This window comes from Lentinula edodes, assembly GCF_021015755.1.
Source record: "Lentinula edodes strain Le(Bin) 0899 ss11 chromosome Unknown C8R40scaffold_23, whole genome shotgun sequence".
Classification (NCBI taxonomy): Eukaryota; Fungi; Basidiomycota; class Agaricomycetes; order Agaricales; family Omphalotaceae; genus Lentinula; species Lentinula edodes.
In genome coordinates, this window is record NW_025764329.1 from 1 (window position 1) to 223,756 (window position 223,756).

Here is a 223,756-nt window from a genome sequence, read left to right on the forward strand (position 1 = left end):
GTCCGTTCGAGCTGCTGCAAGCATCACATGACAGAGCTTTCCCACCCTTTTGGCAGATGGGAAACTTCATCAAAGCTGTTGTGGCACATGAGGGTGAGTTTTCTCAGTAAAACTGATGATGGATTTGCACTCAGGAAGGCCAAATATGTCCAAAAACACATCTCCGAAGTTTTTCCCACGAGGTTTTAGGGTACGGCCAATTTTTCAAGGTCTGCAACCCAAACTTGCCTTTTTCGGAGATCGGCTCGTTGAAATCTCTTCCTTTTTGTGCCAGAATACTCAAAAAGTAGAATAGAATGATTTCTACTATAATCTGAGCCTGGGAAAACTTGCTCATTTTTTTTGTCGACTTTGATTGTCCCCGACTGTAGGCCAGACTGCATTATGGTGGGCTTGGGAGTTAGTCGGCCTTGCCGCCTCACTGTACGTTCGCTGTTCTTCAATTTCCACTTTAAAATCAATAACTGTCCCGTAGGTTGGGACCTACTGCCCTTGCTGCCCAATCTGTCTTACTCGTATCATGCTCAACAACGTATCAAGTCCCATTCTCGTTAGGCCAGCGTTAGGCGTAGCCACGAGTGTCCGGATCGGTCAACTCCTCGGACTTGCACGACCACGACTCGCAAAACTCGCTGCCATTCTCCTAGGGTTTGCACTTTCTCTAATATTCAGCGTCGCTTTCTGGATCTGGCGTAAAGAATGGTCGTATCTATTCAACGATGATGAAGGTGAATATTCGTTGACCGCTAGTGAAATCGTTTATATTGAACTAACTCCGAATATAGATGTCGCTGAAATGGTGGCGATTGTTCCAAGTGTTCGATGGAAATGCAGGAATCACTGGTGGAGTTTTGAGGGCCAGGGGCAAACAAGGTACTGGGGCTCTACATACTCAATTTGAGGTAAGATTCCCTTTAGGAGTTTTGCAATCGTCACTGATGGACCCACAGTGTCTACTATGTGCTCCCTCAGTGTTTATCGGGCATTTAAAGATATCGGTCTGCCCGAATCCCTCCCTGACCACTCAGTTGTCACTCAGCATAGCACCCCAGTCGGCATACCCTCCCACACCCTTACCATCACTTCATTTCCAAATCCTTGTTAGGGGATCGAACGCTGTTTCGCCACTTCAAAATTTGAGCCTCGGATGATCCAGTGTACCCGTCATTACCAGAAGCTACTGCCGGTTTGCGAGGGCTCTGGATTGGTTTGATCGTGTCGCTTGTGTACTGCGCAGTCCTCGGGACGATATTATGCTTGATGACTGATTGGGAACTTACATTTTACATAGGGCCGAGGGAGGTTGGGCCCGAGTGTTCCCTTGTGGGACCCCGCCTTAGGCGGAGCCGCGTATATATCTATCTATCTATCTATCTGTATTATTTTTTCACTGTCTCGAAGCATTGTGTAAGCTTAATTTCGATCATCAGCTTCTGAGTTCACGAAATGGAAGATCTTGGCCGCAACTCCGCCAATATATCGTCTCGTTTTCAGATTTGTCACAAGCACGCACACATGAAGACCCGCTTTCTTCGTGCCTACACGCCAACGACCACAACCACAACCAGCAGTATTCAGCAATATGCAACAACATCCAGACTTTGATTGTCGCAGAGGAAAGCAGTCATCGCGAGCAGCTCCCTATGGCACTAGGCGTACTAGTTCTCAGCTTGATATGGCCTCGTCTCAATCGTCTCACTCTCATTCCCTACATGAAAAAAATAGAGGACACGGCAGCGCTAAAGTACCTGCTACTGACAACGGCTTGGCATCGTGGGTTACCGATGACACGAAAAAGACATTCAACACCATATTTAGGAAACATGGCTCGCTGAAGGAGAGACGAGATCTCAATATTAAGTACCACCACGTCGTTCGTGTCGTTCTCTGACATGACAACTACTATGACACTGAAGTCGGATTAATAGGTATGTCAACAGTGTATAACCAAAAACCAGCCATGCAAAATTCGACCTACCGCCCTCCAATGCGGAAATTGCCCGCCGTACATCAAATGTACCCGCGTACCAACTCTCAAGAAACTTCGTGTTCTGGATATGATGGACATCTCCGAAGAGCAATATGATTGGCTACTTACTTGGTACAAAAAGACTGCAGAGGAAGAACTTCTCGAGCCTTTAAAGGAATCTCTCAAACTTACTTCTGTGAGAGATCGTGCCTTATTCCTCCGACCTATTTCTTTGGCTGACCTTTGTTTCAGGCAAGTGTAACGAGCTCGGCGAGGAATTCCATGATCTCTCCCAAAAGTCGTTCGCCCCATGCAAGTTTCTGTTTTCCTTCCTCTAGAGTCGTACTTACGATGATCCAATAAAAGACCTCCCTTGTTCCGTTAAACGAGTCTCATTCTCACGAAACCGAAAACTCGACTGACACGCAATTCCATAAAATCGGCGACTGTACCGATTATAGAACAGTGAATGTCCTTGCCACAAACGATGTAACCTATGGATATTCTTTTCCTCGTGAATACTCTTTGGCTTCAATTACTCCCATTTCTACCCAGCCCTCCCCTGCGTCTTGCTCTCAGAATCAACAGTTACCCCAGGACAGATTTTTCACTCCGGCCGTTCCTTATTATACACCATCGTTGTTGTATCCTCCTCCGTCCCCTCGCCAACTCGCTCCGACCGCTCTGTACAGAACCCCTGATTCCTTTCATCAAGGGTCCAACGAAGACTCCTGCTCCACAAGTGCTCAGTCGTCCGGTGAGTTTCTGAAGCCGTCGCTTCATTCGTCTCATCTTTTCTTTGTGCTGAACTATGTAATCGCACTTGCAGTAAATCCCATTCAGTACACTACAGTCACTTGGAGTTGCCATGATCCACGTGCTTACCCAACAATGAGTGAACCAACTCAATCGTCGATAAGTTATGATGAAAGGGCACCTTACATGACAAATCGCCAGACTTGCGTGGACGCCGAATTTGAATTTGGTGGATGCGACCGTGTTTCGAAGAGCGCCCCAGAATCTTTGCACTACCCTACTTACCCTGCGCATGGAGCTGGGTGTATTCGTTATTCCTCTTCTGGTGATATGCTCCCTGGCTCGGACAAAGGACTCCTCGAGGGTTCAACGCCTTCTCCCCAATTTCGGAGTTGAAATGAGAATCCAGCTTGGATCGGTGGCCAAATTTGTTTACTTCATGGTCGTCAGGTGCAGGGAGGCCCGGGCATCCCTTACCAGATCCACTCATATTGCTCATTGTTGACGGGGGTGCATTACTGCTGGAAGTGGGTGGACAATGGTCTTCATTGGGAGATACAAAGTCCTTCAAAGAATATCAAGGATAAACAAGATTCTTTCCCGCATATACTTAGCGCTAAGTCAACTTTGGGCACTCTGACTTTGACTTTGAGTGCTAAATCAAGGTTAAATTAACATCCTACTGTAGCTCAATGATTGAATCAGCTGAATAGATACAGGAAGACTGTGACAAGGTCCCATGGATGGTAAAAAAAAAAAAAATTCATGAGAAAACCAGAAAGCCTCAACAGGGATTCGAACCCTGGCCTGTTGATAATATTCGAGGTCCGGCAAGAGGCATTTGTATCAAGTGCTCTACCACTAAGCTATTGAGGCATAGTGTACTTGACTACATTGAGCGCCAGAGTACAAAAATATTTCGCCAACAACAGGTTGATTCCTCAACAGGGATTCGAACCCTGGCATTTTGATGATATATATCACTCACGACGAGAACATATTCATCAAGCACTCTACCACTGAGCTATTGAGGTGTACTTACCACTGAGCTATGAGGTGTACTTGACTACCTTGAGTGTCAGAATCACTAGCTGTTACTGAAAAAGGTAAAAGTCGAAGTCTTCGACTTCGACTTTGCCTTTGACTTTAAAGTCGAGCTCGACTTTGACTTTGACTTTGACTTTGACTTCGACTTCGACTTTAAAGTCGAGCTCGACTTCGACTTCGACTTCGACTTTAAAGTCGAGCTCGACTTCGACTTCGACTTCGACTTTGACTTCAAAGTCAAGTGTGGGAAATGATTAGACGCCCACTCCTGCTCGTACCAATTTGCCTCTAGAGGGTGCAAATTATAATTATATTGGCTAGAAATAGTGTAGGATTACTGCTATGAGATAGCTCTACCTGTGTATATAACTTTTATAGCAACTAATTTTCACCAAATTAGTGTCAACGCTGCTCAGAAGAGAGTAATGTATACTCCCCTAAGGCAAATGCACCCCCTTCTGGTGAGGAGCGAGGAATCCAAAGCAAAGCAAAATTCTGAAAAAACCCAGCACTGGACCTTGCTAGTAGAATGAGACACTCTAACACTGTTAGAGGAACTTTCCAGATCCAATCTGGAAAGAACTATTAATTTTATTGCAGACTGGTTTTGGATAACCAAGGAACCCCCCTAACCAAGGAACCTTGTACTTAGTTCACTGTGAACCAGAAGGGGCAGCCAAGAGTGTTGTCTGGGAAACTAGACCTGAATAGGAAGCTCCTCAATTCCAAGAGACATTTCCTTGTGCAGGAACATTCATTGCCCAAAAATAATGAGCATCCTGGAATCAGCAATTCAGGTAACTTTTGGGGACCACCCTAACTATACATGTCCTTTTGCATAACCCAATGCCTTCCCAGAGTCAACTCACAGACACAGCCAGTAACACCAGTCTTGTCCCAGCAATACCAGATTGATGAAGCAGAAATGGAGAATGCACAACAATCATCACCAATCTCTTGACACAATCTGACAGCTCACTTGATCCCCAATCCTAACCCCCTTACAGATTGAGCAATCTATCAAGTAATGTCTGTTAATTGGGCGCCCAATTAAGAGGATTGCCTGTTAATTGAGGCACTCAATTAAGAGGATTGCCTGTTAATTGAGGCACTCAATTAAGAGGATTGCCTGTTAATTGAGGCACTCAATTAAGAGGGATGTCTGCTAATTGGACAGATTCAGGGCAAAATTCCTGAATCCAGGGATTTTTGAAATTATATCCAATCCAGGGAATTTTGGGGGCAGATTTGTTGCTTCTGGTGCTCATTGGATGGTTTTTTGGCAGGGACTCAGGCCTGGATCTGGGAAATAGATAGTTAGTAGACTTACACAAAAACAAGGTTGGTTCATATATGCTACACATAAAAGGAACATTATGGCCTATCCAGCTAAGCTCTATAATGTATGGAACCCATTATGCTGAGCTGTTTAAATATCTCACACTAAAAATGAGCGCTCTGACCTTGAAACAGGCTACACTCTCAGCATAGCTAGTATATCCCTTAACAGAGGTTGGTTGCAAGGCTACTACCTATATATCTATGTACTGAATCAAGCACAATGACTGTATCTGAGCTGGATCTCATTATGTTTGTGTAAGAAGAATCGCCTGAGTGAGACTCGAAACAAATAACTTGATTGGCCCGTCAAGGGGTGGGAAAGGAATATGACTATAAATGGTGTCAGGTGGGTGTAGAAGGACTATTTACGAGTATTTTGGCTTACTCAGAATAGTCATATCATATCTTGATCCTGTTATGTTGATTGATTTGTGCTGAACTGACCCCTAGAAAACGGGCGATTTCGAACAAACTTTCCCACATGAGTTTGGATGACTAATGGCTGATCAGAGGTTGGTTATGGTATGTTTGGAAGTATATCTAGATGGTCCAACAAAAATTACAGGAATCGGACCAGTGGTTCCTACTATGTTTGACAAACAAAAATAATTTGGCGGATGCCCCATATGCCCGGCCCTATTCTATAAGAACGATAAAGAATAGCCGTATGGTGAAGGGAATGGCGGAACCTGGCGAATTTAGGTCATTGAAGTCATGTGACCTTCATTATAATGAAGATCACATGACCTACACTCCAACGTTGATTAATAATTTTACCATTTCTTCACGTTGGACCTGTTCTTCGAAAGAACAATCTTCCCGTCAAGCCCCTCCACAGGTCAGACGCGAGCACAGAATTTTTTTTTGACTTGTTCAACAGATTCGCTCTTCTACCAATTGAATCCGGAATACACTTATTTTATTTACTTAACTTATTCTTATCTTCGACGACGCAGTACCTCAAGCTCAACCATCTCAATCGCGGACTCACACGAGAGGAGGACAACAACCATCAAATCAAGGCTAGGGAGTATTATGAGGAGGTTAGTAGGAGTATTCCTCAGGTTCCAGTACTCATTCGAAGGTACATTCCGTCAAGTAATCCAAAGTGCGTCGTGAATATTTTCTTCTTCCAGCTCGTTCCTTACGGGTTCTTAGTCACTTCAAACACAAACCTTTCCGACGACGTATTGATGTACTGTGAAGGGTGCCATTGGTTCTAAGGTTTCAATGTGATTTCAACGCGATGTCACTTCTTGATACGGCGTCTCAGCAGGAAGCGGGCGGTAGCTTTACGCAATGCGCCCGTGTTGTACCACACTCTACATATTCCTCTCAGAGCGATGGTGAAAAGGTTCGTTATTTAAATCCGATTCTGTTGTATTTGCGCTTACTTGCACGTTCTATGCCTTCCAAGAAAGACTAGTCAGCATCGGTCTTCGCAATACGACACGCTCCTCCAGGACAAATCTGTATCGTTCACTTGGCACAAAGTAATGGCCCAGAGGGCTATGATTGGAACAAAGTATGTGCATTTGTTGCTTGCGATAACCATGACATTGACTGCGAAAGGGCAAATAGTATAGTCGCCAGATTGCGCGCCCTAGGAGCACCCTAGGTACTCAGATACATACATGGATATGGACCGGATCGGCAATGTATGGGATAAGTTAAACCATGGAACATTGAAGAACGGAAGGTAGAGCACATTGACTTGGAAACGTTGATGTAACGATGAAAATTTGACTTTAGTGAGCTCAGCTGTGACTGTACGTATGCAATGGGACATATGAGTGCAAGGATTTGAAAAAAGTTGAAGCAAATGTGGGAGGCAGAACGCGGAGACGTGTGCAAGCGATGTGTACCGGTGACCTTTCGATGCGGCTGGGATCTACGAAGAGTTCGGAAGAGGTAGGGATGTAACGCGGCAAGATATTCTGTTTTAGCAATGAACTGTGAACAAGGAAAGAGCCAAACGAAACAAAGACCAACAACCAATGTCCAGATTCCAGATGAGGTGGGGGTCCGTAGACCGGACATGTGCGGGAGAATGCTGAACTTGGTAAAACCGAGACCTGTTTGTATGTTCGGGTAATCCAAGCAGTGTAGAATGAAGTTCAAGCGTAAACTCGAGCGCTTTGTCCGAGGTTGTCTCTCCTGCTAAACGACTTGTTGTATCCGGAGTGGTGGATGGACAAGATAAACAGCAGACGACGAAGACCGCCTACATAATTAAAATCAAAATGACACTCACGCTTCTCTCGTGTCTCTTCAAATGTTCTCCCTGTGTCTCCTCTAGCAAAACGCTTTTCACACTCCGGAGCAGTGCATACATATCGCCGATGCTCGGTTGCTTTTTGGATCCTTCCACTGCGCCTCATATCTTATTGTTGCAGTAAGAGAAATACAGAACTCGCACAAAAAGTACACGCCCTCCAGCTCAAGTAAAAAGTCGAGTGCAGAGAATCGTTTGGAAGTAGTTTGTCAGAGTTTGCCACGTTACCGAGAAAGTTACCGAGAATTGTTAACGATCGCTTCGTCATTTATACAATTGAATTCGATGGTTCCTGACCGCCCTGGAACTTGAACACCCCGGAGTACCTCAACCTTCTCACCTGCTCTCTCACTCAGCCTACTCTCTCTCTTTCGTCCACAAGACAGATTTTATTCTTTCACTAACAAGGCTTCTTCTTTCTTCCCTGGAGATGATATCAGAGTGCCGAGTATAGAAGCAGAAATAAGATCACCACGAAACGTCTATCAGTCGGAATTTTGGCACCGACGAGTTCAGCGGAAGGATGGATATTCTCGCTTCCAGCTCTACCGAAAAAACGCCAACGACGATGAAGGATGCAGCGTTGCCTTTGCCAGCCACGGAGCCATCTCCAAGAAACTTGAAACATCGACTTCGCATAATCCCTTTCCTTTCTAGCCTCCTCACCACTATCCGAACCAACCTCTCAGCAGGTACACCACCATCCAGCTCAACATCTTACGACGACCACGAAGATCTTAACCCTCAGCTCAATCTGGATTTACAAGACCCCGACACAGTCGTCACTTCGGAAGAAGAAGACGGATTTATCTCCAAGGTCGTCGTGGAGCAAAGCTGGGGCAGTGGAACTCGCAGCAAACCGACCAGTGATAGCTCTGACCCGGCTTCACACGACCACAAAGACTCCAAGTCCGGCGAAACTCAGCCAGTCCACTTAATGAAGACAGCGGACGAACGAGAAGTCGATGTCGATGGTAAACTCAACCTCTACTTGGTTTGCTTGCTGCGATTCTGGTTGAAAATCAAACATTTTTTCTATCCTCGGCCCTTCGACGTCGGGAGCGAGAAGCGATACGATGAAGATGATTGGTATTCGAAGAAGACCATGGCGCAGCTAGCGTCGATCTGGCTCATTCTTAATCTTGCTCTGGGATGTGTTTCTGTGCCGAGGCCCTGGACAATCATAGATTTTATATTCAATGCTGGAGTGCGTGTCGCTTTGTACTTTGCAGTCTGGCATCGACATAGCTAACTTTAGTTTGCAGATCGCACCTGCGTTCACACTTCCTATCTTCGTTATGATCATGTACAACTGGCCGCGCGACCATCGAGTTCTCTATCAATTTTTTGTTGTCTTTTCCCTATGGATGTGGTACGTCTATGATTGATCCATTCGTCTATTCCTCGCTGTCTCACCACTCATCTGGATCATAGGCCTTTCGACCTCATCATTACTATGCGCCTCTGTGGCTTCTACGACTCAAGTATTTCAATCATATCCTGCAATGGAAAAGATTTCATCAATATCCTTTTCTATGCCACTGCTATGCAAGCAATAGGCTTGTTCGGACTACGGTTGGACAGGTTGCCTGCAGCTATTGCGGCGGCAGCGTGGTTTGTCCTGTACGTGTCATGTCTCTAACTTCTATAATTCTATTCAATACCCGTGGACCTATTTGTATTCATTTCCATGTCTGACTTCCCTCTTCTCTTTGCTTCGTAGTTCCTGCACTCTCATAATACCTGACCACACTGTATGGTGGCGATGTATGTCGTACCTGTCTCATTCTTTCTCGTATGCGGACCTCACCCTGTATCTGAACTGCAGCCGTAACAAACTTTGCTATCTTTCATGTCTGTGAGTAACTTGCTGCTTCCTATATTGCAATGTGTTTCTCATGCTAACTATCGTTCTTTGACCAACACAGTTCTGATATGGGTCCACGAACGCCGGGAAAGTGTACGTCCTGTGGTTTTTCTCGTTCTTCAATCTTGTTTCACGTCGATTGATTGACGTGGAACAGTCCGAGCGGCGGCTATACGCTATGAAAGTTCAAGTCAAGATTCAGTACAAGGCCTTACAACGTGCACAGGAAGCTGAACGGAGGACGTCAGAGTCCAAGCATAGGCTGACTTCGTGAGTACATCATTCATATCGTTATTTCTTGGCTTCCCTTCTTCTTGTCAAAGCAAATGGATAGACGACCGAACGTAGTGGTTGATAATTTCCTTTCAGATACGTATTCCATGAAGTAAGGGTTCCACTCAACTCTGCCCTTCTGGCTGCTCAGAGCATGGAGGCTTCCGGGACGATCTCCAAGGCTCTCGAAGTAGAGTTTGACGCGTTGATGGGTAGCTTGACCATGATGTCTCAAGGTGAGTAATCGTCTCCTTTCGGGTTGCGTTTACCATGCACTCGTATCATAAGCCACCCGTGCCCAATACTTTGGATAGGAGCTCTCTCGGAGTATTGGTGTTATCCATTTCCGGATTGATCGCCTGACTGACTGTTTTGACTTCGTACATCCAGTGTTAAACGATGTTTTGGACTTCAATCGTTTGGATAGCGGTCAATTCGAGCTAGTTTCAAAGGTGATTATTCTGCTCAGACTGTCTATAATCAAATCGGCTTACCCGTTCACGATGACAGCCTTATGCCTTTCATCAAAGTAAGCCTCCATCTCCCTCTATCCATCTCCCTCTCAATCTAGTATTCGCTTATCTCACTACCACTACAACCAAGTCTGACGATAACCATTCCTCACAGCGATCCGGGCGCTTTTTATTCCTCTGCAGATGGCAACTGCACAAAAAGGTTTAACGTTACATACGGAACTGGATCCTAATATTGACAAAGTACTTCAGCGAGCTTCAGTCTATATGTATAGTTTCTCCTCACTCAACTCAAGTTTTCAGGTTGCCCGCAGAACAGCCTATCGTGCCATGGGCGAGCGTGAAGACATCATTGAGCGACACCTCAACGAACATCCCGACGTAGATGGCGTTGTCATCGGCGACGAAGCACGGTTTCGGCAAATCATCACAAATTTTGCTAGGTACCTTGTTCACTTCATTCCACCTCTAATCTTTCTAAATATTCACAGTAATGCATGCAAGTTTACACCAGAAGGCGGATCAGTTACCGTAAAGACCAAATTACTCTCCCCATCCATCGATGATACCTTAGGACAACCACGATCTGACGCCGAAACTCATGACAAATTATCAGCCTCAAGATTAGCGCAACACGATTATCATCATGCGACTGGTGATAACGAGACTATCGTCGTGAGGGTTGAAGTGACAGATACTGGGTGTGGGATTGAGGAATCCGAGTTGGCTGGATCAAAACTTTTCTGTGAGTCATCTTTTCTTTACTCTGCCTATTGTTCTCATCTGTTGTTTAGCTGCGTTCAATCAAACAGAACGTGGAAAACAACAAGGTGGTAAAGGGACCGGTCTTGGTCTTGCCCTCGTTCGTAACATCGTCAAACTCAGCGGAGGTCGTCTTGGTGTGAAGTCTCAATCCAACAAGGGCTCAACATTCTGGGTCGAACTTCCTCTTGGTGTTGGTCGGAAGGCGCTGATTCCTTCACCTGGGATCAATATCGTTTCCAGAGTGGACTCACAAGGTTCAGGATCAGACGGCTCGATGGGCTCGGACGTTGCCAAGGTTCGGGCAGCTGCAGCACTTAGAGAATCTCAAATCATTGGAAATGGCATAGTCGGAAACAAGGAATGCCATTCTGGAGATTCATGCCCGGTTCAGCTTCATTTAAGAACGAACAACTCATTAGCGAAAGTGGTCGATGCTGCGGCTTTGAAAGCATCAGATATGTCTTCAGTGATGAGGAGCTCAGACTTGATGCATAGCACGATCATGGAGCAAAGTACGTTCTCGCGAGGTTCATGCGTTTCCATTCCATTCACGCCGTTATTTCAAAGATGGCCGAGTTGATTTAGTCGTTGACTCTCAGACACCTAGTTTTCCATTAGCTTCTATCCGTGCCTCACCGTCAATCATGAACGGAACACCGACACCTAACACTACAGACCTCTCTTTCTCGTTCCATTCTCTCCACTCCAAGGGAACACCTCAAAGCGAGATATCTCAGAATTTGTCAATAGGCAGCGGCTCTGGTGTTAAAACTGGGATCGGATCTTCCTCAGTCGAGGGCGGGGCCGCGGTTGACACTGGGAAGAAACAGGACGACGTGAAGTTGCCAACATCCTCATTGGACTCGGGGACGATGAAAGTGTCGTCTCCTGCTTCACTGGCTTCACTGAGCTCTGGAAAAACCACATGTCGTCCCGCACCGGACAAGGACTCTACAATAAACGGCGCTAATAAATCTCAGCTGCCCAGTGCGGCATCACCTCCAGTTCAACGCCCAACACACATATCTATACCGGCTACACCTCACTTTGACCTCGCTCAGTCTGAAACATTACAAACATTACAATCCACTTCTACAACCTCTCCAAGAACGAATGATACTGGCCCCATAGCATCTCCATTGACTCTCTTCGACAATTCCTTCTCTCGTTCAAACGGCTATAATGCCAATATCTATGATTTTGTTCCCGGCATCTCCTCCACCAAAAGTTCTCACCCTCATCATACCAAGAACAATTCTGTACCAGATTTCAGCTCCAATTTATCGATACTCGTTGTTGATGACGACGGTGTCACTCGGATGATGATGGAGCGGCTGTTAAGAAGACAGGGATGCGAGGTGACGACGGCGGAGAACGGAAGAGTAGCGTTGGAGTTGATATTGGGGGATGTGTGGGATCCGGATATGCTGGAACTGGAGGACACTGTTGGTTCGGTACCAGAGTCTGGAGTTGGAGAAAGGCAGTCAAGAGATCACTCGCGAGCCGGGTCAAGGTCGCATTCGCGGACCATAAGCCTTTCTGAAAGTGTACCACCCGACCTCGCTACAAGTGGACTACCTTCGTCGAAATCCGGAACGTTGACATCAGACCAGGGTCCTGACATCATTTCTCGTGCCATATCTCAAGGGTCTGATCAATCCCAGTCGACAGTGCCAGATATCCCGAGGTTTGCTGTCGTTTTTCTAGATAATTCAATGCCGATATTGAGTGGACAAAGGACGGTGGAAATTCTGAGGCGGTTAAGGAGGCGGGATTTCGTTGTTGGGTTAACTGGTAAGTCATCTCCGTAGTTCAAAACTCTGTTTTGAATATCATTCACGCAGGCAACGCGCTCCTAACGGACCAAGACGAGTACCTACGAGCAGGCGTTGACATGTAAGTGTTTTCCCCCATTTTTTTTGAGAGAATTTAGATCTGATGATCCTTCCTGCTCAGTGTTCTAACAAAACCCGTTATGCAAAACAAATTACTGTATGTCCTGAAAGAAGCAGATGCTCGACGTCAACATCATCTATCTTTACTTTCAAAAGTATCGTAACGCACCTATGGCGCGTTACCGTCCGCATTTTTACCCTCACTTTTCATTGTCATTGTCTATGGGGGCCTCGTGGCTTTGTATGGGCTTTCTTGTGTACATGAGATCAATCATGAAATTTGGAACTACTTACACTTTAATCTCTGCTTTTTCGCTTGGCATATGTTCTACTTCTTTGCCCTCCGTATCCCATCATCAATGCTCCTCTCATCGCATCTATGTCATGTTCTTAATTTTCACTTTGGTATAACTTTGGCCGTAGTCTATTTGTCGCATTTGTATCGCCTAGCAGTATATGTGGTAGGGCTCACCACCCTGAGATTCGCTTTGTTAAAAACAGTCCTCCATTACGATCCTGCTTCAGAAATCGAAAATAGTTGAACAAGAACAATGCCCGTTGATAGAATTTGGATGTATCGGAAGTTAAAACATTCTGAACAGCGGACCAGGAACGGACCGAACCCTTTCTTTGGACTATCACCGTGACCTATGAATATTTGAATGTTCGTCAACCTCTGGCACTCTGCTTCTTTCTCTACTACATATACCGATTATGCTTTATCGCTGCTCGGGTCGGATAGCTCAGGCCGCTTACTAGGTGGAGTTCGTGCAAACAGTAATCGTTGTATTGGAATGTGCGACTGCAGTATCTATCGGTACATATCCATCAGAACCTTCCTCAAAAAAATTTACATAACGACAATAAACCGGAGTACGGAAAGAAGGAAGGAAGTGGGTTCGGGCCCGTTGACAAAACATATCTGACCTCTGCTGTTGGGGTTTCGACATTGGATTTTCAATATTGCCCAAATACGCTATCTGACCTTTCAATATATTCGCGTCCGTTTCTCAAGCTTGTAATTCTCCGGCGCTCATCTCTGGGACCGCACCGCATAATATATTTTATTTTCCTTTCCCCATGTGATGATGGATTCCTCGAATCTCTGGTACTCATTTAAAAAGCGAGAGAATCCGCAGCAATAAACAACTCCAATATTCTCCACTTTTCTTCCTTCTTATTCTCGATCCTTATGGATTCCCTCAACTTTCAGCTCACAATCACTGCTCTTGTCTTGATCGCATTCTGGCATTTCCTACGCAAGAAATCTAGGGTATTGGATAACATCTCTGGCCCACCCTCCCCGTCATGGTTCAAAGGTATGGTTACAATAGCACCCGGTTCATTCTTCGCTCGACTTCCTTTTTCGTAGGCAACTATGAGCAAGTGTTCAATCCTGATGCCTGGGGGTTCCACGAGTTCCTTGCCAAGGAATGTAAGTTGGAATAGTTGTACATGATTGTGAACACGATCTAAAAATTTTCTCAGATGGTAGCATGACGCGCCTTCATGGTCCTTATGGGGTAAGGAATCATTTGCAACTTGAGGTTAGGCCGAACTGAGGGATTCTCAGACAAATACGCTCTACACTTTTGATCCCAAAGCGATGCAAACTGTGTTGGTCAAAGTACGAAGATTCTTAACTCCATACTCGGCTTTGATTTTGATACATGTAACTTTTGTCTTTTCATCTAAAGGACCAGGACGTATTTGAGGAGGACGACGGATTCATCAAGTCTGTTCTCAGAATCACTGAAATTCTTGAACTAATCATTTCAACACATGCAGAGGGAATCTTCTGATCTTCGGAGAAGGGCTGCTTGGTACATTGGGTATGTCGTTGCCATTGATTGTTCAGTAGTCTCACTGAATATGATGAAACTAAGGGCACCGACATCGCAAACAGAGGAAAATGCTGAATCCTGTCTTCTCCGCCGCTCACATGCGAGAAATGAGTACAGTTGATTATTTCTCCGTTTGAAGTAAAAATGACATGCTTCTCAAATAGTCCCGGTGTTTTTTGAGGTCACCCACAAGGTAGTCATTCATTACCGTACAGTATATAGCTAATGTCTTGCTCATCGCCGCATTGTATACCTAGCTGGAAGCCGCGCTCGAGAATCAACTACAAGCTGGATCTTCTACACAAGAGGTATGTTAACAATTTACGTTCAAGAGATCATAGCTTTTGATCTATTGTATGTTTGTAGGTTGAAATCCTTTCCTGGATGGGTCGTACGGCCTTGGAGTTGATGGGACAAGCAGGCTTAGGTTATTCATTTGATCCCTTGACCGATGAAGAATCCGCGCATCCATACAGTCAAGTTATAAAGGAACTACTGTACGTCAAATACTGGAATATTCCTGCCATTTTTTTCATATATTCGGGGGGTCTAGTCCTACCTTGATTCGTCTGCAGTTCTGGCAATTTAACGTCCTCCCCTATGTATCCTGGATCGGCACTGCAGGTTTTCGTCGCCGCATAGTCAATATGTTGCCTTGGAAGGATCTACATCACATGCGAGACATGGTTGATTACATGCACAGTGTTGCAGAACAGATATACAAGATTAAGCTACGTGCATTCGAAGCTGGTGATGAGGCGGTAGCCTCGCAGATTGGAAGAGGGAATGATCTTATCAGCATCCTCAGTGAGATCGCCTTCATTTTTGCTGATAGCTGATAGCGTGTCTCATTTTGTTTACCAGTGAGGGAAAACATGGATGCTTCCGAGGACGATCGTTTGGGGGACACTGAAGTTATAGCTCAGGTTAGTATCAGCTCGTACGATTACTATATGAATTCTGACTGTGGCTCCACCTCGTCAGATGAAGTGAGAAGAACAGTACTTGCTACTTACGAACGTCTGAATAAATATTTATAGTACCCTTATTTTTGCCGCCATGGACACAACCTCAGTAAGTCTCATTAGGAGCTTACTTCTCCCAGCGTGTTGAACGTTCCCTTTCCTCCAGAGCGCTATGGCCCGGCTGCTTCATCTTCTTTCACGACACCCCGAGGCGCAAAAAAAACTCCGTCAAGAGCTGATTGAGGCAAAGCGCGTGAAAGACGGACAAGACTTCTCCTACGAGGAGTTGACCGCTTTGCCATACCTTGACGCTGTCTGTCGAGAAACCCTTCGTTTGTGAGTCTTTACTTTGAGAATTGTTCGATTCTTCTCTTTCTTATCGCGACAATTTCCGACAAGGTACACCCCGGCCTCAGCTGTCACTCGGAGGTGAGAGCGCTTCATCTAGGTGATCTCAAGAATATTTCAATCTCAGCCTCAATAGGGCCCGCCAAGACGCAATCATACCTCTGCTCAAACCCATCATTGGATTAGATGGTACTGAAATACATGAAGTAGCCGTTCCGAACGACACCGCAGTCATCGTGTCTCTTTCCAACTCGAACAGGAATTCAGATTTGTGGGGTGAAGGTAAAAAGGTGTTTCATAAATGTAGTATGGATGAAAATTAATGCACGCTAGATGCCGACGAGTGGAAGCCAGAGAGATGGCTTTCTCCGCTGCCAAAAGCCCTGGTTGAGGCACGCATCCCAGGGGTATATTCCCATTTGTAAGTTGGAACTTGTAGAAACGCGGGATCGCCTTGGTTGATTTCCGGTGTTCCCAATTTCTAGGATGACTTTCCTTGGTGGTGGACGCTCCTGCATGTACGTAATTCAACCTGGACTCGTTGAACTGAAAAAATCTAACACCATTATCACTGACAGCGGCTTTAAGTTTTCGCAGTTAGAGATGAGTAAGTCCCCCCATCAATCAAAGAATAGTTGCTAGAGTTGCTTACATCGTACAGAAGTTGTCATATCCACCTTGGTGGAAAAATTCCAGTTCTCTCCTTCGTCTAAAGATTCCGAAATCTTTTGGCAAATGAATGGCGTGACAGCGCCCGTTATTGGAAAAGACAATCATCCACAACTGCCCATGAACATCAGCTTGGTAAATTGATGTAGAAAATGGTATAATATGATTATTGGGTTTGATTGTTCGCCATTACAGTGTATAGACAGCCTGGTACTTTCCTTAAATCGTCTGTATCTTGACAAGCTCTTGTATTTTCACAATTTCCAGTTTCTTCTTCGAACCTTCTGAACCAAATAGATATCTGACTGCTCAATGAGATAAAGGAAATGGAGTGACCGTCCCGTGCTCTCACCTCTGTCAGAAATGCAAGTGTCCATAAATGTCACAGCAATATTATAGTCGACAAAGACTAGATATGCACAGGATGGTGCTGCCGGTCTTATCCGATGCTTCAAAGTCGTCCCATGTGTCAGAATCGAATGCGTCTTGCGTTCATTGTCCTTAGTTGAATCGTGAGATACTTTTCCAAGTCGATCTACCCTCAGTAGAGAGGGAGGACAAGGACCTCCAGGGGATCATAAATGTTTGACATTTGTTCGGACCTGGAAGCCGATAGCGAACGATGATAGTTTCTTCATTTAATGTGCTGCTCCAATGGAAAGCGAGCGCGCGCACATGCAATAATAAAGCACCACGACTCTGAAAGATAACAGTTAAATCACCATGAGGAGAAGCACTAAGCACACGATTGTCAGCTTTCATGAGAAAATACGACTCACTTTTATTATGAGGGTGCCTGTCAACAATCACTTGCTTTCCTCTCCGCCAGTTCAAGGTTCAAGAAACGAACCCCTGCGACACCCTAAAAAGTCCCTTAGTTTACTCCCACGAATCAGTGCCAAAACTGCGGAATTTGATGTACATCAGCTTCAGTAGGCATGATGTTTAGTCCGTTGAGAAGTTTGAAGAAGACTGTAGTAGTCCTCATTCAAGGGAATAGATGAGCTGAGGCAGGCAAGTAGAAATTGTTCCGGGGGGAGGAAACGGGTTTTTGTCGAGAGACAAGTAGGAATGACTGGACAGCATATTGCTCAGGTCCTTTGTATCGTCGCCTGAATCTTCTTTCGTTTCCACCTTCCCACTCGGCCATCTAGCCATTATTCAGATTGAACTAAGTCACCGCATGCTGCCCAGCGTGCCCCAACGGTCTGGGGAAGTAGTTCGCAAGCATAGGTGCAATAATCGGCGTGAGTGACGTTGTATTAGAAGGACCAGTACACCGTAACGAACGTGGCTTGCACATACGGTCTTTGAAGGACGGAAGATACGGAGGAAACGTGCAGGGTGATCACAGTTGGCATTGATGGAGCTTTTGTGTGCATCTGTGAAACAATTTGGAAGGGGAACAAGTTTTCGGCTATGAGTTTGAGGCGGAGCGGGGTTGGAGAGGAATCAAAGGCAGTAAACATCTCTTGCTGAGCATCACTAGCCGCTCATAAGGGAGGTCCAACGAGAAATCTGACTCGGAGATCCGTGTAGAACGCTGATGCCCCTCCGGGTATAACATGAAGTAGCTTGAACTTCGAGGAGTGTCACTATCATTCGCCAAAAGCGAAAGCTTCAGTATCGTTTGTGAAATTTCAAATGTATCAATTCGCATGTACGAGCGGCCTAAATAGTCGAAATTCTATGATCACCCAGGGAAGGAATGTGATGTTAACTGAGTAGGATCCTCGGCGGTCACGGTTCGTCAGGGAATATTGTCTTTCCGCCTATTCAATCCCTGCCTTTGCCGTCTGCTCTCAAAGAATCGTACAAGATGAAGAAAGTAAAATTCCCTTGTTCGCGACAACTGCAAAGTCACCGAATGCTCTCGCTGCAGTAGAGGTGGTTGGGCCCGGCTGTTCCCTCGTGGGACCCCGCCTCAGGCGGAGCCGCGTATCTATCTATCTCTCAGGAATCCTGTTTCAATAAACCTCACCATCGCAATTCATGGCCAATTTCCTGAGACTCCCGACGGATAGAGGATTTGGGATACCATGATCATACGAGTTGATCAAAGGTGTTGATGCTGGCTTTGGCGCAGATGCTCGTCAAGTATGCGATGAGCTACATAAGTGGCATCCGACAATAAAGCAAAGGCATTTGTCCTTGAAGAATGGAACAACGTTTCCACGGAAAGATTCAAAAGCAGACTATAGTTCAGCATTAAATGTCGATGTCACTGATGCACGTAGACAGTACAAGTCCTGTTTCGCGAAGAGGAGCGAACCAGTTCAAACATGATTGCGATTTCGCACGCTTGGACCACTCCGTAAGCTCCACGTCCCTTCATGGCCTTCATACTCCTCTAATTATTTATTTTACATACTGCCTTCAAAATCAAGACCACCATCTCCATGCTACCTTCAATGCAAAGTTGAGAAATTTCTTTATGATTGCTCGTGACGTTCACAAAAGATTCTTGCACACTGCAACATTACCTGAACAATTTCTTGAAATTTGGCCATCACTGTCGAAGTCGCTCGAGAACCAGGTCAACGATGTCTCGGACGGAGTATTGGGATTCTTAATCCCTCACTACTATTTTCGACGCTGCGATAGTCGCTGCTCAAGTAAACACCTCCCTTGAACTCTGCTTCGTCAATGGTGCTGTTATGTACTCAAACTGCGGCCTCAATTCGCAATCTAATCGTTCGACAAATTATTCACAAGCATCCGGAAGGATCAAGAAGGAGGTGGAGAAATACTTGCCAAGCGGAACGCTGGACCCAAATCGATATCAGAAGCTGAAGAATCCACGACCCTTCCTTTACTATCTTCCGGATCCCCAGTAGCCTAAGCTACACAATAAATGATGTACGCGGCATGCCAATCTCGTATCTTCCTTTAGCTAACATTGAGACCACCGTTGCAGGACCTCGTCGGCCTCGTCTATGATATGAAGCAGATCCTCGCCCTATATCCTTTCAGGCGCCTCCGCTTTGGGATTATTCAAAATTGTGCCGTTTGACTCTGGTTTTTTAGTCACGCAACTTTATTGAGAACAAAGCTATTCCATTTCATGACTGTACGTACTCAACGTTTGATAATGTAAACCAATCTCTCACTACTGGTCTGCGTAAAGGATCGCCCGACTGTCGCTTTCTTGCATGTAGACCAATCTGATCGAAGACGACGATATCGATACACACTCCTACCCTAATCGACGTCCTTTCTGATTCTGCAGCTCATTGTCCTCTCGGTCTCGCAACTAGAGTATGGAAGGTGGTCCACTGGTGGAATAATACGCGTTCCCCAAAATATCTGGCTGGAGTTGGATTGCCTAGAGCACAAGGTTCGGGAGGCGATTTTGGCTAAAGAGGATCATTTCGGTGGACCACTCAAAAAATGGGCATATCAGAGAATCTATGACACAGTTGCATATTTCAGGGTTTGCGTTGACAAATGATGTTTTTCGGTCAACTTCCCACCCTCAAAAGTGCCGTCTGCTGTTAAGAGACAAAGCGTACCGACGAGCATGCTTTTCTATTTTGCCCTCCGAGTCTATATGCCCTCATGCAGTCAAGGTCATTCAGCCCTGGATCCAGCATAGGAAGACGCTAACCAGAATACAACTATTATCATTATCGATACAGATATGAACAATGTATTACATTTATCCACGACGAGCGAAGTCCAATCAACGTTTTCGAAGTGGTTGAAGCGGCGAACGGTTTGTCATGTCTACTGCAACTTATTCCAACTGAAGAGCTCATTTTTAGTTTTTTACATGCTTCGTAAAGCTGTATGGGTTTGCACGGCGACATAAGTGGAGATAATGTCCATTGGTATCAGGCCGGGTGTGTGAGACTACTTGGAGACTTCGAATATGCCGCTTGCTTCACTAATTTTTGACGTCAACACGACGGACATGCGGACGGTTTTTATGTATATAATTCTTCACTACAGGGCTTGAGCATGACATGAGGCTGTTCATTGAGCGAACGTCTCTCATCAAAAACCATCTTCAACAGATATCTGTTCACCCCACTAAACGCAACTAACGACCAGAGTCTGTCATCGACGCATCGACTTCGACCAACGTCGGTGAAGATTTGCATACCCACAACAGTTCATTCCGCCTGAAATCTCCTGCATGCCCTGGAATCACTTATAGATCTTTGATTCACACAGATTGGAAAATCGGAAGCAAAGGCATGCGCAACTGAAGACTGTTACTGTAACTAGTATGTTGCTCATTTTCAATTTCTCTCTGTCAGCTGCACCATGAGACCTCAAGAACAATAGCTGTAATCTGTCAGTGCTAAGCGTTTCATTCTGTGAATATCTTTGCCTTTTAAAGGAAATCTGAAGGTCTATATGAAAATACAGTGTATTTGTGTATATACGAAGGATTAGACTGAACCTGAACTGAACATCTTCAAAGATCTGGGCCTCTGGAATCCACTCTTCAATAAATAATTTCTTCTATTTCTATCCCTATTGGAAGATGCTTGATTCCTCCTCCATTACCAATATACTTCTGGAGCACTTTAGCCATAGTTTGTGGTATGGTGGTACCATCCGGAGCATGAGTACAGCACACTCAAGTCTAGTTTAGGAAATTTAACCTGCCCTAAAGTAGCAATCTTCATATTTAGGTAATCAGACATGATTTTCCTATAAACTTTGATTTCTTTTCCCCATTACTTCACTCAATTATCAGATCTCTCATGTCCTCCTCCGGATCCGATCTTAGTGACTTCTATGATGAACCTCATAATGAGATCAGGTCTACTCAAAAACAGAATGGGGAGTATCAGCTGAGCCAGCAACTCAAGTATCCCCGGGCAACAATATTTACTGTCCAAGATTTGTATGGTGAGTTTTTGTTAAGCTCCTGCCCCTTTCATCTATGGAAATCTAGTACTTTGCAGAGAAAATACATAATAATGACATTGATCTATCACCTAAATACCAGAGAAGTAGTATCTTTTTCTAAGGTTCTGCTTTCCTGGTTACTGATCACGGAACTTTGTAGATGTTGTTTGGAACAAACAAAAACAGATCAATATGATTGATTCAATCTTGTCCAACTATTACATGCCACCAATTCTTTTTTGTAAATATCTATGATCTCTGTCAAACTTTGTTGCTAACTGTTTTCTCCCAGCGGCATCCATTGACGACAGGGATGGCGCAGAGCACCGTACCTGCATAGATGGGAAGCAACGGCTTACCAGTATTCACTTGTGAGTCTAGTCCCTACATTTTGACCAAACTGACATGAACATGTTTGAATTTGTTCCTGTGAATCATCTTCTACCTTCTACCCTCCATGACTGTCAAATTTGTTTTGGGCGAACCCATCCTTCAGGTTCATGGATGGCTTGGTGAGTCTCGATCTACTATCATGTATATTCTGCTCTCACCATGGATGATGGATCCCCAGATACCACGTCAGTCCTTCAACTTTGTGGAAATAACAATAGTACTCATGCTATGTGTTACATTCAATATCATTTCCAGATAAGGATTCGTGAGTTGTTTGGTCTCTATGAAAAAGTCAGACATAACCTTATTTCCACCAGTGTGACAGGTCAAAAATACTGGTACAAGGAGATCGAACCTACCAACGACGAACCGACAAAGACCAAGAAGCAATTACTTCCAGAAACATTACGCAAGATGTTTGCTAATAAGCACGTTGTCTGCACTGAATATATAGGATTGACTTCTTTAGAGGAGAGGGATATTTTCAGCGTCTGTTTTATCGAACCGTTCCTGATATACAGTGTATTGATGCGCACTTATCTACTTAGCGGGTACAGCAAGGCAAGCCTTTGAAGAATTCCGAAAAGTTGGGTGCCACCAGTACGAATCGCACCATATTCATTCGTAGTCTGCTTGAACGCTACGTTACCGCCGAGACGCTTTGCGCGATTCCTTGGAAAACGTCGCGCGGTGTGGACAACTTATGCTTCTCACATGCTGTGTACTGCATGGCGAAGTGGTCAATTGATCCAGAGGAAGTCAAGGATCATCGCTCACTAAAAGTTTTGGGAGAGTGGTTAGCAGGTGAGAATGTGATTCATTGTGTACTCATGGTTTCTTGTTGGCTGAATCGGAAGCTACATAGGCTCTCAGGAAATCGCTGATGATGTGAAATCTCAAGTTCACGAAGCTTATGATATATTCGTCAGATTGGCTACCTCACCAAAGTATTCTGCGCCATTTCACAAGCAAAAGAAGGTCGACTCGTTGTTTTAAGTGACGAGAAAACGGATTAACCAATTCACAGGTCTCTCCGGTGGAAATGATATTCATTCCACTCCTCATCTTTGTACATGGTGTCTTGCCGTCCAAGGAGCTGCGGTATAATCTACGCGAGCTCTGTGCGCACATCGCTAGCATGCGTCGTTCGGTCCGTGAGCACTTCCGCGATGTTTGTTCTAATCTTCGCGTCGGAAAGTTCCTCACCAACTTCATCAAAAACATAGAGAAGAAGAAGGCGACAAACAATCGAAAACGGAACTTCGAAAAGGAGGAGGCTGAGGACGATCAAGTAATAGTGGCCACCACCTCCGCTCATTGGAACTTGTCCATTCCGGAGACACCAACAATGTCGTCTTCGAATTCTAACACGGCAGCACCTTCGACGGAGTCTTTGAGCACTAGACCCGCGCTGAAGAAGAGGAAGTCCACCCTAGATTCCGCAACTTTTGGTCTAAATTGTACTTCTCCACGCCAGGCGTTGAACCCTTCCATGCGGATGACCAGCTCCCTCAAATCCCGCAATCCCCTCTCGTTGCCGCCTTCTGGCTCTCGCTCCACAGGAGTGCTTCAGGAAGCCGTATCGCTTAAAGTGCTTTGAAGACGAGTAACTCTTGGCTCTGACGTTCGCATGGGCTGAATAATCCGAAGTCATTGCAAATGACCCTCCTATTGACGATACTACAGGTCATTGTCGTCTATGATTTCATTTCCTTCCGCTTGTTAGATTGCAGAAACTTTGTACCAAATTTCCAAACTTACTTTCCAATTTCCTTGTTGATACCGGTCTAGCTTTACGATATATTCTACTACTAGTAGTCACAGAGAGTTCTTACATTCGCTAAACAAATATTGCTACTAGTTGCTAACTCCTGTACCTTCACCGTTATCCAGGTTGACTTTTCAACCCGGTGCTCCCTTTGTCATTTGAAGTTCTCTCATGCGCTTCCGGCTGTTCTAATACGACTTTGATTTTACCTGACGCGAACTTCATCCCCTGTCACCTCCTCCGCGAACTCTCTTCTACTGCTCAAAGTCTCCAATCATTCTGTGGATTCAAACTCTCTATTGATAGGACACCCACGCAAATAGTCGCGCCATCGAACTTATCGCATTAGTAACACATCAAGACACTGGAAAACCGGGGTTATAAGTACTTACTGAGTTACTCATTCTAAAGCAAGGAGAGAGCCCGGAGAAATCCGATCTCCGAGGAACATGCCACGTGAAGAATTGCCGGATATTCAATTGACCGGTGTCGAATACAGTTCGCAATCTGCCACTACCATGTACCCTTTTGGTTTATCGTCTCTTGTCACTGTACTTTCATCATGTCTGCTCCAGGTAATGCTTTTATGCACCCTTCATTCCTCTGCTAAGCTTCGTAAATCTCTGCTAGATCTCAAAGTTGCAGTGTTATTCGATGTGAAAGACAAAATAGGTTCGACTCAATTGAAACTTTCGACCGTTTTTTTTGACGAAGATCTTCGACAGTTTTGGTTACAGGAGGGAGCGCAGGTATTGGAAAAATGATAGCACTGGGTGAGCATATGTGTCTTTCTTTGTCGAAATCGACTGCTTGATAGTTGTTCTTTCAAGGCTTCGCTCAGAATGGCGCGAAGGTCTACATCGCTTCCCGGAAGGAACCTCAACTGAAAGAGGTATGGTACAGTCGCTGTTTTTGTGGACGTCTCCTGGTAGCAGACACTGACATTCTTTCTTGATACTCTAGGCTGTCGCAGAGATCAGCGCTGGGTTGAAGAACGCGACAACTCCGGGATCAGTATCCTACATAGTCGCTAACATTGGTGTGAGTACGTTACATATTTTGTCTCTTTCAAAAATCCTAATACGTCCCTCCTACACTTAGTCCAAAGCTGGTTGTAATGCTCTCATCGATGAATTCAAGAAGCGTGAATCAAAGCTTCACGTCCTGGTCAACAACTCCGGTATAACCTGGGGCGGGCCTTACGAGGACTTTCCAGAAGAAAAGGGCTGGGATAACGTGTTCAATGTGAACGTCAAGAGTATATTTTACAGTGCGTTCTCCTTTTGTGCTTACTATTCTACCTTGACTAACTCGTTCTATCTTAGTGACAGCAGGGTATGTCCTCGGAATTCCTCAAGCGGGTACAGGAATCTCACGTCGTTCGCTTCCAGACTCACAGAATTGTTATGCAAGAACTCGCATAACCGAGACCCGGCGCGAGTTATCAACATATCTTCAACTGCCTCGGTAGATCCCAGAACTGAAGGAGCCTTGAGTAGACCTGGAAACGGGACCTGGAGTTGTAAGTCCAAATGGAACTCTTCTTGCTATCTTCCCCACCTACCGCGGACTTCCAAGATCAACCAAGTAAAGCCGCAGGTAAGTCTCATGGGCTGTATCCGCCAGGTTTGTCGCTAAACCCAGATATTAACACAGTGAACCACCTTACCTCCCAGCTAGCACTCAAACTAGCACCTCGACATGTCACGTCAGTTTCGTTCCTATCGTGCCTTGCGATATACTAACATCCTTTTGCCCTAGTGTGAACGCTATATTACCTGGGTACGCTGCACTCACTAATATCATCTCAAGATGTATTCGCTCATCTGACACGCTCAATCAACAGAGTCTTCCCTAGCAAGATGACCGCGTTCGGTCTTCAAACCTCTGGCGCTGCAGCATTTATAGCGAATCAGCCCACAGGTAAGGAATTTACTGTATCATGTTCAACGTGTTAACATGTGGGTCATCGAATTTCAGGACGATACGGAGCGACGGAGGATATGGCTGGCATGGCGTTGTTCTTAGCGTCTCCAGCATCTGCCCATGTCACGGGTGCTCATATCATTCTCGATGGTGGAGCGAGGTACACGAAGCTGTGATTCTCTAGAGTATCGACTGTACGAGTATGTCAGGTAGCTTAAAAATCAGTTCAGCATAATAGGTCTCATAATTCAAAACATTGTTCTGTTCGTAATCCTCACCACACTCACCTTCCGCGTAAGCATGCACTGGAAGCTATCGACGACATCCTCCTCAGTAAGGTTCGCAGTAAATAAAACAAATACATTCAAATATGTAGTCCAACATGATATAGCATCTGAATAGTGGGCTGGTTGTGTAGGTGAAGTCGCTCAAAAGTAAGGAAGGTAGTTCATGAGTGCATAGTTCGAACAGTAAGGGAGGGAAAGGGTATATCAAGGAAGACGAAAGGATTTATGATATACTTAATATTATGACAACCGAACTCCCAACCTTTCCCCTGTATTTGAAGCACGAAACCCGAGGGACCACGGAGTCTACTTTTCTGGAAGGTTTTCGTGTATGGCTTCCATCAGCTCTGAGGCTATTTTCGCATTCGCCAGCTAGAGATGAGGGATGGAGTTAGTTTGTTGAATCCAACATGCAAGCAAAGAACGGCTCGCCCTTAAATTGTAATGCGTCGTCTGCTGCCCATTCTCGATAACACTGAACCTCACATATCTCGGGTCCTGCGCCAAAGTGCACTTCATACCGGCGAATAGCGTCACATTGAGGAGGAGGGTGTACACAGCTTCTTTGCGCATTACTGCCGTATGGATAAAGTCAGTAAACAGGAGATGTGTAATCGGGAAATGGAAATGACAAAGACATGGAAAACTAACCCAATCGAGCTCCGCCTCCATCTTCCGCGCGAACGTTGATTTTTAATTGCCCTGTTCCACGTTCCTTCCAAGCGCCGTCAGCTAGAGCAAACAACTTTCCTCGGACTTGATGGATTGTCTCTTCGAGCTCCTCGCCAGTCGACACTGAAAGTCCGAGGTGAGAGTCAAGAAGAGGAAGCTGGGAGATAACACGAACCTTCCTGCTCACTTAGATTCACCTTCGGTCTAGCTTCATCCCATTCCTCATCCCCATTGACCTCCTCTTCATCACTGCCTTTACCAGCCGCACGAAGCTTTGCACCAAAAGAAGCTACGTCAGAAGACGAAGACGATCTACTGGAACCTTCGCCTCTGCTAGGGGAGAAGACATCGTGTCCGTCTAAGGCAGACTCACTCAACGTCGAATTGTCCCCAGAATTACCAGCTCCTCGGGCCCTCTTTGTCAAAGGCAGGGCAAAACTTTGAACGCCACCGCTGGCATATACTGTGAATGCACTACTGCCTCCTTTACTGTTAGATCCTACCGAGGATCCAAAAACGCTTGTGGTAGTAGTAGACGAGTGACTGGAGCGTGAAGGGGATCCTGCTGCACGTCGGGACTGGCTTTTCGCGCGTGCACCGCCTCCGAGGATGTTTGTCGAACCGAATGTTCCACTACCACCGAGAACAGAAGACTTGGATTTTGCGACTGAAGCGAAAGGGGATGAGGATGAAGCGAAGGCTTCGAATCCTGTACGTTTGGTACCCGCGGATGGTAGAACATCTGCTCTTCCGAGAACAGGGGAGGATGGTAAAGGTGTCTTGATCGCTGAAGAGGAGACGGAGTTTGCAGATGATGAAAAGATGTTTTGACCTTTGATGGATGCGAATGGGGAACTTGTGGATGCATACGCCATAAAACCACTAGACGATGCCTATATAACAGTAAGAATCGTGTGTCAAGGGCTGCAGAGAGATTAGTTGTACAACGCGAATCTTACCTGCTTTATTGAGGAATGCTTCTCTTTTTCTTCGGGTGGTGGCGTTGGCCGCTTGGGAACTCTCGGATTATCATCCTTGTCGGAATCGTCCCGGGGGCGTTTAGATGATGCTTCCGCACCCGTCCCGAGCATATTTGGAGTCGATGAAAGAGTATTTGATTCCAGTCCAATGGGAGGTCCAGCACTTGGACCTCGCTCAGGGTACTTTCTTTTCAAGTGAAGCGCTGCCTCTACCGTAGGATTTGCATCTGAGTCCCTTCGAGACGCCGAAGCGGATGAAGATGTAGACGGGAGTGCCTCTTCTTCCATGTTTTTGTCCTCTTCAACACTAGTCATAGGGAGTTTTGGAATCTTCTGACTTTGCGCGTCGCTTTCGTCTGCATCCGACCCTTTCTGCTGCTTCTTCATATTCCTCCAGGTAAGATCCTCCACGCCCTGGCTGATCTGCCGAACTTTAATCTTCATTTCTTGAGGAGGGGACGCAGCAATTCCGAGATCTGCTTGGGTCAACGGTGGCGAATTAGTGTTGGAGTCGTCCGAACTATTGGACCGGGATCGATGATGGCCGGAAGCCTGACTGTCTTCTTCTTCGGCGGTTGCATCCAGTTCAACAGAGCGATGAATGCGGTTCTTTTTCGCTGGAGTGCGAGTGTAGTCTTTTTCCTCCTTGGAATTATGCAGCATGGAGTCCTATGGCGCAAATAAAGGTTAGTTGGTGCGGAAGAGATCAATTGGATCATGGACGCACCGAGACTGTATTTGACTTCGCACTAGAACCAGTTACAGGTTCTAAGGAGACCTCACGTTCTCTCTTTCTAGATAGTTTAGTTTCTAAGGCGATTGAAAGCCAGGACATTCAGCCTGTCGAACATGGACAAGAACAATACAAAACTGACCAGAATCATCGAAGTTGGGCGACGGAGGAGTTACCGGAGAGCCTCTTCCAGCATTGTCGCGTAGATTACTCTCAGTTTTTGCACCAGCATGATTGGTACCGTTACTATCCGCTTTATCTATGGGCATAATCGTTGTCGATGCCTCGAGCTGACGCTGTGCTTCGTCTTCAAACATCAAGATAGAAGAGAAGAAGCGCTGTAAACAGAGACGACGTTGAGTAAAAGAAAGAAGAGTCGTCAAACGCTGATAATAGTGGTGGTGGTAGTTGAGAAAGCGTTCGGAACAGTGTATAGGAACGCGGCCATTCAACGTAACAGGTGGATTCGGGCAAATCCGATAGACTCGTTTTTAGGCAGGCGCTTGTGAGCCGACAATCCTCTCTGCCTGGCTCATGCAATCAGATTTTCTTGGAATCATTAATCATTATACTCGCTGGTATTGTTCTCGTCCGCACTCAAGATCAATCTCAGGTTTCTCAGATATCAAAACTCACTAGTTTGCGATCCATAAGTCGTCTGGGGGCCCGAGTAGGTTTTACCTATTTATGGTGCTCCGCATTGACTGTTCCTCATCATAGTGTACACGTCTTGATCCAAATGGAACAATTTATAGGACAAATTGTGTGCTACAATGGATCGTGGTACTCATAAACTCTATCTTTGCCTCCATTCTTCCCAGGTATAATATACGTCGACAGTCCAATCGAGCGATCATAAGTATCGTAACTTGCCGCTAAACGTTTACCGCCACCTCCAGGAAGATCGACGACGAAGTTGGGTGTGGCAAAACCAGCGATTGATCCACGGATATGTCGTTCAATCTCAAGTATTGTAGACAGCGGTGTCCTCAAGTCCTCAACCCCGGAGACCATATCACCCTGGTAGACATAGTACTAAGCCACACAAAGGTAAGCAATGAGAATTCAAATGAAAAGCGACATGGGCACTCACTGGCATGATGTTATTGTCAGCTAACATCCTTACCAACGTCTTCATTGTCTCCACATTGTCGTTAACGCCGCGAAGTAAGACGGTCTGATTCCGTACCACCACTCCCTCCTCGTACAGTTTCTGTGCCGCCAGTCGAGTGATCCACGTCACCTCTGCTGGATGATTGAAATGAGTATGCAATGCCACCGACTTACCTAACCGTCGTGCAGTGGCTGAAACATCGATGATTGCCTGCGTCCATGCGTCTTCTGGAGTGAGTATGCGGGAAGGACACACTGCCAGGCCTTTACTGGCAATGCGAATGCGGCGGATATGTGGGATGGAGAGCAGCCGCTCTGTGATGCTGCTGAGATGTTCTGGAGGAACATAATAGCTATCTCCTCCAGAAACGACAATGTCGGACAGTTGTGGTGTGCGCTCGATGTATTCGAACATGCGCTCCCAGCGGCGACGTGTTGGCGAGAAGGATCTCTTGCTAGACAATTCTTCAGTAGGTCCCCCCACAGAGTAAGAACGCGTACAGAATCTGCAGTAGACTGGGCAGACGGAGACGGCTGATACAGGATTTCAAATCAGATCATCGAAACATTGCTCAAGCAGGGGAAAAAATCTACCAAGGAACAGGGCTTTGTCACGGTACCGATGGACTAGTCCTGGTGTTGGAGAATCTTCAGTCTCATTTAGAGAGTCTAATTGAAGCTTCGGATGATCCTTGACGAAAGATGATTTCAAAGGGATGAATTGGCGTCGAACGGGGTCCGAGAGGGGCTTTGTCCAGTCAATAACACACATGATGTGTGGGGTAATGCGGATGGACATCGGGGCGAGTGAGATTCCGTTTAATACGTCTTGGATAAAGACATCCCGCGTTCGGATGTGGCGTAAAGGCTCAGGTGCGTCTTCATCGTAAGGAATTTCTTCTGGAAGGACTGTATGTAGGAACCTGACGAGCTTTTCTTTCCCCTGAACAGTGTTTGCAATCTAGGGATGGATGCGTTGAGCTTAAAAAGATTCTTATATCTGGTCTGGAGATTTTACCTGCCAGCTGTAATCCAAGAATTCTGTCTCTGTGACATCCTTCCAGATTGGAATCTTGTACCAGTAAGGTTCACGACGTATGACTCCGCCATGTCCACGCAGTGGAGAGGGCTCTTCGTTATTGACAGCAGTGTCCACAGTATACGAACGACCGCGATAAGGGAGCAGAGGACTTCGATAAATTGAGAGGACAGAAGGACGAGGAAATTGAAACCTTGGGAACGGCGTAAATAGACGAGGGCTAAGCATCTTCAGGCTGACTGAAATTTACAAGCTGGTACAAGCGTTTTTATGAACATTGGTCAAGTACTAGCTCGGTTCTTCGATTCACTCGGTTCTCTTCTCCCAATGTACAGCTTGACTTCGTGACTATTTCCGCAGGTAGTTATATCTACCTGTGTCTAATCTTAATTCAAAGAATGTAGTCAGTTACAAAATGGCTCCGATGTAGCAGCCTACATCACTTGCCCCAAATCATTTTCTCTGTTGAATGATTTGAGTTTCGCCCTCAGGCTTGTAGATGATGTATTGCAGCAAGATCTACATAAGTGTTGGAATAGATTGTTGAGGGAGCGGCGTTACATACAAAGTATATACTGTTCGAACCAGTCCTATGTAAGTACATGGTGCAAGTTGGCGTAATTTGCATGCAGTAGACTCGGCGTAGAATAATAGGATTTTAAATTTATTTATTTGCGCGGAGATTGTCTCTGAGACAATTCCGATGGCCTCATTTCCAGAGTTTGATTAGGATCGACCATGATCCTTCTTCTCCAAGGGGCATTCGGCGCCAGAAGCCACACTCCCAAAGTGATTGTGATAGCACCCATTGTGATACCAGGCAAATACCTCAACCCACCCGCAGAATTGACAAATCCAATACACAAAGGGCCAAGTGCAGATCCTACAAGACCAAATGCCGTCAAGACGGATATTGCTGGACCGATGAGAGAGGGAGGGACCCATTTTGAAGAGAGTGATATGATCATCGGTGTAGACGGCCTGCAGAAGCCGTGCAAATTTTTCAAAAAAAAAGATACAACTTTGCATAGGAAATATAAGACTTACGCCTGGAAAAATCCAGTCAACGATGCAGCAACGGCATTTGCGGGAACGTTGTCCACGAATTGTAGGATTGCAAGAAAACCGATAGCGAAAGTACCGTAGATGGTGAGCGAAATCCATGGACCAATGCGGGAAGTGGCATAGGCAAGTAACAGGCGTCCTAAAATCAAGCCCACCCAATATCCACTGAGAACATATCGCATTGCGGCATCATTCCCGTGTCGGATATCTGTCATGAAAGAGACAAGCCAACTCGTGAAAATTTCGCCTGACGCCATAGACTGAACAAAAATCAGTGAATAAAATATTATGAGCACTGTCTATAAATACCAGGGCAGTCAGTATTCCGCCAGCCACAACGTTGTGGTTCCGAATGACGAGGGTGAAACTTTTAAGAGCACTTGTTTGGGTGTTCTCGACCTTTGGGGAGCTGTAGCTTCCAAATATAATCCATAATAGAGGGGCGTTCAGTATCGATATACCCAAAGGTACATAGTAGTACATATTCCACGGAACGTCATTTTCAAGCATAGCAACAACGACCAATGGCGCAATCAGTGCACCAAACTGGGACCACAAACTGAGAAGGACGGGAAGAGCAAAGGAAGGAGGCATACCCCGAAAGCAGCAAAAAGCAGAGACATTGCGGGTCCTTCGTCAAAATGGGCGGTATAAGCGGCGAAACTAGCATCGTAGATACACGCTCCTATTCCGATGAAGAAAAGGGCGATCACAAAAACGGGAAACGGAGGCGCTGAGACTATAATAGCAGAACCGATAATGTTGGAGATTGACGCGAGCTGTGTATGGCAACTGAGTAAGCATTCTGAAAGCATACCGTGCCGAGGTTATGATGACTTACGATAAGCGTCCTCCAGAGATCAAGGTAGTGCAGAAGGTATATGTTCAGAAAGCTTGCGAGAAGCCAACCTGTAGGTAGAAGGGAAAAAATTTATCGCATGTGTAAACACGCAAGAGAGATTGCAATACCTGCAGCGTTAGCAAGGAATATCAATGATACCACGGAGAAGGTCAAATCATAATGAGACTGTATAGAATCCAGCTGAGCTATGAAACCAAGATTAGCGAAAACAAACGATACTGGAAATCGGACAGACCTCCCAAAGACCCATCGCTCATACCTGCTTGTGCATAGACAAAGAGTGAGAAAACAAGACGGCAAAGACGTATTCCATTGGTCTCCTGTGGTCGGTTCGCGGCCATCGTCGTGGGGTGAACAAGTGTAGACTGCGTAGTGATTTGATGGTTAGTGTTGTAGCTAACGGTAGTGGATAGTTACGACATGGAAGGAGGAAAATATAGTAAACCTGGCAGAGAAGGGCATCTTTCCGGTGATGGTATGGTAGAATTACTTTCGACGAAAGTTCGGCATCGAATGTGTCCGCGATGGTTGTCAAGTTCTCATCTAGCACAAGGTAAAAGCAGAGACGATGGGGGTATATCAGATCTGACCCACTTACTGTCCCTTCTGAGATTAATCGCATAAGATCTACACCGCGTAAGTTCAACATTGACTGTACTTGCCATTGAAAATAAAAAATCGGAAACTTTTCAAGGGCCAGGATATGACTGTAAGAACGACGGCATTCGATTTCTCAATTTCCGCAGTACCCGCAACATAGAAGAAAGGTTGAAACACATGCATACATACACAAGTTCTGAATCTTTCACGATGTTGAAACATTGTACAGCTTATTTCCGCCAGCTGCGAGCAGCTATGACGATCACTCGAAGCTTCTCCTGGTTTGCGGTTCTTGTCATCCTATGCAGCCAAACATCCTTGCAGGCGTTGGACGTTTTTGGCCCTGCCTGTTCGACTTTGATACGACAGATCTTGATGCCTGAAGCCTAGGCATAGCGGAACTCGTATCTTGTCACAAACACATTTTTGTTGCCTTATGTGGGGAGTAGCCACCTGCAATTCGGAAAGACGAAGATTATATTGATCATCAAGTTCAAGTGCCGGGCCGCTTGGAGCGCGTGGCCGAAAAGAAATTCTCCGCTTCTCAAACTCTGTACATACATAAAATATGACAAGTGTATTGCGAAGTTCGTTGAGACATGCTCAGGGCAAAAAGTTTCCCGCGAAGTCTGATCTCTTATTCCGCCCTGAAGTGTAGCTCTGTATCCTGTAAATCTCGTACTTCAAGTCGGAAAATCTTGAGAGGGGGGCTCCTGGGGGCTCTCTGTGGGTGCTACTCTGTGTGAAGTCCTTGTCCAGCTTCCCTCGACGACTTTGCAATACAGTGTCGTGGTATGCATGACTCGAAAAATAGGCATTTTGTGGGCGCGACCTTGTGTCAAGTCCTCACCCGACCTCCCGGGATGGATACTGTATGAATGACTTGATAAGTCTGTTCTTTCCCTACCATGACCACTGACCATTCGCCCATCGATGCCCCGTTCGGCTCTTGGTCAACAGACAGGATTTTGAGCGACATGCAACCGAATCGATCTGTTCACAGGGTTGGGCATGGATATGTTTCCGTTTTTGAAGAGAGATATGTGTTCAAGGTGTTCCATGACGAAGACCCATCAGAGCCTCTTTTAATCAGGCCAAAGGTTGGGCATGAGCTGCGAATGATGCTCATAGCCGGTTCGGATTCTGTTCACCTTATTGGCAGGCTATTCGACAACACAAAACAGAAATTGATTGGGTTCATTATGCCATACGAGCAGGCTCTTGCTCCAGGAGTCAATATCGGAGGCGAGCCCGGTGAGAGGGCGAAGTTTTCGAAGGAACAGAAGAGGGAGATTATAGATAAACTCTGTCGCCTTATCGAAAGGCTCCAGGCAAAACAAATTATCCACGGCGACGTCAAACCGTCTAATCTCCTTCTTTGTTCTGATGGACAAGTCCGACTTTGTGATTGGGCACTGGCATCTGTAAACGGGGATAACTTCATTGCATACGCCGTGTCCGACCATTACGCTTCTTGTCGACGATGCTGCCTTCCGCAAGAACCTCTTGCTCTGGAGGAAGATTTGTACGCCACGGGTGTCTCAATCTGGGAGATATGGATGGAGAAGGTACCGTTCGAGGACGTGGAGGAGGACATAGTGGATGAACTAGTTATGGGAGGGATCAGGCCAGATTTACAAGCAGTGGATGACCCCGAAATCGCAGCCCTCATTAAATCATATCTCGATGCAGGTCCTGCATGTCTAAACAAACCGGGTCAGACCCGCACTGTGTGCACTCAAGTTGATGTTACATTCAACAACTGCCGTGCAACCCCGACCCACGTAGAGACACGCGTTGTTAAATGTTACCATTGCCAGGACCCAGATGCTACACAGCAGTGTGCAGAACCATTTCGGCTGCCAAATGTACTGGTCGAGTCATCTAGTCCCGTTTGTCCGAAATGCAATCCGATATAGGTCGGATGGAGGAGGTGCTGAACTTCTGCGAAAGGTATATAACTTCCTTACTTGTACGTATACAGCTAGTTAGAGCTGGTTTTCCCTGTATCGCAACTAGCTTCACAATGAATTGGCCCGACACCTTGGCAGACGTTGCGTTGCATTTTCACTTCACCAGCTCTTTCCTATTCGAAGATAGACACTGGAATCAAATGTCCCTGATAGAGGGCCTTGACCAAGAGATACACTGCCTGCATTTCTACAACGTTCGTCGTGCAACTTGACCACTTTTGAAGTCATATCTGTCGCAGTCCTCTGTCTCGAATCTTGTTGCCACTCTCAAAGTCCTATGCTCGTAGACCTTGTATTTCTTCACGGGTCTCTACAGAGTGAGCTTCAAAATTCCAGCACGCCCCTTCTTCCAAATCTTCGCAATCTCAAAAAAGAGTTCAATCGTTCGACGATCAAGAATTCCTCGACATGGTTTCTTCACCATGTGCTCGGTATATAGATTGTTTATGGTCTGCATATAATACATGAATGGCTATTTTTCTTCGTGAAGCCTTTCACTTAGACATGTAAATGAAATAGCTATCCTTTACAGCATGAACACTTGCTCATTCATCCAAAGTCTTCATGAATGTTAAGATTCAAGGAAATGCATAGATCAACAGCCTGAGCACCGATCACAGTGATCCCTCGATGGCTTGATGGTCATAGCCATTAACAAGATTGAAAACGAACTGTAGAGAAATCAGCAGAGTGAAAAGATGTGAAGTAATAAGAAATATGATAAAAAAGTATTCAGACGCAGTGCAAATACCTAGTCCGAAAACTGCATTCGCAAGAAAGCAAGCCGGTCATAGATCATACAGCTTCCTAAAGCCAGATCAAACCAACGATTCGAAAATCGCCGGCGAAACCTGCTTTCGAAGAGTCATTTGGCCCCGGCAAAATATCATCACAGAAAATAGATGGGTGCAGGAAAAAGAGACAATACAGAAATGACACGGAAAAAAGAGAACGGGGAGCTCACTAAGGTGCTAGAGCTATGTCTCGGGTATGTCAACGATGGCCTCCGACAATCCAGCGTTTGTCCAAAAGACCCTGAGGTAGAATAGGAGAGGGACTGTGGCTGGGCAGCATGAATTAGCTACAAGCCTCGTTTCCCAAGCTGCAAATTACTCCTGAGGGCTTGAGAAATTTGTGGTTGCTTATGAGAAAGTTGAAAGGTGTTAGTGCTCGGTATTAGTACCGTACTCGCCTCCTCTCCTCCTCCTCAGAAGCTGCAATGCAGTTCTGGTCCTGTCCGTCAACAAAGACTTCAACGCCCGGGATTCTTTCTTGAGAAATCAGATAGATACGGGCGGGGATGAGGAGAGTTCATTCGCAGGTGCAGCGGCGCACTCGTACTTGGAATCAATGAATTCGAGGATCGTGGTATACATTACCAGTGTTATACTACACAGCACGATCTTGACGAGATTCAAGTCAGAAACCGGGGAGATGATATTCTAGGGATAAGTGTCAGCTCTAATATTATAGTCAAACTTAAATATGCGCTCACCTTGGTTTATATGCCACGCACACATTCTCCATCGCGCCGACAGTTTCCATAATCTTAGCTCGTTGAAACCTCAACCTTGTCAACAGCCCCCGGGCGCAATTTTAAGAAGCTATGTTCCTGAGTAGGACCATAAGGTCGCCACGGTGGTGACGATGCGATTACGGCTTCGTCAGCGACAGATAAACCGGCGAATGTAGAAAAGACATCTACGAGTGGACAAAAGATAACGAAACTGTTAGTATGATCCTCGGGTGATCGGCGAAGAACTTACAGGATCACTTTGTATCATTGAGCTGATATTCGGATAAAGCGACAGAGCAGCAATACCATCGATATCTGCCTCACCGAATGGTGAGAATTGAGGCTCCTTGGTCTCCTCAGGTTTCTCTTCATGGGGTGGCTGCTTCTTTGAGTGTCAAAACCTGGAGCAGAGGAAGAAATCAATAGCAGCATATGTCAAGATCAAGCAATACACACCCGTCACAAGGTCGCAGTAGAATCGTTGGCCTCAGGTCCGCCCAACTCTTCGTAGGCTCATATCCAGTGAAGCATCTGCTAGCCCTGCGATTGGAAAGCACGAGAGCATTCGTTGAGCTAAAGGTTCGAATTGATTGAGCGATATGGGCAGGAACAGCAAAGAGAACCCTGGGCCAAGCGTGACAGGGAAATTTGACCAAACTTACAGAGTTATCTTGCATGTCTCTGTATGGAGTAGGAGCAACCAGGAGATAATCGATATTCAAAAACGCGTTGATCAATTTCATGTACATTGAAGCAGGAAACGAATGTAGGAAGAAAAAAACGGCGTCGGACCTCGGCTCCCGGAGCCGAAATCGGATCCAGCTTAGGCCGCTTACTTTTGCTCATACACTCTCACACCCGGATCGCTTTGGGATCGCTCATGAATATTCCATACTTCCGACTTGTAGCAGCGCGGCGCCCATACAATTTATTTATCTATCCAGATGGTTTACACGAAGGCTTTTAAAGGATACGACCTTTCACTTTTGAATATCTAAAATCCTCACAACATAGGGTTATGTCGGAATATTCAGATGATTTCGAGTATCTGAAGGGAGTCACTCTGGTGAGCTCTCGTATCAACCAGACCCCAATTCCCACTCAATTTTCCACCTTTTAACAATACAGATTCTCGAACCTCAACTCCGCAAAGTCATAGTCCGAGGAAACCTAGATGACGATATATTCCAAGTGCCCTTACACTGGCATGAAGACCATGACGAGATCATCACAGTCCTTGAGGGAAAACTCAAGGTTACTGTCGGAAAAGAGACAAAAATATATACACCGGAAGGTGGAGACGCGTTTGTACCCAGAGGTGCACCTCATGCGTTAGAGAGCCTGAAAGGAGTTCCTTGTGTGATAACTGAGCGCACAAATCCAACAGTGCGCTACGTCCTTTGCATTTCTTATCACGGCCAATGCTGACTCGTCTTACCAGGACTTTGACACCAAGGAACTGTTTTTCCGCAACATACTAGCGATCCCAGGAGGTCTATCTTCTGGAGGCTTGGTGCCTATGATGCAGGTATTCTACCATGGAGATGGATATCCTGTATTTCCAGTCCATGTCGTTTGGTTGGAAAAAGCTGTGAGTTACCCAATATCTTCGAAACAGTAGTACTGCTAACTTCTTATCCGTTTGGTTCCTAGTTCGTGACACTTCTCGGCGGCTATATTGCTCCTTTGCTAGGACATCGATTAAAATACAAGAGCTTGAAGAGGGAATCGTGATACGAAGAAACCATCATCATCATTGTATTTGGCTAATATACTGAATGAAACAGCTAAACCATAACATAATTCAACTCGTGAACAAATTTATATTCATCTTCATGGCAAAACGGGGGAGATTGACTAAACACTACTGACATTCTCGAGAAACAGATACGTGTCCCCATAGGCCTTGAGCTTGGGAAACTCTGGGGAAACTTTGAAGTGATATTAGTATAAAGTGTGTACTGAGGGTTGATTCTCGAAATTGGTTCTCTCCCCTCTAACGCGCTCAGGCTATCCACTACACTGCTGCTGGTAATAGGATGGTGGACTATCCGGACACTGTGCGTGTTCAGAACGAGGATACGATGGTGAGCAAAGTCATTACTGTTCATTTGACGCATCGGGGAATTCTCTCAAATTACTTCGTTTTCTCACATTCCATCCCCAATTTAGACTTTCGAGCCCCAGCTCCGGATCATCAAAATCCGAGGACTCCAAGACGACAAAATACTCAAAGTACCCACACACTGGCATGAAAATCATGACGAAATAATCACCGTCCTGGAAGGAAAGCTGAAAGTTATCTTGAGTGGAGAGATAATTATCTGCACTCCCGAAAGCGGAGAAGCTCTTGTACCGCGAGGTGCTCCTCATTCTTTGGAAAGTTTCAAAGGTGTACCGTGTGTATTCACTGAACGGACGAACCCCAAAGTACGTTCAACTTTTCTCTGAGATTCGTCTGAGTTGAAGTGACAATACATTTCAGGACTTTGACACGAAAGAGTTATTCTTCCGAAACTTCTTTTCGCTACCAGGTGGTCCGGACTCAGCTGGATTATTATCAATTATGCAAGTCTTCTACCATGGAGATATGTAAACTGTCTTTCCGATTCATCTTGGGTGGCTGGAAAAAGCTGTAAGTAAACTGTGCAGTTGCATAAAACTGTAAAGCCTGACCTGGTGTTCAGTTCGTTATAATTTTTGGTGGCTATATTGCCCCTCTCGTAGGGTATCAACTCAAGTATAAAAATTTGAAAAAGGTGTCATGACGGTGTTTCATCTTGTTTCGCAGTCAAGTGTCAGTCGATGGTACTGGACCACGACAAATTGCTACTACCTAGTACTAAGTCAATATACAAGTTCTTGGTGATGTATTCAAAATATCGATATGAACTAATATGAGTTGACATCGTCATGGGAAGGTGTTCATTGTGCAGATTCATGAACTGACTACTTTCCGCCTGCCTTTGGCTGAGGTACAGGTCCATAAATAGGTCTATCCATCGAATTCTTCAACACCCAAGTGCCCGCTCCTTTGTCCAACATCCCACCATGACACCCAGAGCCACTTCTCTTGCCCATTGTACCGCTCACCGACTCTGTCAACCAATTCGACCCTTCACCCTCACTTCGCCTATTCCTCAAACTTCTCCGACCAGGAGCAGACCCCGCTGCAGGACACTCCTGTCCCCCAACCACAGAAAAGGTGATCTCTGTATTCTTCCCAATCCAATCGTTCTCGAACTCAATGTTGAACTCAACATTCTGAATTAAGCTCCCCATGGCGTCCAGGATAAACCGTTTTACGATGGTTCTTGTTGATTGCTGGGTTGGAGTAGGATGCACGGTTTTCTTACCAAAGTCGAAGGTGACTTTGAAGGTGACCTTTCCACGGGGAAATAGGACAGTCGTGGGATGGAGATCATCTGGCCAGGAAGAGGACGACGACGACGGAAGATCGTATGTAACTGGAGATTCCTGGATATGGACTTCGGCTGCTTCGGGAGTTCGAAATTGAGGGAGACTAGTATCTGCGCTATGGGACGAGGGAGCGGCACTATCTCGAGCCTTCAAATTCTCATAGATACCAGGGTTCAACATGTCAGTGTGGTCTACGAGACAATAGATGAAAACCATACTGTCAGAGGTACTGCAAGTGCAACCGGCAATGCAACGCATATGAGTCCCAGTAGAGCACAGCTCACGAGCGAGTTGAAACGCATGGCAAGTTGAAGAATCAAAACACGTGGAGCCTGCGTTCGAAGATCGAGCCACTTCGTTCTGGAGGCGGTGAAGTTTTTGAGTGGGGATGACAGGACTAAGATGCTGAACCCAAAGCAGAGAGTACAGAGTTTTCTTTGACCAGCAAAGAAGATCCAGACTTCGTCGGACTGACCAGCAGTGTTGTTTCTTGAAGCAGCTCTATTTAGACAACCCGGACTTTTATACCCCGCACAGTTGATCAACAGCAAATTGACTCGAGCCCAGAGTTGAGGAAATCAGTGAGAATGATCAGTAGACTCAGCGTCCCGCGCTGGTCCCGCGTCAGAATGAGTGATCACCAGATTGTTCCGGCCATCCATATTTTCACCTCTATGTAGTGAGGTTTCGTCTCCTAGTGGGCTTGCTCTCCAAGATAATTTTCACCAAGTACATATATTGTAACAAGTCCATCTCCTTTCTAAGAGCCGATATCCATCAGGAAAACCGTCCTCGATTAATGTAGCGAATATTATCAGAAATTTTCGCTAATATCCAATAATTGGTTGGTCCAATATTTATTAACAATTATCGAACATTTTCCGGCCTCCCTGACGCATTAACGGATAATTGCAAGAACTTAATGACAAAGTAGAACAAGTTAGTAGTAGCCTAATGATAAAATAACAATCTATTTGCAATAGGCTAATGATAATTTAACGATAGCCTAATGACAGCTTCATGATAGATTCTGATTATTAACGAGAGGTTCGAGTTGTTCCTTGTCATCCAGATTATTAACCATGGGTGTATATTATGAATTAATTACTTCGGGCATACAACGTGTAGAATGAAGAAAGCTGTGAACATCTACGATTTCCTTAGATATCGTGCACATCACTCGCAGACCCATCGCCATTGCCACCAGACCCATCACCGTTATCACCAGATCCGTCCCCGTCATTGCCAGGCCTGTCATCACTAGGCCCATCACCATTGCTTGACCCAGGACTATCAAGTGTTGCATTGCCGTCGACGCTTGAAAAAGCGGTGGTGGCTCTCTGTGCATCTTGCGAAGCTCTCTGATCCAAATCAGACTCCGATAAGCTGCTATCATCATCATTGCCATTGGCTGCAAACGCGGCAAGGTTGATACGTTGCAGAATTTGATCTTGAGAGAGACCATGCTCAGTTGGGGCAACAGAACGACTGAAATATAGTCAGATGATCGGATTGAAAGAGCATATTAGAAAACCGTACGAAGATTTCAGATATAGCTTATGCATAAGCTTATGGTAATTCACCCTGCTAGCAGTCTCTAAGTTTGTCAAGACTGCGATGAATGTCGTCCAAAGCGAGTTCAGTCCAGTTGGAGGAAAGTTTTCCTCAATAGACTTCGCATGGTCTTGTACAATGGAATGTATCTCGAGAGGAATTAGAAACTCATCATGACCATGCCTCGATCACATACCACACAAGCTGCCATGGCCACCATCGCTTTTGGTAATTCTAGCTCAAGGGGCTTCTGAGGAAGCGAGGATTTGAAAATTTTCGCCTTCTCGGACATGATCAATTTTGAGTATTTTGTCGAGCTGAAAAGCGCTGCGCTGAGATACTTGTGGATAACATCATGACTGAATGGTCGACTATAGTCATAAGTAGTACCGGACTAGCAGAAACGTCAAAAGTGACTCCCTGAGGTGCAAGACACATACTGGTGATAGTTGATAGATATAATCCGAATTCGCAACCAACTGTTTTGCCTCCTCTATACCTCCTTCAGAGTAATCAAGTCCAAATGCAGTAAGCACAACTGAGGAGAAGCCAGCCTTCAGGGTTTTTCATTCAATGATGACACGCTGCGCAACCTACATCGGAGAATTAAATAAGCAGGGAAGGGTACGGAGTACAATTTAAAATGCCAACATATTTCATGAGAGGTCAAACATATGTTGTGAGGTCTCCATCCTGGAGCCGATGCGATATATCAAGGTCTTCATCAAATCCAAGTTCATCTGCACATTTGATGAGGGCATCCAGCGTGATGACATTAAGCCCTGCAGTGTGCAAGGCACATTCGTTCCCATTGATGACAAGCTCTAGGGTAGCCTTGCGGGTAGCTGCTTTCACAACTGACCTGATCTGGGGATTTTGCGATTTCAGATCAAGTTTGTATGACCAGCTTGCATCAGAGGAAGTCTTGAGGACAAGGTTGGTATGTGGAAGCCACGCAAGTTGACCTGATTGAGAGAGAGCCAGAGCCGGAGCTGGCAATTCCATTTCTTTACCATCGGAGGAAACAACAGGAAGCTGAAAGGAATTAGAACTATCCCAAATGATAGTTAAAAAAACAGACCTCTCCTACAAGCTTAGCCGCGATTCTTTGCATCTTCTGCATGGTAGATGAGGAAAAACCAAGATTGTTTACTGATGTAACTCACCTTGGTCATAGGAGCATGAGTTGACACGACATCTTCACTTTCAAGGTTGGAAAGCAGTCCATTATCCTCGCTGCGGCACGGGGTTGAGGGAGTGCCCACGTCACCTGATGATGAATGTCAAATCATTCAATCGTTGATTATGACAGGATTAAACACCTTGTTTCTTCGTCTTCTCACTGCGGTTCTGTGTTGTGAACCGTGCTTCCTATAATTATGCAACAATCAGCAAGCAGGCATTCAAATTGACCCAGAGTGAAACCGGACCTCTTCAGCGTAATACTTGGCTGCTGAGCCGGAATCATTTTCACGTTCAAATTCTTGGTTCAACATTTTGATGTCCTCTATGTCTTCAATCATATCACTTTCACTGTCACTGTCATTCTCTTGAGCATCCTTGAATTCTTGTTGAGCTTGTAGCCGTTTGGATGAGGAATTATCTGGTCAAAATTTTGCAATATAAGAAGATAATTGTTAATAAGGTAAGTTCGACAAAAGTTTGATGCCATTTACCTTCATCCTCATCATCTGTCTGAATCAGAACAGGACCTCCCCCTATGAAACAGTCAGAATGGTTTCATGAAAGTGGCATTATATCTTACTGCGAGCGAGGCTTGGTATCTTAATTGTGGTTGTGGGTATTGCAGGTTCAAGGGTATGACTTTCCACCATTGCTACAGAAGCCTGACCAATGGCGGTAGAAGGTGTTCTTGCCATCTTGCGACGTGTAGTTGGTGCCGGTGTCGGTGTCTTTAGGACATTCTGCAATGGCTGTGGAGTAAGATCTGCCGGACCAGTCTTGTTTTTTCGCCTTCATGAAGACTGGTATGCAGGTACTGCCAGAGCACTTTTCAGTCCACTCTCCTTTGTCTGCCTGCGAGACCGTTTTGCAGGTTGCTCAGGTTGCTCAGCATTCTGCTCTCGGTTGTCTACAGAGATATAGTGTCCGTAAACCTTTTTTTATTACTCAACGGTGAATGCTTACCTGCTATTCCAGCCGACTTTCTCTTCTGAGACCTAGTTTCTCGTGAATTTACCTTGCTGGGAGCATTGAGAGCAATTGACGCAACAGGTTTGTTTGCACCTGACTGCTGAGCAGCCCGTCGCCTTGACATGGAACTGGTAAAGAATAGACACACGTCGACTTTCAGGAGTGAGTTATGGACTTGAAACATTCCATGAAATAAATTCAGAATTTTGACCCTTCATTAGTCACCATTACTTTACACTTGCATGACCCCAATTATCCTATCTGTCGAAACTCATGGCTTCTGGTTATTCTTGCAACGCTTGCAAGCATACTTGGCGACGTGACAGTGATCTCACTCAGCACTACCTGAAAACGCCAAATCCTCGCTGCCGCAAGGAAGCAGATGCTCTCATTGCCAAACTTTGCATAAACCGTTCTTCCCCACGTCGGAGTCTCCTGCGGCGCCGTCTGCCTCGACATCTATCTCCTATGCCTGCTACCGTAGATGATGATTCGGCTAGGCTCATAGAGCAACCTGTCTACAAGCCTGACCAGGTACCACCTATGCGTTTTGTCGGTGATTTTTTTGGGCAGGACTATACTACAGAAGACTTCCCAGGACTTGAGGATGTTGAGGACAACAGCGACGATGATGAAGGCAATGATGACGACGAAAGTAATGATGATGAAGGCGAAGTAGTTACTACGGAGCTGCAATGGGAGCCTGAGCGTCAGGTACAAACATGCCAGAGTCATGATGATATGGTTATTGATCCTCCTATCACCAATGCCCCTCATACTTCCAATCCTCTCCTACGCAGTCTACCCTCTCATCGGGATGGTATCCATATACAAAGATTTGGGGGCCAGGCAGGTGCTCCGTTACCTACTTCACAGCCTCATTATTTGAGTTCCCAAAAATCCGATCCTGGTTTTCAGCAATATCAGTCATCCATTGTGGACAGCGAAAGTAATATATGGGCTCCATTCACCTCAAAGTCTGATTGGGAGATGGCTTGTTGGGCTAAGATTCGTGGCTCTGGCTCTACAGCTTTTTCAGAGTTACTTTTGATTGATGGTGTACGTGCTATCACTCATATCTGGGATCTCTGACATCTAATTCACTGCCGCGTAGGTTATTGAGGCTCTGGGCTTGTCTTATCGGAATAGCGATGATTTGAATAACATCATTGACAACGAACTACCTTCGAATCGGCCATCATTCACTAGGGAGGAGGTTGTTATCGCTGGTCAAGCCTTCGACTTTTACAAGCGAGACATTCTAGAGTGTATTCGGGCTCTTTATGGCAATCCGGACCATTGTCAATACCTTTGTTTTACTCCCGAAAGGCATTATGTAGACTCCAACAACACTATGCGCCTTTATCATGATTTTAACACCGGAAAATGGTGGTGGAACACTCAGGTACGTTTGGCCTTTATCGAATTGGTATAGTGCTAATATCTTATCTTTAAGAAGGCCGTTGAAGCAGACAAACCAGATGCAACAATCTTCCCTGTGATCATCTCCAGTGACAAAACACAGATTACACTCTTCCGAAATAAGGCAGCCTACCCTGTCTACCTCACTATTGGCAATTTGCCAAAGGAAATACGATGAAAACCTTCACAGCAGGGCCAAATCCTTCTGGCATATCTACCAACTAGTTGTCTAGAACACATTCGGAACAAAGCTGCATATCGTCGGACCATTGCAAATCTTTTCCACGCTTGCCTCAAGGATCTTACAGCTCCGCTTTGCAAAGCAGGGCTTGAGGGCACCGTGATGACTAGCGGTGATGGACTACAACGCCGCTGTCATCCTATCCTTGCTGCTTTTGTCGGCGACTATCTGGAGCAAATTCTGGCCACTACAGCATACTCAGGTGATTGTGCCAGCTGCGATGCTGAGAAGAAGGACCTTGGAATATATCCTTGTATTCACCCATATAGAGATATCGAAGCTGTTTTAGAGGCTATCCATACATCAACCCCAGACCTTTGGGTTGAGAAGTGCCTCGAATGTAACGTCAAACCCATTCAGCATCCATTCTGGGAAGACCTTCCGTACACCAATATCTTCACTTCGATTACTCCGGATATTCTCCATCAGCTATACCAGGGTGTTATGAAGCATCTGATTTCATGGGTAACCGATATTTGTGGTGCAGATGAGATTGATGCCCGTGTTCGTCGACTCCCACCCAACCACACTATCCGAACATTTCACAAAGGTATCTCCACACTATCCCGTGTGAGCGGGACTGAGCATAAACAAATGTGTTCATTCATCCTTGGAGTTGTCACGGATATACCTCACTTAAGTATTCATCAATCTGGTACCTTGCTTGCTGCTACCCAGGCTCTCCTCGACTTCCTCTATCTCTCATGCTACCCCATCCATACTACTGAATCTCTATCCCAGATTGATGAAGCGCTCGCCCAATTTCATGCTCATCGTGGAGTTTTCGTCGAACTTGGGGTGCGGAAACACTTCAATATCCCAAAATTACATTTTCTTTGTCACTATTCACGCTCTATAACATATTATGAAACAACCGACAACTACAATACAGATACCACTGAACGCCTGCATATTGACTATGCAAAAGATGCCTACCGAGCATCTAATCGCAAGGACGAATACATTCAAATGACGCACTGGCTTGAACGCCGCGAAAAGATCATGCACCACACAAACTACATCTCTTGGAGGCTTTCCCAAGTCTTAAACTCCCCATCCTCAGAGCGTAGCTCCCATCCTACCCCAATTACTCTTTCCTCTGATTTCGGCAAACGGTATGACTTCCCTGGTGCACAACGGACATTACTGGACATAAAATGCATATACACTCAGAAACTCACTCGTTTCTCTTCCATGAGAAGAGTTCCGCTTTCCCGGCTTGAAGATACCTGTAGTAATGGTTACTGTGCAGTCCAATTCACGCATGTTTTGAAACGGTTCCTTGTTCAGTATCGCTATCCCAATATTCCAATCAATCAAATTGATGAGTGGGCACGATTTGTTGTTCTCCCATTTTCTTTGCTTCCAGTCTGGCACAAACTCAAATTCGTCAACACAGAACTATTTAGCAAGAAAACACTTGATTCATTCTCAGCTCATCCTTCCTCTTCCAAGCGATCCAACAAATCAATAAAACCTTCACGCTTTGATACTGTTCTTGTCAGGCTCAAGCAGGGAAATGATTGGACCAAAGGTATGTATATTTATCAAGTTCTTTGGAGTATATGGCTAATTTGAACATAGATATGAGAGTTGGCAGAGTACGCGTAATATTCTCACTTCCTTCTGACAAACTCGATACACTGGTACCTTCTGATATCCCTCCGCCGCAACATCTCGCCTACATTGAGTGGTTCACCAAGTTTGTAGCTCATCCTGAACCATATTCGGGCTTGTACCGGGTTAGGAGAGACGTTGGAGCTGATGGCTTATGTACTGCATCTATCATTGCCCTCGACAGCATTGTCTGCAGTGCACATCTATTCCCGCAGTGGGGTGGATCAGTACCCCCGGATTGGACAAGCCAGACAATATTGGACCATGCCTCTTCATTTCTACTGAATATTTTCAAGGACGAGCATGCATACTTCAACTTATCATAATAAATACTCATGTATATAGACATTCCAATATGAGTTTCCACCTTGCCAAATAGACACCTTAAGTGTAGCAACTTCGACATGAGTACATTCACCAAACGCAAGCCTGAAGGGCCTGTCAGTGCCAGCGCCGCTAAAAGGATAGCTACCGCTCATCGAAACCACTCTTTGTGTGTTCAAACCTGCAATATATCTATTTGATATTCATGTATCCACCAGGTCTAGTACATCTTCGAAAGAGAACCATACTTTACGACGCACTGGACCATGCTCAAGTGCCCTGCCTGCTTCACAAGGTCTGAAACCCTGTTCTGCTTTTGCTTCCTTACTAACATAATATTTATCACAGTTGTTAGTCGAATGGCATTAGACAATGAGGCTCTAAAAGTCATCAGACTCGAGGCACAGATGAAGAGACTTCAGGAGGATTGTGCAACAAAGGAGTTCGATCTTTGACAAACACAGAAGGCAATAGAGGATCTCAAAACGCGAATGCAGGACTGGGAGCAGCAGGATCAAGACTTAAAGGAGCGTGAAATAGCTCTTAAAGAGCGCGAGTTGTCTTTGTATCAACGTGAGGTATCGTTGTGGGAATCTGAAGCAGACCTTGCAAGGAGAGAAAGGCAGGATGCAGATGCCTTGTATGAAAGATGGAAGCGCACACGAGACTACCACATCACTGCAATTGAGAGTGAGAAGAGGATGCGGGCAGAGATAAAGGATGAGCAAAAGAGGCTGGAGGAGTATGAGAAAGAGGTGGTCAGGAGGGAGAAGAATGCAAAGAAACTGGAGGAGTTCAACGACCTTAACTCACTGGAAGCTCATCACAAACTCGCATCATTGCAGCAGCAACTGGATAAGGCAGAAAAAGCTAATGCCGACCTCTTGGCATTCTGTGAAACTGTGGGGCGCATGCTTTCAACAGTGCCTGCTCGTGAGCCCGGACAGATGCTGCGAGCTGCGGAAAAACTGGTAGAATGATATCAAGGTATAGTACATAGTAGCGCTAGTCTCTGAACATGTACTAGTAACTACTATGATCAGTTCTCTTCCTTCGCACAAATTGCTCTTTATTTTCATCGTCAGCATTAATGACCACAGATAATCAAAAATTAATGAACATTAACAAAGCTTATCAAGGTGTTGTTGGCGAAAGTGAAATTAATGAAAATTTCTAATAATATTTGAATCATTAACCGAGGATGGTTTTCCTGATGTCAATATAGCTGCTACATAGACGATAGTATTTGAACACGACAAGTGTGTTTCCCTGCGCCAAGACAAATATAGCATTGTGAGCTCCGAGCCGTGGCGATACTCTGGAATATATGGAGGGATTGAGATTTCAGCACTTGAAAAAAATCGTGATGAGAGCCCTGAATATGATAACTTCGTCGCGGTTCCTATGTCTTGTGCGTTGTGTTGGCAGATATCTGGCAAATATCAATATCCTCCCAATCATTCGATTCCTGGTTCCAAGCTCTATTCCATAACCAGTATTAGACTTGCACACGACAAAAAAAAAACACAGTGGAAGACAGGGTGGCAAATTTCACAGTGTTTATCTCCTTCCCATGTCAATCTCTCTTCAACCAGCTCGGGATTTGAAAGAAAATCTCTGAGATAGCAATAGGACAAAATGTGCCATGGTAGTCTTGTAACTGTGGCTGAGGGAAATTTGGTGGTGCATAGATGGGATAAGTAGTAGATGGTGTGCAATGGATTAAACAAGGGTGCTAGGTTTCTCGGTTCTTTCTCCTTCCCTCTAACCCATTGACCTCGTCCATCTCTGATTTGGCATCCTAGCACTGCATAACCCAAAGTGGTTTCCGACTCAGATATACCATTTGATTATTATCGGTTCGTTCCTAAGTGCTTAGTCTGTCTGTGATAAATAATAATAGGGATTTCCAATAGACAGACAGCACAAAGGGTCACTACAGTCACAAGTCCAGCACAAAACCTGAAATAACATCACATATGCATCTCTTGTTATACAAACCTCAAGCTTCCAAGCCATAAATATCCATTTATCAAATGCAATCACACAAAAGTGAAATCCTCGCCCCCAAGCCCACCTACTTGACTTTCTCCAAAGTCTACTTTGGCATTGGAACTGGATCCGTCAACATATCCACCACTGTTCTCACCATGACTCCGCTCCCTAGATCCCTCCCTCCTTGTGCAGAACCTATCTTGACCAATGCATTCTCATCATCCATTTTTGATGGAGCAGATTCTGTCTGGGCCCACTGGTTCCCCATATCAAGCTCATACACACCCGTGGTGATAATTCCTGCTTCAGGGTTTCGAGCCTGATATACAACAACCAGCAGGCAGATATCAGTGAATACTTTGCACTTGGTATATTAAAAACAGACGCACACTAGTACTGCCTCTATTGGACGGTCCAATTCGACTGTTGGATGAATTCATAATACTGGAATGAGGTTCATTGATGAAGAGAATACTGTTCCCTGGCATGGGTTGCCCATTGAGGTTATTCCATCCTGCGCGAGCATTGAGACTAATCTTTGATCAGGAAACTGTTTCTCGGATAGTACCACCAGAACAACATCCACTAACATGCTTATCAATGCATTGGTGTATAATTTTGACAATGCAAAATCCCAAACAAAGTTTCTAAAAGTGTCAGGATTCAGCATTGCAAAAAAAAATAAGAAAAATAAGCCATTTTGATTGATCATACATACACTGTAGTGTTCTAGAAATGCACATAGATCTCATCAGTGGTACGCCCTGTGGATGCATGGAAAACAATTAATTACAGGGATTGCCAAAAATAATATAACATCGAGTATTGCTGAGAAAGCAGTGATTGCTCCGGTCTGTACAGTCACTGGTCGAGAACAATGTACACATCAGGAAATGACACAAAGGAAAAGGTAAACTCACATCTAATGATCCTGGAAACAGCATCATCCGTAGCTCGTATGTTAGTGCATTTCTTCCACTGCATAATATAGAAAAAAATCAATAAATATATAAATTTGGAACACGTAACAAAAACCAGAAACTTACCAGAATCCACACCAGGGTCACTGTAATCAAGATATCTGTAACTGCAAAGGATGCTAACCAAGTGATCACTGAGCCATCAAATTGATGAAGATTTGCAAATTCATTGATGATCGTCACCGCAATCACTACGTCGGCAGTCGCTAATAACGGCTGGGATTTACAAAGGGAAATCTGAGTCAAAACTTTGATTTCCCATCTGTGCTTTTGATGTATTGATCTTCCGGCAATGACTTGATTTCTCGGCTCATCATTGATAATCTTTCCCAGCTGACCATTGATAATCTTTCCCATAGATAATTGATAATCTTTCCCATAAGTAATAGATAATCTTTTTCATCAGAACAAAATTTTATTTCCCGGTTCGCAAAAGTAAATGCCCGACTTTTGAGCCACTGTCCAGAACTATTGAGAGGCGGAATCTCCTTACAAAATGTTCATTACATTGAAGAGGAAACTGCCACAGTGCGAGAGTAGGAATTTGTCGCGTCGGTTTAGAAAATTACAAATATAGGAAATGGTGACACAGAGTATGCACGCCCGCATTCGGTGACAGCATTTGGTTGTGGTGGGTCAGCCTTCAACCACACTGGTGGGCATTGGACAGCAATGGAGTTCCTGCTGCATTCGAGGAATTTGGTGATGATTGGACTACACTCAATAAGCATGGCAGAAATGGTTGGTTGGGACTTCTTGCATGCGTCAAATGGTGGGGACAGGGTTTTGATCCAGAAGGTGACAAGAAACAATGGCATGAACTTGTTGCCGATATGGTGAAGATGTTGAATGGATTGGATAACTATATGTCGCACAACTCTGGTAACTCTCACTCTGTATCAATGCAAGACTAGTATTTGCAGTGGCTCAAAAGTCAGGCATTCACTTTCGCGAACCGGGAAATAAAATTTTGTTCAGATGTAAAAGATTGTCAATCATCAATGGGAAAGATTATCTATTACTCATGGGAAAGATTATCAATTATCTATGGGAAAGATTATCAATGATGAGCCGAGAAATCAAGTCATTGCTGGAAGATCAATACATCAAAAGCACAGATGGGAAATCAAAGTTTTGACTCAGATTTTCCTTTGTAAATCCCAGCCGTTATTAGCGACTGCCGACATAGTGAATGGTGTTCGCTAACCCGCCGACTATAACATGAGAGAAACAAAACCACAAGATTGGTAAAAAGCAATAAATATTGATAGAAGTACTCACTGAAAGAGCACACAGAAAAGAAGGTTATTCCATAAAACAACACGGTGGATTGACTGATCACTTTGATGTGCCAGGCCATGAAGATTTGCACCGGAGTAGAAATCATCACAGTCACAATAGGATCTAATCACATACGCCAGGATATAAATATCTTGTTATAACCATTTTTCAACATATTGACTTACATACCAGCCGAAAGCACTGCAGATCAAAGGACAGAATACAATGTGAACTCTCTTTAGATCAACTTTTGATGTTGGTAAAATGTGCATACTAATTGGAACCCGTGTGACTGCTTTCTCAGTTCCTAGCAAAATGAACACTCTATTAGTCAAAATCAAAGGAGCAGGAGAAGACTCAAACAAAAGACAAAGGAGTGCCAGGACATGATTTCCTGCTCAGGTTGAAAAGGAAAATATTGATCAAACTCACCATATCTAAACACCAGTGGTTCCAGCATCAAACCAATGTCAAAACCTGTTGGACAAGGGTCACTGGTCAGTGAAAAGGATACAATCACCTGAGTGTTGAGCAGGCAAGGGGTGCATAGTGGGAACACTCTCCAGCACCATACCTGGTAATAGAGCTTAGTGTCTCAGTGAGGCAATAAAAGTGAGAGAGAAGCAAGTTGGATTCCAGTACAGGACATAGCTACTTATATACATAAATGCATGACAGTATTACATAAGGAAGTACTGAGGAATCCGCACATGGTATATGATGTCAGTGTATACTAAGCATAGACTAAGGTAACACATGACCATATTAGTGACGTGTGAACAGCATAGCCGCGTTCAACACTGAGCATCATTATAAAGAACTCAGAAAGGATCAACCATTGAGCAAGTCTGGCAGATTGAATAGACTGTGCAGAAATAACACAAAAATAATGAGCTTTAGATACGCATCAGTATTCAGAGTTTCCACTATGAAGAGGTACCATACAAGTGCTCTGATACGTTGGTTGTCTCTAGAGAACATATCATTTTAAAAATGAGATACTGTACTAGCAGGTAGTGCATGGTCAAGGGAACTCACTTCTTGTATGTTTGGAAATAAATAAATATCTAGGACCAATAATCAGATCAAAGCATGCAGACGCCTTAGCACTAGGACACCCACTTGTACAGCAAGGACACCTGCACAGTAAGCAAAGCAATACATAATTGATTCTTAATCAACTGGAGGTGATATATTTACCATAAAGTATGCAATTAAGGAAGACCCCAACAAGCAATGGCCCAAAGCTGTGATTAATAAATGAGCTTGAAACTCAGAAGGAGAGAATTCTCACTCACATCATAGACAACGGCGGGGACATAGCTATAATATCAGTAGGAGTACTAGACAAAAAAATCACAAGAAAAGAAGAATGACGAAGACTCCAAGATGAGAGTCCGTTGGGTGATTGAAATAGCAAAACTCGTGGGCTTATATCTTTTCAAGGTGTCTATTTTGGAAATATGTTATGTTACCCACTACAATTCAGATGATTAACTGCAGCGACTCTGGGAATCTTGGCTGCAACATCGGCATCAAGAACAATCTGAATTCGACATAGTATGAGCAGAGTTCAGGAATTTCCAGTTATTAATAACAAAAAACAGTAAAATAATGGGTCGCCCCAAGTTTGCCTGAATGAAACTTGGAGAATGAAGCATCAATTATGAGAATCAAATTTCACTACACAAAGTATGTGCAGGTGGTAAATATACCCAATTCAAGAAAAGAAGATCTTGGCTTATTGAACATATGGTATACGGGCCAACGTGATTGCACAGCGATGAAGGAAACTGATACTCAAAGAAATTTTGCAACACAATTTCAGGTACTGTCTGATTAAGAGAACTGAAGAGCATCAACTTTTTCACTTCCAGTCCTCAACTTTCAATCATTGCCTCTCGTAATGATGAAGGAGCATTTTTTTTTGTATGTACAGTAACACAGCCTAATCAAAGATAGGATGGCTCATTCAGGAAGAAATGCTTCACGGCCATTGGTCAATGGAACTCAATACGCAAATTTCTATTCCACACCCCAAGCAACGCCAATCCTAAGCAACCTCTGATAGAGTGATGATGCTTCAATATGCAAGGTGTCGAAAGTATGCATAAATAGTATTCACAACTCCATTGATCATACTTATAACTTTGCTGTACAAAGCTTCAGTTTTTCCAGTGACAGCACTTTGAGCACTACTATCCGATCTGAGGAATCTCGAGGCAGAGTCATCATTATTTTCAGGAAGTTGATACATATTTGATAGTCGGCTGATAGTTTTGGATTTGATAGAATGGGCCGCGAACAGCTTTGCAAGCAATGTGTTTCGCAATTTGCACCCGGGCTGGCATTTGCCAAATGAAAACAATATTTTCCTTCATTTTACCATGTTATTGGTCAAGTGAGTGTTAAGTGAGTGTTGATATCAAAGAAGACAGTGCTTCCCTGTCCAGTGTCACCCCGGAAATGGTACAGAGAGCCGAATAGAGGTCTGATCATGGGAGGGAAAAAATGTATGAGGTGGAGGTGCTAGAATCAGGGAGGACTCTAGTCAGCTACTCAAGGTACCGAGATAGACCAGCAGATATACTTACGTGGCATCGAAGGCTGGGCCATGTATCAATTAGGTGTATACTCCGAATGGCCAACCAGAATCTCGTCAACGGACTTAAAATAACCAAACGCGAAATTTGTGGAATGTGTGAGGACTGCATATATGGTAAAGCGACCAAACACCCATTCGACGAGGTGTTGACGCACGAGACGGAGATACTGGAGAGAGTGCACATCGACTTATTTGGACCATTGAGGACACGAACGCGAGGAGGTGCCAGCTACCTGATGCTGTGCACTGACGGCAAATCTTCCTTCAGAGTACCACACTTCCTAGACAACGAGAGGAAGGAGACTGGGGTCAAGGCACTACATGAGTATCGAGTCATGGCGGAGACTCAAACGGGCAAGAAATTGCGGCGGATCTGGATAGACGGTGATATGCTGACTGTAGGCCAAGTGCAAAATGCAAATGCAAGAACAAATCTCACACAAACACCAACACCAACACACACAAAACTAAGTCAAACGCAAGTTCGGAGGGGTGCACAGAAAGATTTATTATATTCAATATACATTTTAAGTTGGTTATAACAATTGTAATAGATTTTCTTTCACAAGTTCTATAAAACTTGGGCTTGATATTCAAAGATAACTTTGTGACTTCTGAGCTGAATAACTTTACTTGCTTGTACTGAATAACTTTACTTTCTTTCTTTAAGTCAAATAGTACAATCTGTCTGAGTTATACAATTCTTTCTGTCTAATCAAGTGTATTCTTTCTATGCTGAAACTAAACTCCCTTCAAATTGTAGGACTAGCAATCTCTACAGAAGTGGGGGTGGAGCAAGCTTGTTTTGTTTCGAGGTTTTTACTGGTATATATGCAATTTCGGGGGCCTAGAACTAGTCCAGGGTCTATGGTTTTATTATGCTGCACATGGCTCGGAATATCTTGTTCCGAGGTAACCATATGCAACTATCATTGATCCATCTGACTTCCGGATAAACTCCGAGACTCACATGAGCATCAGATACCAATCATAATAAACATGTGGTTGAGGTTCTTTAGCTACTGTGCCACTGTGCCTGGTTGCATCAGATATCTGTCAGGCATGAGCTGCTTTAGCTATTGTTCCATTGTGCCTTGTTGCATCAGATATCTGTCATACATTCCGAGTCTATTATGCTTTTGAGCTGCTTTAGCTATTGCTCTGGAAATCCGAGCATATGCAGTATGTCAGCCCATAATTACTAGTCTCGACTTCTGTCCTACTTGCTTGGTACAATTATAGTCTTAAACATACATGTAATATGCTTTAAGCAATGTACACTCAACATAAAGAATGGGTTTTAGTGGTCTGAGTGAGTACAATTGTGTTATACTGCCGAGAATCTTATTTGAATCATCTGCAGTGAACATCTGTGCAATCGGTATCAAACCACAATGTACTGTAGACTTGTAGATATACCACTGAACCTCTGTATGAACTGCCGAAGTTTTGCTTTGGGTTGTATCAATGGCGGCGGAGAGCTCAACAACGGCCTGGTGGACCAATACTGCGCGGAGCATGGTATTATTATCGAGAAGGTGCCGCATGACTCCTCCGCAGCAAACGGAGTAGCCGAGAGAGCGTTCAGGACAGTCATGGAAGGGACCCGTACCCTGCTGGAAGACGTGGACCTCCCGTACTTGTTCTGGGGAAAGGCAGCATCCACCTTTGTCTATACGAACAACTTCGTCCCATCCCACTCGTTCACCCGACACCGTACCAATCGAAGCCTGGACTAAGCAGCAGCGAGACATCTCCCACCTGAGACCGTTTGGGTGTGATTGTTGGGTGATGCTCCCGCGAAGACGAGCAGATGGCAAGTTGGGCAGGCAAGCCATTAAAGGGAGGTTGTTGGGATACATGGGTAGACGTGGGTATCGGCTGTGGGTACCAGAGGACAAATGAATAGAGGAGTCGCATGACATGACGTTCGAAGAAGGTGAACCTCACAGGACACGAAAAAGAGAGGCAGAAGAGGATGACGCAGAAGATGTGCTACCCGATGGGAATATCGGACCTGGGAACCCGGGAATCAATAACAACGCGGGTAGCAGCCCGGAGGACCCCAAACCCAGTGGAGATGACCCAGACAATTCGGCGCCCACATCCGACATCCCAACCATACCAGCAAACCCAACTGTCCCAACACGGCGTAGTGAGCGAGGGCACGTTCCGTCACGAAGGTTCATAGAAAGTGAGGAATACGAGGGAAGAGAAGAAGCAGCCAGGAGGAACGGAGAACAGTGGTCCACAGACCAACTCGCCAACGAACCATCCCCACTAGCACTTATCAGCCAGAACCGCTACGCATTCGCAGCTACATCCGGAGAACTATGGGTACCGCAAACATACAAACAAGCAATGAGAAGACCAGACCTCTGGTTCACACCTATGGAGAGGGAGTTCAACATGTTACTGGACAAAGACTGCTGGGAGTTGGTACACAGTCAGGAAAGAAATCCATCAAAATAGCATCACTCAGATTATGATTTGTGGCTCGGACCAAACAAGGTCGTATTCTAAAAAGGTCGAGTGGTTGTACCAGACTAAATCCCAAATTATGAGCTGGAGTTCTTATGTGTTTGATATCCTTCCATCCTTACGGAGCCAGAAACTTATGATATTACTCTATACATGGCATTTCTCCTTCCATAAAATTTGCTTGTTTCCGATGGTCTCCAAAGATGTATCCGTTATACCCGCTCATCACAAATATCGACAGAAAGCATTCAAATATTGTATACGACAGATGATATCAATTGTGAGTTAAACTAGAACTGAGTATATTCATCATCATGGTTTGCCAATCCATCTTCTATGTCCCCCGGGGCTCTAGGAACGCTGTGGGCGTTATTAGGAACCTCTGCCAGAGGGGCACGTACAGTTGTTGTTCCGTTATTGCTGGCTGTGATGGGAAGAGCAGGGAGCAGCACGTTACTTGGTTTTCCGAAACGCTCCCAGTCCGCCTGCACAGTCTCACAGAAATATCTATTGATAGGGGTTCAGCGAAATTCAGAAATAACAGGACGACCAGCCTACTCCTTCCACTTGCCGACTTTCACATTCGGACCATAATCATCAATCTTCTCTTTAAGACATTTGTCAAAACGACCCCAAAAGGCCTCATCCTGCGCTTGACGTCCCCCATTATTTGTCTTCCGTCTCTTCAACACTGGTCCTTGTTCGTCGCACTCAGATTCACGCATAAAACGGCGCTATGAGAGAAATTCAATGGAGTGGAAAAGTGTGAGGAAAAGTACTCACAATCACGGCAAAGCGAAATTGGTGCAATGTTCCACCACCTCCACCTTTGACGTATTTCTTGCAGAGTGCATGTGTAGCCTTTTCCAAGTTCTGAGTTTCCTTCTTTCCACTCTCATCGATAACGATAGTCGCCATTATCTGCTCACAAGAGTGATGAAAATAAATCAGTATGGGGGATACAGCAGAAAACTACACGTACATCATCGCGAAATTGTTGCAGAATCTTGTTTCCTGCAGCTTTTGCCGCTTACTTCAGAGCAGTTTCAGACTTAGTCTTGGAGAGCATCTCAGTCAGGTCATGCATGTTGGCCTCAGCTTTACATCTTGCCTAGCATGGTATAAGTACGGCGCAGAATTGGAGTATTAGCACAGACCCAGACTGCGATTCCCACATCACCGTAGGAACTACGTGTAGGATTTGCACATTCATCACGCGCAATCATACGAAGAACGTTCTAAAAAAGATTTGTAAGGCTCGTTCAAAGTACACCAAGCATCATACCTTTGTGTCAGCCGGTATTTCCACATGCTTCGAAAGCTGATTCATGGCAACGTCAACCACTTCTTTAACAGATGAAGACTGCGAATTGTTGTAGGTGTATTTATTTTCTGAGCGACATATGGCTGCGTGTGTAAGAAGATGAAGTTTGAGTGGTTCTGTTTCCATATTACGAGCAAGCTGGGGAACGAGGTCAGCCAGATGGAAGCAGATGGTGAACTGACACACAACGACCATGCCCTTGATTTCGCGTACTTGGTTGGGCTCTAGAGCAAACTGAGCTCTAATTTCATCAACCCACGTCATTAGGACTGCCGTTTCATTGTTAGACCTTGGGGTCTTACGCATACTACTGTTGAAGATGGGAACTGTCAGCTCTTGATAGCCGTTTGCTACAGGCTGGGGCAGGTAGCTGTCGAACTCATCGAGTTCATCCATGTCCTCATTTGAGGTTGAATCTGCAACACGTAAGTGAAAAAAAAAACATGATACAGGTTCAGATATAAATTACTAGCATGTCCAGAGTCAGAAAAGTAAGATGATCTATTTATTGGACTTGGGGGACAGTCGTCATGGCCATCTGTGTTTGAGGGAGGTTTTTTGAGCAGGTCGTATAAAAAAGGGAACACACGAACCAGGCGAAACCCCGAGGTGGCGAACATCTTGCCCATTGGTAGGTACCGGAAAGCTGCTTGTACCATGAGCTGATTGCAGAGGCGGCCTTGCTGAAGGGGTGTATGGCCTGTTAGCTGCTATACGATCTCTCTGAGGCCTAGAGGTGGCTCCCATGCCCACGCCTACTGGGTTGTCAATATTCCGTAAGAAATTTGGATAAGATCCCATTCGGGGAGTAGAGATGGGTGAGGCATCTGAAGGCCGGGGCTCAAAGTCTGCAGTTGATCCAAAGTTGAAGCTCATGGCAGAAGGAGTCAAGTTCGAGTCGAAAAAAAATGGTGCCCGTTGAAACACGTGCAATATTGCCGCAAATTCGGCCAACTGATTCGATCCTCCTTTCCTTTCCAGCTCGAACCAGAAGCATTCAAACACAGCTGCTAAGGACCGAAAAGCTCCCCCAGTCTGGAGATGAACGCCCTTCCTAATGAACCATCAGATAACATGGAGGTAGACTCTAATCCAATGCCAATTGCTACTCCAGGGACCCTCGACGAGGTCCTAACTCATGCAGGCTTGTGCGATAGCCTTCACTTGGTTCGAAACAATTCGTTGACGTAACTCGGATTTTATAGCCCGTCAGGGATGGACTCGGCCCTCATTGCTTCAGAAGAATATTTAGCACCTCTTTGTGTTGCCTGCGGCGTCGACCTCACTAGTCTCAAACAGGGGAAGAAACTGGAGAGCAGTTTGGTGGAGACGTCAGGCCACTATGCCAAAAATTCCATTGGTAAGATACAATTTAATGAACAGGCGACCAGACCTTAACTTGTGTGTCTAAGGGAATGAAAAACAAGTCCTTGCACTGGACAGATTTATCTGTGCGGTCAAGTTCTCTGGAGAGCCACAGACAGTTTGGTCAAATCTTGGTTGCCTCCAAGTTACTCGGTCAGAACTGCGAAATAGTCGTGCTTACATTCTCAAAATTGAGGACGAAATTGCTGAAGGCCGGAAGTACCGCACCCAATCCCTCATCCGCAACCAGAGGCATTCGTACATGATTGATGACCTACGGCTTCAAGTCTCTGAATCGTATGCAGAGGCCGAGATACAGTGCCGGCAGGAACACTTGAGGCTATTGAAGAGGATAGAAGAGCTAGAGTTGCGACTCAGTAAAGATGAGTCAATAAAGCAAGCCAAGAGGATTGAGGAACTGGAGATTCAAGTAGCGAGGGAAAAGTTGGTTCGTGGAAAAGCGGCACATATTTTACTCAACAACCACGACCCTTGCGCTGCCAAGGACGAAGCACTCACGTTATTGAAGCCTGCTTTGGTCACAAAGTCGCCGCCTTCCTTGAAATATGACCTCAGACCCACTACGGAGAACTTTCATCAGGCTCGCGAGAGGTTATTTTGGAAGCAAATAGCACATGAATTATTATCACAGGAAGATACTTCGAAGTAGTTGATTTATAGCACAAAATACAGACTTTTCCTATTCAAAAAGTGCACGCCTTGAGTTCATCTAATGTACAAAACAAATTTAAGCCTTCCTTCCAGCCTGAACTCCGTTTAGCCCATGCCTCCATAAATTTCTGAGGGTCCTCTGAACGAAATTCCTCCTCTGTTCTGCCGCCGTACTCCAGCCATCGACGGACACCCCCTGCAGTGTATTGAGTGACTGAGATACGTGTCTCGCCAGGTGCTGTTGGGAGATTTGAGTGGCGGATTAAAGCCGAAGGTAGGAGAATCGTAGCTCCAGGGGGAAATTCTAGAATGAGCTTGAAATCCCAAAGAACAAGATGACCACTCTGCTTATAGTTGTACTTTCCCCCCGTTGTTATAGCACATGGGACACGCACGTCGTTCTTTGAATCCGTGTGTATGTGCGTCCATGTGGAAGGTCCAAAATTGACAGTCATGCAGAGATATACGCTGTTGTCGAAGTTGCGCCTCAGGTGAGGCAACTTTAGTTCAAGCTCTGAATTAAGCCGTAAGTGCTCGGCATAATTTCTTGGGAACCATGTCGCAAAAGCACCTGTTGGTTGAGAGGTCAATAACCGCGCGAAGTCAACCAGTTTCAGAGGGACTTACTGCTCTGAAAGCCCGCAACTCGACGAAAGCAGTCTTTCTTGAATAACTCATCCATCATGGGTTGGCGGTCTCCTACCAAGCGCATGGGTTGATGCTGCCCCTTCCCATATGAAATTCCTCTGGCTAAGGCAGGAAAGTTTCCGCGTTTGTGCTTCTTTTCCTTGTTCGTCCATGCCGTCTCTTGGCCAGCTTTCAAGATGCATTCAGTCATGTCCTCCACTGCTGTTTGATACGTGGGATCACTCGGCCCCTCAAGCATGCAGACCATGACTCGGTGTTCCCCATTGTCACGAAGCGGCAGAGGCGGAGTGACTAGCGGAGCAGGAAGCGGGGTGACTAAGCCAGGCAGAGAGGCGGAGCGACTAAGCAGGTGAGTGAGGCGGAGCGACTAAGCGGAGCGGAGGCGAACTGGTCCCAGATAATGACAGAGATATATTGAGTATCGTAGTCATAGGTAATAATAAGTAAGCACATACCTGGTCCCAGATAATGACAGAGAGGTCAAGATAAGGGACCAGGCTGTGGAGGGTTGGCTATATATACATAATCTAGTCTGCGAGAAACAACGATGTAATACTGTACAGTTCAGGGGCAAGGAAGGAGGCGGAAGCCGATAGAAGGAGAAGGTGGGTCAGGTGGATCAGTAATAGATAGATCAGTAATCGATGGAGATTGACAGCGATGGGATGATGTATTGTACAAGTAAAGGCGTCGAGACGGTGAGAAAGGGAAAATGATAGGGGCTGCGTAATGATAGGGGCTGCGTACTTTATGACATTACCCCCCTCCTTATGACCATTGCCCTCGATGGTCAAGGTTTTGCCGCTGTCGGATGTTTTTTGTGAAAGGCCCGAACAATTTTTGGTGCCCGGCTGAGGTTGGGTGCGGGTTCCCAAGAGTTGTGTCCTGCATCGTAACCTTTCCATTTTACTAGATATTCCAACTTCTTCCATCGTACTCGACTGTCCAAGATCTCCTCCACTTCATATTCCGGTTCATCTTCATCTTCTAAGTACACCGGCTCTGGTGGTGTTGGTATTTCGCCATTGATGGGGTTACCTTTCCATGGATATAGTTTGTCGACATGAAAGACAGGATGAAGGCGGTCTAATGACAAGGGAAGGTCAAGGCGGTAATCCAGAGGTCCGACTTTCTCCAGAATACGGTAAGGTCCTAGCTGTCGGTCTCCTAGTTTTTCACTGGATAGCTGCAGGTTAATGTCCTCCGCACTTAGCCAAACTAGGTCCCCAACTTTGAATTGATGCGCTTTTCGCTTCCCACGTTCGTATCCCTCCTTTTGTTGCTTCTTTCCTAGATGTAAGGCAGCTCCAGCATCCTGTCGCGCTTCTCGGAGAATCCGTATGCGGTCATCCACCGCTGGAATGCCGCTGCGTTGACCAACCGGGATATTGAACAGGGGAAGGTATCCGTAGGTTAACTCGAATGGGGACATGCCTAGGGCCGAGTGAGTCCGCGAGTTAATCACAAACTCCGCCATGGGGAGGTGTTCTGCCCAGTCATCTTGTCGTCGTCCCACATAGAGGCGGATGTATTTTTCCACTTCCTGATTTGCGCGTTCAGTTTGGCCATTGGACTGAGGACGATATCCGGAGGTTAGATCTGATTTAATTCCCAGTCTAGCGAGGAGGGATCGCATGAGTTTAGCTGCGAACTGAGGTCCGCGGTCGGATTTGAAGTGGAGGGGAAGACCATGGAGACGGAAGATTTCTCGGTAATAGATATCGGCGACACCTTCGGCTGTAATGGAGCTAGTGCAAGGAATAGCATGGATTTGTTTTCCATACAGGTCTGTACAGACCAAGACTGCGTCGTATCCCTGGGAGTTAGGCAATTGTGTTATCAGGTCGACCCCTACCTCTTCCCATAGGCCGGATGGTACATCCAGTGGTTGAGTCACAGCTCGTGGGTGCCGTTGGATCTTCTTGCGGGCGCAAATCTCGCATCCCTCAACGTATTTCTCCACAAAAGAACGCAGTGTCGGCCACCAGAAGTGGGTGCTGACCAGGTCAAGTGTCCCATGTAATCCGGGATGTCCAGCAGTTGGATGATCATGGCATTGACGGAGTACCTCGGTGCGTAGATTGTTGTCTGCTGGTACATATACCCGGCCCCGGTAATAGACCAGCCCGTTGTCCTCCTCCCATTCAGCTATCCCATTGGCCAAGCGTTGTAACCCGTGCTTCTTGACTGTTTCCAGACCTTCCAGTACTTGTGCTTCCCGTTCTGAGGCTTTCCGAATACGATCCTCTAGGGGGTTCCGTAGGATTGAAGCGGCGATTTTGGTGAAGTGGCCAGGTTTAAGGACGGTCTGTTGCTGATTGTCATCGCTATCTGATACATGATGTACTGCCATACGAGAAAGAGCATCAGCTTGGGTGTTTACTCGGCCTGGACGGTGGATCATATGAAAATCAAACCGTGATAGATATAGGGCCCATCGGGCTTGTCGACGGGTAAGGTCTTGTGCTGTGCGCCAGAATTCGAGGTTGGAGTGATCGGTGATAATGTCGAATGGTTGTGGAAGTCCTTCCAGGAAATTCCTCCAGTCCTTCAATGCTTCAATGATGGCAAGCATCTCCCGATCATATATTTCATAGTTCCGTTCTGCTGGCTGCATGGATGCCGATCTGAAGGCTACCGGGTGCCACTGACCATCGTCTTGCTTCTGCATGAGGGCGCCTCCCGTAGCAAAGCCTGATGCGTCTACCTCAATTCGAGTGGGCCGATCTGGCGCCCATAGAGCAAGGATTGGTGCGGAGATGAAGGCCTCTCGAAGGGTGTCAAATGCCTCCTGTTGTGTACCAGTCCAGTTAAAGCTGGTATCCTTCTTGGTTAGGTCGTTCAAAGGTCGAGCTATTCTTGCAAAATTTCGGATAAAGCGCCGGTAGAAGTTTGCAAACCCCAAAAATCCTCGCAGTTCCCGGAGGTTGGTAGGGACTGGCCAGTCATGAACAGCTGCTACTTTGACCGGATCCATTCTCACCTCCCCTTCTGAAATGATAAGTCCCAGGTATTCGATCTGTTGCTGTTCAAATTCACACTTCTCTGGGCGCAAATAGAGGTCGTGCTTTTCTAGTCGCATTAATACTTCCCGTACCACTTGTCGGTGTTCCTTGAGGTCGTTACTGAATATGAGGATGTCGTCTAGGTAGACTGCCACCTTGCCAGCTGCAATGAGATCAGCAAATATCGCATTCATAAGTGCTTGGAATGTGGCAGGGGAATTTGTGAGACCGAAGAACATAACCTTAGGCTCGAACAAGCCCCGAGTTGTTGCAAATGCGCCTTTCCATTCATGCCCCTTCTTAATCCGCACATTATTGTAGCCCCAGCGAACGTCAAACTTGGTGAAATATCGCGCTCCCTGAAGCCGGCTAATGATATCAGCAACTAATGGGAGAGGGTATCGGTTCTTCACAGTATACTCATTCAGTTTCCGGTAGTCCTGTACGAAACGGAGTTTCCCATCCTTCTTCTTCACGAAGAAGACTGGAGATGAGATGGGTGACTTTGAGGGAACGATGTAGCCTTTCCGTAGGTTTTCTTCTAGAAAGCGGTCGAGTTCCTCCTGCTCGTTCAAGGACATTGGGTAGATCTTTGTCCGCATGGTTGCTGGTGCTCCGGGTACAAGATCGATAGCGTGATCCCAGGGCTGATGGGCAGGTAATCGCTCAGAAGCAGATTCGGAGAAAACCTTCTTGAAGTCTCGGTACTGCTCAGGGACCATCTCCTCAAAGGTTTTAATGGGTTTATCGCGGTTAGCCTCCTCTGCTAGTTGTTGAGAATAAGTGAACCCTGCTGAGCACCATACTTCCTCTGTTTGTTCTTCCAATATCCCCGCTTTCACCCATGCCCGACGCGTTTTGTGATTGGCTCGTATTCGGTGTATTGGGGATTCCTCCGTTGCTGTTATGACTTCATTCTCCTCTAGGTCTGCCTCAGTGTGATTGGGTTCACGTTGGGATCCTTCGTTCAGGAGTTCCTGGATTGGACTATCGGTAGTAGACGCCACTAGGTGAGGGTGTGAAGTCTGCTCATCTTCTACTTCCTCTATATGTACCCGGGGTGGCTTTACTGAAAGTCGTCCCTTCTCCCAGTCAATCTCTGGATTTACCTTCCGTAACCAGGGGAGTCCGAGAATAATATCCTCTCCTCCTAAGTTTGTGATCAGGAAATCCATCCATCGCTCCTGGTTATCCACTGTGAGTGCTAAGCGTGCAAAGTGGGTGATTCGCCCAGCTCGGTTAGGTGTACCATCGATATTGAATACATCGATTGGTTTATGGAGGGGTGCGCAGGTTACGTGATTTCTGGTGGCAAAGTCTTGGTTTAAAAACAGGGCGGTAGCTCCACAGTCTACCATGGCTGCGGTTGTTATACTATGGTTCCTTCCTCTCAGTTTCGCATGAATTCGGAAATGTGGGGAGCTGGAATTTAATTCCCAAATAGATGATATTGTACATGATGGGAGCGAGTCATACGAAGAGGTAGCGAACATAGTAAACTGATTATGGGGTACTCTCGGTGCAGCCGGAGCGGGTACCCTCTTTAAAAACCCTGCTGAAAACCAGAGGACGGAGGAGACATGGCATTAGCACGGTCCAACAATTCCCTTATTTGTCCAATTTGGGTGGAGAAGTCCTGATTAGCGGGGCTCGGTGTAGCAGGTCCAGCGACAGGTGTTGGGATTGAGGCGGCAATCTGAACTGATTCGTTTGGGAATAAGGTAAATGGTGCCGCCGTGGCTGAGATCTGCTGACGGCGAGGCTGTTGGCGTCGGCCACGGTCGCGACTAAGTCCCATGAACTTGTCCTGACAGACGGATTCTAGGTGTCCCCGGCATCCACAGTATCGGCAGGTAGTCTCCTTGTGTGGGCAATTCTGCTTAACATGGCCTTGAGCTCCACAACCAAAACATCGTCCGCGCATACGGGCAAGGAAGGCCTCCCTGCTATTCCCAGTGCTGGTATGAGTAGCATCAATGTCCATGGCGTGAGGGTCGGCAGGGGTAATGTGAGCGGTGTGTGCGGGAGCGTGTCCGGTGTTTCGGCCGGTCATGGTGGGATCATGCAGGTAGACATCCACCGATATGGCTCGTTTGATTGCCTCTTTCAAAGTCGGAGCGATTCCTTGGGCGATGTTTACGATGATAAGGTGTTGTCGGATCTCCGGAAGTAAGGCGGTGAAGAAGCGTTCCCGTAAATCAATATCAGACATTTCAGTCCGATCTCCGATATCCTTGAACTTCTGGGCAAATTCTGCAACTGTCTGCCCTTTGCTTTGTCTGAGGTTCTTGATCTCGCTACGGGCTTCCATACCTGGGTCCATTGGTTCAAACCGCTGGCTAAATTCCTTCAAGAACGTATCCCAGTTTCCTCCGAAAGGGGGATTCTCTGCACTGAAGTGTAACAGATGGGGAGTTGCCCAATCTCCAGCACTTTCTGTGAAGAAGCCCAGGGCGGACTTGATAAGTTTAACTTGGCTCTTGGCGAGATCCGGTTGTTCTGACGCCCAATTTTGGAACTGAGCCATGAAGCGGCGAGCTTCAGCACCATCTTTACCCTTGAAGACCTCGGGTTTGTTCATGCTTGACTTGGATGATGAGCGTTCCTCCATCGCTGTAGCAAGGCTGGCTACTTGTCTGATGAGCTGAGCCATGAGATCCTCAGCAGAGGTATTTGGGGCAGGCGGGACAGGAGTCGACATGATGGGAGTAGGCAGTCGGGGTTGGGGAATTGGCAGGAAGGTTATATTGCTCACAGTGAGTGGCTCTCGGATCGAGTTCGAAAGGGCGTTGGGGCAAGGTTGAGACTGGCAATCGCGCCAAGTATCGTTGTTGTTGTGGGCGTGAGCTTGGTCTCTGGGGTCAAGTGCGTGCGGGAGTGCGGAGCAGTCTATACTGGCAGCAGGTGTTTCAGAATCGGGCGGGACTGGGGAAGACGTGGTGTCTACGGATCCTGCAAGGACAACCTTATCGGTAGGCTGTCAGTGCAGTAATGGATCTTGACCTAATGTCACGAAGCGGCAGAGGCGGAGTGACTAGCGGAGCAGGAAGCGGGGTGACTAAGCCAGGCAGAGAGGCGGAGCGACTAAGCAGGTGAGTGAGGCGGAGCGACTAAGCGGAGCGGAGGCGAACTGGTCCCAGATAATGACAGAGATATATTGAGTATCGTAGTCATAGGTAATAATAAGTAAGCACATACCTGGTCCCAGATAATGACAGAGAGGTCAAGATAAGGGACCAGGCTGTGGAGGGTTGGCTATATATACATAATCTAGTCTGCGAGAAACAACGATGTAATACTGTACAGTTCAGGGGCAAGGAAGGAGGCGGAAGCCGATAGAAGGAGAAGGTGGGTCAGGTGGATCAGTAATAGATAGATCAGTAATCGATGGAGATTGACAGCGATGGGATGATGTATTGTACAAGTAAAGGCGTCGAGACGGTGAGAAAGGGAAAATGATAGGGGCTGCGTAATGATAGGGGCTGCGTACTTTATGACACCCATCTGCAAGTGGCACGCTTTTGCTACAAAAAGGGTCATTTGTTGAGAAGAGAAAAAAAGGGGTAGTCCTCAAACACTTACCCTGTCTGCCACTCGACAACTTGGAAGCCCTGCGCCTTCATTTTCTCTAACTCTCGACGAGCTTTAGCACCATACCAATCTGCGTCAATACCAATGAAGCCCCCAGAAGCCACCGGCAACGTATCGCTCTGCAGATGGCTAGGTATCTCCCGAGCAGGTAAAACGTGCCTCTCATGAGCCAGCCGTTGGCCCGGAGGAGCTCTCGATTTCAAGCGCTCTTGTGCGCGTTTGAAAGCTCGGCGGCGATTTCGAGGATCCTGCGGCCTTGGCTTCTTCTCTGGCTGGCCGGAAACAACGTCAGATGCATGCCGCGGAGAAGCCAGCAAGCGTTTGAGGGACGCGTCTGACAACAGCGTAGCTGAAGCGGAGGAGGAGATCGCGGACGCATCCGGCGATGTCGTAGTTGGGCAGGAGAAGGGTGTGCAGGAAGGCAGGCCTGGCGGGTGTGGTTTGGAAGACTGGGAGATAGAGGGAGAGGACAGACGGGAGGGCGTCTCCGACCACGCTGGCTCTCCCAAGCCAGCTATAGGTCGCGAAAACACAGCGGAGGAGGAGAGTATGCGGTTTTTGGATGAGGACGTGCTTGGGGCATGGGGAGCAAGGGCATTTGGCCGGACTTCTTCTTTTGTGGCAGCTGGGACGATTTCCGATGGGGGCAGGCGCGCAGATAACGATGAAGCAACTGACATGGAATGGGGAGGGAAGAGCGATTCCAGACGACCTGGTACCTCTGGATCTCGCGAATGAGGCGCTGCTTTCGTTTCCACTGCATCGTCTTCCGCATCCGACAAATCGCTGTCATCTAACCCGACGACATAACTGCGATCATACGCTTTCTTCATCAGCACCGAGCCATCCACCTCGAGGACGATGTTGTCGACGTTTTGGAAGGCTGTGGGAAATCGAGGAGACATTAGGTGGTCCTGCCTAAGTATATGACAAATATCAGCAAGATATAGGAGGAAAAACAGCCGCCGACGCGTCGAAGAGAAATCCTCGCGTTCTGGAGGCATCAAGCCACGGCAAAGCGCGACCCCGACACGTCCAGGTTTGAACTTGCATGGGCGCGCTTTGCTCCGCTTTGAGCCTCTCCAGGGAACATATGGGGCAGGAAAAGAGCTTGCACCCACCTTCAGAAGAGTTGTAGTTGTGAGGAAGCGAAGGAGCACTGATGCGACTTTGTTTAAACAAAGTCGAAATGGCACAACATGTGACTAACACATGCGCCACATTGAAATAAATCCGGACCGAGTCAACCGGCATTTCACTGGCTCTTAATCGAGTTAATACAAAGATATAATATTACTCCCTGCCCGTGGTCTACCGGAATACAAATAAAGGCGGTTGTGAGCACGACTTTGCTTGGGTTGTTGTGCATAGCACTTACAGCGGCATACCTCAGCTGTTAGTTGTTCAACTTCGTCGGGAAAGAGCGGTAGCTTGTAGCAAAATCTCCTTCCATTTGCTATAGAATGCGTTGGTGACGACAATTTCACACCCATAATGTACGTGATTTTATGCAGCTCAGCGGTTCTCACCCCCCCCTTCTCCCCCTTCTGGCACAAGTCCGGCTGTTATGTCCAGGTTGTCCACAGGATGTACATGTGGGGTGTTGCCGACTCGTACCAGCAACCTGTTCATGCAGAAATCGCTGGAGAATAGGGTTTCCACGGACATGCGGAGAGTTCGACCATTGGACATCTTGAAATGGAGACATTGGTGAAAGAGTCGGGGGATACGGTGAGGGTTCTCGCGGAAGAATTGGGCTCTGAGCCCGAGCTGGCGTTCGAACGTCGTTGCGTGTAGAGCTCCGGCGAGTGGACTCCATTTGCGATTGAAGCTCTCGGGCAGCTCCATCCTGGATAGCGAGGTCTCGGTTCAGAGGAGGAAGAACAGGTCGGAAAGCTTGAACGTAGACACCGCTGCGCATTTGATTTGTGTTGAGTAAACGGTCATTGGGGTTGTAGTGGTGTGTGCGAGGCAGACGCTTCTGCGTCGTCTCACGTTCTTCACGAACAAGGCGAAACTCGGAAAGATCGCAGCCATTCGCTTGGCAGCGGTGCTGTGTATTGACTGGACATAATATGTTCTATGAATGTGTTTAGGTATTTATGAATGAATCGAGAGGAAGAGAAGCCTAACCTCAGCTTTGATCAAAGTCCAGTGCCCTGGCTGAAGGCGATGGAGCTTATAGGTGTCATCAACAGGGCCCAGCACCCATAGCTTCAAAAGAACAGCCACTTCTGTGCCAGATAACGCCTGCAGTATTTTATGCACTTCTCCAATGCAAAGGGGTTGAATCTGTTGCTGATCATGAGGTTTGACCACCACAAATTGTCCCACAGAATAGCATTCAAGTGAGAGGGATATGGCCTGTTCGTAGAGATGGAACAGTCTATTTTCGGCGCCGTGGATAGCAATCGGGACCTTTTCCATGGCTAGCACCTTCGAAGAAGGCTGATCCAATTTGGCTAATTTAGTATATACACCGCGTCCTAAGTACGTGGATATTCAGGAGGTGCTGGATCAGAAATGTTGGGGGGACATACCTGGGCGAGGTTTTTCTTCCTCCATTACATGGAGTCCGTATGCACGCGCAACAGGGCTTTGCGATTTTCCCAGACTGGTCCACGCAAGCTTGAGGGGAAGAGGACCCGCACAGACCCAATGCTTGGGGTCATCACTGCATGACAAGTAATTTGACGGGGATAAACTGCTTTTGGAGGTTTCAGAGGGGTTGAAGAAGACTCCTCCGTGGAGAAGATGTCGAATGCAACTGCATTGCGCAAAGCCCCGACCTATGTCCCGGGATGGAGCCTGGTGGTTGCTGTGAACACTGTGATCACGGATAATGGCATTAAATGACTCGAAGCCTTCTGTTGCATAGAGGATTGCAGGCCCGAAACGACGAATATGCATGGGTAAGTGTTTGATGATGTGAAATTTTGGTTTGTTGAACCATCGCGGAGTCCAATTGGCGGCGCAATCAAGGAAGCGGTCGACAGCAAGCTCAAGAGTTGCCTGCAAATCGAATTCAGACCTAGAACATCATAAGCAGTGAAGTGAAAACCAACCAGATATTCATCTAAATGATTAATTACGGGCTGCCAGACAAGTGGAATGAGTGCACTGAGCGAAAGCCAGGCTTCAAAACATTCTTTTGGAACAAGGTCGTAAAGGACAAAAGGGGCAACTTGGGCAATAGCTCGAAAGTCTCGGCCAGTGAGAGATCGCGCATACTTGACCAGCGTCTCGCCCGCCAGTGGAGCAAGACCCATTGACGAGACATCAACTGAAGCCAGTCGATTAGTCAAAATTTCTTTCTGAGGGTCACTGAGGCGAGCAATGGCATCTCGCCAATAGTATTTAACAAACCCAAGAAGAATGACATGCAGGATCTCCACTGGTGTATCTCGATGAGGGTCCAGTCCTTGAGAAGGTTTATTTGCACAAAAATTCATATCATTGAGCAAGCAACACACACCTTTGATTCTCCATACAGGGCTAAAGACATTTGGCTCAGATGGAATGTTTTCTGCCACAAAATTGTCGACAAGTCTTTGTTTCTGAGAAGCGGAGGTATTTCCAGGTATCTTTGCCACAAAAGAAACTATCTGCTGATTGAATCTCTCGAGAAATGTGTCTTTAACACCTGTCTGAGTAACGATTTTTTTGGACTGAGTCTTGCCATTATATTTCTGGGAAGCAATAAATATACTGCGGAGTGTTTGGGTTGTATTCTCCGGGGATCGTGTCTCATTCATCTGAAATGTCTTGTCAGCGAACCACAGGAAGTAAAGCTGCCATGGAAGTTTACCCCAACAAACCGCTTTGCTCTGGCAATAAGCTCTTGCATAGTTTCTTTGCGACGACCACGTTTCTTAGTACCCTCGTCACCTGTATTGGAGAGATCTGACTGAACTGAGACGTCATCGGAAACAGGCCCAGGAGCTGGAACAGCTGTCTCGTCTTCTGCATCCCGTCCCTTCACAAAGCAACAACGACAGAAGAACTTGCCGGCAAGGCCAACATGGCACGCAAACTCACTTTGCATGGGGTTGTCACCCAGCATTGCCAAAACTACCGGTATTATTAGCACCATGGCCTGACGCTGAATATCCCACACCCATATACCCTCCAGCTGACCTTGTCTATGGGGTGGTTTGGGTCAGTAAGTGGTGCAACAATTGTTGGCAGCATTTATTAGACATACTCAAGCTGTTTCGTGATCCCATCCAGCATCTCCAATGGAGGCACTAGGTTGGATGTGCAAAGAAAATGAACATTGCTTTCCTGATGAGCATATTCCCGAGGAAGACCAGCGGCGGTAAAGAGAAAGGAGTTATGTTTGTTCCATTTCTTCGAGACATTCCCAGATGTGTCATCGCAATACAGCCACATTGCGAAGTTCAAAACTTCATGGCCCTGGGCTAAGACTCTCCAGCGGTTTGCAAACCCATGCTCGGCAGAAGTAAGTGTCCAAGGCTGAATGCCTTGGTTTTCGTTCGAGTTGGTGGTATATACTCCTGTGGGTAGCCATAAGCTAATTAAAGAACAAGGTTCGAGCCAAATGTTACAGCACCTAATATGTTGCGAGGGTCAGGTATTCCATCCAAGTCATAAGATTCAACCAGATATGGGAACGAGCTGAGAAGACAAGAAACGGGAAATTGAATAGTCTGATGTTGGTGAACAACAAAGCCGCATCCACTGAACGTTGAACAAATTTCGACGCTCCAAGCTAAACCAAAAAATTGCTGCTCTGGACCTCCCGGAAGCCCTCGACTGCATGTGAGCCAACGAAATGGAATTACGTATGTACCGTTATCCAATTTTGCCAGTTCATGTATGAAAAAATCCTGTCCGCCAACACGTACCATAGGCGAGGAAAGGTCGGGATCAAGGGTTCTCCAAGCATCTGCTTGCCAGGCATGCTCTACATGCTGTCCACTGTCTTCGGGATAATGGTGGATGTGTGGGCGAATTTTGGGGTTGCCCATTTCCTATCAGCAACGATGTTTGCACAAAAGTCCTATTTGTGGTTGTACTCTCACCTGACGAATAAGTCCTGCAAGCTGATTGATATAATAAACATGCCCTAGTGGTCCTTTCTGGCGCTCTGTCTTGATCCCACAAAGAGTTTGTAGATATTCACCTACACTCTTTGCAGTGTCAGTTGAAGGTGCGTTATCCACTCCAAATGAGGCAATCCCCCAGAGAATGATGTCCATTTGTGCATCTGAAAATAAAGAACGAGGCAGATGACGAAGCACATCCAGGATACACGTCTACATTTTTGAGTCTCCTGGAACACTTAAACAAAACTGGTGTTCACTAACTTCTTTATCAGACCAGGGGAACCACGCAGGGTTATCAGTTGGCTGACGACGACGAGGTCGCGGAGCACCAAAGTTGGGTAAAATTTCGAGTTCATCAGGGACTAAGCAACAATAAATTGTGGAAGGGATGAGAAGAAATCATTGCACATACCGTCAAGATCCACTTCATCTCGCTCTTGAATCTCTGGCTCCGAATCATCTGATTCACTATCTTCCAGGAGCCAGGCATGTAATTCTTCGGCAAGACGTGCCACACCACACTGCTCATCTGAAGCTTGTAATTCGGTATCTTCACCCAGGTCGAAATGAAGTGAATAATCAGTAGATTGGCGGGAAGAATCAGGATCACAATTGTGCAGTTCAATGTTATCAAAATCGAAAAATTCCTGAGCTGGGCCCTCTTCAAAAGAGCTTCGGTATGGGGCCTCGGACAACTCTTCGAGAAGCTCTCGTAATGGAGGAGTAACTCGGCGCGAGGTTTCAGGATTGGGGCTGAATGGATTAGGAGAGGTGTAATCCGAATTCTGCTGTCGATATCTAACTGCTTGCTGGTGACTCTGACGCTCTTCATGGCGGTGTACAGCTGTGGAATCTCTCCAAAGCTGATCTTCACAGACTAAACATGTCCACTGCTTGTGGTTGATCCCGCTACCTGCTTGCCAAACTAATTCTACGTTAAGAGAGTTCACTGAAGGAGATAAGAAATACTATACGAACACTCTGGATTCTTGAACGGCTTTGGGAGAACCATTGCATATAGGGGCTTGCAGTAATTCACAGAGGGTCCACTTGAATTTTAGTGGTATAGACGGAGGAGAGTTGTGAACCAAGAGGGACAAAAGATAGATACACGTCTTGATCTAAAAGCTATCCAGCTAAAATCATGAAATCAAATTGGATGAAACTTCTAAAATAATTGGATAAGATAAGATATGCTATGTGGAAGGAAATGTTTGATCAGAGAGCAAATCCAGATATTTAGTTCGGCATGGTTAAACCGCCTTTGGAAGCAATCTATGTTTAAGCCGTTACAGTGTACTGCTGCCAGCGGATGCAAACCTAACCGGCGGCAGGTGGACGTATGCAATAAAATTCGACGCCCAAGGGAATATCCTCAAACGTAAGGCCCGATACGTCGCCCAGGGATATACTCAGATCCAGGGCCAGGATTACGATAAGACCTATGGGGGGGTCGCTAGGATGGAATCCGTTCGTCTGGTATTAGCCATCATAGCAGTCCTCCGGCTGACAATCTTCCAAGTCGACTTCACCGCAGCTTTCCTTAACAGCCCTGTCACACACGACGTCTACATGAAACAACTGGACAGATTCATCAAACCGGGTTCAGAACACTTAGTCTGCAAGCTCAAGAAATCTATTTACGGGACCAAGGCAGCCACGACTGACAGGAGATGCTCGCGACTGGATACAACGAGGATGGGTACACTACGTCTCGAGCCGACCCCTGCATCCGATACCGACGAATCGGGGGAGAGTACACTATCACCAGCACATACGGCGACGACGTGTGCGGAGGTTCAACCACAAAGGCGGGAAGAGACAATGCGGTGGCAGATTTGGGAAAACGATGGGAGGCGAACGAAGTCACTACGGAGGTCCTACTAGGTATGACTATCACTCAAGACCCACGAACAAAAGCAGTCACCATCTCGCAGCGGACATACTTCCTCCGAATGCTATCTTAACTTCGGACTACATCACGTGCGACGCAGGAACACGCCACTCCCTCCGAACGTTAAACTCTCCGAATCACCATCCCCGCTCACCAAAGACGAGGCTGAGTTTATGAAAGACAGGCCCTATCGCTCCGTCGTCGGATGTATCATGTGGGGACAGGTATGTACGCGACCGGACCTCGCGTTCACGGCAAGCCTACTAGCGAGGTACCAACTGAACCCCGGACGGCAACACTGGGAATGTATCGAGTGGGCCGCCGGTTACATCCTACAGACCCTGCATTATTCCATCACATACGGCGTGCCGACACAACCAACTCCACCACCAGGGGCGGGGCTGAAGCCTTACGCATATGTCGACTCGGACCACGCAGGATGCTGAGACATGTACAGGTCCACCTCAGGATACGTCTTCTTCATGGCAGGCACCCCGGTCTCCTGGTGTTCGAAATGACAGGCGACTGTGGCTCTCTCTACCACAGAGTCGGAGTACATTGGGCTGTCTCGGGCCACACAACAGGCGGTATGGCTCTCGTCATTCCTAGCGGAAGTTGACCTGCCGCAGGAGGGAGCTATTGACATGCTGGGAGATAACATTGGCTCCGTCTGCCTCACCGAGAATTCGAATCGACACGCGTTAGTCAAGCACATCGAGATGCGGCATCATTATATCAGGGAGAAGGTCGCCAATGGGGAGGTGCGGGTCCAGCGGATTCGGTCAGGAGAAAACGTCGCAGATTTATTCACCAAGGCGCTCAATGGTACGGTCCACTCAAAATTGGTGTCAACCCTTGGACTCGATCGTACGGAGTAGGGGGGGTGTTGGAACAACTCCGTACGTACGTACAGAACCCAACTATCCTGACTACACCAAGTACCGTACACGTATACGCCGTGCTTACAATAAACTGTACAGTACCTACTATATCACGCACCACAGAGACGGACGAGCTCCCTCAGTTGTTTCGATATCAACTGAGGTGAGCTCGCATAAGTATATTCGAACGTACCCATACTAACTATATCGTAGCTAAGCTACACGCTAACAGGTACATACACAATATCAGTTGTTTCGATATCAACTGAGCTAAGCTACACGCTAACAGATTTCGTCTTGCGGAACCAGCTGTAACAAGTTTGTCAGAAAGAGCATTCCAAACTCCAAGAATATTATGTACTTACGGAGCACCTAGTCTTCCTCATCTGGTTTCACTTCAGCACGGCTACCCTTGACTTCCTCCGGAGTGGCCGTGTAATCCACATCGCTAAGTTCATCTTCAGTTGGGTATCTACCCATTGAGTGAGGCAGCAGTTTATTATAGGCATCAGCTCGAACTCGAGACACCGCCCCACGACAAAAAGGATGACAAAATCCTCCTGCAACGGGGTTTTCGACCCTAATATAATATAGGTCTCCACCTGCTGCGTATTTATTATGAAAGAGAACTAGGCGATTTGGGCCAAAGTATTCTTGGCTTTTGAGGACGGACTTGATGGTCTCTCGCGCTTCACGGTCGAAGGCTGTGTCGGTATATATCGATTTTCGAAACGTGACGAAAACAGCAGGCGGGGGAGCAGGTCTCCGTGATGCTGATTTTCCGACCTTGCTCGAGTTCGAAGGGTTTGCGAACGATGACAATGGTCGCTTCTTTTCACTGAGGGACGGTTGACCCCGAGGGTGTTCAGAATGTGATTGTACAACATCGCTTCTTGCCTTCAGAATGGAAAGGATCAAGGAGAAAGCAGCCATCAAGCTCCAGACCTCCCATTATTGGGAGTATTCACGTACTGAAAAAGGGATCCCGCATGCAGAAGAGAATAATCCAATGATGAGAAGAATGTAGGCGGGGACGAGCAGACGCATGGTTTGATGGGTAGAAGGGAGTAAGTCACAGGCTGAAAAGAGTTTTAGAGATGTAAGTATATAGAGTGATAGAGTGCGACGAACGAGGGAAATTCTCTTTGGCCAGCAAAGAGAGGTTCAAAGGGAAAGAGGGAAAGAGGGAAGCCTGTTGGGGTCCGGCGGCTCTGGTCCCCATTAGTAGACCTCGTGCTCCGGAGCATCCGTCGGTCCATAAGTATAACTTGACTCTTGAGGTACTTTGGCTTATATGCAAGCCAAACATAAGACGATCACCTACGATCACTCAATGAGCAGGAAAGGAGGTGGAAAGATGGTCGAAACGTAAGGAAGCTCAGGGGATGCTCTAACACAGAAGAATAAGGCGCAAACAAAGGGAATTTCTCCAACTGGGCGGTTTGGGTGACAGAAAGAACAGCATCACGACAAAACTCCGCCATCCCATTGATGGTATTTCGAACGCCTATACAGTCCCGGAGATCTAGAGGCCTTTGTTGCATCCGAAGCAGGAAATAGAGTAGAGTTTCCCCACCTGGCCGCTCTTTTATTTCTCTCCAGTCTGTCTAATCGTCTTTCTCTGCTGCTCTCCACACAGCAGCCCATCCAATTATTCGCGTCGGCTTTTGGGTCTTCACGTATCGTTGTAATAAGTATAAATTGTATATTCTCAAAGCCTGCTCTGTAGAGGAACGAATCGGTGCCATGCAAAAACAGAAGTATTATGCGCTGCCTTGCCCGATGTAAATCAGAGCAGGATCCGAACTGTTGAAACAAACATGGATCCCCGAGTCTTCACAGAAACACCAGATCCTTCCAGATCCTTCCTCTGGAACACTCCTTCCGCCCGAGTATAGCCTGAACAATCTTAATATTCTTGCCGGTCCGTACATCGTCGTCCCGCAACAGCCCGCAACGCGTTGCAAATGTCGGATTTGATATCATATATATCAGGGCTACGCTTGATTAGCGGTTGGGTCAAATTGGCCGACGATTCCCTACGACCCCTCGGGATGGAATAATGAAAATCATGAAACCACAGAATCACGGAGATTCTGTCCCTTTGGGTCTTGGGGGAGACGAAACCTCGCTAAAGGGGTTTCTATCACACTCATACCGGTCGGGGTCGGTCGGAATGATCACATAGATGAACAAACGACTTTGACTGGACGTCGAGCGCACTTTGGTCCTTGATAGGAAAGGAAAATTTCATGTTATTGCTACAATATTGATACAAGCAATACTTCGTGAGTTGTTTCGTAAAGTGATGACCTACGATAAGAGTTGAATGAGACAAAAAGACCAATCGAAAGACGAAACATGTTGCAATAACCCTTCCTTTCGGTACCGTCAAGCAGTATAGGCAGAATATTGATCGTGCACCATTTTTCCCGGAGTAGAAGATTGTTATTGCTCGCATCGAAGTAGGGTCGTACGATCCCATTTTCTGTCTTCATGTTCAGTGCCGCATCGGATCTGAATTGCTAGGGGAGAACGCTCGGACGGTGATAGATAAGGAAGCGAAGCTGGAAGCAAACTGTTAGCCCGAAGATTTGTATGGTTTTTTTTTGGATCGCACCTTGCGCGGTCTCTGAACCAAAGTAGTCTGCGCTATCTTCCTCCTTTATGAATTATGGCCATGGTCCTGTCTTATATTCCACATCCATCCTCGACTTTCGCATCCCTGGACGATCCCTGCCTCGTTTCCTCACACAAAGAGATGCCGAAACGAGCTTTCGAGGATCTTGTGTACTACCACGAAGGATAAATCAGCTCGGATTCATCATAAACCGCGACGAAGCATCCAAGTGCTGAGAGTAACTTGGCGCAAGTCTAGAGAACAGACTATGGATGATGAACCAGCGATGACAGAAGAAATTGGGCCGAATGTGAAGACGCAAATATACAATGGAACCAAACCTACTGCTGGTCCGCCCACTAATCCTGACAATAAGCCTTTGAAGATGGGTCCTTGGTGTTACGAGGATTGTGATGACGCTGGAGGCTCTCGGAGCCGTATAGTGAAAGGACTAACATTACATGACAGACTAGGTAATACGGTGAAAGCACGCCAAAAGTATCCTGCTTGTTCGCGATATGTACTGCAAATGTAATCAATTGAGGCAAAACTTGGAGGGAGTTCTGTAATCACACTCACCTAGCGTTCCATCTTCCTCGTTGCTAGAGAATCTATTCTCTCTGCTTAATCCTGTGGAAAAAGAAAAATCTAGAAAAATACTTTAGCGTCGGAAACAGGAAATCATGCAAAAAAACGAGCTTACTCAGATTTCTGCGGTAGGTTACAGGCATGTAGAAGTCCGTAGAAAAGTGAGATCGGGCCACGGTTTGTCATTATAGGAAAAAGCACTCGATAATCCGTGGCTTGAAGCTGAGCCTGTGTGACGGAAGTCAAGAGTGCTTACTCATTAGTAGTAGAATGGACTGATAGATAGATAGTGATACCGCTGCCCTCTATTCTGTACCATTACTCCGATTTTGAGATTATCAAGAACTTCCGCACCGGGATCCTCCTGTTAAACTTCATAATGTCTTGCACCATCAACTTCAGCTTGTTTTCAATAACTCTCGTCTCTCAATTAGTCGAAGACATACACCCTGGACATGATATTTGTATGGAAAATAAATTAGAAACAGTCAACCTCTAACTCTTTGACCTCAATTCGTCCCTCTCCTCTTTCAATTTCTCGATCTCCTTCAGCTCAATAACCTTGAATGGCCAAGTGAACCAGCTCCCTCCACTTCGATACACCTTCAAACCCATATCACTCAGCATCTCATCAATCACTTGTGGCCACGTCCAAAACGCCAAATTACTACTGTAGCTCTCGTTCGCCCATAACAACATATCCGGGTAGCGTTTTCTCAGCCAAGCGCTGTTTCGATCAGCATGTGCGAGGGCTTCTTCGGGAGACGAAGGGAGTTTGAGGTTGGAGTCGTTGAGGAAGTAGGAAGAGATCCAATGGGCGGTTACTTCGAATGCGTATCCATTGTTTGTCGTGAACTGTGTAGGGAAATGTTCGGATAGATTTTAGGCAACCTAGGAGAATTGACATACCACGGCTCCATTGATAGCAAAATCTCTGTTGAAGAGATTCTTTGCTGGAACAATACCACGATAGATCGAGGAAACCCACTGTTCACTACTAGGATGTGCTGCAGGAGGATTGGAAAGACTGATGTAGTTATTCCATTCATCCTCGATTTTTACCAAGGTGGGATCAGGAGGATGTCGATTAATACCGAGGCCTGCCGCAGTTTGTTCTGCTTGTACGTTAGTAAAGGGCACAAATATACTAGTCACAACAATGAGGAACGTACCATCAAACAACGGATGCCACGAGGACGTATACCCCGTAGCAAGTACCACCGTATCTGCTTTCAACTTTCCGCCATTATTCAGTATCACTGATTCGCCGTCAGAGGAATACGAAGCTACACGCGCAGGAGCAACGATATTAATCTTTCCTTCCTTGACTAGCATATGGAATCCATTCGGTTTCGGAACCCCTTCGTCGTTAATGCGAACTCCCCAGAACGCATCCTGAGTGTTGCGGAGCGGAGAGTCTTTCGTAACACCAGCAGCGTTGAACTGGATTAGATATACTTTATGAGTGTGAGAAAGAAAGATAAAGGGAATATACAAATCGTACTGAGCCTGCGATGATTTTGTTCCAAATGAAATGTGTTATTGTACTGCCGAGGGATGTCGTGTGGAGGAATCGTCTGCATAGAATCAGTCGTGTTTATCAGCGGGCCTTCAAAAATAAATTGCATACTCTAGACGTGAATTGAGGGAGCTATGGGGCGAGAGAATACTCAGGAACCTTGAGGGGGGACGTCAAGAGTTTCAATAACATATCATGTACAGCCAAAGAGAATGATCTCACCGACTTCGACGTATGGCATCTGGCAATGGACTTGTGACAGCCAAGAACGCGTCCGCTTTGTCAAAAACAACCGATGACCTGACGCCCTTGTTTGCAAGATACGCTGCAACATCTTGAGCAGATTTCCCCCCACCGACAATAACGACCTCTCCAAACCCTCGCTCGTCTTTCCCTTCCGCCTGGAGCTTGTCGAGTTGAGTTCTGAACTGAGATGAATGGAAGACATGGCCTTTGAAAGACGCGTGTTTGGCTGATTTGGGGGATATTTCTTCCGGGATATACGGTTCACTGCATCCCTATACACCAAAAATTTCGTTTAGGCAGTGAGAGAACAGGATAAACGAAGTGTCCAACGTACTCCCGTACACAGGACGATTCTATCAAATGTTAAAGTTTGTTGCTGCTTAGTTCGTACATCTTCCACCCTCACATTCCATCCGGAGGAAGAATTATTGTTTGGCCGCATTACCCCAATAATATGGAAGCCATAACGAATGACACCTTCGAGATAATTGTCTGCAAATTTCTTCATATAATCACGCATTTCGAATCCCGACAACCTCTTTGAGTCGTCTTTTGCAGCCAGAGATGGCTGTGGCGAGAATCTGAATTCTCCATAAACACTGTTCAAGGAATACATCAACATAAAAAAGGTCAATATTAGATGGAAAGAAGACGCACTTGTTGATAGTTAAGCCCGGATATACGCGTTCATCTGACCAGACACCACCTGGCTTTGAGTCTCGAGAAATTATAGTTACGTTGGTGAACCCGTCCCGCAAAAGTGTATAAGCTAAAGTCAAAAGCAGAAGCAGAAAGGGGTCAAGGATGAGTAGAGAGGGGATAGAGAATGCCTCACCTGTGATGAGACCAGCAGCTCCACTGCCGAGTATACCAATGGATGAAGCCTTTGGATCTGACATTGAAGACGAGATGACGGCGGGAAGGAAAGAGAGAAGCGACGATCATACCTTCATTATTATCATTAAGTAATTATTGTAATGATGCTGTCCCGGGGGAACAAGAATGTCAAAGGGATTGTCACTGCCAGTTGTTGATGTCCTTCCATTTTTTGATATGTTTCTGATTGCTGTTCATGGTGTTACGAGCCATCCTCCCACCGTGAGAAGTGGAAGCACAGTTGGGGGAAGTTTTTGCCATTTGACATGGCGTAATTTGAATGGTCGTCTCCCACCAGTTCTTGCTGTTGACAGCCTTTGGACACACAAGAATAGCGACACAAATTGTGGAAGTTTCCGTGTTCAACCAACGGAAAACCCATGCGCTCAATCGGGGTCAATAATAACTGCTGGGCTCGAGAAAATCCTTGGTTTTTAACTTCGAAGTAAACAATCAGAAATGAGAAATGATACAGTAATATTCTTACCTATGTTTAATGTAAGTTGAGAAGAACCGAGAAGAACTACTAAGAAGCACATGATAAATTCCATCCTCGACCATATTGGGGCCCGATCGGAACGTTCACAGTCCGGATTTTATCACAAGTTCTCCTTCTCTTTTTCCCTCGAGCTCCTTCTTCCGCGGAAATTACGTGGAAAAACAAGCAAAACATGAACAAGTCTAAATCAAGATCCTTTCAAAAGTTGTGGCATATAAGCCAACGGGTGTTGTCTGGCAGCAAGCGAATAGTCGAAGCATTCCCACCTTGAGCAGACGAGGCTACTGCTGCAATTCCTCAATATAAAACAAGTTCTCGCTGCTCCCTCCTCTAGTTCTGTTCCGCTCTTTGTTCAGTGGAATCATGTCGCAATTGTCCCTCATGTACGTGCGGTATTTGTCCACCGTTCGTATTTTGGAGGCTGAGAAATAATCTCTATCTCAGTTTCGGGCCTATGCTCGTCGGTGTCTTCTTGAATTGTATTCTTTATGGTGGCTATTTCACGCAAGTACCGCCCACAAGCTAGAGCTTACTGTTTTTGCTTACTCCAGGTGTCCTCGCTGTACAGGTGGGTAGAATTCTGGCGCAGAGAGTCGGTCTATATGAATTCCGTCCCGGTGCTGTCAGACCTTTATCTATTTTCAAACATACAAGAAGTGAGCACTTTTCAATGATCTCTTCAATCTTATTCTCACAACCTGACATTGCCCAGAGACAACCCACGCATTAAAGCCTTTGTGTGGTATCTTTACATATTGGAAACTCTGAATACTGGTCAGTATTCTGGAACTCACATTTCTCTCTCCAAGTTTCGATGAGACTTGCCGCTGGTTCTCCTCTTCCTCCTCTCCAAAAAACATCCGAAACTTCCTCCAAATATTTCATCCTTCCTACATTACTAGGGACTTACAAATCTTCCTCTACAGGCTTTGACATCGGCATGATGCTGGAGCCACTGGTATTCAGATACGGTGAGTTTCCTTACATCCCTGTCAAGTATCGCAGCACTGGCTTCCTTCTATTTCACATTTCATGTACTAAGGGATATGTACTGATATTTGTTCGCTTTAGGAACTGAGAGAGCAGTCTCACGAGTTCCAATAAGTATGTACTGCTTAGGCCCAGTTAGAAAAAGGAAATATTGACCTTTTCCTCTCGCCTGCAGTGCTTTCAGCTGGTAAGTTGACATTTCTGCCCATACTGAGGTGTTCCCGACCCACGACTCGTGCACAGATCCTATTGTGACTGTATTGATCTCCACCCCGGTTCAAATTTTCATGGCTTGGCGTATCAAAGTAATCAGTGGATCCAAGTGGTTGTTTTATGCTATCACATTCTTCGCTGTGTGCTCATTCAGTTGCGTTCGCTCGCTCCCTACCATCTACTCAATGATACTGACCTAGTTCTTGTTATCTTCATCGACAGTCGGCGGGTTAGCAAACACCATCGCCGTGACAATCATCAACCAATACGCCAATCTTCACCAATTCGATGGATCGGTAATTACTTGGCTAGCATCCTCTGCGGTCACAGATATTCTGATAACGGTGTCTTTGGTCTGGAGTTTGGTAAGTTGATTAACTTAAGCCTTATTCTGAAGCAAAAATTGACTAATCCGAATAGTGGAGGAAACGAACTAATGTTCGAGCTACTGATGACGCGATATCTCGAATCATACGATGTAAGTGTCTATCACCCATAGCCTGACTATTGTGGTTTTTTTGACTGTATCCAAAGTGACAGTGCAAACGGGGGCAATAACAGCCGTGTCTGCAACGTTAGATGTGATATTGTTTCTGGCAGTCCCTGTAATTCCCTTCGAGATCAACTTCATGATGTTGTTACTAAAGAACTCCATTTCAGAATACCACAGTGTAAAGCATTTTCGATTTTCTTTCTTCCACATCCTCACCTAAGAATAAGGAACTTTGTGTGGGATTTCGCATTGTCAAAACTATACACCAACGCATTGATGAGCACGTAAGTTGGAAATCACTCCAGTCAATATTCTTCCGCTTATAATGCCCAACAGTCTCAATGCGCGAGTAGGATGGGCTAATCTCAATGGTCGATCTCTCCCTGGAAACAGTGTTCTCTTCGCCAATGAACCCAATTCTGGGATCACAGACTCCTCCAATACTCGGATTGGGCCATTCAGAGTTAGCGTGAGTCTGATCCTCCCTGCCTCAGACTAGCTGTCCGACCGTGAAAATACTTATCTAGGGGCGAAACCCTGAGGCAGGAATCATTACCACAGGGGTATATGAGCTCAACGTCAATGAACCCTGGAATCACACAGGATCTATACCCTCTAAAGCAGATGACGGGGATAGCAGAATGGCTTCCCATTCCACTAGTGATCTGGAGAGCGGAATTGTGGTGAGGACAGTAGTGAATAAATTAGCAGATCCGGTACCACGATCAAAATAGACACAACCCAGCAAACAATCACTTGATGAAGCATACCCTTGTCTATAACTGCTTGATGTTTCCACCATCAATGATTCTGTATGCCTATAATTGAGTGAGGCTGGGCTTAATCTCGGAGCTTGAAGGTAGATAAATGGATCCATACATGGCTCTGTTCAGAGATTCGGAGGGGAACAGACGAGTCCAAATGCATCCACCGCAGCGAGGGCTCGAAATATTATGTGCAACTCTGGGCCTTTTACCATTCCAAAATGATATATCAAATATACAGTATGTACATAACAGAAGCAATTGACAGACTTGGAAGGGGCAAAACACATATTCCGGGTTCCCGTTGTACACAATATTGTTTATATATGAGGAAGAAAATTTACCCACTCGACAATTGCAAATGAATTAGTAGGCAAACTCCTCAGTGCAAGGAATGCTTGAACAATTAGACCAAGTCTTGCAAGAACATAGAAAAAAACAACAAAGCACAAAATAATCGAAACAATATTTTCAATATGTCCATCCAGTTTATCTTTCCATAAATCAGTGCAGATAAGAGCCAGCGGAACAAATGTAACTATTAGTGAAAAGATTCTCCATAAAGTCTGCTCAACTTGAGTAGGAAATATGAAGGCCCAAGCAGCACAATGAATAGCACCGAAAATCATAGCAGCGCTGTAGGCTATGACTTTATCTTGATGCCATGAAGGTTCCAATTTGACCACCCGCTCAAACGACGATATTTTGTCAAGAGGATCAACTTCCGGATCCTCGTCAAAGACAACATTGATGACGATGACAAAAAACTTGATTGCTGGAAATGCCACACATAGGAATATTTTGAGAGGCATCCCTGCAGATTCAAACTTGACATTGAACCATATCAGGTCATTAGTGATGATGTTTAGCAGCCATTCTAAAGTATCTAGGGAAGGGAAGTCAATGGATTCTGCCTACCTAAAACCTCATCTGTACAACTTACCTGGCTGGGGCTCAGGGGTTGGAGAAGTTTTGACATCATCCAGATTATTGTTCCTGTTTTGATTTTGGATATGAATCGGATACCGAACACCTTGTGGTTTGTTCCACCAGAATATGTATATCATGACATTCATGGCTGCAAAAGCAACTGTCATAATCTCGAGCACTGTGATAGATAGGTTCTCGACTCGTCTTGCGACAAGTTGAACCACAAACCATCCAGTTTGACCTATAGCTAAGAATTTTGCTAGAGCGTCGCTGTGGCTGCGATCCTGAATCTCCTCCGCTTTGAACAGACTGATTAAATCAATATATGATTCTAATGAGTCGTCAGGAGGCCTTGGGTCCCCGGAACACCGCAATATACAGTTGAAATCGCTTCCGTCAAACAAAGCAAATCCTCCCATTAGGGCGAAATGTGCATGTGTCTCGGTCCACCCCTTACATCCTACGAATGAATAATTTTCAGCCTGACAAGGGGGAGATCTACAACATCGAACTCACTCCTTGTGAGCTTCCTTGCCGCATACCACTGTCGCGCTGCCCATAACACTAGCATCTCGGGCGCAATAAGCGCTACAATCATGAGGCTTATCCTTCGCCACAGTATCCTCCAGAAGCCTTCATTCGGCCCAGGAAGATTGGGATGAACTGATACCCATGTACAGGCGACAAGCACGCTGATGCAACTCCAAAAAATTTGCAAAAAAGTACGGCAATGGTGTATGTCATCGCATGAATCCCCCGTATCTGCAGAAGATCCTAGCATAGCAAATGAAGTAACATTTGCTTGAGCGATAGTAGCCTTTAGACTGGATATTCCAAAGTCAGGGATACGGGGAATAAACATGATGACGGGAGCACACCATGTACCTTAATGGAATACTTGCTATATAAGCATCTTCGTAGCTAGTGGCGCTAATCTTCAATGACACTCAAAGGAACTGCTTCTGAGAAAGACAATCGTTTCTGTGAAGAGAGAATCAGGATGTGAAAGGATATTTCGAACCCATGCCGGTGATTGAAAACACAAACGCAATGCTAAGAGCCGCCTCGAGGCTTGAAGACCTCCCATGTAACTACAGGTTGAATGATAGTTCAGCCTCGGTGCGAGTTTACCCCGAGAAACAGGTCAGAGGACCTTTGATGAAGAATTTATATACTAACAGATGAAGATAGAACACAAGAGAGACAGGAAAGATGATCCAGGAGCATATACCCAGTGGTATTCCACGAGATCCACTTCGAGGTTCTCCGGTTTGGTCATGCTCTCCGACCGATGATAATGGTAGGAATTTTCCAGGAGAAGAAAATGATTCACAGATACAGTTGATACCGCAATGGCAGAGGGACATGGCGCTATGGGGAGGTTAAAAAGACAGGAGGAACGTGATAGGTGCCTTGCACATGCAGAGAAATTTGGAATTGAGAAGGGGCAAAAGTCGCGCGTCAGATAACAGGGAGAATGAACAAGTGCTGAAATAACTTCGATAGTAGAGAACCATTTGTACATGGATTCGACTCCTACTTGACTCTGGTACTTGGACAGTCCTTGATCAACATGCTAGCTGGAGGAGTGGGATCGAGTATCCCGACGGAATGTGCCGGGTTTGCGAGAATCCAGGAGAGAATTATAGGCCCGCACTTGGGATAGATTATGCAGGGAGTACCCAGAAGCATCCATAGTCGTGGTAGGCAGACGTGCAATGCGGGCCGAGCATGTTCGGCCTTAACCTTAACCTCAACACTCGTGAAACTCTGCTTAAAACCTCACCTATGCTCTTTCGGGCTCAGCATGACGACAAGATGACTACAAAACATCCGATTTTATTGCGAGTCTTTCGGGTCTTTCAGGGTCTTTCCAATTTGATATTTTCTTTGCTCTCGACGTCCAAGCGGCTTCGGCTTCTATTGTGGGAATGGCGTACTCTCACCCAGGATGAACGTGCAGATTGGATAAGTGCCTGAGTAGGCGGTCAATGAATGATCTTTACCGATAGAACGTACTCCTCGTATCATTATTGCTGCTTACAATGTCAATGTCTCAGCGACCTTCCGCACAGACCTCCGCTTTCCCCGTCTGCTCACCCGGCTCTTGGTACGATGGTGATTTCCGTATTCATCGCCCGTCGTCCTGACTCTGAAAGACTCATGGCTCGAACAGATATGGTCTACATGCGTATGGAACTCGACCATCTTATGGATTACTCGACTTCAACGTCTTGTCTGCCTACTCAATCCGTATACAGATCCATACCACTGACCTCTTCTTTCCTTTCATCCGCTGGCACATCCAAGTACGCACTCAAGGCAAGATGCGGATTCAAAGGAGCTTCGCTGTATTAGAATTAGGCTGAAGGTGAACCGCACTGGATCTCGATAACTCAATAGAACCGTTCTGAGGAAAACCACTATGTTCCAAGACTTCAACCCCATCAGTGGATTCAGCGGTTGTAACCTTTCCAACAACGCTCAAGTCCCCAATGGAGCTTTTTCAAGTTTCCACTTCAAATTTTCTTATCCACCTTACCACTCTACCACAGGATTTCACTCTACAGCCGTACATTTGCACAAGATCCGACATTATTCACTCAACTGTATCTGTATGCAAATATGAGCTTTGCTTGGTCAGAGGTGGATAAGATGGTCAACTGGATTTCGGGGGATTAAAAAGGTTTCCAAACCTATCTTAAGGCATTTAAGGTTAACTATCCTGGTCCTGTTGAGCCTTCTTGTTGGGTTTCGGAGATCCAGGGCTTATGCAATTATGAGACTGTCTTTGCGTGCCGTTTCAACTTTCAAAGGTGCGCACAGCAATGTTTGGCATCTGACCATGAGCGGGTAAGCTATACAAAAATCCACCATGTTGAGTATCTATCTCTAATGAATGCCCCTAGTACTAACAATTTGGGTGGCACATGTCCAAGTACAATTCCCTCCAACCGTACTCCTGGGCCAACCAGGAACCTTCTCTGGAAATGGTAAGCTTTGATAGTCTATACAATTATACGGTCTGTATCTCCAATGACTGAATGATACGATACACTCAATCACTTAGCACAATCACAGCCATTATTTTAGATGCATGATGCTGTATGTTTCACTTCATGCATCCTCCCCTTTTCTTCCTCCCTCCCTTGCATACTTTAAGTCTGTTGTATGTAAAACCTACGGTTTATGCCACTCATGACTGTGCAACCAACGGATAGTTGATGAAATATGGCAGACAGCCAACCCCGCGAAGGCTGGTATCTTCCATGTAAGGTGGGTCTGTGCAGATGATTGGGAATGGCATGATTTACAATAATTACTCAAATGGTGGATTCCCGATGTGATAGTGCGTTTACTTGTATTCATCTGTCTATCTATCTATCTTGGTTGAATTTATTCTCTATGCTTGTAGTTCGCTCATTACCCCGGGATCTCACAGCTTAGTAAGTACTCTTTTTACCTTTCTTACATATGTGATATAGGAAGCTATCAATATGTTGAGCGCACATGACGGTCCCCATTGAGGCACTAGCAACTAGCGATAGGTGATCCACAATCAACAAGCCTGGTTCTAGAGTAGAAACGGAGAATGGTATGTAAATGATAAATATCTAGGGAAAGTACGCCCTAACGCGTAGGGAGGAGTGTTACAGAAAATATATCGAGGACTATGTATATGTACAAGATCGTAGGATAAGTTGTGACAAGTAAAAAATGAGTGTTATAGTTATGGAACTAAATGGGAGCAAAAAAAAAAGCCTGTAAGGGAGGAATTTCTTGGGCAAATCAAGCTTCGTTGTTCCTTTCTTGCATGACCTCTTCATGTAAATGTTGAAGAATTGTATCTGCTTCAGGGAACCGAGAGAGGAAGCGGCACTGGAAGTCCGGAATTGGGCTTTAATGTGGATTAGTAGACAACACACGGCTCATATAATGAAAATTCACTTGACAAGGTCCTTCGTTGGTCCCCGTTTCACTGGAGTCTCAGTCGGCTTCGAAGTATCAGGTTCAATGCGTAATGCCCATAGGATCGTAGCCATGTCAATGAATAGTGCGTTGTCGGCCACATATTTCCCTACGCATCCCCTTTACCCATCCCATACTCCATCAGCGAAAAAGCAAGCAAAATGAACATCTATCTTACCTCCTTCCAAAGCCATAAGAGCAATGCCCATCTTCATTCACGTATTCAGGCCGAAGTGCGTATTCGCCTTCCTTCTCAGTTTGTTGAAGGAAGCGCTCGGGACGGAATTGGTCGACGTCAGGTCCGTATACTTCACGGTCGTGGTTCATTGACCTGTGTACCAGTGTTGGCGAGGGCGCGTAGAACGATGTCTGGGGACTTACCACAAATTGAGGATCAAAGCTGTACCCTTAGGGATGAAGCGCCCTTCGTACCAGTCATCCTGAAAAGAAGAGATTGTAGATTAATTTTTCGAGTAACCAAGCGGAGAAATACCTCCATCGCCATGCGTGGAACAACTAATGGAATTGCTGGTTGCCATCTCAGAACCTGATCAGCATCAATAAGATGGACATAGAATGAAAGACAAGAAGACCATTCAAGGCTAACAAACCTCTTTTACTATGGCTCGGATGTATGGAAGATGTGCCATATCAGTAAAATTTGGACTCCGCAGTCTGCCCACAACACGGTCAAGCTCCTTTTGCGCTTGCTCCTGGGCCTTTGGGTACTGAATCATAGCATACATGAAGAATGATAAAGTGGTACTGGTCTGTACGGAAGTTGAGCTATTGAGAACTGACAGCACTAAAACTCAGGATACTCACAGTTTCTAGCGCGGCCACACTATCGAGGTACGAAACGTAAACTTAGTTGAGATTCGGTAACCCAGGATAAGGGGGATGAGCATACGATATAGAGCCCGTAACCCACGCTTTCTCCGTGTTCGTAAGTCCAGTGGCGAACTGACTATCTGCTAGATTGGCACAAAGACTCGTGCGCTGCTCATCATTCCGCACCTGTTCGACGATGTGTAAGAATTTTTGGATTATGACTGAAGTGCTGAAGTGTTCAGGCTTACCGCATCATTGTAAAACTTGTGGAATGTCCCCCCAATTCTGTCAAAATCTCTTCGAGCATTCCTCTTCCACCGTGCCATTGCGGTGGGTACATAGTCCAATATAGGAAGAACTTCCACCAAATAGGCGCCTGGATACAATGAACTTGTAAACCGATGGCCAATATTACAAAGGGATTGGAGGGGGTCGGACTCTGGAAGATGGAGGTCCTCATCTGGGTCAACCGTCGCTTGCACTTTCTTTTCGCTAGATAGAGACCGTTTGCCGTATACGACTGAAATAACCGTCGACGCTGAGCTGTACAACAAATCAGCAAGAAGTATAGTATGACCACATAATTAGGTCCTAACCCATTGATTTTCTCGAGCAATGTTGAGGACTTGTCATACAGCAAACCATTAGCCAGAATGATAGCTTCTTCGGTCTGCACAGGATGATACTGGGAGCTGACCCTTGCATTTAGGACTTCATGGGCTGCTCGACGCATATTCTGCCATCTATACAGGTCGGGTTGAGCAACCACTCGGTGATTTCACCACAGTACTACTACTTACGATTTACCATATCTTGCAAATGGTATCGCCAACTGACTTCCGATATACTCCGCCACGATACTTCTAGGTCGGTCTGAGTAAATTGCAGATCGCCTTTCCAAAAGCTCGAAAGCTGCGGCTTTAGTGTTGAGAACCATGACATCCTTTCCGACCATATTCAGATACGTGAGGGGGCCTTTGGGAAAGTAGATAAGCAATGGTCGTGGATTGGGAGAGGCAGATGCGTACCGTATTCATACCTCCACTTATCAAAAGTATGCCATAGTTGAGATACTCCAACAAGCTGGGGCAGGTTTCCGAGGATAGGCACACCTGGAGGGCCAGGCGGGAGGTGTTTCCTATCCCCTCCTCTCGAGTACAGTCGAATGAGTAGCACAAGCACAAACGCTGCGAGCCCCAGGAGTAGAGTATTCATTGTACAGAAAACGGATGAGTTACAAGGAAAAGGAAGCGCAATAGATAATTTGTTCGCCTTACTCGTTGGATTAATGCTTATAAGGAACTGTCAGCAGGAAGGAAAGCGACATTTCCATTACTAGGCAAATTTTGATTTTGAATATAAAACAATGTGAGTTGCGGTGAACCTTACCCCGAAACAGTTCTGAAAAGCTGAACTCAAGAGGCGGGAAGAGGCGGGAAGGTAGGTGTTGCCAATGGACAGCTTTGGGATCCTTAGTCCGTGGATGTAAGTATGTAGTTCATACCCGCCAGGGCGCTGTTCTATTCTCAATGGGGATCTACAAGGACCTACACAGATAATTAGGTCGGATCAAAATCCTGAAGAAATTGAGATCCATTGAGACCAGGTTGAGACTGGTACTTACTGACATAGACTGACATGAGCGCTCGCGAGCATCGTACCAATTCTTCACACCAAATATGCGGACATGTTGTGGTGGATGTGTAGATGTGTTGAAAATGATTGATTCCATGAGAATCGGTATGCTTTCACCAAGATCAATCCGAATCATAACATACATACCCGCATTTTCTGGGATTGGTTTGGACTTGTACCTTTGAAGCACCGCTCTTTAGGGCGCCGCGGGGGCGTCAGGTCCAAGGAACCTGATTTATGGTCGCTGTTCTGACCAGTCGAGCAATCAACGGAACTCAGATCCTATAGAATGGAGAACGACGACACTTGGACTCCAGTGCACCCACCCCCAACTTCAAGTCCTTAGTTATTCGTTCTGCACAATCTCCCCTCAGAAATTCCATAGCGATCTCTTGTTTGCATGATTTGAATTTTCGCCAACGTTTCATTTTCCGCAATAACTGGCAAGAAGAGAGCACAACCTCATGAATCCTAAGCTTGGTAAAAAAAGTGCCGGGAGGCGGACAGATGCAGATAGCAACAGCGAAATTCATTGGCTAGATAGGTATTCATTCAGTTTCTTATCTAGTTATGTATACTGTTCAAAGTTGTTCGAAGGTGTAGTACATACAACAACTTACTGTGCAGTTGCAGTCATACCTTATTGTCTGAGGAAATGGAATTCCGGGTAGACGGAAATTGCCTTTGTGGCTGTTTGTGTACTATAAAAGGGACATGTTAACAGTAGCACACTGATAAGCAACGACACTAACTGAGGGTTTGAGCCATGATATCCTTTTGTCTTTGTTCCACATCCACGGCACCGAATCTGAAGGTTAGAGTATCGGTATCCGGCCATACAAAGTCACCCAAGCTTTACTGACATTCTGGATAAAGAATAGTAAGTACATCTCTTCTGTCAGAAAACAAGCCTAAACGGACTCACATATCCATTTCTTCAAGAGACTTCCCTTTGGTTTCAGGAATAAGGCTATTATAAGTAGAACGATTGGCTAGACTCTATGATTTTACCCGGGTACAAGGCTCACAGGGAGAACACCGCTAATGCACCTATGTTCACGCTTGCGAACATTAGGAATAGCTTGTAACCTAGCTCGGTCTTCATTATAGGTGTTTGCTTGGATATCACAAAATCTAGATCACCAGTCGATTAGTAATGAAGCCAAGGGTGGGTAGAACAGCACTAGACGCACTCCAAAGCCATTGAGAGGCACTAGCCAAGGCAAGTCCGTAGTGTCTGGTCCTCGTAGGGAAAATTTCGGAGACGTATATCCAAGGAAGAGGACCTAAGTTTAGATGAAAACCTCATTAGTTAGGGTTCTTGGACGAGATCATAAGCAACGCACCCCACCCGATGACATAGCACACTCCTTCAAGATACAGCATTGCAGCCATGGCCTGGCTCGCTCGTGAAGGTGAAGAAGGAGCATCGTTGGCGCTAGCTGCAGGTGGAGGGTGAGTTTTGAGAAGAGCACCAATTATGAAGAAGAGAATGCCCATTCCCATAGACGAGATGAACAGAAAACGCTTTCGACCGAACCTCTCAACACCGAAGGCAACGAAGGTGGAAACGGTCACGACTTTTACTACGCCTAAAGAAAGATAAGTGAGAAGCATGTCAAGAATTCGAAACGACGAGAATTCCGCGCCTAGAATTCCAGAGGCAAGGAGAGAGTTCTTCGTCCCGGTGTATCCGATCTACGAGAACGCATCAGCTGTTATACCCTTAGTACAAGAGTCGCTCACTGAAGCAAATATCTGTGGTGCATAATAACTAGCCCGAAGATATATATCAGCAGACGAGGTCCGGAGTGCTAGGGTACTCACGTTACGCTATTCTGACCACTCCACTGCTGCAGCAGAAATATCATGAACGCAATAAGGAAACGTATGGCGTTCCCCTTTCCGAAAAATGCTTCCCTCCATCCAAGAGATACTCGGGCTAGGCGTTCTTCCTGAATGGCGGCTTGAATCTCAGCCATCTCAAGTGCAACAGATTCCGAATCCGCTGGAGACCGGCGAAGGTAGGCGAGATTGTCGATAGCTTCTTCGTTGCGGCCAATAGAGGCAAGGTAGCGGGGGGATTCCTACAAAGCGAGATTTTGGGATGTTACGATAGAGAGACTACATGGGATATCTGCCTTGATTGTTAGGAGACCAAGCGCCATCATTCCAGCAGGGACAAGTTGCAGGCCAAAAGGGATCCGCCAGATTTTGGGATTGTTTTTCACATGTAAGCCAACACCAACTAGAGGTAGATAGAAATTGTAAGTAACAAATCCGAAGTGTCTAGGATGGGACCGCACGGTTGATAAAATATGAAATCATAACTGGAATGGTCAGACGGATGTCAGAAGAATCATGGAGGGATAGATGAATTCAGAGCAACACACTCCCAGATGCAACCATTACTTGAAACAATCCAGTAATTCGACCACGAACCTCCTTCGGAGAGCATTCAGATACGAAAGCAGGAGACACTGATAGAATTCGCAATCAGTATCGGAGTTATTGAGGTAGGAGATCAACCGAATATACCTGCCGTGATTGCGCCAATTCCAAAACCGGAGATGACCCGACCCGCATAGATCTCACCCAAACCGCGCTCAGGATTGCTACCGGAAGGAACAATGGTGAGGATCTATGGTGCACAAAAGACGGCATGTCAAGAATGACATTTGACCGTGAGGAGGAAGCCAAAACTCACAGCGCCGATGGCAAAGATCAGGGTGTAGATGAACAAAGGCCATTTCCGCCCAAACCTGGCTGAGCGTGAATGTGTATAAGATTAAACTCGTCTTGAATCAACCACAAAACACGTACCGGAAACCGGAGCGCTAACCAGAGCTCCGAAGAATGCGCCAGCTTGAAGGACTGAAACGACATTGGAAGACACATCATCACTCTTCTTGGTATTGATGGTTCCAGTTGAATTGGCTATCCCAAAGGTTTCTTCAAAGTAGAGGTTCCCTACGACTCCACCACTGAATCCCTAGGTTGGTCTCTGTGAAACAACGTGTACGAGGTGCACATACGCGATCCCTCTACAAAAGTTTGTTCAGAAAAACTTGGCAGCGAATGTTATTAGGTGGACCCACGTATCATATCCGAACAGGAGGATGCCCCAATATGCAATAAATGCCAGCCCTGCATATATCGACAGCATGAGTTGACGCAATTAAATCGACGCCGTGTCTACCCACTCACAGTACACTCGTATGTTTTGAAAGAGACCTACGCGCTCCGATCTGACAACGCTACCCATTTCCAAAGAGTCACTGAAAGACGTTCGGTTACCTGCTGTCTTCAGACATTTAAGTACGCTTCTCCCGGCCCCCGAGTCCTCATGATATGCAATAAAATTCCTTGTGAATAGGCTGTGAGAAGAACCAACGCAATCGTTTCGTACAATTGCATGTTTTCGGGAACAAATTATCCCATCAAACGCATGCGCAGGTTCTCAATAATTGTTGTGACAAGAGATGACTTTCATTCCAGTTACTCGCGATACAAAGGTTGTGGAAAGAAAAAAGAATCGTGCGAAACACGTCAAGCGCCGAAGTTACTTGCGCCACCATCCCGACCCCGACATCCGCCCTCCCGACTCGCGTCAGCTGATTTAATCTTGTTCAGAATTTTTCTCCCGCATATGATACGGCTTCAACTTACATATAATATGTATCGCCAGAGAGAAAGAACCAAAGCTCACAAGTGAATGGAAGCGCGGTAATGCCCAAAACTTACGAAAGACACCAGTCGGTGTAGGCATGCAGTGAACAAGGGAAAAACTCAGCACGAGTGAAGGTCTCCAACAGTCTCCAACGACACCTGTTCAACTCATCGAACGGTCGTCAATCCCACACTAAGACTCTTTCTCGCCATAATCGCGCATCAATTCCACATTTTAACTTTATACATACAGTATTTGTACACCGAAGAAAGGATTCTTCAAATCTTACGCTGTTTCCTGAGGAAATGCAACCAATTTTACACCGCTGACTTTGTTAGCTTTCAGCTTCTGCAAACCCTCATCGATTCCTGCAAGGCCATTGGGTACCTTCTCGACTCGATTGGGCTACAAGCAATGCAAGTCAGCATGACAAAATTTGCGATGATTGCTTACGCACCACAATCTTTCCTTCTGCAACCAGATTTGGAAGAGTTTTCCATTGGATGCGAGCAAAGTCTCTGTGAGGGGGATGGTGCGAACTCCCAAAGATGGCGAACACTCTCTTCCCATTTCCTGAGTCTTCATTTTTAGCCTGAGGGTTCACATCGGCTACTTGACCACCTTCGACGATAGCAGCGATGCAAGCCGCGAGAGAATCGTTATCGCCGACTGCATTGTAGGCTATCTTAATCGGTGCATTTGCGATCTTCTTCGCGGCCTCAGCCAAACGACCAATAGGTATCTCTCCACGGTCAATGACATGCGTTGCACCGATCGATTTCAGGTACTCGGTGTGACGAGCAGAGGCATATGCGATGATGGTGCTGTAGCCCAGCAGATTCAGCAACTGAATAGCTGTGAACGGGGTTACAGATAAGGAAACGCGTTATTTTGAGGGAGTATGAGACGAAATCACGTACCATATTGACCAACTGACGTGCTTCCACCAACGACAATCGCAGGTTCTCCAGAAAAGTTGACTTTAGGATCAAAGGTGGGGTTCAGACCTCCTCCTTCAGGTTGTGCACGCAAGAGACCAATTGCGGCAGTGGAGAATCCTAGAGGAATGGTGGCAGCTTGTGCATAGTCGATGTTGGAAGGAATCTAGGCAAAGAATTTATTGAGCCTTCCAAAGACCGGGAGCCACAGCAAGAGTTGAATGACCTTTCCAACGATGTCTGCAGGAATTGAAGTATATTGCTGAAATCCGGCCATCTCATTCACAAAAAAGCCCTGGCAGAATCTAGGATATATTTCAGTTCCTAAAGGTTCGAAGGCGAGGAATAAGAACATACACTTTGTCGCCTTTAGAGAAGCCTTCGACACCTTCACCGATTTCTTCTACATCACCTGCAATGTCTGTACCAAGAATGGCTGGATATTTTTTCATGAAAAAGTCCCATGCCTGAATCTTCCAATCGACTGGGTTTAAAGCAGCAGCGATGACTTTGATAGAGATCTGGCCAGGACCAGGCTTCGAGATAGGCACAGTGGACACCACAAATGCACCTTTGGCTTTCTCCAGTAGCAGAGCCTTCTGTTGAGACATATCAAATCGAGATGAGAAAGTTGAAGTAGCGATTGTCCCAAATTTTGGTTATATACTATTTTCGATTGAAAATCCCACCATCTCACTGTTTGCTAAGTAATCATGTCAGTCGGGTTTCCGTTCCTGGAGAGCTTGGTATTATTTATTAGTAAGTTGGCTGCTTTGCGAAGTTCGTTGAACGGTTGCGATTTTGCGAGATGAGCGTCACGGCGAGACCTTATCCGGACCGCTTACACCGCGTAAGAAAAGCAATATTTGCAAGTATGTACACATTTCGAACTCTTCCCGGAAATAATGTGTGCACTGAGAACAAGATACCTTCGTAGATAAGCGTACCAACACCGATCGAACACACCCCAGAAGCAAGCTCGATTACTAACGTCGCTCGCGAAAATCACACATAACAGACAACCCAAACCCGGCGTAGGTCATTTGATTGAGCGCGGTTTCGAGATAAGATGACGACGTCGCTATCTCGGAATGGAGTTCTAGGAAGGGATTACATGGAGTTGCAAGTTTCGATTAGATGGCATAGCATTCATGTATGCAGCTTAAGTATATGAGAATTGCGCAACGTCGGGTTCAAGGCCTGCCATCCAGTACGTTTCAGAAATTTGTGCCAGTGGTGATTCGGTCGAAACTTTCAAACTCGTATTGCGACGTTGGCAAGTGGATTACACCCTTTGGCGTTATGCTTCTCCTCTATATTGAGTTGCTTCTTCTTTCTCTTTCTTTCCCAAAGGGAGAATCAATTCCTGCGATCGTGGATCGAGAACTCAGAGTGCCTAACATTTTTGAATATCCAATGATGAGCTCGTCGATAATAAGTGGCGGTATCACTATCGGTATATTGACCTCAATTTCAGTTAGGCGATACCGGTCAACGTAAAGATGTCGTTTGCGACCATTCGTCTACTTCCCTATGTATGAACCAAGCTTTCGTTGGCGGAGGATTGACAGCTCCGAATCCAATCAATAAAGAAAGTTTCAATGAAGTGCAGATAGGCATCTCTCCACTGGCTGTATACAAGGGTAAGGAGAGCTCGCTGTCATACGCAAGGTATCAGAGTGTATATTGCTTACCCATGAAGCGCGTCGCGGCATGTTTCCGGTCGTTCTTGATAGACCGGAAGCTTTGTCAGAGTGTTTTCTTCAGTCTGGAGAATACCAAAGGGAGGAACAGTCTCTTTGGTAATGGCTTCGTTGATAGGATCGTAGCGATAGAATTAGAGTTGTACTGGATGATGGATCACTGCGAGCTCAGTTTAGGGTTAGGTCTTCCCTTACCTAATGCGACTTGGGGCGCTTACCTTTATTGTCAGTCAGTCAGCGGTTGTCCAGCTCAGCTTTCGCAGTACTTGATCTTTCTCTTCTTTATATCCCTTCAACGGTACATCTGACACTCTCGATATCGAATGTCCCATTGGCTACGATAACCTCGAGCCGAATTACCATCCTCAGCCTCAAAAGATAAAACCGGTGAAGAAGTACCAACTTTCGGGCTCCTGCTGAACCTAGGCTTGCACTGCTTTATTTCGATAGTCCGTGTAGCTCGTGCAGTGTGCATAACTTCGTTAATTGCCAGCATCAGCACTAATACCGCCATCTAGGACCGAACAAGCAAATTCAGGATAATATTTTTATTCCAACAGACTCTTTCGTTAGACGAGGATACCAAGAACTAGAGGTAGAAGAAGAAGAAGAAGATCATAATGCCCATATCGGTTCTTCCTACGCCCCCTGACTTTCCACCTTCCAAACCACCCTCTAAGCCGACCAGAGGACCTGTGAAGACCAATTATGAGCCACCAAATGGTTCCTCCGCGGTAGACCCAACTTCTTCGTCATCAGCAACGGAATCGATAGCCTTACTCAAACAAGAAGCTCAGCTATCTGTTCAAGCGTCTGCGAAAGGTGCTTCAGCGATGGCGCTACTGCGTAATACAAGAAACCAGTATTTGTTAGCAACTAACTGCGAAACGCAGGTGTGTTCAAATCAACTTGTGTACGTCCATCCATACTCAAGTGTCATCTCGGTCATAGGGTGACTTGAAAGGTGCTTTCATTGCTTTCATGAAAGCCGCTAGCCTGGCCCAGATGATATTCGGGACGGCCGAGTGGAGTCAGAATGGTCAGAATGCCCTTAAGAGGGAGTTGAAAGATTTTATGGAGAAGGATAGCAATGTATGGTCGAGGCTGAAGGCAGTAGAGGCGAAATTGAGGATGTCAGAGGAGAGCATGGCTACATCGTCATTGTAAGTTCTTATCCGCTCTTCCTTCGGTGCAGCGCATGAATTTCTCCGTATACAGAACCAGCCCAAGCGAAGGAAATTCCGTGTCTCAGAAATCTGGAGGGAGTATCGCAGATCGGAAGAAAGCCTTGCAAAACTCGGGCTTGTCTATCTCGACCTCAAACAAGCGGTCCTCCAAAGATCTGCATGTTAACGGAACATCGATCTCCGCCGCCTTTTCCAATGGGGTCAGTCCTCCAAGCCCGAATACTAGTGCAAGCTCTACCATTTCATCGTCTTCGGGTTCGACTGCAGCAGCGCTGTCTACTTTAACAGGCTTGACTGCCCCTTCGACTGTTCCAGGATCATCGATTATTAATCCTATTCATTCCTCTTCGTCGACATCTTCCTCATCATCATCAACGTCAACCTCGAACACTGCGTCCAGTTTCACTAGTACTTCTACATCATTTGGATCATCCCCTGCATCTGCATCCACCTCATCCATCTCCGCATCAAATTCATCAATCTACTCGCATGCTTTCGTTTCACCATCTTCATTCGGTCCACCGTCCCCAGGGTCTTCTCCATCTTCCTCACCTACTCTTCCCACTCGTTCATTTTCCACCTCATCGGAATACAATGCGTTCAATGCCCAATTTCCGAGCATTGATGAGCTAGACGAATCCGATGGGCGATTAGACGGTTCAACACCGTTCAACCTTCCTAGCGTCCCTACTGGAAGGAGCACTAATTCCAACCGATCTGTTGGTTCTGCCAGGTCAGGCAGGTCGTTGAGGCGTATGGGCTCAACATCGAGTCTGAGATCGAATCGGTCGATCAAGGACTTGAAAGAGATCAACACCAATGGAACTGGTGAGGCTTCTCCTTCATCCTCCCCAGCTTCAGGAATCCCGTCTACTGATACGGGAGGCTCCATTCGCGGTCAAGCCCCTCTTGCTTCACCCGTTCCGGCAACGCCAGGCACCCCTCATGCCGCTTTACGAAACTTTATGGTCCCCGTCGTAGAACGGCCGTCGAGTACACCTAGCACACCATTTCGTGGTTCAGGTAGCATATGGGATAGTCGACCTGGGTCGCCGACGCCTACTTCGACCTCGAAAGCTCCTCCGGTAGTACCAAACAAGCCTTCGGCGTTGTCGAATTCAAGGAGTTTCTATGGTAATTTCGATGACCCTATTCCAATTACCGGACCTATTTCACCTACCAGTCTGGATCCATCACCGTCCATCAATGGGACATCTCCTTTACCATCGTTCACCACTCCTCCTTCGTCTTCCTCCCTCCTGACATCGCCCACTGTCTCTAATTCCTCTACCACTATTCCCCAAAAGAATACATGTACACCAACAGAGCTATACAACTATTTACGGGAGCATAAGATAATTCTGTTGGATGTTCGGGAACGGGCAGAGTTTGAGAAGGGGCATATCGAGCTAGGGAAGGAGTCAAAGGGTGTTGCATGGGTGTGTATTGAGCCAGACGTCTTGAGGAGAACAGAGTAAGTCTTCATCTTTTCTCTTCATAATCGATTACAGTAATGGCACCTGATGAATCATTGTCATCCAGTGTAACATCGTATTCAATTGAAGACTCCCTCTCCCTCGCCCCCACATCCGAGGCATCTGCCTTCAACAATCGTCATAAGTTCGACCTTGTTGTACTATATGACAGGAGATCAACCTCTTTCAGTTCTACCCCGCCGTCTAAACCTTCGTCATCGCTTGTATCAACTCCAAGCGCCTTTCCAGTTCCAGGCAGCCATGTAACGAGTGAAGCAAGCAACCCTGATATGTCGACGCTGCTTCGTGCTATCTGGGAACGCGAGTTCCGTAAAACATTGAGAAGGATGCCGATGATGCTTGTCGGAGGGTACGAGGCCTGGGTGAAGGAGTTTGGCATATCAGAGTCGGGTATGTCGTCTAATGGTCCTGCTGCCAGAACAACTACGGTAGTTAACGGCACACCCAATGGCGTTGCAACGAACGGAGCTCACTCATCCTCCGTGCCACCACCACCGATGCCGCCTTCTATATCACCTCAAGGGTCACAAGGGAGAAATCCCTTTGCACCTGGAGGTCCTTTGGCTTCCCCTGCAATTTCTACACCTTCTGCTACTTTCTCTTTGCAACATCCTGGATCCAATGGATCGAGAAGTCGCGCTTCTACTAGTCCGTCTCGTCCTGGTGCTGCAGGGATGGGTCATAAGGTGAATCACTCTGTTGATAAAAGTGCTACTTCGGGTAGCAGCCACTCGAGGGCTCCAGCAGAGTCGGCACATTCAAACGTCTCATTGTCTAGATCGGGGAGGGCAACACCCACTTTTGGACCATCCACACCACTGTCACCAAATTTATCGGGGAATGGTACGAAAAGGCCTCCTACTACAGGCAGAACGTCCTTCTCGTCGTCCTCCTCCATGGTGACCGGGGCAACACCATTAGGCGCATCTGGACCGATGTCTACTTTACCTGAAGGCGCCCTGGCGCCGACGATTTTGAATGGTGCTACGCCCATCACTTACCCGTCGATCTCCACGTACTCTCTTCCTTCGGCATCCTTATCTTCTGTTACGACAAGAAGTCCAGCTCCGTTTGATGGTATGAATGGTATGAATGGAATTGCCTCACCACCACTTCCACCACAAGCGTCTATCAACCCGTCTGTGTCGAGGAGAAGGACGAGCGATTACATTGATCAAAGTCAGGAAGCATTGGCGTTGAGTGGGATGAACAGCCCGGGGTATTCGACTCCTGGATTAGGATCGCCAGGGTATGCGAATGGCATAGGAGGAACAAGTGGAATGAATGCATACAATGGTCCCAGCAGCTCCGGGCTAAATGGGATGAATACATACGGTGGCTACAATGGATACAATGCTAATGGAGCGGTGAATGGCATATCTACAATCCCTCGGACAACGATTGACTATCCTGAACTATCTTCTACTCATCCCATTCTACGACCGCCACCAGCCGTTGCTGCTGGCACGCTGGAAAGGCAAGATAGCATCAAGAGATTTCCGACTCCCCCTTCATCATCTACGACCGGTGCTGGTTCCACAACCCCCTCCTACCCTGTCCCTTCCTCGCTCTCATCCCCATCCTTCAAATCCTCGACAAGTATCGCTCCTTCAGGCATTTCCTCCACTGTGTTAAAGAAGTTGGGATTAAGCCCCCTGCATCCTGTCCCTCGTCTGAAGAGCGCAGAATGGCCCCCAAGGTATTGGGCAGACTCGCCTATTGGAACGTCTGGGTTAAAGAATATGGGGAATACATGTTATATGAATGCGCCGATACAGTGTCTGAGTGCAACAGTACCATTTGCGAGGTTTTTTACTGGTGAGTGCCGTTGCTTGTCATTTTCTTTCTCTAAAACTAACTGGCTCATTTCACCTTGGCAGAGGTTGATCTCAAAACTGCGATTAACTACATGAACAAGATGAACTCGCAAGGGCAGCTGACGAGGGCGTTTTCGAGGCTCGTACATGACATCTGGCATGGGGATATGCCGTATATCACTCCGAACGATTTCCGGGTAAGTAATGCTACTTACGACCTAATCTGTCCTTTATTTATCGACATCTCATAGCGCACACTTTGTTCCCTCAATGCACAATACATTGGCACTTCTCAACATGACTCCCAGGAATTCCTCTCCTTCCTCCTCGACGGTATCCATGAAGACACCAACAGAATCATGGCGCGCAAACCCATTACCCGGACGCCCGAGGAAGAGGAACGATTAGAAAACCTACCCCAGCAGATTGCAGGAGAGTACGAATGGCAGGTTTGGCGGCAGAGCAATGATAGTATCATTGTGGATTTCTTTCAAGGAATGTTCAGGAATCAGCTGAGGTGTATGAAATGCGAGAAGGTGAGTTGTACGTGACTCGTGTGTTAGACCGTTGCATTTATCGTGTTCGATAGACATCCACGACCTATAATGCATTCTCGATACTATCTTTACCGGTGCCCGCCCGTAGTGGTAAAATCCCTCTACAGAATTGTTTAAAGGCGTTCTTCAACGTCGAAGTCATGGAAGGGGATGATGCGTGGTAAGCTGACAATATCTCTCGGTCCATCTACTACGTCGCTCACCAGTCAATCAAAACCAGGGACTGCCCGCGCTGCAAGACCAAGCGCCCAGCAACCAAGACCCTGTCCCTTGCTCGTCTCCCCCCTGTCCTTGTCATCCATCTCAAGCGATTCGAAGTCAATGGCCGGTTCAGTGACAAAATTGATACCTTCGTCGATTTTCCTGTCAAGGGATTGGATTTGACTGAACTCATGCCTCCGCCGTTACCAGTGGGCGCAGATCAATCGTTATTGAACGGAGGGATGGTGAATGGTGTCATGTCGAGGGATGACCCAAGGATACAGGTGGGACCGTACAAGTATGAGCTCTATGGGGTGACGAACCATTATGGCAACCTGAGTAGTGGACATTGTGGGCATATTCTTCTCTATATCCATCAATCCGCTGACGACCACCTGTTATAGATACTGCATTTGTTGCATCGCGGGGTGGATGGCTTTACTGCGATGACAGTTCGGTAAAGAACGTCGATGCGAAGCAGGTCGTGGTCAGTATCCGAACCTCACCCGTCCACATAACCCTTTTCTAATGTTCTCTCCTTTGCAGAACCAAAAAGCTTATGTTTTGTTTTATAAGCGAGTCAAAGCCTAGAGAGATCGAAGTTACAGAGCGAAACCCCACATTTTGACATTCTTTGTCATCTTTCATTTTTTGCATTCATGATTGCTTTCCTCTTCCTCGTGCATCTACAATTACTTTTACTCAATCTATCCATTATTGTATTCATACTTTCCGTCAACGAGCAGTTCTCCCTACTTCCGCTTTCTGTTATTTAGTATCCATTATCCTCCACCTCATACCATTCTCAATCCGCTCTCAATTATTTGTACTTAGCTGGATGACGGGACCATTTCTCTACACTTTCTCGGATTCTAGATACACTTGGGTGCACATTTGATAAATAGCTTGACAATGGAAGCCAACACATACTTACTTCGTATAATCATTTGACCTTTCTTTGTATTTTTCCATGTCCATTTACGGTCCCCTCTACGCGAGTAATATGTAGATCATTGTGTCCTCTGGCCTCCTGGTCCGGTCAGAAGAACACGTGTATGAAGCGCATGTGCCCCATTTACGCTGAAAGTTAATTTCCGCCTCAAATGGCTGAGCCTGTCCATCACACACCCAGCGATAGAGATGTTCAGATCGTCCGGTATCTTTTCCAAACTTTACTTCCATTAGAGCTCGTCGATGTCATTATTGAGGACGCTGAATACTGGCCTTGTATCCATGTTGAACGATCCGAGCCAATATTGGTCGACGCCAAAAGATCTATTAGTCGGGGGCTCAAAATGGCTTGGTGTTACCTTGTTTCATCACCTGTACCCGAAGCTTTGGATTCCGCAGGACAGAGTTTGGGACAAAGTAGAGTACGAAGAGTGGATCTAAAGGTGCAAGGCCATGATCAAGGCTGGGGTAAGCTTTCGTTTCCCGTCATCTTGTATATGCTCCGTTGTTCAACCCCTCTTCCAGCAACCCATCCAGGGCCATGGTCCTGGTTTGAAGCCACCATTATCAAGGCGTTCCGCGAGTCCAATTTAGTTTGGCTGCCCGCAGCGTTGAACGGTCCTGTTGATCCAGCGAGTGTCTTGGCTGGATCAAGCTTCGATCAGACATTTGAAGGCTTCACTCGCTGGCACATCGCTGCCAATGCGATTGCTACTCAAGTTAAACAGGATCATTCAGTCGTATGGACTGAACAGGAGGCCCAAACTCCTGGGAATGTCAAAGGTTTGAGAGGGCGTGAAAGTCTTGGACATGAGCTGGTCAGAGCCCTACAGCCAGGTGATAGGATTGCAATTTTGGCATTAGCAGAGGTAAGAGCAAGACGATCTCTCGCGGATGTTGCTGGAGCTTACATGTCTTGAGTAGCAATGGGGATGGGAGAATCACGTCTATAACGCCTCTATCGATATTTATTATTCTGTATAGTCATGAACGTTCAGTGTCAGCGCTGTGTATGAATGGTCTCTACACTACTTACGAATGCATGATTATCCATTCGGAATTGATTCGGAATCTTACAGTAACTGTTGTACTTAAGATCTGCCAGTGTCATCTACTCATAGCTACTCATATACCCCACACAGCTACCTGTTTCCCCTACTCACCCTCACCACACATTCAAATGCCTCGGTCTGTTCGCCACACACCCAGCGAAGGAGATGTCCGAATCGTCCGGCATCTCCTCCGAACTTTTCTTCCGCTAGAGCTCGTAGATGTTATTATTGCGGATGCTGAATACTGGCTTTGTATTCACGTTGAACGTTCTAAACAAATACGGGTGGACGCAAGGATAGCTCTTGGTCAGGGATTCAAATTGGCTTGGTGTTATCTTGTTTCGCCACCGATACCGGAAACTTTAAGTTCTGTAGGACAGGGCTTGGGACAGAGGAGAGTGCGGAAAGTGCAGTTGAAGGTGCAAGGTCACGATCTAGTCTGGGGCAAGTCCTTCTAGTACTAAGCACGCCTCATATATTCCTTTGTTCACTTTCTTATGCTTAGCAACTAATCTAAGCCCATCGTCCTGGTACGAAGCCACCATCATCAAGGCATCCCGCCAACCCGGCCTGCTTTGGCTCCCCGCTGCGTTGCGGGGACCTGTCGATCCAGCGAGTCACCTAGCCAGACCACACTTTAATCAAGTCTTCGCAGGCTTCACTCGTTGGCACATTGCCTCAAACAAACTTGGTAATCGAACAAAGCAAGATCATTCAGTCGTTTGGACTGAAGAGGAGGTGCAAGGGCCTCGAGACGCTGGAAGTATCAAAGGACGTGAGGGCTTCGGCCATGAGCTGGTCAGAGCGTTGCAACCTGGTGATAGGATTGCTATTTTGGCGTTAGCGCAGGTAGACAATCTTTTCTAAATGTTGAATTGGACACTCAAACATGTTGTGGACAGCAATGGGGATGGGAGAATCATGTATATAGCGCCTCCATCACCATTCATTATTCTGTATAAAGTTCTGGAATATGTAGCACTACTGAGACGTCCAAGAAATTTCTGACAGACGAAAAATTTTTGACCATTTATCTTTGTTGGGTAGGTTTTCTCCGAGTTTGTATACCCCGAAATTAGGAGACAGGCGAGTTCTGAGAGAATGGTTAAGGCAGGAGCAAAGGAGGGGGATAGATACTTTTTCGCGTTTGGTAAATCTTCAAGTTCGTAGTTTTGCAAAGAAGGAAAATGCTGGGTAACATCGAAACGTCCATGGAACAGAACGTCCATCATGCGTTGGCGATGCATCGGGTCTGGCGAACAGTTGTTCTCATCGTCATTGAAGAAACATAAACAATAATCCACTACACAGACTCCAGATCATGCAGAGGATTGTAGGCGAAAGGAAAGGTGGGCTTAATGACTGCAACAGAGGTTGTGATAACATTCTGATTTCTGATAAGATTAAAATCAGGTTCTTCGAACGGCTCCGAATCGCTTGCGGCGGTCCTGAAGAGGTACGTGTTACTGATAATATCCGCGGCAATCGGCGTTCCCTGGCCAAGCAATACTGAGTTGTGAAGACTGGGAGGAACACACCGTGCGGACATTATGCGTGTGCGATCCGTACGCCGAGTGGCATACTCAAGCTATGAGTCCTATATTCCCTTCGCTATACCAATTAAACATTTCCACCGCTGATATCACGATGCACCCATCCAGCCCAATGAAGGACATACAGAGCTAGGACAGACATGGTTAGATCCCCGTAGAAGATAATGTTCGTCAAAACGTTCTGCAGACCTTTGATAACATCGACTACTGCACGGAAGCCTGGGGTGTTATCCAAACTTCGTTCGTCGTAGATCGTTGTCGCGCATTGCTTAAACAAGTGGTAGCGGTGATGGATTGCCTGGTGATTTTTGCTTGAACCTATGTTGAGGATCGTTCGGCGTGGACGAGGGTGTTTAGTTGTAGAGTGCTGATCCGAACCAACAGCGGAGCCTGATTGTGAAGTAAAAGGTTGATCAAGCGTCCTCTGGGCTCTACAGAAGACGGCTGTTGGAACGTAACAGGTTCGACCATGATCATAGTGTTGTCCAAATGGTAGCCACCTCCCATGACAGCATCAGTGGAATCTTCTTCGTTGCCTATTCGAACTCTTCTATACGCCATGGGTCGGAGCACGCGCTGGCTGAGTTGTTCGTCAAAATCATCATTCTCCTCTACGTTGAGGGCCTTCGTATCTGCCAGAATGGTTTGGTAAATCTTGTGCTCCTCCTGGCAATCCAACTTCAATCCTTCAGGATACGTATTCTTCCACTCGAGTCCTTCACCTTCCATACTCTAGTACCACAACCTAGAGGGCTGAGGAAGAGCGCCTAAGCACATCACATGATTCTCCATCTCCGGAGCAATGTTTACCGACTGCCGCCTTCTATATCTAGGCAACATCTTTTTATCTACCACCACGACAGACTCGTGTATTAATTATATAGAAACAACTCAGGGCGTCCCCTTGTTCCACACATTATCTGATACATAAATATTCAACTCTGGTATGCAACAAGGACGATCCCTGCTATTCTCACCATTCCTCATACACAACCCCTCTCCTCTTCGCCCAACTTCCTCCGTCAAAATGCTTTATCCTGTTCCGTACACACCCCGTATCAAAGACGTCACAACCGTTCGTGATCTCCTACAGTCCTTCCTCTCATCAGAATGCTTCAAAATTCCTATTGAAGAAGCGGAACACTGGCTTCGTGTCTATAGTGAACAGTATGAACGAATCGTAGTACAAACCCAATGCAAAATTTCGCTTGGTTTTGCCTCATTTCGCCACCTGTCCCCGAAGCTGCAGATGCAAGGTCATGTTGGATGGTCTGGATCATTGTCAAGTGAGTTTTTCACTTTAAAACCCAAGGTACTTTTTGTCCAACTTCAAGCTCTGCGCATAGCGACCCGTGTTGATCTGATACATTCTTGATTCGAAAGTTTCATCATCCAACCACCTATTCATGCTCCGTGTTACCTCTCTAAGGCGTGGTAACCATTTTAGCTTCAGGCGCCAAAAGAAGAGGTTATCGGTGTTATCGGTTATCGGTTACATACACTATTTCGGCGTTCAAGTTGGTTCGGATCCGAACATGATTGGGCTAATACGGGTAATACTGTGTGCTGCAAATGAGGAAACCGTCAGCGCCCTATCAACGCTATAACGGCTCTGTCCATCACCATTTGTATCATTCAATTCCATTCGTCTTATCATCATTTGGGGTGATCGTACGAACCAATACTCAGCAAAACGAAAAAGCAACTGGATTCCATGACTCTCCCGTCTTTTTACACCATGTCAGCGCTGATTGTATCTCTAGATACAGTGATGCTATGGTCATGTCGGGGCGGGTTTCGGTCTTCGCTCACTTCGCTCACTTCTCTCACTTCTTTCTCATAACCGTGGATTAATTCAATATCATGAAAACGGGTATAGTATATTTAAGCTCGACGACTTTCCCCCCTCGAATTCTCCAACTGTGTGCTGGTCACCGTTCAATACCTCCTACTTATCATCAACATCAACCCCGAATCATCTCAACCTATGCCAACGAACATGCGCACTATCGCCTTAGCTGCCTTTCTCGCATCGGCCACTATCATGGCTTCTGCCCTGCCCACCGATGGGCAGATGCATCAGGCTCGAGCAGCGGTTGTCAAGATGCGTCAGCAGCCCGCTCCTAATTCAACAGAGACGACTACGACGGCTTCAACTACACCTACGTCTACGAGTGATAGTGCTTCATGTGGTGTCAGTGATATCTTTGGTTAATGTCCTCTCCTCTGTTGATACCCCACCTCTCTAAATTTCAATTTCGATCGAATGTAGATTGTGTCAAAGGACTGGAGAAAACAGGTAATTCATAGTTTAGCGTTTATTACTGAAGCTCAACTTCGGGTTGTACTTAGTCACATCATGCGCGACTGCAGCCTCTGATTGGGGAGCGGGTGAGTGATTTGATCTATATCTCCGTGACAAGCAATGAAGCTCCCTATAACCGCTTCACTTCTAGATATTTCCAAGGATAAGCAATGTCTCGAGGATGCAGAAAGTGACATCAAGTCTTTGGTAAGTTTGTTACATATACATTTAAAGCATTCCATAATTTACTGATTGTTCTATCTTTCAGCCTTCTCAATGCCTCGGATGCGTGAAAAAGTACCTGTAGTCTTCCTACTACCCCGTACATTTCTTCAACCTTTGTTGTCCTCGAGTTCTTTGCAGCTTCCAAATTAAGCACTTGTTGATCAAGCTGGGGCACCAATCTGAATCTGTCAGACTGTCCCTGATTCGTTCAGAGTCGTCTGATACCCTACAACTTGACATCTTCCATTCTTCTCCCTCCTCATAAGACGTTACATTCAATTCAACAAATTAACGTTTGTAGGTTTGATACGCAAGTATGCCTGCTGTCTGTCTTTCTGTCGTTGGTCCAAGGGCTGGAGTAAATTCATTCATGTTCATGATACAGTTCTCAGGAGGCATCGCTTCCGAAAGGCTCCGTTCTGTCTGTCTAGTAAGTTTTCCCGGTTAGGGTGGACAAATCAATGATTTGTTTCCAAAATTCACCTTGTCAGCAGGGAATCTCTGGCATTCACCCGTTTTTCTAGGTAAGTCGAGTCTGGACAATTTGATTTCTGCACTAGATTTCAATGATAGATAGTTCACAACAGCACGAGAATTTCTTTAAGTGAGTCCATTGTCAATGCGCGACAAAATTTCAATTGACAAAATTACAATGTTTTTATACAAGGTCGCTTCGTTATTTCCTCCAATACATCGTAAAAATTCTCCGTCGTTATACTGCGCACCTCGATGCTCCTTTTGAGAACAAGATCTGCAAGGAAGTTACTGAACAGCAACAGCTCGTGGACAAGATTGGTTTGAAGAAGGTCAAGTCGAGGACAAATCGTTTCGTACTGCAGTACCCAAACTGGCTTTCCTGTGAGCATACATGAGGGCTAAAGTCATCGTTTCTCAGGTGTACACGTACTGCTCTTCAAACTAATTTCCCATTCCCAGCGATGAATGTCGTCCTCATTCACAAAGCGATCCCAATCTCCAGGTGCGGCAAGAATGATCACATATTGCACACGCTGAAATGCTTTGTGTATACCAGCGATAACCTGTTCTCGAGTCGCTTGTCTGCTCATTTGCTGCTGGTCAAGCCATACTGTGACTCCCATGGCCTCCAAGGTCTTAGCAACCGTTCGAGCCATAACGCGACCACGATTTTTTCCGTCCTGCGTGTACCATCTGTAGAAGATTATGCAAGTATACGATGTTCGATGTTCTTGCAGGCTTCGCTTTTAGCACCTCTTGTTACCTTACGCGAGTTCCTCAATACTTACCTGGTTGATTGTTCAACGTATCCTGCAGGACAGTCATTTTGGGTGTGTATACTGTGCAGTTTCGATGACTGCCCGAAAAAAATGGGAGCCGAGATGTGGAAGATGAGGTGAAGTCAAGGCTAAGTACTGGGTTGAATGGTGCAAGATGAAAGTTGCCGATTGTCATTACAATCACCGAAGCGATTGGCGAAAGGCATCTTGAATGAAACTTCCTGGCACACGACCAAACCGTAGAAATTTCGATTACTTCTTATGCGCACAAAGTCAATAAATATAAGAAGTCATACAGATCATACCCTCGTCATATCCGACTTATAGCCTTTCATAGTTTTCCAATTCCACTAGAAATATAAGCGGCGGATCCCCCTTCCGTGTTCACTGTCCTGTCTGAGCGGAACATTGGTACGTCACTTGATAGTACTTGCTCTATATCGTGGTTCATATCGTCTGTCATCTATTGTCCGACAATTTCTATATTCAAAAGAGGTGAACAAAGGAGCCCGAAGTCCAAACAGCTTCCCTTCCACTTCCAAACACTATGTCCTGCACGCCTACCGCGAACACCCTGTTCACTTCAACCAAGCTTGGCCTATTCCGGCTTCAACATCAAATCGTCATTAGTCCTCCATCACATACATCGATGGTATCAGTGGAAGAATTCTGTGAGTCTCAACTGAAAGCACTTCCACAGTAGCGGGACTGAGCCTCTCGTCTCATGAGATCGAACTTGTACGACTGAAGGAGGACTGGTCATCGTACCATATGACACTAATGCTTCCATCCAAAGAAATATTGCAGAAATCATTCATACCGCGAAAGGCATAGCATTCTGTCTAGGTGCGTTTACATGTTTCTGCCTTGTTCTGTACATCTATCGACGCCCTTTCTAGTGGACGTGCCCAGCTCTCCAGCTGAGAGCTTTGTTGAAAGAATACAAAGCTGCATTACTGACGCAATTTCTTGTGGTTACGATGGAATTGAATTAGATGTCTGTAAGTCTGATGCGTATTAGTCTTACGGTATTTATTCATGTATATTGGTTAGCTCAAGGATCTGCTTTGCAAGGCATTTTGTTCAACAGCACTAAAGTCGTCAGTGAAGTGTCGAACATCCTTCAAGCTCTCACAACACTCATTACGGATGAACGACTCGGCCTTCGCTTTTCTCCGTTTTCCTTCATGGACGGCGCCCACACGACCAACTTCCTCCAGCTGTACATTGGTATCATCGAATACCTTAAACACATTCATCCCTCACTCGCATTTGTGCATTTCCTTGGAAGCACCTCATTCGAAGACTTTGAATATTCACAGAACAAATCTTTGGATGTCTTTCGGGCTGCGATAGCATTTCCTATGTCAATGGACTCTATGGATAGTGACGGCACAAGATTCATATCCTCTGCTAGCTACTCTCCCGACGCATTCAAGTTGGAGTCCACTCGTACCGGCGAATTGATTTCATTCAGTCTCCCGTCAATTGCCAACCCTGACATAGTCTCCCTACTCCGTCAAGGTCTTCCGCTTCAGAATCTCCCTCGGGTAACCCAACGTCTCTCCGATATTCTTACATCGTTTAAGGAGGGGAAAGAGTACGTGTTCTACTGGGACTCGCTTCAGCGAGAACAGGTCTTGCAAGCGATGCAGTGTCTTGGTCAGTACTTGGGTCAGTTTGAGCCCGCACTGTCATACGAAGGCACCGATAAACGGGTCGTTTGGCGAAAATCGTGCTGGTTCGCATCCGAAGGCATCGCTGATCCGCTTCTGGATACAGAGCATGAGATTTCAAAGTTCGACGGTGATCTGAAAGATGGTCTTTCGGGTTTGGTGGCGCTGCGGAACTCTGATGTCAGAGCTTCGTTGGAATACCTCAAGCGTGTTCTCGATAGCACTCTCGTTTCGTGCTGCCATGCTATCGGATTAAGCAAGGACCTGATTCAACGCTGCACTGTACGATACCGAATCATCAAGTACGTTGCTCATGCAGGAAACCCTGGGGGTATCGGCCTTCACCCTGATGGAAATCTACTCTCAGCGCTCATTACCGATGGACCTGGGCTTGGTGTATACGATTTCGATGGGACGTATCGTGAGCCTGGAGTCGGAGGAACGATCCTTATGGGTGGTTCTACGTTGTATAGGTGGTCCAAAGGAACATATTTGCCTACATTCCATGATGTAAGTATTGGGCAGGAGCAGAAGAAGACTTCCATCGTTGCCTTCTTCAATCTACCGGATATGGAGGACATTCCACAAAGCGCCGGGCCAGATACAGAGAAGAACAGTTTTTTCCATGATATCAGAGTCATAAAGGAGGATGACAAGTCCCCCGCCGGAGAGTTGGCACCGCTTTGGAAAACAATTATTCAGAGACACAATCTCATTTTACCTTCGTAGGAACTAGCATTTCTGTATGTCTCCGATCCGTAAATTTAGTTGTATTTGCAAATTTGTCAGGAAATTTCGAGGAATGTTGCGATCTGTTGTGATACGTGTTTAGTCCTGCCCTTCACGTCCCGGGGACTGTAGGTTCTACACCAAGATACTTCCCGGACTGTGCGGTGTTCAGATCTTGGACCATGCCGTTTAATATACCTTCCTTCCTTCCTGTTACAGATGTCCTTGAGCTAACAAATAGTTGAAGCACCTATATCCTACTACATATCCAAACAGCGCCAGCCAGCGGCTGGGCCCGCTACCTTGTTAGTTGCAAGGGTCCAGGATGTTGCTTGTAAGTAAAATTCTCCTGTGAGAGCCGCTCAGAACTCCGTTCTTCGCTCTTCTCGCAGGAGATGGTCAATATATAGAAGGATTTGTCAGCTACAGAGACTTGGAAAGGTTACAGGATCGAACATTGATTATAAAGGTCAAAGGAACCCAATCAATGTCGACGCGTCGACGAAGAAAAGTTAAATGACTAAAATTCGGTGACTAAAATCACGTGGCAGGATATTTGATGGTAAAATCGAAATGTTGAGGTAGCGGCCCTTCCTTCCCTTTCCTTCCTTCCCCCTCATCATTTCCAAAAGCTCCTTGACTTCCTTCTTCACAACATCCACAGTATACTTATACAAAACGAATCCCGCCAGGCCGGGTGGTTCCATCAGAATTCTTCCTCGAACAATCACCATCTCGTTGTTGTCAGCCTTGTCAGCTTCGTATGAAGCTCAAAGTGAACCCATCAGCAACTTCGCGCTCTATCGTTTGCTCAAGGGACTTTATATTCTCACACCTAAACACTTGGATAACAGGCAACGACTAAAAATGCCCAAAAAATGCCTATGTAACTTGTATTCAGCGGATGTCCACTTCGCTACAACCCTACCATTTGTAATCGCACATGGCGCTTTCTGAATACCTTCAGGGTTCTTCTACTTGACTCTATTGTTTGATCTTGAAGGAGACTCGGGACATATTGAATCTGGAGGCACAATGTCTCCGGAATATCCATCCAATGATCTGTCAGGACGTCTCGACATACTCCATCAATCTGAGCCTTATAACACCTGGACAAAGTTGTAAAAAGAGACGCAGCCTGGACGATCTTTAATCAGTATGTTTGTTGTTCTCGTTCTACACAGTTTGGTCTTATCCTTGTACCAGATTATTTGAATGATCATTTGAAGTTGCTCGAGCCGAAACCTATCTCAAATATGTATCTACGATGATTTGACATTGATTCAATATACATACCCAGCACCAGTACAGGAACCTAGACTTGAATCAACCTCGTTGCTGAAGCGCTATTTTATTGGACAGCTCCCATGTAGATGCCCTTGGGTTGAAAGCTGGATTGATTAATACATACGCGGAATTGGAGGAATTGCTTGACACTCTTTTTCATCCAGGGTGTGATCGATGACCTTGCGATATTTGAGTTCAATAGACAGCATATTAATATCTTTTTGGAAGGACAAGGTATGCTTCATCCATTCATCGTCATTACGCTGTCCAGGTTCAGTTAGCACTCCTTGAATATTTCTGAATACATATTCACATTGGGATAATCTTCACGGGAGTGTGCTCCACGAGATTCTTGCCGAGCTGCAGCGGAAGTGATGGTCTGGATAGCACATTGCAAGAGATTGTTGAGCTCGAGAGTTTCAATGAGGTTTCTGTATCGTCGTCATTAAAAAACAGGTATATGAAGCACATTGAACCGAGCGTACGAGTTCCATATCATACTGCGATCCTTTATGCCAATATGTTCAAACTGACGGTAGATCTGTTGCATCTTCAGGACACCCTCTTCTAAGAAGTTTTGTGTCCTGTTCCACAGATTTAGGAATGATGCGGAATTCAATTTCAGGAGAAAGAACCTAAAAACAGCGGCATCCGATTGCATGACTTTTTGCATATCTAAACGGATGTTGGCAGATGACTCAGTTCCAGAAGAGGTCCTGAAAAAATACGATCAGAGAGTCGTAGAACAGAAGGACATAAGTATATGTTGCCTGATCTTGTCCAGAAAATTGATACTTTCTAAACCTGCTTCCTGAGGAATGTCCTTGTGGGGTTTACCAGGGCTCAATGTTTCCGTAATATGTCGAGCACATGCTCGACCAAATACAACAATGTCAAGAAGAGAATTGGCTCCCAGGCGATTAGCTCCATGTACAGAGACACATGCAGCCTCACCAGCAGCATACAGTCCTGGTACCACCTCGTCTTTGCCTTCCTTGTCGATAGTGATAACTTCCCCTGTGAATTTTGTAGGAATACCACCCACTATAAGTTGAATTTGAAGGTAAGAGGAATATACTAGATTGAAAGTCAGAGCAAGCACTGACTATTATAGTGGACCGTAGGTAACACAGGGATGGGTTCTTTTGTGACATCAATCCCAGAAAAGATTGCTGCAGTCTCAGAGATACCGGGAAGGCGTTCATTAAGGATTTCAGGAGGGAGGTGACTGAGCTGGAGGTATATATGATCCTTATCGGGCCCGGCACCCCGGCCTTCTCGGATTTCGATAGTCATACTACACAACCAGACCTTCGGATAAGCGTGGGCTGATTGATGTCAAACAACCCGGGGATGAAATTTCATTTCGTCCCCAGGCTCACATATTATAACCCAGGTTTGAATTTATGTAATTGGTACTAGGCTGTATGTTTTTTACAAACCTCGCTTCATACAATATCTGTTAGCCCTTGGGATGAATGGCAGTCAAAAATCAATGACACATTGTGAGGACATATCTGACCTGTGTATGACCCAAAGGCTTTGAGGATAATTTTGAGGATAAGCAGGGCAAGGTATTTATCTTTAATACGGCACCATTTTGACCAGATGAGCTTCAAATTTATAGTGCTTCACATTCCAAGTCAAGCCATGCAATTGGCAGGAGGCTAGTTTGCTGAAGATAGACTATGAATATTTAGTAGAGATGATTCATTACAGTAGCAGCAAGATAGTATGATAAATGATTACTTCGACTGATTGCGCACGAAAAAATCCACCACAAGAATCCGCCCGCTCCAAATCATTTCATGTTCCATGAGTCATTTTTAGGTCACGCGAGAAATGTTGATCATTGTTTGGTCTTTTTTTTGCCACGTTGTCAACTTTGTTCAAACGTTCAACATTCAACGCTCAACACTCAATGCTCAACGCTGGCCCTTTTCAATGGTCAACATTTAACACTACGAGGATCATTTAAATTAGGACGCAACCTGCAACTAACTCAATGTTCAACTTGTCTATTGAAGATACAAAATATTCAAGGCTCGGACTGCATCATCCCCCCTCAACCTCAACCTTTAAGTTACGAGATTCACTCCAACCTCAAGAATGACATCAAGCTGAACAAGCCCTCTATGCCGCCATCAACTCTGCAAAACTGCCTCAACTGCCTACTTCAACACCACATGCTTCGGGTACATCAAAACATCCCCTTCCCAAGATTCACCAAGCGATTTTTTGTTTTTTTTTCACCCGTCCAATTAATTGGTTCCCAGGTCAGTGTGTCTTAAATTTTAAGTTTCATTCTCAGATACATGCTTTATTGTGTTGCACCTTTGTATGTAGATACTAAGTAATGATTCAGTCCAATAAAAGATTTGAAAAATTTGGAAAAGAGCAGGAAAATGAACATTCCGAGTACTGCAGTGGGCCTTGATTATGTAAATGAGTTGATGCCCAGCCTCAATATTTTGAACCCAGGTTTCAAGTGATGCCGGGGTTAGGATTACGGAAACTGTACTGAGCACTAATTTAATCAGGCTCAGCATCAATTATCGCTGGGTTAAACCTGGTTGAATAGAACTGCACGCCTGTGTACGGGATACAACATCGCGAGAGGCGAGATCTTTAGCTGTCGGGGCATAGCGTTCCATGAATCGCTCGCCTTCGCCATTGAGTAAATAGCCTCCCTCTCCTCTACATCCTGAAAAAAACCCATATGGAACAATCGCGACACACTGAAGCATGTATAGACGTACCTTCACTAATCAGACAACCAGCTCCGTAGATACCAGTAGGGTGGAATTGTACAAATTCAAGATCTTGTAACGGCAATCCAGCACGGGACACCATAGCATTCCCGTCCCCTGAGCAGGTATGAGCACTAGTACAGCTAAAATAAGCACGCCCGTAGCCTCCAGTCGCTAGGACAGTTTTATGAGCTCTAAATCTATGGAAAGTACCATCCTCCATGTTGAACGCTATGACTCCAACACATTCTCCATCCAGCATGATGAGGTCCAATGCGAAATATTCAATAAAGAAGTTTGTATTCTGACGAAGAGCTTGACCATAAAGCGTGTGTAGAATGGCATGCCCAGTGCGGTCAGCAGCAGCAGCACATCGAAAGGCCTGTCCCCCCTTGCCGTACTTCAAGGACTGTCCACCGAGTGCTCGTTGATAGATTTTACCTTCTTTTGTACGAGAAAAGGGTACGCCGTAATGTTCCAGCTACGAGCGTGAAATGAGTGTTAATAACAAATCTAAAAACAAACCTACCTCAAGAACTGTCTGTGGTGCCTCGCGACACATATAATGAACAGCGTCCTGATCTCCTAGCCAGTCGGATCCTTTGACCTAGGAGCAAATAAATCATGATGAGACCGTGAATATGTGCGGCATAAATCCGATTTACCGTATCATACATATGCCATCTCCAATCATCCTCAGTCATATTCTTCGCAAACCGTGAGTACTTGGTAATTCAATACCACCTTACTCACCCCAAGTGCAGCATTGATTCCTCCCTAATGTGACACCGTAGTAAGCTTCCAATTTGTATTCGCAGAACAACTCCGAGCAATGGCCCACCTGGGCAGCAACAGTGTGACTTCTGGTAGGGAAGAGTTTGGTGATACAGGCGGTGTTAAATCCAGCTTTTGCCAAACCGAATGCTGCTCGCAAACCTGCGCCTCCTGCGCCGCTGTATCAAAGGAACTGATATGGGAAATTTCTTTTCGTCGAGTAACGATGCCCACCCCGATACATACATGACAATAGCATCGAATTCGTGTTCAATTAGAGGGTATTTCGTGGAACATGACTACAAGCCAATTGAATACACATTCCCTGCGCAGTTGCAGTACACACCTGAACTTCACCCTTGACAGAATTTGTAGAGAACACTCTCTGTAATGGTGCTGAACGATAGGACGGACGCCGCGAGAAAGAGGTCGAAGGAAAAACAATGTATGGGAGAGCCTTGCGGAATATCCTCATCGCTGCAAAGAAAGAAACACCAACAATTCACTAGCACTGGTCAGGAGACTCGTTTGATACTTACACACTTACACATTTATCAGATTATTGAGCAATGAGTTCGAATTTAGCTGCCCTTCAGTCGGAAATCTACCGGATGAGTGCATAATACGGTGACCATTCCATACTTGCAGAGACAAAAACTAGACTGCTCACTGTTTCCCGAACCTGTTTCCTCCAATCCTCCTTTCGTGACTGGTTTCCGGAGTGAGCCGGAGTGAATCGAGCCGAGGTGCCACCACTTTTCTCACGATTGCGTGCACTATTCGTTTTTTTTCCACCGACACAAGCCGAATCGGAATAATTGCAACACCTTGGACTCTTTCCACTGTCCCGATTAATTCGAATTCTGTCCTATGTACACTCGCGCTCATTACATCACTGCAGCGCCCACTGTACAATCAGGAAGTCACAAATCCAAAGCATAGCCAATATTCTTCCGAATGCTCGTTTTGATCAACGATATTCATCTGCACGAGTCTTCACCTGCTCCAGTGGGATAACCTGGGATGTTTTAGCTTCAAAGGCATAGGAATAGTAAATGGTTGCATTCTCACTGGAAGTCGCTTTAAATCACTAATTCCCTTTCGTTGAAAATTGTCAGATGATTAGTTTTCAATACAATTCTGTTTTCTCAGGTGGAATCACTGCGTGCACAGATAGGATTCTTCTCCGTAAATTACTCTGTGCAAATTCTCTGCGAAACGGGTCCGAAATCCTGCCAAGCCTTCGCCAAGGCACAGAGAAACATATGTACGTAGATAATGGCGAAGGGGTTGATTGGATTTTTCAATTGAATGACTTGGGGATTCAGTCGCTCTTGTTCTTGTTCTTGCTCTGACTCTTGGCTGTGATGCTGCACTGACGTGAAAGCAAAAAGTCTTGGCCTGCAGGAGCGGTCGTCGGCTTGTAATTTGTTCATCCAATCTAAAAGTTTTGCTTTGGATTTTTGGGAACGTGCAGGAGCCAAAGGGATCCAAACGATAATCTGTCAATATTCGACAATGCGGCTCTTACTCTCAATATCTCATAGGAGCGAAAAATGCCTCACGTATCCATACAATCAAGAAAAATCCATAGAACATACACTCTACGATTGGTTGTTCAAGTCCTGAGGATTAGACATTTGCTTTCCTATAATCATTCATCCTCGTACGAGTTTTTTCACATTCGAAACAGCATAAAAGCTGGGCAGGTTCAGTCCCAAGAAAAAACCAAGCCAACAAGCTCTATCGCAGTCACACGAGATGAAGCTCCTCGCGTCTACAGTCCTTGCTGTTCTCCTTGCTCTCCCAGCGTTTTCAGACACTATACCGATCACACTCGACATTGTGAATGCTGATGGCGCACCTGATGGCTTTAACAGAAGTACAGTTTTGGTGTTTGTAGATGCAAAGGATGACTGAATTGATCAACTTAATAGGCATGGTGACCGCGAACGGGACATATCCTGGTCCCCTCATCACCGCGACAAAAGGTGACACTCTCGTCGTCACGGTTAACAACCTGCTAGTACGTTGGTCCGCTTGTTTATCTTACTTTGAACTCATCATGACACTTAAATTCAGGATGACCCGACTATGCGTCGTAGTACTTCCCTTGTGAGTCAACTTACTACTTTTTCTCACTTCGATTGGTCATATCGTGATGTAGGACTTTGATGGTCTCTTTGTGAATACACCAGACTCCTTTAACGAGGGTAGCTCCTTTGTGACGACTTGCCCCGTCGCACCTAATGCGAGCTACACTTACACAATTCCTCTTGTGGACGGCCAGGCCGGTACATTCTGGTACCACAGGTTAGCTTGAATCTAAAAGTTTCAAGTCAACACGGCTGACCTTTGTTTCCAAAACTTCATAGTCAGTTGAGCGTGCAATACGTCGACGTACGTATAGGTATTAAGTAATCCTGATATGAACATAATTTGACCTTACTTCTAGGGACTTCGTGGAGCTCTTGTTGTATACGGTACGGTGTATATCACCGCTTCCTTGCTCAATAAATATAACTCTGCTTGTCACAGATCCTGAAGACCCCCTCAAAGATCTCTACGACGTCGACGACGAAACTACCGTTAGTCCGATTTAAACTTACCCGCCTTGACCTTATACGAACGTCGCACTTCTCCTACAGATCTGGCAAGTCGGAGATTGGTGGCACAACACCACTCTTCCCTTGCTCGCAGGTTATGTAGCAACTGGAATTGTCCCAGTTTCTGACAGTGGTACCTTCAACGGTGTGGGCAGGTTCAACGGTGGACCCGAAGTACCGTTCTTCGTCGTCAACGTTGTTCAGGGCACTCGATACCGATTCCGAATCATTAACACCTCCGCGAGAAACGTATTTACAATGTCGATCGATAGCCATAACATGACTGTAAGCAATCATCTCTTTAGCGATCTGCGAGTTATTTTCTAGTACTAATTGCTCAAATTGTTCATTTTTATGTGTAGATCATCGAAACCGACGGCACGCCCACATCCCCAATGACTGTTAACTCGATAGATATGCTTGCTGGTCAACGTCATTCTGTTGTCGTCGAGGCTAACCAGCCCGTTGCCAATTACTGGATCAACGCCCCCTATGTTGGTGGAGACCCAACTAGGAATCTGAATCGTACGCACAACTTTCTCTCATCTTATCATCGGAGTTGATATTCTCTCCGAATACAGAAAATGCCACTCTTTCGCGGGCTATCCTTCGCTACCAAGGTGCTCCAGAAGAGGATCCAAGTTCCCCGATGTCCCTTGGACCGGCTGGCGCTGAGTTGAACGCTCTCGTTGAAGCAAATCTCCGTGTACGTGGGATTTGCCCTGTAACTATATGCATGATTGTGTTAAATGACCAAATTCAGCCGTTGGTAGCTTCACCCGCTCCCGAGGCCGACATCAACATTACTCTCAACCTTGTTGTGGTAAGTGCCTTCAAAATTTCGACATTGAAGCTCAAGCTCACGACGACGTAAAGACTGCGGGAAAAGCTCAATGGAACGTCAACAACGTCAGCTACCTTCCCCCCGACGTTCCGACCCTCGTCAAAATCCTCGACGGTGCCAACAGCACAGAAGATTTCAATGTCACTGAAAACACCTTTGTCCTTCCCGCTAACAAAATTGTGCAAGTCATCTTCCCTCCTAGTGTCGACGATGAGGCACATCGTGAGCCTTTTTTTCAAGACTTCTGTGTTTGTACCATAGTTGATCTGACTGGTGATTCGATTAGCTTTCCACTTGCATGGCAACAACTTCTGGTTGATCAAGTCAAATAGTTCTGATGAAATCAACACTGAGAATCCCATAAAGCGTGACGTACGTCTTCTGTCTTGCAATTTCATTGCTCCGCGCCAATACCAATGCATCTCCCTAAAGGTCGCCGGGGTCGGTTCGACAGGAACTATCATGCGATTCTCTACTGCCAACCCAGGTCAGTATTCAATTCAAACTCTTTCCTACTTATCATCCATTACTCACTATTATTGCTTGAATAGGTCCCTGGTTTTTCCATTGCCACATCTTCTGGCACTTCCAAGCTGGTCTCGCTACTGTGATGGCTTCAGGTTTGGATGAAACTCGGGAAACGGTCAAGCCGACACAGGCTTGGACTGACCTATGCCCTGCATACGATGCTCTTCCAGCTGATCTACAGTGACAGCCTGCATAAAGTAGAGAGTCTGAAGAGTTTTTTACAATTTTTAACTTATATTAGCACTGTATATCTGTCAGTGTACTCTCCCTCCTTCTGTTTCTATTTACCTGCACGAATCAAACATACGTACGAGAACGGGTTTTCTTCCTGCGCGCGATCTCGAAACTTCTCGAGCCATCCATTAACCAACTCCAGGTACGTTCATGAATTGGTGTATGATTTCTTAGATATAACCTATTTTGATTGCTTGTTCTTCCAGAAAGGGCTTGAGGTCCCGCATACTAAATGTTGCGCTATATCAAGACCACTGAACTTGAGGTATTTCGGTCATTTCGATTTTTCGGTGGTCATGAGAAAACCTTGAATCTCCTGTGAGGATCAATGATTGAAGGGCTTGCAGCATTTTTGTCATTCACGATGTGACTCGGAGGGATGTAGCTTTCTGTTTGATCCATGAGCTTCAATGTCAATAGGGACCCGGGGGAGAGGTAGCCATCTTGATGGAGCTATGGCTGCTCGATAAAGCGGAGGATCAACAGCATTCGAAAGAAATATTTCATGGCTGCACAACGAACGAAGAGAAATCAAGATAAGTTCATGGTCCCGCTCTATCCCGAACCCGATGTATCCGTGGGTCCGAGGCCATGTGACTAAGGGCGCAAGCGGCAAGGCAGCATGGCATTTCCGGCACGGCAATACGACTTCTCATCGATTCAATCCCGAATTCAATCCAAAACCGGCGCCCACACGGTTTTAACGAGTTAACGACAACGACGACGACGACCTGCGATAGCTTCCTTTTGCTTTTTCTTCTGCTCGTCGTGGGCGTTCTAACTTTCCATTACCTTACGCACTCTCCGCTATAACAAGAGAGAAGAACTCGCAAGTGAGGCACCGCCGCTGCCTGTCAATCCAAAATCCAAAATCCAAAAACCCTTGAATACAGAGGATTTACATTTCAAGGATTCAACGCATTCGCAGAGAGAAGCGAAAAGATCGAGAATTAGGCGTTGAATCACAACGGTTAGTCCATTCCAACTGTCTAGTCAAATATTTCCTTATAAATAGTGCTATCTATTCAAAAGACAGGATGTCGAACAACCACGTATACGCAGACTACTCTGACTATGCAGCTTATGCGTCTTATACCGACGAAATCCCGGAATACAGTCCAAACCCAACCCCTACATCTGCATTGAATTCCAATGCATCTATCTCCAATACGCCTACACCTCCATACACAAGTCCACCGCCCCCTCCGCCTCCGCCCTCGGCATCACTAATTTCAACATTGCCGGAATTCTCAGAAGGAAGGACAGATGATGAGCTGGAGACTTTATATGATAAGGTCTGGACAGGATATGGCGCTGGAGACTTGAGAAACTTCGAGAATGGAGCAGGCATTGAGGGATCTGGATACGGCGATGGCTATGGAGCCGGTCCGAGCTCCCCAACAAGCAGGAACAGCTCGTACCTTGCTTCTCCGACTTCAACAACATCCTATTCATCAGCAAACTCGATTTCTATGGCTACAAATGGATCCGCAACTCCGTCATCCGTACCCCGACCTCCCTCGCTTCCAGGTTCATCTATAGCGTATCCACCTACTCCGAGGAGCTCACGTCCTCTGCCTTTGCCTCCCGGTGCTCATGGTCCACCTTCAGCAACGATTCCTCCCTCCCTATCATCTGCCTCAGTCCCAGCTCATTCCGCAGCAGCCTCTATATTTCGAAATTCGGTGGCCTCAGGTTCCGACGGACGGAGCACTCCCACTCTGGATTCGCCATTATCAGCACGAGGACGTCAGCTCCCTACTGCTCCAGGAGCTTCCAGTGCAACAAGCCCAGCATCCTCGAATATTTCTCCGGCGGGTTATTTCGAATCGGTTCCTGGGGTACCGCTTAATTCCGGTGGATTAGTTCCTCCTCCTCCTCCGTTGGGTCTTGGAAACGGATTGGGACTGACTTCGGGCTCGCCGTTGAGTGCTGGGTTAAATTCTGCTGGAATCGAATTCAGTTCCGCCGGTTTAGACTCGGGATCAGCAGCAATCTATTCATCGGGATACGCAAGCAGTGAAGATCCATATGGTACTGGGGGTAATCATACACCTGTCGCTGGTGGGAGCTCTTCTGCGACGCTTCGCCATAATAACATCGACGAACACTCTTGGGAAGATGAAATTCATGCTGGGCCGTCACATCTGGGCTTCGCTTCGCCTCAATCGTACGAACAATACGAACAGTTCACCTCACCGCATACTTATGATGAGTATGAAGGGTACATTGACGATGATGCTTCCTCATCATCATCATCCTTTGCCTCGCGTTACGTGAACTTCAGCTTGTTATCGCATATTGCGGTACAGCTGAAGGATAAAGTACCAAGAGGAACACATGTGAAGGGAAGTATACCGTATCCCGGTGGGTTTACTGGGAAAGATATAGTGGTGAGTATCACTGATAATGTATATTCTTGATGTATTCTAATAAATTGCGTGCTTTCAAGTCTACCATCCAGTCCCTGATACAACGAGAACTTCTCATCAACCATGGTGTATCCACTTCTGACAGACGGGCTGCGTTACAGGTGCTCTATCTTCTTTACGTAGCATTATGTGTACTCACTCTATTTTGTCTTCGTTTCTTACGCGGTTCGTTTGTGTTGGTAAACCAGGTAGCAAGATCCCTACATAGTCAACTATTCTTTTACGAAGTCGAATGGGGTGGAAGGGTCTTGCAAGATGGTGTTGAGGATGTTTACATGTTTCTAGATGATTTGGACGGAGGTGCTGGTGAGTTGCTTGTCGTCGTACACTTTTGTTCATTTCACTCACTACCTCTATCCTGTCTCAGGTTCATCCTCCGCTCAACCTTCATCACCATCCGAACTCACAGAACTACCTACTGGGATCATTACTGCACTGACGAAATGTTACTCGCCGGATTGCATGGAGGGAATGACCTGTTACAGCCCAAGATGCCCTAGGAAGGTGAATTTTTTTTCGTCGTTCCATCATAAACTCGACTATACCCTGATCATTTCATTCGGGATAACCCTTCATTCTCATTCCTCCTTATCCAAACATATACTTATACTCTAACGCAGGGAGACTCCATCCTTGGACCTTCAACTAACTCTCTCTCCCGCGGAGGAGGCTCACTCGTGGCTTCCGATCCCCGTTTATCTTCCTCCACGATATCAAAAGTGCGCGACAGAGGCGAAGAATGGATCAACAGCGTCCCAAGCGAGGTCTTAGTGAATCTCCCGGAGAGTGAGGTCAATCGACAGACGTGAGTAGTCGTTCTCAGTGCATTCGAGCCATTTGATATCGCTCATCATTCACCTTCTACTGTTTTCTCTCCCAACAATCATCGATTGATCAATTACTTTCTCTTCAGCATCATCCACAAGCTAATCTCTAAAGAAGAACAATTCCTCGCCGATCTCGATACCATCGAGGCTGTTTTCATCCGGCCATTACGGGAATCCAATCCTCCTGTAATAAAATCTCGTCCAGGAGGACCGGCTTCCTCATCTCCTACTTCGATTTCGAATCCACAGCTCACCCAGTTGAATGCTTTGAACTCGACCTATGGGTCGAATGGGTCGAACGGTATTCATCCGTATGCGATTGGTAATGGGGTCAATGGGGGAGGATATCCGAACGGAAACGTGCAAAATGGGAGTGGGAGTGAAGATCGTGAAGCATTGTTTTCTTTCATCGATGTGGTGTTCAACAATATTTTGGATCTTCGAGAAACGAATAGGCGTTTACTCGAAATCTTGTATGTTCGACAACGAGAACAGGCAAGTCACTCTGCTCCGTTTCTTTTATTTCATTCATCGAACTTTTCTTTGACGTGTCTGTCTTTGTGTAGTCCCCGATCATCCAACGTATTGGCGATATATTTCTCGAAGCTGCTACTGAGCTCTTCCGCGTCGCATATCCCACCTATATCGGTGGTTGGCCACAGGCTGAGCGGAGGCTGAGGGAAGAATATGAGTCAAACGGCGAATGGAGAACATGGGTGGAACAAGCTGCTCGACAAGCTCAGCAGCTTACATCCAACTCAAACTCAAGCTCTGCTAATTCACAGCCGGTTGTATCTACTTCCGTTTATCCCTCTTCATCCTTACCATACGGTTCTTCTTCTGACTCTTCTTCGTCCGTATACGGAGATTCGTCGTCATCGTCATCTTCGCCCGAAACTTCAGGGGTAATGCCAACAGTAGCTGTGAACCCTTCCGGTCCTTCTGTCACATCCCCGACAGGCAACTTGAACTCAAGCAGTTCTAATGCTGCTCCTCGCCTCGATCTCAAGCATTATCTTACTAGACCATCAGAGCATTTGCAAAAGTACCCGGTGCTCTTAACGGCGATCCTAAACGAGACGGCGGAAGGGAACCCCGATGCGGAGTTTTTGCAAGAAGCTATTGAGGCGTTGGGTGGACTACAAACCGTGAGTTGTTTAACCCAATTGTCCTTGCTCTGCATCACTGACGGCGTTTGTGTAATGAATTCAACGAACTCATAATGATGATTCTTGTCTTTCGCTCCCTCTTTCCCTAGGTCGCGCAACTCCGAACATTCCAACAAGCTATGGGTCGAGGCATTCCTGGAAAATGGGAGTGGCATGATTTGGTTAGTAAAGAGAGTAGAGAGTCATTAGAGAGGCGGGAGTGCAAGAGGCAAAGCATTATATTCGAGTTGATCAAAGGAGAGATGGCGTATGCCAAAGATCTGGAGAACATCGCTATTGTGAGTCGAGGTTTCTTCGGTCAACTGATTCGATGATGAAATTCTAAGTCCTCTCCATGTAGATGTATATCCGGCCACTACGAGAAGCGGATCCACCTATTATTCCTCGAGATCGTCTCGAGTCATTCATTACGGACGTCTTTCATAATTTCGCTGAACTGCATGCGCATCATCAGAGGCTAGTAGAGAAGTTTCATGAAGTGCAGACGGAAGAGTTTCCTGTCATCAGGTAAGTTGGTATCCACTGACTGATGTTGTCTGAACGCCTGTCTTTTTCCCTTCCCCTTCCGTTGCAGATCTGTCACAGCAGCTGTGTTTGATGCAGCGCTCAACTTCCGTGAAGCTTATATGGAATATATCCCGAATTACCCGATTGCAGCGTACAGGATTGATGACGAGATGGCGAATAATCCAGCGTTTAAGGCGTTCGTCGATGTCAGTCATGCTCTTGGTGGTTGAAATTGTCCTGATATAATTTGATCCTGTGTATCTTTTTCAACAGCAATGTGTTCGTCATCCCGACGCCCATCGTCTTGACATGAAGAACTTTATCAACCGACCGATTCCCCGTCTACTCCGATACGAGCTGTTGCTCAAGGGCATTTTGGATGAGACTCCAGAAGGGCACGAAGACCGGATAGAAATACCCCAGGTACTGGACGTGATAAAGGCGATAGGAAAAGATACAGAACCTGGCGTTGTCAGTGCAAAGCAGAAAGTAGAGTTGTGGAGCTACAATAGTAATATCGTGTTCAAGCCAGGGGAATGGATCGTGAGTCTGATTTTCTGAGGATCTTCCAATTTATCAATAGTTTTTTTTTCGTTCGCAGGATATGGATCTTCTGGACAAGAATCGCTCCCTCATTCATACAGGGCGTTTGCTTCGTCAGCCGGATGGTGGATTGGAATGGAGTGGTTGGAGTGAACTTTTCGTGTTACTGTTTGACAATTATCGTGAGTCCCGTTTTCCAAGCTTTCTTCGAAACTTAATTTTTTCTGTAGTTGTCATGACCAAAGCCCGCGCAAAAGATGACATTACTAAATATTTCGTGAACCGCCGTCCAATTCCTCTCGATCTCCTTACACTTGTCAACTTCACTGATCCACCAACTCAACGAGGTGCCGGTCTTCTTCGTAACCTCCGCGGTGGCGAACGACACAACACAAGTGACACCTCGCCCTCACCTCTAACTACTTCCTCTTCTACTGGCGCCTCTGGTCTCTCCTCCTCAACGTCCACCGCCGGACCTGGAACCTCTGCACCTCCCCCAGGCGATACGTCACGCACAGATTCTCGCTCTGTCTATCCTTGCACCATCCACCACAATGGCCGAATGGGTGGGAATTACATCTTGTACGCCGAATCTGCTTCCGCTCGATCAGAGTGGAAGGAAAAACTTGAAGAAGCTGTTGGGTTGAGAAAGGTCGTGCAGGAAAGCAACAAAGTGTTTGAGATTGAAACTTTGAGCTCTGACACGTTTTTGGTCCCGAGCATGGGTTTGGGTGCTGACCGCGGAGAGCGTGGCGCGGCTGGAGGAGGTTTAGGGCCTAGCTATGAAAATGCATTCACAGGCAAAGTTACTTGCTCGGTGCCGTTCAATACCCCAGACGGAAGAGGGCTAGTGGCGATTGGGTGTGCGGAGGGCGTGTGGATTGGATTTAGGCATGATTCAAGATGTAAGACGCTTAGCACCTTACATCCTGCGACAACGTTCCTGATTGATCATACAGCAATGCGTCGGGTCCTACATCTCAAGATGGTCACACAATGTGCAATGCTAGAGGACTTCGGTATTTTCTTGGTATTAGCTGACAAGGTATGTTTCTTCCAACTCTTTTAGTTCAACTATAAAACGACTCCACTACCCTATAGTCCCTCTTTGCATACCACATCGAAGCTCTCGTGCCATCGTCGCCATCAAGCTCGCATTCTTCCCAGACTCCCCAAAAGCTCAGCGGAAACAAGGACGTGTATTTTTTCAGTGTTGGGACGTTGCATGGCCGGACGCTGGTCATCTACATGAAGAAGAAAGGGGTGAATCATTATTCCCTATCTCATTTCGTTCACATCTCTGATCATCGTATATCTTTTCTAGCTTGACAGTATTTTTCACGTTGTCGAACCTGTTGTTGAAAGAATCAACGAACGGTCTAAAGCTCCACAAGGTCTCATGGGGTCAAGATTCGGCTTCAGACAAGCCAAGTCGGATTGGTTTAGAGCTTACCGAGAGTTTTTCCTCCCCTCAGAATCGTACGATCTGATTTTCCTGAAAGTGAAGATTGCGATTCTGTGTGCTAAAGGTTTTGAAATCATGGATTTGATGGAGTGAGTGACTGCCAACTTATTCTCAAAAGCTAGATGAGCTCATATCTTCGTGTAGCCTTCAAAGTGTGACCATTCCTCAAAGAGAAGATCCTCGGCATGCACCGCTTGCAAAGAGATGGGAGAGTTGCAAGCCCTTGGGGATGTTCAGATCGACGGATGAGGAATTCCTGTTGTGCTACACCGGTGTGTATCTGTTGATTACCTGAGACTACGTTTACTCACCTTGTGGCCTAGAATTTGGTCTATACGTCAATAAACATGGTGATCCCAGCCGTCACACCGGTTCCATCGAGTGGGAAGGTACTGCCGAACGGGTCGCTCTTCACCCACCGTACATTCTCCTCTTCGACACCCGCTTTATTGAAGTCCGGCACGTTCAAACCGGTCGTTTAGCTCAAATCATACCCGGACACGATGTTCGTTGTCTCTGGGACGGACGCGGCGTCAACATCCCTGCTCCCCAAACTCCATCTGGTCCCAATGACTCCGATGAGCACATTGTGCAAGAGGCTCGGGTACACGCAGTGATGAATGCTGCTGATGCGTCGGTCAGGAACGGGTATGGTGGAGGAATGAAGTCAAGAGCGGTGGCGCAGCATGTGTTTGAGCTGATTCCGACGATTCCATTGTATTTACCTGGATCATTGGCATCGCCGTCGACGATGACTTATTTCCCCCAGTCGTTTTCTCCTCCGCATTCGCCGACCTTGAGACCGAATACGATTTATCGTTCTTGATTCGCCTTTTGTTAGAGTGAAGACGGATGATTTTGGACTGCTATACGATATTTACTGGTTTGAGTTCTTGCTTCTCTTTTTTTGCTCTTGATTTCTCCCTTCACTCCCCAGTACTTCATATGCGTTACTCATGTCATTTAATTTCCGGAATAGTCTTAGATATGCTCAATCCTCTAAGCTCTGGTAAATGGTATATAGGAATCTGACACCGATAAGTGCGTTTTGTGACCTCCAAAATGAGTACATTATCCAGAGATTTTTCTCAAAAATTTACTGATTTTGGGATGCCGAAAAGTTCATATAATACTCAAATAATTTGCTATAGTTTATGGTTATGCAGTTATTCCAAATTTTCTACAAATAATATTGACTAATTGTCCCCCGGGGACACGACATCCTTCACGACGCACAACCTTTAGTGCCGGGTGTGCCTCCCGTTTTGCATAGCGGCAGCGAGTGATTGAGGATTGAAAACGGTGGTGTGTGCTACTGTCGCAGTGACCTCTGGAATGTTCGTCTATGTATTTGTTACACTAGCAGGAACACATTCAGCGTGTGATTCTACTGGACCTTCCTCAAATTGTACTGATGACACTCCCCAGCCAAGATTGAGAAGTGCGAGCATTAGAAAATAGAAGCTTGTGATAGCAGTACATCTCTTGTAGTGAGTTTGTGTGTTATCACTTGCTGTACATAATGCCCACTCAATAAAAATATCATCCGACACTCATCCGACTCAGGGGAAACATTCTCTAAGAGGACCTGGAAAGAGGTCTGCTGCGAGAATGTCCTATCGCCGTCGTCTTGAGCTGGTGACAGGTGTGATCAGAAGGAGGAAAGGAAAGGAATCAGAGTGGCTCCAGGTGGCTATTGGAGAATTAGGTGGAGCAAAGAAAGGCGGTGCAGAAGGGCGAGAGTTGATGCATACACACCTTACCTTTTCCTGCTTGAATGTGAATGATATTGAACAATGGATGAAAGTATTCATATAGGAGCTGCCAGAGGAAAAGGCACCCCTGCGATGAAGTTGCTCTGCTCTCAGTCTAGTGTTTTGGACTGGAGGTTGCTCTGTTGGATCAATGTCTATTCACCGGTTCGCGCGCGTTCTTCCAAAATCATCTGTAAGACTCAACTTCCCTGAACGAGAAGAATGACAAACATACCAGCCTCCGTCTTTTCGCGACTTCCGTTTCTTTATATAGAAAGCTAGGGCCCTTGTTTATTTAGTCTAACGAGGCTGAGCTCAGATGGATAGCTATATAGAGTATGTATGTAGAGTGATCCTAGCGAATCTGTGAGCCGATATCAACGTATGTATACCACTTCTCTATGGTTGCTCCATCGGACCTGTGAACAACATTGGACCAGTCCGGATCCCTGTTGATCTCGCCCCCCCGTTTTCCATCAGAACATAGGCTCAGATAGGAGCAGAGAGGCCAGTACCTATAAGTAAAAAAGGGAATGACCCTGCAAGACTCTAAAATCCCTCATTAGCCCTCATAATTACTGCTGGTCAGGTTTGCCCCAATTTCTCTTTGTTCTTTTGCTGGTCAGAAGAACCGTTCTCTTGGGCTCTGTTCATTGTCGGAATAAACTGGTTATAACGCGAATGCGCTTCATCTTTTCCTGCGTCTCCCTTGTTTGTTTTCTTCTCTCCGCCGTATACCCCATACCCACCCCATATGTAAGTCTTCATTTATAGACATCCATCTCATTAAAAATATCAGCAGTCCTCCACGAATGACTTTCCCCTCATCTTACACGCAAATGGATTAGACGAGAGTGGCCAAAACGCTATAGCGATACTAATACAAGCAATGCTGAAAGAAAGAGAGCAATGGCCGTCAACCCGCCTCGCTGCTCTCCAACTAACATTTATTCCGAGCAAGATGGAAGACGAAGGCTCGTTGGCGGACGGTGTAACGGCTTTCTACGTCAGCGGCAATTTTGCAAATTGTCTCGCAGGGTGCAAGGGCCTGGTTGACCAAGAAGGAAAGGGTCAGGTTGCTCTCGTCAAAAGTGGAGAACCTGTCTATACCTCTGAAGGCAGTGTATGTGCGCTCTGTTACTCCAAGGTTTCATTGTAATTTTTTTTTGTTCAGACTCTAAGAGTATATCCCGTTCCGGAGGCAAGGCGAGGGTTTTTAGACCGCCTACGTACCCAGATCCGTAACGCGCGCCAGAAGAGTATTTCACGGCCTTGAATCTAAGAGTTTGCGTCCGCACTATTCGACTAGGACTCCTCCGCCCGTTCGCCATGACTTTTCCAAAATTTTCCATAAACAACTTGTTGCCGCGGCACTGCCCACTATGCATGCATAATGTAGTACCAAGGTGGTTCATTTTGTAGTCTAACGTAAAGTGGATTTTTGGGGAGCTGGGGAAAGGGAAGCGTCGACTGAGGGACGAAAAATATTTATTCAATTACAATGAAATCACACCATCGTGATTGAACACCAACTCACCTGGGGGACGAACGTTGTACTGTGGTCAAGCCCCGTGCAACATTTTGTGTTCCAGTCAGTACACATCACGAAAACAAAAAGTAAGAGTTATAAGATCTAATAAATCATACACAAGTCCAAGACATCAACACAAGATATAATGTAAACACAATCCAAAGTCATGAAAGTCTGATGCAGAGTTCTCAGTCCAATTCAAGATGAAATAACACACTATACAGATTTGGTATATCAAGGTCGTGCTGTCAGCGCAATCAGTATTAGAGCTAAAGCTGGATTGGAGGACACGTACCAAGCTCTTCCCGACGATAAAACCAAAAGTAGCCAGCAACAATGATGAGTTGACATCCCAGCGCAACCCAGAACAAAGGTTCTACTATAGGTGATCCCTTCAAGCCGTCCGTAGCAGGATTCCATGTTCCAAGGTTTGGAAAGACAGGTCCAGGTCCCACTCCGTCCGGTGAAGTGGCACGAGCTATCATGACCACCGCAGATCCAATAATCTGAGAGAACGCGAGTGTTGCGGTGACGTGTAGTCGGGAAAGGGTTTGAAGTAGGATCATTCCGAGACCAACACCTTGAACGGCATCAAGGACACCAAGCCACAACCATAAACCAACGCCAAGATACGGGCCAGCATTTCCACCCCATGGGACGTAAGTCGCCAGCGACGATGTTCCCCAAAGCATCTATGCCAAAAACAGGGTTGAGCTGATATAGTCCAGATGGTTGATAACCGTACCTGACACCATCTCGGAGCACCTAGACCAACTGCAAACACTGGGAGCAGCCACGTATGTGTCTTGCTAAAATGACTCAGCACTGCAAGCATAACTGCCCATACGCCAACAAAGAATGCCAAGATAAGTAAGAAAATATGCAGTTTTGGCATGTTCACATTCCAGAGATACGTCCAATTCAAACCATACGGCTGCGTGCAACGAAGTCAGTAAACATTTTTTGAAACAAAAACTATTGTACGCACTCCACTCAACCAATAATCGCGCAGCACTTCCGAAACAAGGAACCAGATTACAAGCTTTCGACGAAATAATGTTGTAAGGAAGTGTGATACTTTAGGAGGAGTTTGACGATAGTATTCTGACAAAGTTTACAAGTAATCAGTTACCCATTACTAGTACTTCTGAATTGTTTACCTGGAAGACCATGGAACAGAATGAAACCGAAAGAAAAACTCATGAATGACAACGGCCAAACGATGACAGTCAGCCACCACGGCGGGGTGTATGATGCAGACTCATTATTCAATGTGTATCCCCAGTACCAGAGGGCAGCTACCCAGATTTGTTGCGAACCTTGGACTATACAAGCCCGGAGTACCCAAATCTCCGTCGCAGCACCCTTTCGACAGTCAAGAATAAACGAGAGTAAATATATTGAAGATAGAATCACATACTGCTTCCTCTCCAAAATTTAGTGCAAAGAACAAGAACCCTGCCGCTGACGCCACAGCATAGCACCACGTCGCGATGTTTGATAGCATTGCATGAGCACTGTGCAAAGAACCACTGACGGAAGGTAATCCTATCAGGAAAAACGCGATTCCGAAGAAAATCCAGGGTAGAGAGAGAGCGTAACGTGTAGGTTTAAGACGACAGAGCGGATACCAGACTGTTGAAGCAACGAGGAAAATACTCCCAATGATGTAAAGTTGAGTGTTGCTTTGCCAATTTCGTCCGGTAAGAAGGGTCATCTGGAAGCTTGTAGCACTCAGCATCTAAATTGAAATATTCCTCAAAATAATTCGAAAATAATTGTCAAGACTTTACGGACCTGGCCAAGAGCAATGACTAGAGTATAGAGGGGCCATCCTTTGATCTCGCGAGAAAGGGCAATTTGGAGACGATTCATCGGGATTTCAGGAGGAGTCTTCTGAAGCGCCATAGATTCATTGAACGGGATGGCCTCGGCAGGAGCTATATTGTAGTTTCAGCAATTCGCAAACTATGGTCATTCGTTGAACTTACTGCTTGGTAAAGAAGATGCACTCAATGAGTCACTGCTTCCCCAGAACGAGGAGCGTTTGGACTTGATACTCGCACTGGCGCTAGACAATCTCTTGCGCCGCACTTTGTCGAAAAATGCTTCTTCGCTTTTGATCAAGTATTTCTCGATTGAAAGTCCATGCTCGGAATTCTTGGCATTGAGATTTCCTAAACGGGTGACAAACTCTGCAGTAACCCCACCGTCGGCATCAGTGAACTGTTGACAATGGTAAGTGTCATTCCAGTTGTTACAGAAGTTGAACCCACCGAAGCGATAGCCTTATTCAAGGGAGAATCCGATTTGGTCTCGACGATGGATGCTATCGACTCCGAAGATTCTGTGCGGGAGTGTCCTCCAAGCCGTATCCTCGTACTACTTCCGTCAAGGAAAGGATCAGGTACTCTTCGACGGTCCCGTGCAACCATTCGATTGACTCGTTCCAGAAAGTTTTCATAGTCTGTAGATTGTTGAGCCTCAGAAACCCCGTCTAGAGCGGCATGAAGCTCATCTCCGGGATCAGATATGTAAGAGTTACGGTTGCTTTCACTGTCCTGGTGGGATTCAGAGGGAGGATGAAGATGTAGAGGTTCGTTGGTGTTTGTGATGGGGACCAAGGCCTCCACCGAGACCCTGGCGCTTGAATTGCGACTACTGATTCCTGATCTAGGGCCTGTGTGATAAACCTCCAGTTCTGGATCCCATTCGTTCGGGTCATTTGCGGCTTCGTAAAATGCGTAACCATCGCTTGGTCTCCATGCGTTCGCTCTAGCAAGTTCCCGACTTATTATGATACTCCTACGGTGAAAGTCTTCGATACGTTGGCGCCATTCTACTACGGGAAACCGTTGAATTGCAGACCGGGCACGAAGGAAAGCACGCTCTTCTTCGGTTGACTTCAAAGCCATCTTGATAGTTTTCGTGAGTTGTGACAACATATGCGAAGTTGAGCTCGATTCAACAGGGAACCACTAAGGTGGAAGCTGTGAGCATACAATATCACATGCTACCTCGGTCTCACTCACCCATCCAGGCATCAATCCCAATCCACCAAGCCTACTACCCACACCTAGTGCACCCTTTCGTCCAAATTCAACTGCGACCAATCCAAAAGGCTCATCTCTGGAAGGAATCAGTGCAAAATCGGCTCCGCTAAACAGATATGGCGGGAGCGCTGTAAATTCAGGCTTCGAGTACACACGGCCAGGATACATTTCCATTAACCGTGATAACTTTTCCGCAGCGAGTCGTCCATAAAGGTCAATGACGGGACCGACTGTAATGAGTTGGATAGATTCATCTTTTTCTAGTCTAAAAAGCTCCAGTCAGACCTTTGCTTAAAAAAGAAATAAAGCAACCTCACAATCCAGGCATAACATCTGCAATCAAATCAACACCCTTTTGCTTCGACCATCGTCCAACAAACACAAAAAGATTCGAGTTGGGATTTTGCTCAATCCCTGCCCACTCTTGTGCCTGTCTCTTCGACTCCGGGCGGGCCTTCTCCGCTATCCTATCGACTTTCACCCCTTTTGATTTGATTGGTTTCTCATCCAACGCAGCAATATCGGTAGGGTCAGGATTGGGTAAAGAGTCGACATGTTTAAGAGTCCACAGTGCGGGATATCTAGCCCAGCTCCTCTTTCCATATTTATCTGACACTCCTGCAACACCCACGCTTTTTTGATGCAAGCTTACAAACTCTGCAGCGGCGTGTAGCAGATTAAAAGTGTTTCCGAATTGAACATATTTGACACAATGTTTTTTGGAGATATTGAAAGCTGAGCAAACCTCCCTCATCTCCTCCTTCGTCCTTAACGGCCATAAGCCTTGAAACTCTGCATTATGCAGAGACAGACAAACAGGAAAAACTTTGGGTAGGAGGTAGATGGGTGCCAAAGCACCATGATAGTCGTTGATATGGTAGATGTCAATATGAGGGTACCGACGGATAGTCGCTGCGATGGCTTGGTTCCATGTGGAATAAAAAATCGCAGAGCTAAGATCATCCATCCGTGATGGATACGGATCCGCCTTTGTCTGAGCCCGAAATACAGGGGAGTCGATGATCACGTAGGTGATATGGTCAAAGACGTGGACCTCGACGTCGACGAGATAGGTTTCATTGAAGATGACGACCTCGATAGGATCGTCAGGGTCGCCTGCGGGATATTCCAAGTCTTTGACCTTGGGAACGACCCAGATCAGGTCAACGTCGGTCATGGCTTTTCCCATCAAACTAGACATCACGCCTAGCCCGCCGATCTTGACTTTGAGCTTCCAGTCGATGATTTCGTATTCGAGCGTCGCAATTAGAACCGTCCTGCGTGTCTTGTTTGTGTCCTCCGGCCAGCCTATAGCAAGATGTTTACCTTTCTTGTCATGAGCGGCATTCACCAGCTTCTCATCAACTAAACCCAATTCGCTATTGAGATCGGTGACCGTCTGGGCCTTGCGATCCCAGAAGACAGGAAGATACTTGGATTTTAATGCAACGCCATACTTATTGTGCTCCACGCCATAGAAGGCGATCATGAAGATCAGCACCGCAAGAGTTGCAGTGATCAAAGGGACAGACACCAAGAGGCTGTAGACGACCATACTGATTGCTGAACGACCTCTTGGCTGAAGGGTCCATCGCATAGTGGTGTCATCTACGAGAATAGACCAAGAGAGGTACGGATACGGCGGGGCGGACATGTTGACATAATTTGGTGCCTCGGTATTGGGAGGAAGACGGTCTAGGACTCCATCGCCATCTGTATCGCCGTAGTAATAGTCTGCTACGTCGAATCCCCAGACATTCAACTGGACAAATGTAGGCCAAGCAGCCATTATCTTTAGCTCCCATAAGTTGCCACTGCTACCCGTACTCAGGGACGAAGAGGAAGCCGTATTTAGGGTGAATTGGCTATCGACCCCTTGATTATTTCCCCATTCATTGAAATCTCCTCGAGCGAGGAACTGAGGAACTCGTCGAGGCGGACCGGTATATCCTCCCGCGTCAGCTTGAACAACGTTTTCAGTAGTCATCGTAGCTTGGCTCCAATCTTAACAGTCGAAGAAAAACAATGAAGTCATCCTTGGTGTTATGCCGACATAAAAGCAAGAAATACGTACATTGAATCATAACATGAACCCCATCCCAGAACATGTTCGAGCCCGCGAAGAATGAGGTATTCAGACTCGTCAAATCCTCCCATTCAGTCCAATTCGTCCACGTCTGCCCAAAATCCATCGAATACCGAAATTGGTCAGCGCCAAATGCAGAGTGGGTGTACTTGTATTCATTGTCAGCAAATGTTAAGGCAGAGTTGTTGTAATCACTGTCTGGGAAGACCATGACGTTTCCTGATTGGCCTTTTCTAAGGATGAGATGGTCTGTTGCCTATGTAAGCGAAAAGAAACTGAATGAAATTTCTTGCTTGTGGGCTGGGAACGCAGTGAGCTTACCCCAGTTTCAATTCCTACAGCTGATGTCGGATTGGCTACCGTAATCGTCAACAGCCCGTCCGGGAAATTCGTCAAAGTAGCATTCCAGACCCAGGCTGTTTGAGGCACACCCGACAGGCCTGTTGAATTAAAAGGACTAACCGACAAGCAGCTGACATTTCCAATCAAAGGAGCTGACCCATGTCCTGAGGTGGACATATTCAAGGTTATAGAGTTCGTCACACTGTCGCAGTCCATATCCAAGTTGAACCCGAGCGATATATCCACATTATCCAACCCGTTCGAACTAGATGACGCTGAAAGAAGTCTCGCATCATGCCCAGGAGTGAACAATGTCAACACCGGCGGTGCCCCTACCCAATCACTATCCACCACCAGAACCTTGAATCCATACGGGTCCATCGTGATGCTTTCTAAACATCCGAAATATGGAGCGTTGCCATCGTTAAAGTACGGCGAGAGCGAGGCCTGAAGAGTGTAGTTCTCGAACGGGTAGAGCAAATTCCGTACTACAGCACCTGTGGAGTTCCCAGGTTCAACAGGGTACGGAGCTTTGATCCAATCCGGATTCGTCGAGCAATTGAAGTCATAACTCTTCGTGACGTTCTCATTCGTCATGAACATCCAGACAGTTCCATTGTGTGTCCCATTGAGTACTTGCACGTTCTGCATTCCTTCCCTTGAAATACTCCATAACCCCATCTCCGTACTCACACCTCCTGATCCAGGCCTTTGAATCTCATATGTCCAATTACCCAACTGTGTTAAAGTAAACCCGTCTTGAAGCGCGGTGTAGGTACTACGAAGGAAATTAAATTGAGTGAAGAGATGACGAGTGGGAGCGGTAGGATCGAAGTGGTCGAGGGAGACGGAAGGATCGGAGCAGCCGAGGAGAGAGCGGGAGAGAGGCATGTTGAAATATTGTTGAGAACCGAGGTGATAGCAGCCGTGGTTGAGCCAGGCACGGGAGGAGACCATTGCTTGACGGCTGAGAGGAAAATGGGTCAGTTATTGTACCAAATCGTCAAACTTTGTCGGATGAGTATAACACTTACCCATAGAGATAATTGTTCGCCGTGGAGTCGTATGTATAGAAATCTTGTTCTTCTCCGTAGTAATACTAGAAATACAAGAAATCAGGTCAAAACCGGAGTGATACTGAAGGTCGGATTCATGGCACAACGTACCATAACAACTCCCGGCATGAGCATCCCTGTAACAAACGCGCCTAACATCCCTCTCCTCGCACCATCGCTCAGACTAGGCCATCTAAACACGTCGAAGTTACTTGTGCCAAACATATGCCGTGGGTCAATCACACCAGTGTTGGAGTTGATGAAATCGTCGTTAACGAACATCTCGTTCCAGGCTGTGATAAAAGAGTCCGAAGAAAGGTCGTACGCGTCTTGGAGGTTACCATCCATGCCGAGAAACGACGTCAAGGAACGATAGATGGAGTAGTGGAAAGCACATCCATCGAGAGCGTTGTAACCCTCTGGACGAAGGAAATACTGGGCGTCAGATGAAGTGACGTTGGCTGCTGTAGCGATAGAGTCGGGACGCATGCTCGGCGTACGGCCGCGACCGAGGTACAATGCGCCAAAGGTATCGCCTCCTGTGACTTCACCTAAATCACCAAATCAACATCGATGGTTAGCAGAAGTTCTGAACAAAACTAAGGATGCAAAGACTACCCACCCGCGATATAGAAATTTTCCTTCCCGACACCAATCGCACACTCCCTTGTCGCATTACTCCACTCTGCCAGTGCCTCCAATGTCACCTGCAACGATTTATCCACTCTAATTGCATCTATATCCAATGCCTGTATAACCATACAGCTAAACATTTTCAACTTGTCTATCATTCCCGGCTTCCATTCCCTCAATCGGTCCTGGACTCCAGCGAATTTCGACAGCTGGCGCTGCCAGTCAGGGAACACACCGAAAGCTTCAATGGAGCCGTAATGGTCAAAGTCAGATTCGAGGCACCCATTAGAGGTTATGTTGACGATGAGGGTGCCATCGTCGTTCCAGAATTGGGGGAGGACGCAGGATGTGTTACGATCGTTCGAGATCTAAGTGTGAAGGAAATGAGGACGAGGGTGAGGAGAAAAGAAAGAGAAAACGGACTTGAAAATCTTTATAATCCGTGAAATTCCAAGGTATGTAGCCAGGTTTCAAATATTCGGCGTCGTACTCGGATAATGAAAAGGGCGCAGTTGTATTGAGGAATCTGGGGAGTCAAATGAAGAGTCAGTAGCGGATCACGGACAAATAATTGAAAACGAGTTGGACGGGTGTGGCGAACGAACGAACGTGTACGGGGAGTGGAATTGAACTATACACACCCTTTGAACCCAATCAAATCACTCATAGTTCCGACCGTGAAATCTGCCATGAAATACATTCCTCTAGCGTGGATCTTATCGATTGTTTCTACCCACTCATCCCATGTACCCCAATGCGGGTCGAGCACGGAAAAATCCAACGGAGAATAACCTGTGAGATAGAATGAATCGTTCGAATCACGGCAACAAAAGATCCCAACCAACCATCTGCCTCCCAAATCTCGTTCAAGAAAATTGTCCCAGCAACGTAGATCACCCGAACACCCATTCCCTGCAGATAATCCAACATTCGATCATCACCCATTCCCTTCAGATCACCGCCAAACCGCAACTGCGTCTCTCTCCAATCGGATTCATACGGCGTCTTGAAAAAGTCATCGTTGGACGGTTCTCCGTTGGCAAATTTATCGAGGAGAACGGTGTATATTGGGAGAGAACGCCAGTTAGATGGAGATGGAGTGTATGTAGTATTTGTGCGGTTGGTGTAGTAGTCGAGTGGTGAGGTAGCGGTTTTATTAAGGTTGAGGTTGTATTGGATAAGTTGTTCGTTGTATGGCGAGGCGTGAACGACGCTAGGAAGAGAGAAAAGTGAAGAGAGGACAAGGAGCCCTATAACCAGAGCCATCGTGAATTGAGACACCGTGGACAGTGGCGAAAAGTATCGTTGACCTGACTACTCGCCTCCGAGTGGTATGGCACTTGCAAGAAGGAAAGGAAGGAAGGAATGACAAGGCTGCGCTGCATGGACATCACCCAAAGCCACGATTCGCCGATTTACACACGCGAGGTTTTTTTAAAGTTCTTCTGGGTTATCTTGGGAAGATTCTAGAGCGAAAAGGCAGAGTTTGGCCGTGTCCGTAGTGGTCCGTTTGTCCTTTGTGATTGGTCCATCGATTCGGCCTGCTTCTAAAAAACGTGTTGCTGTCAGGCCTCGGATGGCCGAGGGAGAATCCGTTCCAAAAAAAGAGCTCTATGACGATATGATACACAGAAAGATGGAACGCACCTACATCTTGATTCCAACTGGCAGCCTGCACCAACCTGTTTTTCCAGACAAGTTGGATGAGAGTCATTCGAGCCTATGAGCTCCAAAACTGGGTGAACAAGAAGTACATAATTGCCGAAGAGTGGATTGGCTATCAGTCGCATTGGCAGATAGGGAGTTCATAGGTAGGAATCGGTGGATTAGTGTCCTCCGATGTGAAGGCCAAGTGGAGACAAAGAGGTCAGGAACGAAAAACACACTATGCCAACTGTCGCAGGAATCTTCAGAAGGAGCGAAACAGCAGTCTTCGATAGTGAGGCTTATTCCGATTCCGAGGTAAATAGCGGCGCTCTGCCAATTGAGGGGCATCAGGAGCCAGGACAGGAGCTTTGGCACGCGGAACGCGCTAAATCATTCGAAAGACCGTATTCTGAAGCACGTAACTCTTCTACAAATTGACTATATAGCGCAATCATTGTCCTTCACGAAGCACCTGGTTATGATCAATCAGTAAACAACGCATTTCGAGCTCAAAGCACGCACTGATTCCCCTTCAATTGAATCGTGTCCAAAAATATCAAAGTCTGACTTTTCCTAATGCACACAAGTCAGACTAATTACTTGTGCTTGGTCCTCCATTCTTGATTAGTTTGTGCGTGGTGTGCAGGTATCCACTGAAGACAATGCTTGTACTTGGTGGTCTATTTTGATTAGTTTGTGCGTAGTGACCGGGTACCCACCGAAGATAATACTTGTGTTCTATTTCGGTCAGTATGTGTGTGGTGAGTGGGTTTCCACTGCAGTCAATTATTGTGATTGGTGTGCAAGGTGGGCTGCTACCAATGCTTGGTTGAATTGGCAAGAGATCTTGGAGACATTGAACTGATCCACTGCAAAGATTGCTTTGGAATGATGTACTTGGGTAATATATCAGTGCACTGGAATGTGCTGGAGTTGTTGTGCATGCCATCTTGTGTATGCTGCTTGCACACAGCCTTTCAGGAGCTATTTTCAGTCAGCATGCATATCTGAACTGGGAAAGGGTGTACTGTCAAGGCTAGGGAGAGCTTAGAGACATCAAGTGTACATTGCGACCCCCTTAGTAGGAATGTGTGTTCCATAGCTGTACATGAGACATAGACGTATATGTAATTGTACAGTAGTATGGTAAACTGGCCGTTCGGGAATCGGACCTCGCCAGTATAATTTATATCCTATCCTATCCTATCCAATATGAGCAGTGTAAAGAGCTCGAGGCTCAGCGCTCAGCGCTCGGTCTGGACTTGATGTAGAAGAGCAAATGACTACTTCAAGTTCAAGGACATGACCATGGACAGATTATTGAGATAGGTATCACTCTGTCGGCTGTGTACAAGGGTACAGTCGGCTGCAACAGTGAGTACCCCAGATTATTGGATGAAAGACATGAGAGCGTGGGAAACAATCATAGTGGACGTGCTTTGATCATGACTACTTGCATTGTCTTGCAACGGCAAAGAAGGCTCAAGTAAGAAAGTCATGGAAAAGGACTGGGACCAGTATGGGATACACCTGAAGAGAGTGGAGATTTTATATTAGGGAAGAGTTACACGCAGTGGCAGTGGCAGTTGAAGATTTACTTGAGCTTTAGGTAAGAATCGAACCTCTTCATTCGCCCACCATGTTACAAGATACAGATCACCTGTCCACTTTCTTCTATGATAACGATGAGGAGACTTCGCCCGATACATTCTCCCTCACTCAACTTACCAAGGCAGTTGGAGCGGCTATGTGTATTCAAGAATGCAATCTGGTTAAGCTCGCAGAAGGAGGATATCACAAGGTGCCCTGCTCATCGATTATTTATCATTGGCTTTTCTTAAATTGATACTGTCTACAGGTATATAAAGTCTCCGGCGATCTGCGCATTGTAGTCCGTGTAGCGGCCCCTGCATTTCCAAAAGACAAGCTTGAGTCAGAGGTAAGTGGTAAGTTCATTCAAAGGTGATAGGCGTGCGCTGGAGTTTGGGCCATGGTTTGTTAGGTTGCGACCTTGCAGTATATTGCTTCCCATAGTAGTATCCACACTCCTCACGTTTACGCATGGAACACCGAAAATGACAACCCCGTTGGATTGGAGTACATGATCCTTGAAAAGGTATTGTGTGTGATAATGTATCACATTTCGATTCTGAGATGTGTGTTCAGATTCTTGGTGTTCCAGCCAGTGCGGTTTGGGACACATTGCCATTCGAGAAGAAACAGGTTGTAGTAGCTGAAGTCGCAAAATGCATACTTCAGTTATTTCACCTCCGTTTTGACACTGGAGGGTCTCTTTATCATGAGCCTGGATCTTCAGCAAACTCTTTCATCGTTGGGCCTGTTGTCAGCACGCCATTCTACCGAGCTCTTGATGGAGTTGTCCGTTTCCCCAACGAATTGACCGCACCTGATTTAAGAAGATATCGAGGGCCTTTCCTCAGTCCAACAAGTTATGTTCGCAGTCCTCTCGAAACCGAGTTGCACATTCTACGTGTTCAAAATCTACGACGCCATGTATTAGAACACGAGCTTGATGGCGATGAAGAATGCCTTGAGCAAGGTATTCGTGTTCTGGAAAAGGCAGTAAAATTAGCATCGATCTATCCTGGGGATATTTGCATATCAAGTCCTCTTACGACTCCAGGGAATCCGTTCTCGCTCCGTATGGATGATTTCAGACTTTCAAATGTCATGGTCAGTGCAGGAGTAGTCATTTCATGAATCCTCTGAATTCCACCCTGTTAGATTGATGAGAATACTGGCCACATCACTGGCCTGATAGATTTTGAAGGTGCAACCATTGCCCCTTTATGGGAATGTGCGTACATGCCCCGATGGTTACAGGATCGTGAAGAATGGGACGGGAGTTTTGAAGGTGGTTCCTCGTCAGAAAAGGCTTCACTGCGAAAGGTATTTAATGACAAAATGACTGAAATTGACCCAACAGGGGAGTGGAAGCGGGCCCATGATCAGGGTCGTCCTTTTCGAGAGTTTACGAACATGTTGAACTATAATGTGGGCGTATGGGCTAATGATGACATTGAGAATACAATTGATGAGTGGTTGGAGTGGGCAAAGGTGCACCCAGGTGAAGGGTTGAGCAAAGCTGATCCTGAATCACATATACTACTGTAGTCGCTACTGGGAGAATCCTGAAATGAGAAATCGTTGAATGACCACCAGAGCATGACTATCCCAAGTCACATAGATTGGATAAAGGAAATGCCTTGAATGACACTTATCTTCGAGTCTCAACTCTCTGCACGTCAGTCAATGACCCATCTTGTCAGGTGTGGTCAACTCTGTATATTGAATGAACCTTTTTCTGCGCAACATGTTTTTTTCAGAACCATTCCCCCTCGGATGGCCGAAAGCCAGGACAGGAGCTTGAGCCACACGGAACACGCTAGATCATTCGAAAGACCGTATTCCGAAGAGCAAGCGGAGATTGAGTATCAGGGAACGAGGAGGTACATACAGTGGCAGGGAGCATCGGGGATACTTGTTTCGTATATCACTGGGCCAAACTATGAGTATTTAAAACATCTCCAAACTATTCAGGCCATCTGAAGGGGAAAGTAGTGTTTAAAGCCTGCAGTGCCTCAGGATCCATTGTCAACGACCTCCCAATGACATATTTGTCTGCCCATATATCGGTAATGCCTACTTCATAGACCCCTGGTTTCTTCAGCGCAGGTCTCACAAAGCATGTGCAGCCACCGCGACAACACCCTGTACCGTCTTCATTGGTGATTTCAAACTCGAATGTTTTTGAAGGTGTGTACCCCTTCAGAGAGCTACTACATGCATTGTCGATGACAATCTCTGGTAATTGAGCAGAGCCTGTTCCTGTACCTTTCGACGACATCGGAAGATGCAGTTCTCCCGCGACCTGTTGCATGATCATATCAACCACAGCTTTTGCAGCGAGAGATTCCTTTCCATGTTCATCAAAAGGCACGAGAGTCTTCGCAAATGGTAATGGAAACCTGTACACCATCGACACCCTCTTCTTAAAACTAGGGCCCGGTGCCTAGAGATACATGTTTTCATAAGCAATAAGCAAGAAATAAAGCACCACATAGAATAAGAATGACTGTAAGTTGATGGGAAGCCAGCAGGGCCAATGTGAGGAATACTACAAACATTCTACGCACATTGCGAATTGCAGTTGTCCCTAGCGGTCCAGGAACTGGAACAGCCCATACAGCATAAATCAGACCGAGGACGAGGTATGTGGTCCATAGATAGAGTCGAATGTGCATGGTAGGAGTAATGATGTATAAGGAGCGCAGGAGAAGATCCAAATATCTGGTAGAATAGGGATGATAGTAGGGGACAACGAAGCAGTGGTTGGTTGTAATAAGGCGAAAGTTTTTTTTGGTCTTTGATCAGGAAATGTTGTGTGTGCACCAGTGGTCGTATCACTACCCGACTTGGCCAGCAAGTTTGATACGGTGTTGGGGGGAGAAGAAAGAAGAAACTATCGGGCAGACCAGGGACGATCCTGGATATATACCGTTATGTGCCCACTTACCGTCGGATCTCTTTCTCGATAGATTCTGGACTCTGGTACCGTCGATGACTAATGTTATGATGACAGTATGAAGACGACAATTGGTACGAAAGCAGAGTGAAGAGAGAGCTGTAAAGGTAATGATGAGTGAATCAGATAAGTGAAAGTGCACAAGTAAGTAATTGAAGTGCACATACACCAAGTTTACTTTCGGCAAAGTCCTATTTGCCTTTGTACCTCTGTCCAACTTCCATCACGTTCATTGGAGGTTTGTCTCTTACAAGAGTCACGACATCAATTTTATCAGAAGAGAAGAGCGCATGAGCGCCTATGAGCGCCGAGTAATGTTGAGGCGTGTCTCGTGATAGGGTCCGTAGGAATCGAGTTATGTATGAACACCAACAACGTCACGGCCTCGTGTAACGAAGTTCAACCTATTTGATCCTTTTCTACAGTGTATAACTTTTGCACAATTTTACTACAATGCAATACGTTCAAGCCGAATCTTTTCCCGCTGGCAGCGATCCGGGCCCTCGGGAGATCCCTAAATCTTGAATCCTTCCAGTTTCAAGATCATAAACCCATCCATGAACAGTGATGTTAGGCAAAATCTTTCTTCTCCAAGCATTCTGAATGACCTCTGTTTCACATACACTGTTCACCTGCGCTATGATGTTCTCTCGGACTGCAACAGGAAGAGCCTCTTCGTGTGGAGTCGAAGAAAGCCCCAAACTCCCGATAAAAATTGTGAGGGGAGCCAACCAAAGGTTTAACGGAGAGTCGGCTGGGAAACCCTCGATAGTGATGATGGGATCTTGACCTGGTACAGTTTCTCGTCGGCTTGCCGCCAAACTGGCAGCAACGGCCCCGCATCCACTATGCCCACAAATGATGACTAGAAGGTACAAATTAGGCAAGATGCTTAGTGAAACACCTTAGAATTAAACCCGCTTGCCGTGCTCTACACCCAACACTTCGACTGCAAATGTGAGAGTTGCCATCAGACTTTCATCATCATGGCGGGCTTGGCTATGGATGAAGCGCAAACAACGTTGGCATCTACTCGCAAGATTTATTGGTAACTCACTTTCCAATATTACGTTTGACGAAAATATCTCCAGGCTTTGCGCCAGTAATGACAGTTTCAGGTACTCTCGAGTCTCCGCATCCGATCCAAAGCGTCTGAAATAATAAACAGTGAGTCAAGAGTGGTGTGTACGATTGAACATTTGTATATTAACATGGGGATATTGAGCTCTCGCAGTTGTAGGAAAGAAGTCGGGATCTGATTCGGTGACGGCCTTCGCCCATTGAGCGTTGCCCGAAAGCATTTCAGCGATAGGGTCTGTGGGCTCGTCTGGGGACGATTTAGTCCGAATGTCACCCTCGAAGAACTGAGCTCGAAGAGATGCATATTGAGACATTCTGTGTACAGTGTAGGTTTGTCAGTCTTCCGATGAGGAGTTGGTAGAATGATTAAAAGGTAACACTCTTTTATAACCTTTCTGACCCCCTCTACCAGATTACCTATACCAGTGAATTCCCAATCTGAGCCAGTCAAATTAGAACCAAGTTCAAGGTACTGTCCTAGGCCATCGTGATACAACGATGCCCAACTGTATCCAGTTATGTACATCCATGCCACTTGTCAAAAGAAAACTGTGCTCATTTTCAATTGACCGGACACGGCTATTGACTTTGAACCAGTCAATGGGACTGCGAACACCACATGCATTTATCCAACGTGTACAGTCGACTCCCTCTTAACCCATACCCCTCCGTGGACATCCAGACCTATGGGTTATGGGAGAGTATGGGTTTATGGGGTGGTCACACTAAGTGACATACGTGACAATTTGCCTAATCGGGAGCTGTAACATGGGTTATCATGGGTTATGTTAGCTCAAAATTAGTGTAAATCGACCATTTTATTGGTTTTGTATTGATTTTATGCCAATTGTTTACTTACATCCCATTTTGGGAGTATCAAATGCAATGATAGCAATCAAGGTATGGGTTATGGGTAAAAATATAGCGGAGAATACCCCAAAAAGGTATGGATTATGGGGTATGGGAGAGTTATGGGTTATGCATGGCATTTCCCTGCAAACGAGGTCGGTAACCCAGAAAATGTATGGAGTATAAGGGAGTATGGGTTTATAGGGGTATGGGTTAAGAGGGAGTCGACTGTATCTTCGAGTCTCGGATCTCTGCGCATCTGTCGATATACACATCTTGTCAGGTCAGGTAAGGTAAGGTTAAGTAAGGTTTTGAACATCGTATCTTAAATGAACGTTTGGAATGGATCTTTTCTATGTAACATGTTCTGTTTCCTCGAATTCTCTGGGACACGAAATTTGCTTCGATGTAATCTCCGGTCAAAACAGAGCCTTACGGATGCTTGCATCTTGCTACTTAAATTCCACATAAACGACGCTAGTGTCAATCACAAAATCGTAAGGTATGCGGCGAATCAAGAGGTGAGGGAGATTCAGATCGGGGGTACTTATGTTGCCACGCGAAAGGCCCTGACCAAGCCCAAGCCGAGCTGCACGGCATCCTATGACGGTTCGAGAGGCCATAAAACTTGTTCGAAATCTTCGAATACCTGTGTTTGTGTCACTTATTGATGATATCCAACTACTTAGGTACAGTCTGGAAGGTATATGTGAGCTTGAAGGGCGTTTGAGACAGTTCTCCAAATAGACCCTGCCTGGACTCTCTATTCATTGGGGGGGGGGGGGGGGGGGTCGTGAGAATCGTGTACCCGATCTGAATCTCCCTCACCTCTTGCGGCGAATGGTTCAAGCCCTACAGAGCATCCATAGGGGGTCTTTTAGATACTATTAAAATCTTGTATGTTCCGGATTCATAAACCGATACCCAAACCCTTCCACTCCGGCTCGCTTGACGTGGGGTATTGAGATACAATCAATGTAAGTAGCACATACATGCATATATCAATGCCCAAGTCCCTGTGATCATTCCGTGCAAGGCGGCAAGCATTAATGAACATTCATTTCAAGGTTCCTACATTATCATACATTTCTCAAGACTTCTCTTCAACATCCAGAAATTACTCCCTCGACGTGATTCGCTGAGATACTACTCGTTCCACTGCTGAGCTAATGGGCTCTGACCCACCTATGAGATCAACCCATAGCCCACCTCCAGTCTCCTTCTCCAACAGCTCCACAGCGACCGCAGCAACATCCTCCCTCGGAACACTTCCAACTAGCTTAGCCTTACCAAGATCAACTTTCCCTGTTCCGTGACTATCCGAAAGCGATCCCGGACGTAAACATATATCGACCCAAATGGGTTTCGAACTCTTCCTACTTTCATCGTAGAGATATTCATCCGCGACGGTTTTCGCTTCCGAGTAGACTCCGATGGAATCCCAGGTTTTCTTGAAAGCGACTCTGTCAGAGTCTGTCCAGTACGAGGCAGGAGAACGACGACTAGAACTGGCAGAGACCATGAGGAATTTCGTAACAGAAGGAGCGAGTAGAGCGGCTTTGATGAAGCGCTTGGCCGCAATCTCGTCTACGGCTTTTGTACGCTCGGGACCTCCTTTACCTCCAGCACCTACAATAGTCGGTAGCAAATATAAGCATTCAAATTAGATGCATCCGGATTTTGGGGCTTACCTGCAGACCAAATAACCCATTCAACACCTTTCATCAACTCTTTTGCTCCTTCCTCGTCGGTTTCCTCGATAGAAGCTACAACTGGCTCAATAAGGGAAGGATTTTCAGGATATTGATCAGAGATTTCTATGGCATGGTCTGGATTGCGAATGACAGAACTGATTTTGTGATTGTGAGCCGCAAGGAGTTTGGTCATATGGAGGGCGACTTTTCCATGACCACCAAGGAGGAGAACTCGGACCATGCTTATATTCTGTTAGTAAGTGGTTAAAGTGAGAGAAGGTACAGTATCCTTGCTGAATAATTGATTGAGCGAACTTGATTTGAGTGATCGTCTACGGCGCTTAATTAGACGCTTACAGTATGCAGCTAACTAGTACTACAACATAATCTTTTCAGTTGAAAAAACGCGGGGTTTAGGCAACGATTCTGGTCCTCGAGAGATTTCCATATCCTGGATTCTTCCCGTTCCAACATCATATAGCCATCCATAAACCGTAAGCTCCTCTCCCACAGGCCTTGTACGCCATGCATTCTGAATAACCTCCGTCTCGCAAAGATTATCTACCTGCACCTTCACATTCTCACGAATAAGGACTGGAATTGCCTCCGCTTCCACCACAGAAGATATCTGCAGGTTTGGGACCAAATTCGCAATCGACGTGGTTAGAGGAGCAAGGAAACGGTTCAAGGGAGAGTCAGCGGAATATACGTCGAGTGTGATCGGCGTTCGACCAGGGATCACTGTTTTACTGGCTCTGAAACTGGCAGTTATGGCGCCGCATCCAGTGTGCCCACATACAATGACTAGAAATGTTTTAAGATACAATGTAAGTGTGGCAAGTAGTTTGGATACACACCGTTTCTTACGCCCAGTTGATCGACGGCAAATGTTAGAGTCGCCATCAAGTTTTCGTCGTTGAACTGGACTTGGCTGTGATACAAAAACGGCGTGAATAAATCTCAGAACAACATCCATAGCAGGGAACATTATTGCAATCAGACTTACTTTCCAACATTCCGGTTGACGAAGATATCACCAGGCCTCGTACCAGTGATGACCGTTTCTGGTACTCTCGAATCGCCGCATCCTATCCAGAGCGTCTGCGAATATTAACATGTTGAGCGCGCGCAGTTGTTTTTACACCAAGTTTAAGAATTAGGATTCACTGACATGGGGTGATTGAGCTCTCCCCGCTGACTCGGGGAAGAAATTCGGATTTGTTTGTTGGACGTTATCCGCCCATTGTACGTTGCCCGAAAGCATTTGAGAGATAGAGCGGTGCCGACAGTTGGACATCTCCTTTGTATGTCTTGATGAGGTTGGGTGAAAACACTAGTACCGAGAAACGACTTTTATACCCTCATAAAAGTATACTGATATCGATAGCTACATAGAGTTCCTGATCTGAATCCATCATTCACCAGGAAAGTTCGAAAATGTTTAGGCTGCCTATTGCAACGTTGAAGGATTCATATCTGAAAATCTACGAACTACTCCAAGCCAATGCACGGTGTTTTTTGTCATTGATCTGGCATATATACATTCAGCCTGTACAGTGCTTGACAGAGAAGCGTTGGTCTATCGATGAGACTACGGACTTTTTTAGCTTTGTCTATCACTTCACTGATGAATAGAACACCGTGTAAGTAGCGTGTATCTGTCATTATAGTCTCCCAGCTGTGACTCTAGCTGATGAGCATCTGGATTAATGTTTATCTGGTAGTATCTGGAAACTTTATAGGGCATTCATTAACATAGCGTTTACCTTTAAATTTCGTTCAGCCACGTCTGTCTGAATCCGTGAACGAATAGACCGCATTTGATTTGGAATACAAGAATAGGTATTGATCGAAGTAAAAATACACCGTTACGTTTGAGTAGTAGATAGAATCAATACAAGTGATAGATATATGTACATCGTCGTGTACGGTTGAACGCGGAAATCGAAGGGTATCGAAAGGATATATTACAACAACATCAGAAGAAGAGAGTCAATAAGTGGATCAATGACCACCAAAAAGCGCTCTAGCACGTCCCCGGAGCGTCTTCTTCTTTATTACTGGATCAGCATGCGCATGGGGAATGTACCCTGAAGGGACTACAGGTGGGACGAACGAATCTTCGAAACCAGACGTCGCTGGAGACACCACGGACCCACGACGACGAAGCGGAGCTGATGAACCATACGGTATCATTCCCGGATCGGCATATGAAGGATATCCAGCGTTCGAATAAGGGGGTTGAACATGGTGGGTGTGGGTGTGATGAGGATGATGAGGAGGGATATTGGACACCGAGAACGTGGTCGAGGTGGGTGAAGCAGCAGCAGTAGTACCGAAAGGATCGTAATTAACCCAGCCCTGGCTTTGCGTGTCGTGCTGCGTCGGCGTCAAAAGGCCTCTAAACTCTGCAGCTTCGTGTTCGTCCCACCACATATTCCCTCGTTCGTCACGATAAACCTCACCGAGAGGCAGACGCGTGTCTGTCGATGGTTTCGACTTTCTCCGTCGCTGGTCGTGGTGGTGACGATCAGGGTGGTGATGCTGTTCAGAGGAATGGTGGTGGTGGTGATTATGGTGAGTTCGCCCGGCAGGAGCGATATCCCGAGCCTGCTGTTCCATGATCCGTTTTGCATTCCGCTCGATAGAGCCTCCGCCCATGAATTGCATCATGAGGAGTTCAGAGGCGAGACTCGGAGGTAGTTGTTGGGGTGCAGGTTTGGGTTTCGATTGAGATTTCGAGGATCGCCGGGCGAAAGACATTATAGAAAGGCAGGCGGAACTCAAGTGGCAGTGGGCGTTTTGGAGTCGGGAATCGCAAGATATAGATCTAGTGAATCAGGATACTCCCTTATATACATCCCTAACTCGAATCGCAGAAAGAGGAAAGCTCAAAGGAACGTACAAAGGGGAACAGCCAGAAAAAAAGACAATAAAGCAAGGCCGGTACGGAAGATCATTCCTTTCATTAAAAACAAAAAGAAAGGAAGGAACGAGGCTGAGAGGAAAGAATGTTCGCGTCAACGTCCTCGAGATTTAAGAACCACGCGAGACAAAGGAATAAAAGACAATAAGATTGCGCAGAAATCACAATAAAGCAAAAGACAAAAGGACCAGCGCTACTTGAGAATCAATGGGCGCCTAACTTTATATCTGCGCCATTTCTGTTTTATGGCACTCAGCTAGCGTCCATTTACGCCAGAGGCCTTGCTGATACATGTCGCCAAGGATTCCATTCCTAAAGTTTCACAGCTCCACGGCACATCAAACACTGATCAACGCAACTAGACATTCCCATATCCGCCACTCTCCAAAAAGTCCTTCATCCTCTTCACGATAACCTCTAGGGCCTGCAACCATTTCCCCAACTCTGGATCGAACTTTTCCGGAGCTTCCCCACAAGATATGACTTGGTAAAAGTCACGCCGATGTGGAACAGCGCGAATGGCAACCTGTACCAGGAGTTAGTGGTTGATAGGGAGGAAGCGGAAAGAAGGCTTCGGGTTACTCACAGTAACAACGCCACGAACAACCCATGCATGATGGTGTCGAAGCACAACGTCGTAGGCACTCTTGAAACACACATGAAGCTCATCATCCGGATGGTCTTGCATGCGTTGAAGAGCGTGCTGTATCAAAGCGAGACCGCTGTACTTCAAGAGTTAGCTGAGGTAATAATACAGGAAAAGAAGGAATGAAAGGAAAAGCAGGAATGAAAGGAAAAACAACATTTGTGAATAACTCTGAACTTTGAGCCAAGGTATTTCAGACCAAACCAAGGAATATCGAAACAAAATTCATGACAGGTTCAAAATGCAAATTTAGCAGAGTACATACCGTATTAGACGAACTACGCATGCTGTCCCATGTTTGTGATGATCTCCATTGACGACTTCAAATTTCACAAGCTCTTCCAGAGTCTGGGAGGAGTCTTTATGTGTTTGATAACGCGTTCGGACACCCTACAAGATTGGACAGCTTAGCTGAAGAACGAGCGAGTGTAGCGGGGAGACATAGAACATAATTCGAAATCGGACAAAGTGATTGCAGCATAAACTCACACCAATGTTACTTCTGATGTCAGATTGAACAAAGCCAAAGATTTTTGACCCAAAAAGATCTATGGAGACGTATTGAACGAAACAGAACTGGTGCTGGAGGAATTATAAGTACTCACCAAACATTGCCACTAGTCCTTCTGTTGCCTCCAAAAATCCAACAGTTTCTATACCTTCTGAAGAAATTTGAACATCGTGGAACGACTAAAGGAACATTGTTGAATATACAGTAGGCTAATAGTCATTCTGTGCGACGCTAAGGGATACTCATACCTTGATTGTTTCAAACAATGGCGCCATTTAAGGGTGTAGACTGAAAGATCTCAGTATTTCCCGGATCTTCAGACGACGGTTCTGAGAAACATCGGCGTGTCGACAACGAGGAGATGGTCACTGTCAGTGTCACTGATGGTGATGGTGATTGTTTGGAGGAAACTTGTTCGGCCCGATCCCGATAAGCCCGAGGACTTTTCAGACCAACCTCCGCTCACCGCCAAACCACTTACCGCAAGTAGAACATCCTGATCTTGGAGGTGCAGCTCCATTACCCACTACGATTCTCGCTCCAGTCCTCGTATCGTCGTGTCAATTGTCGCAAATACGTACGCTGTATCAACCCTAATACTCGTTCCCTCAAATGGGAGCTGGAATGGAATAGAATGGAATGCATGAAAAGAGTATCCAGAGCCACTAAATTATATGTAAAGGTAAGTTATTCACCCATCGGGAGCCCTTCCTTGGTGAACTGACTACCTAGAGGATTCTACCAAGCATTGAACGGTCGGCGTTCGGACTTCCCATGGAGTACCGTTGATTGAAAAGTATGCCGCGTACCCAGTTCGCACCGTTGATGATGAGGGCATCCAGATTATCTCAGGCATTATTCTTCCTTCGGTCATTTTATCCACAATCTAGCCTTTCTCGATGCCATCGGGTGTAATAGTCATTCGAATGCACTGATCCGATGCTGGACCTTGCGGAACGTAGTCTGGAGGGGAGAGTGGAAGCAGTGTCGGAGTTCCGTCCTTTGGGTTCGTTGCATGGACTCTATTCAGAAGTGAACAGTTTTCGTCTTTTCTTCGACGTCATATAATGGATTTTCATTGGCGACGATGAATATCTTGCCATCAGGAACGGCAAATTGGGGAAGATTTTGTTTGACCGCTGTCTTTCGCAGGGAAGTGTTTTCTGAGTCGGTATCATAAAGCGGGGTTTGCTGGTGAGTCCCTCCGACGATTATCTTCAGAAACACCAAGAATTCCTGCATAATTAGAAGAGAGATCCGATGAGCCAGTGAGCCATCGAAGATCCGGAGCGAAGAAGGATACTACCGCAGTGCCGCCATATGTAACGTCGCAGGGTTCAAAGAGTGTACAACCCGGTCACGCGGTGTCATCGCAAGGCTCAAACATCTTGATATCCATTCGACCGTCCGCATCTGCTGTACAGTCACGTTCGAAGGTAACTCCACAGCTTTCATTCAACGCCAACCTACAAGATTGGAGCTCACTTCGGGCAATGGAACTCCTGGAGGAGAATCGTTGACAACGCATCATTGTGCCGTTACTCAGGAGCGCTCCAGATGCGCAGAAGGTAATAGTGGTCGCATTTAACGCAGAGCCAGTGTTTGTTTCGAGATTCCCAAACTCAGACCAAGCCTTATGTCCGTCAATCTGAACTCCGTCAAGCAGCCAAATCTCAAAGTAGGAGAGACGAGTATCACCTGGGAGGCAGTAGTACCTGTTGTACCATTACAGATTAACTCCTCGAGATGATAATATGACACCCGACGCAAGGAGAGATGATTTTACGCACAAAGTTGGGGTTAATACTTAACCTCTTGATAGGTGTTAGAAATCGTTCGACCTGATGCTCTCCGAAGGGTGGCTATGACCGGTCGATATCTGGCCAGTAATATCTCAAACAGTTCAGGCAAAAATAGCGACACTGATATGAACGCCACGACCATACATACATTCAAGTACTTGATATTTAGCATATTCGAATTTCTTACACATTTCCCCAATATGCCAACCATCTCTCTACATCTTCCTCTTGGATTTCACGGCTCTGTTCCCTCAATGTTTCTGATGCTGCGAGGGCCGACTTCAACTGTACTTTAGGCATTTCGAATGCTTCTCTGTTCTCTGCAACTTCTCCCTGGCCTAATCTCTGGAAGAAAGGTACCAAATGCATTTCTCTTGTATCTCCTTTATCCATGAGCTTATCCAACCAGTCCCGGTATTCAACAATGTCGAGGCCAAGTTTTTTGGCAAATACTGAAGCAAGTGAAGACCAAGGAACTGGGCAAGGATGGATTAGGTGTACATGCTGGTTGTCATGAATTGATCCATTGTTGACAAAATCTACAATCGTGGCTGCTGCATGATATACAGGGATCCAGGAAATATTCTGAAATTATAATGTGGCAGTTAACATCTTGTGTATTAAGAATAAAATGGTGGCGTACTCGGTGATCAGATGGAATATATCCGAGGATCTTTGAAGCTTGTATCATGGAGGGAAACCACTCTTTGACATTCCATGCGCCATTGATTGCTCCGGTGAGCTGCCCAACGCGGATGCTGAGGTATTTCAAGCCACTGTTTCTATGTGCAGCATCAAGAATTTGCTCTGAAACCCATTTTGATTGCGTATATCCATTGGATAGAGCAAATTCAGGAGGAATAGATGCTTCCGGTGGAGGTGCTACCTCAGGGGGCATTGCTAATTCCAGCGAGTTAGTATCTGAGACACAATAAGTGTGGAAGATCACAATACATGTGAGAACACCGATAGAACTTGTGAAAAACAAACTTGCTTGAGATGTAATGCAAAAATCCACAACCCTTCGGAGACCCTTGATGTGAGACTCAAATGAAGACAGTCCCGGATTGAAATCCACCCGCCACGCTGTAATGGAAATATTCATATATTGATAGCTGGACTAAAACATTGATATAACGTACCATTGTGAATGATGTGAGTCACAGAACTTGCTATCTGAAAAGTATACCAGATGAGAAAAAAGCACTTGCTTAAATGACTGCTCATACCTCATTGAAAATTATAGTTTCAAGTCCGAAGTTACTGACGGAAGTATTGCCTTCTAAAAGAACAACACGCTGGCACTCTATGTCCTCAACAGGTTCATTGAGTCCTCTTTCCTTGAATGCCATCCTTTGTCTATCAGCAAGTCCGTCAATCCCTTTCCGGTTCAGAGCATATATTTTCTTGACTCCTTTATACTTCACCAGTTCATCAAGAATATGACTTCCCAATGCCCCGGTGCTTCCAGTAAGCAGCACTACTTTCTGGTTAAGATGTGATACCTGCTTGACTTCGGAAGGAGCCGCAGGAAGGTCTGCAATATACTTCTTCACCATCTGCTCCATTGTCTTGACCTTATTTTCCTGAAAAGTATCCCCAGTACCTTCCTCACCCAACGCTACTGACAAAACATGCTGGGCAAGCTGATTGATTGTTGGATGATCATAGACAAAGTTGCTGGTTGACTGTCTAATGTCGATCTCTGCAGATTCTCGGAGAGCACGATGAATAGTATTCCGGATCCAAGTGGCCTGAAGGCTGTATGGCACAAGCAGTATTAGAAATGAGCAGGCTTCGAATTATTTTGAAGGGGAGCTACCTGTCACATCCATATTGGAAGATATCATCCCCATCCTTGACTGTGTGAGATAATACTTGGGTCACTATATTGCGGACAAAGCTCTTAGTAGATAGTGGGTTCCATTCAACTGGAGCAGGAATATCCGATTGGGTAGTTTCTTCAACAGCTTTGTATACAGCTTCAATTTCCTCTTCATATTGATTTAAAATAGCTTGACGGCTAGTATGTCATGTAGCAGGTTCAGAGAAGCTATTGATCACATAAATAAGAACACACCGAGTTGTATTTTTTGCAGTATACATGAATGGCTTGGAAGGACTTGCGACCAGAATCATCTGAGAGCTGATAAATTTTAGTTATAACAATACTATTCCTAGAGGAACTCACCTCCTTGAAAACACGGGAATGCTGGGGTGCGAAATTATTCATTTGCTCTATAGTCGGCCTATATTTTTTGCAGACTATGAATGATAAAATGCAGTCACAAAGGTGACATGTGAATTACCACAGCTTGTTTCGGAATTCACTGAGTTTTGTCTCATTAGAAGGTTCGAATTTGTATGGTGGCTTTGGTTCAACAAGGATTCCAGCTTGGAAGTGACCACGTCCAAACATCACTGCAGCTGCAACATGTGGATCCTGATTCAAGGTGTTTTCTGTTAAGCAAACAAAGATGCTTCTTGAGCTGATTTCCATTGATTCTAGTATTGATCTAAGTATACCAAGAGGGACAGGGTTTGTCTAGGAACCAAGGGTGTTAGAAGAGTAATATGTACCATTTTTGAGGACTAAATGTGTACCTTTTCTCCAGTGTTATGAATGATCTGATCATCCACTCTTCCAAATACACGCCAATAACCTGACATGGTAGGATGAGGCAACAGAAGATCGGATGTGGCATACGCATCTATTCCATCAATCTTAGTGTTTAAAGCACTGGGTTTGCAAAAATCATTGGACTTCAATTGAACTAAAGTGAGCACCAGAGATTGTAGCAATATATTTTACTTACCACCACAATGAGTTCAAACCTATTCTCTCCATGAGGCATCATGTGTGCAGTGATAACACCCGAAAGGGGGAAATACTCCCAGTCACTTATAGGGCTAGCTGTAATTTGAAATCTCAACACAAAACAGAAACGTATATTGATTCCATTCCGTACCAGGAATCAGTGAGCTCACAATACCCGTTTCGGTTCTGGAAAATAATGATGTGTGAAGATATTCTCAATATGGTAGAAATTGACTTACGACCCATATAGAACAAAAATGGAAACACCTTTTGAACTGAGAAGATCTCCAGCTTTCTTGTTTAATGGACCACCCCCGAACAGCTTATTGTTGAGTGTACTTAGTTTCGAAGGTCCATAGTTATTGAAGAAGCTGAAACTACTCACCACTCCAGTCCGTGTAGCAAGCCAGTCAACATATCGAGGGACTCTAGACCAAGCCTAGCAACCGTTATCTTGATTCTTTGGAAAGCTCGGAACTTGGCATGGCATACCTCAATGAAGGCGGGGACGCAGAAAAGAATATCACTTCTAGTTGCTGTTGCTGCTTCAAACAAATTCTCCGGGGTGGGTAGAATTGCTGGAGAATGAGGTTTGAAGGTTGCAACAACAACCCCAGTAGATGCCTTACAGATAGAAGGACAACAATGAAGGAATAAATAAGCAGTATAAGTATATGACTTACAGTCCAGCAAAGTTGCAGAATGCCCATACCATGATACATAGGCATTACATGCAATGAAAGAATCTTGCCACATAGATCTTGTTCGCCAAACCACGGAATCAAAGAAAGCTCTAAAAATCTGTGATTGGTCCAGGGAATTGGCTTGGGATGTGCAGTAGACCCTGTTCAACCAAGAAATCAACATAGCATGAATATGTCAAATATGTACACACCTGAAGAGTGAATGTAAAACAAAATGTCATGTGGATTCCGACGTTTGAAAGGAAGATCATCTGCATTGGTAACAGGATTCTCCAGAAACAGGTCTTCAAAAAATGGTGCTAGTGAGACTTGAGGGACATGGTTCATAGCGGAGGTTTTGACTATTTCGAGGGCCTCTCTCACTAGATCCTGCATAGAACTTTCATGACCCATCAGGATGTGATCAACACTGACTTTAGATATCAAGTGAGCAACTGCTTGAGGTGAGTTGCGGGGAGAGATTGGGAAAACAATGAAGTTGGCACGTATAATACTCATCATTGTGATGAAATAGGATATGGTCTCTTTTGTATTTAAAAAATGGTTTTTAGCCTCTTCGTCAGTTTGACGTGGACTGAGGAGACATTACCTGACATTGAAACAATTGCCACAATCGGTGTCTTTTCGAGGGATTCCGAAGACACGCGATCCCGTATCAACCTCGCACCAGTCCAAACTGCTTTGACCGCCTCGGGCCAAAAGATGGTTCTCGTGGTCCCATCCTCTTGTGCAAACACGAAAAGACGGTGGTTTGATGTGTTCTGTGCATGCCAGTCATACATTTCACAGAGAGTGATAGATCCATTTAGAGGAGGACGACGAAAGGTTTCACTTGACAAAGCTTGAGTTACTGGGGGAGGTGGGATGTGCATTCTGATAGGAACTTGAAGTCGTGAAACCGCAGATTATCCCCTGTTATAAATAGGATACTCTGTATAAATGTGGATGTTTTCACATGAATAAATAGAAGCCATTGCCCAAGGTCAGCTCGGTCATAAATGAGGGTGGACCCATGATATGTCATTGATCTTTGAATAGCAGTATAATCCATGAATAAGATCTGTGATATGGGACCCACTTTATGATCTATCTCATCAGAATGCCAGAGTGAGCTGTGGTTGTCAAATGACCAGTGAATCACTGCATCCACCAACCTTTTCTCATCGCGGGACTTGCATGTGAAGGTGTCAATGGTCAGATGAGTCCTCCTACTCTAGTCTGTAGAACATTCAAACTGGTCTGGTTTCTTGGCGATGGACATCCTGTGAGAAGGAGGATATGGGCGCCTAGAGGCGCCTCAGCTTAAGCGCCATATTCTGTGACCGCAAAACTCCTTGCCCGCTCCTTACACAAGCTTAGGATATTTACATATGTGGGATCTCAAGCTTCAAGACCCGTCGGTATCTATAGCACTATACTGGCTCAAACCTCCAATCCTTTCGACAGGCCGCGCTACTCCTCGCTATGTGTCGTGCAAGACATTCTCCTGTCTGCTTTAAGCTGCTTTACGTTCAAATCCTTGAGTGTCCGCCATTTTTACTTGATTATGATAAAATTATTTGACCCGAACCATCAACCGCAACAGGTAGTACAAATGATATCATAGCGCCTTGAAGTCTCAAAAAGTTGATACAATTCCATTGCCTAATAAGTTCCTTTTCAATCGTGCAAAGATCCTCATCTCTTCTCCGTCCATAGCCTACATCCCTGAACTTGTTTCCAATAACACTCATTCCAAAGCACGAAGGAGGTTGAGAGAGGTGTGAGATGTAATGACAACTTATGGCCAGTCATTGGAACATGATAAGCAGCGGTGAAAAATGCTCCGCTAAATCTTAGCCATGAATTTCTATACACAAGGAATCAAAATGAGAAGCACCAAGATAGTCAAGACACCACATACATTGTGTGGAGAAGAATAAAAAATCTCCTCATTGTTACCAAAAAAAATATGTCCCTCTCCAGCATCATCAACCATGCCCCTGCAACCCCGATTGTAACAGTTCCCAAAATTGCCAATAATACTGAAGGTGATCATTCCAGACCGAATCTTTAACCTGCCAGCACCTCCGTATGACGGAACAGCGTTGCTGAATTCAATTTTGAGAGCTGCGATGCGGGACTCTGTCCAACCCGGCTCAATCTTCTTCTTCAATCTTTCTTCAAACATTTTGCGCAGCAGCTTTGTGATAAGATCTTTACCCGACTGGCCTACCCCACCGTTGTAGAAGACTATCACAAGATTCTTCGAGGCATCGGGGTACCCTATATTATGGACAAATGTATCACCAATCCAGAAACCATCGCGACCATCGGGGGTAGTCTGTCCATATTTGCAGAAGAAAAAATCCAATGAGAATCGAAGACATTGTTAGATGGCAAATACTGGCATGAAAACTCACGGGTGCAGCGTCAACGATTGTGCCAAAGATGGTGAAAATGGCAAGAGAGATCCATACGATGGCGTTGAAGCGCATGACAAATCGAGAGCATCAAGTTTAGTGAACAGGGAAAAAGAGGGACCAAGGGACTGTTCTCTTCTGGCCAGCAGAAGAAAGAAGAAAATGGGGATGAAATTTTTGAAGCGGCAAGTGAGAGTTTAAATATGAGAAGGGAACATTGATTCCTTGGTGATTCCCGTCGGGGACTAGCCTACTTGTAGACGAGTGAAGGGATGCGAAACGATCAGAAGCTGCAAGACCTTTCCGTCGTAAGCATTAATCGCTCTTGTAGCGGAATACTTTTACTTTGTTCATCTTTTGTTTCTACTCACAACTCTTGTAAAATAGGATTAGGAGAACGGTGAAGTCTGAAGGAAGAATTCTGCATGCGGCCATTGTCGCTCTTTGTTTTGCATTTGATACGCGCGATTTCCCCGTCGGTGTTCGTATCTAGGGACTAACCGTGTGGAAGTAAAGTTCCGCCACAATTAGCGGCAGACCACTTGTCTGGACGAAGAGTAGGATGGAAAGCGCAAAAATGGCTATCATTCACGCCGGAAGCTGGGGGAAGAAAAGTCTGAATCCTGTAGGACGAACGGAATCTAGAAAGAAAACTCCTTAATCCGAATAAATGCAGGGAGCCGGATAAGTTCACCCGAACTATGTATTGGTTTGTCCACGCAACGAATCCGGGCGATAGAAATCGACGTGTTCGAGCGTGCGAAATGCTATCCTCGACGAATCCGTCTCTCGTTCCATGGAGTTGCTCTGACTATCACTGCCGCTACTTTCTTCACTGATTCTGCAATGATAATAATCACCTTCATCAGGTGAGTTCCATCCCTCTATTCTGATCACGGAAAAAGTATTCAAACCGTATGATCTAACTGAAGTATAAGATTCAAAGGAGTATCAACGGATAGAGGGCATGCGCTTTGGAGTCATGTACTGTGAGTTGTTTTCCTTTTGTTCAACTTGGTAGCTTATCTCAAACACAGGACGAGAGAGATACTATGTACCTGTCTTCTATCGTGTTCCCTCTCTCTCGAATAACACGCCGCTCTCTACTGGTAAAATGACCAAGATCCAGGCTTGGGCGAGTTGTTCGTAACCCATGAAGAGTCAGACCTGATGCGACTCAAGAAAGACCACGTTATCTTTGTTGCTGGAATGTATCCATTTACATCCCTGAATCTTATGGCGGAAGTCTTGCATGTACGTTCTATTGGTCTTTACCCCAAATCATCGATATTCATCTGGTCGCTCAATAAACATATGAAACGGCTGCCGCTACATGCTCAAAAAAAATTACAACTTCCTCGTATCTTTTAACATATCACCTCCCGCTAAATCGATGGCCTCAGGTATTGCGACACAGATAACACTTATCCTTGCAGTAAAACTGGTTTCAGTACGCATCAAGCAGAATTTTCTCAAATACACATTGTCTAATCCATCCAGCAGTCCTTCTCACTGGAACTCCTTTCATCCGTCGTACAAGACCTTTCTTCAGACAACACCTACTAGTTCTAGTGAGATGACGATATCCTCCACAGTAGGCTTCTTCAATTGATATCATCACTCATAACCGTTGGTGGGTTCAACGGCAAATGCGTTGGTTGATAAATGTCGACCTCCGGATGACCAAACCCTTCCGGCGTACGGTACGTGGGAACTGTCTCGAAAGTTTTCAACTCCCAAAGATTTGTTGAATGGTTCGGTCGGTCATGGATGCTCGTCTTGCGCGAAGGATCCCCAAGATAAGACGGTTGGTTGGATTGAGTTTCTACATATAGGATTCCCCATAAATGGCGGATCTAACGGCAAGCGGGTTGGATCAGGCATGTCGATTTCCGGGTGATTAAACCCTTCGAGGGTATAATACGCGGGAGGGGTCGTTCCGAGATCCTTCAACGTCAAAGGAGACAATTGATAAGATGGCGGGGCATGCATGCTTTCCTGGCGTGAAGGTTCCCAACCATGAGTGTCGCTTTTCAAACTGTGATGAGCATACAGTGAGCCTGTTCTACTGGAATTATCATTAACATCTTGTGGCAAAACCTTCTTCCTGTATGGTACACAAGAATCGCAAAGATTGTGCCAAGCACTTGTTTCAAAGCCAGCTTTGCATTTTCCACACCAGATCTTGACCTTTATCGAGTGGTGCTCACTCGTTCCATATTGCTGGCTTTGAGATAAGAACTTCTTCTCCTTCTTGAGTATACAATTATTGCAGAGCTGATGCCAAGCGAGGGTTCTTTCTCCGCACATCAAGCATGTATCTGTGTTTCTCGAGTGGTGCTCACTCATTCCATATTGCTGGCTTTGAGATAAGAACTTCTTCTCCTTCCTGGTTATACAATTATTGCAGAGCTGATGCCAAGCGAGTGTTCTTTCTCCACACGTCAAGCATGTATCTGTGTCTCTCGAGTAAAGCGTGTAATTCTGAGATTCGGAGTCTTCTGACCCCAACTCGGCAAGAGAATGTTTGTCCATGTACGTAGATTCTATAAATGAATACAGGGATGTGAGCCTGAGGAAGGTCGACAAAATAGAATGAGATTATGGCTGATTACAGACGGCGGGCAGAAAAATGCAGCATATAAAAGGGTAAGAGTCCGGAGGACCTGAAAATGCGGAAAGAACAACTCACGTCAGTATGATTGATCAAGAAGGGAAAACTTGAACTATGGACAGCTGAGAGATGGTGGATAGAAAATGAGATGCTTTTTATCACAGTCAAAGTGTGGCTGAATCTTGAGATTGTAACACAAGACCTTCTTGTATGTGTACAACAAGCCGGTACAAGGAGCTGATTTTTGGGTGTGTCAAGGCGTCGAGTCACTCTGAATCAGTCGTAGCTCCCCACGTTACTAGCTCCTCTCCTTGTGAGGTACAAGAAATAATTCGATATCGATAGGCACCGGCCCTTGTTACTTACAACTTGCGCATCAATGACCAACACATGCGATTGAGGGCCACTGCACAGCTGTGCATGGTATTCACTCGGCCAATACATTGAAGTATTTGGATGAATTGTAAGTCAAAGATTTAGGGCGCGCGGTCAGCACCGCGCGCAACCACCTCAATTCTCCATGTATAGCATATGGTGAGAAAATAAAATGAAAATGGACTTGAACGCTGCTAAACCGAACAGCGGTAATATTTCGGGAGTAGTCACTACATAGTCACATTATGTCATGTGCATGTCACATTTAACTGAATAGTTTCAAGACTCTGTGACTCCATACCATATATAGGCAAAAAAGGTGGTCTAAAAAGGAAGTACAGCGCTTAAATCGCGAATTGAATGACGTACATAAGGACGAGTCTTCATATATTCAGCCTCGTAACTTCAATCATAGCGCGGGCAAAGACTCAAACAGCGAAAGCAATTGTTTATTTCATTCATGCTCCTTCCTGATGCACGTGATGGGCTGGTGCTCCACCACCTCGTATACAATCACGGAACGGAATACCTTGTGAAAATTGGCTAGTGGTGGTGGTGAGGTCCCCGGAAGCTCCACCAGAACCCTGTCCGGGCAAACGTTGTAAACTACGCAATGTTTTCGGTCTAAAATACGCTATAACGGACAAGGCTGATCACGTGGAATACAAAGAAATTTCCAGAATTGGCAGTGCAAAGTACCCAAAATTTTAAAATATCCAATTTTACTTTGGTGCTCCTGTTACAGCTCTAAACTACGCTATAGCGAACAAGGACTGCCCAATCAAGCTTCAATCTACGCTATAATTGGACAAGGAAATGACTGGTTTTTGGCTCTAAAATACGCAATTTCGGACAGGGTTCTGGGGGAGCTTCCGGGGGCCTGGTGGTGGTGAATGTAGGTACCTGGATTGTCAGTTGGTACATGCTAAGTTTCAGTGGATGACTTCCCGTAAGATTATTTACCGAAATGACAATTTCTTCCAAACTTCGCTTAAAGAGATCATCGGATGAAGTGCTGGATTAATTTCCTTATCATTCCCGTAAGAGATTATTTGACCAAAATCAGTACACGTGTACTGCATCGATGTCGTTCAACGCCGTCTATCACTTGCAGCAGCAGCAAGAGGATGATGATGACCATGATGACCATGATATAAAACTCCTTCTTCTTGCTGCACTTGTTGGTGGAGTAATAGACCATGAAAACATTAAGAAGCGAAGAAGAAACCCCTCCCGCCTCTACCTCACTCATCCCCAGCTCATGCCAAAGCCCCGGCTCGAGTCACCATGGATGCAACTTTGGGAAGGACAGGAAGACAGGGCTTTCGTCACAACCATGGGCTTCGATGTCAACACCTTTCAGTTTCTGTTAGAAGGGCCCGGCCGTTTTGCAGAGCATTGGGATAACATTCCCATACCTCGATCAGATGTTTTCAGTACTGGCGAAACTCGATTGGGACGCTGCAGTCTTGATGCTGCAGGGGCGCTTGGGCTTGCACTACATTATCTAGGCTTGGCAATCCTTGAAATTCAGCTCCAGCAAATCTTTGCCATCGTACCTTCTGTTCTGGCTCGTTACCTTGACTTTTTGCTTGATTGGGTGAGCGTAGCGAACCCAATATTGAAGGTTGACCCAAAATGCATAGCACTGCCACATGAGCTTGCTTTTTCTGTACAGCCACTGCCTGCTTTGGCCTGCTTTGACCAGGCGTGACCGGGTAGTGCGGGCCCGGCTCCGGATGCTGGAGACAAACACGTACACATTAAATAATTTTCTTCTTCTTTCCGAACGATGTTTCTACTTCTTGGGAAAATCACTACTCTATCTACTGTGTATTTATAACATAGTCAGTACTCTAAAGCCTCTGCTCTACATGCTTATTATTAGCACTTGACTAAATCTTGTATCTAGGTTGCCACTGTTTTTTTTCCCTTTCTTCCTGCCTGTTGACATCTTTTCACTTTCTGTGGGTTGAACAAGGCTACTGTTTGTGAAGTCACCTCCCTGTCCTTAGTTTGGCAGTTGACTAGTGACCCCTCTCAAATAGCAGGTTTTGCAGGAGATTGGGCTGGTGGGACCTATAGGGTATTTGATTGACATTTGTAAACCAAATATAGTTACCTCCCCCTCTTAGACATTTCTATGTTCTAAGTTGTAGCTCCGTTACTGAAACCTGTCTTGCGCCGATTTCCCCACTTGGAATTGAAATTGCTGTCCTCAGTGCTTCATATCTAGCTAGCTTTTCATCAGGAGTTGGATTGTACCAGGTGCTCCACTTGCAAGAGAGTACCCTGTATAATTCCTGTTGTTACCCTTAGGTGCTCTACTTGCAAGAGAGTACCTGTGTGTAACTATTTCACTATGGCCTTTGACTGGAGTACAGTTGCAGGCCCTTCTCGTATTCCCCTTACACCTCCATCACAGGAGCGGACACTTTCTCAAATTATTGGCCATGTGCCTTTTCCCTCAACTTCCCATGGTGGTCGTAAGTGTTTCTGACTTCAAATGTTATTATATAGTTGACTAACATTATATAGCACCCTCTTTTCCTCCATTAACTAGACCATCTAGCTCCTCAACTATTCCTTCTACTCCATTCCGCAATCATGTTTCACGTCGCCTTGATCGAAGCCCTCGGACACCTGCTACTCGAGAAAGTATTACAAAGCGTGCCCGTATTAGTGTTTCTGCATCTCCGCCATCTCAACACATTCAAAATCTCCCTCCTGGGTCTGTGTTTGATGATACCAATGGTATGTATTTTTTTAATGAGTATACATTGATAATGATTTTGACATTCTATATGCAGAACGTACTACATATCAGCATAGGCGGCGTCATATATCCAATTCACCTACTAGACCTTCTCCACATTTAACCCCTGGCCTCTCAACAATATTCCATAACTTGAACATGGAAAGTGATAATGATGATGATCCAATCCCTCTACAAACAACCCCTCTATTTCCATCTCATCACCCACCTTCTCGTCAGATAAATGGTATGCGTGTACCTGTCCCACGTCCACTACCCATTGAAAATCATGTCGATCGATACCTTGATCCAGTGGAGCATCCTGGATATAGATGGTGCACATATGAGCGACATTGGGTGTTGGAGAATCACTATGGTACCAAGAAAATCTGCAAAGATTGTAACAGAGAGATTTCCCATCTACGTGGTGGTCAAACACATCCGAACTGGCCTGGAAAAAAGTGGTGCGCCAAAAATCGACACTGGATACCAGAACAACAGTTCCGTGGAAATAACAAAAGTTGTAATCACTGTCTTGCAGCTCAAAATCGCCGACGAGCTGAAGAAAGAGAGGCTCGACGTATAAATGAACAAGATGCAAATCAGATGACACCTCCAGTGCCCCCTCCAGTGCCCCCTTTGCCTACTCAAAATGCTCCATTGGATCCTCTAGATGCTTCTGCAGTATCACATGAGGACAAAATGCTTTTGAATACAGTTCGGAGAAAAGTTGACGATATCCGCATGGAATTGTGTACTCATTGCCATGAGAGATGGTTTGACTTAAATGTTGATCAGAGTGGAAGATGTTCCAAATGTCAACTGAATGGAAAATATAAACCATCCAATAACATGTACCCAGGGGTACCTCCGGAGCTGCCACAACTTACACAAATGGAAGAAATGTTGATTTCACCTGTTCATGCTTTGGTTCAAGTCTGGCAGGTCCGTGGAGGGCAATATAAATATACTGGACACACTTGCAATTTTCCTCGAGAGGTTTCATCATTTCATGCCAAAGTTCCATTGCTTCCTCAGGACATAGATGTCCTAATTTTGCGCCGCAAAAGTCCTGGCTCTGATGTGAATTTGGCACAAACTGAGGATTTCCGTGTTCGACGAGAGCCTATAAAACTATGGCTGGAGTATTTGCAGAGGGAGCATCCCTCTTTCCAGAGTCATCGAGTAACTATTGATTGGGAGGCTGTTCAGCAAATGCCAGATTCACAATCAGTCTATAACCTCCTGCGCAATATTGATACTGAGGATATTGATTCTCAAACAGAGGAAGGTCCACCACAAGATGATGAGAATTTGGGCTCTGCAGAACCATTATATACCCGGGGTTTTGTCCCTAATAGGGTTACTCGTGAGACTGAAATGGATCAGCTTAGGGCAGCTGCTAGTGATGGAAATGAGCCAGTTGTTTTAACTATGCCTATCATACGTGGAACTCCAATCAATGAATATTCAGGACTTCAAATTGCAATTGAAGCATTCCCAACTCTTTTTCCAACTGGAAAGGCTGATTTCGCAGTTTCCCGAGATATAAATGTCACTATGTCTGAGTGGGCAGCACATTTACTTCGACTTGATGGTGGTCACTTTGCAAGACATCCACGTTTTCGATACTGGGCTCTTAATACCATCATGAGGGACAAAGCAAGAAAGGAAGCAAACTGGTACACAAACTCTCATCCAGATGATCGCGCATTGAGTGTTGCAGATATCCGAGAAATGCTGGAAAATGGAGAGGCTGATCAGCTAGCTCAACGAGTTTCACGGGCAGCTAGCAAATTGCCCGGTTCTAGACCCTACTGGAGTAATGAGCGTACCAAACTGATGGCACAAATCCGTTCTCCAGAATGTGGCTCTCCACATGCATTTATTACTGCATCATCAGCAGATGTTCAATGGCCAGACTTGCATCGATTCATGCCAAACAATCAAACAGGGCAACCAGAGAATGCTCATTCATACCGTGTACGTCTAAAAGATCTGAATGAAAATCCTGCCATTGCTGGGTACTACTTTCAAAAGCGGTGGAATATATATTTTGAACACTTTTTGAAGCCCAAGTTCAAAGTAAAAGATTGGTGGTGGCGATATGAGTGGCAACACCGAGGGAGCAGTCATGTTCATGGGTTTCTGTGGTTGAAAGATGCACCTTCAATTGATACACTGGATACTAGTGACCCAGATCAAGTCAAAGTTTTTATTGACTACTGGGATGCTCGGGTTTCGACTTGGAATCCAGATAAATCATGTCCCCCTGCAGCTATTCATCCTTCAGCTATGTTGTTTACCAGTCTTGAAGATACAAAACGTGAACTTGCTCAGTGTTTGAACCGCTTTCAACGTCATACAAGATGCACAGCTGGTTACTGTCTCCGTCGCAATAAGGAAACTGGACAGCTGTTTTGCCGCTTTGGATTTCCATGGAAGGAGCGAGTTACATCTGAATATGTCCGTGACCCAGGCCGTGACTTTGCTGAATTTCACACTCGTAGAAATGATCCCCTTCTAAATTCATATAATGCAGCATTCACACTTGGTTGGAGAGCAAATGTTGATATTCGACCAGTTATCAACAAAGAGGCTGTTATTGCATATGTAGCTAAATATGCAAGCAAGGCAGAGTCAACATTTAGCTCTTTCAAAGATATTCTTCACAATGTTACAACCCGACTCAAAGATGATGACCGTGCAGGAATTGCATATCAAAAAATGTTGTCTACCTTTGTGGGAGAGCGTGATATCTCTGCACAAGAAACTTGTCACATCCTCTTCCAATGTCCGCTCACTCAATCTTCTCGAGTCACACGAAGCTTATGTGTAAAGCCAGGGAATACTACTGCTTTTCTGGATTTTGAAAACTCTAATAGGGAGAGAAAGTCAATTTTTGAGCGTTATGTGGAAAGGGATCCAGATGTGGAGGGTATTGAGCAAGTTTCACTTCTTGAGTTTGCTACTCATTGGGACTGGAGAGGTCGGAACCTGCACAAACGTACACGGAAATCCCCTTTTGCTGTAGGCGTGTGGCCTCTCTATACTCCAGATCTTCATGCACCAGACTTATATGAAAATTATTGTTATGCTCGCTTAATACTCCACCATCCTTTCAGAAAGGTTGAAGATGTACTAGAGGGCTGGGGTTCCTTTACTGATGCTTATACACTGGAATGCAAAGATCTTGAACATGTGCATGATGATCCACTTCCTATAATCACTCATCAACCTGAGGACCCTGACTCTGACTCTGAGTCTATTCGTGTTGATAATGATGATGATGGTCCAATGCGTTTCCAGTGGATGCAGGAGGCTGCTCGTGGTCCCAATAGTACTACTGCTGTTTCTACAGCAGATAACCTTGGCCGCCGAGATATGGACTTACATTATGATTGGCATGGAAATTCTCCTCGATCTACACAAATTATTCAGGATGCTGCCCATTGGTTGGCAGCCTGTGTAAAAGAATCACCTAATGATGATGTTCAACTACTACCACTAGCACCATATGCATCACTCAAGGGACCACAGCGTATTGTATTTCTTCAAGTTATGGCCTATTTCAAAAAACTTGCACAAAATCCTGATTTGAAACCACCAACTCTTCGTGTGAATGTCGATGGTACTGCTGGAACTGGAAAAACTTATCTTATCTGGGCTATAACTTATGCACTACGTCAGCATTTCTCCTATACAATTGGTCCCAATCATGATCCAGTTGTACGTCTTGCTCCTACTGGTGTTGCAGCATTTGGGATCCGTGGCTGGACTTTGAACTATGGCCTCACAATACCTGTAAAGGATGGCCAGAGTGGATTTGAGCCATTGGGCCCTAATGCATTAAAACGTATTCAAACACGATGGAAATTTGCCAGACTCCTTATAATTGATGAGAAGTCTATGATTGGACAACAACAGTTGGGCAAAGTTGATCGCCGACTACGTCAAGCTATACCTGAATTCAGTGATGAAATTCTTGGTAATATTCCCACCATTCTGTTTGGAGACTTTGGTCAGTTACCTCCTGTTGGGGAGTCTCCACTCTACTCTACAAGCCATCTTCAGCCAAATCGGACATCACCACTATTAAAGGTTGAAGGTGTCAATTCCTATCATGCATTCACAAAATCTATCAATCTTACCCATGTATTCCGACAAGCTGGCAATGATCCAACTCAAGAATTATTCAGGAACATCCTCTTAAGGCTACGGGACTATGAATCTACTACAGATGACTATCAACAGCTCCGTACTCGATTCTGGGACCAGCTCTCTGCAGATGAAAAGGCAGAGTTTGACCAGGCACTTCATCTTCTGCCAACAAAAGAATTGGTTCAGAAATTCAACCATATCCGATTATCTCAGTGTGGCAATCCTGTGGTACGCTGCAAAGCAAAGCATAACCTTCCTGAGGCAAAAAAAGCTTCTGAAGAAGATGCTGAGGGCCTGCAAAAGGAAATTGTTCTTGCAGAAGGTGCTCAGGTTATGATTACCAGAAATTTATGGACTTCAAAAGGTATTTTGTATAGAGCATCCTTATACTCTATTTCTTATTTATTTCTAAATAGGTCTTGTTAATGGTGCTCGAGGTACTATAAAAAAGATCTGGTATGCCCCCATGTCAGATCCTCAACATGGTGACCTGCCTGCTGTTATCTTTGTGAAGTGTGATGGTTTTTCAGGTATGAATATCTTTCATTAGGTACTATGGTCATTTCATTTCTGTTCTGTTTAGGGCCTGAAACTGACCAATGGGAGGGGTTGGATCCTTCATGGATTCCAATTGTACCAGTACAAGCAACTTGGCATACCCGAGATGATAAAACTCTTTCACGGACACAATTTCCACTTGCTTTGGCATGGGCTATCACCATTCATAAAAGCCAAGGCCTAACCCTTGATAAAGCCACTATATGCCTTGGAGAGAAGGATTTTGCATCTGGTCTGTCATTTGTTGCTATTTCTAGAGTTAAAGCTTTGAAGGGTGTGGCTTTTTGTGAGTCATTTGGTGAGGCACGTATATGTCATCACAATGAGACTGCCACCCGAAAAATGCTCAAAGAGGATGTAATAAGGCGAAGGAATTTGGACTTTGTGCTGGACAGTTACGGTGTCAATCTTGATGAGTTTGAATTTGATGAGGAATGAATGATTCATAATCTCACTTTTTTTCTGTACATAGTAGTGCGTAATTCTACCTACTCTTGCAACTAGAATTTTTTACGCTCACCCACTACGCATTACACTGGAGCCGCAGGCTCGTAATGCAAAACATACTTATTCTTCTTTCCACCCTACGGAGCTTGGAGGAGGCATGGATAGCTCTCCCTCGAAGACTCTCAGAGTTCAAGGAGTACGAGGCGCTCATCCTTGCGCGCCATTCTATGCTTGAGGGTGCATTTGCCAGCATTGATGGGCTGTCACTTCTTTCACAAGTTTCGGACGACCCAGAGATCGAGAATGCAACATATAATGGCTGGAAGACAGATCATCGCATGAGTAATGTTCTAGTGTTCTCCCCAAAAGGTGTGTATGTACAATCTCTATCATTGGATCGTTCTGATGTTTCTTATGTAGGGACAATCATCGACGCTGTTCTGAATGCTCCTGGGAGTTGGCATGATGCTCACACTGCACGGCCAATCTTTGAGCATCTTCACTCCAGTGTACCAGATGGTTTTTACCTCGTCTGCGATACCGCTTTTCCTCGTGGTCCTCAGTCAATTAAAGGCAGGATTAGGGCACCTCTCAAGGGAGGAGAGCAAATTCCTGCTAACGTTGCTGAACAGGAATACCTTTTGTCCTTCAACCGCCAACTCTTATCATTTCAACAGACTGCTGAATGGGGTATGCGGATTATGCAAGGCTCTTTTGGCCGTCTGCGTGTGCCATTAGATATCAACAGACTGTGCCTCCATAGCTTCTCGGGTTGCTGTATCAAGGCACTGCTGGAGATTGTTGAGCTGTGTCTGCATGTGCTGCATCTGCATCATCTGTAAGTTCATGGATGCATGGTTCACGTCACGCTGCTGAAGATTTTGAGGGTTGAGCGAGGCAGAGATGCCTCCCAGAAGATCATTGGCCTGGCTTTGATGTGACATGTGGGTACGAGGTGCATCATTCAGTGGAGCTTCAACTTTGTAGGCCTTTGTCAACACAGTTCCTTCACTGCCCCGTACCTTTCCCTTCCCCTTGTTTATTACCAAGTCTTCATTGTCGTCATCGTCATCTTCCTCCAAAGATATGCTGATAACATTTTCATTGTCTTGCAGACTTCCAAGACTTACGTGCTGAGCAATTTCAGCCTCTGCCTCAAGAACTTGTTCATACATCTCGAGTCTGTCGGCATCTCCAGTTGGCTTCGTTGATGCTATCAGGACACACTCAAGCAGAAGTAAGTAAATAAATATGGTGATAAAAAGAGAGAAACTTACTCTGTTCCATTGTGTTTGAAATGGCTTATACTGTTGTGGGGGGTATCTATTGGTTGATGCCCATTTATTATACTCATTCACGACACGCTCCCAACCTTTCTTTCCCATGGGAAGATACTTCAAGACAAGCCTCACCATTCCAGATAGCTCGGTAGTACTGTACTCAGTAGATCCCACTGTGCGTCCTCCTGTCTTCTTTTTCTCCCGGGAACCATGCTCATCTTCTGCCTCACCATCACCATCATCATTAACTATCTTTGGCTTCTTGACAGTTTTCGGTAAAGGTCTCGGTATCACCTTCTTTGGTTTTATGGCATCAGAAGGTTTTTTCGCGGCCATAGGCTTCTTTGCAGGTTGTTTGTCACCGGCATCATCATCTTCATGAGTCCGTTTGACAGGAAGAAGCTGATTAACTGACATCAGTTCATCATTATCCTCAGGAGTGAGTGGACGAGGAAGCGGAGGGGGTTGGTAATTGCTGTTGATGTGATGTCAGATGTTCCCAAAACTCTGAGGTAAATCAAAGGATGGAGGTGGTCCCATTCGAGTAGATGGGCGACACAGATTCCGAGATGGTGAGTATCCAGGAATGTTCAAAGAATAATTGTTCTGTAATATTCAGTTTTTGTTAAGATCATGTACACCGTGTAACCGTGCCAGGGTCACAAGGTGTCTAAGGGCGGAAGGTCGAGTGGGACAGTAGTGAAGTTATTAACAACACCGCCGTTACGCCGTTAGTCCCTGGAGATTGAGAGTACAGAAGAGAGAAGCTAAGTAGCAGCCAAGTCGGAGTGGCAGTATCGCCGACGACGAGGAGCGAACCAAAGAACGTCGAAGTCCTAAGGTGGAGTAGAACGTACTTCAAGACGATGAGCCTGAAGACTTAGAGAAGAGCTAAGTTGGAAGGGAGATCTAAGTTGATAATTAAACTGAGGAACTACAGTAGTGTACAGGCAGTATTTATATCTACGGAGCGCCAGACTAACTACTAGGAGCTATACGTGTAGTACCTGCAGGGTAAGGTAAAAGACAATAAGGAGGGACTAGAACGAAAGGGTATGTGTAGCGAGAAAGAACAATAAGGAGAGATTACAATAAAAGTGGATCTTCGGAATACCGAGCGGCGGAATGGGGACCCAAGGCATGGACTTGACAGTTTTGATCAGAATCGCTCTGTGATTTTGAATGCAAACACGTACATGTTCCAATTGAGGAGTGGGAGCAGGAAAGTACCCATCAGGAACTTGGTTGCCAGATCGTCCTTGAACGACATCTGCATAGGTGGGGCCAGGAAGATGTCCTCGGTGATAAACAGCCTGAGGGTTGTAAACATGGTCAGGAGTCCGTCGAGCCATCGGAGGTGCAGGAGTGCAGGTATGATTCTCATGCTGGCCAGTGTATGAGGGTATATAATGATGGTCTTGGTTCGGTGAGCTAGTCCCATTGATATTCCCAGTGGGTGAGGACATTTTTGAGGTTAAGTAGGAGGATCGAAAGCAGTCAAAGTTCGATGATTTTCACGATTTTTTCATCCTCCAAATACCTCTTTATACCTTTTCTGTGGCCAGATCGGACGATTTCTGGCTCACAAACCCTGCAGGTTACCGCAGAGCACTCCTAATCTACCTGCATTCAGGAGTTAATACTTATAAGCATTGTTGTTACAAGAGCATAACTACATGAATAATGCTAATCCTTTAACTAAAGTGCCTACATCTTGTTGGTATATACCTTGACTAAGAATTGTCAAAAATTCGGAAAATAAAAGCAAGTTTTTGAGCCTGTATATGCTTTACATCCTCGACTGCATAAGGGACCAGACGGAGCAAAGTCCATATTTGGATCATGTACGGTCGCGTATCACAAGTGGCGTTTATGTGCTCAAAATTCTGTCTAGGGAAGGGGTCGAACCCCTCCTCAGATGGGATGTTTAGAACCCGCGTTGAATTTGCAATACCTGAGGAACCAGGTACCAAACGCCTCTTTTGAGCTCGGCTAAGTGCCATCAAACAAATATTGGACAGATTTTTGGTAAATAAAGCTTACGGGAAGTCATCCAGTGTCTTAAATATCAGAATTCAAATATTCATCAACAACAATTTTGGCCCAGCCACCCAATTGTAGAATTGAACATTGAGGTGTCTTATTCAGGAATGTGTACAGTGGAACTGAAGAATCATAACTATTACAAAAATAGAAGGAAACACATTGACCAAGGGAAATATCACAGAGACTAAGGTGGATAATCTGGGGGCATAGTAGAAAGCATTTCTATCATCTATAATTACTTCAAGATCACTGCAAATCAGGTGAAAGAGCATCATATGCCGGGCACAACTCAGTCCAGGCCTGTGTGGGGTGGACTTCTGCCCGAGTCTCATTTAGACCCGAGGCCATCACTGTAGCAAGACCAGCTTGAAGATGCCAGAAGATGTGGCAATGGAAGAACCATGGACCTAATGGAAAACATGAAATGACATGAAGATAATGGAGTGGCCAGGGACAGACCTGGATTGGCAGTAGAAAATCGCATGATAGTTCCAGTCGAACCGACACCAGCGACCTGGAAAAGAGCAATGTTCAAGGGATTTGAGACTGAAGGGATTTGAACACGCACATCACGTTTTATCGGGTTCTCGGTGTTGATTTCATCGGAGCTATTAGACTTGATGAGCCAGAAGTTGTTCTGTAATACGTTCAGCCTGGAAATTCAAACATGTAGTAGAAAGGGCACTTACTCCATGGAGATGGAAGGCTGGTGCGTTATTACATATCAAACTGTCCATTCATTGACAAGGTAAAAATCAACTCACGATGCTCCTCATCATCTTCACTCGGGGGGAAAATGACCTGAACAATCTTGTTAGCAGGAAGAATGAAGGTGTTCTCAGTGACATTGAAGTCATCAGTGCTGTTGGCACCATCGAGAATTTTGACGAGGGTCGGAACCTCGGGTGCAAGATAGCTAACATTGTTGACATTCCACTGGGCCTTACCAGCAGTCTACGGCATCTTCAGCTTCATGTATGGATACATCGCATACAGAAAGACAAACCACAACAAGGTTGAGTGTGATGTTGATGTCAGCTTCTGGTGCAGGTGAAGCAACCAAGGGCTAAAGCTCCAATGAATGATACATCCTGAATAATATATTGCGCTGCTTACACGAAGATTAGCCTCGACAAGAGCGTTTAACTCCTCATCTGCGGGACCAAGGGACATTGGGGACGTTGGGTCTTCTTCTGGTGCACCTTGATAACGCAGGATAGCCCGGGAAAGTGTGGCATTCTCTGTATAGGACTATCAATCTTTGGTCAAGTATGAACTAGGACAAGAGATCGTACGGTTCAAGTTCCTGGCTGGAGAACCGCCAACGTAAGGAGCATTGATCCAGTAGTTTGCGATAGGCTGGTTGGCCTCGACCACAACAGAGTAACGTTGGCCAGCAAGCAGATCGAGTGAGTTGACAGTCATTGGTGATGTGGGCATACCATCGGTTTCGATGATCTACCAAATGTTAAACAAGAACGAACGACATCACTTAGTATAGACAACTTACAGTCATGTTGTGGCTATCGACCGACATGGTGAATACATTTCTGGCAGAGGTGTTGATGATTCGGAAACGGTATCGAGTTCCTTGAACTACATCGACCACGAAGAATGGTACTTCGGGTCCACCATTGAATCTGCCCACGCCATTGAATGTACCACTGTCAGATACTGGGACGATTCCAGTAGCGACGTAGCCTGCGAGCATGGGTAGTGTGCTGTTATGCCACCAATCGCCAACTTGCCAAATCTAGAGAAAAGTACAATAATGGTAAGAGATGAAAGGAAGGAGATTTAAATCAAGCCGACCGTGTTTTCGTCGTCAACATCATAGAGGTCCTTGAGAGGGTCATCGGGGTCTGACGAAAATGAAAGATTGGAGCAAGTAAGTAACAAAGTAATATATCATCGTAGAAAGATCGAGAGAAGACGAGGCGCACCATATACGATTAGAGCCCCACGAAGGCCCTAAGAAATCAAGGTCAAATCCTGGGGATCGGAGCTCAAGATAGAAGTACTTACATCGACGTACTGCACACTCAATTGACTGAAGTTGAAATATAGAGTTAGTCCCCAGAATCACAAAATCAGACGTCACGCTGACCTGTGATACCAGAATGTTCCAGTCTGATTGTTGACCAAAGGTACTACGTAGGTATAGCTTGCGTTGGGTGCAATAGGACAAGTCGTCACAAAGGAACTGCCCTCGTCGAACGAGTTACCAGTGTCAACTAAGATGCCGTCGAAGTCCTGCATGGTACAGGACAACTTAGACTGTCGTTATGATTAAAAAAGTTTGTTAGCTTACGAGGGAGGTACTAAGACGCATCGTCGGGTCATCCTGTGATCCAAGATTATTGGGCTGAAAATATAGAAAATCATTCGAACAGATCAACGTACTAGCAGGTTGTTGACTGTGACGACGAGCGTGTCGCCCTTGCTCGCAGTGATGAGCGGACCAGGATACGTTCCGTTAGCAGTCACCATACCTATTGATTTTATCAACACATGTTTTCCTCGAAGAAGGCGAAGCTTACTTCTACTGAACCCATCAGGAGCGCCATCGGCATTAACAATATCGAGCGTAATCGGTATCGTGTCCGAGAAGGCTGGAAGAGCGAGAAGAGCAGCCAGAACGGTAGAAGCGAGGAGTTTCATCCTAAGTTGCTGTGGTAGAGCTCGTTGTATTGATTGTTCTTCAGCATTAACTGTCCAGTTTTTATAACGTTCCAAATATGATGAGAGAATGGCAGGGGGGTGAACCATTATAGGAAAGCAAAAGGTAAAGCCCAGGTATTCGAAGGACCAATCGCAGACTCTGTGTTCTGTTGATCTCAGAGTACGTGAGGCATTATTTCACTGTGATGAAAGCAAGAAGAAACCGAGAGGTATCGTTCGGCGAGGAAATCATTACTCCTGGTATGTACACGCTCCCAAGACGTTCACAAAGACAAGACTCTTGGATTGCGACCACCGCTCTATTCAGGCCAAGACTGTGCCTTTTTCTCAACACAAGGCTAGAGACAAAGGTCACAGCAAGAGTATTAGATCATTGAATACAAGATTGCTTTCATCGCCACCAAATTCTGTTTCTCAGTACCTTGGCGAAGCTTGGCAGGCTTCGGACCCGGTTGAACGCAGAAAACTCACAAGGAACGTCGACATGATTCAACGCATGCAACAGTCCCTTGACTTTGCCTGAGAATAAAGATGTCGATGAATTTGATTCCTTCGCAATTTGAAACGATATCATTTGCTATTTCTGTGTCTTCAAAGGTCGAAAAACATGCTCCAAGTAAACCGGGACGATGAGTATATGTTGCGGGTCAGCAGATGTACACTGTAAGAGCGCGGCATCGGAGTACAAGGCGGCAAGTCCTGGCTCAGATAATGAAGTCGAGGTGACTTTGTGTGTATCACTGAGGTAGCGAGAGCTTGAGGACAACGTGGCGGACCACAGAGATAAATCGCGTGGGAGAATCGAATCACCTTAATGAGAATGCCCAGCCGTGAAACTATATGTGGGATGCTTTTTGAATTCCTGTTGAGGAACTAACAACAACGGTGATGGAAGTCAAGAAGGATAAATAATAGAGTTTAGTACATACTTGAAACGGACTACATAATACGGTACACTTGAAAGTCACCCGTGTATCTCCAATTTCACTCTGATGAACTATGTAGCTTCGCATTGTCTCCTACTGTCTCCTACGATCACTCAACGCAGAGAAAGGACTCTGCCGACTTGTGTAAACTCCAAAAAACCTTCTACACAACGTCTGAAACGATGAAGAAATCGGAGGCGCCACGGGCATTGATTATGATAGTGATAAAATAAGATAAAATATTGTCAAACTAAAATAGCGGGCCTGATTCACTGAGTCACAATATAACGGGGTTCATCGAAGTTATTGGTACACAGTCTTAGTCCCCAGAGGACTAAACTTTGTATCCGCAGGCGAAAAAATGGACAAGTCCGGATTTGAACCGGAGACCTTTCGCAAGCAATCGAGAATGCAAAGCGAACGCGATAACCCCTACGCTACATGCCCATACCAAACCATCTTTAACATGTCATTATTTTCGAGCGGTAGCCAAACGTATCATATATACATAATCCCATCCCAGCTCTAGATCACTCTTAAACAGACTCTATGCTTGTCTTGAATCTCACTGGAACGACGATCCCTTCACGGTTTTGATCCACTGTGCGTCAGCCTCGGGATACTCCCAGCTCATTACACCGCCATCTACAACACATATGCATATATCAGCATTCTATCCACTGATCAAATTTCATGTTGAGAAACTTACTCCAGTTTTTCCCCTTAGCAGTCACCACACATTTTGCCAGATCGGCCGGGGCCATGTATCCAGTTGTAGCGTCAGCCTGTCCACCAGGCTTTCCAATGACGACCTTGTCTGCTGAGACGCCGCCTGTCATGATCTCGAACACAGCCGAGCCGGGGTACGTAGGAGAGGAAGTGAGGAGACCATCGCAAGTTGTATATTCGGTCCCTTCTAGAAGATGTGAAGAAATAATGAAAGGTAGTGAGATTCGAGAGAAGGGCACGGGAAGATTGGACGCACGGTTGTAGAACTGTAGACAATAGTGTCGGACAACGTTGAATAATTCTCCATGGTGCAGGAGCACTGGGCTTACCTGGATGTTATACTATGATACGACACTGTAGTCAGCTACCAGCCTGGTTCGCACCAGAAACAGAAACACTCACCCAATCAATCTTACTTCCAACCTCCTTGTGGACTTTGGTGTATCCACCGGACTTGTAGTGGGAAGCGCTGAACCAAGGTGCAAGAGCTGAAAAGAATACAAGGCAGAATCACTTAATCATTCAATAAGTCAATCAGATACTGTTGCAAACGACTTACGAGCATGTGTCAAGATATATTTGCCTTGAGGAAGCTGAGTTCGAAGTGCATTAGTGAAATCGATCAACCACTGCTCAGCCTTTCCATCTTGCGCATTCATAGCATTGAGGTCTTCATAGTCAACATCTATAAAAGCCAATGTGAATGTATTCCTCCACTGTGAGTAGTCATTTCATAGTAAGAGCTTGATTCCAACTACCCACCGATCCCATCCACGTTATTATTCTGAACCCACTTGGCCATTGTCGCGGCAGTGCTTTTTGCGTCACTCGATGTGGGTAAATCAGTCGAACCAAACGCTGAGACAATAAGCTTGATCCCGGCTTTCTCATACGCGCTCTTGATACTAGATTTCTGGGCTTGCGCTAAGGTTTCCCATGCCTTAGCTTGGTCGGCGGCACCCGAGGTCAGAAGGAAGGACATTGCGCTGTATGGGATGCAAATGGTGAATTCATACAGTAAATTCAAAGTTTATTGGCTAGAAGAAATACTGACACCGTGTTGAAACCCTATTTGGAGACCGGAATAAATGACTCGTGGAGAAGGATTTCAGGAAAAGTGAGCGGCTTACAGAAATCTTCGAAACATCAGGTGCAGGTTCTGAGCCTTTATCCGTATAGACAACAAAGTGTGGCGCAGCGGGGGCTCCTCCTCCTCCAGATGTGGCGGGGGCTTGAACTGGAGCAGCCCGGACGCTGCTTAGGCGGGAGGATATAGTCATAAGTAGCACACTAGCGGTCATGAGCAGATTGGATACGCGGAATCCGTGCATGATGATCAAAAAAGAGAGATGGAGCTTGTAGAATCGTGAAGTTGAGAAGAAAATGGATATTGGTCCAGCCAATAATTCAGTGTAGTCGAGGAATGAAGGGGATCAGTGGAACCGGTCACACTGAGGAATATTGAGGTTAGCATCTGCAGTTTTTATACGACTTGCTTCGGCGTTAGAGTGTCACATTAGGAAGGTACAGGTATGGATATATGTCGAATGAATTGCTGTGGAGGTCCGTTGTGCATGGCGTATCGAGACCAGAAACGACGGGCCGCTGGACGTAAGTTCCGAGGATGGCACTAAGGAAGCTCCAAATAGTGAAAGTATTCTCTGTGCTTGTAACAATCAGTACAGCCGGAGAGTTTCGTAGTGTGAGTATCAGGATTCAAGAACTTTGCCACATACCTAGTTAAGATTTTTGCGTTCGAGTGCAAATTTTGGTAATGCATTATTGAAGTGTGCTTTCATCATCATAGGCATAAATCAGCTCAAAGGGGCCCGTTCGCTCTGTACTTGGAGAAAAGTAGCTGTATCACAACTTCTCTGGTGGACTGGGAAACGTTCCAAATCTTGGACTCCTGGTGGATGATTCACACATCTCGGGAAGAACGTAAGTCCATGTATTCAGAATCAAACTGGCATCAAACCTCTATGTCTTAAAAGGTTACCGTGACCACATACTGGCAGTGAGCATTGTTTTGAGCGACGGGATCAAAAGCGCTGAAAGTCCGTGGAGGTCGCCTTATGGGAAACGAAATAATCAATAGCCAACAGTCCATGTTCTAAGGTACCGTTTGGGGAGCATCTTACGGCTGAACAGGGAACCCCACCGGGAAGCCTCTGACAATAAAGTCCAGTTCCCCAAACACGCATAGCTGTAACGGGATGATGAGATGAAAAGCCATGCACAAATATCCTGAATATCTGTTCAAGATCCTGCATCAGCGCAGCAGTATTCGATACGCAGGTCAATGCGGGTAGCCCTAGCCTTGAAAAATGCGTTGCACTTGAAGTTGACGATAATAGCCGTAGGAACAGGGAACCTCGAATTACTAGTAGAACAGTTACTTTGTGGCCCTACTACTAGTGACGAGTAAGTTTATCAGTCAACTTTTCACTTGTGTGTACATGTAAGACTTGAGCTTGAGCTTGAATCTGTTCAATTGTTGCGTTTGAAGTTTACAAAAAAGCGTCGAGGCGAGCACGTGTGATGGTGATGAGCATCGTGAGGGCATCACGCCATAATATCTCCCCCCCGACCTTGAGCGCTTCAAGCTTCAAGGATAGACTCAACCTTGACTGCACCATACTGTCTCGTCTCTTCCGAGGAACAAGTGCATTCGCTCAATGACCAGCCGCCTCAAGCGAAAGCTAGGAGACATCGGTGTCGATACATCCAGTGCAAGAGCTAATGAGAACTTCTGTTTAGTGAGCACCATTCTATATATCTGTATCTTACTACACTGACATTTTCCATATATAGATAGGAACACCTCTTCCACCACTGGAAAAATCCCGCGACACAGGGGAATTTGTCCCGCTATGGAAACAAGAAGTTCGGGATGAGAAAGGTCGACGAAGGCTTCACGGAGCGTTTACAGGTGGATTTAGTGCTGGCTATTTCAACACTGTTGGCTCAAAAGAAGGTAAATAATGAACCATCATTTATCACCTTCACCTAAGCATTGACCCAACGTACTGTAGGATGGACTCCTCAGACGTTCGTTTCATCGCGCTCCGACCGTGCAAAGAAGAAAGCGGCAAAACCAGAAGATTTTATGGATGAAGAAGATATACAGGATATTAGAGATAGTCGGAAGATTGTGGATACCACGGACGAGATGGATCTTACTTCCGGAAAGCAAATGGAGAGCCAGGACGACGCCGATGTCGAGTGCGTACACATCCTCTCGAAGTATCCTTGTTCTCAATCACTGATTTGCCACCGAATAGTCCACTAACTGTTGCTCTACAATCCGCTATGCTACCTCCTTCAAAAGATTCAGTTGGTGCTCGTATACTCAAAAAGATGGGTTGGCGCGTCGGGCAAGGAATCGGCCCACGGATTTCCCTTAAACAAAGACGACTACAGGATCTGCAAGCCTCTACTGGCTCAGCCTTTTCAGTAGACACATCAAAAACTATGCCAGATGAAGACGCAGAGGAAGCAAGCAAACATACCTACGCTCCTCGAGATACACCAGTGCTCGTTGTCGAACGCAAAGACAACAGTCATGGATTAGGTTATCGACCCGGCATGAGCTTGAATGACAGTCTGGGTGTGAAAGGCAGTGGTGGCTCAAGTACTGGACCCAACATATCATGTAAGTGTTTATTCAACATGCAATTCGACAGACAGGGCCTGATGCGTGTATTTTGTTCCAAAGCCGGATTCGGACTTGGTGCACTGAATGACGCTGATGAAGACGATCTGGATGTCTACGACGGTAGCTCTGCGAATGTTCGAAATCGCCTCGCTTACGACGCCTTTGACGACCCCGAAAGAGATCGGACTTTCTCAAGTGGCTCGAAATCAAAGCTAGTAGGTAATTCACACTTTTGAGCATGCAGATTTGATCTTTAGTCTTATCCTGTTTTCAAGAGATCTGCTCCAGGTCCAATTCCTCCCACTGGAACGTTCCGAGATGGGACACCTGTGTTACCTGGTTTTGTCCTATCGGGTAAAGCCGTGATGGAGGATCGATGGTCAGTGGACTACATTACAGGGATAGGCACCAACTGATATCTTGGGTCCACAGGTATCCTCTGCCCGATATTCCCCCAGGATGGAAACCTGACCCAAAACGCGTCTGGTCGCAAGGCCAAAATCAAGGGCAATATCCAGCTTCAAACAAGGAGAATGTTAAGCAGGAGAACACTGCGGCAATTCCGCATGGCAAGTGGAAGACGAGTGGTCTGTCTGCGGACGATGTAGGTTATCTGTTACCTGACGTACGTCCGAGAGATTAATTCAACCGTTCGACAGCGAGGATCAATATTGGGCGAGATACCACTCCCCTCTGCCCCTCGATCCGTATTCGATTATATGTCTCAGAAAGACCGCGATAGGTTAAAGAATATCGCTGCCAACCTTCATTCAACAACAGGACCTCCAGCAACCGCAAGTGCCTCTGACCAGACCTCTCCTCCTGCTCCTGCTCCTGCTGCCACAACCCCTCGTATTCCCCGCACCGATCCTCAAATCGCCCGTGCTGCTCTGACCGGATTCAAACCATTTCCCAGCGATCCAGTCAAGCAAGCACGTTATACGGCATACCTTCAATCACAGGCTGACACTTCTTCCACGATCATGTTAGAACCCCTCCCGCACCAATCCATTCCAGAATTCAACTCCGAGATGGAAGAATACGCACAGAGTGCTGTCGTGTTCAAACCTGTCAGCGGAGCTATGGCAGGACGGTTTACGAGCGCAGCTGTAGTTGAGCATGGGCCGAAGGTGATAGAGGGTTTACACACTCCAGCTTTTGAGGAACAATCTTCTAACGAGGAAAAGAAAGCAACGGAGGAGAAGGAACTTTCTCCTAAAGAAAACGCTGCGCGGATGGGCATGTATGGACACTTGACCAGGGAAACCGTTCCCTGGCAGCCAGCGAGGCTGCTATGTAAGAGATTCGGTGTGAAGGATCCGAATCCAGAACCCAAAACTGAGGATCCTACTCAGTCGTCCGTCCCAGACTTCCAAGACCCATCTGCTTTCGACCCTTCTGTGCCCTCTGGGACTGCCGCCGCGGATTACGGGATCGTCTCGATAAATAATAACAACATTGGTGCTAGTACGAGTGGTCCTCGAGATTTGGCCAACGTCGGTCTCGGTGATGAAGACGATACTCAAGGTCGAGATACTTTGACCTATGAACGCCCTTCTGTTGACGTGTTCAAGGCAATTTTTGCTAGTGATGACGAAGATTCGAGTGATGAGGAGGGTGGTGACGAGGGGGACGAGAGGGACAAGGGGCCGAATGATATTGAAACAAGCGGACCCATTTCAGAGACTACTATGTCTACGAAAATATCTCCGCTCGCCTCTATCCCCGTAGTGGTAGACGATCGACCAGTAGATCCCAATACCTTTAAACCTACTTTCGTTCGACGAGAAGCTCGGACGACCAATACCGACTCAGATAAACAGGAAAAGAAAGAAAGAAAAGAAAAGAAGAAGAAGGAGAAACGGAAAGCTATTGTCTCGTTTATGGACGATGAGGCTGGCGATACCCTGAACGTGGTGGTGGAAAAACCGAAGAAGAAGCGAAAGAAGGATAAAGAGAAAGATAGGGAAAAGGATAAAGAGACAGGAGGGTTGAAGTTGAAGGGGGAAAAGGAGGTCGAGAAGGAAGTTAAATCCAAACGCCGGAACGCTGTGGACGAGAACGAGGATGATATGTGGGTAGAGAAACCTGCGCCTCCAGCTGTCACTGTTGCATCCGACGTGGAGATGGCAGACACCTCTACAGCGCTGAGTGTAGGCTCAGAAGTACCAAGGGGGCGCAAGAGGGCTATCGATTTCTTGTGACAACTCGAGACTTTGAATAGAGTCTCTACATTTGCTTGAAAAATGCCCTTCATTACCTGTAATCCAAGCGCCCATGCAAGCACCAGCGTTTACTTACATTTCTTTGTTCTCTACAACAAGATTTCTAAAAACTATGAACTGAAATTCATGTAAACAAGGTGGATATCCCTGCAGGGGGCAGTTAATACTCAACTGGAAAGTCTTTGAAGTATCTCAAAGGGCATTTCAGATCATAATGGTTATCGACGCTCGAATATCGGTTAGTTCCGTGCGCCGCATCGACCGTCGGAGTGATATTCACCTATAGGCTATAAAGTCTCAACATCCCCAGGCTCTTCTTCCTTCTCTTTCCGCTCACCCTCACTGCTGGTCAGTTACACATATCTTCGCTGGTCGAAAGAAGCAACTCTCTTTGTTCAACTTTTCACATTTCCGTCCATCTATCACTCCTGCCTGTGCTTTTCTCGTACATAATGCGTTTCAACGCTATTTGGGCATACCTCGCCTTGTCTCTTGTCTCTGCTGTATATGCTGCCCCTCTTTCGGAAGTGGGTAATGTTCCTACAATGTCATCACTGTATACACTAAGGATTCCTTCCCCAGGCTGACGCAGGCATTACAACACTTGCTCGTTCCGATTTATCATCTGTTTCACATGCTCGAAGGGATGGTGGAGAGTATGTCGCCACATTAACATTAACGAAATCTGGAGGTGGGCGTGGGCGTGGACCTGTGCGCAGACCCAAAGCCAAAGCCGCTACCCCTAGTGACATAGCCCGTGTCAAGGCACTCATTATAAGAGCGGCTAAGGAAAAATGGGATCAGAATATCGATCCTTCGGAAATCAGGATTGTTGGCAATCAGTATACGAGCAACACCAATGCTGTTCCCTTCACACTGGAAGCGCCTGGTCTCAAAGAGTGCGACCCCATACCGTGCAAAGGGGAGGCACTTTATCACGTTTCAAACTCGAAAAATGAGCCTGAGCTGGGGGCGGGAAAGATTTTTTCACAAGGTTATCCATCCGAGATAATCTATGATTCTGCCAACGAGGTACGTGACTTGCACATATCATGAGACTGCTTAAAATCATGTTGCTGATCTTCAACTTAGTTTTGGAAGAATCCCTAATCCGTTGATTTCTCGAAATCCGTTGCTTAACGTGAACCCTTCCAACATTTGTCCGTTTCCGACGACCGAAAATCATTAGAATCGCAGAAGGCCCATGCATGCATTTGTCGAAGGATTTCAGTATGGACAGGCGACAGCGACACGTATAATTGTACTGTCTTTGTATCGCAAGGAAGACGGTGTTCTTTTTTGAACTATGCTTTTGATACTTGAGCTTGAAAACGGATAATCTAAATCGACTACTTTTAGTTGAAGAGCAAGGATTCCAGGCATCCCTGCTTGAGACAGAGATTAAAAATTTCTCCAAGCCGAGAGCCAAGCTAGCCAAAGCTGTTTCCAAAATAGTACGCTGAAAGAAAAGGAAGGACCCTCGGTTGTTGGCTCCCTTAAGTCCTTGTAGGCGGTCCTAACCCGGCCAGAGATACTTTCACTGCCAACATCGTCTCACGAGCAAGTATAGAAAACACTTCTGCACGTATAGAGGATCGCGCTACGCATTCTTTATGTGCCCCCTGCTGAGGTCGATGGTCCTCAGGTCAAATGCTTGCGTCATAATTGAGGCCTTGAGGGCCCGGGGAAATGTAAAATGTGTGAAGACGAATGAAAGAAACCCGAGCGAGGAGTAGCGCGGCCTGTCGAAAGGATCAGACATCTGAGCTTGTATGGTTTAAACTCTATAGATGCTGACGGGTTTTGAGATCTTGAGATCCCACATAATGATAAGTATCCTAAGGTCGTGTTGAGTTTGCTGTTCGGTCACAGAATATGGCGCTTAACTGAGGCGCCTCTAAGCGCCCATATCCTCCTCACAGGACGTCCATCCCCGATGCCAAGAAACCAGACCAGTTTGAACGTTCTACAGCAGAGAACATACCGTCTGAATTCTCGGAGCGAGTCGACGCAACCGCAGCAGGGTACCTGGGTACAGAATTCAGCAGGTCTGGGAAGATGTCAGCAAAGGCGAGTCGTGCTCAAGCGAGAGCACGTACCTTGTATGCGCATCAAGGGATTACCCGCATGGAAAATCCTCGGAGTGCTGGTCGCTACTGGGGAAAGCAGGCAATGCAGCGGGTTGACGATCCCAGCCGGACCAGGCGAGGTCCGGGTGGATGGTCAAAGGCAGCTAGACGACGAGGCACCAGGCAGTCTGATAGTGAGACGAGGAAGATCCGGTCACTCTGTCAGGCACCCGAATTGGGGAGCCGTGTGTCCGAGAGAGTGAGCGTGGTCATCCCCATCCAACCAGTCGTTGAACAGAGGGCCAGTGGCAGGAGGAGGCCGAGGAGGTGGGAAGGAAGCAACCTGGTCCCATTGTTTGTCCTCCTCAGGCATGTTGTTGAGAGCAGCGGGGTCGAGGTTGGAAGGTTTGTTGGACCTGGACATCGCACGCGTTACGCGAGTCCTCCCACGAAAGGGGACTTAGGGGCCAGCCATATTGGAAGCAAAATCTGGGGTGAACTGGCCATGGGTATATGCACAGAACGAGAGAGAGCTAAAAGGCGATGTACACAAAATTCAGGGAGGGTGTCAGAGAGGTCACACAGAAACTGGGTGCACAAAAATGAAGAACTAAAAGTCTCTGTGTTGACGAAGTGTGCGCTCACTGATATGAGTGAGGTGGACGTACGAGGCGGCCCGATTGCACAGCTTGGGGAGCCATCATGAACATTGAAAACACATATTCGGCTTCTTCCGATCGCCGAATCCTTGACCACCCGAAAGTCGACATTTATCAACCAACACATTTGCCGTTGAACCCGCCAGTGGTCAGGAGTGATAATATCAATCGAGGAAGACTGTGGATCAGGATATCCTCATCTCACTAGAGCTAGTAGGTGTTGTCTGAAGAAAGGTCTTGTACGACCTTGTACGACAGATGAAAGGAGTTCCAATGAGAAGGACTGCTGAATGGATTAGACAATGTGTATTCTGAAAAATTTCGCTTGATACCAGTTTCACTGCAAGGATAAGCGTTTATCTGTGTCGCAAAAGTGTACTGCGAAAAACTAGTACCCATCGATGTAGCGGGAGGAGATACGAGGAAGATGTAGCCTTGAGCCTGGAGCAGCAGCCGTTCATGTGTTTATTGATCATATCTGGCTTCCGGAAGGATCCAGTCCAGCTTCCGGCATGAATGATAGCCATTATTGCGCTTTCCATCTTACTCTTCATCTAGACAAGTGGTCTCCTGCTAATCGTGGCAATCAAGGAAGGAACTTTACCTCATCAACGTTGTTGGGGACATATACCTTGCTTCCCTTCGTTGATATGGTGACACTGCATGCAAATCAACATAAATAACTGCCTGAAATGTTGAATTGATGATAAATCAATAGGAATTTTTTTATGTATGAATTTTAGCAATTTTAATAATTTTGTGTTGAACTTATGGTGAATACAATATTTTTGGAATCCATAAGTCTAGTATGAAATGCAATTTTCTATATAGAAAAAACGGAGACTTCATGATAAAATAACATAAGTATTTTTGTGATTATACTGCACTTTTGATAACATAATCTTGGTGTAACAAAATCGCATTAAAAAAATTCAGCACAAATCATAAAACTTACGTTGATGTAATAGAAACATTAGGCTAAAAGAATGCAATATATATGTAATGTATACCATAACTTTGAATGTGAAAATAGTGAAATTATGGTAAAAAATCAAGATTTCTCTTCAATGACATTATTGGGTTATAGTGAAAAAATGTTATACTTGTGTTAAGGAAGTATGGAATTTCTTTAATATAACTGCAACCTGGTTACTCTAAGGATTGGGTAAACTTATGTTAACATAGTATAAATACACAGGTTCTAATTATGGATCAACAGTTAGGTTTTGTTACTAAAAATAGTGAAATGCAAATAAGATTAGAGTAAAAACATGAATTTATGGAGAAAAGATGTTGATTGTACACAAATTACATGATTGATTTATGGTAAAATACACTGTATAAGTTTAAAGACACATATATGGAGTCACAATAAAATTACAATGAATTATTGAAAGAGTCATGTAAAGTACAACAACACAATGATTCCAAAACATTAGTATAAGCTTACAAGGGTTATATAAAACTCATGTTAATAAATAACACTTCATTCCTTGGGATTCAGGGAGTGGTGGTGAAGCTGGGTAGAAACTGGTACTCAATCCAAATAAACATCTTCTTTTGGTTGAACAAGACTGCAACAATATCTGGGATATGGTCAAAAATAATGAAGGAGAACAATTGGTCATGGAACAAGTATGACCATCTCTAAACAACACTGCAATGATATTCAGTGCACAAGTGGCACACAGCGCAATGCCTGTGACTGTCGGAGATGCAAGTGGCTCATGGAACTCAGAGGAGATCCAAGTCCCCAGTGATTGGGGGAGTGGTGGTGAGGCTGATTGGTAGCCTAACATAGCTGGGGACACAAGTGGTTAGTGGGACTTTGCATCAATCTTGGGTCCTAGTGATTCTGTGGGTGGCGGTGAAGCCAGTAGGGGACTAAACATGGTGGCAGTAGTACTGAAAAACTGCTTAGCACTGTCCAGCTAGTACCCTAGCACCCTTGCTCTCGTGAACATCCACGTTTTGCATCCTGAACTATTTTCAACCATGTTTGGTTACCAATCAGCCTCACCACCACTCACTGAATCACTGGGAACCAAGATGGGCTCTGATTTCCACAAGCCATTTGTAACATGGCAAATCCTACACCAAAATCTGTGCTGTGCCACCTGCATCTCAAGCAGTCGCAGGCATGGCGTAGTGTACCACTTGTGACATGGCATATCCTACACTATTTCTGACCACTGTCGACCACCTACGAGCTTCACCACCATCCACAAAGTCACTCGGAATCACAATCTGTGTTGTGCCACCTGCATCTCAAGCAGTCGCAGACATGGTGCCATGTGCCACTTGTGACATGGCATATCCTACACTATTTCTGACCACTGTCGACCACCTACGAGTTTCACCACCATCCACAAAGTCACTCGGAATCACAATCTGTGTTGTGCCACCTGCATCGCAAGCAGTCGCAGGTTTGGTGCAGTGTGCCACTTGTGACATGGCATATCCTACACTATTTCTGACCACTGTCGACCACCTACGAGCTTCACCACCATCCACAAAGTCACTCGGAATCACAATCTGTGTTGTGCCACCTGCATCTCAAGCAGTCGCAGACATGGTGCCATGTGCCACTTGTGACATGGCATATCCTACACTATTTCTGACCACTGTCGACCACCTACGAGTTTCACCACCATCCACAAAGTCACTCGGAATCACAATCTGTGTTGTGCCACCTGCATCGCAAGCAGTCGCAGGCTTGGTGCAGTGTGCCACTTGTGACATGGCATATCCTACACTATTTCTGACCACTGTCGACCACCTACGAGCTTCACCACCATCCACAAAGTCACTCGGAATCACAATCTGTGTTGTGCCACCTGCATCTCAAGCAGTCGCAGACATGGTGCCATGTGCCACTTGTGACATGGCATATCCTACACTATTTCCGACCACTGTCAACCACCTACGAGCTTCACCACCATCCACAAAGTCACTCGGAATCAAAATCCACTTTGTGCCACCTGCATCTCAAACAGTCGCAGGCTTGGCACAGTGTGCCACTTGTGACATGGCATATCCTACACCATTTCCGACCACTGTCAACCACCTACGAGCTTCACCACCATCCACAAAGTCACTCGGAATCAAAATCTGCTTTGTGCCACCTGCATCGCAAGCAGTTGCAGGCTTGGCACAGTGTGCCACTTGTGACATGGCATATCCTACACCATTTCCGACCACTGTCAACCACCATCCACAAAGTCACTCGGAATCAAAATCTGCTTTGTGCCACCTGCATCGCAAGCAGTCGCAGGCTTGGCACAGTGTGCCACTTGTGACATGACATATCCTACACTATTTCTGACCACTGTCGACCACCTACGAGCTTCACCTGGCATATCCTGCACTATTTTCTACCAGTCTCGATCCCCTACCACCTTCCCCACCACTCACAGAATCGCTAGAAGCCAATTGGTTTAGACTTCCATCAGCCACTTGCATCCCACGCTGTCGCAAGCATTGCACTCTGTGCCACTTGTGCACTGAACAAGCTTCACTACCACTCCCAGAATCCACTGAAGTGTTATTTATTAACATAAGCTTTATATTACCCTTGTAAGCTTATACTAATGTTTTGTGATCATTGTGTTGTTATACTTTACATGACTCTTTCAGTGATTCATTGTAATTTTTCTGTAACTCCATACATGTGTTATTAAATTTATACAGTATATTTTACCATAAATCAATCATGTAATTTGTGTATAATCAACATATTTCCTCCATAAATTCCTGTTTTTACTCTAAATTTATTTGGATTTCACTATTTTTAATAACAAAACCTAACTATTGATCCATAATATGAACCTGTTTATTTATCCTATGTTAACATAAGTTTATCCAATCCTTACAGTAACCAGGTTGCAGTTGTATTAAAGAAATCCTATACTTCATTAACACAAGTGTAACATTTTTTCACTATAACCCAATAATGTGTTAAGATCATGTACACCGTATAACCGTGCCAAAGCCACAAGGTGTCTAAGTGCGGAAGACGAGTGGGACAGTAGTGAAGTTATTAACAACACTGCCGTTACGCAGTTAGTCCCCGGAGATCGAGAGTATAGAGAGAGGAGCTGAGGAGCAGCCAAGTCGGAGCGGCGGTATTGCCGGTGATTGACAAGACCGTGCCTACAGGTCAATAACTATAGCGGGTCTGAGGTCCGATATGGGCCGGAAATGGCCCGGGATAACTCCGAGGTCCGGAGCTCGAGTACTGGCCTGTAGTACACACTGGGAGTGGGACGTCGGTGAAGCTATTAGCAACACCCTTCACACACTGTTGGTGTCCCCGGGAATATAATGGCAAGAGTGCAAGATTGGTATGAGCAGCCTAAATGGGGTTCCTGATGATCCGGGAGTCCGGAAGCAAAGGGTAAAGAAGATATTAAAGACTGGGATAGGATGGTACACTTGATTTCAAGCTTGACTACAACGTACAAAGTATTCTAGCTTATATACATCCCAGATACAGTCAGAAGACCTCGATGAAAGCTCGGAACAATAAATAAATACAATGATGGTCACAAGGTTATTATTCCGAAGTCCGGCCGCTCCGGGCCGGGCCGGGAAGTGTATGGGGTGAATTGCATGCATATGACAGTATCCCCCCGTTAGGCCTGAGCCCACGAAGGCCTCTGTGAATATGTGTGCAGTGAAATAGTAAAGTATAGTAAAGCAAAGGGATTGGATTAGATCCAGTAGTGAAGAATAAATTAAAAGTGGAAGTCTTGGAGAAATTGGAAAGGATCGGCCTGCCGATGTAGGGGGTCAAAGGAACATAATAAAGCAAACAAAAACCAGATTGAAACAAAGTAAACTCGTAACAAAATAATCAACAAAAGAATGGATGACCACGTAACTTCCGAAGTCCGGGCCGGCCGGAAAGTGTTCTGAAGTCTCAAAAGACTAAAACAAGTTCCGAAATTCGGAAAAATCGGGAGCAGCCGGTCCGAAAATTGGAATACAGGACTGGAATACATCAGTATCCCCCAAGTACGCTTGAGCCCTCGAAAGCCATGAATCAAGAGCCGAAGTTGGAGTAAATGGTGATGTAGGAGGATAGGGTAATGGAGTAGGGAAAATTTCGGAATAAAATCCGAGCCGAGGGGCGGGATTGGGCCGGAAAAATCGTCGGAAACTGCGGAAAAGTCCGGCATACCAATCAACACAAAGTGCTGCCAAAAATGATAACCTGAGCTGATATCCACACAAGAGCGATGCCTAAAAAGGCCGAAATTGACACAAAGTGTCCAGAATGATGGTAGAACCATCCCAAGACCGGAAGTTCCAAGGGAAGCAAAGCCGGAAAGCGCTATAAGGATAATCATAAAAAATGAGTTGGAAAAGAGTGTTTCAGTCTACCCGGGAGATCAACGGATCTAAGTGGGAGTAGAAACTGTATCCTAACAAATAATCAATGAAATCCTACTAAAACAGAGGAGCAGCTTGTGGGTGAAGCAAAGGAATCAACATAAATAGAAATGATAACATGTAAGTGAATGGAAGTGCTAATGAGCAAGCTTGAGATAATGCCAATAAAATGACGGAAAAATCGGAACAAAGTCGGAAATATGGAATGAAATATTTTAGTAATCAATAATAAGCCAAAACATCGGCATATCCGGGCCGGAATGAAGGAATAAAAGTCGTTACAATGAAACATTACTTGAATATTCAAAACTGGAAACAGAAGTGGAACGTATGGACAAAAAGCGGTCCGAAGCTTACAAACAAAGTAAATTATAGTGTCAACAAAAACTGATCATGGAAAGGTGCGAAATCTCGGGCCGAAATTTCGGAAAAAGCGGAAATGTGTTCTAGCATAAAGAAAATGAATATTTGGAATAGTAATGGCAAAAAATCGGGCCGAAATTCGGAAATGAAGTAAATCATAATGTCAAACAATCAATAATCATGAAAGGCATAAAAATCGGGCCGAAGTTCAGAAAGAAAGGAATTTGTAAGGTCAAATAAGTGAAAATCATGAAAGGAAAGGAAAACTCGGTCTAAGACTTGGGAATAGTTGGAAAATTCAGAATTAAAATGTAGAAAAATTAGGAATTACTCGGAACCATCATCGGAGCCCGGAACATCTGATTCAGAGTTATCTGCATCATAGTTCTGTCCTGTACGGGCCTGCAGTTTGAGACAATCTACCTTCATATGTTCTCCTCCACAATAAAAGCACAACCCGAGCACCCTGCGCCTTTCCCTCTCAGAGTCCACAAGCCTGCCATCGGGTCCGAGGTGAGGATGACCAGATCTGTCATCACCGGGCCGGAGTTCCGGCGCTTTGGAGTTATCAGAGGCAAATGAGTGGAATGACTCCACTGAGTCTGAGGCTGAGGATGAAGGATAGGAATGTAGATAACGGAGATCGTAAGGGCCGGGGTGATCTGAGTCGAAGTCAGAGGATTCATGAAGATAATCATAATCAAATGGGCCAGGAAATTCCGAGTCATAACTTGACTGGTCAGGATCGGAATTAGTACCGGACTGAACTGATTCTTGTTCAGAATTGTGGTCAGATGGGCTAGATTGGTCCGACGGATCCGAAGGTTCCGGGTCCGGGCCAACCGGATCAGGTAACGATAAGGCATACTCGAGGAAGGATTCAGGATCAGAGCCAAAAGACATAATGGAGGGGTATTTAGGTGAAGTAACAGTGTAATGAAGTGTAAGCTTGAAATACTGACAAGACCGTGCCTACAGGTCAATAACTATAGCGGGTCTGAGGTCCGATATGGGCCGGAAATGGCCCGGGATAACTCCGAGGTCCGGAGCTGAGTATTGGCCTGTAGTACACACTGGGAGTGGGACGTCGGTGAAGCTATTAGCAACACCCTTCACACACTGTTGGTGTCCCCGGGAATATAATGGCAAGAGTGCAAGATTGGTATGAGCAGCCTAAATGGGGTTCCTGATGATCCGGGAGTCCGGAAGCAAAGGGTAAAGAAGATATTAAAGACTGGGATAGGATGGTACACTTGATTTCAAGCTTGACTACAACGTACAAAGTATTTTAGCTTATATACATCCCAGATACAGTCAGAAGACCTCGATGAAAGCTCGGAACAATAAATAAATACAATGATGGTCACAAGGTTATTATTCCGAAGTCCGGCCGCTCCGGGCCGGGCCGGGAAGTGTATGGGGTGAATTGCATGCATATGACAGTGATGAGGAGCGAACCAGAGGACGTCTAAGTCCTAAGGTTATAGTAGAGAGTACTTCAAGGCGATGAGCCTGAAGACTTAGAGAGCACAGAGTTAAGGAGGGAATCTAAGTCAATCTAAGTCGATAATTAAACTGAGGAACTACAGTAGCGTACAGGCAGTATTTATATCTATGGAACGGTGCAGCGGTGCGGAGCACCAGACTAACTACTAGGAGCTATACGAGTAGTACCTGCAGGGTAGAGTAAAAGACAATAAGGAGAGACTAGAACGAAAGGGTATGTGTAGCAAGAAAGAACAATAAGAAGAGATTACAATAAGGAGTAGATCTTCGGAGTACCGAGCGGCGGAGTGGAGGCCCGAGGCATGGACTTAACATAATGTCATTGAAAAGAAATCTTGATTTTTTACCATAATTTCACTATTTTCACATTCAAAGTTATGGTATACACTACATATATATTGCATTTTTTTAGCCTAATGTTTCTATTACATCAACATAAGTTTTATGATTTGTGCTGAATTTGTTTTATGCGATATTGTTACACCAAGATTATGTTATCAAAAGTGCAGTATAATCACAGAAATACTTATCTTATTTTATCATGAAGTCTCCATTTTTTCTATATAGAAAATTGCATTTCATACTAGACTTATGGATTCCAAAAATATTGTCTTCACCATAAGTTCAACACAAAATTAATAAAATTTCTAAAATTCATACATAAAAAAATTCCTATTGATTTATCATCAATTCAACATTTCAGGCAGTTATTTATGTTGATTTGCATGCAGTGTGAGGGGGTTTGTTAGGGTTTGTTGTGGGGCAGGTAGAGTGCAGGGCTGGAGTCGGAGTCACCGTTAGATGAAGGGCCAGTGAAGGGCCCTTTTGTGCTACAAGGCAATCATGTGACCCGGCTCCGCCGTCGGAACGGAAAGAGACAACTTTAAAGGGAAATTTTGCATGGGCGCTTGAGGGATGGTTCAACGTTTAATGATCGGAATATTAGTCCAACTCAATTACAAGTTTTTTTTTCGAGTGAAATTTTTTGAGCAATATACTTGACGTCGCTTAAGATATTGGCTGATAAAGTGGCAAACGATGCTCCCCCTTCTCATATTTAAACTTGGCCGGTGGCCCTTCATAATTTTCACCTCCATATTCTTCTTTCTTCTGCTGGCCAGAAGAATACAGTCCCTTGGTCCCTTTCTCCTTGTTCACCAATTCATCCCAAACTTGACACTCTCGATTCGTCATGCGCTTCAACGCTATCGTATGGATCTCTCTTGCCATTTTCACCATCTTTGGCACAATCGTTCACGCTGCACCCGTGAGTCTTCAAGTCTATATTTATCATCTAACAATGTCTTCAACTCTCATTGGTTTTTTTCTTCCGCAAACCTGGACAAGACCAACCCCGATGGTTTCTATGTTGGTGATACATTTGTCCATAATGCGAAATACCCCGATGTCTCGAAGAACTATGTGTTCGTCTACTACAACGCTGGAGTAGGCCAGTCGGGTAGAAATCTTATCGAAGGGCTGCTCCGAAAAATGTTTGACAAGAGATTGAAGGGGGTTGAGACGGGTTGGACAGAGTCCCGCATCGCAGCTCTCAAAATTGAATTCAACAACGCTGTTCCGATAAACGGAGGCTTTTGCAGGTACACGATTCAGCCTGGAAAAATCAGTTTCAGCGTCGACGGCGATTTTGGGAACTGTTACAATCGGGGTTGCAGGGGCATGGTCGATGATAAGGGAGAGGGACATATTTTATTTTCTAACAATCAGGAGGTTTTTTATTCTTCTCCAAACAATGTACGTGGTGTCTCGACTATCTTGGTGCTTCTCATTTTGATTCCTTGTGTACAGATTCTCAAGGCTGCTGATCTATTCCAATGACTGGCCATTGTCATTGCATCTCACACTTCTCTCTCTCTCCTTCATGCTTCGGAATGATTAGTGTGCGAAATAAGTTCAGGGATGTAGGCTATAGGCTATGTTGCATGGAGAAGAGACGAAGATTATAACATGGTTGAAAAGGAACTTATTCGGTTTTAGATACTTTACAGGCAATGGAATTGCTCCTTGACGAGGCGCTATGATGTAATTTGTACACAGTGCCTATAATATCTCCCTTCTGAACCATTTTTCATCCTCTCCCTAAGACTCCACGTGTTGGAAAACATCAACCGAGTAGTCACAGTCGACCTTCGTCCTTTTTGTGGTCTTATTTCCGTCCACATTGATTCCATTAGCGATACTCCCTCGGCCAAAATCCCCTGCAAAGAAAATAACCCTCTTTACTCTCCTGCCTACTAGCCCTAGGTTTGGTATAAATCACGTCCTTGAAGTATTCCTCAAGCACCTCTTTCCTGAATACATCCATCTTCGGATGAGCGAAATGCTTCATGACCAACACTCCACCTCTTGTTCGTCCAATTTCGTCAGCCGTTCGGAGATATTTATACGCAAACTGGAACACGGCCTGAGCGACTTGAAAATTAGCTTCAGAGTCGACGGCAGGGACACCGACGGTGTTGGGTGCGATGTCGGACAGGACAACGTCCACTTTTGGTGTGTCGGGAGTGGACAAAGTGAGTTTATATGGGGTAATAGATGGACCGTCGATGAGAGAACGAATCATACCCTCCGTCCGTGGATGTAGAAAATCTGCTTTCAGCGTTTGAACTCCAGTGATTGGATCCATCGAAAGCCGGTCAACGGCGATGATTTTTACTTTAGACTGTAAATCCAACGAAGAAGATGAGAGATGTTCGATTTCGGCATCGAAATTGAGAGGATCGTAGAACTCGAGTGGTTTTGGCGGAAGAGGTTTAGGTCTGTTTTTGGCTTTGATTTTGGATTTTCTTTTCCGGTGCCAGGTATCTTTAGTATCCGAATCCTCCTCCGTGCCTTCCTCGTCCTGGTCAACAGGATATTCTACCACTTCATCTACGTCCTCTCTAGCGTCCAGCTGCGTCGGGTCTTTTCCGTGAACAACTTGACTAACAACCTGACTCCATCCTCCTGGGGCTGCACCCAAGTCGACAACGACTTGTACGTCCGGTTTAAGCAGAAACTGGTCATATTTCTCGTGTATTTCGATGAGCTTAAATGCTGAGCGTGAACGAAAGGCCAGCGGAGACGATATACTTGAACTTATACCGTCGTTATTGGATCCTAAATTACCCAAGATACTGCTAGTTTTAGTGGATGCAATGACAGCTCCTAGAGCGCGCTGTTTGACGTATGGATCTCGGGATTGCCGTCTCAGCCATTCCGCAGAGGACTTCTTGGTTTTTGCGCCAAAAGACGGGAAGGTTGGAGTAAAAGGGAGTCTCAAGGACATAAACTGGTCGTAACTGACTTACCTGGTGTGTATGTAATCAAGTTTACCACATCATTTTACATATTTCTTCTCCTCTTCCACTTGATACAGACAGATTATTGAGACTTCCAGAAGCGATCTATTTTCGACATTGCTATGTACCTTTCACCGAAATTTGGACATAATTGTCCACCTTACAATCAAATCTGACCAAAATGAGTCGGTTGACGGAACGCGCTCGGAAGCTGCTCGGAAGGTCGTAAGACGTATTGGCGAATGGGCGCGCACAGTTTTTGCGGTGCTACGAGTATTTAAAGGAGGCGATTCTAGCAACATCCTCAAAATCGTATTATATCTCTCAAATATCAACCACCATCTATCAATATTGCCGCAGTGACAATGTCAACTCCAAATGTACTAATTGTATGTTCATCGATTGAAATTCACTCCTCTGTGTCCTCATCAATTCTGACTATCTTTATCAGGTTGGTGCTGGGCCTACAGGTTAGCTTACCCACTCTGTCCAATATCACCACATCCTTATATCTGCTTTGTTTTGCCAGGTCTCATCAATGCACTCACGCTCCTGCGTAACGGAATCTCTGTCCGAATAATTGAAAAACAAGATTCTTTCCAGCTTGGAACGCGTGGATGCGGTATGCAGGTACGCGTGTAGCTGTTATTTCTCTACACAAACCTCATCTATTGGCACATATAGCCCAGGACCATCGAGATGTACAAGCTTCTTGGTATCCTACCTGACCTTTTGGAAGTGAAGACTGATCCTTTCCCTGTTGTCAAGTTCTCTTCTCCTCAAGGCGACGACGAGGAGGGAAAGGTAATTCCTATGGTGGAGAGAATTGAAAATACACCTTCTCGCCCATACGTGAGTCTACTATCATAGTTCAGTCCTTTAATCACGAATCGAACCTAATGCGTTGAACCCGACTTCCAGAATACCGGATACATGTTGATGCAAGAACGCCAAGAGCACCTACTCCGCACTCGGATCGAGAAAGATTATGGCGTTACGGTCGAATTAAGTACAGAACTAAGCTCGTTCGAGGAGCACGAAGATCATGTCATCGCTCATATCGTCAAACATGTCCCTAATGCTGGCGAAAACACGGAAGAAACGGTCAAAGTCGACTTTCTTGTCGGTGCAGACGGCGGAAGAAGTACTGTTCGGAAGCAGCTTGGATTGCCGTTCATGGGGGATGATTCGGAAAGTCTGAAGGAAATAGGGATGGTAGCAGGCGATATTGAAGCTTTAGAAGGGACATTGGATCAGAAGGTTGGTCCCTCTGTCAATTCCTCGTAACAGATGTGCCCATCATCATCCAGGTCTGGCGCATGTGGGGTGACACTACCAGCAACCTGTGAGTGTATTGTCCTGTCTTCGTTCCAATTGTCGTTGAATGTCCTATCTCTAGGCTCTCCCTCCGCCCATGTGCTATCCCCCACAAAACACACCTCAACTTCTTCATCGGCGGGGCGGATGTCAACCTGGAAAAAGTCGCGTCTAACAGAGAAGAATTAGTTAACGCAATCCATGCCATAACCGGGAGGGACGATATCAAATTTGGAAAGGTTATCAACTTGGGCGTATGGAGGTGAGCATGTATCCATCATCGCAATGGATTACATTCCTAACTTGTTTCGCATTCCCAGACCCAATATCCGCATGACTAGCAGTTTTGGGAAAGGAAGAGTCTTTATCGCTGGAGGTAGGTTCACAGGATCTTTATTCGTCAAACAAATTTTCACCTAATGAATTTGTTTTCTAGACGCTGCTCATGTGCACAGCCCAACTGGAGGCCAAGTAGGTACCCTTTTCACTTTCATGAATTTATGATCTCACAGGATCTACTCATAGGGTATGAACTCAGGTGTTCAAGATGCTGTCAGTACTTTCCGCCTCCTCCATCCAGAATTCTACTAACTTTCTTCCCTACAGATCAATCTCGGTTGGAAACTTGCCCTGGTTTCCAAAAACCTCTCTCCTCCTTCCATTCTCACCTCCTACACCGCCGAACGCGTTCCCGTCATCGCCACGATGCTATCAAAGACCACTGAACTGTTTCACAAAACATTCCAGCCGGCGTCTCCAGAAAAGATGGCGGAAGGATGGCGAAGAGGGTACGAATTGAGGATGTTTGGCGTCAACTATCGCAAGAGTGGGATCATCCTAGATGAGAAATACTCTTACGGAGCAGACGAGGCTGTGGATCCGTATCGATCTGGAGACGACGGTACTGTGAGGGCGGGAGACAGAGCTCCAGATGCCCCAAAATTATCTCCTGTGGGCCAGACCAACGCTACGACGTATACGACATTCCTCGATCTCTACAATCCTGCCTACCACACTATTCTCGTATTCGCCGATCCCGGCCGAAACAGAGAAGCAATCGAAACCATCCTTGAGACTATCCGGGGACTTCCGAGCTCCAAAGACATCATTAAAACAGTTGTTGTCCTGCCTCAAACATCTTCCTCTAACGACGCTTCTACTTCCTCCGCGGATATGGTCCTCCTCGATACTGAGGGATACGCTTACAAACACTACGATGTTGCTGGGGATTCTCAGCAGCCCACTGTTTTCATCGTGAGGCCAGATGGCTTCATCGGTGGGCTGGTTTTCGGAGTAGAGGGTATCAAGAAATACTTTGGGTTGATACTCAAACTATAAATTGCGGCGTGATATAAGCGCATAATCACTCCGAGTCTGAAACTCTCCCGAAGCTTGGACTTTTTCATATATGTAGGATCAATTAAATCGTTGTCATTTTTTAGTAGTAGGAGATGATTGTATAGGTTAGTAATCACAAGCTTATAGCTCATAGCTGTGGGGAACCTTCCAAAATGCGACCGCCATAAATTCGTAATCGGCTTGTAAGGTCAAAAAGCTCGCGTTTTGGCATATCTCGCGTTTTGCAATGGACACGTCTAAAGCAACCACCTCTTATCTCAATCGAAGAGCACTTTGATTTCCATTATACATGTATTACTTGCCTCCACAATAGCACCGAAAATTCCAAGTCTTTCGTCAAAGGCATTCTGCGCTGGGCTTGGTCAATCATACTCTTCTCTGACGTTTGTGAGACTCAGTAAGCAAAACCTTGCTTCGGCAGTCCATCAGGGAAAAATTGTTTGAATAGCGCTGGGTAATGTCGCTGTGCTACATCTGGATGACTCCTAGAGTGGATAGGTTGAGTTTGGACCTGGACCGAAAGAAAGTAGTAGCAATTCTACTCACTTCACCCGACCCATCAGCTGCACCATGCCCGAAGGCTGACTCTCGAATTCGGAATAGTTGATAGCTGCAAGTAGATAATATGAATAAGAGACTGTCACGAAAAGGCAGTAGTTGGACACACAGTCGGTTTGAGAAAGATTCCCTCGTTCGTCCCGAAGCTTCAAGATTTCTGGTGGGACTGAAACCGGTACGTGACGAGTCAACAAATGGTTCTTACAGTATACAAGGAATCTGCTTACATTCCAATTCATACTTTGAATCTCTCACCCTGACGTCCACTGCGATATTGTGGAATAACGGTACGCTATACCTCGGACTCAAGGAACCAACAGGTGGCGAAAGTACACGATGAGACGTTGCACGCGCAATTCCCTTGGTGGCGAATTCTAGGGCTGTACTCTCCGTGAATCAAATGCGAGAGAAGAAGGTCTGAAGTACCTGCCTCTTCCAAAGTTGATCTGCAGAACGGTGTTTTGAGCGTTCGGAAATAGGACGATTCGGTAAATAAACTTACAACAAAGGTTCCAAGAATTGGAGGGGCATCGATCCAGTCGCCACTGAGATTTTGAACTTGAAGACCAGGATGCGGAGACGCTTGAAGAAGCTGGGGTCATTTCTTCGTCAGCGATGTCTAACATCCGCGCAAGTTCTGGAACATGAATGATTACAATTGTCAAAAATCCTGCATCGTAATGTGGACCAACACCCTGGTCTGATTGAGAGCGTTCACTTGGACTAGGATATTGGACGACCTTGCCACGGTGCTGCATGCGATCTGGCGTGTCGTAAAAACGCGATAAACCTTCCGGCGGGAGACCTAGCGCTTCCGCGATGAGAGTGATGAAGTGGGTGCCTAATGCTGCCACCTGGGACAAATAAGTCTTCATGGTTTGCTGAAAACCAGGAATAAGTGCTTCATCAGGATACTAGAATGTTTTTCAAGTCAGCTTTCTATATGCACCTGAATTATTTATTACGCACCTGAGAAGGACCCCAAACATTCCAGTAATCAGGATCTCCTGACTTCCATCTTGATACATGCTCGGTGGCGATGTCAAATTGTTCTCTGTTATCTGTCTTTCCCTTTGTCAGTTCAGCCCCTAGCCTCGAATACCCAAGGAAATGGGGCGAATTTGCCATCCGAATTTTGTCCTTTTCTTCTTGTGGCAGCGCGAACAATTTCGGAATATAGTCTTTCAAGGTGTCGATGAGTTGTGGATCTACCATGGAATCGGTATTTGAGAGATAGAGAAAGCCGACGTCTATGAGAGCATGTCGGAGATCAGTGATAAATTGTGACTTGGTAGAGCTTGAGAGGGCGAGAGAATAGTCAAGGAGAGGGATCGATGAGAAATTTCTGTCTGTCATGATTGACTATAGTCTATAGTCTGGGCTAATTCTGGTTGGGGATGAAGATATTACAGTATGTATGATATTGACTTGCGTCTAGTCTAGAGTTTCGAAAATACTGACTGGTGAGATGAAATGACGCGATTTTTGTACATGGTGAATGGCTGGGTACGATAGACCAAGAATGGCGTTCCCAGTGACCGGCTTATGTATACGGGCGAATAAATTCAAATTCAAATTGTGCACATAACCCTAACCCCGATCTTATATTCTGGGGGGGGGGGCGCTGCAATTGCGTTCAGTTCATTCGAAGACCTTCCTAAACTTTGGTTATCTTTATCTACAATACATATGTGCTATCTGCGATCTGTTTTAATCCCGAAGCTTGCAATCACACTACCCAAGAAGTTTCCGTCCAAAGGGGTCCAAAGTTCTGTCCAAAGCTCGCTCAAGCCCTTTAGTTCAAATCTTCTTGAGTTGGCTCTTCACCGTTTCCCGCAAAAGCCCTTCGGTTCAAATCTCCTTGTGTTGGCTCTTCACCATTTCCCGCAAATGCCCTTCGATTCAAATCTTCCTGAGAGGGCTCTTTACCATTGCCAGCAAAAGCCCTTCGGTTCAAATCTTCCGGAGATGGCTCTTCACCATTGCCAGCAAAAGCCCTTCGGTTCAAATCTTCCGGAGATGGCTCTTTACCATTGCCAGCAAAAGCCCTTCGGTTTAAATCTTCCTGAGAGGGCTCTTTACCATTGCCCGCAAAAGCCCTTCCGGTCAAAACCTCCTTTAACGGCTCTACGACAAAGATATGTTACTTGAATACTATAATGCGCTACTTTGTTGATTTTACCTACCAGAGTCCAAGCGTGCTATCTCGTTCGACTTTCTGTCAACTGTTCACAATCAATAAGGGGGGTAACATGACGATATGGATGCGCAGAATATTTACCAATGGGGCTCGCATATGCACAAGCCACGAGACATGCAGCGATAATAGTCGATGCAATTCGAACCATGATGGGATTATGGGTGATCCACGCAAGTTATCATCTTCCTATATAGTCTAACTCAGCCTCTGCTTGTACAGAAACCTATTTTGGGCTGTTGATTGCGGTACTCGTGGACCGTGGGGCAAATATGCAGTTCGGATCTTTTGGTCATAAAAAGATGTCCCTTGTCCCTGGAGCGCTTCTACGTACGCTGTGATAGAACCATTATGCCGTGTAAGAAATTTCTTTCCTTTCCAAGAACAGCGGATAGCCTCACAGAACGAACTTTGGTCTACCGTCTACCACGGGCGCCGGAAGACGAATAGAAGAACTCATTGAATGACTCTAATTGGATCAGATAACCTCACAAGCTGTATCCTTTGCTTTTTGTTCTTCCAAAGCTCGTCAAATTTCTCCCATGGCTGCCCCACCTTATCGCAACCTGTTGGCTCTCGTCTCAGTTTCCCTTCTTTTCAGTATTGTCCTCAATGTATACAACTTGAAGAAGCTGCACAATCCAATCGCAGGTGAGTTGGGTCTGAAATACTTGCTCATTTTCGAGTCTTTCCCAACGACTACTAGTGGGGCCTTCACCCGTCCCACCCGTAGCATCGGAGCTGCCGATGACCGTGAACCCTGCGGTTTTGAACTTCATGTTGGCTCAGCACTATGAAATTACCAACGCCAGTGAATGGGCTACTCTCGTACCTCATAAAGGTAGTCGCGTACGCTTGCCATCGAAATCTTCCCCCGGAGATGAGTTCGAGGTTGCCTTGTTCCACGATTTACATTGCCTCGATGTAATTCGAGCTGTCTTTGTTTCGATGCGCGACGGCTCCAGCGCTCACTCCACAGAGGCCGAAGAATGTTTAGGGACCATTCGACAGGCCATTCTTTGCGCTGCGGATATCACATTGGAGCCTACAGAAATTGTCTGCTATGATGGGGAATCATGCAATAATTTTGGTCCCGAGGCATCAGGCGACAATGTGGAGCATAGCTGTAGGGACTGGGTTCAAGTTCGGGAATTTGTAGAGAGTAATCAGGAAGGATGGGATTTCTGACAAGCCCTCCATTCATTGAGACTCATACGGTGCTGTCAAAGTATTGTTCAACCATATTATGATAATGAAATCATGTGCTGAAAGTGGATTATGGTCAGTGGAATATTTGAATTATAATTTTACAAGGTATCTCGGACCATGCGGGAGGTAATGGAGCACACCCGTATCGGTTTATGAGTGGAAAAAACAGCTCGAAAACAGCGCGGCGCACATAGCAGTGTAGTGGGATAGATACGCCCATGCCCTCTTCATGTCAGATCTAGAAGGACGTTTTCGCTTCTATCATGCAGAAGACTGCACTGGCAATTGTTATCTATCCCATATCTATCTAATGAAGTTTGTGTAGAGCGATCAGATAGCATTGCGATATCTACTGCGAACCTGTGCGACGATTCCAACTTCGCAATATATTAGTGGTACCAAATCCATTCTCGACTAATTCTCGACTGAAGCGTAGAAGAGCGTAGACTGATTTAGAAAGACACATGCCCTAAGATTGGATAGAAAGCCAGGTCGCACTCATGGCAGATGATCAAGGAGAAGTTCTTAATCCGAGGTACTATTGTATGAAGCGGACTTTGTTGTTGTACACAGTTTTGATACATGAGCTCTAGTACTAGCCCACAGTCTCTGGCGCCAGCGCATTATCTGCGACGCTGCTCACAACCCACTTCCCATCCAACTTCGCGAAACTCCAGATATCTGTCCCAATATGGTCCACCTTGTCGTTAATCAAAAAGTCGTATGGTGTCCAGAGCATTGCGATATTAGTATCAATTTTAACAATTGGTTGTCCCGAGATCCTTTCCTCGATCTTATTCGGCGAGTCAAAAGGAATGCGGTCGATTACACCAGTGAGAGTGGTGATTATTGGTGCCCCGTTTCGCATGAGGACGGCACCTCCGGATGGTAGTACCTGTTCCGTCATTAGAGTTTTGTTACGGGCCCCGATTCCGTCCAAAAAGTTTTCCGCCACCTGAAGGACTGCACGTTCTTCGTCTGAAAACACCGAGCGATCGTAAAGATGGATTGTTTGTGTGGCAGACATCTATGAAAGATGATTGACTGTTAGTTCTCGGTGTCATGAATGGACTGCGACAGGCTTACATCTTCGCCAATTGGTAGTGCTAGTGAGAAAGGCGATGAGAAGGTATCAGTACTTAAATGCAATTTTTTGATGCTGCTGAGCTAAGATCCCAACTTAAGGCTTCTTGAGGAACATTAATACTGATTCAACGTCAATGAAATCTTTGATTCTTTAGGCTTTACAAACACTGTCAATCTTTTTTTTTAGAGAAAAATCAAGTTGGACAATTTCCATCAGCACTATGCCCTGCCATCCCATCACGTAGAAGCTGTAATATTTTTAAAACGAAGTTAGGCAAAATCTGACGGAACACGCACCCAATGGTAGCCCGATATACGGGTCGGGTCGGGGAAGAGAGGAAAGATCGCCTCTAGTGATCTCTGGTAAGATCCCACTGAAGAGATTCGAGACTTTCAACGTCGTTGTGAAAACGAGTAGTATGTTCAATACAGCTAGGAAGAGCACGATCATAAACAAAAGACGCTCATTTCCAGGCTGTTTAGATGTCGTAATCTTTTCGGAATCCTCGACATCTTGTGGGAGAGGTTCATAGGACGAGGTCAAGCCCATAGTGGTAGGTTAAAGGAAGGAATACTATGATGACTGATGTGCCTTAAGTACAAGTTACAGCGTAGATGATCAAATCGAAGGAAATAGAGATGGCTCTATAATGGGAAAAGGGGCCGGAATAATCACGGAATTCGAATTCTTTCATGCTTCATATCCTGGTGGGAGGTATTAGTGAATAGTTTCTGAAGTAACTGTGATAGATAAGTACGAACCTTTGCTAGACCTATTAGCTGGCAACTGCAGGGGAGTATCTGCCCAAAAGCGGTGATTATCATCCACGAAAGCACGGACTTGAGTCCAATCACGGCAACGGCGTGTATGTTGCTTATCCGGACCAAGGGGAATAAGCGTCGTATCCGCTTTACATAGCAAACTCTGCCGAATGATATCGAAGCAGTGATTCACATGCTGGAATGCGTCTTCCCGGTCTTTCACATGTTTGAACAGCTCGTCGCGCGCCGCAACGTAGGCGAAGCGAATCCCGTTAACACAATGCAATTGATGATACATTGCTATGGCGAATGGTGTTCCCATTGAGCCCAGCCTCACGAAACCGTGCTTAGGCGGAACGATAGAGGCCCACTTCTTATCGTCTGTTAATGGATATGTCTTATCATCATTCTGGACAGTCAATGTGGCTGGACTGTAGCTCCCCGGGACTTGCACAGGCATCACATCGTAATCTGAAAGTCCATGAGCTGAGCACCTCGTAAGAGAAGAATTACATACCGTAATCGTGCTCCGGATACCTAAATATTTGTTGTGAGACCTCTCTGGTTTTGAGCCACACGGCGGCATTGAAGATGGTCGATAACGAAGTCAGGATGAGTAAAAGTATGAGAATACCCGGATTGGCTCTGAAGAACGACATTACTTTGGCCGCGCTGACTAGAGGCTATAAAGACGAGGGGATAGGACGATATAGTCCGTAAGCAGTTCCGAAGCATATTTGACCCAGATTCGACCCAAGTACATGTTCGAAAGGGCAAAAGACCTTTCGGGGAGAGCCGACATTTTTTTGGAATCACATGGCGAATTGAACTTCCCACATCGGATCGGAAGCACAGATTCAAATGGTAATACTACGGCTGTTATTTGTTCAACAATGTGCCTATACAAGACGTGAGAGAGAATGATAATGACTGATATCTGCTGTCAGCACCGAGCTGCATGGATAGCGAGGGATTTTGAAGTACCTGACTTTCATTCGCTCCTTTTATCTCATAAGGATTTTGTGCTGTCCTAGGCTGTCCTTCCCCCGGATCCCGCAGAAACAACAAGAGCCCCAGGGGACCTTCGAATAGTCACTCAAGTCACTGAAAATGTCAACGGTGCACACTGTGAACAGCGATCAAGCGACTTTCCTGGGTATGGGTTTCGAGGCATTGGCTTATGGTTTGTCTTTCATGTTTTATTCGGAACTTTTTACTTAAATAAACTGACCGTAATTTGAGCAGGAATCTACACGTTGCTCTTTTTCACTTCACTGGCTGTGCTGACATGGCGGACGCCAGCTCTGAACGCATCCAAAAAGCCCATGTTTGCAGCTACAATCTTCATGTTCAGTCTTGCGACAGTTCATTTCTCATTGAATTTCAATAATGTTTATCAAGGCCTGGTATGTGATCCATGCTTCTCTAACTATAAGCCTATTCATTCCTTCATCATAGATGGTCAAACCAACGGCGCATATCTCTGATGAAACACATCTGCTTGCTGGTGCAGATATGATCTTTAGCATCTCCGACTTCTGCAGTCAACTCATTCTTGTTCGTCTATTCCTCTTTGGTATTACAGGAACTCTTGTGATTTATATTTTATAGATATATCGTTGTTATCTAGTCTGGTCACGCAATCCATGGGTGATTGTACTCCCAATCCTCATCTCGTGTGCATCAGTAGGCAAGCTCCTCCGTTACCTATTCCCTATTCCAAACCATTTATGTCTTGGTTTAGCTTGCGGAATCGGGCTTATTGGTCTCGTCCTGACAATTAGTCCTAACGCCCCTCAAGCACCAGCAGCAATTGTTCCGATTGGAACCGCCGCCTTTTCCATGTCGCTTTGTCTCAACTTCATCGTCTCCGCTTTAATTGTCGGGCGAATTTGGTACATAACTGGCCTCAACCGAGAGATCAAGACAGACAGCGCTATCAGACGGGCTTCAGCTATTATTATCGAGTCCGGCCTTTTGTTCCTCGCTGCACAGCTCGTATTCGTGGTACTATTCGCGATCAAGCATCCAGCGCAAGCGATAGTCGAGCCCATTGCAACGCAAATTTATGTGAGCGACATATTCTGCTTTTTCGAAATAGACGTGTTAATCATCTTGTTAGGGCATCTCCCCAACGCTCATCATCGTCCGAGTTGGCATGGGTTCAACGTTCGAGCCTACTGCGCTTCCTGAGTCGTCGTTACGATTCAGGGTGACTTTGGGAAGGAAAACCAAATCAACAACAACTGGTACGAGTCGGATGACTGCAACTACGGGGTCCGCAACGGATGTGGAAATGGGTAGACTGCCGTCGGAGTCCTCTTTTGTGAAAAGTAGGAACGACGAGTAAAATTTGTGTTGGATTTTGGATCTGGGATGTTGTACGCTGTTGTAGGTTTGTGTAATGTTATTGTAATTGCTATGTATGTCTAAGGAGAGTTGTGTTTTCAATTTATCAATTGTAGGAAAGTTTGCTCCATGCCGAATTCATGTGCCGATGTTAGTCATCGCCAGCTCTCCTAGTTGAGCTCCGAGTCCTATATCGACTCTGTCGTGTTTCTGTGGCTGCATTTCCGACTCACAAAATTTTGTCCTTAATATGCCTCGACGTCAATAGACATCTGGAGATGGTGTACGAGGAGGATGTCAGTTTGGATTTCTGGTCTTCCTTCAAAGGTTCTCCTCAAACTTTTCACAGAAATCAAGTTGGACACTGTACCGGTAGGACGGACCACTAGATAGAGCAGGTCATATTCTGAAGTATGTCCTAGAGGCCCGACGTCAAATTGGAGTTCTGAGTCTGCCCCGCGCGTTCAAATCGTATCTCACCTTTCTCAAAGAGCCTTTGGCTATTTATTAGGACTAACTGGCATCCAGAGAATTTACCCGTTTATTCCCTGGAAAGATTCAGGCATTCGTAGGAGCACCGAACATGCATTATCTCAAGTTTGTTAATCCAGAACCTTGACAGTACTATGCGATCTTGACGCTACATCATATTACTGGATTCATGAGATAGGTAAAGGACAACCAGATCGACCCACTCTCTCATCTTCTGAAAAACCTGGCTGCGTACCCTTTACAGAGTTTCTGCACGATCCTCCATACCAACTCAAATTTTGACGGGAGGGATAATCATGAGCTCCGCGTAGCATGCCAAATAGGTCCCTATACACAGGTTCTCGGTGCGTCGAACATTCACATTCTTACGGCCACATATATGTATCGCTATTAAAGACTATCTTCAGTGTTCACCTCCACTCTATTCCACTGTACCACGTTGCTAATTCGTCGAGAAATTCTAGTCGCTTGAGATTGCATCAGTTAACCTTACTTTTCTTGGAAGCTCCATACAGAGACACGTTACAACTGTTGATCAAGCCTTCCTGACTTGAATGATCTAAACTTCGTTGTACTAGATAGAAAAGCTTACAGATAGTTGTAATTGTCCCAATCTGGTGCTTGACTTGGAGGAAAGTTGCGGGTCCACGGCGCTCCTAGCTCAGCGAACGCTGTCATAAGTTGTCGTCGTACAACTTCGTACAAGCAATTGGAATCCCAAGCGGCAGGGTGATTTGAATTCTGGCATTGATTTCAGATGATGGGCTGGAGAAGGCTGGATTGAACCAGACGGGAGTCTTTGGGCGTTCCAGATACACATTCAGCAAAGCACAGATGTTTACTCGTGAGGCAGATAAGTACGCGGCGGTTGCAGAAACCTTGGCCTTCAGGGTTTGTTGTACTTATAGAAATCCACCAAGTATATACGCGATCTAAATATGTCTCGAAGACGTCCAGAACCACTGACAATTGAGTAGAAGGAGAATAGGAAAGGATAACCACTGCTGAGCGGTCGTCTCGCTACAATAAGTAGTACAGAAATGAGCCTGCCGTAGAATTCTAAATTGAGCAGAAAGAAATGGCGTTGACTCGCATATTTCGAAGCGGCGAAAAGAGCGGAGGAAAGTAAAACCGCATAAATATATTGACGTGTAACGCTGCGTGACGGCGTCTAAATGATCTATTTTGAAATCCAGAACTAAGAGGCACATGTTTTGAGCGACCTGTTTTGACAAGACATTCCTCTTTACCACCATCATCCATCTTGTCCTTTTTTCCCTCTCGTTCACCGACCTCTAGATTCATTCTTTACAGCTCTGTCATAACCCTTTAGGACTCGGGACTTGCTTCTATCTCAATAATAAAGCATAATATGCTTCCTCTATCAACATTGGTCGTTACGGCCGCATGGCTGGCAAACTCACTCTCTCCCGCTCAAGCAGTCACAGCAGGCTCTTTTGCAGATGGAGGGAATACTACTGTTAGCGCAATGATGGTGAGCTTCCTTCTATCTCGGTCTTGTTCCTTCGCATATTTTTTTTCAGTTATTTGTCGGAAATGCACAAAAAGTTTATGTACTCGACAAGGCAGAGGGCAATGCTGCACAAATCGACAATCATCCAGCATGGGGTGCGGTTTGGTGAGTGCTGCGCTTATTTGGCTGGCTGACAGACAATTCATCAAAAAATGATAGGGATATAGAGACACATACGTCGTTTGCGATGGACGTCAAGACCAATGTCTTCTGTGCATCTGGAATGCACTTGCCTAACGGCTCGTACGCGACTTTCGGTGGTAACGGTGCTATTACTGTTGGTGGGAATATTGGATCAAACACCACAGACGGTGGAAGTGCCGCTTCGTATGACATGACATATCAGGACTACGACGGCCGAAAGGCTATCCGTATTCTCAATCCCTGCACGAACGACGATGATTTCACTTCCGAAGAATGCCAGTGGTTCGACAACCCTGATGTACTGTCTATGCAGAAAGAACGATGGTACTCAGCCGCTGAACCTTTAGGTGACGGCACGATTGTTCTCATTGGAGGATTTGTCAATGGAGGATATATCAACAGGAACTACCCTAACACTGATCCCACGTACGAGGGAGGTGCCGCTGAACCTACATACGAGTTCTACCCTGCCAATGGCACCACCGCTACCATCATGCAGTTCATGGTCAAAACATCCGGTCTAAATTCGTATGCTCACACTTACCTGATGCCTTCGGGGAAAATGCTTGTTCAGGCCAACTATTCAACCAGTATGTTTTCGCCGAACGATGCTATTTTTGGGGTGTGCTGATCCATTCTCGTAGTGCTGTGGGATCCTGCTACCAATACAGAAACCGACTTGCCTGACATGCCCGGCGAAGTTGTCCGTGTTTACCCTGCTTCCGGAGGTGTTGCCATGCTTCCTTTGACACCCGCCAACAACTACACGCCTACTGTCCTTTTCTGTGGTGGTTCCAACATGACCGACGAAATGTGGGGCAACTACTCGTGGCCTGTTATTGATACCTTCTACTATCCCGCATCAAATGACTGCCAGCGTCTTACACCTGAGCCGGCTGATGGCTCTACTCCTGCTTACGAACAGGACGATGACATGCTCGAAGGTCGTACGATGGGTCAATTCATCATTTTACCTACAGGTGAATTGCTTATGGTCAACGGCGGAGAGAACGGTACGGCCGGTTACTCTGAGAACACCGATACGACTCTTGAATATGGACAAATGCCATATGGAATGTCCTTGGCTGCCGCTCCTGTGGGAAAGCCTGCTCTTTACAATCCTAATGCTCCTGCCGGTAGCCGTTGGTCAAACGATGGCTTTGCTACTTCAACTATTCCTCGTCTTTATCACTCTTCCGCCATCCTGCTTCCCGATGCTTCCGTCATGATCGCAGGTTCTAACCCTAACGTCGACGTGAATCTTACCACCTACTTCCCCACGACCTACAAGGCCGAAATTTTCTATCCTCCCTATTTCTCGTCTAGTAATCGTCCAGTTCCTACCGGCATCCCGACCACTCTTTCATATGGTGGTGCTTACTTCGACATATCTCTTCCCGCATCTTCCTACACAGGTTCCGCGAACGATGCTGCAGCCAATACTACTGTTGTGGTTGTTCGTCCTGGATGGACCACGCACGCTCTAAACATGGGTCAACGTTTCCTTCAGCTCAACACTACATACACCGTCAACAGTAATGGTACCATAGTCATGCATACCTCGCAGATGCCACCTAACGCAAATATCTTCCAACCTGGACCCGCAATGGTATTCGTCGTCGTTAACGGCATCCCGTCCAACGGCACCTTCGTCATAGTTGGCACTGGAAACATCGAAACACAGCCCACTTCCTCTGCTGCATTGCTCCCCACTAACCAACTCGCATCTACGGACACATCTGGTACCGGGTCCGGCTCTAACTCTTCAAGTTCAACAGACAATAGTGCCAGTTCATCGCACACAGGTGCAATTGTAGGAGGGGTTGTCGGTGCTCTTGTCATCGTTGGAATTCTCGGCGCGCTTATTGGCATTTGTTTATCTCGGCGCCGGCGCGCAGCGAACCGTGCTCCCAATGCCTACGCGATGAGCGATCCAAAAACGCCTGCAAACGCTTTCAATGTGAATTATGGCGGTGCGGGGGCAGGCGCGGCAGCCGGTGCCAAAGAAGGCTTGACTGCTGACCCGTATTATCGTCAGGATTATAATGCGAGCTCTGATTGGGCCCAGAGTAATGTGGCGTTGAACGCACCAACATCACCATACCAGGACTTACCAAGGAGAGAAAACGGAATGAGTATGGACATTGACCCGTACGCTGCAGAGTCGCGGATGAGTACAAGTACACCTGATGGTGGACGGAGACAAAGATTCTGATAATTTCATGGACTACTACCACACTGACTTTCTTTATTGCCTACTTTCAATATCATAGCCTTTTGATGATTTTTTTCTCTTTTTTATCGGACTCCAGCACTTTGTAGTCAACCGTCTCTGCATATCGCGCACTGGATTGAAATGCTTGCGTTCACGAGGTTCAACGATGTCGTACGTTTAACGTACTCTTCCAAAAAATCAAAATCGCGAAAAATAAAAACAAAGCTAGTTGCAATGATTTCTATGAAGTACATACATACATACATCTTGACTTATCTCGGTTCAGAATTTCCGTTTGATTTGTTCATCATCACCGCCAGATCACTGCTATGCTTTGGTCTATAGCATTATCTTGAACGACGAAACTATCGGTCCCCTACGTGGCCGAGTTGTATCGGGTGCCATTCAGACGCAACTCCATTGCTACAGGCGGCAGTACATGAAAGAGCAGAGAGGCTTACGACGGAACCTGTCTGCTGCAAACGCCCTATTCCTTAATTTTCGGTCTCCGTCTAGCCTAGAGAGGAGCCTATTATATATTCCCTCCTGCTCCAAGAGTAAATTTTAGTCATCACTCCGGTTATCCTGGGTCATCCTCCTTCCTAGATTCAACCGGAACAAACTAAATTCTATGTAAAGCATATCACGGGATTTTCCATTGAAGAAATTGGAAGCCAAAGCATACAGGGCTTTGGTACATACGTTCCCTGAATGTTACCTCTCCCCTACAGTCATTTATCTATGTATCTGTTTTGAGCTAGCATTATAATCGCACAAATAGACCCTTCGGAAAGTTGCTCATTTCCCACGAAAGAGGCATTCAGCACTGGTCCGAATATACTCGGACATGTTTACTGAACATTCCCGCACGAATCCCCTACATACCCGTTTTACATGCAATTATTGCGTTTCTACATGGTATCAGTCTCTGGTATACAAAATTTCACAGCATATTAACAAGTATCAATAGTTGTTCTTTTACAGACACTACGACCTCCACGACGGCGAATTTCTAAGCTGTTGAGGAGAGTAAGGTAGCGGTGGGGTAATATTTGAGGACTGTCCCACAGACAATCGCAAGCCAGGCGCTCCAGAACCAGAACCGGAACCGGAGCCAGAACCAGAATTTGAATAACTCCCGACGACAGAGCTACCATCTGGTGCTGAGTCAGGAAGGAAGAGGGGAACTGTCGGAAGAAGCTCGAACACTTGTTGAACAACAAATCGTCCTCTGGATCCTCCGCCTACTACGTCGGGCGCGTTCATCACAGCATGAACTAGTGCATCTTGGTTGAGCGGCTCATCTGGCCGATCGAGAACTGGGAAGGATAGATTGTGTGCAGACGGCGACATAGGGGCAAGCGGGCTCACACCCCGACCATCCCAGATACAGCGAATATCATTGCCGGGGATAATCTGAGTTAGACGTCCAGTTTCAAGGTGTCGTATTTCGATGAAGCGGGAGTCGAAGAGAAGAACGTAGGGTGCATGCACAGCAACTCTTTCTGCGGTCCCTTCCCACTCAATGGTTCCCGAAGGGCGATTTGGGTCTCCGTGCTTATCAACGTATACACCAAATTCTAGGAGGATGATGATTCAAGCATTTATTTTAAATGCTGTTCGGAGAAAAGACATACCATTGTAGCACAATAGAAATTCATCTTCTGCAGACTTGAACATTCCTATAGGACGACATGATTCGCAACGTTTGGCAAGGTAAGCCAATCGAGGATCATCATGTTGTGGAATGGTCACACTTTTGAAACTGTAGTAAAACGGTGCTCATTAGTATATCGAGGAGAGGATGGGGTCGATACGTGCTCATTCAGATCCATAATCTCGAAACCTCTAGAGCATAATATTGCAATTCTGGCCTTAAGGAAGATGACGTCGTACGACTCTGACGGCAAGAAGAAGTCCTGCTTGAAACGATAAGTTATCAATCTTGTATGGCCACGCCTAGAAAAGTTGTTTACCCTGTAGATCTTAAACCATTCAGACTTAGCAGACCGAACAAACAGTCTCGAGCCAAACCCAGAGGGAGGTTTTGCTCGCTCCTTGATTTTTTCACTGACAGGCTCGAGTACACGGAAGATGCTGTCAAGCTGGATTGAAAGTAAGCCTGAGGCCAAGGTAGCAATACATGCTGCTTACTCCTTTCTTCTTCATATATACGACTAGTGTTCTTCCGTGCAACGTTCCTACAGTGAAGAAATGCACGTCCTTGCTCCCGTTAAGCTTTTGCGGCACTTGGGAGGTGCTGGCAGACTGGAATGATGAAGGAACAAGCGCTTCTATGTGGTATGCAAACAGGGACTGAGAAACAAGAATCGTAAGATCGTGCTTCGTGTTCGTCGAAGCAAAAAAAAACCTTGTCTGCAAGTACCAAAAAAATACCGTAGTCTTCCAACATGGCACATTGGGCAACAAGTTTAAGATGTAGAACTCGGCGCATAGCTATTTCGACTGTCAGTCAAGTCCAAATCGACGAAGATCCCAAACTTACACTTGGGGTCATGCCTGAATCCGATCCAAACACCCTCAGCACATCCTACGGCCACAAGACCTCTTCCGTCCGCAGTGTCTATGTAAAGTTTAGCCAAAGGAGCTCCTTCCAAAGCAAAACGTTACCTACTAAATGGAACTGAACATGTAACCTTTCCTGTGACGGTGTCTGGACTGTAGCCTATTCCGAGAACTCCGGCACTCCCCACACCAGGTGCGTCTAATCCTGCGGGAGTCACAAACGTCTCGCTGCTCAGCGTCTCTATCTCAAATACCTTGTTGCTTTCCTGCACAACCCTCCGAATACCTAACGCTTCCTGTAACTTTGCGCCCCACTCTGCTCGTGCTGTGGCGGATTCAGTGTATAGTATAACATTCGGCGGAGGTTTAGCTTGTTGGGCGGTCCTGGATGAACTAGGGCCAGCAGGGAGAGGTGGGATAAGCGAAGAAGTGGTCGGAGATACGGATTGGCGACCGAGATGGTGTAAGGTGATCGGATACAGAAGGCGAGATGAAGGTGAGGGAGACATTTCAGAAGAAGAGGTTTCGATAGGTGTGCTGCCTTCGGGCGAGGCGAGCAGTTCGTTTGGAGAAGAGGCTTCCAGTCCCTGTCCGATAGTGCCTTGTGATCGTAAGCCTCGTAGAAGGCCCGGCCCCGTCCCTCTCTGAACAGGAGGTTCGGTAAGACTATCAATAGTTAAGAGATCCAAAGGGATGGGCTAGTTAGATGCCAGTGTGAGCAGATATTCAACCCCGTGAAGCAAGCTATACTCACTCTGCGGTTGACGTGATATTTCGTCACATCTTCGCGCTCCTTGAGCTTCGTCAAAACCACTATTTTTGGAGAAAAACATCGTTGAAAGATCGTGACAAGAAGGAGATTGTTGAAACTGACTGTAATTGTCGAAGAGCAAAACATACAACTCCGTCCATCCACTCCATTCTAATCCGTCCGTTTGCCTCAAAAGCTTCCCCGAATGAATCAAACTCCGACTTTCAGCTAACAAATCCATATCAATCCATTCGCCTTGCTTGAACACCAAACCCTCATTATACTTCCACAGCTCAACTTTACTCTTCGCATTCACCACTCCAGGTTCCGTATCCTTCCCTAATCGGCGAATTACATCAAGGACCTGCGGAATTGAAGAATGATCTTCATGCTCGGCATTTGCACCACGAGAGGAGGTCGAGCTACCTCCTTGACGATTAGATGCAGCAATCGGACCCACGGGCGTCTCTTCTAAAATGCCCTTGAGCAAAAGCTCGTACCTCAACAATCTTGGAATCGGTCTGTTGATGAAGTTCTTCATATCCAGTCGATGGGCATCTGGATGCCTTGTACATCGCTGGACAAAGTCCTTGAACGCCGGGTTCGTGCGCATCTCGGAGTCTATAGTATATGCAGCGATGGGGTAGTTCGGAATGTATTCCATGTAGGCTTCGCGCCAATTGAGGGCTGCATCGAGGATGGGAGCAGATACGGAACGGATAGTGGGGTGTTCGTCATACTGAATACGGAAGAGGGCTTGGAGAAGGGTAAGGTGGTGAACGTGGAGAGACTGGATGTTATTGAAGACGGAGGATAGGAATTGTGACAGCCGGGCTGCAGGAATGATAGGCGTGTTTGAAGTTGAAGAGTTTACAAGAGGGGTGATATACATCTGTTTGAGACAGATGGATAGTAGGCTTAGCTTCATGGGAAAGACAAAAAACAATAAACGTACATGCTCCACATTCTCCAAATCCTTCACATATCCCATCTCTCCCTTGATCAATTCGAATATAATCCTGATCACAAAGGATTTTCTGAGCACCTTCTATTGATCTGAAAGAAGAGCACTCACGCTTGTCTCTTCACTTCCGTTTTCCCAATTTCCTTCCTCTCTTCCTCCGATACCAGATTGAACCATTCCCACTTGATCGCAGCCTCACCCATGACCCCCATACTTCCTTTATTATCGTCTCCGCCACTCGCACCGACGTTCATGCTCAGCTGGAATGTTTTCACCTTCCCATACCCCCATAACGCTCTCATGGCCCGAATGGCTTCCCTCAGATACGACGCATCCGAATTTTCTTCCTTCTCCTTTCCTGCTTTCTTCTTATTCGTTTTCAATGCAGCTGGGCTAGTCGAATTCGCCGCAGTGTCAATTAACGATGATGGAGAAGATACGGGATCGGCCGATCTCGAGGATTCTGCAAGGATCGTAGAAAGAAGAGAAGGATATGATTTTAGATGTGCTGCTGGGAGCGCAAGGAGCTCGGTGAACTTCTTCAAATCAATATCAGGGAGTGGGTACCCCCTAGGTTCCCGAGGTTCCTTAATTCCTCCTGTTTCTGTTCCAACTTCGCCTGTCGATTCGTCCTCAGCAGCAGTCAGATTTGACTCCCGCTGTTTTTGCTGCCTTTGCATCTCCTGTTCAACAATAATCTTTTTCCAATCTTCATTTCCATATTCATCCGTTGTCGTGGAAATAGCGGGACTGAATATTCCTAACCCACCCAATCCGCACGTAGCCCACACGCCGACCCATTCATCATATCCTCTGCCACCAGTCCAACCTTCCTTTGCCCTATCAGCGGTACTGACAAATCCTCTACCCTGGACCCACCCACCACCCCATCCCGCACGCCATTCTGAAGAGGCTGCCCGCTCAAGATACAGGTCTCCGATACCTTCAATAATACCGTACTGTGACTCTCGAGCTCGGACGCGAAGATTGTCAAGAAGACGTGTTTGGGCTGTGATGAGTGCTTGGAGAAGAGGAAACAGGGTTTGCAGGGCAGGAGAGAAAGCAAGTAAAGGGGATGACTTTGACGACGACGAAGAGAACGATGACGATGAGTTTCGCATCGGAAGGGGAGAGACAAAGGCAGCAGTAGAACCAGAGGGTGTGGGTGGAGGTGAGTGGGAGGAAGTAGTGGTTGCAACAAGCCCATTCTCCGAATTTTGCGAGCCAGAAATACTGACCACCCATTCCGACAACGGAAGCATAAACTGTGTCTCGAGCACGATCAAATCCGCTAAATAATCTGTTTCCTTCGTTATAAGATCATGAATGGCCACTTGTCTCTTGACTTCCCCTTCTGGAATCCTACTGAACACTTCCTCTGGGACAGTTTCTTTCCAAGGTTTTCTCTCTTCTTCAAGATATGGGTAAGAAGATATAATAGGAATGTTCACGACGACGGGTACGATGTTGGAAGAGGACGAGGAGAGCATCCTCTGTATCGACAATCCCCTTTTCGGACAATCCCAAGCATAACAGGGTTTATCATCCACACACGTCGGGACATAACATCTCGTCAGCATTGTCACAACTGCGGTAGGCAATGGCAAAACTGTGCTGTGACCACTCGTCATTCTTGGGGGCATCGTTCCAAATCCAAATCCAGATCCAGACGGAGAAGAGGATATGTTATCCTCTGAAAAGAATATATACACCTCTTCCACACCATCGCACAATTCTCTCCCTCCTCCGTCGACTTCATAGAACAATAGCTGGCATTGGAGGGATCGAGCAACATGTAACGCTGCTCTCCTATCTACAGACAGACTGGACGAAGACGAGGCAGGATACAACGTCGAGTTGGTGAGGCTCAGTGAGTGATTCAACAAAAGATGCTTCCGAATGAGCGACTGCACTGTATCCACGATATCCTTTCCTGTAAACGCTCCCTCGTACGGTATGCTCGCTTTCACATGAACGCCTCTCGGGACTTTATCCCTCAACTGGACAGCCAAGTGAGACAATAGACTGTAGTTGATGAACTCGTCTGAAGAATATTCATTGTCATTCCCTTCAGAATATTCGTACGTCCAGTCTCGGCGATTTTTCGGCTTGCGATTACGCCGAGATGAAGAGCCTTGGGGTTGTGATTGAGAGGAGGAATAGGATTGATATGACCGAGGCGCATCTGCGGCGAAACGCTGTTGCTGAAGCTCATAGTCCTCATCCCAGTCATAGCTTGCCTCATCCGCATCAACGCCTAACTGATCATGTCTTTCTTCAGGATGGTAGCGGTCGTACTTGGCGCCGTCTTTGAGTTCTCTCAGCATATCTGTCGGTCTACGAACAATATTCGAAGGACCTGCATTGGGGTCTGCGTATAGATCGGGCTCTGGCATTGAGTATTGAGGTTGTGTTAGCTGGGAAGGTCGCTGGAAGGAAAGTAATGGAGGCGGAGGAGGAATCCGTAGACCTTGGGCATTGACACCATTGACGATGGACGACGTAGTAGAGTTCCATCTGTTCATGCTCAAACCGGGGTCTTTGCGGCTCTTTTCGTCGAAATAAGACCTGGGTGATTGGGAGGGAGGGAGTGGAGCAGCGACGAGCGCAGGCGATGTATTCGCGCTACTACCGCTAACAACCTGCATACTGCGATTGGTTTGATAAGGGGATCTTGAGCGGTTCCTTCGAGGTTGCAGGTTTGCTAAAAAGATTATCCAGTTATAAGAATTGGTAATGAGTAACATATATTGACTCACCCTCGGGCTGCAAATAATCCGCAGCCAAAGATAGACCTGAATCTACTCCCCCTCTTCCTCGAGTGGGTGAAGGACTCTTACTCGGCCGAGGACTAGTGGGAAGTCCGACACCCAGACGGTACAAATCCTTCCCGCCTAGCGTCACTACAGGAGCAGATGTAGGGGTAGCTGGGAGTTTCCGAGAAGAAGCAACAGAGCTGATGGAGCTGGTGCTCATTGAGCTCACATGTCCTTGACGTTGATACTCTTTCGCAGTTGTCATTTGGGTGGGTGCATTCCAACCATTCGCCGGAGTTGGAGGTAGAGGTAATCTCCGCGCGCTCCCGCTCCCGCTACGTTCCCGGCCATTACTTCGGATACTAGCACTCCTGGCGCTCCTGGCGTAAGTTGCTGCCGCAGTTGAGACTGGTGATATTGGGGAAGAGATGTAACCAGAATAGTTATCGGTATCCTGTTGATGTTGGTAGATGTTGGAACCGCCAGTTGTTGATGGAGATCCATAATTGTAGACGACGTCGGGTAGATTATCTGTAGCGTAAACGCTGTAAATTCGCCCGATATCCTCTCTGTCCTGCTCTGAAGTGTCCTGCCGCCTTACACCGTCTCTGGGACTGAGTACAGAGGCAGTTGAAGGGGTGTAAGAGCTGGCACTTTCTATGCTCTGCGTATCCTCCGACCCAAATCCTGCCCAAACCTGATCATAAAGCTGTTGTAAATCCTCGTCCGGGACTTCGGGCGATAAAGGTCGTTTATTTTCCATTCTGGCTAGTAGAATTTACTGGAACTTTCGGGCGGTAGTGTGAGGAGTTGAGGGTGGTATTGTGTTCCCTTACTTGGGGAGGTGAAAGTTAGGAAAGCTAACGACGCTCAGCGTCCCAGAAAAAGAAAGTTGCGTTGCAAGACCAGTGCAGAGATCAAGTCGCAGTTAATTCCGACAGCCCCGATATCACGGATCCAATTTCTGATTTGTCAGCTTAAAAGGATAAGATAAGATCTTACGGCTCTGAAGCTAAGCCTGGTGGAGTACTCCCTTTACATAATTTACTTTCCTTCTATGTATAGACTCTTATACTGTACTGATCACTTTCACGGCAAAGTGAGGGCATGATTAGTCTCCAGCAGGGGGCTGTAAGACCTGGGTCAGAATAGGTCTTAAGGTAGGGTTTGGTATATGAAGGTTTATGTTGTAGCGTGCTAGGAGCAGGCTGGAGCTTGAAGGGAGCTACGGGAACCGCGACCGAGGACAGGAATGACCTAGTAGTGGCTGGGGCGAAGAGATGGTGACACTTTAGGGGGTTCCTAGGAGGTCCAGGGAGGTCCCTAAGGTGTAGGGAGGTTAGGTAGAAGTATGGAACCTTGTAATATCGCGTAGTAGGAGTTGTACTTGCTAGAATGTCAATATAGGGTTTGAATAGGTCGTAGATGGAAATGGGTCTCAAGGTGGTAAGCTCCCGAGAAGGTATACACCCGGGGACTGGGCTTGAGGATGGACGTCCTTGAGTGTTGGAGGTGGTAACGGAGAAGCGATACATGGTTCGACGTGAGGGGTAGCTTCGACGTTACTTAGATTGAGGTCCCGAAGCTTACGAGGTAGCTAGGGAGCTCTGGGAGGTTTGGGGAAGGGTAGCTCACCAAAGCGTTTAGGCATTGGGGAGCTTTAGTAATGTTCGAGGGAGCTCGGAGACTCACTCGGATGGCTTAGACTTGAAGTAAAAGCATATATTTGATCGTATAGACGACCAGAGAGACAATAGACGAGAGTAAAGAGAAACAGAGGAAGAGAAACAGAGAGTAAAGAGAAATCCGTATGGTTAGCAGGTACAAAGGGACAGGGACTGGACCTATGCAAAAGGGTGTGTGTTCAAAATATACCAAGCTGGGAACGTTTATGTTACCGAGGATACTTATATAGGTGGGATGATTGGATAAAGAGACATTGTAATAAACGAGCATCCAATGGGGATGGCGTGAGTTGCGGAACCCATGAGGCTAAATTGATAGGAGATTGTCCGGCGGCATGCACGAGTCTCGGGACTGTTGCTTCAGATGGAGGTTAGTATTGGTCGGGAGGTTGGTTAGGGTTCTGTGGTTCATGGGGGCTTCCTGGGAGGTTATTTAGGAGGTGGAGAGGAGCTGGTAAGCAGTTCTGGAATGTCTAGGAGTAGCAAAGGGGAGCTTTTAGGGTAGGAATAGGGAGCTTTTAGGGGCAGGGCATGACAGGGGCTGGCACTGGAGTTTTCCATGAAATCAACTGGTGCAGACCTCCTGTGCGAACTTTGACTTGCCAGCTACAGCAACATGGCATCAGAACTTTGGCGCATTGGGGCAATCAGGGTGCAATGAACCCAGCATGAACCTCTAAAGACTGTAAGCAATAAGGACTAAGGTGTCATACCATGACCATGTTCCTAGGTCACACTAATAGTCTGACAGATCTCCTCGACGGTCCCCACTACCCAGAATCTACCTGAAGAACCCCCAGGGACCTTCTTTTCCTCCTCCCCTACACCAGGAAGCTCATCCGACACTCGAGAATCTCCTGTAGAGCTCCCAAGTCCTTCTAGAATCCAATGCCACTGATTACCCCTTTTTACCACAAATCAGATCGAGGTACCATACATACAAACCACCAGACATCTGATGTTCCCTTGTTAACTTTCCTATACCTATTTAAGTAGCTCTGTAATGCCCGGAAGCCCAGCTTGGTATATTTTGAACCATTTATATAGGTCCAGTCCCTGTCCCTTTGTACCTGCTAACCATACAGAATTTCCTTTACTCTCTGTTTCACTATCTCGGTAACGAGCTTGCCTCGTTTTTGTGTGAAAGAGAATGGAAGGAATCTAATGTGCACTCCAACCAACCAATCTAATACACAATATGTGAGTTCACTGCTATCAAATTTATTTAATAGCAAGGGGTAGCGTTGGCAAAGGTTCCGCAAAGCTTTGAGAGCTAAGTAAGAAGCTTTGATCAATCAATTTGAATCGTTCTAAGGGTTCGATATATTCCTTTGATCAAGGTAGATTCAGCACAATTTGTGCTTTGGTTTGTATTGATCTGGGTATATCAAGAATTGGGGGTTTGAATCAAAGTAAATTAAAACCGAAACACACAGACCCCTACAGAGGGCTAGAACTATGTGCTGGCACAACCACACAGCGTGATTTGCCCTTAAGACCAACGACTGATCCTAAGTTCGAAGAATACCCAACAACTGGATAGACTTCTCGCAGTCACAAGGAGCAGAACACGACGTTCCTATACTCACAAGTGCCGGGCCCGAATGGCTGCTAGCGAAGAGGTTTCAGTCTGGCGGGAGTGTGTCTTTCCTTTTTATGGATTAGCACTGCAACGTCGTCCCAAAATCACTTGTATTCCAGATACATCGGATCGCTATTTATACATACAGAATATAGAGTCGCATAGTACAATTAATTTAATACAATCA

General features: G+C 45.9%; 72 protein-coding genes and 3 non-coding genes across 75 annotated transcripts; 32 read left to right on the forward strand and 43 right to left on the reverse strand.

Annotated features, from left to right (window-relative positions):
- Nucleotides 1-520: 520 nt before the first annotated feature.
- Nucleotides 521-1,105, forward strand: C8R40DRAFT_1171831 (uncharacterized protein; the record flags this gene model as incomplete). Its single annotated transcript, XM_046231772.1, has 3 exons — nt 521-728; nt 786-873; nt 919-1,105. 3 exons carry the CDS (start codon nt 521-523, stop codon nt 1,103-1,105), a joined length of 483 nt encoding a protein of 160 aa, XP_046085003.1.
- A 477-nt stretch (nt 1,106-1,582) lies between these two features.
- On the forward strand, nt 1,583-3,121 carry C8R40DRAFT_1171832 (uncharacterized protein; the record flags this gene model as incomplete). The annotated part of the gene is made up of 4 exons (XM_046231773.1): nt 1,583-1,873; nt 1,929-2,165; nt 2,336-2,726; nt 2,799-3,121. The coding sequence occupies 4 exons, from the start codon at nt 1,583-1,585 to the stop codon at nt 3,119-3,121; spliced, it is 1,242 nt and encodes a 413-aa protein (XP_046085004.1).
- Nucleotides 3,122-3,505: 384 nt separating this feature from the next.
- Nucleotides 3,506-3,601, reverse strand: C8R40DRAFT_t157. Its single transcript has one exon. It is a non-coding gene; the product is annotated as a tRNA-Leu (tRNA).
- A 61-nt stretch (nt 3,602-3,662) lies between these two features.
- On the reverse strand, nt 3,663-3,759 carry C8R40DRAFT_t156. The gene has a single exon. It is a non-coding gene; the product is annotated as a tRNA-Ile (tRNA).
- A 3,944-nt stretch (nt 3,760-7,703) lies between these two features.
- Nucleotides 7,704-13,191, forward strand: C8R40DRAFT_335531 (uncharacterized protein). Its single transcript, XM_046234749.1, has 17 exons — nt 7,704-8,595; nt 8,654-8,760; nt 8,823-9,011; nt 9,112-9,155; nt 9,217-9,246; nt 9,317-9,348; nt 9,413-9,525; nt 9,625-9,764; nt 9,919-9,980; nt 10,039-10,057; nt 10,156-10,244; nt 10,305-10,444; nt 10,493-10,746; nt 10,796-11,278; nt 11,334-12,560; nt 12,611-12,662; nt 12,723-13,191. The coding sequence occupies exons 1-17, from the start codon at nt 7,912-7,914 to the stop codon at nt 12,823-12,825; spliced, it is 3,768 nt and encodes a 1,255-aa protein (XP_046085005.1). The 5' UTR covers nt 7,704-7,911; the 3' UTR covers nt 12,826-13,191.
- A 662-nt stretch (nt 13,192-13,853) lies between these two features.
- C8R40DRAFT_1048578 (cytochrome P450) lies at nt 13,854-16,631 on the forward strand (the record flags this gene model as incomplete). Its single annotated transcript, XM_046224514.1, has 20 exons — nt 13,854-13,980; nt 14,034-14,096; nt 14,150-14,184; nt 14,235-14,288; nt 14,359-14,396; nt 14,450-14,493; nt 14,548-14,616; nt 14,670-14,698; nt 14,763-14,813; nt 14,872-15,002; nt 15,059-15,312; nt 15,370-15,445; nt 15,546-15,579; nt 15,637-15,806; nt 15,870-15,899; nt 15,955-16,100; nt 16,152-16,239; nt 16,304-16,336; nt 16,397-16,425; nt 16,480-16,631. 20 exons carry the CDS (start codon nt 13,854-13,856, stop codon nt 16,629-16,631), a joined length of 1,653 nt encoding a protein of 550 aa, XP_046085006.1.
- Nucleotides 16,632-21,163: 4,532 nt separating this feature from the next.
- On the forward strand, nt 21,164-23,117 carry C8R40DRAFT_335975 (uncharacterized protein). The gene is made up of 12 exons (XM_046234750.1): nt 21,164-21,350; nt 21,407-21,454; nt 21,511-21,591; nt 21,643-21,721; nt 21,847-21,862; nt 21,922-21,928; nt 21,999-22,008; nt 22,061-22,232; nt 22,292-22,547; nt 22,609-22,721; nt 22,771-22,893; nt 22,970-23,117. Exons 1-12 carry the CDS (start codon nt 21,203-21,205, stop codon nt 23,036-23,038), a joined length of 1,122 nt encoding a protein of 373 aa, XP_046085007.1. The 5' UTR covers nt 21,164-21,202; the 3' UTR covers nt 23,039-23,117.
- Nucleotides 23,118-24,073: 956 nt separating this feature from the next.
- Nucleotides 24,074-25,613, forward strand: C8R40DRAFT_1070431 (rhamnolipids biosynthesis 3-oxoacyl-reductase; the record flags this gene model as incomplete). Its single annotated transcript, XM_046226228.1, has 13 exons — nt 24,074-24,086; nt 24,142-24,183; nt 24,237-24,284; nt 24,342-24,403; nt 24,475-24,552; nt 24,613-24,781; nt 24,837-24,846; nt 24,903-25,033; nt 25,090-25,110; nt 25,168-25,219; nt 25,273-25,293; nt 25,358-25,434; nt 25,492-25,613. The coding sequence occupies 13 exons, from the start codon at nt 24,074-24,076 to the stop codon at nt 25,611-25,613; spliced, it is 846 nt and encodes a 281-aa protein (XP_046085008.1).
- A 146-nt stretch (nt 25,614-25,759) lies between these two features.
- C8R40DRAFT_336069 (uncharacterized protein) lies at nt 25,760-28,610 on the reverse strand. The gene is made up of 6 exons (XM_046234751.1): nt 28,104-28,610; nt 27,356-28,045; nt 26,572-27,289; nt 26,376-26,519; nt 26,157-26,299; nt 25,760-26,096 (listed from the first exon to the last, which is right to left on the reverse strand). The coding sequence occupies exons 1-6, from the start codon at nt 28,209-28,211 to the stop codon at nt 26,031-26,033; spliced, it is 1,869 nt and encodes a 622-aa protein (XP_046085009.1). The 5' UTR covers nt 28,212-28,610; the 3' UTR covers nt 25,760-26,030.
- On the reverse strand, nt 28,599-30,489 carry C8R40DRAFT_1252894 (uncharacterized protein; the record flags this gene model as incomplete). Its single annotated transcript, XM_046233724.1, has 4 exons — nt 28,599-29,144; nt 29,203-29,756; nt 29,817-30,165; nt 30,241-30,489. 4 exons carry the CDS (start codon nt 30,487-30,489, stop codon nt 28,878-28,880), a joined length of 1,419 nt encoding a protein of 472 aa, XP_046085010.1. The 3' UTR covers nt 28,599-28,877.
- Nucleotides 30,490-30,929: 440 nt separating this feature from the next.
- Nucleotides 30,930-32,529, reverse strand: C8R40DRAFT_1070434 (major facilitator superfamily domain-containing protein; the record flags this gene model as incomplete). The annotated part of the gene is made up of 7 exons (XM_046226229.1): nt 30,930-31,242; nt 31,309-31,586; nt 31,636-31,872; nt 31,923-32,105; nt 32,168-32,235; nt 32,296-32,373; nt 32,424-32,529. The coding sequence occupies 7 exons, from the start codon at nt 32,527-32,529 to the stop codon at nt 30,930-30,932; spliced, it is 1,263 nt and encodes a 420-aa protein (XP_046085011.1).
- A 737-nt stretch (nt 32,530-33,266) lies between these two features.
- Nucleotides 33,267-34,873, forward strand: C8R40DRAFT_336272 (kinase-like domain-containing protein). The gene has a single exon (XM_046234752.1). The coding sequence runs from the start codon at nt 33,697-33,699 to the stop codon at nt 34,705-34,707; it is 1,011 nt and encodes a 336-aa protein (XP_046085012.1). The 5' UTR covers nt 33,267-33,696; the 3' UTR covers nt 34,708-34,873.
- Nucleotides 34,874-37,121: 2,248 nt separating this feature from the next.
- C8R40DRAFT_336364 (uncharacterized protein) lies at nt 37,122-38,136 on the forward strand. Its single transcript, XM_046234754.1, has 4 exons — nt 37,122-37,343; nt 37,406-37,663; nt 37,719-37,868; nt 37,931-38,136. The coding sequence occupies exons 1-4, from the start codon at nt 37,296-37,298 to the stop codon at nt 38,009-38,011; spliced, it is 537 nt and encodes a 178-aa protein (XP_046085013.1). The 5' UTR covers nt 37,122-37,295; the 3' UTR covers nt 38,012-38,136.
- Nucleotides 38,026-39,076, forward strand: C8R40DRAFT_336378 (uncharacterized protein). Its single transcript, XM_046234755.1, has 5 exons — nt 38,026-38,231; nt 38,287-38,364; nt 38,450-38,707; nt 38,763-38,912; nt 38,965-39,076. The coding sequence occupies exons 2-4, from the start codon at nt 38,317-38,319 to the stop codon at nt 38,871-38,873; spliced, it is 417 nt and encodes a 138-aa protein (XP_046085014.1). The 5' UTR covers nt 38,026-38,231; nt 38,287-38,316; the 3' UTR covers nt 38,874-38,912; nt 38,965-39,076.
- Nucleotides 39,077-39,226: 150 nt separating this feature from the next.
- Nucleotides 39,227-39,877, reverse strand: C8R40DRAFT_1171842 (uncharacterized protein; the record flags this gene model as incomplete). The annotated part of the gene is made up of 1 exon (XM_046231774.1): nt 39,227-39,877. One exon carries the CDS (start codon nt 39,875-39,877, stop codon nt 39,227-39,229), a length of 651 nt encoding a protein of 216 aa, XP_046085015.1.
- Nucleotides 39,878-40,770: 893 nt separating this feature from the next.
- Nucleotides 40,771-41,872, reverse strand: C8R40DRAFT_336392 (uncharacterized protein). The gene is made up of 4 exons (XM_046234756.1): nt 41,692-41,872; nt 41,448-41,645; nt 41,237-41,400; nt 40,771-41,185 (listed from the first exon to the last, which is right to left on the reverse strand). The coding sequence occupies exons 2-4, from the start codon at nt 41,541-41,543 to the stop codon at nt 40,858-40,860; spliced, it is 588 nt and encodes a 195-aa protein (XP_046085016.1). The 5' UTR covers nt 41,544-41,645; nt 41,692-41,872; the 3' UTR covers nt 40,771-40,857.
- C8R40DRAFT_336290 (uncharacterized protein) lies at nt 41,725-42,511 on the reverse strand. The gene is made up of 4 exons (XM_046234753.1): nt 42,418-42,511; nt 42,333-42,368; nt 41,903-42,286; nt 41,725-41,844 (listed from the first exon to the last, which is right to left on the reverse strand). Exons 1-3 carry the CDS (start codon nt 42,424-42,426, stop codon nt 41,918-41,920), a joined length of 414 nt encoding a protein of 137 aa, XP_046085017.1. The 5' UTR covers nt 42,427-42,511; the 3' UTR covers nt 41,725-41,844; nt 41,903-41,917.
- Nucleotides 42,512-42,540: 29 nt separating this feature from the next.
- Nucleotides 42,541-43,270, forward strand: C8R40DRAFT_1110378 (uncharacterized protein). Its single transcript, XM_046228322.1, has 2 exons — nt 42,541-42,896; nt 42,956-43,270. Exon 2 carries the CDS (start codon nt 42,994-42,996, stop codon nt 43,168-43,170), a length of 177 nt encoding a protein of 58 aa, XP_046085018.1. The 5' UTR covers nt 42,541-42,896; nt 42,956-42,993; the 3' UTR covers nt 43,171-43,270.
- Nucleotides 43,271-43,678: 408 nt separating this feature from the next.
- Nucleotides 43,679-47,011, forward strand: C8R40DRAFT_1171844 (uncharacterized protein; the record flags this gene model as incomplete). The annotated part of the gene is made up of 5 exons (XM_046231775.1): nt 43,679-44,464; nt 44,520-44,810; nt 44,862-44,963; nt 45,018-46,602; nt 46,653-47,011. 5 exons carry the CDS (start codon nt 43,679-43,681, stop codon nt 47,009-47,011), a joined length of 3,123 nt encoding a protein of 1,040 aa, XP_046085019.1.
- A 78-nt stretch (nt 47,012-47,089) lies between these two features.
- Nucleotides 47,090-47,989, forward strand: C8R40DRAFT_1171845 (uncharacterized protein; the record flags this gene model as incomplete). Its single annotated transcript, XM_046231776.1, has 4 exons — nt 47,090-47,178; nt 47,228-47,304; nt 47,358-47,395; nt 47,474-47,989. The coding sequence occupies 4 exons, from the start codon at nt 47,090-47,092 to the stop codon at nt 47,987-47,989; spliced, it is 720 nt and encodes a 239-aa protein (XP_046085020.1).
- Nucleotides 47,990-49,590: 1,601 nt separating this feature from the next.
- Nucleotides 49,591-52,520, reverse strand: C8R40DRAFT_1007789 (uncharacterized protein; the record flags this gene model as incomplete). The annotated part of the gene is made up of 10 exons (XM_046222819.1): nt 49,591-49,651; nt 49,723-49,733; nt 49,798-49,868; nt 49,925-49,982; nt 50,051-50,190; nt 51,266-51,388; nt 52,102-52,235; nt 52,304-52,332; nt 52,388-52,404; nt 52,466-52,520. Coding segments are annotated over 10 exons (699 nt in total), but the record flags the coding sequence as incomplete, so codon positions are not given.
- A 3,273-nt stretch (nt 52,521-55,793) lies between these two features.
- C8R40DRAFT_1171847 (uncharacterized protein) lies at nt 55,794-56,342 on the forward strand (the record flags this gene model as incomplete). Its single annotated transcript, XM_046231777.1, has 1 exon — nt 55,794-56,342. One exon carries the CDS (start codon nt 55,794-55,796, stop codon nt 56,340-56,342), a length of 549 nt encoding a protein of 182 aa, XP_046085022.1.
- A 299-nt stretch (nt 56,343-56,641) lies between these two features.
- Nucleotides 56,642-58,551, reverse strand: C8R40DRAFT_1171848 (uncharacterized protein; the record flags this gene model as incomplete). Its single annotated transcript, XM_046231778.1, has 10 exons — nt 56,642-56,858; nt 56,910-57,085; nt 57,135-57,272; nt 57,334-57,380; nt 57,456-57,462; nt 57,509-57,589; nt 57,637-57,813; nt 57,862-58,091; nt 58,145-58,213; nt 58,269-58,551. 10 exons carry the CDS (start codon nt 58,549-58,551, stop codon nt 56,642-56,644), a joined length of 1,425 nt encoding a protein of 474 aa, XP_046085023.1.
- Nucleotides 58,552-58,716: 165 nt separating this feature from the next.
- C8R40DRAFT_1171849 (uncharacterized protein) lies at nt 58,717-59,710 on the forward strand (the record flags this gene model as incomplete). The annotated part of the gene is made up of 3 exons (XM_046231779.1): nt 58,717-58,823; nt 58,881-59,035; nt 59,088-59,710. 3 exons carry the CDS (start codon nt 58,717-58,719, stop codon nt 59,708-59,710), a joined length of 885 nt encoding a protein of 294 aa, XP_046085024.1.
- A 34-nt stretch (nt 59,711-59,744) lies between these two features.
- On the reverse strand, nt 59,745-60,613 carry C8R40DRAFT_1252908 (uncharacterized protein; the record flags this gene model as incomplete). Its single annotated transcript, XM_046233725.1, has 2 exons — nt 60,340-60,613; nt 59,745-60,283 (listed from the first exon to the last, which is right to left on the reverse strand). Exons 1-2 carry the CDS (start codon nt 60,605-60,607, stop codon nt 59,745-59,747), a joined length of 807 nt encoding a protein of 268 aa, XP_046085025.1. The 5' UTR covers nt 60,608-60,613.
- An 8,860-nt stretch (nt 60,614-69,473) lies between these two features.
- Nucleotides 69,474-72,322, reverse strand: C8R40DRAFT_1048559 (uncharacterized protein; the record flags this gene model as incomplete). Its single annotated transcript, XM_046224513.1, has 8 exons — nt 69,474-69,968; nt 70,022-70,377; nt 70,432-70,720; nt 70,765-71,098; nt 71,161-71,470; nt 71,530-71,950; nt 72,002-72,235; nt 72,287-72,322. Coding segments are annotated over 8 exons (2,475 nt in total), but the record flags the coding sequence as incomplete, so codon positions are not given.
- Nucleotides 72,323-75,172: 2,850 nt separating this feature from the next.
- On the reverse strand, nt 75,173-75,847 carry C8R40DRAFT_1070445 (uncharacterized protein; the record flags this gene model as incomplete). Its single annotated transcript, XM_046226230.1, has 2 exons — nt 75,173-75,697; nt 75,773-75,847. 2 exons carry the CDS (start codon nt 75,845-75,847, stop codon nt 75,173-75,175), a joined length of 600 nt encoding a protein of 199 aa, XP_046085027.1.
- A 2,522-nt stretch (nt 75,848-78,369) lies between these two features.
- On the reverse strand, nt 78,370-80,716 carry C8R40DRAFT_1110421 (uncharacterized protein). The gene is made up of 9 exons (XM_046228323.1): nt 80,609-80,716; nt 80,431-80,542; nt 80,108-80,372; nt 79,750-80,045; nt 79,639-79,686; nt 79,513-79,585; nt 79,181-79,451; nt 78,918-79,123; nt 78,370-78,863 (listed from the first exon to the last, which is right to left on the reverse strand). Exons 1-9 carry the CDS (start codon nt 80,670-80,672, stop codon nt 78,504-78,506), a joined length of 1,695 nt encoding a protein of 564 aa, XP_046085028.1. The 5' UTR covers nt 80,673-80,716; the 3' UTR covers nt 78,370-78,503.
- Nucleotides 80,717-81,273: 557 nt separating this feature from the next.
- On the forward strand, nt 81,274-83,621 carry C8R40DRAFT_336692 (uncharacterized protein). Its single transcript, XM_046234757.1, has 16 exons — nt 81,274-81,531; nt 81,593-81,639; nt 81,700-81,716; nt 81,776-81,804; nt 81,861-81,922; nt 82,075-82,119; nt 82,220-82,252; nt 82,314-82,325; nt 82,382-82,504; nt 82,574-82,716; nt 82,772-82,829; nt 82,886-82,956; nt 83,012-83,022; nt 83,072-83,128; nt 83,181-83,313; nt 83,391-83,621. Exons 1-16 carry the CDS (start codon nt 81,512-81,514, stop codon nt 83,529-83,531), a joined length of 1,002 nt encoding a protein of 333 aa, XP_046085029.1. The 5' UTR covers nt 81,274-81,511; the 3' UTR covers nt 83,532-83,621.
- A 203-nt stretch (nt 83,622-83,824) lies between these two features.
- C8R40DRAFT_336780 (uncharacterized protein) lies at nt 83,825-85,556 on the reverse strand. The gene is made up of 3 exons (XM_046234758.1): nt 85,055-85,556; nt 84,552-84,998; nt 83,825-84,494 (listed from the first exon to the last, which is right to left on the reverse strand). The coding sequence occupies exons 1-3, from the start codon at nt 85,398-85,400 to the stop codon at nt 83,929-83,931; spliced, it is 1,359 nt and encodes a 452-aa protein (XP_046085030.1). The 5' UTR covers nt 85,401-85,556; the 3' UTR covers nt 83,825-83,928.
- Nucleotides 85,557-88,482: 2,926 nt separating this feature from the next.
- C8R40DRAFT_1070449 (cytochrome P450) lies at nt 88,483-90,553 on the reverse strand (the record flags this gene model as incomplete). Its single annotated transcript, XM_046226231.1, has 11 exons — nt 88,483-88,627; nt 88,686-88,838; nt 88,889-88,947; nt 89,001-89,054; nt 89,119-89,277; nt 89,333-89,351; nt 89,418-89,524; nt 89,587-89,881; nt 89,935-90,081; nt 90,139-90,313; nt 90,367-90,553. The coding sequence occupies 11 exons, from the start codon at nt 90,551-90,553 to the stop codon at nt 88,483-88,485; spliced, it is 1,500 nt and encodes a 499-aa protein (XP_046085031.1).
- A 1,341-nt stretch (nt 90,554-91,894) lies between these two features.
- On the reverse strand, nt 91,895-94,238 carry C8R40DRAFT_1048178 (general substrate transporter; the record flags this gene model as incomplete). Its single annotated transcript, XM_046224483.1, has 14 exons — nt 91,895-91,943; nt 92,002-92,107; nt 92,167-92,259; nt 92,320-92,671; nt 92,720-92,747; nt 92,801-93,060; nt 93,088-93,221; nt 93,280-93,303; nt 93,367-93,453; nt 93,512-93,614; nt 93,681-93,735; nt 93,793-93,965; nt 94,068-94,120; nt 94,181-94,238. 14 exons carry the CDS (start codon nt 94,236-94,238, stop codon nt 91,895-91,897), a joined length of 1,575 nt encoding a protein of 524 aa, XP_046085032.1.
- A 690-nt stretch (nt 94,239-94,928) lies between these two features.
- Nucleotides 94,929-96,192, reverse strand: C8R40DRAFT_1048217 (chaperonin 10-like protein; the record flags this gene model as incomplete). Its single annotated transcript, XM_046224485.1, has 5 exons — nt 94,929-95,048; nt 95,101-95,498; nt 95,564-95,747; nt 95,808-95,886; nt 95,939-96,192. The coding sequence occupies 5 exons, from the start codon at nt 96,190-96,192 to the stop codon at nt 94,929-94,931; spliced, it is 1,035 nt and encodes a 344-aa protein (XP_046085033.1).
- A 1,628-nt stretch (nt 96,193-97,820) lies between these two features.
- C8R40DRAFT_337166 (uncharacterized protein) lies at nt 97,821-103,389 on the forward strand. Its single transcript, XM_046234761.1, has 10 exons — nt 97,821-98,177; nt 98,236-98,447; nt 98,503-99,945; nt 100,014-101,785; nt 101,848-101,981; nt 102,036-102,320; nt 102,374-102,501; nt 102,562-102,893; nt 102,947-103,029; nt 103,089-103,389. The coding sequence occupies exons 1-10, from the start codon at nt 97,905-97,907 to the stop codon at nt 103,131-103,133; spliced, it is 4,707 nt and encodes a 1,568-aa protein (XP_046085034.1). The 5' UTR covers nt 97,821-97,904; the 3' UTR covers nt 103,134-103,389.
- Nucleotides 103,390-103,422: 33 nt separating this feature from the next.
- On the forward strand, nt 103,423-104,943 carry C8R40DRAFT_336956 (uncharacterized protein). Its single transcript, XM_046234759.1, has 3 exons — nt 103,423-103,961; nt 104,019-104,362; nt 104,418-104,943. Exons 1-3 carry the CDS (start codon nt 103,646-103,648, stop codon nt 104,475-104,477), a joined length of 720 nt encoding a protein of 239 aa, XP_046085035.1. The 5' UTR covers nt 103,423-103,645; the 3' UTR covers nt 104,478-104,943.
- Nucleotides 104,235-105,686, forward strand: C8R40DRAFT_337029 (uncharacterized protein). Its single transcript, XM_046234760.1, has 5 exons — nt 104,235-104,362; nt 104,418-104,571; nt 104,636-104,989; nt 105,051-105,394; nt 105,448-105,686. Exons 2-5 carry the CDS (start codon nt 104,532-104,534, stop codon nt 105,505-105,507), a joined length of 798 nt encoding a protein of 265 aa, XP_046085036.1. The 5' UTR covers nt 104,235-104,362; nt 104,418-104,531; the 3' UTR covers nt 105,508-105,686.
- A 292-nt stretch (nt 105,687-105,978) lies between these two features.
- Nucleotides 105,979-106,857, reverse strand: C8R40DRAFT_337212 (uncharacterized protein). The gene is made up of 4 exons (XM_046234762.1): nt 106,821-106,857; nt 106,599-106,764; nt 106,288-106,542; nt 105,979-106,227 (listed from the first exon to the last, which is right to left on the reverse strand). The coding sequence occupies exons 2-4, from the start codon at nt 106,657-106,659 to the stop codon at nt 106,166-106,168; spliced, it is 378 nt and encodes a 125-aa protein (XP_046085037.1). The 5' UTR covers nt 106,660-106,764; nt 106,821-106,857; the 3' UTR covers nt 105,979-106,165.
- Nucleotides 106,858-107,927: 1,070 nt separating this feature from the next.
- Nucleotides 107,928-108,997, forward strand: C8R40DRAFT_1110520 (uncharacterized protein). Its single transcript, XM_046228324.1, has 5 exons — nt 107,928-108,308; nt 108,371-108,397; nt 108,451-108,489; nt 108,555-108,610; nt 108,672-108,997. Exons 1-5 carry the CDS (start codon nt 108,086-108,088, stop codon nt 108,708-108,710), a joined length of 384 nt encoding a protein of 127 aa, XP_046085038.1. The 5' UTR covers nt 107,928-108,085; the 3' UTR covers nt 108,711-108,997.
- A 278-nt stretch (nt 108,998-109,275) lies between these two features.
- Nucleotides 109,276-109,930, reverse strand: C8R40DRAFT_1161310 (uncharacterized protein; the record flags this gene model as incomplete). Its single annotated transcript, XM_046230108.1, has 3 exons — nt 109,276-109,484; nt 109,536-109,835; nt 109,894-109,930. The coding sequence occupies 3 exons, from the start codon at nt 109,928-109,930 to the stop codon at nt 109,276-109,278; spliced, it is 546 nt and encodes a 181-aa protein (XP_046085039.1).
- A 501-nt stretch (nt 109,931-110,431) lies between these two features.
- On the forward strand, nt 110,432-112,289 carry C8R40DRAFT_1048280 (uncharacterized protein; the record flags this gene model as incomplete). The annotated part of the gene is made up of 4 exons (XM_046224490.1): nt 110,432-110,555; nt 110,614-110,730; nt 110,784-110,885; nt 110,938-112,289. 4 exons carry the CDS (start codon nt 110,432-110,434, stop codon nt 112,287-112,289), a joined length of 1,695 nt encoding a protein of 564 aa, XP_046085040.1.
- Nucleotides 112,290-113,689: 1,400 nt separating this feature from the next.
- On the reverse strand, nt 113,690-117,575 carry C8R40DRAFT_1161312 (succinate dehydrogenase; the record flags this gene model as incomplete). The annotated part of the gene is made up of 14 exons (XM_046230109.1): nt 113,690-113,839; nt 113,890-114,007; nt 114,062-114,160; nt 114,212-114,292; nt 114,347-114,620; nt 114,683-114,873; nt 116,166-116,280; nt 116,336-116,807; nt 116,856-116,933; nt 116,992-117,033; nt 117,080-117,103; nt 117,168-117,279; nt 117,347-117,399; nt 117,447-117,575. The coding sequence occupies 14 exons, from the start codon at nt 117,573-117,575 to the stop codon at nt 113,690-113,692; spliced, it is 1,938 nt and encodes a 645-aa protein (XP_046085041.1).
- Nucleotides 117,576-118,699: 1,124 nt separating this feature from the next.
- On the forward strand, nt 118,700-121,402 carry C8R40DRAFT_337802 (Cupredoxin). The gene is made up of 15 exons (XM_046234763.1): nt 118,700-118,982; nt 119,038-119,126; nt 119,183-119,215; nt 119,268-119,413; nt 119,476-119,500; nt 119,556-119,583; nt 119,639-119,688; nt 119,749-119,991; nt 120,069-120,231; nt 120,288-120,412; nt 120,470-120,529; nt 120,583-120,772; nt 120,837-120,922; nt 120,983-121,037; nt 121,102-121,402. The coding sequence occupies exons 1-15, from the start codon at nt 118,862-118,864 to the stop codon at nt 121,260-121,262; spliced, it is 1,575 nt and encodes a 524-aa protein (XP_046085042.1). The 5' UTR covers nt 118,700-118,861; the 3' UTR covers nt 121,263-121,402.
- Nucleotides 121,403-123,055: 1,653 nt separating this feature from the next.
- C8R40DRAFT_337994 (CNH domain-containing protein) lies at nt 123,056-129,445 on the forward strand. Its single transcript, XM_046234764.1, has 20 exons — nt 123,056-123,482; nt 123,536-123,705; nt 123,765-123,845; nt 123,933-124,050; nt 124,112-124,248; nt 124,365-124,549; nt 124,658-125,066; nt 125,138-125,719; nt 125,830-126,018; nt 126,081-126,247; nt 126,315-126,453; nt 126,521-126,718; nt 126,776-126,790; nt 126,849-126,972; nt 127,021-127,695; nt 127,750-127,835; nt 127,892-128,053; nt 128,115-128,344; nt 128,400-128,527; nt 128,579-129,445. Exons 1-20 carry the CDS (start codon nt 123,344-123,346, stop codon nt 129,079-129,081), a joined length of 4,437 nt encoding a protein of 1,478 aa, XP_046085043.1. The 5' UTR covers nt 123,056-123,343; the 3' UTR covers nt 129,082-129,445.
- Nucleotides 129,446-130,898: 1,453 nt separating this feature from the next.
- Nucleotides 130,899-131,285, forward strand: C8R40DRAFT_1171872 (uncharacterized protein; the record flags this gene model as incomplete). Its single annotated transcript, XM_046231780.1, has 2 exons — nt 130,899-131,132; nt 131,184-131,285. The coding sequence occupies 2 exons, from the start codon at nt 130,899-130,901 to the stop codon at nt 131,283-131,285; spliced, it is 336 nt and encodes a 111-aa protein (XP_046085044.1).
- Nucleotides 131,286-131,774: 489 nt separating this feature from the next.
- On the reverse strand, nt 131,775-139,975 carry C8R40DRAFT_1171873 (glycoside hydrolase family 13 and glycosyltransferase family 5 protein; the record flags this gene model as incomplete). The annotated part of the gene is made up of 19 exons (XM_046231781.1): nt 131,775-131,785; nt 131,836-132,232; nt 132,286-132,474; nt 132,529-132,644; nt 132,701-132,905; nt 132,961-133,281; nt 133,338-133,480; nt 133,532-133,766; nt 133,817-134,518; nt 134,573-134,858; nt 134,911-136,597; nt 136,668-136,935; nt 137,001-137,988; nt 138,056-138,120; nt 138,188-138,627; nt 138,699-139,077; nt 139,133-139,235; nt 139,351-139,501; nt 139,555-139,975. The coding sequence occupies 19 exons, from the start codon at nt 139,973-139,975 to the stop codon at nt 131,775-131,777; spliced, it is 7,107 nt and encodes a 2,368-aa protein (XP_046085045.1).
- A 2,020-nt stretch (nt 139,976-141,995) lies between these two features.
- On the forward strand, nt 141,996-143,077 carry C8R40DRAFT_1048463 (uncharacterized protein; the record flags this gene model as incomplete). Its single annotated transcript, XM_046224505.1, has 4 exons — nt 141,996-142,157; nt 142,215-142,295; nt 142,359-142,472; nt 142,523-143,077. The coding sequence occupies 4 exons, from the start codon at nt 141,996-141,998 to the stop codon at nt 143,075-143,077; spliced, it is 912 nt and encodes a 303-aa protein (XP_046085046.1).
- Nucleotides 143,078-143,101: 24 nt separating this feature from the next.
- C8R40DRAFT_1048493 (uncharacterized protein) lies at nt 143,102-143,491 on the forward strand (the record flags this gene model as incomplete). The annotated part of the gene is made up of 1 exon (XM_046224507.1): nt 143,102-143,491. A coding segment is annotated over one exon (390 nt), but the record flags the coding sequence as incomplete, so codon positions are not given.
- Nucleotides 143,492-143,909: 418 nt separating this feature from the next.
- On the reverse strand, nt 143,910-144,621 carry C8R40DRAFT_1171875 (uncharacterized protein; the record flags this gene model as incomplete). The annotated part of the gene is made up of 2 exons (XM_046231782.1): nt 143,910-144,389; nt 144,514-144,621. The coding sequence occupies 2 exons, from the start codon at nt 144,619-144,621 to the stop codon at nt 143,910-143,912; spliced, it is 588 nt and encodes a 195-aa protein (XP_046085048.1).
- Nucleotides 144,622-145,366: 745 nt separating this feature from the next.
- On the reverse strand, nt 145,367-146,296 carry C8R40DRAFT_1171876 (carbonic anhydrase; the record flags this gene model as incomplete). The annotated part of the gene is made up of 4 exons (XM_046231783.1): nt 145,367-145,767; nt 145,840-145,901; nt 145,960-146,054; nt 146,114-146,296. The coding sequence occupies 4 exons, from the start codon at nt 146,294-146,296 to the stop codon at nt 145,367-145,369; spliced, it is 741 nt and encodes a 246-aa protein (XP_046085049.1).
- A 1,379-nt stretch (nt 146,297-147,675) lies between these two features.
- Nucleotides 147,676-148,811, reverse strand: C8R40DRAFT_1148802 (uncharacterized protein). The gene is made up of 2 exons (XM_046229527.1): nt 148,523-148,811; nt 147,676-148,460 (listed from the first exon to the last, which is right to left on the reverse strand). Exons 1-2 carry the CDS (start codon nt 148,764-148,766, stop codon nt 147,949-147,951), a joined length of 756 nt encoding a protein of 251 aa, XP_046085050.1. The 5' UTR covers nt 148,767-148,811; the 3' UTR covers nt 147,676-147,948.
- A 17-nt stretch (nt 148,812-148,828) lies between these two features.
- On the reverse strand, nt 148,829-149,910 carry C8R40DRAFT_1110587 (carbonic anhydrase). Its single transcript, XM_046228325.1, has 4 exons — nt 149,697-149,910; nt 149,532-149,626; nt 149,383-149,456; nt 148,829-149,329 (listed from the first exon to the last, which is right to left on the reverse strand). Exons 1-4 carry the CDS (start codon nt 149,820-149,822, stop codon nt 148,902-148,904), a joined length of 723 nt encoding a protein of 240 aa, XP_046085051.1. The 5' UTR covers nt 149,823-149,910; the 3' UTR covers nt 148,829-148,901.
- Nucleotides 149,911-150,163: 253 nt separating this feature from the next.
- Nucleotides 150,164-151,707, reverse strand: C8R40DRAFT_339044 (uncharacterized protein). The gene is made up of 2 exons (XM_046234766.1): nt 150,292-151,707; nt 150,164-150,226 (listed from the first exon to the last, which is right to left on the reverse strand). The coding sequence occupies exon 1, from the start codon at nt 151,286-151,288 to the stop codon at nt 150,530-150,532; it is 759 nt and encodes a 252-aa protein (XP_046085052.1). The 5' UTR covers nt 151,289-151,707; the 3' UTR covers nt 150,164-150,226; nt 150,292-150,529.
- C8R40DRAFT_339010 (glycolipid transfer protein domain-containing protein) lies at nt 151,549-153,060 on the reverse strand. The gene is made up of 6 exons (XM_046234765.1): nt 152,857-153,060; nt 152,703-152,787; nt 152,587-152,645; nt 152,363-152,487; nt 152,038-152,173; nt 151,549-151,977 (listed from the first exon to the last, which is right to left on the reverse strand). Exons 1-6 carry the CDS (start codon nt 152,881-152,883, stop codon nt 151,810-151,812), a joined length of 600 nt encoding a protein of 199 aa, XP_046085053.1. The 5' UTR covers nt 152,884-153,060; the 3' UTR covers nt 151,549-151,809.
- A 1,533-nt stretch (nt 153,061-154,593) lies between these two features.
- On the reverse strand, nt 154,594-158,804 carry C8R40DRAFT_1048508 (acetyl-CoA synthetase-like protein; the record flags this gene model as incomplete). The annotated part of the gene is made up of 19 exons (XM_046224508.1): nt 154,594-154,995; nt 155,054-155,310; nt 155,365-155,496; nt 155,553-155,586; nt 155,640-156,171; nt 156,233-156,433; nt 156,491-156,549; nt 156,602-156,659; nt 156,720-156,870; nt 156,937-156,955; nt 157,015-157,173; nt 157,227-157,324; nt 157,380-157,414; nt 157,468-157,550; nt 157,614-157,667; nt 157,721-157,852; nt 157,912-158,072; nt 158,124-158,456; nt 158,522-158,804. The coding sequence occupies 19 exons, from the start codon at nt 158,802-158,804 to the stop codon at nt 154,594-154,596; spliced, it is 3,183 nt and encodes a 1,060-aa protein (XP_046085054.1).
- Nucleotides 158,805-159,464: 660 nt separating this feature from the next.
- On the reverse strand, nt 159,465-160,491 carry C8R40DRAFT_1110594 (uncharacterized protein). Its single transcript, XM_046228326.1, has 3 exons — nt 160,335-160,491; nt 159,836-160,255; nt 159,465-159,781 (listed from the first exon to the last, which is right to left on the reverse strand). Exons 1-3 carry the CDS (start codon nt 160,407-160,409, stop codon nt 159,761-159,763), a joined length of 516 nt encoding a protein of 171 aa, XP_046085055.1. The 5' UTR covers nt 160,410-160,491; the 3' UTR covers nt 159,465-159,760.
- A 1,297-nt stretch (nt 160,492-161,788) lies between these two features.
- On the reverse strand, nt 161,789-162,932 carry C8R40DRAFT_339313 (uncharacterized protein). The gene has a single exon (XM_046234767.1). It carries the CDS (start codon nt 162,867-162,869, stop codon nt 162,099-162,101), a length of 771 nt encoding a protein of 256 aa, XP_046085056.1. The 5' UTR covers nt 162,870-162,932; the 3' UTR covers nt 161,789-162,098.
- Nucleotides 162,933-171,978: 9,046 nt separating this feature from the next.
- On the reverse strand, nt 171,979-173,990 carry C8R40DRAFT_1171885 (uncharacterized protein; the record flags this gene model as incomplete). Its single annotated transcript, XM_046231784.1, has 3 exons — nt 171,979-172,446; nt 172,522-172,926; nt 173,721-173,990. The coding sequence occupies 3 exons, from the start codon at nt 173,988-173,990 to the stop codon at nt 171,979-171,981; spliced, it is 1,143 nt and encodes a 380-aa protein (XP_046085057.1).
- An 826-nt stretch (nt 173,991-174,816) lies between these two features.
- Nucleotides 174,817-177,231, reverse strand: C8R40DRAFT_1048312 (Cupredoxin; the record flags this gene model as incomplete). Its single annotated transcript, XM_046224491.1, has 16 exons — nt 174,817-174,977; nt 175,030-175,084; nt 175,139-175,207; nt 175,260-175,276; nt 175,335-175,524; nt 175,577-175,636; nt 175,687-175,811; nt 175,866-176,028; nt 176,081-176,323; nt 176,383-176,432; nt 176,514-176,541; nt 176,596-176,620; nt 176,678-176,823; nt 176,882-176,914; nt 176,974-177,062; nt 177,111-177,231. The coding sequence occupies 16 exons, from the start codon at nt 177,229-177,231 to the stop codon at nt 174,817-174,819; spliced, it is 1,575 nt and encodes a 524-aa protein (XP_046085058.1).
- A 1,309-nt stretch (nt 177,232-178,540) lies between these two features.
- Nucleotides 178,541-178,625, reverse strand: C8R40DRAFT_t155. Its single transcript has one exon. It is a non-coding gene; the product is annotated as a tRNA-Ala (tRNA).
- Nucleotides 178,626-178,743: 118 nt separating this feature from the next.
- On the reverse strand, nt 178,744-180,238 carry C8R40DRAFT_1171887 (putative chitinase; the record flags this gene model as incomplete). The annotated part of the gene is made up of 9 exons (XM_046231785.1): nt 178,744-178,823; nt 178,888-179,094; nt 179,164-179,173; nt 179,237-179,248; nt 179,310-179,395; nt 179,467-179,592; nt 179,670-179,893; nt 179,962-179,975; nt 180,038-180,238. The coding sequence occupies 9 exons, from the start codon at nt 180,236-180,238 to the stop codon at nt 178,744-178,746; spliced, it is 960 nt and encodes a 319-aa protein (XP_046085059.1).
- Nucleotides 180,239-181,463: 1,225 nt separating this feature from the next.
- Nucleotides 181,464-184,769, forward strand: C8R40DRAFT_1195850 (uncharacterized protein; the record flags this gene model as incomplete). The annotated part of the gene is made up of 9 exons (XM_046233081.1): nt 181,464-181,666; nt 181,722-181,884; nt 181,943-182,132; nt 182,192-182,562; nt 182,626-182,780; nt 182,841-182,944; nt 182,998-183,169; nt 183,225-184,478; nt 184,548-184,769. The coding sequence occupies exons 1-9, from the start codon at nt 181,586-181,588 to the stop codon at nt 184,767-184,769; spliced, it is 2,712 nt and encodes a 903-aa protein (XP_046085060.1). The 5' UTR covers nt 181,464-181,585.
- Nucleotides 184,770-185,242: 473 nt separating this feature from the next.
- C8R40DRAFT_1195856 (uncharacterized protein) lies at nt 185,243-187,720 on the forward strand (the record flags this gene model as incomplete). Its single annotated transcript, XM_046233082.1, has 6 exons — nt 185,243-185,317; nt 185,373-185,822; nt 185,980-186,043; nt 186,150-186,244; nt 186,382-186,435; nt 186,693-187,720. The coding sequence occupies 6 exons, from the start codon at nt 185,243-185,245 to the stop codon at nt 187,563-187,565; spliced, it is 1,611 nt and encodes a 536-aa protein (XP_046085061.1). The 3' UTR covers nt 187,566-187,720.
- Nucleotides 187,721-191,960: 4,240 nt separating this feature from the next.
- Nucleotides 191,961-192,474, reverse strand: C8R40DRAFT_1110660 (uncharacterized protein; the record flags this gene model as incomplete). The annotated part of the gene is given in 2 exon segments (XM_046228327.1): nt 191,961-192,050; nt 192,062-192,474. A coding segment is annotated over 1 exon segment (238 nt), but the record flags the coding sequence as incomplete, so codon positions are not given.
- Nucleotides 192,475-193,417: 943 nt separating this feature from the next.
- C8R40DRAFT_1110662 (uncharacterized protein) lies at nt 193,418-194,342 on the reverse strand. The gene has a single exon (XM_046228328.1). It carries the CDS (start codon nt 194,176-194,178, stop codon nt 193,603-193,605), a length of 576 nt encoding a protein of 191 aa, XP_046085063.1. The 5' UTR covers nt 194,179-194,342; the 3' UTR covers nt 193,418-193,602.
- A 1,401-nt stretch (nt 194,343-195,743) lies between these two features.
- Nucleotides 195,744-196,796, forward strand: C8R40DRAFT_339687 (uncharacterized protein). Its single transcript, XM_046234768.1, has 2 exons — nt 195,744-196,536; nt 196,591-196,796. Exons 1-2 carry the CDS (start codon nt 195,820-195,822, stop codon nt 196,618-196,620), a joined length of 747 nt encoding a protein of 248 aa, XP_046085064.1. The 5' UTR covers nt 195,744-195,819; the 3' UTR covers nt 196,621-196,796.
- Nucleotides 196,797-196,835: 39 nt separating this feature from the next.
- Nucleotides 196,836-198,095, reverse strand: C8R40DRAFT_1110667 (FtsJ-like methyltransferase-domain-containing protein). The gene has a single exon (XM_046228329.1). The coding sequence runs from the start codon at nt 198,068-198,070 to the stop codon at nt 196,973-196,975; it is 1,098 nt and encodes a 365-aa protein (XP_046085065.1). The 5' UTR covers nt 198,071-198,095; the 3' UTR covers nt 196,836-196,972.
- Nucleotides 198,096-198,448: 353 nt separating this feature from the next.
- On the forward strand, nt 198,449-200,738 carry C8R40DRAFT_1070478 (FAD binding domain-containing protein; the record flags this gene model as incomplete). The annotated part of the gene is made up of 11 exons (XM_046226232.1): nt 198,449-198,472; nt 198,535-198,553; nt 198,613-198,713; nt 198,768-198,935; nt 199,005-199,343; nt 199,394-199,428; nt 199,483-199,662; nt 199,721-199,776; nt 199,837-199,871; nt 199,926-199,952; nt 200,007-200,738. 11 exons carry the CDS (start codon nt 198,449-198,451, stop codon nt 200,736-200,738), a joined length of 1,716 nt encoding a protein of 571 aa, XP_046085066.1.
- A 415-nt stretch (nt 200,739-201,153) lies between these two features.
- C8R40DRAFT_1161323 (uncharacterized protein) lies at nt 201,154-202,673 on the reverse strand (the record flags this gene model as incomplete). The annotated part of the gene is made up of 7 exons (XM_046230110.1): nt 201,154-201,244; nt 201,306-201,369; nt 201,427-201,483; nt 201,545-201,704; nt 201,820-201,909; nt 201,974-202,231; nt 202,287-202,673. 7 exons carry the CDS (start codon nt 202,671-202,673, stop codon nt 201,154-201,156), a joined length of 1,107 nt encoding a protein of 368 aa, XP_046085067.1.
- Nucleotides 202,674-203,112: 439 nt separating this feature from the next.
- On the reverse strand, nt 203,113-203,665 carry C8R40DRAFT_1070480 (uncharacterized protein; the record flags this gene model as incomplete). The annotated part of the gene is made up of 3 exons (XM_046226233.1): nt 203,113-203,444; nt 203,504-203,542; nt 203,599-203,665. The coding sequence occupies 3 exons, from the start codon at nt 203,663-203,665 to the stop codon at nt 203,113-203,115; spliced, it is 438 nt and encodes a 145-aa protein (XP_046085068.1).
- A 590-nt stretch (nt 203,666-204,255) lies between these two features.
- C8R40DRAFT_1048552 (uncharacterized protein) lies at nt 204,256-204,702 on the forward strand (the record flags this gene model as incomplete). The annotated part of the gene is made up of 1 exon (XM_046224512.1): nt 204,256-204,702. A coding segment is annotated over one exon (447 nt), but the record flags the coding sequence as incomplete, so codon positions are not given.
- A 529-nt stretch (nt 204,703-205,231) lies between these two features.
- On the reverse strand, nt 205,232-206,179 carry C8R40DRAFT_339799 (uncharacterized protein). Its single transcript, XM_046234769.1, has 3 exons — nt 206,107-206,179; nt 205,810-206,057; nt 205,232-205,750 (listed from the first exon to the last, which is right to left on the reverse strand). The coding sequence occupies exon 3, from the start codon at nt 205,748-205,750 to the stop codon at nt 205,319-205,321; it is 432 nt and encodes a 143-aa protein (XP_046085070.1). The 5' UTR covers nt 205,810-206,057; nt 206,107-206,179; the 3' UTR covers nt 205,232-205,318.
- Nucleotides 206,180-206,500: 321 nt separating this feature from the next.
- On the reverse strand, nt 206,501-207,230 carry C8R40DRAFT_1171900 (uncharacterized protein; the record flags this gene model as incomplete). The annotated part of the gene is made up of 3 exons (XM_046231786.1): nt 206,501-206,514; nt 206,572-207,042; nt 207,089-207,230. 3 exons carry the CDS (start codon nt 207,228-207,230, stop codon nt 206,501-206,503), a joined length of 627 nt encoding a protein of 208 aa, XP_046085071.1.
- Nucleotides 207,231-207,505: 275 nt separating this feature from the next.
- Nucleotides 207,506-209,216, forward strand: C8R40DRAFT_1110676 (uncharacterized protein). Its single transcript, XM_046228330.1, has 6 exons — nt 207,506-207,754; nt 207,817-207,977; nt 208,030-208,128; nt 208,183-208,261; nt 208,316-208,641; nt 208,694-209,216. Exons 1-6 carry the CDS (start codon nt 207,682-207,684, stop codon nt 208,919-208,921), a joined length of 966 nt encoding a protein of 321 aa, XP_046085072.1. The 5' UTR covers nt 207,506-207,681; the 3' UTR covers nt 208,922-209,216.
- Nucleotides 209,217-210,784: 1,568 nt separating this feature from the next.
- On the forward strand, nt 210,785-213,305 carry C8R40DRAFT_1048461 (glyoxal oxidase N-terminus-domain-containing protein; the record flags this gene model as incomplete). The annotated part of the gene is made up of 4 exons (XM_046224504.1): nt 210,785-210,907; nt 210,957-211,051; nt 211,106-211,680; nt 211,735-213,305. The coding sequence occupies 4 exons, from the start codon at nt 210,785-210,787 to the stop codon at nt 213,303-213,305; spliced, it is 2,364 nt and encodes a 787-aa protein (XP_046085073.1).
- Nucleotides 213,306-213,931: 626 nt separating this feature from the next.
- Nucleotides 213,932-221,211, reverse strand: C8R40DRAFT_340291 (CNH domain-containing protein). Its single transcript, XM_046234770.1, has 13 exons — nt 220,306-221,211; nt 217,658-220,250; nt 217,538-217,601; nt 216,706-217,474; nt 216,586-216,644; nt 215,941-216,529; nt 215,812-215,889; nt 215,677-215,762; nt 215,460-215,621; nt 215,282-215,410; nt 215,127-215,224; nt 214,943-215,070; nt 213,932-214,885 (listed from the first exon to the last, which is right to left on the reverse strand). The coding sequence occupies exons 1-13, from the start codon at nt 221,063-221,065 to the stop codon at nt 214,293-214,295; spliced, it is 6,108 nt and encodes a 2,035-aa protein (XP_046085074.1). The 5' UTR covers nt 221,066-221,211; the 3' UTR covers nt 213,932-214,292.
- Between the last annotated feature and the right edge of the window lie 2,545 nt (nt 221,212-223,756).

What these genes read in the sequence shown, in the direction of transcription:
- C8R40DRAFT_335531 (XM_046234749.1), top strand. Translation starts at nt 7,912, where the DNA reads ATGGATATTCTCGCTTCCAGCTCTACCGAAAAAACGCCAACGACGATG. An exon ending in CCACACTGTATGGTGGCGAT is followed by an intron (nt 9,156 to 9,216) that starts GTATGTCGTACC and finishes TCTGAACTGCAG; the next exon opens with CCGTAACAAACTTTGCTATC. An exon ending in TAGCACGATCATGGAGCAAA is followed by an intron (nt 11,279 to 11,333) that starts GTACGTTCTCGC and finishes GTTATTTCAAAG; the next exon opens with ATGGCCGAGTTGATTTAGTC.
- C8R40DRAFT_335975 (XM_046234750.1), top strand. Translation starts at nt 21,203, where the DNA reads ATGTCCTCCTCCGGATCCGATCTTAGTGACTTCTATGATGAACCTCAT. An exon ending in TTTGGGAGAGTGGTTAGCAG is followed by an intron (nt 22,548 to 22,608) that starts GTGAGAATGTGA and finishes GAAGCTACATAG; the next exon opens with GCTCTCAGGAAATCGCTGAT. An exon ending in TCGCTAGCATGCGTCGTTCG is followed by an intron (nt 22,894 to 22,969) that starts GTCCGTGAGCAC and finishes TCAAAAACATAG; the next exon opens with AGAAGAAGAAGGCGACAAAC.
- C8R40DRAFT_336069 (XM_046234751.1), bottom strand. Translation starts at nt 28,211, where the DNA reads ATGTCCTGGCTTTCAATCGCCTTAGAAACTAAACTATCTAGAAAGAGA. An exon ending in CGAAGTCAAATACAGTCTCG is followed by an intron (nt 28,046 to 28,103) that starts GTGCGTCCATGA and finishes TTTGCGCCATAG; the next exon opens with GACTCCATGCTGCATAATTC. An exon ending in TGGAGGCGGAGCTCGATTGG is followed by an intron (nt 26,300 to 26,375) that starts GTTAGTTTTCCA and finishes TCCATACGGCAG; the next exon opens with TAATGCGCAAAGAAGCTGTG.
- C8R40DRAFT_336272 (XM_046234752.1), top strand. Translation starts at nt 33,697, where the DNA reads ATGACCACTGACCATTCGCCCATCGATGCCCCGTTCGGCTCTTGGTCA.
- C8R40DRAFT_336364 (XM_046234754.1), top strand. Translation starts at nt 37,296, where the DNA reads ATGTCGGAATATTCAGATGATTTCGAGTATCTGAAGGGAGTCACTCTG. An exon ending in CTGAGCGCACAAATCCAACA is followed by an intron (nt 37,664 to 37,718) that starts GTGCGCTACGTC and finishes TCGTCTTACCAG; the next exon opens with GACTTTGACACCAAGGAACT. An exon ending in TCGTTTGGTTGGAAAAAGCT is followed by an intron (nt 37,869 to 37,930) that starts GTGAGTTACCCA and finishes TTTGGTTCCTAG; the next exon opens with TTCGTGACACTTCTCGGCGG.
- C8R40DRAFT_336378 (XM_046234755.1), top strand. Translation starts at nt 38,317, where the DNA reads ATGGTGGACTATCCGGACACTGTGCGTGTTCAGAACGAGGATACGATG. An exon ending in TTCAGAACGAGGATACGATG is followed by an intron (nt 38,365 to 38,449) that starts GTGAGCAAAGTC and finishes TCCCCAATTTAG; the next exon opens with ACTTTCGAGCCCCAGCTCCG. An exon ending in CTGAACGGACGAACCCCAAA is followed by an intron (nt 38,708 to 38,762) that starts GTACGTTCAACT and finishes AATACATTTCAG; the next exon opens with GACTTTGACACGAAAGAGTT.
- C8R40DRAFT_336392 (XM_046234756.1), bottom strand. Translation starts at nt 41,543, where the DNA reads ATGTCCGAGAAGGCGAAAATTTTCAAATCCTCGCTTCCTCAGAAGCCC. An exon ending in TGGCCATGGCAGCTTGTGTG is followed by an intron (nt 41,401 to 41,447) that starts GTATGTGATCGA and finishes ATTCCTCTCGAG; the next exon opens with ATACATTCCATTGTACAAGA. An exon ending in AAGCTATATCTGAAATCTTC is followed by an intron (nt 41,186 to 41,236) that starts GTACGGTTTTCT and finishes ACTATATTTCAG; the next exon opens with TCGTTCTGTTGCCCCAACTG.
- C8R40DRAFT_336290 (XM_046234753.1), bottom strand. An exon ending in CGGCTAAGCTTGTAGGAGAG is followed by an intron (nt 42,287 to 42,332) that starts GTCTGTTTTTTT and finishes AATTCCTTTCAG; the next exon opens with CTTCCTGTTGTTTCCTCCGA.
- C8R40DRAFT_1110378 (XM_046228322.1), top strand. Translation starts at nt 42,994, where the DNA reads ATGAAAGTGGCATTATATCTTACTGCGAGCGAGGCTTGGTATCTTAAT.
- C8R40DRAFT_1110421 (XM_046228323.1), bottom strand. Translation starts at nt 80,672, where the DNA reads ATGTCAGATCCAAAGGCTTCATCCATTGGTATACTCGGCAGTGGAGCT. An exon ending in AGCTGCTGGTCTCATCACAG is followed by an intron (nt 80,543 to 80,608) that starts GTGAGGCATTCT and finishes TTTTGACTTTAG; the next exon opens with CTTATACACTTTTGCGGGAC. An exon ending in TCCCTCAATTCACGTCTAGA is followed by an intron (nt 79,586 to 79,638) that starts GTATGCAATTTA and finishes GATTCTATGCAG; the next exon opens with ACGATTCCTCCACACGACAT.
- C8R40DRAFT_336692 (XM_046234757.1), top strand. Translation starts at nt 81,512, where the DNA reads ATGTCGCAATTGTCCCTCAT. An exon ending in GCCACTGGTATTCAGATACG is followed by an intron (nt 82,120 to 82,219) that starts GTGAGTTTCCTT and finishes TGTTCGCTTTAG; the next exon opens with GAACTGAGAGAGCAGTCTCA. An exon ending in CTTCGCTGTGTGCTCATTCA is followed by an intron (nt 82,505 to 82,573) that starts GTTGCGTTCGCT and finishes CTTCATCGACAG; the next exon opens with TCGGCGGGTTAGCAAACACC.
- C8R40DRAFT_336780 (XM_046234758.1), bottom strand. Translation starts at nt 85,400, where the DNA reads ATGTTTATTCCCCGTATCCCTGACTTTGGAATATCCAGTCTAAAGGCT. An exon ending in GGCAAGGAAGCTCACAAGGA is followed by an intron (nt 84,999 to 85,054) that starts GTGAGTTCGATG and finishes ATTCATTCGTAG; the next exon opens with GATGTAAGGGGTGGACCGAG. An exon ending in AACCCCTGAGCCCCAGCCAG is followed by an intron (nt 84,495 to 84,551) that starts GTAAGTTGTACA and finishes TCCCTTCCCTAG; the next exon opens with ATACTTTAGAATGGCTGCTA.
- C8R40DRAFT_337166 (XM_046234761.1), top strand. Translation starts at nt 97,905, where the DNA reads ATGCCCATATCGGTTCTTCCTACGCCCCCTGACTTTCCACCTTCCAAA. An exon ending in AGCATGGCTACATCGTCATT is followed by an intron (nt 98,448 to 98,502) that starts GTAAGTTCTTAT and finishes CTCCGTATACAG; the next exon opens with AACCAGCCCAAGCGAAGGAA. An exon ending in ATGGAAGGGGATGATGCGTG is followed by an intron (nt 102,502 to 102,561) that starts GTAAGCTGACAA and finishes AATCAAAACCAG; the next exon opens with GGACTGCCCGCGCTGCAAGA.
- C8R40DRAFT_336956 (XM_046234759.1), top strand. Translation starts at nt 103,646, where the DNA reads ATGGCTGAGCCTGTCCATCACACACCCAGCGATAGAGATGTTCAGATC. An exon ending in AGGCCATGATCAAGGCTGGG is followed by an intron (nt 103,962 to 104,018) that starts GTAAGCTTTCGT and finishes CCCCTCTTCCAG; the next exon opens with CAACCCATCCAGGGCCATGG. An exon ending in CAATTTTGGCATTAGCAGAG is followed by an intron (nt 104,363 to 104,417) that starts GTAAGAGCAAGA and finishes TGTCTTGAGTAG; the next exon opens with CAATGGGGATGGGAGAATCA.
- C8R40DRAFT_337029 (XM_046234760.1), top strand. Translation starts at nt 104,532, where the DNA reads ATGCATGATTATCCATTCGGAATTGATTCGGAATCTTACA. An exon ending in AATTGATTCGGAATCTTACA is followed by an intron (nt 104,572 to 104,635) that starts GTAACTGTTGTA and finishes TACCCCACACAG; the next exon opens with CTACCTGTTTCCCCTACTCA. An exon ending in CTATTTTGGCGTTAGCGCAG is followed by an intron (nt 105,395 to 105,447) that starts GTAGACAATCTT and finishes TGTTGTGGACAG; the next exon opens with CAATGGGGATGGGAGAATCA.
- C8R40DRAFT_337212 (XM_046234762.1), bottom strand. Translation starts at nt 106,659, where the DNA reads ATGGCGTATAGAAGAGTTCGAATAGGCAACGAAGAAGATTCCACTGAT. An exon ending in CACTGATGCTGTCATGGGAG is followed by an intron (nt 106,543 to 106,598) that starts GTGGCTACCATT and finishes ACGTTCCAACAG; the next exon opens with CCGTCTTCTGTAGAGCCCAG. An exon ending in AGTAGTCGATGTTATCAAAG is followed by an intron (nt 106,228 to 106,287) that starts GTCTGCAGAACG and finishes TGTCTGTCCTAG; the next exon opens with CTCTGTATGTCCTTCATTGG.
- C8R40DRAFT_1110520 (XM_046228324.1), top strand. Translation starts at nt 108,086, where the DNA reads ATGCCAACGAACATGCGCACTATCGCCTTAGCTGCCTTTCTCGCATCG. An exon ending in TGGTGTCAGTGATATCTTTG is followed by an intron (nt 108,309 to 108,370) that starts GTTAATGTCCTC and finishes GATCGAATGTAG; the next exon opens with ATTGTGTCAAAGGACTGGAG. An exon ending in CAAAGGACTGGAGAAAACAG is followed by an intron (nt 108,398 to 108,450) that starts GTAATTCATAGT and finishes GGTTGTACTTAG; the next exon opens with TCACATCATGCGCGACTGCA.
- C8R40DRAFT_337802 (XM_046234763.1), top strand. Translation starts at nt 118,862, where the DNA reads ATGAAGCTCCTCGCGTCTACAGTCCTTGCTGTTCTCCTTGCTCTCCCA. An exon ending in TGCGTCGTAGTACTTCCCTT is followed by an intron (nt 119,216 to 119,267) that starts GTGAGTCAACTT and finishes ATCGTGATGTAG; the next exon opens with GACTTTGATGGTCTCTTTGT. An exon ending in ATTCTCTACTGCCAACCCAG is followed by an intron (nt 121,038 to 121,101) that starts GTCAGTATTCAA and finishes TTGCTTGAATAG; the next exon opens with GTCCCTGGTTTTTCCATTGC.
- C8R40DRAFT_337994 (XM_046234764.1), top strand. Translation starts at nt 123,344, where the DNA reads ATGGTACTGGGGGTAATCATACACCTGTCGCTGGTGGGAGCTCTTCTG. An exon ending in AGTGAGGTCAATCGACAGAC is followed by an intron (nt 124,550 to 124,657) that starts GTGAGTAGTCGT and finishes CTTTCTCTTCAG; the next exon opens with CATCATCCACAAGCTAATCT. An exon ending in GAAATCATGGATTTGATGGA is followed by an intron (nt 128,345 to 128,399) that starts GTGAGTGACTGC and finishes ATCTTCGTGTAG; the next exon opens with CCTTCAAAGTGTGACCATTC.
- C8R40DRAFT_1148802 (XM_046229527.1), bottom strand. Translation starts at nt 148,766, where the DNA reads ATGGTCCGAGTTCTCCTCCTTGGTGGTCATGGAAAAGTCGCCCTCCAT. An exon ending in ATGGGTTATTTGGTCTGCAG is followed by an intron (nt 148,461 to 148,522) that starts GTAAGCCCCAAA and finishes CGACTATTGTAG; the next exon opens with GTGCTGGAGGTAAAGGAGGT.
- C8R40DRAFT_1110587 (XM_046228325.1), bottom strand. Translation starts at nt 149,822, where the DNA reads ATGTCCAACTGTCGGCACCGCTCTATCTCTCAAATGCTTTCGGGCAAC. An exon ending in GTCAACCGGAATGTTGGAAA is followed by an intron (nt 149,457 to 149,531) that starts GTAAGTCTGATT and finishes TTTGTATCACAG; the next exon opens with CCAAGTCCAGTTCAACGACG. An exon ending in TCAACTGGGCGTAAGAAACG is followed by an intron (nt 149,330 to 149,382) that starts GTGTGTATCCAA and finishes AAACATTTCTAG; the next exon opens with TCATTGTATGTGGGCACACT.
- C8R40DRAFT_339044 (XM_046234766.1), bottom strand. Translation starts at nt 151,288, where the DNA reads ATGTCTTTCGCCCGGCGATCCTCGAAATCTCAATCGAAACCCAAACCT.
- C8R40DRAFT_339010 (XM_046234765.1), bottom strand. Translation starts at nt 152,883, where the DNA reads ATGGCGCCATTGTTTGAAACAATCAAG. An exon ending in AGGACTAGTGGCAATGTTTG is followed by an intron (nt 152,646 to 152,702) that starts GTGAGTACTTAT and finishes ACGTCTCCATAG; the next exon opens with ATCTTTTTGGGTCAAAAATC. An exon ending in ACATCAGAAGTAACATTGGT is followed by an intron (nt 152,488 to 152,586) that starts GTGAGTTTATGC and finishes CCAATCTTGTAG; the next exon opens with GGTGTCCGAACGCGTTATCA.
- C8R40DRAFT_1110594 (XM_046228326.1), bottom strand. Translation starts at nt 160,409, where the DNA reads ATGCGCTTCAACGCCATCGTATGGATCTCTCTTGCCATTTTCACCATC. An exon ending in CAATCGTTGACGCTGCACCC is followed by an intron (nt 160,256 to 160,334) that starts GTGAGTTTTCAT and finishes AAATATGGACAG; the next exon opens with ACTACCCCCGATGGTCGCGA. An exon ending in TTTATTCTTCTCCACACAAT is followed by an intron (nt 159,782 to 159,835) that starts GTATGTGGTGTC and finishes CCTTGTGTATAG; the next exon opens with AAATTCATGGCTAAGATTTA.
- C8R40DRAFT_339313 (XM_046234767.1), bottom strand. Translation starts at nt 162,869, where the DNA reads ATGGACAAACATTCTCTTGCCGAGTTGGGGTCAGAAGACTCCGAATCT.
- C8R40DRAFT_1110662 (XM_046228328.1), bottom strand. Translation starts at nt 194,178, where the DNA reads ATGTCTTTTGGCTCTGATCCTGAATCCTTCCTCGAGTATGCCTTATCG.
- C8R40DRAFT_339687 (XM_046234768.1), top strand. Translation starts at nt 195,820, where the DNA reads ATGCTCCCCCTTCTCATATTTAAACTTGGCCGGTGGCCCTTCATAATT. An exon ending in TTTATTCTTCTCCAAACAAT is followed by an intron (nt 196,537 to 196,590) that starts GTACGTGGTGTC and finishes CCTTGTGTACAG; the next exon opens with ATTCTCAAGGCTGCTGATCT.
- C8R40DRAFT_1110667 (XM_046228329.1), bottom strand. Translation starts at nt 198,070, where the DNA reads ATGTCCTTGAGACTCCCTTTTACTCCAACCTTCCCGTCTTTTGGCGCA.
- C8R40DRAFT_339799 (XM_046234769.1), bottom strand. Translation starts at nt 205,750, where the DNA reads ATGTCTGCCACACAAACAATCCATCTTTACGATCGCTCGGTGTTTTCA.
- C8R40DRAFT_1110676 (XM_046228330.1), top strand. Translation starts at nt 207,682, where the DNA reads ATGTCAACGGTGCACACTGTGAACAGCGATCAAGCGACTTTCCTGGGT. An exon ending in ATAATGTTTATCAAGGCCTG is followed by an intron (nt 207,978 to 208,029) that starts GTATGTGATCCA and finishes CCTTCATCATAG; the next exon opens with ATGGTCAAACCAACGGCGCA. An exon ending in TCTGCAGTCAACTCATTCTT is followed by an intron (nt 208,129 to 208,182) that starts GTTCGTCTATTC and finishes TATATTTTATAG; the next exon opens with ATATATCGTTGTTATCTAGT.
- C8R40DRAFT_340291 (XM_046234770.1), bottom strand. Translation starts at nt 221,065, where the DNA reads ATGGAAAATAAACGACCTTTATCGCCCGAAGTCCCGGACGAGGATTTA. An exon ending in GGATTATTTGCAGCCCGAGG is followed by an intron (nt 220,251 to 220,305) that starts GTGAGTCAATAT and finishes TAATCTTTTTAG; the next exon opens with CAAACCTGCAACCTCGAAGG. An exon ending in TATATATGAAGAAGAAAGGA is followed by an intron (nt 215,411 to 215,459) that starts GTAAGCAGCATG and finishes CTTTCAATCCAG; the next exon opens with CTTGACAGCATCTTCCGTGT.